Source organism: Emys orbicularis, chromosome 3, assembly GCF_028017835.1.
Source record: "Emys orbicularis isolate rEmyOrb1 chromosome 3, rEmyOrb1.hap1, whole genome shotgun sequence".
NCBI classification, from domain to species: domain Eukaryota; kingdom Metazoa; phylum Chordata; order Testudines; family Emydidae; genus Emys; species Emys orbicularis.
This window is the reverse complement of record NC_088685.1, coordinates 84,454,200-84,678,084: the sequence shown is the minus strand read 5'-3', so window position 1 is coordinate 84,678,084 and position 223,885 is coordinate 84,454,200. Positions and strand designations below refer to the sequence as shown.

General features: G+C 41.7%; 1 protein-coding gene across 1 annotated transcript; it reads left to right on the top strand.

Moving 5' to 3' along the window:
• Nucleotides 1-17,679: 17,679 nt before the first annotated feature.
• On the top strand, nt 17,680-200,757 carry PDSS2 (decaprenyl diphosphate synthase subunit 2). Its single transcript, XM_065401139.1, has 8 exons — nt 17,680-17,792; nt 100,909-101,043; nt 124,116-124,314; nt 154,254-154,325; nt 164,887-165,060; nt 165,967-166,098; nt 174,967-175,002; nt 200,467-200,757. Exons 1-8 carry the CDS (start codon nt 17,695-17,697, stop codon nt 200,623-200,625), a joined length of 1,005 nt encoding a protein of 334 aa, XP_065257211.1. The 5' UTR covers nt 17,680-17,694; the 3' UTR covers nt 200,626-200,757.
• The last annotated feature ends 23,128 nt before the right edge of the window (nt 200,758-223,885 follow it).

Below are 223,885 nucleotides of genomic sequence, written 5' to 3'. Positions count from 1 at the left end.
CACTACAACTGAATCACTGTTGTTGAGCTCCTATCAAAAAGCAAAATCTTGAAGTATTGTTTCATGGGTTACAAATGAAATATAATGATGAAAATTTGCTCAAACATAATTTCATGTACAGCACCTGAACTTTTTGAAGCCTTTAGCTTTAATACATTGTCTCCCTCAGAAAACAATTGTGATGAATTGCCACCTGTTCAGTTATATGGATATACCCCGATGAAAAAGGTAAAATGAATTCTTGTATTAGAGAAAAGTACCAGTTTCTACTATGAGCTGACAAGGCAGTTTTAATGAAAAATATGGGAATTGTTGGTTTAAAGAAGTTAAAAGAAACTTCTAAAAAACCCATGTACCAAAAGCGCTAGTTTTAGAGTGTTACATGAAATACACTATGACATATGCTTAAGTATTATTATATCTTTTAATATGTGTTTCTAGCTTAATAATAATATTTTCTTCTGAACATTTTCTATAATTATGACAACAAGGTATTGTTTTTCTAATAATCAAAGCAGATAAATAATCTGACAATCCTGCACTCCTAACGCAGGCAAAACTTCCATTCAAAGCAACAGGAATTTTGCAGAGTGCAACAACAGGCCAAAACAATGCAAATGGCCTCAAGCCATTAAATCAGGTAAGTGGACAGATATGACTAATTGCCTTTTAGGACCAAGCCAGTTAAATTTGTGAGTGGACAAATATGATTGATCGTCTCTCAGGGCCAAATCTGGCATTCCTTGCATATTCCTTCAGTGGGAATTTTGACTATGTCAGTTTTCCTTTCTAAGGACTGTAGGATTTGGCTATAAATCAGGCATCACTTTGAATCTAGTGCTGCTGAGTCTGAGTTCTGATCCTCAGAAGTCCTGCTTTTCAACAGTTGCCAATAAATCTTTAACATCCTGATCATCCCAGTATATGTACTGTTTGTCTGTATATCTACTATTGACTTTAGATAGATACAGAAGTGCTGCCTCTATTTCTCTTTTGCAGTGACCATGGTTTGCCTCTTGGCATCTGTGAGTAGTCATACCTCATTGAAAACTGGTGTTTTCATTCCAGTGTTTATTATTGGAATATTATATTTCCAGTGATGACATAGGGCATGATGTCAATTCTTGCTTGCCTAGGAAAAGTTCAGGTTCAAATATTCCTGTATTTAGAATGTTCAAATTACACATATGATTTATTATAAATTTTCAACTACTGAAGTAAGTTTTGGAACTAAGCTGAGTATGAATTGTTCTACTTGTCATTTGAGAGACAGAAGCCAAGAAAAAGAGATAATTTCATGTTTTAATGGTGGCTCATCCACATTCTATGAAGAGTTAGAACATCAGAAATTGTGAAAGTGGCTCCTCTTTTGTTAATCTTACAATGGAATAGGACTGAACATCTCCAAAAAGTATATGAAAATAAATCTGCTGTTTGTCTTAGAGAGGCCATAACTAATTACATATATTTACTAAACGGTGACAGCACATATCTCTAGTGTGAAAATAACTCCATGATTTGAAAGGAATCCTCACCATTCTAATGGCTAAGCAGTGTTTGTTTGATACTCTGCATTTTAACACCCTATAAATGATGGCATGCCTTTAACTTTAGTTGCTTGAGTTCAGTGGGACTGCTCATGCATGTAAAGTTATGCACATGTGTAAGTGTTTGCCTGATTAGTTCCTATGATTTTAAAAAGTACTTACGGACTAAGGGTGAAATCCTGACCCTACTGAAATCAATGGCATTTTTGCCGTTGACTTATGTGGGGCTAGGGGCTTCGCCCAGAATTTCAGAGGGGCATTAATCAGCCTGTTAAGGCTCAGTCCTGCACCTACTGAGGTCACTAGTAAAACTTTTATTGACTTCAGTGGGAAGAGGATCTGGCCTTAAATTTTTCCTCACAGTTTTACAGGCACAATCATTTGCACTTGCAAAAGACAAAATTTGTCTATAAAAGGGAACGTGCAAATGGGTTGTTTAAAAAAATTCCCCCCAAGTGTTTAATTTACACTCTATTTTTTCTGTTTGTATTTATTGAGAGTCACGTATTTTTAAAGGGCATGTATCCATGCACTCTAGGTGCCCCTACATAATTTTAAAATACCTACATTAAAAGCCACACTTCAACGTAACTAAATATGTTGTCCTACTTCAATTTAGAGGCAATTTAAGAGACATTTTCCTATCAGTGTAACTTAGGTCATTTCTCTTTGAAGGAAATAAATGGAAAAGCAGATTCTCCTGTTTAAACGTGGAAAAACAACATATTGTTTTTTTTTTTAAAAAAGAATGCATGAAAGGGCAGCTGTATCAGGTAAGTCATCAGTGACAGTGTATGGGGATGCTAGCAAATTATGTGGGATTTTGTTTGGGCATTACTATAAGGTTGGGAAACTCATGATAATTACCATAGCAACTTCATTATCACTTGACATAGAAAACCCAGTATAAAATCAGGGGTTAAAGGAAGGAAGGCAGGGGGCAGGAGGTAAAGGGAGAGAGTTGCTCCCCCTTCTCTTCCTATCTTGGGTAAGTAGAACTCCCCACCAGGTCCCTCACTTCTTTGGCTGGTGTGATGAGAGCTCCCCCTCCTGTTTCCATCTACTTTAAACATTGTACAAAATGCATCATGGAACCTCCCAAATCATGTATTCAGATTTTCATCTACACTGGAAAGAAGGTAAAAGAAAGAAAGAACTATCCAATGGAGCAATAGTATATGTCAGAGTTTGTGAAACTCATCAGAAGAAATATTTTCCTGTTGTCTTTCCTAATGTCTAGAGGTCATATAATCTCTTAAAACCCATCTTAATTATATTCACAATCACAGAGTATATTCATTAATAACATAGATATTTATTGATATGTTGTTCATTTTATTATGTACTCTAAAAGAGGCAGTCTCTGCTTTTCTCTGTTTTGTATAGCTGTTCTCTTAACACTAACTCTTTGTAATAATTTGCAGTGTCCATAGATCAGATTATGACAGCAATAGTAAACGAAATAAATTAATTAAAATATCTGCTGCCAACCTGTTTTCCTTCAACCATTTCCACCCACATGGAAACATACACACGAACTACTCCCTCACTTCAGTTACACCAAATCCACACGTACCTTCAATAATATTATTTCACATTCATACCTTTTCAGACCAACACATTCCATTCATTGCTGTACATGGATGAATGCCCACAGCGTTATTCACACACAATATGTCTGTAGATACTTTTCTGCTATGAGTCCTAATCTCCATCCGTACTTTTCATAGCCAATTGGAGGCTGCCGTGCACAGTGTCAAAAGATAGCCCCAAAAAAGCAGACCCCTGGTGGCAGTTGATGTGAAAGCAGTGGAGACTTTCAAAAATACGAAGTTCTGGAACTGTTTAAATGTTGATATACACCAAAGATAATTCTCGAGTTGTATAATGATGTCAGTGGGAGCTCTTGTGCAGATTGATGGCAAGATATGGCCCCAAAGTTGTTAGTTTTGTTAATTTTTTGTTTAATTAAATACTCTGGCAGACACAAAGTAACTTTCTTTTACTTATTTCTATTGTTGCTTTACTTGTCTTGAAATAAGAGCTACACGTGATCTGATAAATGGATAGAAGTGTTGGCTAGTTTCAGTGTAGCTTCTCTGAGTAGTTCTGAAACTTTTACTGAAATGTTAAAAAAAAAAACACCTTCTAATGTCTTCTACAGCAAAATGACACAAGGGCAATTATTTTTCTTCTTCAGTATCAGAGCACACCAGTGTCACTAAAGGCTATCTAGCATCAACCCTTTAAACTGATACCAAGAGGTACTGCATATGAAACCAAATTAGCACAACCCACACCAATCACCAATATTGAAGTTCTGTAGTAAAATCTTGTGAGACACCCTAAGGCGGCTCTCTAACGACAGCCTCTGATACTTTCATGCTGGATGCAGTGCCAATGGCTAGGCATGGAGCTATGGCTGGACAGGGGACTGAGAAACATCATACAGATTTGGACTTGGCCTTGGTGATCCACACATTTGCAATCTCTAGGCTTCACTATTGTGAAGGATTCTGCCTCGGAATTAAACTGTGAAACTTAAAACAGATCCAGGTGGTTCATTCCAGCAGCCTGCTTGCTCAGCAACACTGCCAGCCAGTCATGCTCTCTTCATTGAGTCCCCTGATTCAAATTTAAGGTCTGGACCTTATTTTAAAAGTCCTCCATGTGATTGGCCCAAGGTACCTGAGGGACTGCCTCACTCTGTGAGTTCTGATCTCCTGTGACTGCTGCATTCCACTGAAACAAAAGAACTGTCAAACTCAAAAGTGAAACTGTTTGCTAAAGCCAAAGTTTTCTCAGTGACTGCACACAGACAGCTCAGAAACTCACTCCCTGAAAATCTTTAAATGACTGTAAATTTCAGAATATTCAGAGCTAAATGTAAAAATTCAGTTCTTCAATCTAGTTTTCTCTCAATAACACCAAAAGCACATATTTAAAATATAACAACAACCCTACAGAATGAGGGAAGAACAGAGAGCGAGATCACATTGTTTTCCTTTTATTAAATGTAAGCACATGGACATCACGGTACAAGAACCTAACCAGACTGAGGTATTAGATGACAGGAGAGTTTGGCCTGGGAATGGGGCAGAAAGCTCTCTAATTTTTTTACCTCAATTCTCTTTTTAAAAATAGATCAGTTACACTGATAAACTCCTCAGAACACTGTAACAGGAAACCTTATTGGGTTCCACCTGTAAGGTCTTCCTCCTCCTCCCTTTGGATTTATGGACCCATTTTCCCTTTTTTTTTTCCCCCTTGTCAATCTATGAAAAGAAAATCAACAATCTGAATGTAAAGATACCTATTTATACATTAATCTAATAATCCTATATCTTCCTAGTGATCTTTGTTGAATGATACAATATGTCAATGTAAGTAACATCTGTCATGGAAGGGAAAACAACTATAGGTTCTTTTCATTCATGAAATCATTGTGGAATTGCTGTTTACTTAATTTACCTGTCATGTTTTCAACCAAATTACATCATTTTGTCCAAACTACCCCAGACATTGTACATATAAGAGCCCTTATACAGTAAGTAGGTTATTTCATGGACCAGAAGAAATAAGGCCAAAATATTTAAAGTGGTGCATACAAAATGATTTACCAAGAGAAAAGTTAAGAATCAGGCTCTGACGCCATTATTTGACAATGACTTCTACTGTAATGCTTTCTCTCCTGTTAGCTCCTCAACAGAATCCTAAATGACATGTAATCCAATTTCTTGATCTTCTCAGATATATGTACATGAATTTCACATATCCTAATGTATTATGGCATTGTGGTTAAGGGTCTCCCAGAAAAATCCTCTTTTTCAGGAATTTATAACTAGACATATATTCAGGACTATCATGTATCATATATTTCAGCCCAAGAAAATGTTCTTTATAAATAAAAATCTTTGAATAAGATATGATCATCATGATTTATTTATAAACTATTGTTATAGCTGTTTTTGTTTGAAAAAATAAATGTTTTCTGATTTGTATTGCTCTTTCTAAGAAAAAACATATACAGTATAAGACATTATTGTTAATAAGTATATATCACCTTGCTTCTGAGGAACTCAGAGTCCTTTATAAATATTAATTAATTTATTTGCACAACATCCCTTTCCAGGGCTGTATTAAGAAAACCTGGGGACCTAAACACAGCCCCACCAGGCACCCTAATTCCCACTCTCAAGTGGGATGGTTTTGGTGAGGACCATGTACACACAAGCTCCATTTCCCCAGCTGGGGCTGGGGAGGCCTGTCACAGGTTTCAGTCTTTGGGAGATCCTGGGAGCTGGGACCACAAGGTCCCCAGCTTCCTGTATGTTCTGATTGGGTAATGGGATTGGAAGACCCACACCAGTGTATTTGTCACCCCTTGGGGCGCCTTTGCCATGCTGTGGTGCCCAATTTTGTCTTGAAACAGTCCTGGTAGAGCACCATGGTTCCATTAAGCTCTGTGAGTGTCACAGGGTGGCTGGACCCTGTGATTAAAATAGGTTCAGCTTCCCTGTGCCAGGGCATGCACTCCTAGTTGAACCAGTTAAGGGGGAGAGGCTGCACTTGAGCTATAAAGGGTCAAAGGGAGCTGCAATGACAGCAGAGAAGAATGAAGCTGTCAGGAGAGAGGGATCTCCTGCAGTGGTCACTGAGGAAGGAAGTTGGGACTGGGTAAGAAGACCCAGGTAAAAGTCTTGATTTTCCTTTAGGAGAAGGCCAAGAAGGCAGGCCAGGCCTTGCATCTTCTCTAGTTGCTCAGAGAGCACGAACAGACAGTACCTCAGGGGAGAAGGGCGGTGCCCGGTTTAAGGCTGGGTGGAAGACTCTTATTTGTTTTTTGGAACTTGCTTAATTTAATTAAAAAAACAGATCTCAAGAAGAGCTGTGATTGAATGAGAGAGACTGGAGTTTAAAGAGCCCTGAAGAAGGGGAACCCCTGGTCAAGAGCAGGTGGTCAGGAGGCAGCCAACCTTGTTACTGGGTGCTTCAGCTGCTACAGCTCAAGCATCTGGTGTGTCCAACATAGCATCCTGCCAGCTGCCTGCAACCATCACTCACCTCTTATGGTAATCAGACACCCTGCCTCTGACCCACTCTTCACCAACTGCCTCCAAACTTCCCCTGCTGGCAACCTGTACCCCCCCTGAGCAGGAGGAGCAGTGGCAGATTCATCACACCTCTCTCCACTGGCTTATTACTGTTCAGTGGATTCATCACACCCTTGCTCTGTTCCCTGTTTCAGGCAATCTGGAATTCATCCAGGGGTTGGAAAGCCTTAGCTGCTGTGTGTAGGGGTCCATCCTAGCATCCCAGGAGGTTCTGTGCAGGGAAGGGCACTCAGAGCCCTCTACTGGGTGGGTGAGTGTTGGGGGAGGTGGGTCTTTCCTGGAAGTGTCCCTTTACACGAGACTCTCTGATTCAGAGGTTAGGGGTGTCAGGAACAGCAGTAGCTGTGAGAGGAAAGGGTGGTTCCCCTGGGCTGCCTGAGGAAGAGGAGGGGCAGCAGACTCAGGGACCCCATCCTCACTTGAACTGTGTTTGGGGAGCAGACTGCCTCGTGCTCCACAAAAGTCTCCTTCAGCTGCATCTGATGACATGTCCTCATATGACCCCTGTGCTGGACACTCTTGAGACAGGTTTATTGTGCCTTGTGGTTAATCTGGCCCTACCTTGTCTGGTCAGGATGGTAATTATTCTTATAGCCATCTTACAGAGAGGAAAATTAAGGCAAAGAGGGACAAAGAGTTAACAGCTCTCATGCTGAATCTGTATTAGATCCTGAATTAGAGAACCCAGTTTCCTGACTCCCAGAACTGTGTGGTAACCACTAGAACACGCAGCCTCTCCTGCAGTCAAAAACTGAAACTTGGTCAACACTTTGAACCAACTTCTGCCCTCAGGTTCATCCATGAAACACCATTGAACTTAAGAGGGATTGCATGGGTGTAACTGTGGACAGAATTTGCCTCAGCTGGTCTGCAAGTAAGATTTGAAATCATGAAAAGAATTGTAATATAGCAGGCTTTCTCACTGAATCCCAAGAGGCAAGGAAATTCAGAGTTAAGAAAGGCCTTCTACAGAATGTAGGTGAAAAGCGTTGGTGCATGGGTTGGGGAAAAGTTAAATGAAGGAAGAGAGGAGAGGGAAATTACACATTTTCCTACAGTTGTTGTTGCTGTCACAGAAAGTGAGCACCTGCACTTTAGAAGTGTGTGGAAAGAAGGTGTTTGGTGAAAGAGAGCATGCGGGAGAGTTGGCTAGCATGAATGAGAGTAGTAGGGTTTGTGGAACCAGTCTTAGGAGTCTCTATTTTGCTCCAAAGCTGTCTTCTGTGCTTACTGCTGTGTGAAACTGACTCCAAGTCAAAAATTTCAAATGTGGGTACCTAAAGTTAGGTACACCTCTACCCCGATATAACGCTGTCCTCGGGAGCCAAAAAATCTTACCGTGTTATAGGTGAAACTGCGTTATATTGAACTTGCTTTGATTCGCCGGAGCGCGCAGTTTCCCCTCCCCCCCCCCCCCCCCCCCGGAGCGCTGCTTTACCACGTTGTATCCAAATTCGTGTTATATCGGGTCGCATTATATTGGGGTAGAGTTGTACTTCAATCCCTATTTATACTTCTGCATGAAGTGTTCTTATTTTCAGAGGTACTGAGCACCCGTGACTCCCATTGGAAGTTGTGGGTGCTCAGCACCTCTGAAAATCAGGCCACTTTTATTTAAGAGCTTAAACAGAGATTTATGTGCTTAGCTTTAGGTTTGAAAATTTTAGCCACAGTCACTAACCTGGTCAAATTCATAGTGGTGTAGTGCTGAAAGTGAGCTACTCTGCCTGACTGCAACAGGTTTGGTCATTAGATCTTATAACCACTGCTATCTTCTATAGATAATGTAACAAGGAGAGAGAGAGAGAGAGAGACTGAGGAAGATGATGAGAAGAACTAACAGAGGTTAATAAAAAAAAAGTGTGTGTGTGTGTGTGTGTGCGCATGCGGGGGACAGAGGTAGTGACAGAGGATGGATTCAGGCATGTAGACCAGTCCTCATTTTGGACGAACTTTGACATCCCACATGATCTTTGAACTCAAGCCATTAAAGGCAGTCAGTGGTGAACTAGCATATAGTAATCTTCTTTTTGGTAGCTGACTGAACTAACATACTCTAGATCAATTGTTCTTTAGTTTATACAATAGCAGTAGCAATAACTGCTATACTATTATTATTTTAATAATTTTAGAGCTTTTATTGTCAGGGCTGCTAGGCACTTTAAATACAGTGGTTAAAACAAGAACAAAAGCAGTGAGTCAAATGCTAAGCGACATAAATGTGTCTAACATTGTGACCTGAAGGTCATTAGATTCTGGCTCTGATGGACTGACAAATGAAGCAAATTTCAAAGGCAGGTGAAACCCAACTGACAAACCCCTGTCGCTGGACACAGAAGGTTTACCTAGATTAGGAAAAAAAGTTGAAGTTAGGATGCACTACCAGACCTACCTTCAACCTCTCCCCTATAAGAGATGAATGATAATATCCTAGTATAGATGAATGGTATCTTGATTTAGCAGGTTTTGATATAGCTCTGTCTACCCTAGGCTTCCCCCTAGTTTACAATATGACCAGCTAACAGTCTGTTAAAAGTGTTCTACTGTTTACACAAAGTATTAGGGATTGTTTCAAATCATGTTATTTAACTCAAGTTAACTAACTCAGTTTTAAAAAGCACCTTTTTTCATTGTCTAGACAGACCTGGATATTCAAACTTGGTTTCCTACAACAAGTATTTCCCAGCTGACTATATCTCAGATGACTATGTCCCTGATCATTCAGGGCTTAAAAGAGCCTGAGTAAACAGAAAACCAGTGCAGAGTCTCTGGTCTTAGTTCAGAACATCATGAACACTTAACAGGAGCTTTCAGATTGACTTCAAGGGGTAGTCCAAAGTGGAGTGTGCTACAGAAACCAAGAATGAAGGTAACAAAGACATGGATAACTTTTGCAAAGTCTTTATTTGAGAAGAATGGTCCACAGTATCCTAGCCAGCTTCAAGGAATAACACACAGGCTATCTCAGATATAAGAAAATAAAAGAGAGCAAAGGAAAAAATTATACAGAACCTTTTTTTTCCCAAAGTGATCATTGCAAAGTAAAAAGCATGGTAACCTAAACATTTACCATTTTTAACACCAAAATATAAATAAAGCTTCATAAATGATAATACACATATTTAAACATTGAGGAAAATAATTATAACAAAGATTTTTTCACAATGACTTACATTTATTTATTTAACTCCTTAAGTGCCTGAATCACTTGATTATGCCACAATCTAATTTTCATGGGAAGTTTTAGGGAGTGATTTTCACTTTTTTCACTCAGGATCCATGGTTTCTTACTGGACCTTCCTAAATCCCACAGTTGTTTGCAACTATAAAGGATGGTGGGATTGAGTCACTGTAAAAAAATCTATATGTATATTTTGGGTAGTGGGTGCTGCTGGGGATCAGTCATAAAAGGAATGAGAACATGTCAGAGGTTCCTCACTCCATTGGTCTGTTTTATTTATTTCCTGTTGCATCCTGCTCCCACCTACACTGTAAGCTCCCTGGGGAAGGGACTGTCTTTTTTGTTACACGTGTCAGTAGTGTGCCTACCACAATGGGTACCTGACTGGGGTTTCTAGGTACTGCTATATTACAAATAAATAACAATGAAAATAATAATAAATATCAATAAGTAATAGGCTATGGTGCTAGTGAGGGACAAGGCTGAGATGGCTGATTCTGTGTGGGGAGGCTGATGCTGGGTTGGGCATATGGGATTTGGGTACATGGGGAAGTGGCAGTGCATGAGAGAATGGAGGGGTGTTGCTAGGGTGTTTTTCCCTTCTCCCTCCTTCACCAGCACAACACTCATATTCTTCCTCTTAGTCCTTCAGTTGTACATTATTCAGCTCCAAGGGAATTCTGCTTCAAGAAATTGTGAGTAAGGTGGGGTAGGCTAAATAGTTGTACTGGGATTGAGGTAGAGTTGGGGGGGTTAAAATCATAGCAGCTGCAGAAGGGAAGGAGAGCTGCTCTTTACTCACTTGCCTGCTTCTACTTTGTGTGAGCAACTATGGGATTTTGATTGAGTTAGTTTTCTTTGCATCTTCAGCTGGTGGGGGTACAAAACAGCAGGTTCTCTTTAGCTACCTACCTGGGAGCCATATTGGCCCACTAGCTGAGACATTCTGATCTAACAGTTTGAGCTGCAGGAGACCTAGGTTCTAATTTACACTGTATATTGACTTACTGTAGGATCATTCTGTCTCTCATTTACCCCATCAGTAAAGTGGGGAAGATAATTCTGACTTATCTTTGCATCTTTAATAAAAAAGTGTTCTATAAATGTAAAGTGTTAATATTATTATCCAGCAATGAAGCATATTACAACATTGGCATTTGAGTAGCTATAATTAAGTGTGAATGTTAATACTCTTCAAGGACCAGTTTCTGCCCAGGTATGTATGACTCTCATTAAAGTCAACTGGAGTCTTACATGTGCAATTTTAACAGAATTTGATTCAAAGTTAATAATATTAGAGCTCCACCACTGTCTTGGTGCTACTGTTTAAATGTCTGACTGTAGAGTCAATGAGGCAACTGTCCCACTTTATATTTTGAAAGCTAATGGGAAAGCAGGATGGCCATGAAGTTAAAGCACAGGACTGGAAGTAAGTTTGCCTTAGAGTTCTGGTGTGACCTTGAGCAAATCACTTAACTCCTGCTTACTACAACTTCCTCAGTTGTAAATTGGATATAATAATAGCTGGTTACCTCACAGGGATGCCCTGAAACTAAATTTATTAGTGTGTGTGTGTGTAAGATACTTTGAGATCTTCCAATGGAAAGCTTTGTAGATGTGCTAAGTATTATTATTGATTTTCATGTTTTAATAGATTAAATCTTAGATTATAAAGAACAGAGTGTAAGCAGAGTCAGGATGAGCTCTACCCTGACAGCTGGTGGTGAATTATGGCGAGTGTGGAAAAGAACTCCAGGGGCTAATCTTGTTTGCATAGGCACACCCACTCGCCTGGCATGAAACAACAGCAACTGAAAGTGGTTACTTTGGCTGGTGTGGGATCCCCAGTTTCTCGGTTATTGGGGCAGGAAGAATAAAGTTTTGTTACCCTGATTCTGTGAATCAAGGCCAGTGGAACTGTTGTATGACAGAAGGACTGAGTGAGTCCTTCACCATTACCTAAGTAGCACTTGCTTGACAAGGGGCATGGGTTACAAAACCCAGTGAATGGAGAGAGGATGGGGATAGGTATTTGTACCTAATGGTATGGGCCCCCTCTGAGGGTTTGAAACACCAATTGCACTATCTTCTCTCTTCACTGTTGAATGTCAGAGCTAACTTTGATTCCATTAGGAGTCTAGTTACAAGCCACTGAGCTGAATTCACTTTGGGCCAATGGTGCACCAGCACTAGGGCTCCCCTACTATACTATGAGCTGAAATCGCTAAGAGCTGAGATCACTGAGTGCTGTGTTAACTAGTGGGGGAGCCTGAAGCTATATTGCTCAGCAGCTGGCGGAGCAATTTGTGGGGATGACTGGAGGAGCAGCGAGCGGCGTGGAGCCTTGCGGGGCCGGTTGGAGTGGCCCAAGGAACGGCGAGCGGAGCTGTTTGCGGGGACAGCTGGAACGGCTCACAGGTGGGTGAGCGGAGTGGAGCAGAGCAGCTTGTAGAGCGGAGCAGTTCGTGGGATGGCAGGAAAGTGGACTGGCTCATGGTGAAGGCTGCGGCGGAACCCCCATGGGGAAACAGACAGCTGGCCAGCCTCGGATCACGTAAGGTGCCCCTTAACACCCTGCGTGCCCCCCCTTTTACTCTGGGGCTGCACTGACCAGGGACAGAGACTTTGGGGGTTGTTGGACTTTTGGGACTTTGGGTGGTTGCTGGACCCAAGAGACTTTGGGGGTGTTGGACTTTGGGGATTCTGGGTAATTTTTGGGTTGCTGGATTCAAGAACCAAAGGGAAAGGACACAGCCCAATTTGCTGGGGTGGGTTTTGCTCATGGTTGGTGTTATGAATCCTGATTGTGGTGTTTTTCCAATTTTATGCTGATGTCGTTTACCTCATGTTATTAAACATTTTCTGCTACACTCAGACTCCGTGCTTGCGAGAGGGGAAGTATTGCCTCTTAGAGGTACCCAGGGGGTGGTATGTAATTGTCCCAGGTCACTGGGTGGGGGCTCGAGCCGGTTTTGCATTGCGTTATTGAAACGGAACCCCTAGATGTAACCCTTGTTGCTGCCAACTTAGATGGGCAGAAGGGTTACAAGAGCAAAATCTGCAATAGGAAGTTTTAGTCACACATATTAGTTAGTATATAGTGAGTATACTCTACTCATACATAGTACACTTATTTGCAGATTCTGATTATTTTAGGTAAGATTGTGGTAAATATGAAAAGATTGCAAGGCCAGGCATTCCTCAGGCATATATGTATGTCCTTGCAGAGGTGGAGATATGGAAAATGTTCCCACATTTCACTTGTGCTTTGGAAAAGAAGATTGACAGAACTGGCAGTGGTGGTAGGCGTTGATGTCTTTGATGCGTCCTGATTTGCATTAGACCAGAATACACTACTGCAAGCAGATGAGTTTCTCTTCACTTTAGATCTTTGTTCCCCAAACTGTGATGCTAGCTTCCCTGCGGGAGTTTCTTTTCCTGGGAAGGCTTCTTAAAATCAACTGAAAATGAAGAAGAGGCTTTATTTTTCCTATCGTAATTGATTCTGTACACTTAAGACTCAGCAGAAGCAGAAGGAATATATTGTACACTGGGATTCTCTAAGTGGCTATTGTGGAATCCTGAGGAGAAATGAACTAGCAAGAGACAAATTAGCAGGTAAATTAGCTGTCCACAATAACTTAAAATACCGTAAAGGAATCATACCTTTTGTTTCTGATGGTTTCTGGAGAGAGAGACTGCACAATTCTAAATTATAGGTTGGTGCAGGTCAAGATACCTCTAGGTAAGGTTGCCCATCCTTTTCCATTATAAGACTATGTTTTTAGTTACTTATAACTTTGTCAAACTTTAGCCATTTGGGTTGAAATTTTCCATGATAGGTGTCTGCCTCACTCTGATTGATTGATTTTTTTAATTTAAGCAATAGTGATTCAGCCATTTCTCAGAATGAAGTTAGGGGAAAATACACCTCTACCCCGATATAACGCGACCAAATATAACACGAATTCGGATATAACGTGGTAAAGCAATGCTCCGGGGGGGGGGGGGGGGCAGGGCTGCGCACTCCGGCGGATCAAAGCAAGTTCGATATAACGTGGTTTCACCTATAATGCGGTAAGATTTTTTGGCTCCCAAGGACAGCGTTATATCGGGGTAGAGGTGTATGTTGTTTTGCCCATGTTAAAAACATCTTACAACTATTTTATTGATACGCTCTCATGTCACAGTTCAAGGCAACTACACCTCTATTCCCCCTCTGTGGTCTAGCAAAGGCACCCACCCTAAGCTCCCAGCTACTCAGCCATCACCTCTCTTGGGCAGAGATTGCAAGTCTCTCCCTCCTGACCAGGGTTTTTCCAGGCTGCACAGTTCCCTGCCTACACTGTGAATTCCCGAGCAAGTTAGACTGCCTAAGCAGGACGGATTTGCCTTCTTCTCAAGGGCTATAAACAGCATAATTGCTCACAGTTTATAAGGTGCCACACAGCTTTTTCTAAGCAAGCACATTTATTCTTAAGGTAACAGCATTACAGAGAAAACATATTAAAACAAACAGACAAACAAAAAAAGAACATACCCATATACTAATTAGCTTACCAGAGATCTCCCCAAGTCCAACAAGGGGTCTGATAGGAGTCAGTCCTTCAAGTCCCGCTAAGGGGGTTTTCTGTGGTTACAAGTTCATAACTGCCATGGCTCAGAGCAAGCACACCCATGAATCTATCAGTCACTCCTTTACACAGTTTGGGCCTCTGATCTTGTCCTTGTGTAAGAGATGATCAGCAGACAAATGTCCTCTCCTTCAGTGAAGCTTCAGAAGGCTGAGTTCTTGCATAATTGGGGGGGGGGGGTATATTTACATACACTCCCTCCAGAGATTTCCTGGGAAACCCATTTAACTTTAAAAGTCCATTCTTCTCCAGCCCATTCTTTCAAATAGCCCTTTGAGGCTCATAACACTTCCCAGAGTTTATGTCAGGCATATCACCTCCTAGAGATGGTACATACAATCCCACAATAATACATAAACATTTGCATTTTAAATACAATTAACTCCTAAGATACTTAAACTTAATTCAATAAGGTTTGTCCAGGATATTGCAGGAATTTCCAATACCTGTCACATTTAGCACCTCCATACATGATATTTGGCACATGGATTGCCTTGGTATCTGGGAGTGCCTTTTACAGCACCCATAATAAAACACCCAGATATGGCTGATTTAGGTTGTCAGCTGGGGATGACTGTGAAGGCTCATGGGTCAGGGGCCAATGATGAGGTCCAAGGATGAGCAGTGGGTGAGGAGGCCCCACCCATAGGACCTCACCTCAAGGAAAGTGAGAGAAACTGGAGGCACATGACAGGGGATGCGTGGGGTGGACAAACCTATGTGCTGGCCAAGTGCCACAGGCTCCACCCAGATCCTCCAATCATAATCCAGGAGGTCTCTGATTCTGGTGGCTCCAACCAGGAACAACCTCTGACATACAACAGGGGGCTCTGCCACCTGCACGTTAAGGTGTGGATTGTGTAGTCGGGGTTCTGCAAGAAGGTCCTCCTCCTGGAGGGGGTGTCACTGGGGGGGAGGGGTAACAGGCTCTCTGGGAAGGTACTGGAGGGGCTGTCACTGCGGGTGTGACAGGCTCTCTGCGGAGGGACTGGAGGAGGTATTACTGTGGGTGTGATGGGCTCTCTGAGGAGGGACTCGAGGGGTGTCCCTGTGGGTGTGATGAGCTCTCTTGGGAGGGACTGGAGGGGGTGTGATGGGCTCTATGGAGAGGGACAGGAGGCGGTGTCATTGTGGATGTGACAGGCTCTCTGGGAAGGTACTGGCAGGGGTGTCACCGTGGGTGTGACGGGCTCTCTGAGATGGTGCTGGAGGAGGTATCACTGTGGGTCTGATGGGCTCTCTGAGGGGGGACTCGAGGGGTGTCCCCGTGGGTGTGACAAATTATCTGAGGAGGGACTGGAGGGGGTGTCATTAGAGGTGTGACGGGCTCCCTGAGGAGGGACTGCAAGGGGTGTCACTGTGGGTGTGACAGGCTCTCTGGAGAGGGACTGGTGGGAGTGTCACTGGGTGTGATGGGCTCTCTGGGAAGGTACTGGCAGGGGTGTCACTGTGGGTGTGGCGGGCTCTCTGGGGAGGTGCTGGAGGGGGTGTCACTGGGTGTGTCACAGGCTCTCTGGGCAGGGACTGGAGGGGGTATCACTATGGGTGTAACAGGCTCTCTGGGAAGGTACTGGAGGTATCACTGTGGGTGTGATGGACTCTCTGAGGAGGGACTCGAGGGGTATCCCTGTGGGTGTGACGAGCTCTCTGGGGAGTGACTGGAGGGGGTGACATTAGAGGTGTGACGGGCTCTTTGGGAAAGGACTGTTGGGGGTGTCACTGTGGGCGTGACAGGCTCTTTGGGAAAGGACTGTTGGGGGTGTCACTGTGGGTGTGATGGGCTCTTTGGGAAAGGACTGGTGGGGGTGTCACTGTGGGTGTGATGGGCTCTTTGGGAAAGGACTGGTGGGGGTGTCACTGTGGGTGTGGCGGGCTCTCTGGGGAGGTGCTGGAGGGGGTATCACTGGGTGTGTCACAGGCTCTCTGGGCAGGGACTGGAGGGGGTATCACTATGGGTGTAACAGGCTCTCTGGGAAGGTACTGGAGGTATCACTGTGGGTGTGATGGACTCTCTGAGGAGGGGACTCGAGAGGTATCCCTGTGGGTGTGACGAGCTCTCTGGGGAGTGACTGGAGGGGGTGACATTAGAGGTGTGACGGGCTCTTTGGGAAAGGACTGGTGGGGGTGTCACTGTGGGTGTGACGGGCTCTTTGGGAAAGGACTGGTGGGGGTGTCACTGTGGGCGTGACGGGCTCTTTGGGAAAGGACTGGTGGGGGTGTCACTGTGGGCGTGACAGGCTCTTTGGGAAAGGACTGGTGGGGTGTCACTGTGGGTGTGATGGGCTCTTTGGGAAAGGACTGGTGGCGGTGTCACTATGGGTGTGACGGGGTCTCTGGGGAGGGACTGGTGTTGGTGTCACTGGGGGTATGACGGGCTCCTTTGGGATGAGGGGGCTGCCTTGGGTGTTTCATCCTGCAGCTTCCCCCATACGGGAAGCAGCGGAGACAGGACGGGTGGATTGGAAGCAAATCCCTCCCTGGCCCCCGCCCCAGCTGAAGACGGAAAGTGAGGAAGCGGGAAGGGTTCTAATTCCATGGTTGTCGTTGCTCTACGTCTTGTGTTTTGCGACAGCTAAGATGGCTGCCCCCATGGCATAAGCAGCCCGGGCTGCCGGCTGTGGAGGCAGAGCGAGCATGCCCCGTGGGGAGCGGCGATAGCAGTAGCATAGCCCCTGCTGGGGAGTGGGGCAGGGCAGCGCCGGGCAGCCCCGCGTCCCAGGCAAGGAGAAGGGGACCCGGGTCGCAGGGGTTGAGGGCCCGGGGGCCAGGCGCTGCGCGGGGGGAAGGGCTGGACGGGACACAGGGGGTGGCTTCGTATCCGGCCGCCCCTGGAGAGGAGCCTGTTGGCGGCGGTGACAGTAGTTGGGGTACAGTCGGGCACGGGGGCACTGAGGGGCTGCGGCAGGAGAACGGGGGACTGGGCAGCATTAGCGCAGCCAGGCTGGGCGCGGCGGGCGAAAGCTATTGGGGGGCGAAGCGCAGGGGTGGGGGTCTATTAAGGAACTGGGATAATGTGTCCCCTGGTGTTGTTGCGTTGGGGGGGCTGCTGCTCCCGGCTGCTGCTGCCGCCGCCGCCCCCCGGACGGTGGTCTGCGCGGGGAGGAGGCGGCGGAGTGCGGTGGCGGAGGGGCCTGTTCTCGGGTTCCCCGTCTGCTGCGTCTCACTGGAGTAAAGTGGTGTCCGAGGCTGAGAAGATCGTGGGGTATCCGACCTCGTTTATGAGCCTCCGCTGTCTGCTGAGCGACGAGCTGAGCAACATCGCCATGCAGGTCCGCAAGTTGGTTGGGACCAAGCACCCGCTGCTGAACACCGCCAGGTAAACACCGGGGCCCACGCCCCTTCTGCCACGGGTCCCCTTATTCATATTTTGTGATTGTAATACATAAGATGGAGGTAACCTGTCTTCCTCCACTGAGACTCCTGTTATCCCTTCCACGAAGGGAAACCTACCTTTGATAATGTCTGGACTGTGAATAGTTGCTGTTTAATCAGGGCTCTTGGTCTGGTACAAAGTGAGATTTTTAAGTCCTTAGGGAAATTGTAGATGTCACATTACAACATACTCCTTTTCTCAAAGTCATCCATTTTCGAAGGAGAGAGACTAACCTACACATTCCCAGCAAAGTCTTCTTTCTAATAATGGATGATCTCTTATTTGATGTTTGCATAGAGCTTACCTCAGTGGGGACCTGACCTTAGCTGCGTCACTAGGTGCTACTGTAATAGAAATAATAAGACTTATTGAGGTTGGTTTATTTGTCAGGAGTTCAGGATTATGAAGCTCAGCTAAGAGGGAGGTTGGCTTTATACATAAGGCTATGTTGTTGATTATGTTAACTGTAGCACTTTCCCATTTTAAAGGGTTTTAACACAACTGACACATCCTCTTGGAAATCCTGTCTTAAATTGTGCTACACTTTTTTGCTTAGGCATACAGTCCACAGAAATGGAATTTGAATTTCCTTGCATCCATTTTTATTCAAAAACTTGTCCCCTTCCAGTACATCAGTTGGAGAGTGAGTGATTTATCACATTTACAGTATGCCAAGAACTGTCTCACTGTACAAAGCTAACCTTTCTTCATTAACCATTGTACTTTCCAAATGCTGAAAACCACATTTGGAAGAAACCATCCAAATGAAGGAAATCAGGAAAAATTAGTCAAGTAAAGATCTCAGAATTATGCATATGTTAAACATATATTTTGTTAACAAGACTTTTTCAGACCATTTCTAGTGTTAGAAAATTAAGATGGTTACTGGCAAGTTTGTCCAGGGTGGTGGGACATTTGAAATCAAGGGACAGGACTATCTCACTCAGTTATCGTGAAGGCAAAATGCTGATGAAGATGTACATGCTCACAAATAATCAAAAGCAAGGTTTGTTCTGGACAGTATTTCTTTTTCAATTTTAAGACACAAGAATCTGTGTCCAGATTACAGAACTTTTAAAGTATATTGTGTTGGTATGTTCTTGTGACTTAAAAAAAAAAAAAAAAAAAAGTCTCTCCTTCAAAAGATGGTATTTTACATACTCCTATCACTAGAGTGGAAGAGATGTTATTGGTGAAAGTATATTCAAGGTTAACAGGACTCAAATTTTGTATGCATGGGCTTTTGTGAACGGGTTTAAAATGAAAAGTAACTTTTGTTCAAAACAAATGCTTAATTTCTCTTTTTAAAAGAAAATCCCAGTTGCCTAGTTTTCATGAGCAACTTTATAACACTTGTGTTTCAAACTCTGAATTAGTTACTATAAAAATATAAGATCTGGAATGCTTGGATTGAGTTTTCTCCAATTGTTAGATTAAGTATGCCAGGATAGTGTAATATATGCACAATTCTGATTGCATTGATCAAATTGTTAAAATATAGAGATAATAAAATATAGAGATAAAAAAATATAGTTTTAATAAAAACTATTAAAAAGAAATATCATTTACTTTTTGTGGACTTTTGGCGTATTTGATGCCAGTAGGTTTTCAGTAAAAGGCATATCTATTGATGATTGGTGCAAAAATCCACTTTTCTAATAAAACAAAGACAATCAAGAATACTGTATTTTATTCACACTTTTTTTTGTCTTAACATCCCCTGAGAAGGATATCACTTATTTCAGATAAATGTTATGGCCAGTGTATCATTTATACTATCACTAAAGGAAATAGAACTGTTCATGTGCATAAATTATGGGACACAGTTTACTTTGTAGCCATTTTATCCTAGGGTGTGTAGTGGGGAAAGAGCTGCGTTTTAGTTCCATATAGAATTGCCTGTCATGATAGACATAAGTAGGCCTAGATACAGTGTTCATGGATTACTACAGAAAGAAAAGGCTTGGATTATCAGGGTTCTTTCGAGTGGAGTTTTTGCTCCTTGCAGGTTTTGGACTATATCTTAATTTTCATTTGTATCCAAACACTTAAACTGAGAGGTACAGTAGCTTTAAGATGGCACAGTTTCTGGTAAATTTTAAAAATGATTTAAAAATCAACAAGTACTCAATCACCTCAAAATTTGCATTCTAATTTAAATGAATTTGTCATCCCAATACTTGCTTATCAGTTAAAAACAGCTATTTCCAAATATTGCTTCATAGTGTGGGAACTGTTTCCAGTTCCTCTGTCTGTAACTTCTTGTAATGGGCTCTCACTCACCTCTCATGAGCATCCCCTGTCTCAGTATGCCTGCACTCACACTCTCTCTCTCTCTCTTTGTTTGTGATGAGTCTTCAGTGACTCTGAGCCGAGTCCCACAGAGTCTGTATGTGAAATACAAATCAAACCCCTTCTGCGATATAAGTACAACAGGGGGTCTATCTCAATGCTCTCTAAATCTCTATCTGCAGCCATGTTCCTGGGCGCGATCCTCAATCAGTCCAACAGGGCATATTACAGTATCCTGGGTCAAACGGTCTCTCAGCCCCTTTGGGCACTCTCAAATTGTCCCTGCTCTTTAAGCAGTCCCAGCCATCACATCCACCAGGGTTCTCCCCCTAGAGACTCTTTGCCTCTCTGGGCTTGTCTAGCCCCAACTCTTCTGCTGGGCCACTAAACGAGTTCAGTTCCTCTTCTGGGGTGCATCAAAGTCCAGGTCACTTTCCTAGTGGCTGCAGGGGGAGGGGGAAAGAGACTCAGGCCCACCCTCTATTCCAGGGACCATCTAGATAGCAGCCATCCACTGCATGCCTTTAGTTAAGCTGCATTACTGCTACAATTGTCTGGGCCACTTCCCCATGGACACAGCTAATTCTTCACCCTTATCTCTGGGCCTTGTCCTGGTTGAGTCCCAGCAGCCAGTCCGGAGCTCCTTTGCGTTCCCCCGGGTCTCTGCCAGAACTTCTCTGTCCAAGGTCCCATAGCTCCCTCAGCCAGCCAGGCACACTATCCACGCTCTGTCATCAAGGAACTGATCTCTGTTCTGCACTGCAACTCCTTTTATATGGGCCTGCTGGGCCTGGATTGGCTGCTTCCGGCAGCTCCTCTCTGGCTCTGTCCCATGCCACTGCTCTAGGCTGCTTGGAGGACTCTCTCCACTTCCCTTTTCTGGGGCGGGGTCTGGCAGGGCCACAAGGCTCCAGAAGGTGGTCTCAGGGCCTAGTCCACTTTATCACACTTGTGTAAATATAAGCACACTCATATAATATGAGCGTTGGAAGGGACCTCAGGAGGTCATCTAGTCCAACCCCCTGCTCAAAGCAGGATCAATCCCCAAATTTTTATCCCTGTTCCCTAAACGGCCCCCTCAAGGATTGAGCTCACAACCCTGGGTTTAGCAGGCCAATGCTCAAACCACTGAGCTATCCCTCTGATTTAGGTGTAAATTACCCATAAAACATCGTAATCTGTTACTTATTAAAAATAGTGAGGTAAAAAGAGTTACTTTAATATGTTGGAGTGATCGCATTTGTGCTTTTTACCAAAGATGCCTGTGTAAACTGAGTTACAAATACTCACTGCACTAATTCAGGAGGAATGAAATTATGTAATCTCACTGTAACAGTGTTGCACAGTTGGAGGACACTAGAGTTGTATCGTTATATTTAGGAGAGTGTTTAGCTTGAAGACTCTTGATTACTGGTGAGGATGCATGAGCAGGTAAGAACCTGGTTTGCTGTAGGATCCCAGGCCAAGTTTGCAGAGGTGGCAATTACGAAAAACATTTCTGTATTTATAAACCAAACCATTACTACAACACACACGGAAACCCTGACGAAGCATCTGACGAAGTGTGCATTCACCCATGAAAGCTTATGCTCCAATACATCTGTTAGTCTTAAAGGTGCCACAGGACTCTGTTGCTTTTCATGGAAACCCTAGTAATTGTTTATCAAGTCATTTTTCAGAGTAGAACTGTTTCTGAATGTAAATTTCCTTAATTCTGTTACCACCCCATTAAAACTGAAAGTGTGTTAAACATTTAATTTCACAATTAATTAGGATGACTATGAATCCCTGAAAACCGTATAGCTGTGTTTTCATTGCCTTTATCTGGTGTCCCTATTTTTTGCAAAGCTGACAGTATTGTACTGGTTAAGGAGGAGGGGACAGGGACAGGGGTTTGTGTGAACTCTGGGAGCCTGGCCAACAAGCTGAGCTGTTGAAATTGACATCAGGCTACCAGAACCTGCATGTGCTGCCTCTCGTGGTGTTGCTCTGCACTCCATCACCCATAAGCCCTCTCGGTGAGATACATTCCACCCAACAGATGAGACCACTGCTACAAGGTCAGATTAACATGGAGTTGCTTGCTCTGACTCTGGGCAGTGGTTCAATTGGTGTGCAGGCTTCTAGTGACCCAGCCTGTGCAGACATCTGTTTTCCTACTCCTCCTCATCCATACCCCAGGGGCAAGCAGGACACTGCAGAACAAAGCTAGTAATGTCATCTCTTGTGATACTTAAACCCCCAGCTCCAAGAGTCATGAGAATCTCAGCTTTCATTTAAAAATAAAGTTTTTAGCCCTCATGTCTGACAGAGAAAAGCTTGGAAATGTGAACCCTAAAGACTCAAAACCTAAAGGTAAATACAATCCCTCCTCCTCTGATATTTATTATTTTTTAAAAAATCTCTTTTTTTTTAAAATACAAACTAGATTTTTGGGGGCCTCACTCATGATTTTTGAATGCTTCAGGTTGGCAGTACTGAGAGTCTGTTTCTATGGGAAGGGACAAGTGATTGTGTTAGACATGTATACCAGGTGTTCCATTTTTTCATTTGGAAGACTGACAATCCATTAATGCTTTTTATTCATTTTTTGCACTACAGTCTATTTCAGGGGTCTCAAACTCAAATGACCACGAGGGCCACATGAGGACTAGTGCATTGGCCTGAGGGCCTCATCACTGACACCCTGCTCTCGGTGCCCCCGGCCCCGCCCTCACTCCACCCCTTCCATGAGGCCCTGCCCCTGCCCTGTCTCTTCTCCACCTCCTCCCCTGAGCGCGCGGCTCCCTGCTCCTCCCCCCTCCCTCCTGGAAAGTGCTAAGCACCACCAACAATAATGCACCTCACTCAAAGGACAAAACACGCACTTAGTTAGATTTACTTCTGTTAAAGCCCCCCCACTGCACTGGGCTGCACCACCACTCCACCCCTGCTCTGCCTCTTCCAGGGGTGGCAGGTTTGTATAAATTTTGGTGGTGCCCAGAACCTGCCCCCCCCCCAAACTCCACCCCCACCTGCCTAAGGCTCTGGGAGGGAGTTTGGGTGGGGGAGGAGGTCTGGGGTGCAGGCTCTGGTATGGAGTTTGGGTGCTGGGTGCAGGCTCCGGGCAGGGGCTGGGGGGTGCAGGCTCTGGGATGGAGTTTGGGGATAGGAGGGGGTGCAGGGGTGAGGGCTGTGGGGCTGGGGATGAGGGGTTTGGGGCATTGGAGAGGCTCAGAACTAGGGCAGAAGGGAAGGGGAAGGGCAGCCTGCCCTGGCCAGAGTGGAGGGGGGCACTAGGACCCTGCGGCAGCAGGTGATGCTGGAAGCCGGCAGAGCAGAGTGGAGTCAGCATGAGCTGCAGGCTCCGGGGCAGTGAAGGGGCAGCAAGTGAGCCCAGGGGACACTCGGGGGAGATGCGTGGGGGTGGCAGGCGGGGCCGGGGGAGAGACCCAGCCCCAAACATTGGGGAGCAGCGAGCAGGGAGCTTAGCTGCCACATAAAATAACTCGGGGCGCAGGGAGCTTGGCGGGCTGCAGGGAAGAGCTCCGCGGGCCACGCGTGTTTGAGACCCCTGGTCTATTTGGACTGCAGAAATAGACTGGTTAGTTTCACTTTTGTTTTTTGTCAGGTCCACTTTGTGATTCATGCACTTCAGGAGGAGGGTTTACAAATTCACGCTTGTTTCTTGAATCCTACCCCAGGACAACATATATGGAAGATGTGTGAAGGAAAATGGTAAATTAGGGGAATAAAGTCCTGGTGGTATGGTGGTAACTTCCTGCAAAGAGCAAGAGCTAAAGACTAGTTGCACCAGACACTTTCATTTGTTAAACTTATACATATTTATAAGTTTATAAAAGAATGAACTGTGATTCAGAGGTGGATTAGAGCTGATAGATTTTACAAAAGCAGTGAGTTTTAAGGAGAGAATTGAACAAGGAGAAGGTGATTGTTAATGTTTGAGGCATAATGGTAGCATGGAAGAAGGTGGCAAGCCATAAATCAGGCGGACCATATTCCTTTAATCTACCTAGTTGCTGAACTAGAAACACAGAACAAATTATTCAAGAATAATAGTGTTTACTAGTTAGGATATAACATTTTCATGTGTGGTAAACGTTAGTAGTTGGTCATCTTTTCCCTTAATCTTACCAATTTTCAATATTGGGAAACATCAGAAATAATCCCATTTCTTCTTAATGGCATCTAAAGAAGATACTTCAGGTAGCAGAATGACCTGCTGAAAACGGTTTAGTCTGGCAGCAGATGATTGGTATCTGTAGACGAAGGGAGTGCATGTGTTTTCTTATTTGGATGTCTGGTTGATCTGCCTTGAATAGATGTGGAGATTTGTTCTACCACTGGGATGCTGGAGTCATGAGGGCCAGTTTCTGTTTTGTCTGCACAAGTTCATTGGGGTAAAACTTTTTCTCCCTCTGCCAATTAAAACTGTTTTGACTGAGCATTAGTAGCTTTCTTCTTTATTACATTTAAAATGTATCATTTTCAGGGCTTGAAAAACACAGATGCACACTTACTTGCGAGTGGCTAATTAAACTTTCTCTGAAAGTAGCCAGCAACAGGATAGTGAAATTGACAAGTAATGTATCTGGTCACTTTATAGCTTCTGCCTGTAGACAGCTTCAAAACTGATGGTGATGATTTAAGTTTCACTGAGGCCTGGTCTACACTAGGAGTTTATATCGAATTTAGCGCCGTTACATCGAATTAACCCCGCACCCGTCCACACCACGAAGCTATTTAATTCGACATAGAGCTGTCTTAAATTCGACTTCTGTACTCCTCGAAAACGAGAGGAGTAGTGCTAAATTCGAAATGGCAATATCGAATTAGGCTAGGTGTGGATGGAAATCGACGGTAATAGCTCCGGGAGCTATCCCACAGTGCACCACTCTGTTGACGCTCTGGACAGCACTTCGAGCTCGGATGCTCTGACCAGCCACACAGGAAAAGCCCCGGGAAAATTTGAATTCCTTTTCCTGTCTGGGCAGTTTGAATCTCATTTTCTGTTTGGACAGCGTGGAGAGCTCAGCAGCACTGGCAACGATGCAGAGCTCTCCAGCAGAGATGGCCGTGCAATCTAATAGAAAGAGGGCCCCAGCATGGACTGATCGGGAAGTCTTGGATCTCATCGCTGTGTGGGGCGATGAGTCCGTGCTTTCAGAGCTGCGCTCCAAAAGAAGGAATGCAAAGATCTACGAGAAGATCTCTAAAGCCATGGCAGAGAGAGGATACAGCCGGGATGCAACGCAGTGCCGCGTGAAAATCAAGGAGCTGAGACAAGGCTACCAAAAAACCAAAGAGGCAAACCGACGCTCCGGATCCCAGCCCCACACATCACGTTTCTACGAGGCACTGCATTCCATCCTAGGTGCGGCCGCCACCACTACCCCACCAGTGACCGTGGACTCTGAGGATGGGATACTGTCCACGGCCGGTTCCTCGTCGGAAATGTTAGCGGACGGGGAAGATGAGGAAGGAGATGAGGAGGACGAGGCAGTCGACAGCGCTTGCACCACTGATTTCCCCGACAGCCAGGAGCTCTTCATCACCCTTACCGAGATCCCCTACCAACCATCCACAGCCGTTACCCCGGACACCGAATCAGGGGAAGGATCAAGCAGTGAGTGCTTTAAACATCTAAACATGTAATTTTAACATAACTGGTCCACCGTGGTAACACACGTTCCCACGCCATGAGTCCAGTAAGTAGTCTGGGATCATGGCACGGCACAGCATGGCGGCATACGGCCCTGGCCTCTGCATGGTCTCCCGAAGCATTCTTCCCCTCTCGCTCTCCGAGATCCTCATTAGAGTTATATCGCACATGACGCCCTGCTTTAAATTAGGGAGGGGAATGTTAGTATTGGGACTGCTTTACAGCCACGCGGTGGAGGCGGCAGAGGGGCAGCATACAGTGATCTTTCCCGGGGACAGCCGCGAGGTGGTGGGACAGGGGCAGAGCTCATGCTTCCCTGATTGCTGCCAGCAGAGAGTGGCCTTGCATTCAGTGCGAAAGGAGCCCAGTGCTACTATTACATTTTTAAGCTGCCACAAGTCTACGGCTTACCATGTTTTCCTGCAACAAAAGTAGAGGTGTCCTGCCACGCTTCTCTGATCGCAACTGCAAGACCCCAGGCACTGAAGGCGAGGGCCGAAAATTCGACCTTGTCCTGTGTGCGCATGTGAAAGGTCCAGTGCATGGTGTTGTTCACAGAGAAAGACTATGTTCTTTGTTAGCAACTTCATTTATCTGTCTCAGGAATTTACTCCCTTTTTCCCATTCCCACAGACACATCTGCGACTGTCTCCCAACCCAGCCTGGCATCACACTCCCAGAGGCTAGCGCAGATTAGGAGAAGGAAGAGAAAGACGCGTGAAGACATGTTTTATGAACTTATGGAGTGCTCACGAGAGCAGGCAGCCCAGACGACACAGTGGAGGGAGAACTTGTCACAAATGCACAGAGCAGTCATGGAACGGGAGGAGAGGTGGCGCCAGGAGGACCAGCAGGCTACTCGAACCCTGCTTGGACTAATGAGGGAGCAAACGGAGACGCTCCGGCGCCTAGTGGATGTTCTGCAAGACCGGAGGCAGGAGGACAGAGCCCTGCTGCTGTCTATCTCTAACCGCCCTCCCCCGCCACCAAGTCCCACACCCCCCTCACCAAAAGTCCAAAGAAGGAGGGGCGGCAAGGGCCGTTAAAACTTTCAGTCGGCCCCTGCACACTGCTGCAGCAATGGAAGGCTCTCGTTCCAAAGTTTGAAAAGCCCTTTCCTACCCATCTCACAATAGCCCACGTCCAAGTTTCCTCCCCCCCTTTTCATGTGCGGTTCATAATAAAACATCTGTTTCTGTTAAGTACTGTTTCCGAGAGTGTCTTTTAGAGGGGATTCTGTCTGAAGGGGGGGAAGGGGTTTGTTACTTGGACAGGACAGTCACCTGTAGCAGGCTACAGAGGCGGGGGCAGGTCCAGCATCAGGACACATACACAGTACAGTCACCAGTTACCCTGGTCAGTCTGGGAGGCGGTTTTCATGTTCTGGGGTGCGAGGGGGTTGATCTGTGACTTTGTGGCGGGGGAGGGCAGTTACAGATCTTCTGCCGCGGTCCTTATCCTGGATCACAGAGCCACGCAGCAGGGGATCTGTTACCCTCCGCCCCCTGCCAGAAAGTCACTTGGCCGACACATACATGCAGTCCCGCCCAGGACTGCTGGCAGGCTGCGTTGAAACAACCAATCCAGCACTGCGGAGCCTGTCATTCCCGGAGTTTAGAAGCATCATTTGCATCAAAACAATAAACCAGCCCCCCGCCACAGTCTGCGTCCCCGGTTTAAAACATTCCCGCGAAAACAGTAAGAAAGAGAACCTTGTTCAGTAACAAAACGGAACAGATTTTATTTGTTGGGAAGGTGGGGAAGGGGGTATGTAACTTGGAAGGATAGTCAACAGTAACTGGGTAAAGAAACGGGGGCAGGTTCAGTATCTGTGTCCACAAAGTGAACAGTCACTGGAGACCCTGCTCAGTCAGGAACCTGGCTTTCAAAGCCTCCCTGATGCACAGCGCGTCCCGCTGGGATCTTCTAATCGCCCGGCTGTCTGGCTGGACGTAATCAGAAGCCAGGCTATTTGCCTCAAGCTCCCACCCCGCCATAAAGGTCTCCCCCTTGCTCTCACACAAATTGTGGAGCACACAGCAAGCAGCTATCACAATGGGGATATTGGTCTCGCTGAGATCACAGCGAGTGAGTAGGCTTCTCCATCTCCCCTTGAGACGGCCAAAAGCACACTCCACCACCATTCTGCACTTGCTGAGCCGGTAGTTGAATAGTTCTTTCCCTGAGTCCAGTGCGCCAGTGTAGGGCTTCATGAGCCAGGGCATTAGCGGGTATGCAGGGTCCCCGAGGATGACTGTAGGCATCTCCACATCCCCAACAGTTACTTTGTGGTCCGGGAAGTAAAGACCTTCCTGCAGCCGTCTATACAGACCAGAGTTCCTGAACACCCTAGCGTCATGAACCTTGCCAGGCCATCCAACGTAGATATTGGTAAAACGTCCCCGATGGTCCACCAGTGCTTGCAGCACCATGGAAAAGTACCCCTTTCTGTTGATGTACTGGCTGGCCTGTTGGTCCGGTGCCAGGATAGGGATGTGAGTCCCATCTATAGCCCCACCGCAGTTTGGGAATCCCATCTCGGCAAAGCCATCTCTGATGAGCTCCACGTTTCCCAGGGTCACTACCTTAGATAGCAGTAGCTTGACGATTGCCCTGGCTACTTGCATAACAGCAACCCCCACGGTAGACTTGCCCACACCAAAGTGGTTAGCGACGGACCGGTAGCTGTCTGGCGTTGCGAGCTTCCAGAGGGCTATGGCCACTCGCTTCTGGACAGTCAGGGCTGCCCGCATCCGGGTGTCCTTTCGCTTCAGGGCAGGGGACAGCAACTCACACAGTTCGAGGAAAGTCCCCTTCCGCATGCGAAAGTTGCGCAGCCACTGGGATTCATCCCAGACCTGCAGCACTATGTGGTCCCACCATTCTGTGCTTGTTTCACGGGCCCAGAATCGCCGTTCAACAGTATCAACAAGACCCAGTGACAGCGAGATGTCCTGGGCGCTGGGTCTCATGTTCTCAGAGAGGTCGGAGCTAGTGTCCGACTTCATGCCGTCACGGTGGTGCCGTAGCCTCCTCTCATGATTGATCTGCAGCTGCCTCTGGTACAGGTGGAGGAGAAGCTGCGAGGCGTTGAGAACTGCCACAACTGCAGCGATGGTCGCAGCGGGATCCATGCTCGCACTGCTGTGGCGTCCGCGCTGTCAGTAATCAGAAAAGCGCGCGAACTGATTTCCCACCGGCGCTTTCAGGGAGGGAGGGAGGGAGGGCGTGAGTGACGGACGGATGACGACAGGCGCCCAAAAGCACCCTCGACACATTTTTTTACCCAGAAGGCATTTGGGGCTCGACCCAGAATTCCAATGGGCAGCGGGGACTGCGGGAACTGTGGGATAGCTGCCCACAGTGCACCGCTTCCAATGTCGACGCTTGCCCCGTTAGTGTGGACTCACAAAGTCGAATTACTGTCCTTAGTGTGGACACACACGTTCGACTTAGTAATATCGATTCCACATAGTCGAATTAACTAAAATCGAAGTACTCTCGTAGTGTAGACAAGGCCTGAGTTGCTGAGGATGTAAGGGACCTCAGAGGCATAGACTCAATCTGCTGCTGCTGCTGCTGGGTGGGAGGTTAAAACAAGTTTAAATTGTTCTTTTTTTAAATTTTTGCAACATGTTATAATGAAAGTTTTATAAAATATGTGTCTGCATCATGGAGGTGATTTGAACATCCATGATGTTAACTATAAGGGCATCAATCCTGTAATGACATTCTTATAAGTGGATCCCTGTGCTTACATGGAACCCTATTGAAGTAGTTGAAAGCACTAACCACCACCACCACTACAGCAGACTATTCTGGTATAGTAATCGCTGGCAGTACTATCAGAAATGTGAAGAGATTTCTCATATTTGGTATATCTGCCACTAATTGTATAACTATTGATATATTTGTCTTTAGATAATGTAGAGTAGTAACATGTAAAGCCTTCATGTGTTTTAGGAGTGTTGGGTAAACTGAAACTGCTAATCAAGTATTAGGCATGGGTTTCTGCCACCATATTCATAGCCAAAAGAGTGATTCTAAGAATCTGGAGATTTGGTTTCTTCGTATGTATTTTGGCAGAATGAACTGTTTAGGAGAGCTCTTATGGGGGAAAAATAAGTTTTTCTTAGGTAGAAAGAACTGGACATAGCTTCTGCATACGTGTGTAAGGCGCTCCAGTCCATATTCATCTGATTACCTTTGTATTTTTCCTCTGATCTCTTGCTTTAACTTTAATTTACAGTTCAACCTTGAATATTGTCTTGTGGAGATTTGGGGAAGGATGTTTGGGTGTCTGTTACGCTACATCACCCTCAGCGCCTGGCTGCAGCAAGGAGGAATATGAGAAACAAATATGTGCTACTATTCTCTCCTTCCCAGACAGTTTTTTGGTTCACTTTCCACATGAATAGTACCATGTGCTGTCACTGCTGCTCCACGCTTTGGCCAGTAGCAGTGTGAAATTGACACCATTCTTATCAATTTTACTTGTTACCAGAGAGTTTTGAGCAACTCTATGGGAAAGCTGTCTGTCAGCAGACTCGGGAAGACAAAACTGCATCAGTTATCATTCAGTTCACATCTGGAAGGTTAACTACACAACAATAAAGGTTATAAAGTTTTTTTGTTTTTGTTTTTGTTTTTAATAAAATGAATGATTCAATTCTGTTGAAATTTGTGATGTGGAGTGTGACGGGTTGGATCACAGAAACCCCCTTGGGAGCTGCCACCCAATGTGCAAAGACTACCCCTGCTTCTGTTTTCCCTGCCAGCTCAGGATTTCAGCACCCTGTCTTGCTGAGCCAGACACTCCAGTCTGCTCTAACAAAGACTCAGGGTCTGAATCACTTGTCCCAAAGCTGCAAGTTTACCTGAAAACCAGCTCACAGGAGTGTGCTTGTCTTTAGCACTCAGATGCCCAACTCCCAATGGGGTCTAAACCCAGATAAATCCGTTTTACCCTGCATAAAGCTTATGCAGGGCAAACTCATAAATTGTTCGCCCTCTATAACACTGATAGAGAGATATGCACAGTTGTTTGCTCCCTCAGGTATTAATACACACTCTGAGTAAATTATTAAATAAAAAGTGATTTTATTAAATACAGACAGTAGGATTTAAGTGGTTCAAAGTAGTAACAGACAGAACAAAGTAAGTCACAAGCAAAATAAAATAAAATGCGCAAATCTATGCCTAATCAAACTAAATACAGATAATCTCACCCTCAGAGATGCTTCAGTAAGTTTTTCTCAGACTGGACACCTTCCAGGCCTGGGCACAATTCTTTCCCCTGGTACAGCTTTTGTTCCAGCTTAGGTGTTATCTAGGGGATTCTCCATGATGGCTCCTCTCTCCCTCTCAGTTCTCTTCCACCCCTTTATATATCTTTTGCATAAGGCGGGAACCCTTTGTCCCTCTGGGTTTCCACCCCCTCCCCTCACTGGAAAAGCACCAGGTTAAAGATGGATTCCAGTTCAGGTGACATGATCACATGTCACTGCAAGACTTCATTACTCACTTGCCAGCACACACATATACAGGGAGACTCACAGGTAAACAGCCATCTGCAGACAATGGGAGTCATCAAGATTCCAAACCATCATTAATGGCCCACACTTTACATAATTACAATAGGCCCTCAGAGTTACATTTTATATTTCTAGTTTTAGATACAAGAGTGGTACATTTCTACAAATAGGATGATCACACTCAGTAGCTTATGAGCTTTGTAATGATACCTTACAAGAGACCTTTTGCACAAAGCATATCCCATTTGCATTATAGTCACTTATTATCAATTTTTTTATAAAACTATCCCAGTTACATTATATTCACTTATTATCATGTTTTTATAAAACCATGTAGACTGCACAACGTCACATAGAGCTCCTCAGTTGCAAGGGCATCCTTCACTCTAATTGGATTATTCAAGTCCTTATTAAAAAGTATGGGATTTGTGTTAAACAAAATTCAATTCAAAATTGATTTCTAGAGCAACTTTTATGTGGTCCTTTTGGTGGTGGTGACCTATTTCAGAGTCAATGTGTATGGTAATTTTAATTCTGTAATACATTCAGTGTGATTGAGTTAAATTGATAGCATGCTTGCAATGCACTGACATCTCTTGGTTGATAGTGTCACCTCTTGAGGGTTTTTTTTGTGTGTGTACACTTGCTATACTGTCCTGCCACTGTAAGGATGTGATAGATAATGGTCCCAAACAAGCAATCCTAAAGAATTAAAATGTAAAAATATTGACTTTGCATCTAGTCTTATCTTTTCATTTTCTAAGATTCACTTTTTATTTGTACAGTATTCATAATTTAGTGCTCATGAAAGGAATGGGAACTCATGGTATAAAAACCATGCTATAGATAGTACTAGCTTTTAGTGAATAGTGTATTAGTAGTTTTGTCATTCATTGTATAAGCTCCTCCACACAAATATTACCAATGCACATCTAGTCATAAGGTACAACAATCTTTCTAGCTGAATCCTTTGCCTCTCCTAAGCAAAGTACAATTGGGTGTCAGTTTTGTGATGTGGACTTACAATAACTAGGGATTTGGTTGAGATAATTAAATCCACTTTCACATTTGACAACTTCACATTTATTATTATTGCTATAATTTTCATTTAAGCATCTGCAGTGAACCCAGGTTTTCAATACTTATACACATAGTGCATTTAGCCCGCCATGCAAAACAGTCTTGGTAAATGAAATGTGCTCAGTAGGAGAAGAGGCTGGCTAGTATATCCTGATGTAAATAATTCCAATAGAAAATGTGGTCTTCTTGATATCAATCATTTCTAATATTTTCATATGGAATCTAGATTTCCATGGGAGCACTTGCGTTATGCTGATTTGTTGCAGAGACTTGCAATCATTTCTTGCAAGTCTTAACATTTCAGCAGAATTTCACATACAACTCATTTTGGCAAAATGGAAAGTTTTGGGATTTCTTAACTTAACTTTGATTCAGCGCATATGAAGAAGAAATTGAATGCATAATGAACCGAATATGAATGCCAGTCAGCCCTGACAAGAGATGGCACAAATGACAGCTAGTTACTGTTACAAAAATGAGATGAGCTTAAACTAAGAGAACAAATGGGAATACCCGACAAAGGATCAGTCTGCACTGACTTGTGATGCCATTAACCTGCTGCACACTCATTGTACTTGACACACATAGTATCATCAGCTCTTTTAAAAAGCGGCAACTATTTAGGTTCACATGTGCTATACAGTGAAGAAGAGTATAACTGAACTGTAATTTGTATATACAAGTATTAAAAATTGAGAAATTGAATGTACTACGGGGCTAGTGACATGTCAGCGTGTTTGTTTCTGGCAGCAAAAGACAACTGATGAATAAGTTCAAAAAACAATACCGCATTTCTGAATAAAGAAGAAAATTGTGGGTATTTATATGATAAAGTGAAGTAGTTTAAAAGCAATTTTCTTTCTAAACCAGGAAGGGAATTACTCACCAAATATGCCTTACACAAACTACAAATAATAATAAATGTCACAGCACAAAGTTTAGATACTTGATAGGATATGTCTACACAACTGCTAGACACCAACGGCTGGCTTGTGCTGACTTGGGCTTGCGGGGCTTGGGCTTGCGGGGCTGTCTCATTGCTGTGTAGAGTTCCAGGCTTGGGATGGAGCCCAAGTCTGGAAGTCTACACAGCAGTAAGACAGCCCTGCAGCCCGAGCCTCACGAGCCCGAGTTGTAGACATACCCTTAGAGTCAGAATTGTACTTACAGCCCAGGGCTCTATTTTGTTACTTGTGATATTTTTCTCCTCTCTTTTGCTTCTGCATTTAAAAAGGCTAGAATTCAGTTTCCAAGATTGGTTTTTTTTTTTTTTTTTTTTTTTCTTATTAAGGCTTTTTTAATTGAATCAGTTACTTCAGTAACTTTTAGAATCCATTTGTGACAACCCTTGTTTATTAAATATTCTCTTTCCTTCTGTCCACCTTTTCTTTCACAACAGTTGCCTTCTACTGTCTCCCCCTGGTATTCTAGGACAACATTAGGGCCCTGTTTGTTGTTGTTATTATTTGAGGTCATCCTTCTCAAAATTCCACTGGCATGATAATGCAGATTCCTTTACAGTTATATTGTACTTTATATTACATGAATAAATTTCTAGACTTTCACAAAGAGGACAAACATAAAAAGCTAGGAAAGCTGGAAGGAGGTTTCATTAGAGGATGAGGAACCCAATATCATAAATTAATATTTATTTTCTCTACCCCACTTCTGAGCGGTTTAGTTTGCTTCAGGGCAAGCAGACTGTCTACCCTGCTTGCCCTAGAGGAACTGCTTCTGGAGACAAACCTGACAGACTTTAAAGGAATACCATGAATTTGAAATCTAGTCTATTTCAAAAATTGAGTTAAAAGCAGTTTCATAAACTACCTGTCCTTGAATTTGCCGCTGTTGATTCTTGTTTTTTAACAATTACTTTTCCTGTTTTCAAAATAGTTTTCTTCTCATTTACAAATTGAGAGTGAATTTTTCAAGCTGTGCCATTTTTTACATCTTAAATTAATTGTTCTGCTGCTGTATATGTGCACTGGCAGCTTTTTCAAGACCTGTTGTGTAGTAGAGGTTAGGATTGAGCTCTGTGTTTTTTGTATAGAAATTGTGTTTCTGCTTAATGAAACTTCATTTATTTTTCTATTTCACTGAGTACCATATCTGTATCATGCTTTCAATATTATGCTTTTGAGAGTCCATAGTATCTTGTAAAGTGTCTGAGTAATTTATAAAAAAAGTTAACTATAAAAACAAATCCTTCCCCAAGCCAATGCAATGGTACAGAGGCAATGCATCTGTCTACAGGAGATCAATTTATCATCTGTCCCTGGTCCCTTGTGCCCTGGCAGACAGAAGCTAGAAATACTGTGGAATCTGTACATTATACTTTTGAGGCTCTAAAGCAGGGGTCGGCAACCTTTCAGAAGTGGTGTGCCAAGTCTTCATTTATTCACTCTAATTTTAAGGTTTCGCATGCCAGTAATACATTTTAATGTTTTTGGAAGGTCTCTTTCTATATGTCTTTAATATATAACTAAACTATTGTTGTATGCAAAGTAAATAAGGTTTTTAAAATGTTTAAGAGGCTTTATTTAAAATTAAATTAAAACGCAGAGCCCCCCGGACCAGTGTCCAGGACCCAGGCAGTGTGAGTGCCACTGAAAATCAGCTCGCATGCCGCAGGTTGCCTACCCCTGCTCTAAAGAGAGACACTGACACTCTGAGTCTCCCTATATAGTGTGAGTCATTATTGACAGGATCCAGAGGAAACAGTATTTAGCCCTCATTTGCCAGAAGGAGGGGTGTTGTGATGCGAGTCCCTTTTGATGTTCAGAGCGCACACGATCCGAGGGAGTGGGAAGAACAGGGACTTGAAAGAGGGTGGGAGGACATCCCTCCTTGCTTCACCACACATTGACGCAGAGAATAGAGCTCATTAAAGGTGTTTCTGCTGTTGGAGTTTATAGTATGTAATAAGATACATCTTTCATTTTGTTCATCATATTAGCTTTATAAAACTGATACAAATAGTCTTGTCAATAGGAAAGTAGGCAATCAATCCATTTAATAACTGTACAGTGTCATAGCAACCAACTTTTAAAATAACAAATTCCAAAATGATGTGATCAAAAATGACATCAGAGAACAAATGTTTTATGTTGTTGTTATAGCAACAGGAATATAGAGATGTTTTTTGTTTGTGAATCATTGGGATCATATTTCTGTCATGTGACTTTTGGACTTGCAGAATTTTTTTAAATTGAGCCTACTGACTTGATCTAATAGGTGTTTTCTATTTCAATTTTTCACCCTCTGAAAATGAGGCTGGCTTAACACACAACAGATATTATAAATGCTACATTTAATCTCAATTATTCCTTTTCTTTCTGAGACTTTGAAAGTGTGTTTGGGATGTTTTGTGCTCCTCAACCTGTTTCCTTCAACACTCAACTTTACCCTTTCAGCTGCCTCTCTAAATTACAGACTGCTGCAACTCATATGGATATTTATTGAGCCAGTGTGGGTGATGTAACTGTGAAGTTTTATTTCCTGTTGACTTTCCTCTTCTCAGATTTTTTTTAAGCAATATGTTTATTTTATATTTTTTTTCCTAAGTGAATATAGCATTAGTGAAGGATGCCAGACTGATAGTCCTGAAGTTTGGCATGTTGTATCTGCAGAACAATTGTATGGTGTACAGTGGAAATGCTGTCAAATCAATGTGCCCCAACCTGGACTTTGAAGGACCACCTCTAGGGGTGAAATGGCAATACACTCTTTATGTCCTTTTAATCCATGTTCTGCTGAGGCCACCAAAGGAGGCTATTGTGATAAAATTGAGACCATTAACATGTTTAAAATAGTCTACCACATAGCCCATCAGATGGCAATTGTTGGTGGTATCAGTCTAAGGTTACATCTACACTAGCACTTTTGTCGATATAATTTGTCACTCGGGGTGTGAAACCCCACTCCCTGCCTTGAGCGATATAAGTTACACTGACAGAAGTGCTGGTGTGGACAGCAGTAACATAGCTACTGCTGCTCGTTGGGGTGGTTTAATTATGTCGATGGGGGAGCTCTCTCCCGTTGGCATAGAGCAGCTACACGTGGGATCTTAAAATGGGGCAGCTGCATTGGTACAACTATGCCGCTGTAAGGTCTCTAGTGTAGACATGGCCTAAGGCTATGTCTGCACTACAGAGTTAAGTCGACTTAAGTTCCGTTGACGATCATAAACTGCTATAATTACATTGCTTGTGCATGTTCACACAAAGATCATTCTGTCAGCAGAGCGTGTCCACAGTTGGTGCTGTTGCACCGACAGTGAGAGCAGTGCACCATGGGTAGCTATCCCACTGTGCAAATCGCCATCTTCTGCTGCTCGGAGTTCTGGGAATGGATCGCAGTGCATCATGAGGGCAGGCTCACCGTCCCATGATGCAGTTTTCTCAGTCCCATCGTTCCATGGGCTTCTGAATACATTTCATGCTGTTTTTCAACTGCTCATGTAAATTGTGCTCCTGCCATCTCTGCCTGAAAACATGGATCCTGAACTGCTGCCAGTCTTGTGATGCGCATAATGAACACAACACATCTGATCCTGCAGTATTTCATGAGCTGCGAATCTGAAAATGAATCTGTGGTGACTGCCTTGCTGTGTGCCATGGAAAGAAACTATTCAAAATTAATGTCGGCATTCATGGAGAAGTGCACACAGTGACACAAGTTCAGTATTGAACTTGGGAAACAAGCATTGAGTGGTGGGATCGGACTGTGATGCAGGTATGAGATGCTGACCAGTGGCTGCAGAACTTTTGGATGTGCAAAGCCAACTTCTTAGAACTATGTGTGGCGCTTGCCCCTGCACTGCAGCGCAAGAGTTGCCATCACGGTGGAAAAGCAAGTGGTGATTGCTGTGTGGAAACTGGCAACTCCAGACCACTATTGGTCAGTCGCAAATCATTTGGAATTGGGAAGTCAACCATGATGGTTCCGGTTATGCAAGTGTGCAAGGCCATTAATTGCCTCCTGCTATGAAGGACTGTGACTCTGGTCAATGTGCAGGACTGGGATTCCCTAACTGCGGTAGGACTATAGCTGGCATGTATATCCCAATTTTGGCCCCAGACCATCTTGCGACAGAGTATGTCAACAGAAAGGGCTACTTCTTTATGGTATTGTAGGTTCTGGTGGATCACCGGGGCCATTTCATGACATCAATGCAGGGTGGTCTGGGTAGGTGCATGACACACACCTCTTCAGGAATACTGACTTGTATAGAAAGTTGCATTCAGGGACTTTCTTTCCAGACCAGAAGATTCCAATAGGGGATGTGGAAATGCCCACAGTGATCCTGGGAGACCCAGCCTACCTCTTACTCCTGTGGTTCATGAAGCCTTACACTGGAAACCTTGACAGCAGCAGGGAGTGCTTCAAGAACAGGCTCAGCAGGTGCAGAATGACTATTGAATGTACGTTTTGCAGTTTAGACCTCAATGAGGAAAATATTCCCATGGTCATAGCAGCCTGCTGTGCTCTGCATAACATTTGTGAATCTAAGGGGGAAAAAGTTTCCCCAGGAGTGGAGTGTTAATGTGGATCGTCAGGCAGTTGATTTGGAGCAGTCAGGTACCAGAGATATTAGAGGGGCTCAATGTTAGGCTATTTGAATCAAGAAACATTTTGACAATGAGCCGCTGTAATGCGTCTTTCTGTAATGCATTCAGCCAGGCATTGTTTCCTTGCCACCTTGAATGACCCTTCTAATGATTCCTGCCTGAGCATTAATTGGAGTCTGCAAATGTGCTATTGCCACTATGTATGAATTTCTGCAGCAACCCTCTGTGTGTAGGACTCAAATAAAGAATCACTGTATTTCTAAGACTAAATTTTTATTAAACAGCAATACACAGATTTCCATTTCTTATAAGTGACGTGACACAGAGGAGCACTCTCTCAAATGAGCACTCTCTCACAGCTGTGTGTAAGTCCAGTTGTCATTGTGAAAGATGTCCCTATGGGTGGAGTATAAGGGGTACTGTGATGGGTTGGGAACATATGAGGAATGTGGGGGGGAGGGAGTTCGGGGAGGGCATGGAACGCAGTTCTGTATGGGCTGCAGGGGGGGTTGAACAGGGATGTGTTCCAACTGCAGCTCCATCAGGGACCTCAGCATCTCTGTTTGGTCCTCCGTAAGCTTTATCGTTCACTCCTGCCCCTCTCTCCTCGCTACTCATTCTGAGTTTTTCATTTATTGTCTCTCTCCACACTCTGTGCTCGTTATCTGTAGGATCAGATGATTGACGCACTTCTCTAAACATGTCCTCCTTATTATTCCTTGTTCGCCTCCTTATCAGATGGAGGCGCTCTGCTGGTGTGTAAGAGGTGGTTTAGGAAGGGGATCAGTACAAGCGCCTTGGGACACTATTCTGAATACTGGCACCGTTTTCCACAGGCGGGGGTGACTCAAAGCTGATATCTCACTACTGAGACTACCTGAGGATGCAAGGGTGCATCTCCTGCATTGCGGCGTCAGACCAGATCCTTATGTTGCTCACCTTGGTTCCTTTAGAAGTAATTGCCAATTGGCATGGCAAGTGGAGGAAGAAACAAGCTGCTCTGCCAAGGAACCTTTGGCAGAGGATTGCAGAGTACCTCCAGGAAATTTTCCTAGAGATCTGTATGGAGGATTCCCAGGAGATCCCGGTATGCATTAACAAACTTTTCCGCAGGGCCCACATTGCGTAGCTGTAAAGGGGAACAAGAAGCAGATGCAAACAGACCTGTTGTTAATTTCTATCCCTTCTCCCACTGGTACCATGTAACAAAATTAAGGATACCTCTACCTCATGTCACCATGCAGTATCAAAGTAAAATGAGTACTTACCGGAGCTCCCCTTTCCTGCTTCAGGCATGCCAAAGCCAGAGTACTGGGACTGGCAAGACTCCTCCAGTGTCAAAAAGAGGTCCTGGCTCACTACACCACCCGATGACCATGTCATCTGTCCCACATCCTCCTCAAACTCCACTTCCTCATCCACCACTTTGTCCTTGGGGTTGTCTGTGTTGGCCACTGCTTCAGTCCTCTCAAAGTATCAATGAGGCTCTTGGCAGTGGAGGTGGAGTCGCCGCTGAGGATGACATGCAGCTCCTTGTAGAAGCAGCATGTCTTCGGCGCCACACCAGAGCAACAGGTGGCCTGCCTTGCCTTCTGGTACGTCTGCCTCAGCTCCTTGATCTTAGCATGACACTGCTGCGTGTCTCTTTCATGCGCCTTCTCCTCTATGCTGTGAGCAAAGTTCCTACGGCTGGAGCGGAGCTGTGACTGCACAGCCTCCCCTCCCCACAGACCCAACAATTCCGGTGTACTCCGGGTGGGAGTGCATTTGCTGCGGAAAGCTGGCGTGGTCAGCTGGGAAGATGCTATGTGAACTCTCCACGCCAAGCAAACAGGAAGTGGAATTTGAAAAATTCCTAGGGCTTTAAAGAGGGAGGGGCACATGCCTGTGTACCGGGCTGCAGGCAGTGGAGTTGAAACTGCTGACCAGAGCAGTCATGATGGGCATTGTGAGACACCACTTGGAGGCCAGTTAGGGCGACATAAGCTAGTGCAGTGTTTACATTGACAGTGTCGCTCTAACTTTATCGCAAAAAGCTCTATGCCTCTTGTCGAAGTGGTTTTATTACGTTGACGTAGCAGGAGAGTTAAATTGGTGAGAGGAGTATTGCAGTGTGCACATTTCCACTGTTTTGTTAACGAAAGCTGACTTTTGTTGACAAAACTGTGTAGGGTAAATGAAGGCCTAAGTCAGTCTGCCTCAAGGCAGATGGCCAAGAAACAGGGCATGGACCCCAAACTGGTTGTATGTTCTATAATTAGATTTCACCAACCAAGTAACAAGTGTGAACTCCACAAGCACAATAACAGCCTTAACATGGAGTCACAGACAGTCCCGTTGGGCACTCTGGCCTATCTTGCCACCCAGGCAAGCCTGCTTTTGTGATAGATGGTCCCTTACACCAAAAATCACAATAATAGTGAGATTACTCCCAGTCCCAAAGGACCAATCACTGTTCCTGAGATCTCAAACCAAAGACAACACTTGTAGTCAATCCTATAATACTAAAGAAAGATTTATTAAGTAAGAAAAAGAAATGAGCTGTTTACAAGGGGAAAGAGGTAAACATACACATACAATTGAGATGCAGTCTTAGGTTCCAAAAGGTAATAGTAGCTATTATAATGTACAAACTCATTATGTCCTTTAGGGCTAACCAGTGCCAAGCAGCTTGGGGATTTCTTGCTTATGCTTAAAATTTTGCTCTATCCAAATTCCAGGCAGTGTTAACTCCTCCTCCTTGGCAGAGATTTTTATGCCCTTCCCCCAGTGTGATGGGACGAGGGCTTGTGCGTGTCTCCTTCATGGGTTTGGGGGAGGCAATCAACAAAGTCTTTTGTCCACTGATGTTCCACAATGGTTTGTCTGGTATATATGGACCCTCTCTTATTGGGGAGAAGATGACACCTCTTGTGGTAAACTAGCATTTCACACTTGGTAATGCTTCTCTCCAGTTTTAGCAAACACTTTTATAGTTATAGAGAAAACACATAAATATTACCTTATAACATCTATACCCTATGTTATAAGGAGATTACTGCATGCAGCATCCTACAAGCATTTCATAAAGTCTAAACACATTCTTATAACTCTATTTTAATAATATTAATACACAGGCTAGTCAAACTGGTTTCGAGCTATGCATTTGTCAATGTTCAGTGAGGGCAAGGGCCTTGGCATGATCTGGCACCAGGTCTGCCAGCATCACAAGTTCAGTCTCTCAAAATGTCAAATTTATATTTAATATGTTGTCCGTAGCTAGTACTGGTGCCTTTAACTTTGTGCGCATTTGGGAATTAGTTATTAAATGCTACTTTCATGTTCTTATAGAGCTTTGCAGTGGTCTAAACACCTCTTGCTGGTTTCTGAATGCTTTAGGAGGCATGCATACAATGGCATGCTTTAGGAAGTCTTCCATTAAAGCCTTCTTAAAGTCTGCATCATCCCAGTGCACAGGGCCATGATGAGTGGAGCCGCAGACAGGAACCACGTTGTGGTGTTCCGGAAGCTGGTGCAAAGGGAACAGGAAAAGGTTTAGGGAGGAACAGATTCCATCCCTGAACTGCTTTTAAATTCTACGAGTCCATATGCATCTTAGGGTTTCAATACTAACTCTTTCCAGTGAGAGCTCTGAAACATTTGTGTGTGTGTGTGATGGATAGATGGACTGAGGAAATTCCAAAGTAACCAGCTTAATCTAGAGTTGAGTGAAATATTATATCGCTATAGGAAAACACTTAGAAAGCATTGTAATTCCTCAAGCACTCACAAATGTTAAGCCTGTAAAGTCAAATGTTGTTTCTATTATGAGAAAAAACAATTCAGTTTTCATGAAAAACCTTATCTCTGTCCTGAGATCAATAACAAATGAAGACAACCTTATAATTAAAGAACACAGGTTTGTCATCAGTGACTCTAAGAATTAAGGACACTTCTTAGTATCTTTATTCTTGAGATTGAATACTGCCATATTACATAAAGCAAGCTACACATGTTTGTATTACAGACCCTCCTGACTGTAGGCTCTATAAGTCTGTAACCCTCAACTTGACTATTAAGAGCAAAATTAAAACGTCTGTCATAATTTTCATGAATGAGTTTACAAAGCTCTGAAACTTTTCATAAAAGTAATTTAAAAATCCTTTTTACAGACTTGGTATAAAGGGTTCACTAGGTACAATTTTGTAGGCTATAGTTGGCACAGAAGCAAAGTTAAGGTTTTTCAGATGACCTTATGGACTGATAGACTTTAAAGCCAGAAGGGACCACCATGATCACCTAGTGTGACCTCCTTCACATCGCAGACCACAGAACCTCACCCACCCACTCCTGTAGTAGCCCATAACCTCTGGCTGAGTTACCGAAATCCTCAAATCTTGATTTTAAAAATTTCAAGTTACAGAGAATCCACTGTTAACTCTAGTTTAAACCAGCAAGTGACCCATCCCCCATGCTGCAAAAAAAGGCAAAAATCCCCCAGGGTCTCTGCCAATCTGAACTGGGGGAGGGGAGGGGCAAGGGGAAGCGGGGATTCCTTCCTGCCCCCCTCCCAAATGGCAATCATTTAGACCCTGAGCACGTGGGCGAGATGCCCAGCTAGACACCCAGGAAAGAATTCTCTATAGTAACTCAGAGCTCTCCCCATATAGTGTCCCATCTCCAGCCATTGGAGATATTTGGTGATTGTGACGTTCCCCTCTGGTGTTACCTGGACTGGTGATCTGCTAGGTCGCTCCAATCCTTGACTCTGGGAGCCAGCCTTACCCTGCTCTGCTGTGAGAACCCCCACTCCTGGGCTGTTCACGCACAGCCTCTAGCATGTAAGCTGCTTCTTGGATTGTGCAACCAAATAACACTAGCCAATATCTCCGGTCCCAGACACAACCCTAGGAACCTCTGTCTTGCAGTGTCCAGTTATGCCTGCTGAATACTGCAAGCTTATATCAGTTCATCAATTTAACAAAGAAATTGATATGCACCAGGCTTGTTATCCCAAGGGGAGTCTCTGACACGCTTCAAACCAAATGCACTGCTTCAGGTAGAATAAACAAACAGATTTATTAACTACAAAGATAGATTTTAAGTGATAAGTCAAAGCATAACAAGTCGGATTTGTTCAAATGAAATAAAAACAAAATGCATTCTAAGCTGATCTTAACACTTTTAATGCTCTTACAAACTTAGATGCTTCTCACCGTTGGCTGGTTGCTCTTCAGCCAGGTTCTCCCCTTTGATCAGCGCTTCAGTTGCTTCGTGGTGATGTCTGTAGATGGAGGTGGAAGAGAAAGGAAGAGCATAGCAAATGTCTCTCCCTTTTATCATGTCCTTTCTTCTCTCTTGGCTTTGCCCCCCCACTTCAGGGTCAGGTGAGCATTACCTCATCGCAGTCCCAAACTGACCAAGGGAAAGGGGGGTCACTCACTTGAGAGTCCAACAGATCCTTTGTTGTTGCCTAAGCCAGTGTCCTTTTTTCCTGTGAGACTGGGCTGGGTTTGTCCCATACATGCCCTGATGAGGTGTGAACTGCCCCTTTGCTCTTGGAGAATTTTTGCCTGGGTTTGCTTTAAGCCATGAGGACACACTCTCAGCCTCATAACTATATACATGAAATTACAACCTATAACATTACTATAACAACAATGCTCAATGCATCATGAGCCTTCCGAAGACACCTGACATGGCAAACGTCACATTAAATACCACACAATCATATGATAAGGATGACCATGGGGGTGCTGGGTGTTCCCCCAAGGTACAGAATGTCACAGTGATAACAGTAGGGGATGGGCTATATGCCATTGTAGACAACTCCTCATACCGTCCTCTCCATAAACTTATTAATATCGGTCTTGAAACAAGTTAGGTTTTTTTGTCTTTGTTACTACCCGTGGAAGGCAGTTGCAAAACTTCACTCTGATGTTTAGACATCTTCGTCTAATTTCAAGCCTAAATTTGTTGATGGCCAGTTTTCATCCATTTGTTCTTGTGCCAAATTGGCTCGTAACTTAAATAACTCCTCGGCTTCCTTGGGATTTATCCCTCTGATGTATTTATAGAGAGCAATCATAGCTCCCCTCAGCCGTCTGTTGGTTAGGTTAAACAAGCCAAGCTCTTTTGAGGGTATGTCTACACAGTAGAGAAAAACCCACAGCTGGCCCATGCCAGCGATCTCGGGCTCACGGGGCTCAGGCTGCAGGGCTGTTTCATTGCTCTGTAGACTTCTGGGCTCGGTCTGAGTCCTGGGCTCTAGGACCCTCCCACCCCACAGAGTCCATCTTTGAGTTCAGTTGCATATTAGAGAGGTGACAATTTTAGGTCATATTTGGCACACATTTATACCAAGACTGGAATTGATTTATGAAACAAAGGAATAAAAAATATCAATTGTGAAATTTTTTCCCTTATGGGCATATTGCAGCCAAATAGTAATTTACTTTGTAATGGGGTAAGTTATGATGAAAGATACACTCATAAAACAGAGTAAAAATTCTAGTCTTTTTATAATTTTTTGTTTTAATAAGAGTCAGCTTTGATCATTTTATATCTAATTGTATTAACTATGGCAAAAAAATTACAGTTCTTGTGGATCAAGTTAGTTTAGCTTTTCCTTTTTGCCCTCTCCTGTTACAGTATAATAAATACTACTTCTAAAGACGAATTGCAAAACCAAACATAAATAAAAATAAATTGGATCAAACAAAGACTTCTTTGTGGAGCCCCCATACCCTAGCCAGACAGTGGGAGAGACTTAACACCAAAATAAATGTAATCTTTTAAAATAATTTCTTCCTTTCTTAGAAACACTTTCTTGGTACTTTCTGGTTTACTAACGATATTCCAGAGTGTCATATTGCAAGTCCTTGGTATCTGATTGCAAACCTTGCTCTTCCTGGTGGAGAGGAAGGATAGCTCAGTTAGGGTGCATGCCTGTGACACAGGGACACCCACATTCAGTTCCCTGCTCTGCCGCAGACGTCTGTGTGACTTTGGGCAAGTCACTTAGTCTCTTGGCCTCAGTTCTCAATCTGTAAAAAAAGAGGCTAATAGTACTTCCCTACCCCACATGCCTGTTGTGATTATAAATACATTAAAGAGAGTGAGGTGCTAAATTAATGGAGACCATATGCTTAGATCGTATTGTCCATGTTATGGAATAATACATTTGAGATACTTCCTAATTTGCTGAAGGTTACCAAAAGGAATTTAGTGGGAAGAAAAACAACTTTAAAAAAGTTGGGTTTTTTTCCTTTTTGCTTTGCATTGCATCTTTTAATACATATTCCAAAGAAGGAGCCATCATTTAATACATTTGCTTCAAGGAAGTATTCATAAACAAATCTGTCTGTGATGAGATATACAAACCCCACACTGGGCCGGAAGGGGTTAAAGGCCAGTACGGGGCCTAGGTAGTCCCACCCCTCCAATGCTGCAGAGCATGCTCCAGCTGGAGGAGTTGGAAAGGGAGCAACCCAGCTCAGAAGGGGGAAGTCTGGGGTGGAGGACAGACCTACCCTGAAGGCTCCTGACAAGGGCTCTGGGGAAGCCTCCCTGAGGGAAATGAGATTGTATGCTGAGCCCAGTTGGGGATGACAGTTTGGTTAACTTTTCTTTTCACCTTATCTGGGACTGAAAATGGGGACAGAAAAGCCACGGTACTAAATAACCTGGAGAGGGTAATTCAGAGGGGTTCGAGGGCCCTGGGTCAGAGCCCGGTGGAGTGGGCAGGCCTGGGCTCCCCTACCACTGCCCCCACTGCAGGAGGGACTTGAACCACCTGTACTCCTCACCGCATCTCTGAGTAAAGGAGGACCAGGATTGAAAGACTGACCCACTGGGGGGTGGGGATGGGGTTGGGGGAATTAGGTGCACTAACCACAAAGCAACTTAATCCACCAAGGACTCTATCACACTGTCTCTGATCCCAAATGAAATAAACGTGGGACTAAGCTGGAGTATTAATCCAAGTATCCTTGACAAATTCCAGCTGAGGTAATTTATTCTGTATACCTACATTTTTCCCTGTAACTATTTCTACGCAGAAAGTGAAGTTGTGATTGCAGTATGGTCAGGCAGACCTGTGCTAGCTTTAACCTAGCTAGCACAGGTAACATCAGCAGTGAAGATATGGTGGCATGGGTTTCAGCGCAGGCTAGCAATCCGCGTATTTTCTGAGGCTCTCCAGCAGGCTGGTACTTGGGTTGCTAACCTGCACTGAAGCGCATACCACCGTATCTTCACTACTGTTGTTATCCAGGCTAGCTAGATTGATGAAGATGTAGTGATCCGGGCTTTAGTGCAGGCTAGCAACCCAAGTGCTAGCTTGCTGGAGAGCCTCAGTACGTACGTGGATTGCTAGCCTGTGCTGAAGCCCATGCCACCGTATCTTCACTGCTGATGTTACCTGTACTAGCTAGGTTAAAGCTAGCACAGGTATGCCTGACTATGCTGCAATCACAACTCCACTTGCAGTGTAGACATACCCTAAAGTTTGTTACCTTAAGTAGTTGGTATTATCTATGACACATAATAGTGTATTTGTGATGGCTGGGATAGATGGTATACTTTTTTCACTTACTGTCTTTCACTCTAGAAGTGGTTGCATTTCAGTGATGGATGAAGCGATGTCTGGGTATAGTTTGAAAAATTATCTAGGATCATTTTGGTTGTTATAGACTGTGTAAATGTAAATATTAATAAAGTATAGCAGTTTGAGATCTCAAAACAGTAAAAATATTTAAAAGTAATATTTAGGAATTCATAACTTGGTATAAAATAAACCATAAGGTTTCTTATATTTTCTTAATAGCACAAAATACATATAACATCTTGCAATCAGTTACTTCATGTGTACGTAAGGTTATTGATACTGCCATCCCAATTTATTCTTTTTTTGGTCTATGCGTAAGTAGTTCTAGCACACTTTTAGACTAAGGCGGAAAGTAATTTCCAGGTAATAATAATAATTGCTGTTTTAGGTATATATGACTTAGTGATGATTTCTAAAGTACAAAATAATGATGACATACCATGCAGAGCTCTCACATGCCTGAGGCTAATGGTCTGAGTACTCCAGATCCAGATTTCTCCTTGCTGATTAAAGTGTTGAAAAGGGGTTGATTTCATTACATTTTTTAAAAAAACCTTGATACGTATATCTTTCATGTTAGAGTTTACATATCACTTTTTTTAGTTTGTCATGTTGATTTACAGTTGAAGTAATGCAGTATTTGTAAAAAGCTACCCATCAGAGAGAGAACAAATTTTCCCTTTCAAAACTTTTCTTTCAGCAAACTCCAGATGGCTCTATAATGTAGCATTTGTTAGTGGTATCCCCAAAATGATGTATTCAGCATGAGAACATTACTTGAGCAATTTGTTATACACTTTTTCCCCTCCTTAGAAACTTAGGTGCTTGCAAGCTCATCCCATTAAGGCCAGAGCTGAGGAGCTTGTATTAGTTAAGGTTTTGAGATGATCAGGATTTGGATGAGAATTTCATCAGCGTGGGTATGGAGGAAGGGTCGGATCTTGGATTTGTTGTGCAGGGCAAAGAGTCAAGACTTAGGCCATGTCTCTACTACAGACCTTACAGCAGCACATCTGTACCACTGCAGCTGCGCCGCTTCAAGGAATTCTGTGTAGCCACTCTATGCCAACAGGAGAGAGCTCTCCCGCTGGCATAATTAAACCACCCCTAATGAGCAGTGGTGGCTATGTCAGTGGGAGAGTGTCTCCCAACAATATAGTGCTGTCCACACTGGCGCTTTTGTTGGTGACACTTACGTTGGTCAGTTGTGTCCACATCCGTGACCAACTAAAGTTTTACCCGCAAAAGTGCTAGTGTAGATGTAGCCTTAGATGTGACCTGGATGTCTGTCTGGGTCAAAAGAAATGTTCTTGTTTTTTTTTTTAAAAATTTAGTCTGAGTAATTTTAAGGTACCTTGTGATTCTGCAATCTTTCATTTGGGGATTTTGTTTAAGTAATGCTATATGAATGTTTCCTCTTAAGTCCAAGTAAGACCAAAAGTCTTAAAGAAAGATTTACAAACAGTTGCTTTTGGTGCTTTACTAGTCCCTTTCAAGCCAAATACTAGAAATAGCAGGGACCATATTCATAAGAATGCCTTAAAGCAAAGTACAACCTTATTTGTTGGAGTGCTATTTGAAATGTGATATCTGTATTAGAAATACTGAGGAAATCAGTAATTGATAAGTCAATTTAATGAAAAATTATGTTTTTATTGTCTTGTGGTATAACTGTTTGTCTCCAGTTCTCACCCAGGTCAGTTGCTTGCAAAATTGTATGTTGGGTTCATTACATGCCTAGAACTTCTGGTATCAAAACTTAATCTATATACTTTGTTTAAACTGCTGAATAGATGCCTATGTCATTCTTGATGAATTAATAAAGCGTGTTGATTCGTTAAGAATAATTAAGTGGTCTGGTTTGAGAAATGCTGACTAAGGTGTAAAAGTTGACCTGAGAATAACTTAGTAAAATTAGTAAGTTTATACTCCCTGAACTCAAATAAAAGAGTGGTTATCCTTATTTAAATTCCATACAACAATGAGCTATCATATTGGCAAATCTAGTTTTAGATTTCAGCTTTAAAATCTAATTGGTACTCTGCAAATTCATAAATTTGTTCCTAATATATTTTAAAAATTCCTTTTGGCCTTAACTCCGCTGGCCAAAGATTTCTCCTTGTGTTCCTCAGGAATTGTAGAAAACTAAGAATAGCAAACTTCTGATTTATATTCATTACTATCAATCAGCTTCTCCTTTCTTTCAGTTGTTTCTTTTGTTATTTTATTTTATAAAAATTATTCATAAAAATGTGAATGATATAATGTGAATCATATATTCTACAGCTTCCTTCACTTCCCTTCTAAAGCAGGTCCTTTTTTTAACCAGTACAGCCTGCTTCCTTGATTATAGCTTTTTGTGTACTTAATAAGGCATTCTTAAAAGATTACCAATTATCATGCACATTTTTCTGAACAAATTCTTCCTCACAGCTGATTTGGCTCATAATTGTTTTCACCTTTGTGAAACTGGCCCTAGTAAGTAACACCAAGTAGGAACAAAAATAATTCTGACAATGGTATTGGTCCACGGCTAGATGGAAATGATAGAATTATCAAAATTAATGCAGAAAAGGCAGAAGTGTTCAATAAATAATTATGTTCTGTATTTGGGGAAAAGACAGATGATATAGTCTCGTCATATGATGATAACACTTTCCTTTCCACTAGTACCTCTGGGGATTTTAAACAGAAACCACTAAACTTAGACATTTTTAAATCAGCAGGTCCGGATAACTTGCATCCAAGAGTTTTAAAAGAGCTGACTAAGGAGCTTGCTGGGCCATTAATGTTGATTTTCAATAAATCTTGGAACGCTGGGGAAGTTATGGAAGAAAGTTAATGTTGTGCCAGTGTTTCAAAAATGTAAGCGGGATGACTCGTGTAATTATAAGCCTGTCCGCCTGACATTGATCCCTAGCAAGGTAATGGAGTGGCTGATACGGGACTTGATTAATAAAAAATGAAAGAGGGTAGTGTAACTCAGTGGCTCTCAACCTTTCCAAAGTACTGTACCCTTTTCAGGAGTCTGATATGTCTTGCGTACCCCAAGTTTTACCTCACTTAAAAACTAGCTTACAAAATCAGACATAAAAATACAAAAGTGGCACAGCACACTGTTACTGAAAAATTGCTTACTTTCTCATTTTTACTACGTAATTATAAAATGAATTGATTGGAATATAAATATTGTACTTACATTTCAGTGTATAGTATATAGAGCAATATAAACAGGTCATTGTATGAAATTTTAGTTTGTTAGTGCCTGTTGTAAAACTAGGCAAATATATAGATGAGTTGATGTACCCTCTGGAAGACCTTTCTAGGAGGGAGGGGGAGGAGTGGACGCAGTGCTTCCCTGGTGCTTGGGGGAAGTTCTGGGAGGGAGGGGGAGGAGGCGGAGAAGAGGAACTTGTGCAATGCTCCCTTGTAAAGTCACTGCTCTTCCACAGAATCTTACAAGCAGTGGACAGAGCAGGGGGGAGGGATAGCTCAGTGGTTTGAGCATTGGCCTGCTAAACCCAGGGTTGTGAGTTCAATCCTTGAGGGGGCCACTTAGGGATCTGGGGCAAAATCAAAAACTGGTCCTGCTAGTGAAGGCAGGGGGCTGGACTCGATGACCTTTCAAGGTCCCTTCCAGTTCTAGGAGATGGGATATCTCCATTAATTTAGAATTTTAGCCAAACGATGTTACAAGGAAGCATTGCACAACTTTAAACGAGCATGCTCCCTAATTGAGCAGCAACGTAACTTTGAAACAACGTTAAGTGAAGAGTTACTGTACCTACAGAGGGAACAAATACTTAATAATTGGCTCTTCAATCTATCAGAGAAAGGTATAAAATGATCCAATGGCTGCAAGTTGAAGCTAGCCAAAATCAGACTAGAAGTAAGGTGTAATTTTTTTAAATGGTGAGAGTAATTAACCACTGGAACAGTTTACGATGGGTTAGTTTACCAAGGGTCAATTGGCCAATTGGCTGTTTTTCTAAAAGATATATTCTATGAATTATTTTGGGGGAACTTCTATGGCCTGTGTTATACAGGAGGTCAGACTAGATGATCACAGTGGTCCCTTCTGGCCTTGAAATCAACAAATCTGTGAGTCATGAAAAGTGTTAATCTGCTCTGCCTCATCCTGTTAACTACCTACCCAGTCCCTAGACTAGTGGACTTCCTCAGTATGAGATACAGGGAAGGAGGAGATGCATAGCTATTTTCTACAGCTTCCTCTGGCTCTTTTGTCCCTTCTTCTCCCAGTACACTCACAAGAGGAACTCTGCAGATCAGGCCCGTGGGTAGATTAATTCTTTATGCTCAAGATAGTGCTGCTGACATTGACTCCAGATTCAAACATCTGTACAGTCAGGACATAAATTGTTCCTAGTTCTCTTTATTCTTTTAACTTACAAACAACAATAAGTCCTCAGCCAATGATCTGGTTGCTTTTTTGCAATGCTGAAAATGCACACATCTCAGATGATGGAGTTTTCTCCCCACTCCTTTGACTCTCCTACCAGCCATGCTGAGTCAGAGGAATCTACAAGGAAATTTTAACCTGCATGAAAGTAGATTTCTCCGTAGTCTTTGATTTATACATGGCCAGTATTTCTCAAAACCACACCTCCGTAGGCCTTTTCTTAATAGACAGAATGGTTCTGCTTTGTAAAAAAAAAAAAAAAAAATGTTCCTTTCAGTTGTTTGTTCTTGGATTCTCTTTGTGCACTTTATACTTCTAGTAGAATGGATGTTGAATGCTCAAGACAATGTGGGTATATCTACACTGCAAGTGAAAGTACAGGTAGTCATATCTGTGCTAGCTTTAATCTAGCTAGGATGGGCAACAGAATTGTAGACATAGCGGCATGTGCTTCAGGTCAGGCTAGCAACCAGAATACAAGCCAACCAGGGACCCTGGGTATATAATCTGGTTTCAAGCCTATGCTGAAACCTGTGCTGCTATGCTATGCTACTATTGTTACCTATGCAAAGTAGATTAAAGTTAGCACAGGTGTGTCTACCCATGCTACAGTCATGCTTTCATTTGCAGTGTAGACGTTCCTTCAATCTCGGAGACTGTGGGTTTAGATTAGAATAACTTTTAATCAGTATGTGATGTTGACTTTATGAACTTTTTCAGTTATTTTTTCTCAAGGAATTGAAAAGCTTGTGTTAAGTATGTTCAAAGCACATCATTATAGTTTCTTTCATTGCCCATGTTCCGCTTTTAAAGAAGGTAAAATAAATCTGTGGTATAGGCATTAGTTTGTTTTCGGTTGTTTTACTTAAAAACACGGTCTGTTTGAAAGGAAAAGCCTAGTTTGAGAAATTGAGTCTGATGTTCCTTTGTGGGGAAGAATATTCTAATTTGTCCATTTCTTTGTGAAAGCAGTGGTAGTATGAGATGACTTGTAGACACACTGATTTTTTTTCACTGTCAGCTATGCCATTGTATGCAGTTTCTGTGGCCTTTAAATAGTATTGGGTTAAAATTATTATGTTTAAGTACAAAGAAACTCTCAAACAAAGGATAGCTGTAGTACAGTGTCTTTTTTAATAAAGCATAACAATGTTACTTTATCACTTTTTAAAATACCTTGCTGCTTCAGGCCTTTTGTGCTGTTTTATTTTTGAGGGACTAAGTAGGAACTGGGAGGCAGTAGAAGTGTTTCAATTTCGTATCCTGCAGCTTCATTACCTAAATGAAGGTGCTAAAATGTATGTATTTGTCATGTACTGTGTATAACTGAAATGTATACACATAAAGAAACTCCATGTAACTGATTTGTGAGGGTTCTGTGCACCAGACAATTCCATTAGACAAGTATTTTCAATAAAATACTTTTAGCCCCAAATCTCTGCTAATTTGGGAGTTTAATGTTTTTCCCCCCAAAACTTATTTGCCTATGAATCATACAAAAAGGAGGGTAGCATTAACATAAAATAATAGAAGCAAATTGAAGTTGACCCTTTGATAAGAAGAGATTTCCTCTTGGTTTAAAAGTGACATGATTAGCTGTTCACAATGATACGGGGGGACTCTTTCAGTACAGTCTGCAGGAATTTAACAGTGCAGCTCCTATTAACAATGTGAATTGCATAGTTAAATATTCAGCATGACATATGGGGATTTATCACATTGTATCAGTTATTAATATGTGAACCTACACTCTATTGGACAAACCTAGGAGCAAAACCTTAAATGCAATGTGGTGTGTTCTAATCTTGCCAGGCTTTTTAATGCAGAAGCACCCTTTCATCTCTTCCCTTACCTGCCCCCTGCTTCCCACCCAAAAAAATCTTCAGGTCAGAGTTGATGATGTCCCTGTATGGACTTGGGCTTTTGAAGGGAACAGCCAGGAAGCTGAGTATTAAAGACACATTATTTCCCTAAGGTCAAACAGACAGTCTGGCAAGCTAGGACAGAGGAAATCAGGACATTGGCTTCTAGAGGTATCAAATCCTGGATTGTGTCCTTTAGGCTGTTGACTGCCAGGAGACAATAGAGGATTAACTCTGTTTTGCTGGCACACTGCAAAAGACACTTGTGCTTCAGCATAGATGTGATTGTATTGAGTAATTCTCCTCTGCTTGCAGAAGGCAAATGGCATGGTAATGAAACATGGGAAGAGGAACAAAAAATGTTACCAGAGACTCATACATTCCAAAGCTAGAAGGGACCATTAAGATCTTCTAGTCTGACCTCCTGTATAATACAGGCCAAAGAACTTCCCCAAAATAATCCCTAGAGCATATCTTTTAGAAAAACATCCAATTTTGATTTTAAAATTGTTTCAGTGGTTAATTACTCTCGCCATTTAAAAATTTGCACCTTTTTTCCAGTCTGAATGTGGCTAGTTTCAGCTTCCATCCATTGGATCATGCTATTCCTTTCTCTACTAGATTGAAGAGCCCATTATCAAACATTTGTTCCCCAAGTAGGTGCTTACAAACTGTAATCAAATCACCCCTTAACCTTTTTTCTTTAAGCTAAATAGACTGCGCTCCATGAGTGTCACTAAAAGGCATGTTTTCTAATCCTTTAATCATTCTTGTGGCTCTTCTCTGAACCCTCTCCAGTCTATCAATATAATTCCTGAATTGTGCCCAACAGAACTGGACACAGTATTCCAGCAACAGTTGCACCAGTGCCAAACCCAGAGGTAACATAATCTTTTGACTCCTATTCAAGGTTCCCCGGTTAATGCATCCAAGGATTGCATTAGCCCTTTCGGTTAGTTGCACTGGGAGCTCATGTTCAGCTGATTATCCACCACAACCCCCAAATCTTTTTCAGACTCACCGTTTCTCAGGATAGTGTAGCCTATTGTGTTTAGCAGTATTGAAACGCATATTATTTGTTTGCTTCCAGCTTACCAAGTGATCCAGATTGCTCTGTTTTAGTGACCTGTCCTCTTCATTATTACCACTCCCCCAATTTTTGTGACATCTGCTAACTTTATCAGTGATGATTTTATGCTTTCTTCCATGTCATTAAAAAGAATGTTGAATAGCATAGGGCCAAGAATGGATCCCTGAGGAACCAAACTCAAAACACACCCGTTCTATAATGATTCCCCATTTACGGTTGTGTTGAGACCTATCAATTAGCTAGCTTTTAATCCATTTAATGTGTGCCATATTAATTTTATATATTAATCTTTCTAGCTTTTTAATCAAAATGCCACTCAATAGTAAGTCAAAGTTTACCCTTTTTAAATATTAGCACAATATTGGCGAAAAACATTCGCTTTTTTCCAGTCTTCTAGAACTTCCCTGGTGTTCCAAGGCTGATTGAAAATCAGCCTTAACTGTCCAGCAAGCTCCTCAGCTAGCAATTTTAAAACTCTTGGATGCAAAATATCTGGACCTGCTGATTTAAAATATGTCTCTGCTCAAGGCAGTTGAGACATCAAGAATGCCAGACACTAACCACCATTGCCATGTTGCAAGAGGGGCAATGTTTTAAATCTTGGTGACGTGGCATTTGCAGATCATTGTCGGCGGTAAAGCCATTCGACGTGGAGAAGTGGGAAGAAGACCTATCAACTACCTACCAAAAGTTTTTGGGTTTTTGTTTTTGTTTTGTTTAAATAGCCAGTGGTCAAAGGAAACCTAATTAGAACAATAACTACTGTATGCTTACTATAAATGACACTACTACTAAGTTACACAGTCATAAAGACACAGACTCTGGAGGGGTTCTGTCTTGCAACTGTGGGTGGTAAGAAGGAATTGAGTGGCGGTTGAGGCAACTCTACCCTTTATGCCATCAGCTACATGGGGCAAGCGGTCACCTAATGCACAGGTCCAACCACAAAGGAGACTGCTATTAAGAATCTGTGTGGACAATCACCTAAAGAAGAACAATTAAGAAAAAGCTACCTAAGTCCATTTGAGGCGTCTCAATTTTTGGGTACCCAACTAGATACACCTTCAGAGTCTGGTTTCTAAAGGATAGATGCTCAGTGTTGTCTGAAAAATCAAGCTCCCTAAGGTGTCTTAAGTTGTATGCCTAAAATTGAGGTAACCAAATCACTAGGGCTAGATTTTTAGAGATTAAAGAGTGCCATGAGATTTTAAGATTAGCTCTTGAAATAGTTTAATTTTTTCATGGATAATTACTAAATGAATGGATGAAAAGTAAGTACACCTCTACCCCGATATAACACGAATTTGAATATAACGCGGTAAAGCAGTGCTTGGGGGGGGGGGGGAGCTGCGCACTCCGGCGGATCAAAGCAAGTTCGATATAACGCGGTTTCACCTATAACGTGGTAAGATTTTTTTGGTTCCCGAGGACAGCGTTCTATCGGGGTAGAGGTTGCTATATTTTAATTTTAGTAAGGTATTTAATGTTATATTTTGAAAGACATTGATTTGTATTGACTTGGATAGAACAGTGTTGGCTGATTGGCTAACAAAAGCATTGAAAAATAGTGAAATATAGAGTGGAGCAAGGCTGTATCGAACACCAAATTATCTTTTGAGATAGTTTAGAAGTGAAAGTCAACAGCATAGTATTTAAATTCACAGCTGATGTGATTTTGGGAGTAGATGCAAAAACCAATGAGGACAGAAAAATAATGCAGAGCTCTAAAGGGGTTTGAAATATGGGCAGAAAATTAAAAAAATTCCACTTGGAAAACTACAGTTAAATATATGTAGGGAAAAACTTATCTGAAACACACACATGCTAGAGAAATAGTAAATTCTGAAGGAGACCTGGGGCTGATATCGGATAGCATATTAAATGTATTTGCAATAGTATGTGGTAGCAAAAAACAAAATATATGCTGTATACACAAACACATAAGACAGGGAGCTAATTCTCCCTCTGTGTACAGATCTGGCATGACAGCCTCAAATGTTGCACCCAATTCAGGACACCATTTTACCAAAAAGATATTGACAAATTGGAGGGAGTTGAGAGAAGAGCAACAAAAATTATCAGGAGACTTGAAGGCGTGACTAGCGACAAATAATTAAAATAGTTAAAAATGTAAGGTTTGGCTAATTGATGATTAAGGTAAGGCGGGGGCAGGGAACATAAGAGTCTACAAAATTAGAAGAATGTAAACTCCAACAAGGGAGAGAAATTATTGTGGAAATACAAGGAGGTATAACTAGCAATTACAGGCATTAGTTTAAATTTCTACAGACTTAATTTAAATGTCAAAAAACCTTTAGATTTAGTGAGATCGGTTAGGTTGTGGAATAGTTTCAAGGAAAGCACTTGAGACATTTAAAACAAGACGGGGAGCAAATGTACAATAGTGAACAGTTCTACAGTAGCAGAGAGCGGGGGGAAAACACCTACTAGGTCTTTTCAGTTTCTCACTAAGATTAAGGGAAATCAGTCAATACCTGGGATTCCTTTTTGGACGGAGTGCATCCTGTAAGCAGGCCTGCCTCACCACTTTTTTTTTTTTTTTTAATCACCTTTCCCAATCTGCTAGACTATGGAGTTGCAGTGCTGAGCATGAGTTAGTGTTCACTGCAGGTGTTCAATTCCTTTTCCCATGGCCATTTATCAGCTTTCAGTCCAAAGCAGAAATGGCATCTGCTTCCAGATGAGAGCAGTTGAGAGGCACTAAACTGTCTGAGCCAGCCTGAATCCCTGCAGATGAGCACAATGGATGATTGTGGCCAAGAAAGGGGACAGGCAACCATCTCTTGTCCAAACACAGCCCAGGAATGTGGGTGGTGAGGAGAACTCCTCTGCCTTCAGTCTGTGCTCTGTCCAGGAGGGGAGGGGCAAGACAAGTTTGAAACAAAGTGGGGATCCTTCAGTATGAGGGGGTCGCTTCTATTTTTGCTGCGTTCTGCAATATTCTGTAAATATTTTAGAGGCTTATGATTAAGTTTTATTTTCCTGTTGTAAAGGTGCATCCTTTACTCCTTGAGCACAGTGGTGCAGAATTCCCCAATTCATGTCCTGCACCGAATTTTTTTTCTCCGCAGAAAATAAATTTTGCCAGAGAGGTGCTGCAGTTATGCCTTTTGCCCACCAGGGACTGCTGTGGTGCCAAAACAAATAAGCTGCTCCCGAACGTGAGCAGCCGCAGCTGTGGATAGGGAAGAGAAGAGGCTATGTTCCTCACACTTCCCTGCCTGTGGGGCCAGGTCAGGAAGCACAGGATATGGAAGGACAGACAGCGTGTGGCACATGGGGCAGCTGGGGGGGGTGTCACAGACTGGGGTTCAGAGGGGCTAGTGGTGGGGGGCAGACTAGGGTGGGGGCTGAATGAGAGTGGAGGTGCAGGGACACATGGGGACAGGGAGGAAGGAGGTGGCTAAGTGGGGATGCAGGGACATATGGGGAGAGTGGTAGGGGTGGCTGAGTGGGGGTGCAGAGACACATAGGGTTGGGGACAGATGTGCCTGACTGAATGAAAGAGGCTAGGTGTCAACCAGAGCCTGCGTGGGGGAGGTTCCCTAACAGGTTCCCCCCACCCCTCTATGAAAAAAAATCCCTGTGCCATACTTCTCGCACCTACACCCAACAACCCTCCAAGTTCAGACCCAAGTTCCTTCCCATCAATTACATATCTCTCCCTCAGCTCCTCCATTCCCTCTGACTCCTTCAAGCCTTTGCACTTCTTCTGAGGGGTGCGGGAAATACGTTTCTGTATTGTAGTTTAAATGAATTATTTCTCAAAGTTCTGTATGAATATGTCTGGAAAGGAATCTATTTGTCCAAAAACATTTCCTGAATCTTTTTTGTTGTCTATATTGTTGCAGACATACTTGCTGACAAGTATTTTGAAATAAGTTACCAAAATAATTGAAACTGGCGTGATTATATTGTGTTGTTTTGACAAATACAATATGCACAGTTTTGCAGAATTTTAAAATATTGAGCGCAGAATTTTTAATTTTTTGGTGCAGAATTCCTCCAGGAGTAATCCTTTACTCCAATGTGATACAGAGCCTTTCATCTCACCTCACCAGTTAAAATTAGGTATAAGTTGGGACTGACTAAAAATAGTTAGTGTTCCGGTGGCTATTCAATGATGTATGTAGAGCATGTCAATGGAATGTATGCTCCTAAATCCCTTAGATGCAAGCAATTCGAAAATTTCCCTTTATAACTACTGATTGGTGCTTCACTTGGCAGTCTCATAGGTTATGTCTACACTGCAGTGTAAGCCCAAGGTTAGTGGGACTTGAGTCAGCTGACCTGTGTTAGAGAACCCTGGGCTTGAGCATCTATGCTGATTCTTAGCCCTACATTAAGACTTTTATAATCCAGGTTCAAACCTGGGGATCTGGCATCCACACTGCAGCACACAGACCCAAATCAAATCAGCCATATCCCAGAGTCCTTAGCACCTTTCCGAAATGTGGCTTCTCTAGCCCTTTGATGGTGATGCACTGTGTCAAAACTTTATTGCCCACCCTGCATTTTTACAGGAAGTTTGAACAGCTCACCAACACAGCCTGCCAAACTGTCATTTTGGTCTGTGCACTCCCAGCTATTGGAGCCAGCAACAGGGCAGAGATACCTTTTGAAGAACCTCTCTTGCTTGTACTTGCACTCTATATCAGGAAATGGGCAGAGCTTCTGTGAGTCACTGGTGGACATTTTGGCTGTGTTTTCTGACCCACCAAAAACATCTGATGGATTCATGATGGAGCAGGAGGAGGAGCCAGAGAAGGAGGAGTTCCCTGGCATGGCAGACTTGCACTAGCAGATGCTGCTCAGTACAATCGACATAGCCACTGAGGCCCCCTACGTAGACTGGCACTTCTAGCGCCGGGCCAGAAGTGTAGATTGGCGGGATCACATCATTAGAGAGACCTGGGATGACCAGCAGTGGGGCCAGAACTTTCACATGAAGAAAGCTACATTTCTGGAGCTTTGTGAGCAGCTTGCCCTGACCCCCCAGCATAAAGACACACACACGGGGGCACCCTTGCCAGTCCAGAAGAGCGTTGCGATAGCTGTCTGAACTCTGGCTACCCCAGACTGCTACTGGTCCATTGCAAACCAGTTTGGTGTTGGAAAATCGATTGTGGGTAAAGTGATGGTGGAGGTTTCTGAGGCAATCAGTTGTATGATTTACCCCAAGGTGGCAGGCATAAAACACTTTCCTGAAGTAATTGCTGGCTTTAGGAGAATGGGGTTTCCAAACTGTACCGGAGTCATTGATGGGACTGATGTGCCCATAGTTTGCCCTCCTTAAGGAGCACAGGAGTACATAGACTGCAAAGGGTACTACTCCATTGTTATGCAGGTCCTCGTGGATCACAGAGGCTAATTTATGAATGTCAATGTGGGCTGCGCTGGAAGAGTTCGTGATGCCAGGGAGTTTTGCTGATTGGGAGTCTACATTCAAAGACAGGCTGGAACACTATTCCTAGCAAATGACATTGTCCTAAACAGAGTTACTGTCCCCACTGTTGTTTTGGGGGACACTCTATGTACTCCCTTTTGCCTTGTCTTATGAAACTGTACCCTGATTTCAGAGGCCCTGGCAGAAGACAGTTCAATTACAGTCTCAGCAGGTGTAGAATGGTGGTTGAAAGTACTTTTGGCAGATTCAAATCCCATTGAAGGTGTCTGTTTGGATTCCAGTGTCATCAGTACTGTCTGCATTATTGTTGCTTGTTGTGCTCTTCAAAACCTTTGTGAAGCCAGAGGAGAGCCATTTCCCCCTGAATGGACCTATGACAGAGAGGGGTCACTGAATCAGTACCCGCAGCCAGAAAGTGCACCTACTACAGCTGGAGCTGGCTGCACCCAGGCAGAAGTCAGAGAAGATTTGTGCTCCCACTTTATTTACTTGCACAGCCCAATGGAAGAGGGAGAATAGTATCTGTAAGAATGTGCTTGTAGGGGTGGGGAAAGTGGCTAATTAATTTGAGGCTGGGTGGGTTCAGTACTTGGAAGGAGTATGGCTTGATTGTCATGCAATGTACTTGTGAATGACATGATGAATGATGATTGTAGGGGGAGATGAATCCCAGTATGGGTTCTATAAGGAAGTTATTGAAATGTGAATTGCTGTACCAAATAGTGTTTGCTTAGCAATGTATAATTGCTCCTGATCATGTTTTTAGCTTTAGTATCTCAAATCATGATTGTATAACGTGATGCAGTGATAGCAATAAACTTTCTTGATGACTTTAAAAGGCTTTATTTGTAAACGTGTTAAAACAGTACAACAGTCACCCATTGCTAGGCAGGCCAGCTGCCACTACAACACCCAAAATCAAGTAACAGAAGTACATTTCCAAAACAAAACAAATGAAAGTGCAGGAAACCGTGCAAACATGACACAAGCCACCTACTGCTGCAGGTCCTCTGGCCCCACTTTCTTCTTTCCCCATTTGCTGTGTGCTTGGTGCCGGGGGAGGGGTGTGCAGTTATCCCCAGGAGAGAGGTTCAAGAAGGAAGGCTGCATGGGGTTTAGTTGTCCTGTCCAGTCACTCATGGGGCCTGATTGCTGCCCTGACATGGAGTTGTCCAAGCTACTTCTGGACTGAAGATATGTTGAAGGGGGATCAGGCTATGATGTGGGAGAGGCAGCAGGAGCTGGTGCTTTTCCAGCCATGATGGAGGTGAGTCGCTGTTTTCTCTGTTGAGCTCTGACCTCCTCCCTTAGCCTCCGTTCCTGTTCCAGGAACTGTGTTGCAAGTGCCTGCTCCTTGGCTGAAACCCTGGCCTCCAGCTGTACGGCGAGCCTCAGCCTTTCCTCCTGGCTCCCAGCATGCTGTTGCTCCAATCTTGTGTTCCTCTGTTTCTGGTACTGGACCTGCTGGTCTGCTTTTTCAAGAACTTCGACCATAGCTTCCTCTTGGAATGGTCTGTGAAGGTACTTTGAGCCAGGGGTCAAGTTCTGAATGTACAGCAGCCAGTGGAAGTCGACGGGCGTGAAATAGGACAAGAAACAGAGGGTTATTGTCTAAAGTAGCTTAGTGGAGGAGCAGAGAATTAATTCTTGTGGAATCTCAAGGACATAAGATGTTACATTTCAAAACTGAACTGCAATATATTGTGAAAGTGATGCTTCAGTCCACAGAATCTCTCTGGACACAGCCTGGGTACTTGCAGTTACAGAAGTGCAGAGACAATGGTAAATTTTAAAATTACAAGCTTTTTCTATTTTATAAAAATTGCAAAACTACTTAGTTGTGGGGGTAGGCGACAAGTGGCCTTTCTCCAAAAGGCTTTTTCTGTCATTTCAGGCCTTTCACATTTTGGAGGACATAACTGTTCTTGTATTGGCAAAGGGAGATGTTATTCCAAGCTGCTGGTGGGGAAACCTGCAGTGTATGGAGCCAGAGTATTCAAACATATAGTGACCGAATGGGACATTTATGAGTGGAGTGGGCTAGTCAGCCGGTGAGGTGGCCCTAGAAAATACGCCCTTCCCTACATATCTGCACTTCCTGCTTCAGGAAAAGTTTGCAGCTATCAGCACCCAGGATGGGATCAGAATCCATTAGGGAATTAACAGGATGCTGTGCTAGTTTATGCATAGCTTACCCTCTTATGGCTGCATGCAAACACGCAGAACTCCACCGCCTTCCTCCTCCCCTCCCATGCCATGTTTCTGGACAAAAATTGACACCCCAGTCATACTTGGGAGAAATGATTTTGTCTCCCATGGACTGCATGGACTATCTCTAACTGAAATGGACTAGATTCAGAAATAGAGCACGGTTTTGCAAACACACACTGAGTTCAGTGTTTCCGGGCAGCTCCTAAGACTGTTGAGTGATTACAGAGCAGCAAACTTCAAGCCATTATTACTTAAAGGAAAACACAAATGGAGCCTAGCAAACATCTATGCCTTTCCAGTAAAAATACTCTTAAAGCTATTCTTTAGTATTTGCAATTCCTGGTCTCCATTTTGAACTCTGGTGGGGATGAGGGGGAGGGATGATGCCAAGGCGCTGGGATACAATCCGCCATTAGCGGATATGTGCTGGTAGCCAGGGCTTCTCATAACTTTTTTACATTGGTTCTTAAAGTGAAAATCCCTCCCATTACTGTAATAATAAACTTTAAATTGGAGTCAGAAACTTACGAGGCTCAGGGGCGGCTTCTGTCTCCCCCGGGTTTGCTGCAGGCTCAGCAGCAAGCTTTTGCTTGGGTTGGGGATCAAATAGCACTTTTGAATATGGACCCAGAATTTGCTGTTGATCCTGTTCCACAGCTTGGTCTGGGACTGGTTTCAGAAACAGAGTCACTTCATGCTCCTCACTTGGAGCCTGCTGCTGTCTCCCATCAGTCCCCATGTTGGATTCAGAGGGCCTCAGGCACCATCCCGGCTGACCAGATCGTCCTGCACCATGGTTGGCTCTGTGCTGGGCACAGTGCTCAGCACTCGATCAAACTCCTCATAAAATAGGAGTTGCCTGAGGTGTGGTTTTAGTCTCTGGTCTTCTGGCACTCGCTCTTGAAGTACTAAAACTGCTCCCTGTGCTGGTTACTGGTCTGGAAATTTGCTAAGCTAACAGGTTTTTAGTTATCTGCTGGTACACGTGGTCATTCCTGGTACTTTTGCTAAAATCCACAGTTTTACTGGCCAGAGATTCACCAAAATCTGGCTGTGCTCTCATGACTATGAAGCAGTGTGCTTTGCAAAAGGCTTGATCTGTTCGGTCTCCATTACAAACACAGGAGGCTGTCTAAAGGCACGTTTACAGCTCGGTGGTCAAAGACAATGGAAGGGTTAACGCTGACTCACTTGAGCTGCTGCTGTATGCCAAGTGGGGTTGGATTCTGTTTTCAGTTAAATCAGTTGGAGATTGTTGGGATAGACAGGAAGTTGGCCCATGGGACTGAAAGATGTTTTTGGCGGACTCCCAGGACATGAGTCAAACGGGGCTGCATCTCCACTTTTTAAAGCAATAGGGCTCAAACTCTGGGTCCCAGCTTGACTCAGGCTTGAACCCTGCAGCTCCACAGAATTCTGGGACCCTGGTTCTGAGTGCTGGGTGAGCATGATTTGTGTGTAAATGGAAGGGGGCTTAGGCTTGATTCTGAGGGTACGTCTTCACTACGGGGGGGGTCGATTTAAGATACGCAAATTCAGCTACATGAATAGCGTAGCTGAATTCGACGTATCGCAGCCGACTTACCCCGCTGTGAGGGCGGCGGCAAAATCGACCACCTTCGCTGGTGGAGTAAGAGCGTCGATTCGGGGATTGATTGTCGCGTCCTGACGGGACGCGATAAATCGATCCCCGAGAGGTCGATTTCTACCCGCCGATTCAGGTTAGAGTCTGAGACGGCTAACATTAAGAACATAAGAACGGTCATACTGGGTCAGACCAAAGGTCCATCAAGCCCAGTATCCTGTCTTCTGACAGTGGCCAATGGCAGGTGCCCCAAAGGGAATGAACAGACAGGTTATCATTAAGTGATCCATCCCCTGTCGCCCATTCCCAGCTTCTGGCAAACAGAGGCTAGGGACACTATTCCTTCCCATCCTGGCTAATAGCCATTGATGGACCTATCTTCCATCAATCTATCTAGCTCCCTTTTGAACCCCTTTTGGACATACCCACAGAGGCCAAGGATTTAATCAGCATGGCAATTGAATTATCCTCTCAGAGGCTTTCTTCCAGATCTCAGTCAAGGCATACTGGCACTCATGTATACCAATAGGTGTGGGTCAGACGTAAACTAAGGTTTTTTTGCTTCAGTGCTGCACTTACAGATTTCAGTGCCACTTGGTATGTGGAAGCACACTACAAAGCTACACAGTTAAGAGACGAAATACCCTAGAAAGGTCAATGGAGGTTCCAGCTCCGATGGCAGGAATGGAAAGGACAGAGTTTGTGTGGTTTCCTTTTATAGACATGTCCCTATGTCAAACTCAATGCACCTCACTGTTCTGTGTAGAAATAGCTCTTCATACAATTCACAGAATAGGGTTCCAGGAAGAAACACGGAAATGCTTTCTCCAGCCCAGCACCACACATTTCCAAACACGTTTATTGTACTCATTCCTCTATTGCATTTCCCCTCCTCTGCCAAGTTACTTGGTAAGATTGCCGTATCCCATTCTCTGCACTGCAGATGTTTTCCACTCAGATGGAGGTGCAAATGGTACAATGGGTGGCTGCTGTTTCAGCACTCCCAGGGGAAGAGTGCACAGGACAGCATCACATTTATAAATAAAAGTCTGGCTAGTGGAGCGGGAGTATACTGCTATCACTTCACATCCTGAAGCTGTTTACAGTAGTGGTGGCAGATGACAGAACAGGGAGCAATGGTCTCAAGTTGCAGTGGGGGAGGTCTAGTTTGGATATTAGAAAACACTATTTCACTAGGAGGGTGGTGAAGCACTGGAATGGGTTACTTAGGGAGGTGGTGGAATCTCCATCCTTAGAGGTTTTTAAGGCCCAGCTTGACAAAGCCCTGGCTGGGATGATTTAGTTGGGGTTGGTCCTGCTTTGAGCAGGGGGTTGGACTAAATGACCCCTGAGGTATCTTCCAACCCTAATCTTCTATGATTCTAGTGCACTGGAGGCCCGGACTGGGATCTGGGCCCTATTTTGCTAGGCGTAGTACAAACATATAGCAAGAGAGAGTCCCAGAGGTTAAAATCTAAATGTAGTGCCAGGTCCAATCCTAAAGTTAAAAAGTGGATCACAGTCTGCAGCTTTACAGCATCAACAACTTGAAATTTTGAATAAGAGGTCTTTCCTGTTCTCCTCTGTGCTTGATACGTAGATGTAAATGTGCAATATTGAAACTACTGTAAGGATATGCCTACACTACAGGGCACAGCTAAGGTGCTGCAGCTGTGCTGCTATAGTGCCATAGTGTAGATGCTTCCTACAACAATGGAAGATGGTTCCATCCATTTAGTTAATCCTTCTCTCTGAGAGGTGATAGCTGAGTCGATTTGAAGAATTCTCCCATTGACCTAGCTCAGGGGTCGGCAACCTTTGGCACAGGGCCCATCAGAGTAATTCGCTGGCGGGCCCCGAGACATTTTGCTGACGTTGACCGTCTGCACGCATGGCCCCCTGTACCTCCCAGTGGCTATGGTTCGCTGTTCTTGGCCGATGGGAGCTGCGGGAAGCCGCAGGCTGCAGGGACGTGCTGGTTGCCGCTTCCAGCAACTCCCATTGGCCGGGAACAGCGAACCGTGGCCACTGGGAACTGCAGGGGGCCGTGCCTGCGGAAGGTCAACGTAAACAAAATGTCTCACGCCCGCCAGCGGATTACCCTGATGGGCCGCGTGCCGAAGGTTGCCAACCCCTGACCTAGCTGAATCTACACTGGGCTTTACGTTGACTTAACTACAAAGCTCGGGGCACAACATTTTTCACAGCCCTCAGTGATATAGCTAGATCAATCTAATTTTTAAGTGTAAAACAGGCCTAATTCTGAAGGATTGAGTGTGTTCTTTCTACAATCTGACCATTCAAATATGATGTGAACTTGTTTGCTTCATACTAGCTTGCCTTGGAAGCATCATAGATTGGATTACAGAAGAGCCCTTAGAATAAAAAGGGTTAACCAAGTACACCATTAATCATATTAACTTTTGTGGGAATGCATTAGCTTATCTGAATTTTTCATTTTAAAATGATAGCACGATCTTTTGTTTAAGGTGGCAAGTACTTTCACTGCAACATGTGTTCCATAGTAGGATCTTGGTGGTCACAGGTTGAGATTACATTTTAGAAGTTTTATAGTTTGCAGTATCAAGTCATTTACAAATGTTTATATAGAATTTTTTCTTAAAATGATGCAGTAATACATGGGAATCTTTGTATATCTCAAATATAGAAATTGTATATTTATCACATAATTGTGCTGAAGTATTGTAGTGCAAATGCAAGGACATAAAAAATCTTGAAATATAGAACTGACATCTTGAAATTAAGTGCCATAAAGCCCAGCATTAGATTTGTTTTTTTAAATCATGAAATACAAAAGCAAAACTGTTGTAGTATGTAAAGCCTTACAACACCGTGCTAACCAAAAGTATCTTAATTGTGTTTTTTATATGTTCCCCAATGTACTGTTTTTATGCCTTTAAAGCTAAATGTAGTTCAAACTTTCCAAACACTTAAATTTAATTTCTGTACCCTAGGAATAAATGTACCAAGTCAGTGCAATCAACATCTGAATGGTAGAGAAATTATCCCATGAATGAGGTAGACTCCTGTAAGTCAAGAATGGCAAAGTGAGAAGTAAATTAAGACTGTCTAAAAGAATAGATCTGATTCCATAGCCATAGTAACTAGTTTTGCCATAGATCATCTGAAAATACTGTGCGTCCTTGGGGTTCTGGGGCGTATATAGTCTAGAATGGAACTGTTCCCAATATAATATGGGTACAGTTAATACTATTTTAACATATGAAGTATGTTCATCACTTCTGGGGAACCATTTGGCTAATAGAATGTAAAAGGGAAGTTTTTCAAATAAACATTCTAACTTTTTATTGTAGACAATTAGCTTTCACATCCTTAAGGTTGCAACCATCTTCAATTTTAGCCCCCTTGTAACTTTGGTTTGAAAAATTAAAATTGTCAGATTTATTCTGAAGGCAAATGTGAAGATGTTTTTTCTAAAATGGAAGCATATTTGTCAAACTGTTTTTGAGTTATCGGTCATTAACAATTTAGTTTGACTTGACTTTTGTTTTTCTTTGCCTCTTGATCAATAACAGTTTTTGCTAATTCCCCACTCTGGCACTTCGAGTGCAGAAGGTGGGGGCTCGCAAGGACTCTAAAAATTAATACTTGCCACTCCAGGCTTGTATTATTCCCAAGGTTACAATTTTTCTCTGACATTGGATTGGTAGATGCTGCCACCACCCAAGTGCAGAACCCCTTTGAGAGCCCAGGAAGGTGCACTTGGGAATTCCTTCCTGTGTGGTACCCTCAAGCCCTTTCTCACACACACACACACCCTCCGGGGAAGAGCTGAGGAAAGAAAAGGAAATCAGCTGTTGCCACCAGCTAATTAAACAACATGCGCACAAACCTCTTAAGACACAAAAACCCAATTCTGTTCTTAAAAAAGGTAAATTTTATTAATTTAAAAAAAAAAAAAAACATTTGGAAACTCAGGCTATTGCTAGATTTTAAAAGAGCAACTACAAGGGTTAAGCACCAAGAATAGCTTTCTTGAGGTCCAGCTTAAAGGTTACAAGCAAAACAGAAGCACCTGGGGTTAGCACAGAGAAATCCACAAACCATAAAGAAATAAAAGGGATAAACCTAATCGTGTCTTCCTAGACATTTCCTGATCTACTTACATATCTGGGGTTTTAAATTAGTAGTTTCTAGGTATGATACTGATGATTTTTTCATACCTGGTCCAAGCTTCTTACAGCATCGCTGCTGCCCTGTCCTCCTCTCCCCGGGAGAACAACAACAGACAGACAAAAGGGGAGTCTTTTCTCCATTTTAAAAAATTCTAGCCTTCCCATTGGCTCTTTTGGCCATGTGTCCACTCACTTCCTTTTACCTATGCATAGCAGTGAGACTTTTTAACCCTTTACAGCTAAAGCAAGTAGAGAACAGCTACTAAGAGGGATTTTATAGCTAGGTGGCTGACTGGGTGTCCATAAAAGGGAGATGCGCCCCCCCCCTTCATTTATCACAGCCATCCCTTCACATTTTCCATAGTTATCTCCTTGAAAACATGTGCACAAGCTACATTTGAAGAAAATAGGTTGTAACTAAGCCAAATTATTAAAGATTTTTAATAGTTTTGGTACCAGTTCTGCTCATTGATTTCAGTGGCGGCTTTAAGCATAACTTTCACTGACATCAAAAACAGTGTTTGTCATTGACTTAAATGAAAGCAAGATCAGCCAGCACTGTATATGTTTGTGTTTATTGCATTCTCTTGGTTGTTTTAGTTTAGAAAGACCATAGAGTTCCTTTTATAGCTGAGAGATAACAGATTTTTCTTTCTCAGATGAGAAAGGACAGCAAATTTGAAGCTCTAGGACAACAATGCTAGCCCCAGCTCTCTGGTAATTTTGTTTTTTTGGTGTTTTTTGTTTGTTTTTTAATGAAAAGGTAATAACCTCTACATAATTAAGGCTTTGTCTACATGGGGAAATTGACTGGAATAAGCTTTTCTGCTATAGTTATTATGGAATAGCTCCCCATGTGGACACTCAATTCCAGAATAAGTGATTTTGTTCTGGAACAATTATTTCACTCACAAAATGGAGCAATTATTCTGGAATAAAGTTACTTCATTAAATGATTGTTACTCAGGGAGTTAATCTGGAATAGCTATAGCAAAATAGTTTATTCCGTGCTCGCTAGGCTGCTCCATTTCCCCATGTAGATAAATCCCTAAGACTTATTTTCCCTCATAAGGAAAAAAGGGGAGAGTGCAATCGTCATCATTTCAAATATTTAGGGTGGAGGCTCATACACAACTAGAACATGGTGGTGTACAGACATCCAGATGGAAACCCAGTCATCTTCCTGGAGGAATTCATGGAGAGGCTGCCCAGTGTGGCACTGCAAAGGATACAGTAGTACTTTATTACATGGCCTACGTGGAAACCATGGGATTCTCCATGTCTCTTGACCCATAAGTGCAGCCAAACAGATGCTGGATCCTATCTTCAGTCTAGGAGTGGATATTGGAAACATCACCAACGTATCACTCCCTGCAGTTGGCCACTGCTTCATCCAGGCAGAGATCAGGGCCTTCCTTCTTTCGTGCCAGGGTAGGAAACAACGAAAACTGGTCTTCCCCTACAAAACATCCTGGACCCTTTAGGTTTTCATGTCACCGTAGGAGAACAAGCTGCCGAAATACAAAGCCAAGGGGCTGATGAGTTAGTACATCAGTAGCATTACCTTCTGTATATTATTATTGATGCCTTGGCCCTAAGCCATCCACTTTCTGCATACTGAAAAGTTCACCATGGTTTGTGGGTGAACCATACAGGCAGAAAATTAGGATGGCCAGGTCTACACTAACCCCCCCACTTCGGACTAAGGTACGCAAATTCAGCTACGTTAATAACGTAGCTGAATTCGAAGTACCTTAGTCCGAAGTTACCGCGGTCCAGACGCGGCAGGAAGGCTCCCCCGTCGATGCTGCGTACTCCGCTCGCCGAGCTGGAGTACCAGCGTCGAAGGCGAGCACTTCCGGGATCGATCCGGGGCACTTCCGGGATCGATCCGGGATCGATTTATCGCGTCTTAACCAGACGCGATAAATCGAACTCAGAAAACCGATTGCTTACATCCGGACCCGGATGTAAGTGAAGACGTACCCGATGTTAACTACACAAAAATTGCGAGTCCAGCAGCACAAACGATACTTATAGGACTATGCCATTGCAGTAAATGAGGCATGATGAGTCTTCTACTCCTCTGCAATCAGTAATCAGAATCATGATAAACAGTTATCTCATATAATGACCTGGATAATCAACCCAGACTGCGTAGCCCTGGTGTCAGACCCAAGCATCGACTACTTTCAAGAGATGTCCGGATACTTCACCGATAACATTAGCCAAGTATGTATGGAACTAGCTGGAAAGGAAAATTCCATCCTGGTCTGATTGTATTATACATCCCTCACCTCTGGCTGAATTTGTCCCTATCATGTGCCAAAGCTGAAGAAGGCTTCACAAATATCAGAGCCACAATCTGTTAAATGGGTCCATGCTCCTCCTGGTTGGTGAAAGCCAGTGAAGAACAACTATGCCCACTACTAATGGAAGCCTCCTTCAAAGAATTACACCTACCTTGAAAAGATTCCTTGAAAAAGGCAATACTTTGCCCAATCCTGAAGAAGCCACCATTGAATCCGGAAGACCTCTCAATCTCTGTCCCCTCTCCAGCTACCCATTCCTGGGCAAAATAATTATGAATCTAGTAACCACCAAGCTTCAGCAACATGTCACATCACCCAACATTGTTGATACCCCTTAATCAGGGTTCAGACAAGGGCATAGCATAGAGATAGCTCTAGTGACACTAAAAGACGATAGTATGGGCATGGACCCAGGAAAGATCTCCATGCTCATACTGCTGTGCCTCTCTGGAGCTTTTGAAACAGTGGTCCACAAAGTACCATTAACACATCTGCATGACATAGCAGGAATGGGTGGCTCAGCAGCACTACAGTGGCTCCAGTCGTTCCGCTTCAGCAGAAATCAGAGAGTATCGAAAGGTAACTGCTCCTTCTGTCTGAAAGCCCTCACCTTTGGGGTCCTTCAGGAATCCATACTATCCCCCTCTTCTCTTCGATATCTGCATGAGACCAGTGAGAGAATGGTGAGTTGCTATTGGGTTAGCTGTTGACACTCTCAACTGTATATCTCATTCTCGACTGATGCCACTACTAAGATGTCAGGATACTTACAAGGAATCAGCTCGTGGATGATCAGATTGGAAAGGGCAAACACTTTGAAGAATTAAATTAATGTCGTTTCCACCTTCCATTGAAGTATACCGTTCCCATTTGTCAGTGGTGTGAAGCCTCCGGGTCCTGTTAGACTCCTCACTAAGTTTGGATGACTACTTTTGAACATACTTTTTTTCCATCTATCACACACTAGGTAACTTTATTCCTTCTTCCCGGATGAGGATCAGGACACAGTTCCATATGCCTTTGGGCACCTCCAGGCTGAATTACTGTAATTCACTGTATCTGAAGCTCAATGTGTGAAGATGATGCATAGGTTCCAGCTGGTAGAGAATGTGGCTGCCTGCCTTCTCTGTGGTTTAGGCTACTGCAAGCACATGCTCAAGTCCTGCCACTGGTTCCCAGACTGCTTCTGATGCCAGTTTAAGGCTTTGGTTCTAATCTTTAAAGCACTTAATGTAATTGAGATGCAATTCATAAAGACAAAATTTTGATCTATGAGCCAGCAAGGCTACTAAGCTCTTCTGGGATAATGCAGATCACAAAGCCCATGAAGAAGCATCTGAGAACTGGGAACAAAACTTTCTCAGTCAAGGGGTTCTGGCTGTGGAACAGAATTCCAGAGGAGATTAGATGAATTCAGAGTCTGACTCTTTAGGAAATATTGCAAAACCTTCCTCTTTGAAAAGGCTTTTCCGTTATAAGAATGGCACTCAGCATTGACATCCTTGTCTACCCAGATATTCACAACCAACAAAAAAATGGAATCAAATCCATCTAAAAACAAACACCCGCTCCAGCAGAAAAAGTGTGTACACAAAGTAAATGTAAAAAAAAAAAGTCCCAAGCAGAGTTTTGCCTGGAAAAAAGAGAAGTGTCAAACTCCATGAAGTTCACTAGGGACTTTGCTTTTGCTCTCAGTGTCATGTGATAGGCACTCAAGATAATGCACTAATGGGTGGCAATATAAAATCTTAAGGTAGATCGCACATCCTCAGAGTTGGTACTTTGTAGATCATAAGACCTATAAATATTTCCCCTTCGAAAATTTTTCAGATGTCCAATATTTGTGCCCCTCTTCCTGCCCAATGGAATCACTTTAAACTACAATTTTAATCAGTTGCATTTTGACATTTGCCCACATATGAAAGTGTCTTCAGTCAGGAATAGAAAAGTGTTTAAGAAATTATCATTGTTGGAAACTAGGTGGTATTCTTGCTCAATGAAGCTGATACGGAAGAGGGGAAATAGTGATGGAAAATAGTTTTGTCCTCTGAAATGGCCAAGCTACATTTCAAAAGTGAAAGGAAACTCTAAATAAATAAATACACCTTCACTTACATTGCCCTCCAGAATACCCATGGGCTTGGGGTTGAATGGTTAGAGGTCCTGAGTTCTACACTGAAGAGGCATGATAAATATCTAAACTTTCTCACCTTTATATTTTTTACCAGTATTTGAAGTGAAAGTAGGCTGTGCGGCATATGTACGCATTGTTACATTCACTATGTAGTGAGATATGTTACTGGGTGCAGATAGAACTGGGGGGAGCTCTGTTCTGAGCCACTATGCATTTTACCAGATCTAAGTTGTGTGGGAAATTATATTCTGGTGATGGCTAGCTAGATAGTTGCAAAAGATCATCCTAAGAAAATTCTATACAAAAAGCTATGTTAAGTGAGCACTGAGGCTGCGCAGTTAGGAATTAAAATTTTGGGAAATGCTCAAGTTAGGGTTGCACTGACAACCTTGTGTATATGCTTATAGTAGTCATGATATGATGACAAACTCAGAATAATGTATGCTTTTTATCCCCTACAGTCTTAGGAGGTAAACTTGTAAGGGTACACCAGAGGTAATCAGCAGAGAGAGATCCTGGGATCTGCACCAAAAGCATTAGCCACTACCACTTGAGATAAAGGAGATACCTGTGAATAAATAACAGGCGTCTATTCTCTGTTTAGTCCAGCTACTACAAAGACGCAGATCACATGAACTTAACCACTGTGTGACAGTAGCAGAGTGCAGCTAATGTGGCTGCATACTAAAAAATAGGCAGAAAATACTCATGGGCTCCAGGGAGATCCTTGTCTCAATCCTTGCTCATCTTGTATGCTGCATAATAGAGGAGCTTTTTTTTTTTATCTATCTGTAAATTCTGCAGGAGAGACAGAAAAAAAGCCTTAAGAAGATCCTAGGAGGTTGGTAGAAGAGCTTTGTTAACTGTACAACCCTTCTAAGGTTGGAAAAAAATTGATATTGATATAAACGTACACCATCTGCTTCATGTGAAAACATGGGAGACATTCCCACCAAAAGACAAAAAAGTGGAATTAAAGCCCTTGTAGTAAATATGCAATAAATTAATACAGGAAGGTCTTTCTTGGCTCATGATAAGAAACTACATAATGTAAGGATAAAACTCCATTGTGAGTGTTCCTTAGTACTATTATATGTGATTATAATAAGAATAATCTACATGTACATGAGATTACTGCATAAATCATAGGTGGTGAAAATGTTAAATTATTTTGCCAAACAGGCCTTCTACCTTTTTATAAATCTTGGCTCAAAGTAATTGGTCATCAGCATCTGACATTTCAAGAACTCCGAACGTTCCTGGAATTATACAGTATGTATGTTACCTGTCATTTATAGTTATGACAGCCAACCTGGAATTCCCTCCCTGATGCAATAAAGACCTTAACAGCTTTTGAGACAATTAAAGCTAAATTAAAATGGTTATTAATTCCTACTTTTTTTTTTTTTTTACTAGGTCCCAGGTTTGTTGTTTTAGCAAAGATGTGTTCTTGTAAATTGATGTAACCATTGTAAAATGTAATAAACAAGAAGTTAATGAGATGTCGCACCTTGCTAGACTTTATCTTGTATAAATAATGTAATGCAGCTTTCACATTACATTCTTTAAATAAAGTAACTCAGTGGTTTTGAGTGGCAGAATAGAGAGAGTGCTTTAGAGTTGCATATCATAGTTCTTCTATAGGCATAATGTGAAACTGAGGTATGACAATAGGAGTAGAATAAAATGTCTGAAATTAGTTTTACACATGCAAGTAAAAACTTTTTCGATTACTTATAGATAGAGGAGGAATATAAGATTTATTTTTAAATGTTAAATTTAGATTTTAAATCTTTGGGACAGGGATTGTCTTCATATGTGTTTGTCTAGTGGCTCGCACAGTGGAACCCTGACCGGGGACTAATCTTGACTCCTAATATCTTGTAGAAAGATTAGTCAACCCAAGAACCAGCATCTCTTTTCTCCCTCACTTGTTTAGAAGGATCATTCAGGTTACAGCAAGGTGTGGCGTTGTCTCAGTTTTCTAAAGGTATTGCCAAGGTCCTCTGGCAAAGAAGGAATCCCTGAATTTCTCTTTAATAGTGCTGAGTTGAATACATAGGAGCTAAACCTTCTAGGTTTAGGCTTTTATCAAGATTTTCTTTGAATAATTTCCAAATGGTCCTATTGTAAAGGCTGAGGAAACCTATTGTTTGTTGAGAATTTGCACCAGGACTGACATTTTTCTTCAACAATGGAACCCTACAGACAACTATATGCAAGAAACTACAGATCACCACACCTATTTTCAGAAATCCAGTAACCATCTGAAACATACCAAGAAATCTGTTCTCTACAGACAGGCACTCATATACCACAGAATATTTTCCAAGGAGAAAGTCCAGGATATACACCTTAACACAGTTCAATATCACTTTCACCAAACAAGGACACACAAGAGAAATCGATTGTGTCATGGAATGGGCCACCCAAATATCCCAAAAGAATCTGCTTCAATATGGAAATAAACCCCCATACTTGTCCCCTCCCACCCCATACTGGAACCCATATGGGGTATCATTAAACAGTTACATCCCATACTCAAGGGGGACCACATCCTGAAAGAAATCTTTCCCAAGCTCCCACTTTTGGCCCAACCTCTCCAAGCTCATAGTCAGAAATAAGCTCCCCACAGACCAGGACACACCAACTCAAAGCAGCACCAGACCCCACTGCCAGAAGAACAGACGCAAAACCTGCAGATATATCTCCACTGCTACAATTATCAACACCCCCGCCACAACATACCTTTCCAAATCCATGGATCATACACATGCCTATCATAAGATGTGTACCTCATCCAGTGCATTAAATTCCCCAATAACAACTATGTGGGTGAAACCAGACAATCACTACACTCTTGAATGAATTCACATAGAAAAATGATGAGACAAAAACACGATATCATCTGTGGGTGAACACTTTTCACGAAACAATCGCTCTATATCTGACCTCTCAGTCCTCTTTCTCAAAGGAAACCTGCACAACACCTTCAAAAGACGAGCTGGAGAGCTTACATTCATAACTATGCTAGACACTAAAAATTGTGGACTGACTAGAGACACTGGCATTATGGCTTATTACAACAATCTATAACCCACTAACAACCTCCCCTTTTGAGCTGCCTCCCCCCCACCCTTTCCCCTAACATCCTTCCAGTCATATGGGGGAAACAAGCCACTTCACCTTGAATGGTCCCTTGAAATGTGTGTTAACTACTTATGCTAAACAATCTGTTCCACCTTATATTTAGCTGTGACACTCATGTCCCCGCCCTGAAGACGAGCTCTGTGTAGCTCAAAAGCTTCTATTTCACCAACAGGAGTTGGTCCAATAAAGGTATTACCTCACCCATCTTGTCTCTCTCTTTTTCTTAACACCCTTTATTGGCACTTAGAAGTTCTTATGTTCTTAAGTTTTTGACAGTGCCTTATAACTGTATTAGATACACCTCTGTTACCCTTTGCAGTCACTAAGCCTTGAGAGGAAGTCTGAGTATAGGATCTGACCTTGATGGAGGAGGTCTGGAATTTTGGAGGTGGTCTATTAAAATCTCCTCTGTGAATCTAGCTAGTTCAGGCAACCAAGCCTATCCATTCTTTCTTTTGAGTTTTCATATAGTACATCATATTAAGAAATTAGCAGAATGCAGAATTCTAGAACATGCCATATGGGAAGAGCAAAAGTGTCCACAAAAGCTGTCACTGTTTAGTAGCATTTGCTTCAAAAGAGGAGGAGAAATGCCTTTCTTGAGGCACAGAAAGGGGTATATAGGTGTATCTTCATTTGATTAGCATGTGAAATGCCTCTCTGTGTAGAGATCACTCTCTAGCTCTTGCTCTGTCTTCTTAGTTCTTGTGCTGCAGGATTGTTTTCTGGGTAACATGCTTTTAGGTATTTGAAGATTGTTTATAGATTCATAGATTATATTCTGACCTCCAGCATAATATAGGCCCTACATCTTTCCTGAATTAATTTCTGTTTGAACTAGAGGATATTTTTTAGAAAAAAATTCAATCTTGATTTTAAAATTGCCAGTGATGGAGAATCCACCATGACCCTAGGTAAGTTATTAAAAGGTTAATTACCTTCACTGTTCAAAAAACAAATTAAACATGTTATTTCAAGTCTGAATTTGTCTAGCTTCAACTTTCAGCCATGGGATTGTGTTTATATCTTTGTATGTTAGCTTGAAACTATTATCCAAACCATTATCAAATATTTGTTCCCCACATGGGTACTTATAAACTGTGATCAAGTCATCCCTTTACCATCTCATTGTTAAACTAAAGATTGAGCTCCTTGTATCTATTGCTATCAGGAATGTTTTCCAATACTTTAATAATTCTTGTGGCTTTTCGCTGAACCCTTTCCAGTGTGTCAAAATCCTTTTTGAATTGTGGACACCAGAACTGTATACAGCATTCCAGTAGCCGTCTCACCGGTGCCAAATACAGTGTTAATGTAACTTCCCTACTCCTACTCAATATTCCCGTTTATGAATCTGACAATCACATCAGCCCTTTTTTGCCACAGCATTTTACTGGGGGCTCATGTTCAGCTGATTATCCACCGAGACCCCCAAGTTCTTTTCAGAGTCACTGCTTCCCAGGTTAGAGTTCCATTTTGTAAATATTGCGTACATTCTTTATTCCTAGATGAATACATGTTTGCATTTGTCCATATTAAAACCTTGCTTGTGCCACCCAGCTTACCAAACGATCCAGATAGCTCTATATCAATGACATTTCCTCTTTGGGAGAGTAGTAAATAAATAACAATCTTTGTGGCAAACTTTATCAATAGTGATTTTGTTTTCTTTTAGATCATTGATACAAATGTTAAATCTTCTCTGCAGAAGATAGAAGAAGCAGAGCTTCTTTCCACAGATGACCTACTTGAGTATTTCTCCTTGAGAACTACTACTGTGGGGTTGTCGAATCTTTTTGTAGCATCACACAGTAGGGTACAGGTGTTTGTGACAACTCCATAAGGAACTTCTGACTGCTCATAACTCCAAGATGTATGTGCAACATTGCCTCTGACTTTGTCCATTTCATTTGAGCGTCCCGTGCTCATCATCCTTGAAAGACTGGCATCTTTGCCCTCTAGCTGTGAAGAAAAAAACCGCCGACATTTGTTCTTCTGGCCAGCCATGAAGAGGCTGTCCTTTTCAGCATTAGAATGCAGCGAAGGAGGGGTGAAATGGAGGGAAATTACTGAAATCACTGAGCCTTTAGAAAGCCTATATATCTGACTTGAATGCTAGTGAACTGTTGCCAACTCTCATGCTTTTGTCATGAGTCTCATGATGACTATTGTTTTTCCTTAAAGCCCCAGCTCCTGGAGTCAAATGGATATGTGATGATTTCAGCCTTCATTCTTAAAGAAAAAGTAAGTTTCTAGTCCTCATAGCTGTGGAGAAAGCTTCAGAATGGGACTCCCAGTGCTGAGAAAGACAAGCTTTCGAGGTACACAGAGCCCAGACCTTAAGTAGCTGGAAAGCTTGTCTCTCTCACCAACAGAAGTTGGTCCAATAGAAGATGTTACCTCATCTTCTTTGTCTTTCTAATATCCTGGGACCAACACAGCTAAACAACACTGCAAACATGGTATATATCGGGCAGGAGTATATATGCTGCAGATGGTTCCTCTGCTTCATGTTTTATCTCTGGGTCTGTGCTCAATGTGTCTGGAGCTCTTACATAAAGTTTCTATTTCAGCTTTTCTACCAGAACATCTATTTTCAGTTCCTTGAAGTAGGGTTGTATGCCTCTCGGGAGTCCATGTGAGGGGAGGGAAGACCTTTTTGGTGATCTCTTTTTCGGGGTGAATAGCCATAATAGTATAAAAACAGGGAAATAGACTTTGCTAAAATGGATTTTAGAGGAGAATCCAAGTACTTCATTTTCTGCCTTTGCTTTGTTTCCTAATCACTGACACTTCACCACAAAGCACTAATCGAATTTCAGTTTAAAAACCTCAGGATCCGCTGTGGCTGACCTCATAGGCAGAAAAGAGACATCTGAGCACAAATACACAGAGGCACCAAAAATGTTTAACACCGTGACTGTACAGCCTGTTAGAGATTTTCTTCTTCTCTCAGAGATTCTGAACAACTTTTGAAGGAACAGAAATGGCAAACGTCAAAACTGATGGGTAAAGAAAATTGTCAAGCACTCTGTTGTACATTGTAATTGTAGAGGTACAAATAGAGCTCTAATATATATATGTTATTACATATATACACACATTTTTCACTTGCATTTTGACATTCAAACTTGTCATTTTATCGTACTGTAATTTTACAGCTTATCTTACATACACTTTTTTCAGGGCTAATTGAAGTCACAGATGAAGAGAACTTGACTTGAATAGAAAATGCTTTGTGGAGGAACAGCTTCACAGTATGAAAACTGCATTGCTTGTCTGCAGTCTTCTGTGTGCAAATTAGGATTGCTCATGAGAGCAACGGGGTGTTTTTTTTCCATGCTAAAAAAAGTTTTAAGGAAAGTGCAGATGATTCCACAGAGTAGTAAAATGTATCCTTTTGTAGCTATAGTGGAGAACGCACTTTGTAATGCTCAAGAACTTGTCAGCGCATTGCGGTGAAAATAACTGGACTACAAGATTTTTTTTGTGTGTGTAAAATTTAGCAGGCATGCCAAAAGTATCTTGGCTGTGATCCAGAGTTAAACTATATCCTTGGGCTGTAAGATAATGTACAAAAAGTAGTCCTTTTTTCCTCTCTAGACTGCTTATCTTCTAGTGGTGCTGTCTCTAAAGTTTTAATGCATTGGTTTATTTTTCAGAAGTTGGAGTCATGTATCTCGTTGTCAGAGCCATTTTCTGCTAAACTATTTGCCCATATATTTCTTTCTCGAAAGTAACTTAATAGTAACACAGCTCTGCCTTACAGATAACAAATGGCACACATTACATGCACTGTAGTATGGGAGAATTTCTCTTCAAGTTGTACTTTTTCTAACTAGTGGTTGCTATATATAAGGGATTAGAAGTAATTTCATTAGAAGTTAAATCTTGAACACACAATTCTAATCAACTAATTTTCTGCATTCAAAATGGGCAAGAGGACAAGCTTCTTGTTTGCTCTCAAGCTCAAGACTCCTAAAATGAATGAATGATTTATGGAGCAGTAATAAAGGTTCACACATATTTTTATTCTGGTAGCACCTAAAGTCCTCCAAGAGTTTGCAATCTAAATAGATAGGGCAGATGAAGTGTTGGGGAGAGGCATACAACATATGAACAAGTGGTCTTCAGGCTGGAGGGCAGGGGAAGAGGTTTTTCTTTTCTTTGGGAGAAGGGGAAGGTAGGGTGTGTGGAGAGGATGTAAATAGAAAAGGAATTTGGACTGAGGGCAGTAGATGAGTAGATTGCAGGGGAGAGAGTTGGACATTTGATTGAAGCAGAGTTCAGAGTCCAAAGAAGTCCTGGATTAGTTGACAATTGTGACGACATGTAGCTGAAAGTTCGAAGAATGGCTGCTGCTTCTGGGGGCAATGGGCAGGTGCCTTTTGTAGAATACTCTGGAAACTTCCCCCACCATCCTCCCAGTCCTGGCCAGGTGGGTTGCCGGGGAGGGGAGACCACTGGTCCCAGTGAGCCAATGAGGCTCTGGTCAGGTGCGAAGAGTGAGATGGGGTTCTGAGCTAAACTGGTGATCATGTGCCATGTCAAAATATAATATGATCTCTATTCACCTTGCAAATCTGCATATCTTTATAATTCACACAAAAATGGCAGCCCCCTCACAGAGTTTTAATATAAGTGGTGTAGTTTTCTATCAGAACCAGACTTGCCATTCCAGTACCAAGTTTCCCTCTGCTCTGTAGCTCCAGGAAACAGGACTGGATCTGTTAGTTATAGGAAGGAGGTTTGGCTCACACTTCTGGAGCCCTAGTTTATTCCCTAGTTTATTCTGCCTTTATTCTGGCAGCTTCAGCATGAGCTCTCCAGATCTATTTTCCTGAGCTACAGAGCATAGGAAAACCTTTATTTTCGGCTTGAGCCAAAATTCCTATATGTATTAGCCTTCTCCCCATAAGGTGTTTTTTTTGTTGGGGGCGGGGAGAGTGGGTTGATTTTTGGTCATTCAGGACTGCCTAGTTCTAAAGCATACAGCGCCTCCTCTTGCACCTTGGTCACCAAAATGGCAGCAATGCTTCTGCAAAATGAAGGGGGTAAAGCCAGAGGTGGGTGTCCCACTCATTTCCCCCTCCCCTTACTAAGAGGAGAAATGTTGTGTTTTCTGCTCCAAAGATTATCTCTCTCCAGTGAGATCCCTCTCTTTCAGGAAGTACCTAGTAGTGGCTCCTTCACCAATTCCTGCTGCAAAGGTGGTGAGTGCAGCAGCCTCCTTGACTCTTTTCGGATTAGCAGCTGTTTCAGATGTGTCTGCTGCGCAGCAGAAGGTACAGCAACTGCAGTGGGGAGCAGGGAAACTGCAGTTCCCATGAGAGGTTCCAGCTGCCCATTTCAGTCTTGCCTTCTCCAGCCAGATTTTATTATGGACTCCAGGAACCCCTCAGCCCCACATGCTGTGGTCCCAGCACTGCTGCTCAGCCAACACCAGGAAATAGTCAGTGGTCAGTACCATCAGCACCATTGCTGAGTAACCACATAACTTTACTACAGAAGCCCCATCTCTACTTCTCTATTGCCATTCTGTGTTGTTTTGAAATTGTTGTCCACCTCTGTTTTCTCATGTCTGAAATAAGTAAAGCCTTTCATGCAGGGGCCATGTCTTCTCATTCACGCTGTATAGCACATAGCATACATTTTTGTACTGTAAAATAATAAGATACATAAGGACCCACACTAAAAATCCCCTGGTGTTCTAGCCCCTCTCCAACCTGCAGAACATTCCTCAAAATCTTTTCACAAGTAATCTGAATCCAGTTGCTGAACTATTTATTCTGTTACACTCGGCTAAAGGGGACTTTGTGAACTTGAAATCTAGTCACTTTACAAATGAGTTAAAGTTTCAGATTCTACTCCTGCCTCTGAATTCCTCTGACAGTGTTTGTAGATTTAGTCACATTTTCCTGTTTTGTTTTGTTTTAAATGTTCTTTCTGCATTTGACATTTTGTATCTTCAAATCAAAGTAGTATTTTCTTTTATTCTCTTTAAGCTATAGGAATCCTAGACCTTACAAAAACAAGTTTTATAATATTCAGGCAGAAATATGGCACTCAGTTTGATGGGTTTTCTTTAACTTCTTCTAAGGACAAACAATAGAAACATAGAGGATGAAGAAATACACTTATAATTGAATAGAAGGGCTATAAAGTTCCAAGTCTGTTTTCTAGTTAATACTGAAATATGTTTGCATGCAGTTTAGTGTAAATAAGTATACTGTGTACCACTTCAGTAAAAATGAGATGAAGTCTTTTCCTACATTTTAGCTGTTTTTCTCCATATACAGAGCTCCCATTAACTTTTGTAAGTCATTTTAGTGTGTACAATATACAGTAGATAGCCCCCTTTTTTTCACGATAGTTTCCATGTTTTTTTCTACACTGTCTCCAGAGCTGGTCTGAAAGGCCACTGCCCTCTGGTCATTCAAATTCTTATTTAATGCTTACAAGAAATGAGCCAACTATTACATATTTTTATTTATTTATATAAACAATTCTTTACTGTGCACTGTTGTTTTTGTGTAACTGTGTATGTAACTTACTGATGTCGCCACCCATGTCCTTTCTCCTGCCCGCCAAATCCCTGACTACAGTTTTGTTGGCCTCTTTCTCACATCTTGGATAGTAAGCTCTTTGGGGCAGGGACCATGTTCCTCTCTCTGTTTGTAAAAGCTAGCACAGTTTTGGTTGCTGTAAAATAATAAACTATACTCTAGATTTGGGTGGCCAAACTTACTGACCCTCTGAGCCACATATGACAATCTTCAGAAGTTCGAGAGCCTAGGTGTGCCTGAGGCACCTGCCAGGGCTTAGGGCTTCAGCCCCACTCCTGCTGAAGCCCTGAGCCAAGGCAGATGCATCCTGAAGCCCCGAGACCCTTCTCCCTGTTGGGCAGAAGCCCCTATCCCACCACCCTGCTGCGAGGCAGAGGTCTCAAGCCCCTCCCCCCAAGTCTGGTAGGTGGAGAATGGAAGGGTTGGGGAGGGGGAAGGGGGGCTCCACAAGCCGCACTTTAACTGTGAAAGCCGCATGTGGCTTGTGAGCCACCGTTTGGCCACCTCTGTCTAGATTCTCTCAGTGCTTAGACTTTTGTACTTTAAATTCATAAAATCACCAGAAACAGCATGCGATGGGTAGTGTAAAGATGTTTACTCTGTAATATGGTAACACCCTGTTAAATAGAGAGATTTGATGACAAAATTACAGGATTACTGTGTGGTTTTTTCTAAACAAAGCTTACTGGTGTAATGATAATTGGTTTTGTCACTGACATTTACAGGGCGAGGATTTGTAAACTTGTTAAAACTTCCTAAATAAAAAATATTTTAAGATCACTTTTTGCTCAAGGATATATTTAAAAATCTCTTGGATTCATCTGGAGAATGGAAACCCAAACATCACTTTCATCTGCCATTAGTAAAAATTGTAAAATGTATTTATTTTTAATCTGTTTCCTGATACAAAATTGGTAAATTTACATACCACCAGCTCATAGTTAACCTATATAAACGGGACCCAAAACACCTGTTTTATTGTTTAATGAAACACCATTTGATGTGCAGAAAGGCAAGGGTTCCTGTTGATTCTCCATCCTACCACATCTCTGGCTGTTTTGTGCATATCCGAATTACTTTGAGATGTTTTTCGTTTTGCTTTCTATCCTTTTGAAGTCTGCCAGACTCATTTATGTCTGCAATAGACTGAGTCTCCCAAAGTGCATTAGGTGGTGTTCCTGTGGCATTGGAGGGGTTGGGGAGTTTATGGGTTATTTTGATATTGAACCTCAAGCTTGCTATTTAGTTCCTGCTATCGAATTAGTTAAGATTTAATAGCATCTGTGACATGAGCAAACAAGAAATTTTACTTTGTGGTTGAGAGGAAACAAATGGCTTGCAAGTATTTTATCTTTCTCTGAGACATTGCTGCCCAGCAAAAATGACATCAGATACTAGGTATCTGCCTCTCACTGTTATCAACAAACTTGCATGCACACTGCAAATTTTTGGCCTTTCTTTTTTATTATATTCAGCTGCAAACATTGGCTTACATTGAAAATACCAAAAATCCCATTGATTTCAATGGGAGTAGGATCAGGCTCATTGATGATAGTATTTTTATTAGAGTTATAATGAAGTTAAATAAAGTAATGCCTTCATGTACAATGGGTGTCAGATTTCTATAATATACTCAATATGCCTCATAAAATTCTGTTTAGTTTTTCTAAATTTTGTTTTCTGCTTATAACACCATAATGGCCTCCATAGTATTAGATATATTAGATATCCTCAGCTAGATGTCATAGCAGTGGCAACAACATATGTTGGTTGAGCAACTAAATGTTTTGTACCAAGCTTATCAAGATAGCAAACAGAACACATTCTAAACCATGGTAAATGCCAACTCTTATTACTTCTTGGCTAATTCCAAACCTTACCTCTGAACCCAGATCACCTGTCTGTCTCAGATCACAGCTATCTCTGAAATGAAAGATTAAGATTGAAAGAGTGTTTTTTCATTTTGCAGTTCACTTGCAAGAATAGCCCCTGCTTTACCAATACAAAATAAAATAAACTGAATTACATTTCACTACACTGCACTACATCTTCTCTGAATCATTCCAGATGTAATTTAACAAAAAAATAATAATTCTAAAGGACATTTTAATACCAGAAGGTGTAAATAAAGTCACACTCTTATTTCCTATTAAAATTCATTATTTTACTCCCGTTCAGATTCATATTTGTGGTTATGTGCCCTGCATGGCAAGTGCTGAGAAAACATTTATAGAAAGCCTTGCCAAAAATGACTGTTGACTACATAGACTACAGTGACTGTACTGTTCAGAATCCTCGTGTGTTTATGAAAAAACAGATAGTGATTAATTGTATTTGTCTGTCTGAATTAGTAGATTCTGTTGCTAGAATACCCCCAATTATTTAATAATGCAAATGTACTAGATATAGTAATACAACAGTTTTATTGATATGCTGGCAAAGAAACAAACATGACCACTCTTTACCATCTGTTTATAATGCTATATAAAGAAGACCATGCAGGTTGCCATGGAAATGAACATTTCTAAAACCCCAATGTATGCTTACATTCTCCAACCTTTTAAAGTCTTGATATTTTTCTGAGAAAAGAATAAAAAATACAACTGAAATTTTCCAGTGATTTTTTTTTTGGAAGTCACTTCTCTGTAAAATACTTTCAGCATTTCTGTGATATATTTTTGTTTCAAGATTTCATAAAATTTAAACTGTCATTGATACATTGATAAGCTTATTTTGGCATTTAGAAATAATTCAGGAAAAGGTTGTTAATGTTGCCTTATTGTATATTTATTTTTATAAATAAAAGCTTCCCCCTTTAAACAAATTATTTTGATTGTGATGTTGACAATAAAGGGAAAACATTATGGAATCTAAGTAGGGTTCAGAAACTGAAAAATGTATTTATCTGAGTAAAGAGCATATCCATCTTAATTATTATGGTCGGCTAATCTTTGGAAAAATGTAAAGCCAAGATAACAGTAATAAGTGTGATGGTTTGGATTTGTGTCTGTGTGCGTGGGGGGTGGTTGGTTTAAAAAGTCTCTGATCCTTCAAGGTCCATTTTAAGTAAAAGCTTATGGGCACTAAGGTGTGAACTTAGTATGTTGCAATAGGAAGTAACATACAACTACTATTATGGTTACTTTACATAGTTATGCTTCTGCCTTCTTGGGACTAGTGTGGCGCAAACACCCTTACTGTTTTGTACTATCTGTTCTCAGTCGTCCATTGTGTTCTAAGAGGTAGACTTTTTTTCCTGGTACACTGAGGGATATCTTTTGCATATAACTAGTCAACTTAATTAAGCAGTTTTAAAGCCAGAATCTTTAGAAGGGGTGGTCCAGCATAATTAATAGGCACAAAGTCAATAAACTGTATTGCCAATCACTGCTGTTTTAAGAAAAGAAGGATTTTTATTTACAGGCCCCATAGTATATTTGGACTCTGTCACTGATGCTAAATAAAAACAGTTAATCAACTGAAGACTAAGCTTGAAGCCACTATATTTTTCACTATTTGAGTACAGAGCCATACATTTTTTTCAGGGAATAAATATTTATTATAAATTGTTCCCCATAATGCTGTGAAATTGGGAGGTTGCCGTACAAAGACATACTGTAGTATACGGGAGGTCAAGACCTTTTTCGATTATTCTATAATGGCATTACCTACCTTAACATTTTTGCCTTTTAAATTGCATCCAATTGTATAGCATGCTGCAAGCATTTTTGTCATGAGATAATGACCAAGAATTGACCTGACTCGTTGCATTTCAATAGTAGGGTTTATTTAATGCAAAATGCTTTTCTTTGTGACAGGTTTTACCATTACAGTATTGCTCAAGTGACACCGGACCTCTAGAGGTCTCTGAATTCATTAGCCTTGTGAAGCTAATCATATTTCTGTCATTCATGAAGCTCTTTTGAAATACTTGTATTCCCTTCTCTTACAGAATATCCTTGGATCGCTGAAAGCCTGTTTTCAAAAGGATAGTATTAATACCTGTTGATACTAGTTGACAGAGGGATGCTAGACCTCCCACTAGGTTTAAATAAAGTAAACATTGGTGGAGAAATCAGACATACAGAAACTAGGCTTCTGTCTAAGTATATGTGGTTACAAAAATAAGGGTGCCAGACCTGCAAGTTACTGCTGCTCAGAGTAATTGCAGTCAAACACTAACTACATTTTTTGACAGAGGCAACTGCTTGCAAGCTATCCACATCACATTCCAAGATCAAATCAAACACTGAGCAGGAAAAACAGAAGAGACTGACAGTTGGTAAAAATTTCATGAAGTACCTTTGGTGTCCTTGTAGGCAACTGAACACCCCCCTCTCCCTCCTCCCCCCTCCCTAGCTCCCCTTGTCAAATCTTAGCTGGAGGTGAAATGGATACGGTCAAGAGCAAACTATATTTGCTAACTGTGTCCTAAAATGTGTGTGTAGTTCGTGTTTAAAAAATACGTTGTATTACTGAAAACTATAGTTTGTAATTTATTGGCCTAAATACTGTTCTGTCCAACCAGCATTAGGATAGGAGGAATTACAGTACTTAAATACATCTGAAATTCTAAGTTTTCTGAATAACTAACATCTTTGAGACTGTCTCTTACTGTGACTGCCCTTGTTTTTATAGCTGTCTTTCTGTATCTCTAATAGTTCTTCTCCAGGCCCCAAATGGGCCACACAGCCTAAAGTCAGCTTGGTGCTGAAACTTCAGGCAATTCATTAAACAGCCTCTTTCATTCAGATGGAAAACTGATTGCTTTCTTATTCCTGGGAAGCAAAACCCTCCTTAGCAGTTCTAGGCATGCATTGTCTCTCTTTAGCTGACTCCTTACGAAGTCAAGTTGTTCAGGCAACACCTGGTCATGCATTTTACAAAAGTTCTTTTGGATATAATCCACCCCACCTTCCACCACCGTCCCCTAAAAATAAATGCAAGTCAGCCTCATTCTCTCATGACATATCCAGGTGACGCATTTGTTCTCCCAAAATCTTCACCTAAGGAGAGTGAAATTTTCCATTCCCTCAGTTCATTCTGAATCCGATGATTCTGGTCACTTTGACCTCAATAAGGATGTTCATTACTTAGTAGATCTTATCCAGCTTCCGTTGACACAGGATGCCATCATGATGTAGGAAGGACAAAACATGTTCCTTTTCCAGAATCTTCGGGGAAAACAGTGGACTTAGAATGATTGAACATCACCAGCAGAGCCTCCTTAGAACTTTATCAGTACAAGATAAGGTCATCCAGGATTTACTCTCCCATTTTGTATCTCTGCCAAAACTGCTCTTATCATAGGAAAATCCTGATTCAAGTGGCTGGACTAGGAGATCTTAATTACTTCATGGACTGTAAATTCAAGAACTCTCTCTAAATTGGCCTTCAGATATTCAGTTGTCACCCGGGGAGCAACCAGAGGTGCTGTCACTCTGTTGCACTGACAGCAGAAAAGTTTCTACAAGGGACTGGAGAGAGATTACTGGAAAATACCTTGTTTACTTTACATATACCATCGTCTGTGATAATACAAGGTTCTCTGCCAAAGCTTTTTCCTGAAATATTGTAGTAAAGTGAAGTGCATGGCTTAGGACTCTTTATATGAGTATAGTCTCCAGTTGGCCACCCTTATCCAGCCCCTTTTTGATGGGTGAAACTTTTCAGAGACTTTTGGAAAAGTCCTGAAGCATTTGTCATATTTCAGCAAGACTGCCTAAACAACCCACTTTGAGGGAAACACAAGGGAGAGTTGTAATTATGGCCAAAAGACTGAAATTTCACCTGAACTGCCAGTCCTTTCAACCCACGGGGCCAGAAAGGACTTCCCAAATCACAGCAAGAGAGAACATGTCCTAGAGATAGTTTTCCTATATAGCAGTGAAGTCTTGGAAGTCCAGGAGCCTTTTTATCTAAGAGGAAGATTGAAGAATTTTTTCTTCCCCATAACCAATACCACATCAGACAAATGGGCTCTCAAAATTATCAGTGTGTGCTTTGTAATAGCCTTCCAGGAATCCTCCCCTGCAATATTTTGTCTCTTCTTCCCCAATATCCAAGTAATAGTGGACATTTAGAAATCTCTCTCACATTTGGAGAGATTATCCCAGTACCAACAGAATACTGTAAACTGCTCAAGAGTATTTGTGGTAGACAGAAGAAAGTGGAGGCTTTGATCCAGAACTGGACCTGTCAGCATTCAATCTTGCAGTTCACAAAGTTCATTTCAAGAATAAGATCCCAGTCTCCTACTATAAGAGATGGCTCCAAAATATGTAGGCTTCTTTGAAGTGTATACAGCGCAGTCTTCATATCCCAGTGCATCAGTTCAGCTAGTGTGTCCTGTGCTTCACTGGGGTTGAGCACTATGAATTCCAAGCAGTGCTCTTCGTACACTCACCTGCCTCTTAGGTGTTCATGGAATTCATGGTTATCCTATTAACCTGGGACAAGAAGGGATTCTAGACCAGTGATTCTTGACCTTGGATTCACAACCCCCCAAAAATCACACATAACTCATAATTCCTCACAGTCCTTTGCAGTCACAAAGGAGTTTTTGATCCTTGGATCACAGGAAAAAACAATGAGGAGGGCTTTGGTATCTTTAATTGCTTGTTTTGGGGTTGGTGGAGACTGTTGTTGGGTGGGGGTTTGGTGCTACTCTATCCCCTTCGTACTTTCTCACATGGCATTCCTTCAAGGGGCTGTGAAGAAATTGGCAAGTATTGGCTCATTGATATCTCCATCTGGTTGGTATGATAGTAGCAGATGTAGAAACTTCCACTGGGCAGAATTGCCTAATCAATCATTTGAAATAAAAAGTGTAGGAGACTGGACCATTTACTGATCAACCCTACTCTGGTGAAAATCTTCATAGTACTTATTCAAATATGCTTATAGTGAATGCCTGGATAACAACCAATGTCAGAATGTTGGCATGAAGGCCCAGATGAGGTCCATATGTTCCAGAGCAAATGATCCTTCCAGGAATCCCAACACTGCATCAGTTTCCTGGAGTTGTGAGCACTAAAAAACACTATATTGCCAAAGTAGTCGGAATACCATCCAGGACCAAGCATCAGTGAAGCTTTTCACTCTGTATGGCCCAGACACATGTGGTTTCTGAAATTGATAGAGATATCAGTGTAATGGCTGTGGATTCAGTCAGTCTTCTGGGATCTTGTTCATTTGGACCGCTGCCATCTGTTACCTGAGAGGTCACATGTGTTGAATCAGTGTTACTCTCAAAAGCTTGTGGGATGTCCTTTTCAAATCTAGGAAGCCATCTATTAACTAGATATTGTGACAGACCCAGACCAGTGGGGTACAGGAGTCTGGTAGAGGGCAAATATACTGGTCACTGGATGAGTAGTTTTCTGTTCCCTGAGTGACCAGAGCAGGGGCTGCACTAGAGTAATCAGGAACCTGCTAGAACCAGTTAAGGCAGGCAGGCTAATTAGGACACCTGGAGTCAATTAAGAAGAAGCTGCTAGAATCAATTAAGGCAGGCTAATCAGGGCACCTGGGCTTTAAAAAGGAGCTCACTTCAGTTTGTGGTGCGAGTGTGAGGAGCTGGGAGCAAGAGGCGCAAGGAGCTGAGAGTGAGAGAGTGTGCTGCTGGAGGACTGAGGAGCACAAGCGTTATCAGACACCAGGAGGAAGGTCCTGTGGTGAGACTAAGGAAGGTGTTTGGAGGAGGCCATGGGGAAGTAGCCCAGGGAGTTGTAGCCGTCATGCAGCTGTTACAGGAGGCACTCTAGACAGCTGCAGTCCACAGGGCCCTGGGCTGGAACCCGGAGTAGAGGGCGGGCCCGGGTTCCCCCCAAACCTCCCAATTGACCTGGACTGTGGGTTCTTCCAGAGGGGAAGGTTTCTGGGCTGTTCCCCAACCCACATGGTGAATCTCTGAGGCAAGAAAATCCGCCAATAAGCGCAGGACCCACCAAGATAGAGGAGGAACTTTGTCACAATATATAAAGGGATCTGGAGAATGTGTGTCCATGGTGTGTCCAAATTGAGATCTATCCCTTGTTCCTAGCCATGAAGGATACCCTGGAATTCCTTTGGTAGGGTTTTCACAAAGGTGTGAGCCGTAATCTCTTGAGAATCCAATTCTCCGCTTCGGGGGTGATGCAATTTATTCCTTCCAATTTTGGCCTGTTGCTGAAACCCAACATTTCATTTCTTCTAAAATCAGCATTCCTATGAAGACCGCATATTCCATGACCCGTGGAGCACTGAACATTGCAAAGACTGACTCAAGCTCTTTCTGAACCATTGTGGGGAAATTTTCATTGTATTTCTTGACTATGAAAGTGCCTTTTCTCTTTGCATCATTTTAGCAAGTAGAGTTGTTGAGCTCTGAGGCCTCTCTCTGTCTCATAGTCCTACCTACATTTTTTTTCTGCACAAAGTAGTGCTCAGATCAGCTTTAAACTTAGTCCCAAACAAAAATGCAACCTTTCATTTAAATCCGTTTGCTTCCCTCATCTGTTCCAAGTCCTCTCAATCTCTAGAAAAACAATTGCATATATTAGATGTGTTTCTGGGCTGTACAGTTCTACTTAAGTGGAACAAAACCTTGGAGGAAGTAAAATGCTTTGGCTCTATCTGGGAGATATAAAAAGGCTGTCAAGCTTCTCAATCCACTTCTCAAAATTTATTTCCAGGTGAATAAAATATACTACATTCCAGTGTATAATTTATTTCAGTAAGCAATCTCTTTTAAAGTGGCAATAGCCCACTTGACCAGCCAGTGTCATCATCCTGGACTTGAACAGCAGAGCAACCTAAGATGAGATCTCCCAAGTGAACACTTGGTCATCGGTGCATTCTTTCACTACCCACTGCAAAATATGAGTTAGCCTTGGCTGATGTAATGTTTGGATGAAGAATTGTTCAGTCTTTCCTTGGCCTTCCCCAGCAAAACCTGTTTTGCTAACAAAGGATGCCTGTATCCAATTTAGTCAACAGGCCTGAAGTGCCTATTTTCAGTCACTGCTTAAGAGTCTCACCCTAGCAGTGTCTAGACTGCTGGAACAGCAAGTACACTGCTCTACAGCCAAAATGCTTCTGAAATAAATGTAGTCAAACTGTACTAATTCTGGGTCACTGAGAACGAAAATGATGCTTAAAATTGTTGATTGGCTCTAGTTTTCAAGATATGCTATTGGGTCAGTATATACGACCCTTGACTTGGGAATGGCGGAGGATACGTCAGTTATAAAGGGAAGGGATCTCAATTTAAACCAGAAATGACTAAAATACATCTTTGACTGGATCTATGAATAAATCTGACTGGGTTTGGACAGTACTTGCTTTTTAGGCAAAACAATGAATGATGCAATCTGAAGCTGGTATTGCGTCATACATGATATGAATTGCATCATGTTCTTCCTAGAAGTCATGGATGATGCAATCATAACGAAGCTTACATCACTCTGCTGAACAAATTGCCCTATATCAGCTCTAGAAGTCATACAGTGTCGTGCTCTCTTATTTGTCAGTGTTTGATTTTGCAAAGGGACACATTTCTGTTTAGCCAAAGTGAGCAGAGATGCCTCGTACTTGTGTGAACAGTGCAGATAACTTCTGCTATGTTTGTGGTGAAGTGACTTTTGCATCACAAAAGCGCAGTATAACTACTATGGTTAAGAAAGCCTATCACCTTTATTTTGGCTGCAAAATTGGAGATTGGGACAAGAGGTGGGCCCCACACATATGCTGCAACACTTGTGCAACAAATCTTCGCCAGTGGTTGAACAGGAAAAGGAAATCTATGCCTTTTGCAGTGTCAATGATTTGGAGAGAGCCAACAGATCATACCAGCAATTGTTACTTCTGCATGGTGCCTCCAGTTGGGAAAGGTATGTCAAAGAAGAAAAAGTGGACTGTGCATTCTCCAAACATTCCATCAGCTATACGCCCATTACCCCACAGAGAAGGACTGCCGATTCCTGATGCACCAGAATCATTCTCACTTGAGTCAGACGAGGAAGAGGAAGAGGATGAAACTTCTGGTCCTGAACCATCAATGTCACAGGACCCACATTTTCTCCCATCCTCCTCCTCTGAACCACACCTCATAACACAAGGTGAACTGAATGACCTTGTCAGGGATTTGGAACTACCCAAGAGTAAGGCAGAGCTGTTGGGCTCCAGACTACAGCAGTGGAATCTCCTGGCAGGTGATGTTAGGGTTTCCATGTTCCGTGACCGTCAAAAGGATCTTGTCCCATTCTTCTTCATGGAAGGTAATCTTGTAGCCTGCAACAACATCGATGGTGTGATGGCAGCCCTCAACATCGTTCACGATCCAGATGAGTGGAGACTGTTCATTGATTCATCGAAGACGAGTCTTAAAGCTGTTTTACTGCATAATGGCAATGTTTTGCCATCAATTCCAGTTGGTCATGCAGTCCATATGAAGGAAACCTATGACAACATGAAACAACTTTTGAGGTGCATAAACTATGACCAACATCAGTGGCAGCTTTGTGGCGATTTGAAGGTTGTTGCTCTCTTGCTTGGTCTGCAGACTGGATACACAAAGTACTGCTGTTTTCTCTGTGAATGGGATAGTCGTGCAAGAGATTCCCACTACATCAAGAAAGATTGGCCACTCCGACAGTCATTGGAGCCTGGGAGGAAAAGTGTTCAGCATCCACCACTTGTTGAATCCAGGAAGATTTTGTTACCACCCTTACACATCAAGCTGGGTCTGATGAAGAACTTTGTCAAGGCCATTGACAAAACACAAGCAGCTTTCAAGTACCTCCGTGGAAAATTTCCAAGGTTAAGTGAAGCGAAGATAAAGGAAGGTGTCTTTGTTGGTCCTCAGATTTGTGAACTTCTTCGAGATGATGCATTTGACCATGCACTGCGTGGCAAGGAAAAGACGGCATGGAAAGCTTTCCAGTTAGTGGCAATAAATTTTCTCTGAAACAACAAGGCAGACAACTACAGGTTGTTGGTGGAAAACCTCCTCAAGGCATACAAAAGCCTTGGTTGCAACATGTCACTAAAGATACATTTTTTGCACTCTCATCTAGATTTTTTTCCACCAAACTGCGAAGCAGTGAGTGACGAGCACGGCGAGCGATTTCACCAGGACATTGCAACAATGGAGAAACGCTAGCAGGGCAAATGGAGCCCATCAATGCTTGCAGACTATTGCTGGACAGTGACAAGAGATGCTCCATTTAATGAATACAAGAGACAAGCCAAGAAGCGCCGAGTAGACACTGAATAGGACTAAACTATGTACATAATAGTTTTTTGCCTTTTGTTTCATAATAAATTTTATTTATATAACCCTTTTGCTGATTTTTAAAGTGTTACATAAACAGGACAGGTGAAATATTATCATGTAAAGCAACCATAAACACATGAAAAGACCTAGGTTTACAATTTATGATTAAAACTCTACTATCTACACAATATACATAGACCATAAAATGTAAAAACTTAAATATCTTAGAAACAGTAGCCAATCAGTTGTTTTAATTGTCATATTTGAAGTCAGCACATCAAAATACATAATAAATAGCACATTTTATCTCTGAAGCAGACGACTTCTCAAAAATGGTAGACCAGTGCAAGTATCTATCCCTCCCCACCTTCCTTCCCTCCAATAAAATTTTTTCTTATCTCGTCTCTAAGCGAGTTTCTGCTTTTCCATCAGTAACAGGCCTGGACCCTAACTTGTTATATTCCTTTTTTCCCCATGTCAACATAATCTGAATTTTCTATTCAGCATAAATTTTTTTGTTTGTTTGTTTTTTTCAGTTGATATCTTTTTCTTGTAAGGGAACTGAACAAGAGACAGACTAAGATGAAGAGGTCCATTTAAATATTTTGTTAGGCAGATAGACTAGCATAAAATAGATTTACTTCTTCATCAAGTTAATCTTGATTTACAAAAATTCTTGTTTGGATTGCTTATTTTATGTGTCCATAGCTGTGGCAGTATGCCCAGAGGTTCAGTTACACTGCAGTGTTCTGAGCTTGCCAACAGGGGGAACTGGTAAGCTGCCAAAACAAACAAACAAAACAACCCCCCACCCCACCCCCAAGTATCATCTAGATTGGAATAGTGGGTACAGACTTAAGGAAAATTTAGAACTATTGTGAAGACTAATTTTATGTATTCCTTTCATGTACTGAAACTAGTTTGCTGAACTAGAAAAAACAGAGAAAGGAATGGGTAAGGCTCTCTCATGATGATTGACAAGCTATATACTACTGTCCAATAGATTTTTGTTGTAAAGTTGCTCTAGCTTTGTTGAGCCACTGTGTAGGGAGCAGAGCTTCCTTTTTCTTCCAGAATGAAGCAGATGAGATTCAGGTGGCCAAGTATCTAGTCAATCTTTGAAATCCAAATGTAATAACCTTTTTTTTTTTTTTAGTCTTTAACATAGACAAGGTCTTTTGGGGTGTTTGAAGAACTTAAGTTAATAGATAATAAAGTTCTAAGTATTTGTTAAATATGTAGTAGGCAGGTGAAAATAAGTGACTTTACATTACATTACATTTTTAGCATACTGTGCTTTATTTAAATGTGATCACTTGAGCAAATTCATATAAATATTTTGTGTTACATATTGGTTTGTTATTTCTAGCAAGTCATTATTGAAGCAGATTGGAAACTTGCCATGAGGATAGCAGAACTCTCACAGTTGTAGTGTTGACAGATAACCATGCTGTGCAGATAATGGCTACCTCTAGGTTTAGAAATGGCAATTGTAATTAATGTTAAAAAATACTTTTTGAAATATAATTACGGTTACAAATATACTGTATACCCTGTTAACCTCTGTGACTTGGGTTGAGCAAAATGGGTGGAGTCTTTCCCTGTATGTCATAAATTTAACAGCATTTGCTCTTTGGGGCAAGGACTTTTTGTTCTGTATTTCTGCAGTGCCTTGCCCAGTGGGGTCCTGGTCCATAACTAGGGCTCCTAGGTGCTATGGCATTACAAATAATAAACAGTAACTTGCAGTATCACACAATACGTATGTACAGTATGGGCCAGCTATATTTTTATGGGAACCACAGCTATGTGGCTTTCTTAATATTATTCCTAAATTTACTTGCCACCTTTGTTGATTTTTCTTGATTTTGCTTACATAACACTTTTCCAGCTACTTCTTAAATCTTCCTTATTCACACTTCTGCTGTTCCCCTGATTTGTTAATTTCCCAGTTGCTTACACATTTTCTTTAGGCTTCCCATTATCCAGTCAGCATCATGATATCTCATCCTTGTCCACTCATCTGCTTGTTGAACCAGCTTATTACATTTCCCATTATTTCTTCTATTCTCCATTTTAATCTCATTATGATATACTGTAGAAAGCAAAAGACTGGTAATAAAATTACTTTTTTGTCATCTCACAATCAACTCCATTGCAGATATTCCAAATTTTGTTCTGTTGCGCAACCTTGATTAACTAATAGGACTAATGTAAAAATATTAAATATTCATTGCTTGCAACTAGGCAGTGTTTTTTTGACAAAACATGTCAATTACGAGTGGAGTTAAACCGTTGAAAATTATAGGAGATTAATCTCCAAACTGCATTTTTAAAGCAAAGTCTGTTGAAATGGGCACTACAAGTTGAGAAATGCACAAAACATTAAGTGAAATGCTCATGTTTGCTTGATTTATTCTCTGTAACAGACGGAGTGTGGTAGTAGGAGGTGTAATTTGCAGCACATTAGCTATTAGCCAGTGTCACTGCTTGAGTGGGTGGTGTGAGTCTCTTGTGTCTGTGTAGCGTAATATGCATGTTTCAGAGCTAGACTCTTCTCCCCTGTGCATCAACATTGTTCACTCAAAAAAAGAGAGTTCTGTGTTTAAACCTGTGAATCTGACAGTTTTCAAATGGCTTATTTTGTCATATGCATAAAATCTAGCGTAGATGCTTTTCTTCCAGCCTTTTTAATGTTTTGTAAAAGCTGGATTGTTGTAGATTGTTAGTCAGACATACTCATCTATCTTTTTTATTTTCCCCTGAGGGTGTAGTGTATAATTCCAATCTGCCTAGTCTATAATTTACAGCAAGCAAAATTTACTAATGTCTTTTCTTGGCTACTCTATGCTCACACTTGTGATGTTATTCTGCAGAGGTTTTCCAAAAGATTCCAAGCTTGACACTACTTGCATATGTCCCAATTTCACTTGGGTTGCTTTCAGTTCACTTTTCCCCCCTAGAGGAACCTGTCTTCTGCCACATACCCATCAAAACTAATTGCACCATCTGGAAGACTTCTGTGTAGCTGTTACTTGGGCAGAGTATCTCTTGGGAATTTAAATCAGGTAGAGTGTGAATGTGACCCCTGAAGCCATGTTAAATAGATGCTGTAGTTTCTAGTTTCTAAAGAATGGTCACCTTAGGCTTTTTTTTATTTGTCTAATTCAGTTTGCTTTAGTATGGATATGATACATGTCAGCAACATAATTTGTCATTTCTCTAAATGGAATTGGACTTTGAATAGTAATTGCTCATAAATCTATATGTATGTGTAAGGTGTCCTGGCTAAAATTGTATTTTACTTATATAATTATGTGATAGCCATACCACATATTTAGTCGTTATACCTGTACAGTTCTTCCACTTTTACACCTTTGAGCGCCTTGCCCTGCACTTTGTGAACAATTTGTTTTTACTAGTAACATTCTAAACCTCTGAACTTTGAAACAGTTGGATTTTTTTTATTAATAGTAATAATAGGCTATTTTTCATTCCCTTCCCTCCCCTAGTATGGATCAGGTAAAAGCAGAAATTTAAAACTTCACTTGTTCTCTACTTGCTATATCCATTCCTAAACCAGCAACTGATTTATGTGCCTATACTTTGTGGCTCAGCAGGTGTGTGTCCCATGGGAAAGCTGGGTCCCTTGCTTTTTAATGGTATGATATAATACAATTTGTTTCTAGCCCGGCCAAATCATGAGATACTGGGCTTCCAAATATCTAAAAATAATCTGAAGAAACATTTTTTATATGTTTAAAATTATTAGTACTATTTTTTCTGTACATGAGAACTAAGGCAACTTGGTTTTATGGACAAAGGAATAGGAAGAAATAGTACCAGTAACTCTTTTTTTTTTTTTTTTTTTTTTTTTTTTTTTGAGCTACTTTTCTGTAACATGCATCATAAACAAAATGCATGAATGGTGTGAGGAAGTATGAAGATTTTATTTGCACATAGTTGGATGACCTGCATCTCTCTTGTGCTTAACCACGCATGAGTAATGTGGTGAATTTAAACTGAAGCCAGAAAACTGTTTATACCACCACACACCATCATGTATTCTGTACACAGGGTGTGTATGCTGTATATAGTCAGAATATATGTATTTTTCTAACTTTTGCTGGACTATTATAGGATTTACATGTGGCTCAAACTTTGGAAATCTACACAATGTTAATTGTTTATATCATCAGTACTTTCTTGGCATGAGGAAAACTGTGTGGTTTTCCATCTAAATTTTTGGAATATTGTAAGCAGATTTTTACTTATTCATTTGAGTAGTGAGAATAAAGGTACAAAAACTGTAAATTCACTGAGTGCTGAAAACAACGTTTTCCCTTTAAAATCCTTCATTAGGTATATATTTTCAGTAAAAGGAAACCTTTGATACAGTGAACAGTTTTGTTAAATTGTGTTAACCTTCCATCCTTTGTGCAGGATTCCTAAAATAATCCATATGCGGTCTTTCATGCAAACTTGCTTCCAAGCACTTAGTATCCACATGGCAAAAAACTATAAAGTTAAGTAACCTGCAGTGTATATGTCCTAAATGCCTTTCCTTGTTGGATGTTGAAATGTATAAAGACTATGTCCCTCTTCCTACCACAGTCTTCATTTGTATAGAGGGAGGGACTTGTCTGTATTTCAGCACCACTTATATTCAGATCCAGAGGGTGCTCAACACTACCAACAGCTTACCTAGTGTCTTGATTTCTAGCCATAAATAAGGTAGTATAAGAAGGAACGTGTGAAGGAACATCAGAAAATATGTGGATTACTTTCCCAAGAAAGCTTATCTTGGATATAGCATCTGGTTTTCATTGATGTCTTCCTAGTTTTTACCCATTTTTAAAATTGGATTGTCCAAGGCCGATGAGTGAGAGCTAGTAGCTTGCTCAATGTACCATGGTAAATAAGTATTCACATTAGGACTCAGAACTCTCCCTACTTCCAGTTTTTTTATTTAACCACTGGATCACAAAGCTTCCTAGTTAAGAGCATATGAAATTATTCAACCAGGTGTACCCTTATTTTTGCAATGGTGAAGTAGTTCATGATCTGACCTTGTGCATTATTCTGTGCTTGAATACTAAATCCCAGGCTGAATTTTTTTTTTTTTTGCTAGAATACTAATGTTACTCCATGCTCTCATAGTTTTCAAGCAACACTCAAATCTGTTGATTAAAAGTTTGCTAGCTAGGTACTTAGGCACTGCCACAGCATTAATTGCCATTTACATTTTAACACCCAATTTAAGAGATACAAGTGGTTTTTAACTGCATGGCACCAAATTGACTTTTAGGATTGGCAGCCAGTGGCACTGCTACAGTCTAAATTTTTAGCATCAGCTGTAAATATTTGTTGTATATTTTTGGGAGCCACCTGAGGTAAGCGACGCCCCCTCACACAGCACAACCACCTGCCCCAGCCCAGAGCCCGACCCAGACCCCTCACTCCCTCCTGCACCCAAACTCCCTCCCAGAGACCACACCCCCTGCTGCACCCCAGCCTCCTGCCCCAGGCTCAGCCCAGAGCCCCCTCCCACACTCCGAACCCCTCAGCCCCATCCCACAGCCTGCACCCCCTCCTGCACCCCAACTGCCTGCCCCAGCCCAGAGCCCGCACCACGCACCCAAACTCCCTCCCAGAGCCTGCACCCCTTCCCGCCCCCCAACGCCTTGCCCCAGGCCGGTGAATGTGAGTGAGGGTGGGAGAGAGCGAGTGATGGAGGGAGGGAAGGGGGCTGGAGTGAGCGGGGGTGGGGCCTCAGAGAAGGGGCATGGAAGGGGCATGGACATGGGGCAAGGTTGGGGCGGGGCAATGGTGTTTGGGTTTGTGCGATTAGATAGTTGGCAACCCTACTTGCTACCCATGACCTCAGAATATATTTTGGGCACCAGCTGCTCTTCCCTCAATGATGACTGTAAAGTGAATCCACCTGTCTAGTGGAAAAAGGCTGGCAAATGAGATGTTAGCTAGGATGTCAGAACATCAATTCTTAGCTCTCTCTACCAAACTAAGATGGCATCAGTGTTTCCATCGAAGAAATCTGCAGGAGTACAACTTGGAATTCTGTACACATATTTTCAGAATATTGTTTTCTTAACAGGCTCATCTGATGCTTATTTTGCGAGGGCGGGTCTGCAATTCTTGTTTTAGAATGCTACTGCTCACCTTCCTGGGGGCTTGTGGTATTTGCTAGACTCCCAAAAATGTGAGTTTGCTTGAAAAAGAAATGGTTACTTGCCAAAAGAACAGACATTCTTTGTGGACATTGCCACTGTATATTTGTACTTCATGCCCACCTTTCCTCAGAGCTTTTTGGAACTCCAACCATTCAGTGCTGAGAGAGGGTGCTCAGACTGCTCCAACAGGCACCACTTTCTCTAGGTCAGTGGCATGCAGGGGGAGGCACATGCCACAAGTGTGAATATAGAGGCAACATTTGAAGAGCCAAACTTGATCTCCTTCACCTCTTTATTCAGCTGACTCTCATTCCCCGGACTCTTCCTTCCTGCTTTATTCCTACCCTGTACACAAGTAGCATGTTGACTGGCTCTTCTTGACTTGCCAAATTATAATCTGTTCTGTCTTTCTCTTCTCCTTCCCCTCCAACAGACTAATTTTTATTATTTTTTTTTACTATAAGATGGTTATAACATGCCTGAAAAGCTGCTGAATGAGTTCCATCACTCTGCTATCCTGTTTTAACTCATCCTATTATGGCAAGGTTTTTCACGCGTCAGAACAATCGATATTTGTGGATTGCATGTACTGCAACGTTAGTTAATGTTTGTAAAGCACTTTGTAAATGTAAACCACTATAGAAGCAGTAAGTATTATTGAGACATAATGGAATGAGTCAAGGATGCAATGGCAGCCTTCAGTGTGAACATCATTGTCTGTCACTGAGTCTAACATGTAAATGGTGAATTTTTGTATTTATAGAACTGTCAATTTCAAATACCGTCCTAAAGATACTCTAGTTTGTCTTGGATTGTAAAATGGTGGAAATGTTTTGTAATATTCAACTATGAAGTATTCTGAGATTAAGTAATGTATGTTAGATTTTCTTACACATAAATACCACCTAGCTAAAAGATACCATAGATTTTCCTGGAGCACTGTTGTTATAAAGACAGATATGATCTAATTTCTTCCAGAGATCAAGCCAGAGAATTATAGCCAGGAATAATATGGGATACAACCTGTCTAGTAACCTACCATATTGTAAAATGAGCCATATAAAAACTAAGGTTATGATACTATCAAAGATCATGTAATCAAGTTTGCTGGAAGTTGGATTACTGCATAACACTTTTGTGGTATATAAAATCCTTTTACTCTAAAATTTTAGCCTTCTGGAGAGTAGGACTAGGAGGCAGAGATTCCAGAAATTTTGGGTCCAGAAGGAGAGCAAAGCTTGTTTTTAAGCAAACACATTTTTGAGCTGCCACCTTCTACGTGGTAATTAAGAATTGTTTATGGCAGAAACAGTGAGAGAGAACTGAATTTAAAGATAAAGCATTTGGAGCTGTTCTTCTGTTTGTTCAAACTGTTAATCTTTCTCCAGTGAATTTAACTCCCTCACTTTTATGGAAATTTTCATGTCTGTTGTTGTCTATGGTTTTACTAAGTTTGTTCCTAAAATGCAGTTAATCTTGTTGTATGTTCTGATATAACTGGTCTGCTGTAAAAAAATATATTTTTCAGTAGATTATAGATTTGGGTTGTACCCATCTTACATCTTTATGGCTGCTTTTGTTTTTTTTATACTTGGTAAAAATATTTCGTACTATTACTGTTGTACTGTATAACCATCAAATTATCTAAAAATATTCCTGGTGACAACTTTACAGAAGTGCTGGGCATACACTTCTCCGAGGAAATAGAAATGGGAATTCCAGATTGAAGTATTGTGTTTATTTGTAGTAGTAACATTTCACCATAAATTATGGAGTAAAGATGACAAAAGATCTTGATTGAGAACTGCAGTTTCCTTCACCCACTGATGTGAATAGTAGAGACTTTAGATGAAATGATGATGTCACTCTGGAGGCTGAGTCTTTCTACTTGGATTTTGTGTGAACAGGTAAAATGATTTTATGAAAAATCCTGATTATTTTTTTCCAACCCTCCCCTCCTTCTTTTGGCAGAGGGCTTGTGTATGATAGCCGGAATAACCTACAGATGCGAGGTTTGGTCGTATTGCTTATTTCCAAAGCAGCTGGTCCCAGCAACACAGCAGAGCTTTCTTTCCAGCATGACATGGTCAGCGGGATTTATTCCAGGTATGATGCAACCTCTTACAGCAAAAACCATTGACATATGTTTATTGGACAGGTGACTTCCATTACATCTTAATGGCTGGTCTGAAGGCCACTTGGGGAAAGTCAACATTGATTTATGTAATTATAAAACTTAAAAATCCCCTCTTAAAATACCAAATGTGTGTGTGGTTTTTATATATAAGGTGATGGCCTCCCTTTCCCCAACCCTTCGTATGTTGCTCTTCATCTTCATTGTAAGTTGCCCAGGGTGGGGACTGTCTACCTACCTCTGTTTGTACAGCTCCTAGCATAACAGGGCCCTCATCCTGATAGGGGTTTCTGGGACCTTCCATGATGATAGGATTTTTATGAGAACAGTGTCCCATGCTCTGTCCTAGCTGTTTGGCAGTTAGCTATCTCTGGAGCTGTGCTGAAATCATAAGTGATGTTAGAACTGGTAGAAAAAATTTGACAAATTTTTATTGAAATTTTATTTGAACTTTATTGGAATCCCCCCTCCCCCCAAATGTTTTCTTCACCATCTTTGAAATTTAATTTAATTTGTGACCAGCTCTGATACTGATAGACCAAAAACATGCAAATGCACAGAGGCATGTTTATGACTGGACCTATTTAGAAATAGTGATTAAAGTTCCCTTGTATGCTTTGATCTGCTCCACTTTGGAACAGGAGTACATCAGTGTGCACTAGAGAAAATTGAGTGAGTGGAAACAGAGTCCATATGGAAAGCTAGTGCACAGTACATTTATACCCCAGCTTGTTGCACACTGTTAGTCTAGATCAGTGTTTGTCAACCGGGGGGGAGTCACGGGAGAGGTTTGGGGAGGTTGCAAGCAGGGCTGGCCTTAGGGGGTATGAAGCAGGGCAGTGCCTGGGGCCCATGCCATCGGGGGCCCAGTGAAGCTAATTTGCATGTTTCACCCCAAATTTAAGGTAGGGGTGCAATTTTTTCTACCGGGGGGGGGTCATGGGTTTTTTTGTAAGTTCAAAGGGAGTCGCCAGCAGAAAAAGGTTGAGAAACACAGGTCTAGACAAGCCCTAAGAAACATCCAAAAATAGATAGTGGAGATATTGTTACAGAAAGGCTGTGTTGTCACCTTAGCTGGTTAGTCCCATTCTTGTTTGTTTTTGCACATAATGTCCACTTAAGCTGTGCATCTCTTTTCTATACGTATACAAATGATGCAGTATGATACCATAATTCTAATTAATTATAGTATAGGACAGGGATCGGCAACCTTTGGCACACGGCTCGCCAGGGTAAGCACCCTGGCGGGCCAGGCCGGTTTGTTTACCTGCCGTGTCCGCAGGTTCGGCCGATCGCGGCTCCTACTGGCCAAAGGGGGCTGCGGGAAGCGGCACGGGCTGCGTGCCAAAGGTTACCAATCCCTGGTATAGAAGGTATTGTCGTTTGGTTTGTAAATGATTACAGAAAAGCTTATCTTAAAAATGCTTAAGACAGGGGAGAGGAAAACAGTGTATATAGTCTTGAATGTGGTCATTTTGGGAATGGAGATACATTTTAAGTATTTAAAGCTGTAATTAGACAAGTGACTAGTAGAAGCATTTAAAACACTGAATTAATAATGGGCCAACTGGTGCAGCTCCGTGGACATCAGTGAAGCTACGAGAATTTAAGATAGTTGAAGATCTAGTCCAATAATTTAAGTGTAAAAGGAAGACACAACCATAATATCTAGAATAAGTCAGACACTCAGAAGATGAAAGACCTTTAAATGCTCCTACACAGAACATTAGGGTTCATTACTGGCTGCAAAAGTGATAACAATGGACATGTGTTAAATTTAAATCTTCTATGATGCTTCAGATCTATAGCAAGGTGAAATATGGGAGCAATAATGCATTCTAGTAATAATGCTGAGGCGCTGTATATTTTCTACTATATATGGGCCAGATACTGCTCCCATTGAAGTCAATGTGAGTTTTGCCATTGGTTTTAAATGGAAGTAGGTTTGGGTCCTCTCTCGTTTTTTTGAGCTTGTGTAACACTTTGTGGCTCTCCAAGGACGCATTGTATATGGAACTCGTGCCCAATCTCAATTTTTCTCAGTTAAACAGATAAAATAAAAAGGACAAAATGCTTATAAAATCAAGGTCTAAAAGCCATTTGCAATTCCTTTATGTATTACAAATGATATTTTACAAAGACTAGTTTCCTGAATAGGAACCAAGGGACATCATTTTCCAGCCGTGTAGTTTTCTCTCAGATCTTGGTAAGGACACAGTCACTATTCTGTCATGATGCTGGTATGTGTGTGGAAGTTAGAGGTGCATATTGAAGGCAGGATACACCCCTTGATGCTATGAAACAAAGAAACCTTATTTTACTTATTCCTTTTTATTTTATATATTTTTAATACTTTTCAGGCTATGGAGAATACTTGTTGGAAATATATTCTTTCAGGTTATTTTCAACTCTCCTGTAAATTATACAGTCTTTTTTGTTGCCATACTATGTAATTACTTCATCTATGTACATATGAAAAATACTGGAAATATTATTTCTGGCACTGTAAAGAGCATCTTCATTGCCTGATACTTGAATGCTGTGGATGGACATTATGTTGTGGGCTTTTAGCTACTGGATATGGCTCACTTGATCTTCGAGCAGTTGGTAGTGATTAATTAATTGCTTTCCTGAAGTCCTACCATAAACTAAATTGTTCCAGTACTAGTCAGAGATTATACCAGCCCAATGTTTCTTTCTCGTGTTTGTTTTGGAATCCATGTCTGTGTTCTCTTTAAATCTCTGTCCCTACAGTGGTAGCCCTTAACTATCAGCCTGACATATTTGGTAGCCAGTATGTTGAAAATATAATTTGGGAAGAGAAGAAGAAAGGGGATATATAGTAGAATATGCTTTACCCATTTAATTCAGAAAAGGATAAGTCAATTGCACTTTATATTTTGGAATGAGGTTTAATTATCATGAATTTTTCATCCTCCCTGTTCTTGAGTAAAATAAAGTGCAAATAAGCAGTATGTATAATCTTAAATAAAATAGAATGTCACTGAGTAGTAGAATTAGATTAGGCCACTACTTATTTGTCTTCCTCTTCCTATCTCCAAATTAGTCAGTGTGTGGGACAAATGATCTAAATATAAATATGGGGCACCTATTTATTTTTGGTGCATTTTTATTTTCTTTGTGTGCAAGCAAAGCTTTAGTTGGGGTTATGTAATTGTAAAAAAACATCAAACTTGATTTTAGTTGCAGCAAAGAGTCTCCTTCCCCTCCAGTTCCCATATATAGCACATGTATATTACTACCCCATACATAAAAAATGTAAATAAAGTGTATTAGCACATGGCTTTTCTTTTTGTTGCATTTTGTCTCCTGTTATCCTTGCTGTTCCTGCCATTTTTTCTTTTTCTCTTATTATCTTTTCCCTCCTTCCACATAATATGAGTAATTCTGCTTATGGAGAGCCCACACTACTTGTTATATTGTATAAAATCCAGAGTGGTGAGAGGCATAGTTCTGTAGTTTGAAATAAGGAAGTGGTGGATGCCCAAACTTTATGATAGACTGCTGCTGCTAATGTACACATAAAATTACCTACACGTTTTTTATCAAAAACAAGTGTAGAATCCTTATACGTGCAAGAAGCAAATTCATTTCTTCTTGTCTGAATTCACCAGGGATGGAAATCTATAGTTGATTAGATTTAGACTGACCTGCAGTTACAGGGAGGAAATGGCCAAGGGCTGCAATCTAGGAGTCTGAAGCTGCATTTGTTCCCTCCTCGCTTCCTAGCCCAATGAAATAAAGCACAGTAGAAATAAACAGAACATGTTGGGTGGAAGTGAAGAGAAATAAAAATACTGGAAACAAGAAATAAGGTAGTCTGACGTGTGTGTGTGTGTGTGTGTGTGTGTGTGTGTGTGTGTGTGTGTGTGTAGAAGTTCAGCGTAAACTCTGAAAGGCAGAGTTATCAGCAAATGGATAAGCTTGTTACCACAGCATAAGGACAAGACTGGGTCTCAGCTGCAGATATTGCAGAGATTTATCTTATTAATGGGACTGCTAATTGGTGTTTGACTTCTAATTATAGTAACAATAGACCAATCTGATAGCTTTCTTTGATAGGATAACGAGCCTTGTGGATAAGGGAGAAGCTGTGGATGTGGTATACCTAGACTTTAGTAAGGCATTTGACACGGTCTCGCATGATATTCTTATCGATAAACTAGGCAAATACAATTTAGATGGGGCTACTATAAGGTGGGTGCATAACTGGCTGGATAACCGTACTCAGAGAGTTGTTATTAATGGTTCCCAATCCTGCTGGAAAGGCATAACAAGTGGGGTTCCGCAGGGGTCTGTTTTGGGACCGGCTCTGTTCAATATCTTCGTTAACGACTTAGATATTGGCATAGAAAGTACGCTTATTAAGTTTGCGGATGATACCAAAGTGGGAGGGATTGCAACTGCTTTGGAGGACAGGGTCATAATTCAAAATGATCTGGACAAATAGGAGAAAAGGTCTGAGGTAAACAGGATGAAGTTTAACAAAGACAAATGCAAAGTGCTCCACTTAGGAAGGAAAAATCAGTTTCACACATACACAATGGGAAGAGACTGTCTAGGAAGGAGGACGGCAGAAAGGGTTCTAGGGGTTATAGTGGACCACAAGCTAAATATGAGTCAACAGTGTGATGCTGTTGCAAAAAAAGCAAACGTGATTCTGGGATGTATTAACAGGTGTGTTGTGAGCAAGACACGAGAAGTCATTCTTCTGCTCTACTCTGCTCTGGTTAGGCCTCAGCTGGAGTATTGTGTCCAGTTCTGAGCACCGCATTTCAAGAAAGATGTGGAGAAATTGGAGAGGGTCCAGAGAAGAGCAACAAGAATGATTAAAGGTCTTGAGAACATGACCTATGAAGGAAGGCTGAAAGAATTGGGTTTGTTTAGTTTGGAAAAGAGAAGACTGAGAGGGGACATGATAGCAGTTTTCAGGTATCTAAAAGGGTGTCATAAGGAGGAGGGAGAAAACTTGTTCACCTTAGCCTCTAAGGATAGAACAAGAAGCAATGGGCTTAAACTGCAGCAAGGGAGGTTTAGGTTGGACATTAGGAAAAAGTTCCTAACTGTCAGGGTGGTTAAACACTGGAATAAATTGCCTAGGGAGGTTGTGGAATCTCCATCTCTGGAGATATTTAAGAGTAGTTTAGATAAATGTCTATCAGGGATGGTCTAGACAGTATTTGGTCCTGCCATGAGGGTAGGGGACTGGACTCGATGACCTCTCGAGGTCCCTTCCAGTCCTAGAATCTATGAATCTATGAATCTTAACAATCAATCCTCACCTCTACTGGTGCACATTAAGTCTCTTCATCATAAAAGTGATTTTCGTGGGGACTTATTGTTTTTATCCATATCATCAGCATAGGTACAGTATCCTAAGTAGTGTGTGCTTTGAGGATCAACTAATTAAGAAGTGCAGAAAATGTGTAATTCTAAAATATTCAGCACCTAAGAACATATTAAGTAGGATGGTATTCTTGACAAGATTGTTTGGTTGAAACATAAAGGAAAACATGATGAGCATGAAATCTGTCCTAATTCTTTAAGTAATTTACAGTTTTGTTTTCCATACCTTAATAAAAATTGAGGAAAATCTACTAAGAGGTGGTTTAAGTGAGTATTTAAAATTATTTTATTTAGCTTTTGATCTCCAGGATTAATCCTTTGAGATGCTTCATGTAATTTACAAGAGGAGTCTCAGGAGATGAAAAGCACATCCAACTTGATTACATATTCCTACTGATCATCTTCCACCCGCAACAATAAAAATCAACTCTAAATACAAATCTAACAGTATTACTAATTCATTACAACCATTTCTTCATTAGCTTTTGATTGTTTTCAACATGTGCAGTATTCACAAATACAGCAATTATATGTTGAATAAGTGAAAGGAATACAATGCAGAGTACATCAGAAATCATTGCAGTAAAGATTACGAAGGACTATTGTAAGAACATAAAATAAAATCACTTCTACAACACAGGAGTGTTTAGCGCTAGAAAACTGGATATGCAAAGAGCTACCAGCCTATCTAGAACAGAGTTAAGTTTGTTAAATATCATAACAGTTTAACGCTCTTAGGGCTTTTCTGTGACTCCTTAATGGTGGAGTTTGCCATAGAATCCACCCCTTGCTGCAGCATTCTGATCCAGAATCTAAGTTTTACGGTTGTGAAGAAAACCTTCCACATACAAACCAACACAGTGGTGTAAATACCAGAAACAATAACTTTGGAAGGTAAGACCTGTTTGTCCCTGGGATCAGTGGGGTGCTCACTCTGAAAACTTGTCAACATTGTTAACTATTTCACTGCTGATGATTTAAGCAGAAACATGCAGATAGTGTGCATGTTCTGCAGTCCCAAAATCTCTCCTGCTCTTTCCCATAAGCTAAAAATACCAGCTGTCCTCAGCAGCTAAACCCCCCAATTTCTCCCTGACAAATTCTACAGGTGATGCATTTTCAGTACAGATTTCTGAAGTACATTGAAAATTACAGGAATAAAAATTATAGAAAATTAAATATTACTATAGTACTGTTTGTATTTTCTTATTTGATTTCAGTCAAAAACTTTGATTTAATTTAAATGATGTTATCCTAGAATTTCCAGTCTGTCGCTCTGCAGTGAGGCAGAAAGCTTGTGGAGTATACTGGTCCCTCCCCATAATTTGGATAGGGATGGAATATATTTATATTTAATTTTTGTTAACAGTTTATTTCTGGGCTGTGTACTAGTTATTTAATGCCACGGATGGGGCTAGCTACTAATGCGGGATGTCTTCATAGCCCACATTAAGCTTTGCTCATTATAGTTCTATGCCAAATCTATTTATTTAGAAGTGCTGTGATTTTGTAGGGTCTGTTATGGGGCAGCTGCCTCCCAAGCACCCCTGCATGGCTTGGGCTGGCTCTGCAGTGGTCCTGCCTCAGTTACTCCTCACGGATTCTAAAAAAACAAAAAAAACCTACAGCCAAGTTTGGGTGTTCCACTGATTTGGCCCTTTGGCTAAGTAATTTAAGAAAAGTCCAACTTTTCTTGGGTGTCCAAAGAGACACATGCAAAAACAGAGTGGTGGCTTACCAAAAAGGGGCCATAAACTCCCACGGCTGCCTTCCTGGAGTCCTAGAAAGGACGTTCTCTCTGAGGGAAGGGGAGAAAGAGAGACGCCATCTCTGCCTGTGACGAGGCCCTTTTATGGGGGAAAAAAGAGGCCTAATCAAGCCACATGACCTGCAAATCATGTGACTTTACAGCGTCTCATCACCTGGTGGTGATCTAAGTTTATCCCAGGTGTGGCTGGGCCCATCTCACGTTTAAAGGGGCCAGCCAACTTGTGACAGGGCCTGGTTGAATTCCTATTGAAATTAATGAGTCCTTCCATTCACTTCAAAGGTGCAGGGTAATAAGGTATCAAAATAATTTTGAATTTTTAAAATCCGGTTGTGGGCAATGATAGCCATGTCATAAATAGTAGAGCGATGAATATTTTTATCATGGAACTTCAACCACCTACTTGCTCTCCACTTACTAATCAGTTTCTCCTGGGAGTTATTCTAACATTCTAAGCAGCTGGGTTTTTTGCATCTGCTCCCCAAAATAATTACACCCGCACAACGCTCAGAACAAGCAAGAGTCAATCCTGCAGCAGTAACAACTTTCCATGCATAAAATGTTACAGGTTTAAAGTCTATTCTCTTCTGCTGCTGAAATAGGTTCACGCCATTGGGAAGGGTAGATCTCGGGCTTCTAAGAGGAACCTGGCACTTGCTTCTAGCCCTGGAACATCACAAGTAAAGGGACTTAAAGTTGTGGCATTTTTATGTACAAACATGACTTTGGATCACTCTTGCAGGTTATTGTGGCTCCCTCTGAAGCTTGTGCTTGGACTTGTGGTAACTAAAACACCTGGCTCTACAGGTGAAGGGATAAAAAACACAACAACCCATTTTTTAAAGAAACTACAATATTTCAGAAATAGTTTTTCTGTAACGCATGTATATGACCGAATACATGTTGGGGGGTGATATGAAGGTTTTATTGACACTTGTTTGTGAGGACCTGTGTAACTTGGTTGTGACTTCTCCCCTTAAGAGTAGTGTACCCTTTCCAAATTCCATGATAACATTTTTTTTGATATCCCACTGCTATAGGTTCTTATATATGTATGTGTGACTCAATTCCTTTCACTCACTAATGGCAGCAGTATAATAATTCCATTGGATGCAATTGAGTGCATTTGGTTCTAAAAAATAGTTGTTACATGTTCTGCCATTTGATCAATGAGATTTGGTTGGTTCTCAAACTAGGGTCACCGCTTGTTCAGGGAAAGCCCCTGGCGGGCTGCAGGAATGGGGGCTGCAGGAAGCGGCGCAGGCCGAGGGACGTGCTGGCCGCCCTTCCTGCAGCCCCCATTGACCTGGAGCGGCGAACCGCGGCCAGTGGGAGCCGTGATCGGCCGAACCTGCAGATGCAGCAAGTAAACAAACCGCCCTAGTTTGAGAACCACTGCTTTAGAATATAAATTATATTTTGATTTGGACACAGCAAATTTTATAATTCCTTCAAGTAATTTTCCGGTTGTACTTTCTTCTTTTGCTACACTCAGTTCTGTTCACACATTTAATTTTATCTGTATGTCTTGCTCCTTTCAGTTTGGTAAATAAAAAATCTATTCTCTTAACAGGTCTACTCATTTGGGAGGTGTCCTTTCTTAATAGGCTTCAGTTGTATAAAATAGTTCAGTGTATTTAACGTGTCATTAATACTGAATCCGTTAACATTAAGGTTACTGCACCTTAACTTCCAGCTACATTGAATACAATTATATACCAACTCCTTAGAGACAATGTTTCGGGGAAACACTTGGACTGCTAAGCAGTCACTGAGAGGTTTGCTGGTGTCTGTACATAATTGACACTACACAGTAATTGGAATCTGTTTTACCCCAGTGCGATTTCTCTCACACAGTCATTGCAAATAACATTTGAACTGAATTTCAAAGGCTTGAGGCCTGAGAATCAACCAATACAGAGAGAAGAAATATAGCCATAAAATTACTTGATCTTATCTTATTAGTAGTCTCCGTCTTCTTTCAATAAGTTATAAGTGAGATCTTGTACAGTTCTGAGGCATTATATCTTAATTTAGGGATTTAAAATATTTTCAATAATAAACATACATTTGAGATTCAGAATGTTTGGTAGCCATTGTGGTACATTTATCATGAGAGAGATGTTAGCAAATTTAGATTAATTCTGGTTGGACAGAAGTCTTAATTGGTAAATAGTCATCCAGTAAGTAGTCTATGGCTGGCATCCACTGTAGTTCTGAGGGAGGAGTCTTAGTAATTGCCAAAACTGAACTCCTGATTCTGTTCTCCCAAAGCCCACCCTCCTGCCTGTCACCTAATCCTTTAATCTTTGCTTCGTGTTTGCCTTTCCTTTTGACCCACACATTTAGGTCATGTCTGAATCGTATTGCTTTTTCCTGCATAATATCTCCAACATCTGACCTTTCTCTGCCCACACTGCCAAAACTCTTTTCCAGCCTTGTTCCTCTCTGCAAATACCACCCTCCCTTCTCCTTCTCTTGGTTTCACAAAGTATCAATTAAATGTCACTCAAATCAGATAGGGAGGTATGTCTGTCAGGTTGAGGAGGTTGTTGCGGTTGCAGCTGTGGGAGGGCACAGGTGTATCTGGATGTTGAAGTAATTATGTCAGCCTGCATGGCATAGGTAAATCTGGACTTATGAGTAAGTGAACACTGAGCAGGTTTCCTATGATTAGCAAATAAGATTTTTCATGGTGCATTTAAACTGCTCGTTTCACAGGATGACAACTTCAGGTGATTTGGAGGAAGGATTAGATTCCCCACAGCGGGGATATAATAAATGGGGGTGAGGTTAGTTAACTCCCCTCACTCCACAGAGATTGGGAGTTGGAATAATAAATTGAGCATCAGCCCCCTCCCCTGCTTCAGTGCAGAAAGTGGTTGGATTTTCAGAGAATCTCAAGCTCTCATGGGAGGGCTCAGTGATTGCTCTGTGCAGTTGTCTGCCTAGAACAGTAGCCTTGTTTAGGCATTGGAATGAGAAAATGCTTGACATTGGAATATCAAAAGGGAGAAGGCTGGTAACAGCTTGGGATGGGTGCTAATTTATATTATCCCTTTTACTGCTCCTAGGTCATGTGTCCTTAGGAAAGATCTTGCTTGAAATTAAAGATTTCATAAGTATATGGCCACTGGGCCAAATATTTCTTCTTGTTGGCTTCCTGCCACTACCAATAAGGAATTAAACTCCACTCACTGTCTGAATTGTTTAGAAAGCTGTTTTAAAACAAAACAATTATCACAGTCCCCTATATTGTGGTTTTTGCTCTCTGCCTTCACCTTTAACTTAATCCAATCCCCTGTGTACATTATAACAGAGTCAGGAGAGTTGGTTTTGTTTAATACTGGATGTACCTGTTTGCACAAATGTCAATTTGGCAGATGGGGAAGGAGCAGAGGACACAGTTGTGCCAATGACAAAAAATAAATTGATGACCTGCATTAGACTGAACCTGATAATGCAGTTGGTATAAAGCAGGTTACAACTTCCAGGCAGTGGAAACACTGTTCTTGTTGTCATGCTGGCACAAGAAATGGGCAAAACCCTTGTCCCTGTCCTAAAGGGTTTTAAAATCTACAATTTCTTAGTGGTATGATTTGTATTTTGTAGACTCATTAAAAGACTTCAATATATGACTTGTCAACACTGCCTGCCACTCTGAATTTGGGGGTTTGGCTTCACGTTTTTCACCAGTATGAAGTGCATCGTCATTTGTCTTGACACAACATTGAGATGTTTGCCACTGAGAAATATATAACTATCTTCACACCCCCGCAGCTCTTAAACAAATGTAAAATCAAGAGAACAAATGTCCCCAAGTATTGTTTTCCAGTTGGACATGCATATATATAACTGGGTAAATAGTGTTTTAAATGCCTTAATATGGGTGTACCTAAGAGATGCCATTCCAGTCTTTTCAGTAAATGTGTTTTTAACCTTCCATGAAATATTTAGTTGTCTTTTGTAAAATTTTAAACACCGTTTAAAGCAATAAATTGTGTACAAATGAGGAAATAAAAGCCAAGTCTGACAGTTCATCTTCATCTTTTAATTTTGTGACTTTTATCATTTTGTGTCACAACCTTACTGTTTTTCATGTAGTTTTTCTTTAATTAAATAATATAGTGTTTGCTCATTTAAAATGGTCTAGCTTTGTTCATGTCAAAGCTATACTGGCAGTAAATACCTTTTTTTGTTTTAGTGCCCTGTTAGATAATAGTTGAGAAAATAATAGATTCCAGGGACCTTTGATCCACCATTACTATAAAATAAAATGCAACTTAATTTTTCCCCCTGGCCATAATGGTTTTAACCTTGTGTACTAATTTGAATGTGCTTATGGGGACAGAGTCTTAAATGAGACACAAATGAAGGAAAAATTGCTAATGCTGCCACTGTATATCTAATGAGCACTGTGTAATAAACCATAACCTCTTCAACATTTCTGTGGAAAATGGTGTGATTATTTTGGATGGATGGCCCTTTGTGTATGGCTCATTACCATCTGGCATAATGTGTATTGATAGAGCCTGTAATTGTCAACTCCTATTTGACATGCTGCCTTTAATAAATGTGACTTGCATGGCTGGAACCCACTAATGGTTATATGGTAAACTGTAATTAAAGAAAATATATAGAGTTAGGTAAAGTAAGTGTGTGTGTGTGTGTGTGTGTGTGTATATATATATATATATATATATATATATATATATATATATATATATATATATATATATATATAAATATGCATATATACATATATACACACACAAAATATTTTTGTAGATGGTCTCTCTTTTTCTCCATTTTCTGGTCTTTCTTTGTGTATTTCCCACTTCAGCATGATAGTGTAGCACCAAGTACATTGCTTTGCCAACAGCGGTCTAAGTATCAGAAGACAGACATGAGTCTTGAACAGTTTGTTTCCTCTTGCAGAACCTGCTTATAGTGAAATATTCTGAGATGATGATTCTCTATATATAGCAAAGTAGAATAAAAGTTGATCTACTTGTTCCAGGATAATGGGACACCAATCCTGATTAGGGCTTTTGGGTGCTACTATCACGTAAATGACAGATGATAATTGTAATGTGAAAAATGCAGTTCTGGTTTTGATGATTCTTAACTTAGAATTCATTCTTCTCTGGAAGAAATGGATTCACTAATAACAAGGTTGTCTGTGGCAAATAGTAAGCTTTATTCTTGCAAGTATGGACATCAACGTTAATGGCTGTAGTATCTAAGTCAGGGGTCTCAAACTCAAATGACCATGAGGGCCACATGAGGACTAGTACATTGGCCCGAGGGCCGCATTACTGATACCTCTCCCCCACCCCCGCCACCCTCAGCCCTGCCCCACTCCACCCCTTCCATGAGGCCCCGCCCCTGCCCCGCCTCTTCCCACCCCTTCCCTATCCCCATTCCAACGCCTTCCCCGAAATCCCCACCCCAACTCTGCCCCCTCCCTGCCCCCAGGGGGTGCAGGAGGGGTGTGGGGTGTGGTGGGGGCTCATGGCAGGGGGTCGGGGTGCAGGGTACGGTAGGGGGTCGGGGTGCAGGAGGGGTGCGGCATGGGGCTCAGGGCAGTGGGTTGGGATGCAGGAAGGGTGAGGGGTGAGGCAGGGGGTCAGGGTGCAGGAGGGGTGCAGGGTATGGCAGGGGGTCAGGGTGCAGGAGGGGTGCAGGGTACGGCAGGGGGTCAGGGCGCAGGAGGGGTGCGGCATGGGGCTCGGCAGTGGGTTGGGATGCAGGAAGGGTGAGGAGTGAGGCAGGGGGTCAGGGTGCAGGAGGGGTGCAGGGTATGGCAGGGGGTCGGGGTGCAGGGTGCGGCAGGGGGCTCAGGGCAGGGGTCAGGGTGCAGGAGGGGTGCAGGGTACGGCAGGGGGTCGGGGCACAGGAGGGGTGCGGCATGGGGCTCAGGGCAGTGGGTTGGGATGCAGGAGGGGTGAGGCAGGGGGGAGGGGTGCAGGGTATGGCAGGCGGTTGGGGTGCAGGGTGCGGCAGGGGGCTCAGGGCAGGGGGTTCGGCTGCAGAAGGAGTTCGGGGGGCAGGATCTGGCCCGGCACATACTGGGGGCAGGGCAGGCTCCCTGCCTGCCTCCCTGTCTGCCCTGCCCCCGCAAGAGGCTGGAACATGGGGAAGGGGGGGCGGAGGGGCTGTGTGTTTCTGTTGCTTGAGGCCCTGCCTCCAGCAGCTCCCATTGGCCGCAGATCCTCGTTCCCGGCCAATGGGAGCTGCTGGGGGCGCTGCCTAAAGCAACAGCCACACACAGCCCCTCCGTCCCCCCTTCCCCACGTTCCAGCCTCTTCCCAGAGCTGGGCAGGGCAGGCAGGCAGGGAGCCTGCCCTGCTCCCGGTGCATGTCCGGCCACCGCTCTGGTAAACACTAGGGGAGGGCGGGGGGGGGGCTGCGAGGGGCTCGCGGGCCGCGTGTTTGAGACCCCTGACCTAAGTTTTCATTTAAAAAAAAGTTTCTTATCCTTATGGCTATGATGATAACCTTGCAAATGTGAACAGACTGTAAATTGATGTAAACAGCTCCCAGGGGCTGCTGTTGCTGCCCACAATTTCCCCAAGACATTGCAGAGGGAAATTAGCAAGAGTCAGGTCAGTATTATTCAGAACACTATGGGCAGCAGTGAAACTGACCAGTCGGTTTCATGCTCCTGTTGGGCAAAACTGAGAGGAACTGCAGAGGCAGACACTAGAGCTGTTCACTTGGTAGAACCAAATAAAGAGATGTATACTCTTTAAATACTGTAGGAGACTCCTCCCCCCCATCCCAATAGCAACCAAGAGGTTTTAGAGTAGGGGAGGAAGCAGAGAGAGGGATGCACCTTTTCCCTTCCATCAACCAGAGGTGGTAGAGGAACACTCAAATTTATCAGATTCTGACCTGTTGGAGACTACAAAAGATAAAGCCACAGAACGAAGCCCAAGCACTGAACCCTGGAAGGAATCTCTTGGGCATTGTCCTTGGACAATAGGTATCAGTCACTTAAATTAATCTTTGGTTAGTAGGCTTAATCCTCTGTTAGGCCGCTGGAAATTTTTTCAGATCCTTTGTGTGAGAAAGGGATGGTTGATGGGAGAGCAATTGATGTGGCATGATGGAGGGGAAAGTAGAAATTGCAGTTGGAGAGTGTAACAGAATGTACCCCTGTGTCTACACCCTACATGCTACTATAATAATTTTTGTACAGAATATGCCTTGTGAGGTGTCATTTGAAAACTCATAGTTTGCTGCTCATTATTGTCCTGATAAAATGTCTGTGGCAACATTATATGTGAAGTTATAAGATTCCACTGTATGGTGTTCTTAACACATGCTTCAAACTGAGGTTGGCAAACAGGCCTGCCTCAAACAAAGGAATGTGTTCTCTGCTTAATTTGCATTTAGGCCAGGGGTCGGCAACCTTTCAGAAGTGGGGTGCCGAGTCTTCATTTATTCACTCTAATTTAAGGTTTCGCGTGCTAGTAATACATTTTAACGTTTTTTGAAGGTCTCTTTCTATAAATCTATAATATATAACTAAACTATTGTATGTAAAGTAAATAAGGTTTTTAAAATGTTTAAGAAGCTTCATTTAAAATTAAATTTAAATGCAGAGCCCCCCAGACTGGTGGCCAGGACCCGGGAATGTGAGTGCCACTGAAAATCAGCTCGTATGCTGCCTTCGGCACCCGTGCCATAGGTTGCCTACCCCTGATTTAGGCAGTAAACAGAGTCATCAAGCAGAAAGCATAGACAAAGAAACCTCAAACAGGTGAGGGAAAGCAGCAGGGAACATCCTTCCCTATAGACTCTTTGGCTATGTCTATACTATGCACCTTTTAGCGACACAGCTGTGCCGCTACAGCCGTGCCACTAAAAGGCGCGCATTGTTGCTGCTATTTGTCGGCAGGAGAGAGCTCTCCCACTGACAAAAAAAACTTCCACCCCCAAAGAGTGGCGGTAGCCTTGTCGGCAGGAGAGCTCTCCTGCCGACAAAGTGCTGTTCACTCTAGTGCTTTTCATCAGCAAAACGTTTGTTGTGCAGGGGGGTGTTTTTTTCACACTCCTGAATGACAAAAGTTTTGCTGACGAAAGTCCAGTATAGACAAAGCATTTGTCTTCTGAATTTCATCTGGAAATCTTTTCCAAGAGGGGAACTAATACTATAAAAAGGAGGGACAAACACCTCAGAGCACCCCTCAACTGTCCATCGATTCAGTGCACCAAAAGGGACAAAGGAAGCAGCCGTTGAACTGGAGAAGGGGTTCTGACCTAAGAAGTTTGCTCAGTAAGTGCTGAAAGCATTTGGTGAGAAAACTTTGCTTTGAATTTAACATAGTTTGTTAAGCACTGACTGTGTTTTATCTTGTAACCATGTCTGACCTCTGTTTCATTACTTGTAGCCATTTAAAATCTATCTCTTTGTAGTTAATAAACTTGTTGTATCTAATCCAGTGTGTTGAAGTGTTTGTGAAACTCCATTTGGGATAACAAGATGATGTATATTATTTCTGTTGATGAAATGATGGACTTTATATATATATATATTTGTATTGTCCAGGAGATGGCTGGGCAGTATAGCGCATAGATTTCTGGGGGGAAATCTAAGACTGGGAGTGAGTTGGGGTCACCCTGCAGTATAACCAAGTCTGGTAAGAGCTGCGGTGTGGCTGGAAGGCTGCAGCACACACACAGACATAGCTGAAAGTGACTTGCATGCTGGAGGCTGTTTGTGAACTGTCCAGACTGAAGGCAGCAGCAAAGCATTGTGAAGGGCACCCCAAGTTAGAGGGCAGGGGCGACACAGCCACTTATTAGGGGATTGCACCCTGTGTATGTCACAGAAAGGAAAAAGGAGACAGAATAAAATGTAAGTAGAGAGAAAGTAAGAAATATAAGAGGAGGGAGAGAATAAAGAGAAAACACCCTGAAGATTATGCAGAAGACACTGATAAATTCTAGGGGGAGGTGGGGGTGAAGAAATAGTGGAGTGAAGGTAGGAAGGGAAAGAGATATTAGAAAGGCAAGATACATAGTATATTTTTTTAATTGTGTGAAATAAAAAAATCAATTGACAGAGTTGCAATTAGAGTACACAATAAACTACAATGAGCTGATTTATTCCTTTAAAGTATCAGAGGGGTAGCCATGTTAGTCTGAATCTGTAAAAAGCAACAGAGGGTCCTGTGGCACCTTTAAGACTAACAGAAGTATCGGGAGCATAAGCTTTCGTGGGTAAGAACCTCACTTCTTCTTGCATCTGAAGAAGTGAGGTTCTTACCCACGAAAGCTTATGCTCCCGATACTTCTGTTAGTCTTAAAGGTGCCACAGGACCCTCTGTTGCTTATTCCTTTAAACTTCATGCATTTTAAGGTGGAGGATGACAGTCACAGGTATTTTTCACCGTGGCTGAGCAGCTTAGTCCTCAGTGTAGTAGGCATCAGATAACCTTTAGATGTTGCGACTTTAGACATTGTCTTGCATAATAGATACTAAAGCCGTGATCATGTGATAGAAAGTTAGAGTGGTGTGTCTCAGGACTACTGTTTTTTCTTCAGGTTTTTCCTATCAGCAGTGGAAAGTGCAACCTCTAACAACAACAACAACAAAATGTTTTGTAAAGTAAACGCAAAACTTTCACTTCCCGTTCTCCTCCTGCTAAAGGGGTGTAAGTAAGTGGAGAACCAGATTTTCTACCTCTATGGTTCTATTTACTGCTTGGTATATACTGACCCTTGGGTCACATTTCCATTAACTATGAAATTGACTTTGATGGACGAGTGGCAAAGAAAATTGTAAAAGTCTCACCTTTTCAGGCGTGTAAATAAATGTGTTATCTCAGTTTGGCACATTATGGCTCCAGTATACAGGATCAATTTGAATTTATTATTTGCACTTACATTTACAAAAGCTTTTCTATACATCTTGTTGATATGTCACAAAAAGACATTACGACTAGATACCAGGTTAGCTCCAATATATTATCAGCACTTAAGAAATAATAATTAATAAGAAATTAGAAGAAATAACCCTAACTCAGTCACATTAGTGACTGCAAAAATATTTTCTTCCTTGTATGTACTTTTCAAGTAAAGAATTATTGGTTATTTTGAATTTACAGATAGTGCCACTAAGTTGAGGAAATGTATTGGAAATTTTTGAAAGAGAGAGAGAGAGAGATTGAACATAACCTCCATAAAAATTCAAGAGATAATCTATCAGGTTAAAAAATCATGGACAACATTTTCAAGTTTGGGTGTCCAGTGTTAGTCACATCTATTATGAGGGGCTGATTGTCAGAGAAGCTGAGCACCTATGGTTCCTATTGACTTCACTAGGAACTGTGGGTGCTCACTGCTGAAAATGAAACTATTTAATTAAGTGTCTAAATATACATTTTGGTGACTATTTTAAGGCGCTCATTTAAAAATGTTGCTCCATGTTCCTGCTGTTAATAGTATTTCAGATTATTAAAATTTTAAAAATATGTATTTATCACCATTTATATTGATCTGTTTACTTTTACACTTCATTCAGTTTTGACAGTGAAAATGAACCAGTCAAGTTCACTTATTCTGATAACATACGGTTTCAGAGTTTGAGTTGCAGACATTGCAGGTGAAATGTTTGAACTAAGCTGTTTTCATTGTCTTTTTTTAAAGCCATGAAAACACTTTTATATTTCTAGCTATATTAGGTTTTGGAAAACCATTTTATAACAGAACCTAAATTTTGAGCGTAAACTCCCTGATAATGTCTCTTAATATCATGTGGACTTATGTATCATAACAGTAAATTGTTGCACAAGGCCATTTAACTGTTTGCACTCAAGATGAATGGCTAGAATTTAATATGAAAAAATGTGCCTGATAAAATAAGCAAAAAGGACAATCAGGATGACATGAAAGCACATTGTTAAATATATAATTAAAAAATTCACATAACAGATTCACTATTCAAACCTATTCCGTCTTTACAGATTCTTATTTATTTTGCATCAGTCTGTCAATCTTTTTGTCATTTGTCATAAATTGTCATGTGGGCTTCAAAACTTGCATTAATATCGGCATGACATGATCATCTTTGTCATAGATGTACACTGATTTCAGAGTAATATGATACTGAGAGTCAGTCTCATCAGATGATGGGAAGAGTTAATATAAAAAAAAGTCTGAAATATAAGTTGGCAATTGTTCAGCAAATGTTCAAAGTTTTCTATTTCTGCTGTTTATCTATTTGTGTATATATAGCAATAGGACTGATGCCTGCACATGTGTGTTGACATTTCTGTGAGAACTGTACATTTTCCCTGCTTGGCATGACAGATACATCCTGCTGCTCTCAGGGTGCTATTAGGGCAGTTTATCTGAGGACATTTGTAACTGATTCAATGAAATACATATGGCAAGGGTCCTCCAAAATGCACAGATGTAGGGCTGTGATTTTTAGAGGCTGAGGTTCAGCAGTTTTGCTGCAGTCTTCAATAGTCCACAAAACTGAAACTTGTATTTACTTAAACATTCCTAGCTTCCTATTGCAAACCAGTCTTCTGTGGCCCTCTGTTAACCTGGCCTTGCAGAAAAGTCTTATGATTGCTATTGTTATTACTTAAGAAGGATCGCTGCTCTGAGGAGCTCACAGCTAAGGGCTGGTCTACTCACAGCTTTTGCACTGATGTAGTTAAATCAATGCAAAAGCTGTGTGCAGACAGGCCTAAGGACAAACAAGTAGATGGAGGTGAGCAGAAGGGGAATAGCATAGACAATTTATATACTACTCAACTTGATTTACTATAGGCAACACAGAAGTGAGTGGTGGATTTTGCAAAAGGACTTTAGTGTGGACAGGGTGGGGTGTTGTAAGTGAATTGAGGGAGTTCTGTCCCTTGTGCACAGTACTCCTGAAAGAAGGCATGGGGGTTATTTGAGAATGTGATAAACAGGTAGGTGATGTTGGGGATATTAGCTGAGCAGAGGGAATGGGCAGCAAGGCAAAGCTTGACAAAGGAAGGAGAAGTATACAGGGGGCATATTTATGTACAGCTTTGAAGGTGGTGACAAAGTTTACATTTGTTATATCTCATGGGAAGCCAAAGGAGGCATTCATAGAGGGGATATGTATGATCAGACTGACAGGCAAGGAAATTGACAGCAGCATTTTATATGGACTGAAGGGGCACAGTGTGTATTTGGGAGGCCATAGAGGAGGTTGTGGTATAATGAGGGCCTGAACCAGTGATTTGTCTGTGGGGATGAAAAGAAAGGGCTGATCTTGGAGATACTAAGGAGGAAGCAGGATTTGAAAATGGCCTAGATATGTGGGGCAAAGGAGAGGGAGGAGTCAAAAATGTCACTCAGGTTACAGAGCCTGGATGTCGGAGAAGATGGTGGTGGTGGTTTCAAGAGTGATAAAGTAGGAAAGTGGAGAAGGTCTGGGAAGGGAGATAAAGGAGCTTGGTTTTGATCACATTCAGTGTAAAGTGACAAGACATCCAAGAAATGTCAGAGAGACAAACTGAGATTTGGGATTGGGTGGAAGGAGACAGTTTAGTGGTGGAGAGAGAGATTTGTAAATCATCAACAAGCAGATAATAGCTGAAGCTGTGTGAGCTGAAGAGATCACCCAAACACATGGTATAAAGAGAGATTAGCAGAGTGCCAAGGTCAGAGCCTTGGGGAACCTCAATAGAGAGTGGGAGAGGGAAGGAAGAGGGCCCACTGAAAGAGATGCTGAAAGTGCAGTTGGAGAGGATTGCACATTCATAAATAGGAGGGGAAAGCGGTCAGTGTAATCATGAATGGGAGTAGCAGTGATTCCTGAGCAATCATTTTATTAAGATGTGGTCCATGTAATAGTGCAAATATGAGAATCTCTACCATAAACCCAAGTTTCCATAAGATCACACCTAAATATATTTATTTTTATTTGGATTAACTGGAGAACGAATCAGTCATCTAAACTTAGTTCAGTTCATTGATCAAGATGGAATATTGTACCGTTTATATATATATATATATATATATATATATATATATTTGGTACTGCCTTAATATGTATTGTTATGGATGAGACTTAAATGATTGTTCTTCACTAAGTAATACTGTAGGATGGGTATTGTTGTAAATGTAATTGTCGGGGCTCTCAGCATTTTGTTAAGGGCCCTTTCAAAAAGGGTAAATCTAAGTATATAAATAAATAAGCTCTTTGGGCGTGGGGACCATCTTTTTGTTGTGTTTGTACAGTGCCTATTGCAATGGGCTTCTGGGTACTACCACAATAAAAATAATAAAATATAATAAATTTACTTTATTTTAAAAAATCTCCTAGGTTGATGGCTTCTGCAACAAGTTTGAGAGCAGAGAATTTTTAGAGCCAAGTTGTAACTCCCCAAAGAGAGAGATAAATTGGTGGAAAATAGTACATTGATTAGAAGATAAGTAATAGACTTTCTGTACAAGAGGACATCTGATAATTTCCCCAAATTATGTGTATAACATGGTACTCATGAGAGCATGAATACTGTTTGGAGAGCAAACTGAATACAGAAAATAAAATGGGGGGAAAAAATCCAGATACCGAGCATTTGGAAAGTATGACACTGATGTATTTATGCAACCTTTTCATGGAGAGCTGTGCTGAAGTCAAAGAGGGGATTTTGGTTTCCTTCATTAAAAGCTTATTAAATGAAGAAATAGGACAGTCGTTGTTTTGCTTCAATAGTTGGGGGTCAGAGAGGTGGGTCTGATCTCCTCAGAATATTAATGTCTGCCTTCAGCTGAGGGAAATGAGCCGTCACTTGAGTTAGCTGCAGCTATATGTGCTCGTCACTAGGGATCCCCATATGTCCTGGGATCTTCAGCAGTCGGAAATGGCAGAACTCCATTGTAGAGAGCAGAGGGCTCTCATTAGTATTCCTAACAGGTAGCTCAGCTCAATCTGCCCAGAGCAAGACTGTTTAATGTTGATCAGCTGTCCATCTGATAAATTGAATTGATATGGACATTTCCTCCAAGGGCTGCCCTGACAATGACAGCAGGAGCATCGGGATGTCTTGTTAGTCTTTTTTTTTATCAATGCTTGAAATATTGTTAACCCTTTGGTATACCCAAGGCTAGAATATGTACAGTACCTTGTCATTCGTGTGGCTGTGTATACCGAAGGATTTTCTCCCCTGCCTCTTTGAGACACAATGTCAGGCTTGAAGTTTGTTGCCTAAATGGTGAATGCTTTGCCCCCTGCTGTGTCGCTCAAGAGTAACACTTCCCTGCATGAAGCAAAATAGTGAATAATAAATAATGTCATCTTTTAAAACTGTTTAATTGAATAATTTTTGTTCTATTGTAATAAATACCATGGAAGCCTCAATTCACCTCCCCCAAGCCGCTCTACTTTCTTGCCTGCTGTTATGATGCAGCAGAAATCTAACCTAAACATGGATCACTATGGGTAGGTGGGGTAATTTATTTACAGAATAAATCTGTGCTGAACCCTTTTCCTTGGGAATAAGTATGGAGAACCTAAAAGGGCTCTGTGCAGGGTTACAGTTTAATTTTATGTTTGGTATCTAAGGCCTTGATCCTGCAAACACTTGAGTACATACATAACTTTACTCATGTGAGTCATTTTCATTGACATCAGTGGAACTACTTAAGTAAGTAAAGTTGTGATTGTGCTTCCTAAATTGCAAGATTAGGGCCTAAATGTACCAATTTAATGAATTGCAAACTGTGAAATTAACAAACCGGTTTACTGCTTTGCTACTTGATTGGTATTGTTCTTCTTTCTCTCTCACTTGCATTCAGTTGTTGTGCCTGCTTCACATGTTGTGATTCTAGCATAGGCTCAGGTGTCTGGTCTCCTTGAAATCAGATTAATTGCCAAACATCACCACTTGAGGGGGAAAAAAATCCTTTTATCCTCTTCTTTTTCTTTCATACTTCAACGTAGAAGGTCAGGTAAGCACTCTCTGAAAGAGAGGCAAGTGCCACTGCTGTTTATAGATTGCTTACTGGCTAAGGGTTGGCAAAGTGTAATTTTCTCTTTGTGTGGGTTGACTTGGATCTGTGATCAGCTTCCCCTGAACATTCCTTACACTGATATTGGTCCACCAAATTTGACATTATTTTGTTCTTACAGCTGTTACATCATTTCTTCTTCTCCCAAACTGAAAACTGCCATAGAAAGGGGAGCCATGTAGAAAGAGAAAATAATTTTTCCGTGCAGGGATTGGGGCCTCCTATATTGAGCCCATTAGAATATATCAGAATGAGAAATTGACTTGTAAAATTTAATTTACCATTGTGCTGCACAGAGGAATTTAGATAATCTCCACAGTTTCTGCTAAACAGATCAACTTAGTTTCATCATCAAATGTCATTTGCCCACTGCTTGTCCATTAGAAAATCTGGCCCCATTATTGAAATGTGAGGAGGTATCCTACTATTAATCCCCCTCCCCCAGTCAAGGGAGCAGTCATTTATTGCAGCACTTTTCTAATACTCAGCTAGTTTTTAATCCAATCCTGATCTCTCGTTCCCTCACCACTATGAGCACCCAATGGTTAGTTTCTTAATAGTTTCTTTTAAGGGACATTGTCAAAATCTTTAAAAATATTTTTAAAATGTTGACTAGTTATCTGTTTGAATTCTTTGAGAAAGTTAATAAAATAAAACTGAGAGGAAGATTTCTTCCCTTCAGAAGCTGTGAGGATTTGACCCTATCATGCTATACATGCCCAGGTGATATCATACTCTCTCTAATTACCACTCGTGAACTGCGATTTCTAAAGATTTATGGTGAAACAACAATTATAAAACATTCTTGTGTAGATGAGGAACTGTAGAATGGTTTTTTATCAAAAATCTGCATTGTGTTTGTGGCTTCAAAAATAAATCTCTTATCTTTGCTTTAAGTCAAAGAAGTCTGGCAGAGATTACAGAGTTGATCCACACTGCCTTCCTGGTGCATCGTGGGATAGTAAACATTGGTGAGCTGAAGTCCTGTGATGGCCTACTGAAGGACATGCAGTTTGGAAATAAAATAGCTGTCCTGAGTGGAGACTTTCTTCTAGCAAATGCTTGCACAAGCCTAGCTCAGTTACAGAATACTAAGGTAAAAAATGTTTCTATTACTCTAACAAGTAACAGCTCTGGTTGTTAGATAACCACTGAACAGATAAGTCTGAATTGGGACATCCTTTCACTGTAAAAATTGGCACAATTCTATTGTATGTGCAGATGGATTGACAGCTGGATGTTGCTCCAGGTACATCTACCACAATATTACAGAAATGTTACCACTGCTAACACTTTAGTGTCTGTTCTGAAGCAGTGATGCCATAGATAGTAGTGGATTAAAAGACAGGCTGGTGAATTAACATACATATGCTGCTGTGTCTTTGAGACATGTAGGAGTACAGTACATCTCTGGCAACCTGCCAGGTGAAGTTCAAAACATATTTAGTTAATTATTTAGTTTTATATTGTGCTTTTTTTTGGAGGGAAGAATGGATTCTGTTTGTTTTACATTTAGGGGATTCTTCGGGATCTTTCCAATCTGCACAGGTGTGATTTGCCTTTTTGCTATTAGTAAAATTTTGTTAGACATCCAAACAGCTTTGGGCATTGAATGCCCTATGAACAAAAATACATTATCATTTTAAAAGACAATTGCAGTCATTTTGCTCAGCCCAGCTGTCTGAAAGTTTACAAGATAGGAGGTGTTTGTCATTATGAATAAACTGGAATGTGTGTGTATATGTACGTATATATGTATTTGTGTGTGTGTGAAAAGGATACATTTATGCACTAGGTAAAAACCATTACTGTCACATGGGTGTAATTCATAAAGTGGGGAAAAAGCCCCAAATGGCTGAGAACTTAAAAATTGTATATAATAGACTGTGAATCCCAGTGATGATTGAACCTGGTAATATTCTAAACAAAAAGAATTCTCAACCTTGCTATCAGGCTGTCTGGAGTGGCTCATGAACGTGAGTTCCAACTTCAGGGCAGACTGTTACAAACCAGGGCACAAACCCCAAACTGGTTGTGAGTTCTAGACTTAGATTTCTCCAACCAAGTATCAATGTGAACCCCCTAACAGCCTTAACATGGATTCACAGACAATTCCCTTGGGCACTCCTGTCTATCTGGCCATCCAGGCAAAACTGTCCTTGTGATAGATGGTCCCTTACATCAAAAATCACAATAATATTCAGGTTACTCCCAGTCCAAAGGACCAGTCACTTACCCAGTCAGTCAGTTGTACCTCAGATTGCACACCAAAGACAATGCTTGCAGCCAATCCTATAATAAATTAACTAAAAATTTATTAGCTGAAAAAAGAAATGACAGTTATTTACAATGTTAAAACAGGTAAACATGCACACACAAATGAGTCAGTGTCTTAAGTTTCAAAGATGATAGAAGCTGCTTTTATATGCAAGCTCTATATGTCCTCTAAGGCTCACCCAAGATGAACAGCTAGGGATCTCTTGCTTATGCTTAGAAGTCACAACATTGTTGTTTAGACACAACAAATCCCACATCTTGGCTGGGGGGTTAGACTAAATGACCCTTGCGGTCCCTTATAAACCTATGATTCTAAGTCTAGCCCTCTCCCTGAAGTCCAAGCAGCAGAGGGATCCCAATTTCTTCTTGTCAGGGATTTTTATTTCATTCCTCCAGAGCTCAAACTGGTGGGATGAGTCCACCTTCACATCTCCTCTTCATGGATGTGGGAGGAGCAATCTACAAAGTCTTTTGTCCGCTGATGTTCTATAATGACTTGTCTGGTGTCTATGGGCCTTCTTTTGTTGGAGAGGAGATAACACCTCTTGTGGTAAACTAGCATTTCACTCTTGGGAATGCTTCTTTCCTGACTGGGGGAGCACCCAAGTTTTAGTTAGGGGTATATAGTACAAGTCATGGACAGGTCACGGTCTGTGAATTTTTGTTTACTGCCCATGACCTGTCTATGACTTTTACTAAATATACCCGTGACTAAAACATAGCCTTAGTTATAGGTAAGATTAATAGATGCAACAACTCTTAAGTGTTTCATAAAGTCTAAACACATTTTTATAAATCTAATACCTGTTTTAACAATACTGTTGCATAGGTGAGCCAGACTGGTTTGCAGCTATGCATTTGTCAGTGTTCAGTGAGGCGTAGGGGCCTTGGCGTAAGCTGGCAACTGGTCCGTCAGTCTCACGTCCTTCTAGTTGTTTATCACTGACTCAGACATTCTAGGCTTCAGAGTGACAATCCTGGAATCTTATTATATAGGTACACAAGAAAGTATAATTATCTATCTATCCACTATTGTGTATAATAAAATGTATCTTATCATAGCTTAATATTTCCACAATGTTAAGTTATAATAACATTTGCTATTTCTGAGCCTAATGATTTTGTTCGGTTTAGCGTCTTATTCTGCACCTCTACGTACCCATGATATCTGAATGTGTATGGTACTTGACTGATGTCATTTATAACACTAGACGAGTTCAAAATAAGAGAAGGTAAATCAACTTCCAACCTGCTTGACTAATGGTTTAAATTATCTGAGAGAAAAAATGTAATATTAAATATTCAAAAAATATTTTCTTTAACTTTTACAGTGCTTTTTATGATTAAACTATTGTATAAATCAGTTTGGAAACTGATTTAACATGAACATGATTATACTTGTTTTGTATCTACTAAGGATTAATTCTTCAGCATTTCAGGAGATCCTGGATGAGGTCCTCACTGCAAATCAAAGGAGAATTTAACCCTAAATAAACCTAGGTTTTAACTCACACTGAGGGAAAACTTTGAGAAAATAATAAATTACTAAGCATTCCAGCAATAAAGTATAGTCCCTTAAGATTTGCCAGGAATCAAACCTACTGTAAGTTGAAGCACAAATACCAAAGAGATGCTTTATTTTTCAAGCAATCATTGTACTGCATGTCTGAAAATTCTGCCAAAACATTTTAACACTTTTTTCATTTTTCTGACATCTAAATAGTGTCATAGCTTCCACATGCTATAAGTAGGATACCACCATGGAAACTGATTGATTTACTAAATTATTCTCTCATTCTTCCAACCCTACTCGGAAAGTTAGAAAATTTTAAGACAAGCTATAGAAATACCTTGACATGTGCCATGATTTAAACAAACCGCATTTATTCTTTAGAAAGTGGTTAATTTTCAGTTCTGTGCATCTACTTTTTAGGAGTGTGAAATAGCCAGGACTTTTTTCTTCATAATGTTTTGTGTTCTTTGCAGGGCTGTCGATTCATCGCAGTTAACTCATGTGATTAACTCAAAAAAATTAATTGTGATTAAAAAAAATTAATTGTGATTAATTGCACTTTTAATCACACTGTTAAACAATAGAATACCAATTAAAATTTTTTAAATATTTTTGGATGTTTTTCTACATTTTCAAATATTTCAATTACAAGAAAGAATACAAAGTGTACAGTGCTCACTTAATATTATTATTTTTTATTACAAATGTTTGCACTGTAAAAATAATAAAAAATAGTATTTTTCAATTCACCTCATACAAGTACTGTAGTGCAATCTCTTTATCATGAAAGTGCAGCTTACAAATGTAAATTTTTTGTTACATAACTGCACTCAAAAACAAAACAATGTAAAACTTCAGAGCTTACAAGTCCACTCAGTTCTACTTCTTGTTCAGCCAATCGCTCAGAAAAACAAGTTTATTTACATTTATGGGAAATTATTTACAATGTCCCCTGAAAGTGAGAACAGGCATTCGCATGGGACTTTTGTAGCCAGCATTGCAAGGTATTTACATGCCAGATATGCTAAACATTCGTATGCCCCTTTGTGCTTCGGCCACTATTCCAGAGGACATGCTTCCATGCTGATGATGCTTGTTTAAAAAAAAAAAAAAAAAAAAAAGTGTTAATTAGATTTGTTACTGAACTCCTTGGGGGAGAATTTTCCATGTCTCCTGCTCTGTTTTACCCGCATTCTGCCATGTATTTCATGTTATAGCAGTCTCGGATGATGACCTAGAACATGTTGTTCGTTTTAAGAACACTTTCACTGCAGATTTGACAAAACACAAAGAAGAGACCAATGTGAGATTTCTAAAGATAGCTACAGCACTTAACCCAAGGTTTAAGAATCTGAAGTGCCTTCCAAAATCTGAGAGGGACTAGGTGTGGCGCACGCTTTCAGAAGTCTTAAAAGAGCAACACTCCGATGTGGAAACTACAGAACCTGAAGCACCAAAAAAGAAAATCAACCTTCTGTTGGTGGCATCTGACTCAGATAATGAAAATGAACGTGCGTCAGTCCTCACTGCTTTGGATCGTTATCGAGCAGAATCCGTCATCGGCGTGGACGCATATCCTCTGGAATGGTGGTTGAAGAATGAAGGGACATATGAATCTTTAGCGCATCTGGCACATAAATATCTTGTGATGCCAGCAACAACAGTGCCATGTGAATGCCTGTTCTTACTTTCAGGTGACATTGCAAACAAGAAGCAGGCAGCTTTATCTCCTGCAAATGTAAACCAACTTGTTTGAGTGATTGGCTGAAGAAGAAGTAGGACTGAGAGGACTTGTAGGCTCTAAAGTTTTACATTGTTTTATTTTTGAGTGAAGTTGGGTATTTTTGTACATAATTCTACGTTTGTAAATTCAACTTTCATGATAAAGATATTGCACTACAGTACTTGTATTAGGTGAATTGAAAAATACTATTTCTTCTGTTTTATACAGTGCAAATATTTGTAATAAAAAATATAAAGTGAGCGCTGTACACTTTGTATTCTGTGTTGTAATTGAAATCAATATATTTGAAAATGTAGAAAATATCCAAAAATATTTAAATAAATGGCATTCTATTATTGTTTAACAGTGTGATTAATCGTGCAATTAATCACGATTAATTTTTTTAATCGCTTGAAAGTCCTAGTTCTTTGCAAGAAAAAGTAAAAGTGATGGTATTGTTCTTTGTGGCAGTTAGTAGCTAAGTAAATTGGCTTATAGAAAAAGAAACATGGAATATATTGTAAACAATACTGACCATGATAAGACTACAACCTCTATCTAGGCATGTATATCTCTTTCAGTAATTAAAACTGTTGTATGCATTGTAATTTAAACTTAAGCATGTTAGTTTAATTTAAACCATTACTACTGAACTAATTTTATTGTGCTGTTAGATTCTTGTCTGAGCTTCTGTATGATGCGTTTATCTCTGTACTTCTCTCGGGGCTTACAATTAGATGTAAATTTCTGCAGTCATAATGAAATGCAGAGCTATTTTATAATTGCCAAGGGTAAAATTAGCAACGTCAATTATTTTCCCTTAGGCTTTTCCCTGTAGATATTAAAAGGCTGCAAGGTAATTGCCTTAGGTAACACTTTGATTTTTAAATAACATTAGGTATAGGAATTGTTGTTAATCCTGTAGTAATTTTCCCCCTCTTGCTACTGTTGTAGCATATCACTGTAGTGATGTTAACAAGATTCAGGACTAAAGGAGGGAAGTCCTTGAAATGTTATTTTTAACTAATGCTCATGCTTCTCATTCACACGTTTTCAAGTGTTGTGATGCAGAAGAGTCATTTAAATCTTTTTTTACCACTTCAGGGTACAAGAACCTTGAACTAAAGATATCTTGAAATGCCAGCTATGAAGCCATAAATTGCATGACCTCCTCCAAGATAGATTGCACTGTGCTGCGTTAATGTAAAACATCATTGTCCATCACAATGATGGGGCCAAGCCAGGGTCATCTAAATTCTTGTTGTTTGAGCATGCAAACATACAGAATAACTTGAAAAGTATTAGGAAATGGAAGGAAGCATTATTATCAGGCCATATTTAGGGTTTTTTAAGACTTTTTCATAATTGATATAGACTGTAACGATTAAAATAAAATGCTACAGGACGGTCACAACTTCATTATTTTTGTCATTAAGGCATAATTCTTAGTTGGTTCATCTAATAAAAATGATTAACATGATAAATATTTAATTACATCTTTACCATTGTATAGAACTGCATGTGCATCTGATCAGACCATGGCATATTTACAGTTCTTGAATGCAGTCATTGTTGGGTCTGTGGCAAGGCACCTTCTCCGTCTCTCCAGCCTCCACTGCTTTTAGCCTTGGTGAGACAGGCTTGGGTAAAACAGTCCCTCTTGGTTGCACAGGGGAAGTCTGTTCCTTCTCTCCACCAGTCTTTGGGGCTTGTTTTTCTCCCTTATGGGAGGGAATGCACCCTCCCCACCTGGTGAGGCTCACTGTTCCTAACCTACTGGCAGCATGACTTCTTCTCTCTCTCCCCCTTTTCTCCCAACAAGGGAGGGTTTAAAAAGGTCTCAAGCAGCCCTTAGTTGGAATCAGCTGATCCTAATTGACCTCAGGTAACTCCCTCTCAGATGATCCTAATTGATTCTCTGGTAACCCCTTCTCAGCTGGTAGGGAGGAGGGCCTTTTAACCTTCTGGGACTGTTTTCTACCCTCCTCCGCCCACCCTTGCAGCCGTCTGTCCTGAGTTTATCACAGGTATCATTATTTAACTCGTATCACTTTCTGGGATTTAAAAATATATGTACTCCACGTAAGGAGTGGTTTCTCTTGGCCTTTAACATCGGATATGCTTTTTGTCATAGGAGTATATCCTGCAACTGTAGGGAGATGGACTCTGATCTCTGTCAGTTGTCCTATTATGTTTAATATCAGCATGTAGTACCTCTTGTGTTTAAAAAACAAAAAACTGACTAACTGTGAATGGTACTTCATGGATTGTTAGATGGGCTATGGATTAGTACATTAATAGAAACTCTGTACATGAATTTTGGTAATATATGCATCTTGATTTCACAAAAGTTTCAAAGTTTTCAGAGAATGCATTAGAATTGCTCATTCAAGAACATTTTAAAATGTTAACTCTCTTGTGTACCCAAAGATGAAATGCCCACAATTTCACTTATGACAGAATATATTTTTCACATCATAATAATAAAGCCTAGCTCTTAGGTTGCATTTTTCATCAGCAGATCTCAAAGTGCTCTACAAAAGAGGTCAGTATCTTGGTACCAGACCTGTGTAATTCTGCAATCATTTAAACTGCATGAAAATCTGAAATACATGTGATATTTGTATGATAGATGAGCAGGAATAGATGTAGAGAAGCTCATGCTGTAAGGGGAGTATCATAGAGAAGTCAATGGAAACCTGTTTCAGTATTAGGGCTGCAGCCACTAGAGCTCGGATACCACCGTGATGATTGTGATATAAATGCCTACGTAGATAGAGGGTGCAATGATGATATACACATTCCAGTCATCTGAGGGTACTGATACACAAGTCTGTGAGAGGACAGATTGATGCATATAAATGTAACATAAACTGCTCAGATGTAGAATTATATTGTACATATTATGAGGCACAAATAATGTGCTAAAATAATCTGTAAACATCAGTCATATGTCAGTAGTTGGTTTTAGTCAAAGGGCCACTTGGACTACATGTTATATCATTGTTCTCCAGGGTCCTGTTGACGGAGGACTTAAGGATGATCCCCCGCAATTTTTCTCCACTTTAATTTCATGACCCCTTGTATGGATGACTGGACTGTACTTTGAAGCACTTCCCACAACCCGCTATGTGAAATGCTAGGAATTTGAACCGAGGACTCCTGCCTGTCAGTGCAGAGCTCTACCACAAGACCACATTATAGATCATTGTTATATTAAGCATTAGTTGTTTATAAATAAACAGTGGCACAGATGTACTACTTATATAGTCGTTGCATTTCCTTATGTTAACTTTATGTATTCCTGAAGGCATAAATATGTTGTTTACAAAATAGTTCTTGTGTTTGCGTAAATGTTACCAGTTTATTCATGTAAATCTTTCCTTTGCACAGAAACTAATGCACATTGTGATTCATTAAAGAAACTGCTTATCTATGTTTTAGTATTGTGTAAACATCAGTCATGGGTCTATAGCCAAGGTTGTGTTGAGTTTTATACTTAACGAGGGAATTCAAGTACTTTGTTACATATGAATAATAGAGTGCTTTCTTCCCAAAATTGAGTACAGAATTACTTTTGGAGAATTTACAAGTAAATAAGTTAATTAGTTTTGAGTTGAAAATAATATTAAAATGGATGCTTTAGGAACTTTAGCACCCTTGGTCAGACTATCTTTTCCTGAATGATCTTCATAAACCCCCTCCCCACAAAACCCTTAAACCTCCCATATAGGTAAAACTCACTGACTGTTGGCTGCATTTGAAGAAAAAAAAAATTAGGATCAGTGTTCATTTTTTCCTTTACTATTCATAGCTGAACATTTCTTCAGGAGAGGTTGAAAAATTTCTGTAGAGAATTCCATGAAGTATTTCCCTCTCTCAAATGGCTGCCTTCTACTGCCATCTCAGTGTGAGTGAGGCTACAGGACTGCCATAGGCAGACACCCCCTCGGGGGGCCAGGGAGGTGCAGAGAATTGTGACAGTCAGAAGCTGAGTTAAAGGAGCTTGTTACTGGTGGTTCTCAACATAAAAGGTAAAATAATTTAAAAAAATATGTAGAGTGATACTACATATCTTCAAATTATTAGAAATATCGTATGTTAACATTCTCTTTGGATTTCTTGTTTGTGTGTAAAATTTTAAATTAAAAAAAAAACAAGGAAATTCTCAGATAAAAACTACATTAAACTTGGCTTAAGATTGAATATATTCTAAATTAACAGTATCAGTTCAAGAAAGGGATTTGGGCATCATTGTACATAGCTCAGCGAAGGCCTCTACTGAATGTGCAGCTGCAGTTCAAAATCAAACAAGATGTTAGGATGCATAAGGAATGGCATGGAAAATATAAAATAATATGTAAAATATTATAGTGCCTTTATATGCACCAGTGGTTCAGTTTCATCTCTAATACTGTGTGCCGTAATAGTAATCTTATCTTGCAGAAGTAGAGGGGGTGCAGGGAAAGGCAATGAAAAGAATTAGAAGCATGAAAAAATTCATACAAAGAGAGATGGAAAAGATTGAAATTACTTATAAAAAGAGGCAAATAAGAGAGGACAAGTATATAAAATAATGAATGTTATAGAGAAGGTAGATCACCTCACAACACACGAACCAGGGGACAAACTGAAAGGTAGAAAATTCTAAACTGATAAAAGGAAATACTTTTCACTTAATACACAAATAGACTGTGGAGCTCCCTGCTACAGGATGTTATTGAGGCCAATTGCTTACAATTATCAGAGAGAGATTGGATGTTAATGTGGGTAACAAGAATATCCAGAGTGATAAAGTTATAACAGTTAATGCAAACAAAGGTTTGGAAGGGATAAAAACCTCATGCTCGCAGACTTGAACCAATCTCTATTAGGGAGTTGGATAAGACCTTTGTTGGGACAAATTATACTACATCTGCCTTCTGTAGGATTATTGCACCTTGCTTCAGAGGTGCTGATACCATTGGAGGCAGGATAGTGGACAATGGGTTTGATACTGTATAGAAATTCCTATATTTATACATGTCAGTAATTTAAGAGTAAAGTTATCCTAATTATCTCAAAACCAAGCACTACAAATGCAGGAAATCCAGAGTTAGGTTAAACTTAAAAGGCATGCAAAAATGTTAAGGTATGGAAAAGTACAGTTACAGAATACAAACAATGTTGCCTGTGCTCTGTAATGACAGCACAAAGAAAGGAAAAAAAACCGAATGTCTTTAAACATCAGTTTAATCAAATCTGGGACTGCAAATGCTATTATGCCATAATAATAGTTGTCATAGTTGTGTGGTCTTACTATGGAATAGAGTTAAGGCTATTTGGGTTACCCTGTGTATTTCCATACCTTGACATTTTCTTATTTATTTAAAAATTTAACTTCCTTAACTCTGAATTTGATGGGTTTGTGATACTTGTTTTTGGGATAACTACAGTATCCCAGGATACACAAATGATTTTTTGTGTCAGATTGATTTGACATAAGAATTTTTTCCTGCCCGGTCTGATCAGTTTGAGTTTAATAATAATAATATATTTCTCTCCAATGAGAGAAGAAACTCTGTTGAAATGGTGAGATGAAACAGTTTAAGTGGGTGAAACAGATACTTAAATGCTTTTACAAAAGGTTATAAAGTATTTCACACACGATTTTTTTTTTTAAATATGTGTAGGGGGAGAAGAGTTTATCTGCTGGAAGTCAGTATTTTTTAATCTGCCCTATTTTTAAAGCATCCTTGTTTAGCCTTTCTGATATCACCAGAGGTGACTTTTCTCATGAAAAGTGGATAAGATTGTAATATTATAGTGGTGAATCTCTAATTAGTACAGTATAGTGGCACCCCCCAGTGTCAATATAGCTGAGTTCATCAGCAGTTTCATCATTTGCCTCTATTTTCAAGTTATTCAGCCCTAAATAATCATTGTTGGCAAAAGCTTGCCAGATAACGTTTTAGCATGAGATCTTTTTTATGTATACATTTTACATTTTTTCCATTTTAATTTAATTATTTATAACTGACAGTAGTGTTAAAAATAAGTACAAGCAAAATCCAATTACTTGAATGGCTCAGGATATGTACCTGAAATTTGGAAAATTAGAATTTTTGAAAAACAGAATTGTAAATTTAAAGGACACTCCTGATTTTTTGGCAATAAGAGTTCATATCATCACATTTACATCTAGTTGTATTCATGTGGTTTGGGTTTGAGTAATTTTTTTATGTCTGTATGTGTATAGTTCGTGCATAAGATACTGTAGACAAACCACTGCTATAGGAATGGTATTCATTTGGGAATTTTCAGTGTATTAGTCTCCTAAAGTTGCTTAAAATATTTTGAGATTAGTGATACTTTGCTTAGTGAAGATTACTTTCTATAATAAGACTCTCCCCCTTATTTAGGTCTGGATCATGCAATTTGGGAATAGCTGCATATTAGGGGCAATGCAGAAACATGCTTGAACTAAAGGCATTGGAGAATCCAGAATGCCTTCTGGAGCTACCTTGTGCACTGGGTGAGCATGCTCAAGAGATGCAGTATCCTCCTTAAAAAGAACAGGAGTACTTGTGGCACCTTAGAGACTAACAAATTTATTTGAGCATAAGCTTTCGTGGACCTCAGCTAGGGTGATCAGATGCTAAGTGGAAAATATTGGGACCGCCACGGGGGGGCACCCTTTTAATTGTTACACTCACCCGTCCGGGTCTTCGGCGGCAATTCGACGGAGGGTCCTTCAATCACTGATGGTCTTTGGCGGCAATTTGGGCGGCGGGTAATAAACCTTGCACCAAAGGCAGAAGCATCCGCCGCCGAAGACTGTCGGCGACTGAAGGACCCTCCGCCGAATTGCTGCCGAAAACCCGGACGGGTGAGTGTAAAAAAACAAACAAACAAAAAAACACCCAAAACAAAATATCGGGACAAATGGCGTCCCGTCTGTACTTCGGTCGGGACGCGGGACAAACTCCTCAAAATCGGGACAGTCCCGATTTTATCGGGACGTCTGGTCACCCTAGCTACAGCCCACTTCATCGGATGCATAGAATGGAACATGTACTAAGGAGATATATATATACACATACAGAGAACATGAAAAGGGGGAGTTGTCCTACTAACTATAAGAGGCTATTTAATTAAGAGAAAAAACGTTTGTAGTGATAATCAAGTATCCTCCCTGTCACCCCTGCATCGGTGCTCCAGTTTGCTGGCTGTCACATACGTGAGGGAGAACCATAGTTGTGCCTACTCTCCACACTTTCTTGTCCCTGGGTGAGTATCTAGGAAGCAGTCCCTAGTTTCCCATGAGTAGAGGGACTGAAATTCTGACCTGCCCTTTACATGAAAGGAGCAAGGAGGAGGCAACTGCTTATTTCTATTCATCCTCCCACCCCACCCCATACAATATGTAAGGGCTAGGCAGAATCGAGCCCTAAACATTTGCTGTATGAAAAAAGCTCCTTTATATAGAAAGTTTCTTATGTGCACTCACTGCCCTAAGAAGAATTTTGGAGGAAATCCCAAGGTTAAGTAGACAATCCATTTTTCTTTGGAAAAACAGATGATGATTAACCAGTATTTTCTACTATTTTTTGTACACTTGTAACACATCCTTAATGAGAACTAGCCTCTAGGACTATTATCAAGTTGAAGTGCAAAAGCTGAATTATTAGAGGTGGTCTCCTTTCTGACTGGTCAGTGAAAGAGCTCCTTTGGGTTGCCATGAAGAACAGTCCAGCTGTGTAACTACTTGGCTCTCCCTTGGAGCCTCATCAGCTCAGTCTACATGTAAGTCTGCTCTTTAACCCTCAGAGTATCCTGTTGTGCCTCTGCTGTTTTGAATTCCTGTATTTCATGTTAAAATGTAAGAAATTTTGTAGTAGTCTCAGTCAGAAGTTTGTTGTGATAATGTAGCTCCCACTGCATTGGAAGACGTCAGTTTTCCTTGGTTCTTGTCCATGAAACTGGTGAAAATTGAGTTTAGATTTTGGTCTCTTTTTCTCTCCTCATGCTTTTCTATGAAAAATTAGCCAATGGATTCAAATACAGCTCTACCTCGATATAACACTGTCCTCGGGAGCCAAAAAATCTTACCACGTTATAGGTGAACCCGCGTTATATCGAACTTGCTTTGATCCACCAGAGTGCGCAGCCCCCCCCGGAGCGCTGCTTTACCGCGTTATATCCGAATTCGTCTTATATCGGGTCGCGTTATATCGGGGTAGAGATGTAATACAAAAGCTGTTGTATCGTGTCCTTTATGGACAAGTGTGGCTGCTGTATCTGGTGCCTTGAAGCAGAATGCTCTGCTGTGGAATGTGGAAAGATCATGAGTGAGACCACTATGAAATCTGTCATAGATGTCGCTCTGAATTCTTGGGTTCAAGATGGAAGCACTCCTTCCCACAATTACCCTGCAAAATCATCCTGAAGGCTTCTAATGCTTTGGTTGAAAGCCAGCAAGTATAAAGTCCTAGGCACTGAGACTACATCAGCGGTGTCTGATCATCTAGCAAATTAGTCTCTTGACATCCTTGCAGGAGTTATCCTGCAAGATTTGATGCATTGTTACTAGAATACAAGTATCTTTTCACTATTCTAGTGGTCTGTAATAAGTCTAATAGTTGAATAGCTGCTCTGAATTTTCTCATTGAAAGGCCTGCTTGTTCCCTTAACTTGCATCTGAATCTGCCCTCTACCCTGAAGCACACAATTGAGACCTTGTGCGTGGACATAGACCAGATCTTCAATATTTCTTGCTGTCCTCATGAACTGAGCAGCCATCTTTCAACCAAATCTTAGTCATATCAAAGGCACAACAGAGCCAGGTCCTGGTGGCAGCAGTCCTTGGAGCCCTCGGAGCAATGGAAGTGCCTATTCAAGACACACATTGTGTACTTTAATTCCTCACTGCTGGTCTCTGCTGCTGCCGCCATCAACATAACCCACACTTGTGGCCTTGATGTATCTAGTCCCAACGCATAGTCAGGCCACTGTGATCCTTCTATCATTGGTACTAATACAGCAACCTGTCATCTTTAACTTGAATGAAAGGGATGGTCTGCAAGATGATATTTAAGAGTGATATCTGTACATACAAGAGAAAGGAGGGCTCTTCAGAGGCCACCTATATCAGCATCAGTGAAGAAGAATCAAGAGTTTAATTCAGAGGAACCAACTTTCATCACACTTTGGGAGTATAGTTAAAAATCATCCAGGACCTGAAGACAGACACATTACCTGGTGAACGGTTGCCTCTGAAGCTGAGATAGCAGTGCCCAACCACCCTACTCTGGGCCAGCTGAAGGTGTGGCAGAATTCATGTCATTTGGTGGTAATGATGTAGTTCTTACTACCCTTTCCACAACATTTCGGTGGCTGAAACAAGAGCGGCTGGACTAATGGTGAAGAGCTACATGCCTCTGACAAAGATGTCTCTGGAAGTAGGTTTTACCAGTTGGTAATGCTTGCAGCCTTCTCTGGTAGCTACGCAGCCTTCATTGTCAAATATAAATTCAGGTTGTGGAAGAAAGGCCTATACATAGGGGGGTTTTTTCTCTCCAGAGAAAAGACTAGTTCAGAAATTTACTTCTGAAGGTCTGAGACACATAAAAGATAGGTGCCCTTGAGATTGATAATACTCTAACAAGAACAGCTTCCTGGGGTGTTGGTCCTTGCCAGAGTATGGATGCTTTCATTAGGCCTTCAAATGGATGTTCAAAAGAAGCTTAAGGATTTGCCTCATAACAAAAGTAACCTCTTTGTAGAAAGCGAGGGTTTTTTTTTAAGAGGAAAGACATTAGAAGAAAACATTTCCTTAGTGTGGAACTGAAATAGTTTATCTGACATGAGATGAGCATTCAGTGAGACAGGGTTTGATCTCCGCACTTTACTGAAATGTGGCATGGAATTCTGTGCAGCCCTGCCTCATTCGATACCTACATAAAGCAGGTATTGCCACATTGTCTAGCACACACCAAAATTTCACAATCTGCATGTTCAATACATCCCTTTCTCTTTATAATCATGAGGAATCATTATCAGAACAGTCTTGGAACTACATAACAGCTGCACATGCATGAATTACAATTTTTAAAACATAACCATAGAATCAAAATGTAACTTAACCAAGATAGAAAAAATTCAGGGCTGGAAGGGACCTTTAGAGGGTAACCCAGTCCCCATAGTGAGGCAGAACCAAGTACACCCAGACCATTCCTGACAGTTTTTTTTGTCTAACATGTTCTTCAAAACCTCCAATGATGGGGATTCCACAACCTCTCTTACAAGCCTATTCCAGTGCTTAATTATTCATATCATTAGAAAGAGTTTCCTAATATCCAACCTAAATCTCCCTTTTTGCAGATTAAGCCAATTACTACTTGTCCTCTTTATAAGAACCCTTTAACATATTTGAGACTGTTATTGGGTCACCCCTCAGTCTTCTTTTTCTCAAGACTAAACAGGCCCAGTTTTTTAACCTTTCCTCATAGTTCAGGTTTTCTAAACAGTTTGTAAATTTTGTTGCTCTCCTCTGCACATTCTACAATTTATCCACATCTTTCCTAAAGTATGTTGCCCAGAATTGGATCCAGTGCTCCAGCTGAGGCCTCACCAGGGCTGAGTAGAGCAGAACAATTACCTCCCATCTTACATATGACACTCCTGTTACTACATCCCAGAATGATAGATGCCAAAAGGCGATTTGCCTCACTGAGGAATATGTGCATGCCAAATTTCCTCTTTCTACCTTGAACTGCTGAGGAGCTAGACTTGTTTCAAAAAGTCTAGATTTTTTAAAATATAATGGAAAAAATATGTAGGCGGGGGTTGAACAAGGGTAGGACTTTTATTCTTTTTTTTGAACAATTTTCCCAAAACAATTTCACTGTCCAAAGTAGTGGAACACCTGGAAAGTTCATCCAGAAAGGTGAAAATTTGAGCAACTTTGAAAAAGAATTCTTTAAAAAGGAAAATCCTTAAGCAACCATAGCTATAGAGGGCACAGTGAGCCTGCTTTCAGTAGTAGAGAGAACCTGTTCTGTTTTTATTTAAATATTACAGTACAATATTATAATCTCAAACAATATAACATTGTGCACGAGAACTAGAATTAGAATTGATCATAAACAACTTAGATCCAAGTTTTTGTGAATGAAATGTAAAAAGTAAACAGAGCATAAATGGTGAAAAGTTAAATTATATTTTTGTAATTTAAAATGAATTACAGCACAAATGAATCCTTTTTTTTTTTTTTTTTTTTTTTTTTAAGAGAGATTTCTGTCTGGATGGCTTAGCTCCCCGCTTCTCCCCCCGCAAGGACCTGGCTATTATTATAAGGGAGCAGATTTCCTCCCACCCAGTATGTACACTGAAACTAACTTGTCCCTAGAGAGTATTTTACCTTTGCCTACTGCATTGTAGCCCTGCTTTTTTGTATTGCGGAAAAAGACTAATAAATCTGTGTGTGATTAATGCTGTCAGTACTGCAGATGTATGTATGCACAGTCAGCTGTGGTCCTTCTCAAACAGCTGCTAATACTACTAGGAAAGTTTAAAATGTGTGTGCCCCCTAAATAGAGTGATAGATTGCATATCCTGTCTTCCTGCGTTGTAGTAAAACTAGTTTTAAAAATAACCTTTGCTGGGTTCAAATTTTTAGGGAAGGGAACTATAAATTGGGAATGGCTTCAGATGTAATGATATACTGTGGTGTAGAGAGAAAAAATTACAGTAAATGTTTAGAACAACATAAATGTTTAGTTTTTTTAATAAATAAGATTTGACACATTTGGCATCTACCTGATTTACAAGGAGGCTGGGGTGTTAATGGATTGACTTCAGCTGATACTTAATATTTGTGTTTTGTGATTTATCAGCATTTCATTTTTAGTCAGGGATCTGATCACTGCTACTCATGGTACATTAGAGTGGGCTGCTGATTTTCTAGTTTAACAAACATCTGCAGCTCTGTTTAGTCGATTCCATCTGTCAGATGCTAAATGACAGTACTCCTGAATCACATTTATTGATACAGGCACAGTCTACACAGAAAAGTTAACACCACTTAGAGATATCATCTGTGTCAACTCAGGGCTGACCAGCTTTGACTAATTTAATCCACAAATCAATTTGTGGACATCATAGCCTAGTTTCATGTGTGCCTGAATGTAAACAGTGGGGTGGTTGGGGGGTATTTTTGTGAGTGTTTCCTCTTCCTTCTCTTGCACTGTTTGAATTTCCTGCAGCTGTGTAGCTTGGGGCCCTGTAATCGTGGAACCTTTTCGTTCACCACTTTGTATCTCAGTAAGATGAGCACTGAAATATAATTATCCCTTCCAAAAGGATCAGGCTGAAGGAGTCATGCACTACTTCATGATTGCTAACCGTAGTCCCATTCATCATTATCTGGTTGAGTGGTCCATTGCAAGGGTCTGCTATATGAGATCTGCAAATATGTTAGTACATTAGTTTCCACTGCTTAGGGAGCCCTATGGGGTGGGGGTTGGGGGAGTCTGTAGTCCTGCAGTAAAACGACTAAGGCCTGGCCTACACTACAGTTAGGTTGATGTAAGTTGTGCATGTGTCTACCCTCAAAGTTGTCTCCCGCCAACATAAGTGCCCCGTTACGGAGACTCAGTAACACCGCTTCCCCAAATGATATTGAGCCACACTTGACCTGCCGTGGTCAACGCAGTGCGAAGATAGACACTACATGATCTATGTCAACCCTAATAGTCCTCCAAGAGCTGTCCCCCACAGTGCCTGACACTGATCACTGCATTGACAATTGTGAAAGCCACTACCCGGGGGCCAAAGAAACTAGAAGCCACTTATTTTTGAAATCCCTTTTCCTGATTGCCCGGCTTGGGGAGCACACCTATCAGCTTTCCCTTGTTGTGTGCAACTGCCCAACTGACCTTGCCTGCTATGTGCTCCAGATGTGCTCCAGCCTGGAGGTACTGGATCTCTTGGGCCTGTGGGGAAAAGAGACTGTGCAGGCACAGCTACAAAGTAGTCTAAGGCTAGGTCTACACTACAGCGGGGGTCCGACCTAAGATACGCAACTTCAGCTACGTGAATACCGTAGCTGAAGTTGCGTATTTTAGGTCGGCTTACCTAGCGGTGAGGACGCGGGAAAGTCGACCGCTGCCGCGCTGCCGCCGACTCCGCTGCCTCCTCCTGCCGAGGTGGATTTCCGGAGTCAACGGCAGAGTGATCAGGGATCGATTTTACCGCGTCTTCACTAGACGCGGTAAGTCGATCCCCGATAAACCGATTGCTACCCGCCGGATCGGCGGGTAGTGAAGACAAAGCCATAGAAATGTGGACTATGCAATGGGGATGCAGGCAAAGGGATATGACAGGGATCAGCAGCAGTGCTGCAGGGAAGTAGAGCAGGCGTACCAGAAGGCCAGGGAGGCCAACAGTTGATCTGGTGCCAAGCTGCAGACCTCCTGCTTTTACAACAAGCTGCATGCCATGCTTGGCAAAGATCTCACCAACCCCACAGAGCACCATGGATACCTCCCAGAGCCTGAAACACAGGCCTCTGCCATGAACAGCGGGGAGGAGGGAAGACACATAACTGGGAGGGTCCAGCTATGCTGTGAGTCAGGATCTGTTTGAGACTCCACCACAGTCTGGTCAGTCCTGGCAGCCAAGCAAGGGCAAGCCCAATGCAGGGAAAGGAATCTCAGGTAAGAGTGTGAATGGATTTCCCAATGCAATGTTTAAATGTACAGCTGGCACCCAACCCCAATGTAACAGGACCCAGATATCGACTTTTCATTAATTCCCTTGTACTAATAGAAGTAGTGGTACAACAAACAGAGGTAGAGTTGTCATTTGCTTTTCATTCACTTGTAGAGTTAGCCAGGGTGGCCATCCAGAGCAGTGTATGTACATAGGGATGTCCCTTGAATCTTCCTGAGAGATCTTGATGAAATTTTCATGGAGGTGCTCTGCAATACCTTACTGAATGGGGGAAGCAACCTAGTGACAAATGATGTGGAAAAAGTCTAAGTACTCAGTGGTTTGGGTTTTTTTGCCTCGGTCTTTACAGACAAGGTCAGCTTCCAGACTGCTGCACTGGGCAGCAGAGTATGGGGAGGAGGTGAGCAGCCCTCTGTGGTTAAAGAACAGGTTAAGGACTATTTAGAAAAGCTGGACATGTACAAGTCATAGAATCATAGAACATCAGGGTTGGAAGGGACCTCAGGAGGTCATCTAGTCCAACCCTCTTCTCAATGCAGGACCAATCCCCAACTGAGAGTCCATGCAGCCGGATCTAATGCATCCAAGGGTTCTGAGAGAGTTGGCTGATGTGATTGCAGAGCCACTGGCCATTATCTTTGAAAACTCGTGGCAATCGGGGGAGGTCCTGGATGATTGGAAAAAGGCAAATATAGTGCCCATCTTTTAAAAAGTGAAGGAGGAGAATCCGAGGAACTACAGACTGGTCAGCCTTACCTCGGTCCCTGGAAAAATCATGGAGCAGATCCTCAAGGAATCCATTTTGAAGCACTTGGAGGAGAGAAAGGTGATCAGGAACAGTCAACATGGATTCACCAAAGGCAAGTCATGCCTGACCAACCTGATTGCCTTCTATGATGAGATAACTGGCTCTGTGGATCTGGGGAAAGCGGTGGACGTGATATACCTTGACTTTAGCTTTTGATACAGTCTCCCACAGTATTCTTGCCAGCAAGTTAAAAAAGTATGGATTGGCTGAATGGACTACAAGGTGGATAGAAAGCTGGCTAGATCGTTGAGCTCAACGGGTAGTGATCAACGACTTGGTGTCTAGTTGGCAGCCGGTATCAAGTGGAGTGCCCCTGGGGCCAGTTTTGTTCAACATCTTCATTAATGATTTGGATGATGGGATGGATTGCACCCTCAGCAAGTTCGTGAATGACAGTAAGCTGGGGGGAGAGGTACATACACTGTAGGGTAGGGATAGGGTCCAGAATAACCTAGACAAATTGGAGGACTGGGCCAAAAGAAATCTGATGAGGTTCAACAAGGACAAGTGCAAAGTCCTGCACTTAGGATGGAAGAATCCCATGCACTGCTACAGGTTGGGAACCAACTGGCTAAGCAGCAGTTCTGCAGAAAAGGATCTGGGATTACAGTGGACGAGAAGCTGGATATGAGTCAACAGTGCGCCCTTGTTGCCAAGAAGGCTAAAGGCATATTGGGCTGCATTAGTAGGAGCATTGCCAGCAGATCAAGGGAAGTGATTATTCCCCTCTATTCGGCACAGAAGCTGGTCCAATAAAAGGTATTACCTCACCCAACTTGTGTCTCTAATATCCTGGGACTAACACAGCTACAACACTATTGAATATAATATGGAACACAGATATTACAAGATTAATGCATGCAGCAACTCACAAGCATTCAATATGGTCTAAATGCTTTCTTATAATTCTAATACTTATTTTTATCAATCTTAACTCTCAAATGAGCCAGACAGATTCGAGCTATGCATCTGTTAGTGTTCAATTGAGACATGGGGACCTTGGCAGGAGGTGACACCTGGTCTGCCAGCATCACAGCGGTCTTGAGAGCTCTCCCCTCAACACCAATGGAATGCCAGACCATGATAAGGAGGAGAAAGAAGAGGACACAGATGGATATGTTCAGAGAGATCCTGCAAGCCAGTGCTGCATTGGACCGTGAACAGAGGACCTGGAGGGTGAATATTGCAGACATTATGGATAGGAAAAGAGCAGACAGGAGAAAAGCCCAGGAGTCAGAGAGGAAGATGCATCAGGACATAATAGGGCATCTCTAGCAGCAAATACAAATGCTACGGACTCTTGTTGACCTACAGGTTCAATAATCATGGGCTTGGCATTCTTTGCAGTCAATGGAGAACTCCATTTTAGTACCTCCTTACACCCTTCAACATTCCACATGGCATTGTGACCACATCCCTTGCCCTACCATTCCATGCTGGGAGACAATAAAGAGAACCAGTTTTGCATACACTGACCTGTGAGAGCCACAGCTGCTGTATGTTTAGCCAAAATGAACTGAAGTGGACATGAAATTGGAGGACTGGGCCAAAAGAAATCTGATGATGATCTTTCCCCTTGTTCAGTTCTGTTCTGTTAATTTATTTCAGAAGTTTTTGTTGTATTTAATTGCACATTTTTGTACTGGTTTTGGTAGGCAATAAAAATCTATTTTTGGTAAATAATTCATCTTTATTATTTCACAACATATGCAGCAGAATGTGTAGCACTCCTGAAGCACCCACTACTTGTTTTACAGGGCAGCAGAACTCAGGATTAGTGACAAACACATGTAATAATTATAAATGTACAGCAAGCACCACACAATTCCTAACAGCCCCAAAATTTAGGACCAAATAGAGCACAGTCCACCCCTCCACATGTTCTAAGTGCTCTTTCAAGGCCTCCCCCAGTTGCATAGCTCCATGTTGAGCTCTTCTAATAGCCTTTGTGTCTGGCTGTTTGAACTCAGCAGACAGACACTCCATCCCTGCCCTCCACCAGGGTGGCAGCTTTTCCTCCTTTGCCTCACAGATATTATGCAGGACACAACCGGAAGCTATAGCCATTTGGGATATTTTTCTCACTGAGATCCACTGAGATCTGGTCTTGTGAGTAAACAACACCAAGGTCTCTTCACTCTACCAAAAGCACATTCAACTGTCATTCTGCACCTGCTGAGCTGGTAGTTGAATCTTTCCTTGGTGCTGTCAAGGTGGCTGGTATACAGCTTCATGAGCCAGGGGAGTAAGGGGTAGGTTGGGTCCCCCAGAATCACTACTGGCATTTCAACATCACCAGTAGTAATCTAGGGTTACCATACGTCCGGGTTTCCCCGAACATGTCCAGCTTTTGGATCTTTAAATAGCCCTCTGGGGGGATTTGTAAAAAGCTAAAAATGTCTGGGATTTCCACCCGGACAGCTATTTAAAGACCCAAAAGCGGCTGACAGGGCAGCCGCGCCGGATTGAGCCGCTCACTTGTGGCCTCTCCGGCAGCTAAAGCTCTTTCCTCTCTTCTCCCCTCCCCGGCTGCTTCAGCACGCTGGCAGCGCTGCGTGGGGCATAGGCACCGACTTTAGCCGGCACCGGTGGGTGCTCGCGCCCCCCCTCCCGCTCCCTGCTCCGCCCCTTCCCCGCCCCCATTCCAACCCCTTCCCCAAATCCCAGGCCCCGCTTCCTCCCCGGGGCACGCCGCTTTTTCCCTCCACCCCCCTCCCTCCCAGACTTTTGCGTGGCAAGCCTGGGAAGGAGGGAGGGGGGAGAAGCGGAGGTGAGCTGGGGCAGGGGGGTGCGGGGAGGGCTGCCCGCAGCAGGTAACCCGGGGGGGGGGGGTGCAGGGGAACCGCTCCCTGCCCCAGCTCACTTCCGCTCCGCCTCTCCCTGCTGCTTTGAGCGCACAGCCGCACCGCTCCGCTTCTCGCCCCCTCCCTCCCGGCTTGCCGCGTGAACAGCTGATTCAAGGCAAGCCTGCGGGGGGGGGGGGGGGGAAGAAGCGGGGCGGCTGCACACTCAGGGGAGCAGGCAGATCTGGAGCGGAGGTGAGCTGGGGTGGGATGGGGCAGGACGGAGAGCGCGGCGAGTCAAGGGACAGGGAGCAGGGGGGTTGGATGGGGCGGGGGCTCTGGGGGAGCCTGTCAGGGGGCGGGGGTGTGGAGAGGGGTTGGAGCAGTCAAGGAACAGGGAGCAGGGGGAGGGTTGGATGGGTTGGGGGTTCTGGGGGGGGGCTGTCAGGGGGCGGGGGTGTGGAGAGGGATCGGGGCAGTCGGGACAGGGAGGGTTAGATGGGTGGGGGTTTGGGGGGGGCAGTCAGGGGACAGGCAGCGGTAGGATAGGCGTGGGAATCCCGGGGATCTGGCAGGTGTGGATAGGAGTCAGAACAGTCAGGGGACAGGTAGGGAGTGGGGTCTTAGGGGGGCAGTTAGGGTGGGGGGGTCTCAGGAGGGGGCAGTCGGGGGACAAGGATAAGGGAGGCTTAGATAGGGGGTGGGGTCCCGGGAGGGGGCGATCAGGGGACAAGGAGCGGGGTGGGTGGATGGGTTGGGGATTCTGTGGGGGGCAGTCAGGGGGCGGGAAGTGGGAGGGAGTGGCTAGGGGGCGGGGCTACCCCCTCCCCCCCCAGAGTGTCCTCTTTTTTGAAAGTTCAACTATGGTAACCCTAAGTAATCCAGCAGTTGGGAAAGAATGGCCTGCTTGCAGCTTTCTGAACAGTTCCATGTTCTTAAAGATGCGAGTGTCATGTACCTTCCTGGATCAGCCAACACTGATGTCGGTGAAGTGTCTCTGGTGATCCACTAGTGCTTGTGTAGTCATGGAAAAGTAGCTCTTTCTTTTGATGTACTCCGTGGCCAGGTGGGCTAGTGCCAAAATAGGGATGTGCATGCCATCTATCGCCCCACTGCTGTTTGGAACCCATTGCTGCAAATCCATCCACTATGTCCTGCACATTGCCGAGACACTCAGTCCTGCTTAACAGGAGACAATTAATGGCCCTGCACACTTGCATGACAACAGCCCCCACCATGGATTTTCCTACTCCAAAATGATTTCCCACTGACTGGTAGCAATCCGGCACTGCAAGTTTTCACAGTGCTATTGCCACTTGCTTCTCCACTGTCAGGGCAACTCTCATTCTGGTGTCCCTGTGCTGGAGGGCTGGAGCAGGCTTGGCACAGAGATCCAGGAAAGTGACCTTTCGCATTAAAAAGTTCTGCAGCCATTGCTTATTGTTCCCAATCTGCATCACGATGTCATCCCACCAGTCAGTGCTCATTTCTTGGACACAGAAGAGGCACTCCACTGTGTGCAGCTGCTCCAGGAACACCAACAACAACCTTGAATTGGTTTTGCTGTGTCCCACAGCAATATCTCCTCCATGAAATTGTCCTGTCCCCCATTGCTGCTGTTTTTCCTGTTATTCTGCAAATACTGGAGGATTGTTTGTCCTGCCTTTGCAGTGTTCATGACAGAAGTGCATAGCTGTGTGGTGTCCATGCTTCTGTCTGAGATAGCGGACAGCGAGAAGTGCTGTGTGGTTTTGTGGGATTTGATGAGAACTTGAACCCTTGCTCCCAGTGACTCCTTCATGATTTGTTTCTCCCCCATAATGCATTGCCAAAATTTCCCAAAAGACAGTGCGCCGGACTATGATGAGTTGCATACTGGGAAACCTACCCATTATGTATTGCACTGTGCATTGACGCAAGCATTCCTGGTGACCATTCACATTGCCGATGCAAGGAGCCACGTATACACATGCATGAGCAATATACCAATTGCAGCAGTTTTATGGGGGGCGTAACTTGTGTGGACCAAAGTTTCTAATGTAGGTGTGGCCTAAGAACCTGTCTACATTAGGGATTTTTGCACCAGTGTAGCTATGCTGGTGCAAACCCTTAGCATAGGTGCACTGTAGCAGTGTAAAGTGGGGCTTTCACAGGTGCGACTTATCCCCTGTTGCAAAAATCCCTAATATAGGTAGGCTCTAAAATATTTGAAAATAATAAAGAAACATGATAGAATTAAATGCTGTAGCTTATTTTTGTATATTTAGGTAGCTAAATAGAGCTGCTCTTCCAACCCAGAGGCATATCTATCAGTGACATGTTTACATTGCACCTTGTACATTACTGCAGTAAGTTCCATTATTAATATTCTGAGGATACATGTCAAGCTGTTGATATCCAAGAAGGATTAATTACTATTGCCAGAAAGATGATCACTGTGAGGAGCATGCTTTTTTTCATAGTGTAGTTGGACTGAAAGTGAGGGACAGCTTTTAAAAAGGGCATTGGGGGAGTAAGTAAAATGATGAATCTGGGAAGCAGTTAACTTCAAAACAGTGTGTTATAGCCAAACACATTTCTTTTCCTCTGTGACTAACCACACCTCAGATAATTAAAAGGGAAAGGATTTTAAAATCCAGCTACTTAGCACGGAAGGCTATTCGTTTATTTTTTGCATTTGTTTTTGAACTGTTGTCAAAATCAGTTAATCCAATTTCACTTCCAGTTTTTTAATGTTGCAGTGTTCATGTTTCAAACACTGCAGAGGAATATTTGTTTGAGTTGTTTTCATTGGCATTTTAAGTGTGAAAATATTTCTAAATATAAAAGTGTTTTGAAAAGTTTAAATTTTGAGTCAAATATCAGTTGAAGTCTCTCTCTAATTTTGGCCATTTAAAGGTTCCTAACGATCCTAAGTGATAGTGTAGACATAGCCTATGTCAGTATAACTTATGTCACTTAGGGATGTGAATAAGCCACCCCTGAGCGACATAAATTACACCAGCCTAAGCGCCAGTGTCTGTGTGGACAGCGCTATGTCAGTGGGAAGCTCTCCCGCTGACATAGCTACTACTGCTGCTCGCTGGGGGTGGATTAATTAAGCCAACAGAAGAGCTCTCTCCCATCCACTTAGAGTGGCTACACTATAGAGCAGGGGTAGGCAACCCATGGCACGCGAGCTGATTTTCGGTGGCACTCACACTGCCTGGGTCCTGGACACTGGTCCTGGGGTCTCTGCATTTTAATTTAATTTTAAATAAAGCCTCTTAAACATTTTAAAAACCTTATTTACTTTACATACAACAATAGTTTAGATATATATTAAAGACTTATAGAAAGAGGCCTTCCAAAAACGTTAAAACGTATTACTGGCACGTGAAACCTTAAATCAGAGTGAATAAATGAAGACTCGGCACACCACTTCTGAAAGGTTGCCAACCCCTGCTATAGGAACAGACACCACAGTATAAATAAGCGATGGCCACGTTAACACCACCCTATACCGAAAACCCACCGACCGCTACACCTACCTTCATGCCTCCAGTTTCCACCCCGGACACACCACACGATCCATTGTCTACATCCAAGCGCTGAGGTACAACCGCATCTGCTCCAACCCCTCAGACAGAGACCAACATCTACAAGATCTTCAGCAAGCATTCTCAAAACTACGATACCCACACAAGGAAATAAAGATACAAATCAACAGAGCCAGATGTGTACCCAGAAGCCTCCTGCTACAAGACAGGCCCAAAAAAGAAACCAACAGAACTCCACTGGCCATCACCTACAGTCCTCAGCTTAAACCTCTCCAACGCATCATCAATGATCTACAACCCATCCTGGACAATGATCCCTCACTTTCACAGACCTTGGGAGGCAGGCCAGTCCTCGCCCACAGACAACCCGCCAACCTTAAGCATATTCTCACCAGCAACCACGCACCGCACCATAACAACTCTAACTCAGGAACCAACCCATGCAACAAACCTCGATGCCAACTCTGCCCACATATCTACACCAGCAACACCATGACAGGACCTAACCAGATCAGCTACAACATCTCCGGCTCATTCACCTGCACGTCCACCAATGTTATATATGCCATCATGTGCCAGCAATGCCCCTCTGCTATGTACATTGGCCAAACTGGACAGTCACTACGCAAGAGGATAAATGGACACAAGTCAGATATCAGGAATGGCAATATACAAAAACCTGTAGGAGAACACTTCAACCTCCCTGGCCACACACTAGCAGATGTAAAGGTAGCCATCTTACAGCAAAAAAACTTCAGGACCAGACTCCAAAGAGAAACTGCTGAGCTCCAGTTCATTTGCAAATTTGACACCATCAGATCAGGATTAAACAAAGACTGTGAATGGCTATCCAACTACAGAAGCAGTTTCTCCTCCCTTGGTGTTCACACCTCAACTGCTAGCAGAGCACCTCACCCTCCCTGATTGAACTAACCTCGTTATCTCCATACTGATTTATACCTGCCTCTGGAAATTTCCATTACTTGTGTCTGATGAAGTGGGCATTCACCCACGAAAGCTTATGCTCCAATACTTCTGTTAGTCTTAAAGGTGCCACAGGACCCTCTGTTGCTTTTTACTTAATTCTAAAACACACAGTTCTAAAACATCCAAAGCTGGGTGAGGGAGGGGCACTAGAAGAAGCTGGCAGCACTGTAGGAAGAAGTTGGGAAAACACCCTGCAGTAAAAAGATGGCACAGATATCTGGAAATAGGAGGAGAAGGGTGTGGGGGAGCTTAACAAGCTAGTTATAATGAAATGGGCACCGAGTACTAAGCTCCCTGTTCCTGCTGTTGCCCGACTGGCCCATTGTTCTCCCTCCTAGCAGCCCTTTGATCTTACAGGGATGAGAGAGGAGATGAGGACTCATGCTTTCACCCACCAGGGCATTTGCAGAGAAAAGGCTTGGTGAACACACAAGCACGTTCTTGTTTCCCTCTATTTTCTGGAGGCAGATCACAGGGCTGATAGGAGAGTTCACATAGCTTGGTGGGGCTCTCAGGAAAGAATTCAGGACCAATTTAATTATGAACAGATTACAAATCTTCCTGGTCAGTGATTCCCACCCTGCAGATGTCACTGCCATATTTGGGATAGGAGTTTTTCATCATCATCTTAGGCTGCTACTCTAGGTTTCTGGAGTGGGGGATTCACACATGCTTCTTTTCTTCCCCCCTCTCCCCAGCTATGTCTGTTAGAACTGGGGAGAGTTTTCCTCAACCTCCATCAGATTTATTAGGTTAAGGGAGGGGCTAAAGGTGCTGTTTCCCCATCCCACCACCCTGCCAGTTGAAGTGGGAGGGAGAGCTTTCCATAGCCCCTGTGCTCCTCAAGCTTCTCAGATTAATTGAGGGGCACAAGCACTAACACAGCTGCTTCTCCTTTCCATTCTGCCTTTGGTCTCTGTGGGCTGCTGCTCTTTGAAGCAGGAGCAACCTATTCAGATAGCTAGTACAGCTGGCCCCATGCCCTGCTCATGGTGGAACCTGCCTAAGAGGGAGCTAAAACATATCAAAGTGAAGACAAATGAGAGGGTCAGGTGTGGACCCCTAAATAGTCAAAGTTAACGTACAACTTTCTTCTATCAAAAAAGATGTCAGTGTGTGGAACTAGGCAGTGTGGGCTAGTGGCTAGACCACTGGACTGGGACTCAGGAGACCTGTCTTCTAGTCCTGGCTCTGCCAGTGGCCTGCTGAGTGACATTGGGCAAGTCACTTCACCTCTTTGTGCCTCAATTTCCCCATCATTAAAATAGGGATACTGTTACTTACCTCCTTTGTAAAACATTATATAAGAGCTTGATATTGTTATTTATTTGACTGTTTAAATGCTGTTGACCCTAACTTGTGTTTTCTTTTCTTTAAAACCATTTGGGACACATTTAGAAGCATAACTGGTCTTGTTTTCCATGGCTTTCCCTGCAGCCCAAAGCTCCAGCCCACTGATGTTGCACAGAAGATACTTTTTCAGAGCACAGATTAAGATCTGATGAAGTGACAGTCTTTTAAAGACAAGTGTCCCATCCTGGTCTTGAAAATAAGTTGTCATCCCTGCCAAGGGACTGTGTGATCTTGCAGGGTTTTTTTTTTTTTAAATGTATGGAAATTGACTGCTTTCAGGGTGGGGGTGAAAGGAGGCAGCGTTTGCGATATTACTAGCATTTAATATCTTTCACCTAATATATAGTAGTGGTTTAAACTGTATTTTATGTATGTAGTCACCTAGAATTCATCAATAAAAAAAATACATAATATAAATTGCAAGAAAATTAGGCACAAGTTTTGATAAACATTTTCATGGAGATCATTTTAGTCACTTAAGTCAGCAAAATTGTCATTTGCTAATGGAATTGTTTTTTGGGGGCAGGTGGGGAGAGAAACCCCAAAACAGAATGTTTCATTTGGTCCTGCTCAGTTTAAAGTTTCAGGGGAGCGAGGAAAAGGTCTGGTTATCCACAGCCAGATGCATTGTTAAAAGTTCATACTATCACTTTGACATTTAGAGTAGGACTCAATGTCTTTGTAAATTCCTCTTCGTATTACCAGTATAGGTCTATGAGCTCAGACTGTTTCACAAACCATAACATTTTTTAGTGAGTGATTGATCTGTATTATGTGTCCCAGCCATCAGAAGAATCTTGGGATGTTGCTTGTATAAACTGTAATACAATCTGATGCTGGGCATTTGGTTACAGACTTTCATAGACCTATTGGCGATACTCAATCCTCCTGGATTTGGGAATAGGGCTTATCTGATACCTTCAAAAAAAGCCCCTCATTTTCTCTGTTCCCCACTTAAATAACTCAACACATCTGGTAACACTGTAGGATCGTTGTCCTTTCAGTTCCTCTGCAGCTCATATTGCTACAATATTTCTTAAGTATCTGGTTACCTAAATGGCAACATGATTTTTTTTTTTTAAGAGACTGTTTTTATAGGTCTTACAAATTAACCCATATGCATCACAAGGAGAGAAAAAAGAGCCGCTAATGAGCACCATTTCTAAAGTTATCTCTCTCTCTCTCTCTCTCTCTCTGTAGGCATATGTATCAGAATTAGTGTTTAAAAAAGCTTTGTTGCAAATACTTAAAGCTAGCATCAGAATGTGTTTTTATTAGCAAATAAAGCAAGCCTCAACATTGAAATTTCTGTTTGGGGCTTTATCATTTAGCTTAATGTCTTCAATTACAAGAATGATACAAGCTGAAACAAAATCCTTTAATTCAATAAGAACTAGACTGAATTTTAGGAAGCAAAGAGGGGAATCAGATATAGAATCATACACATAGGAAATTAAACGTTCAAGAAATTAAAACTTTGTGAGCACAACTAAAGGGATAGCCTTAAGGTGTGCTCATTTGAAATGGCTGCATTTAATTTTACAGTAAATCCCAGTATTTTGTTCCAATTAAGACCGTTCATGCACACAGTTCTAAATTGTACAGTAGTTCCAGTGAGACTATGGACTGCTTGTTTTACATTCTGGATCAAGTTCAGATTTTTAGGCTTCGCTTGAATGAAATAAAAAGTCTGAAGCCTGAAGATAATACAGATTGATAAATCTGATTTAAACATTCCTGTGTTGCAGACTGTTTCACTCTGAGTACAGCTGACCCTTAGGCCATGCACTAAATACATCCACAGAGCATTCCCAGTACACTCAAATACCAAATGATCATATTTGAAAGGTTAGCTTTCGATGGATTCTGACTTTTTCTGTATTATCAGTGAAGATTAGAATTTTAGCAGCTCCCAGTGAGGTATATAGTGAAATATCTACTTGGCAGCAAAAAAACCCAACAAACCCAGATGGGATTATTGTCTCGTATTCATGAACTGGGATTTAGGAGTATTGTGTATATCCTTGTGAGGATATACTTTATAGTTCACACTCTTAGGAAAATAAATATTACTTGGTTCTCATTTGTATTAACTTAAAGCTTTGATATAAAGAGAAAGGACTTTGCTCGAGGTTCCAGTATGGAGATTTGGATCTGGTTTCTTCCTCATTAGGTGGCAAAAAATAATCTTGCCAGAATCTCTTCTGGTAGCCCATGCAGTCTTTCGAAGCCATGATCCTGCAAGGAATGTTAGTGAGGCTTCTAGGCACTCTGTTGACAATCAGGTAATTGATCATATTTAAAAAATAATGTTGGGGTGGGTTTTTTTTGTTTTCCAGGTTGTGGAGCTCATATCAAGTGCAATTGGTGACTTAGTGCAAGGAATATACTATGACAATTCTAACTTATCAGCGGTAAGACTTTTAAGTCCTTACACTTTACTCAAGTGGTTTGTTTTAAATAAATGTGTGACAACAGTAAATAGCATGATGACTTTTTTGTTTGTTTAAAGGGAAGGGGGGAAAGGACTAATTACAGTCCCAGCAAGCTTCAGAAATACTTTTAGTATAGCACCTCAATTCTCCCATAATGGGTGATGGGCACCACTAGAAATGCTTAGAGAGATTCTGTAATTTTTAATTAGTAAACAAACAAACAAACAAAATTGCAGTTACCATGGACACTAAACATACCTCAGTCAGTAATGCCGCTAGTAAGGGTTCTGTTAAAACAATCACATAGGAATACCTGAAAATAGTGGATGGAAACATATATTCATTAGTATTAAAAGATTTAAAAAATGGGGACCAACATGTCTGTGAACTGGTGGACAAATACATTGTATATGTAGATTTTGCTAGGTCATGTCATTTTTCATATCCTGGCTGCTTCGGTGTATGCAATTCGCAGCCACTGAAGCCAAAATTTAAACCAGGACTTTTCTACTCCTAAATGTAGCAGCTTTATTAGGTGAGCTAAATGGAAGTCTCATGCTGAGGCACAAGGAGCTGTGCTATGCTCCTCTTTAAAAAAGTCATTCTTGCATGCATCACAGACAGTAATTGACCTGGTTAAAGAAAATGGTTCAAACATTTACATGACTCTGAAGTGCAAAGTTTATTTCAAAGACAAATACAAATATACCACACTACTGTTGTTACTTTGCTGCATGGCAGGAATTCTGATGAACTGCTTTGATTCTTATGATGAAACTGGAATTAAGATTTTTGATTCATTTAACAGAACTTTCAAAGAAGTGTTTGGCTATACTTATTAAAGCAATTTCATTTTGGCAGAATGGTAAATTAAGAAATCTTGTTTCATTTACCATGATTATCTCTTAACACTGTGTGTATTGGGAAGTTCATATTTTATTTTAGATTCCTCATTATTATTACCTCTTCATTTCACCTAATAGCATGTTTTTACTCTATCAAAACGCATGGATTTACACTATTGAGATGATCACAAGTGTGTGCATATGCACATTGTAAGCTATGATATTTTTTAAATGGAGCATATTAATAGAAACAAACCAATCTCAGATGGGCAAGCCATTTCAGAAATATTAATCTTAAAGGAATAACATTGGGAGGCAAGATGGCTTGGGGGATAAGTGATGGCATATGGAGCCTCTCACTTGTAAGTCTTCAGTTTAAAATAGAGCTCAGGTTAATCACTGCTGTTTTGTTGTTCAGAGCAAGTGAAATGAGTTATCTCAGTTTAGTTCCAAGTGGATATAAGTCTAGATCAGGGGTCAGCAACCTTTCAGAAGTGGTGTGCCGAGTCTTCATTTATTCACTCTAATTTAAGGTTTCGCGTGCCACTAATACATTTTAATGTTTTTAGAAGGTCTCTTTCTATAAGTCTATAATATATAACGAATTTATTGTTGTATGCAAAGTAAATAAGGTTTATAAAATGTTTAAGAAGCTTCATTTTAAATTAAATTAAAATGCAGAGCCCCTGGACTGGTGGCCAGGACCCGGGCAGTGTGAGTGCCACTGAAAATCAGCTCGCGTGCCGCCTTCAGCACTTGTGCCATAGGTTGCCTACCCCTGGTCTAGATCATATAAATTACCATCACACTTGGCATCCACGTTAATGGTAGTCCTACATCAGCCAAAGGTTAAAAGGACATGGAGGATGTCTTATTCTCTCACTTCTAGAAGTTATCCCTCTAGGTTAGGGTTGAGGCACATGAACAAAACTATGTGGGAAGTTTGAACTATTTCTGCACCTGTTATACCTAATCCTCCGGACCGACATGCAACTCTTCAGAAGTTAATATGCGGCTCTTTGTATAGGCACCGACGCCGGGGCTGGAGCTACAAGCGCCAGCTTTCCAGTGTGACGGGGGGTGCTCACTGCTCAACCCTTGGCTCTGCCACAGGCCCTGTCCCCACTCCACCCCTTCCCGCCCCCTCCCCTGAGCCTGCCATGCCCTCACTCCTCTCCCCCTCCCCCCCCCCAGCCTCCTGCATGCCACAGAACAGCTGATTGGGAGGTGTAGGGAGGGAGATGGAGGCGCTGATCATCGGGGCTGCTGGTGGGCGGGAGGCACTGGGAGAGGGGGCAGGGGAGCTGATGGGGGGGCTGCTGACTTATTACTGTGGCTCTTTGGCAATGTACATTGATAAATTCTGGCTCCTTCTCAGGCTCAGGTTTGCCACCCCTGACCTAATCTGTAGACAAACAGATGACTTCAGTCTTCCAGTTTGCCAATTAAGCTACCTCTCTCAAGCTCTATATGCAAGGTTATATTTTAAAAGGAAAATCATATTTTTATTAATACAAATATGTTAAAAGAACTTTTAAAATTGTATTTTATATAAGCCAGGCAGGTTTTTCTAAATACAACCAGACCTCAGCTATGTTTTACTTAAAATAGCTTTTTTTAAGGGTAAAGTTCCCATAGTTAACTTTAGCAATGGGGCTACTTCACTGTGATTTCATTTGCACATTTTAGATTAACCACATCCTCTGTATTACTAGAAATGTTCTCAACTTTTTTGTGTGTCTGCCATTGCAGCAGGTCTTAGTCCTATTTCTCTTTACTTGGAAGCATGTTGGTCTGAGGGCTGTGTCAGGAGACAATCATACTACCTCAGAAGAGCTTGAAAAATGGAATGTTCTACCTCACTTATAAAGCGCTCAACAAGCATAGGTTATGGGGAAAGTGTAAGATGCACTGAGTCCAGCTGTACAATTTCAAGTTAAACATACCAAAAGAATGGTTTTATTTTTATAGTAAGCAATGAACTATTCTGTCTGGCAAGAGTTGGGAGTACTAAAAGAAACCAGATTAATTTAAACGTAATTAGTACATTGTAATAATATAAATTAACACATAGTATAGTATCTAAAGATTAGACTTTTAGTTGGTCAGATATGGCCACCAGTCAAGCCCATATCAAACACAAGTGTGTGATCTACCTGTACTTTACTTCCTTTATGGTCTATTCAACCAATTGGAGAACACTGAGGCTTGTTTCATAATTACACATATTATCTTTGCTAGCTTCCCCACACTACTCTGCCAGTACAGCACCCCTTTCTGCCTGCATCCATGTCCTGGACATGTCTTGAGCAATCATTGCCACATGTGCTACGTTATTTGGTGGTCCAATCTTAGTTGCAACAAAAAATCACAATATGTGACCAAATCTACAATCTGAACTGAAGTTACCAGATGTAAAAGAGTAATGTAATAATTTACCATGTCACTGTAATCTCCAGTGTCAGATAACTTCTGTTTCTCTTATAGAGATGTTAGTAGATAACATTCTTCATAATAGAGTCTCTTCTGTTATGAATTTGGAAAAACAGAATATTTTTAAAGTCTGAGGCAGAAAAATTGAGTTTCAAGTGAGAAGTATGACCATAAAATGGTGCTTACAACCATCATGTGCTATACAACATTTTGTTCAACACCTTTTGTTCAACACCTTTTGTTCAAAAGTCTGTGAGCTGCGCTAGATGTCCACTTTAATTGTTAGATTTAGGCTATCTTTTACAGTGAACTACATAATTTGCCATAATTCACTCTTCTCTGACACATTAGGCCTATGGTCCCTTGGAACGTTTTTGTTATACCATCTTTGGATGACCCTTTATAAAGATTAAATGTATTTTTGCCCTAAGCAGATTGGCCTTTATAGACTCCTTGAAGCCATTTTTGGATGCAATTATATGACAGCTCTGACTATCATTTTTCCTTTGCAAAGCCATACATAATCCTGTGACCAGCCCATTTTATCACTTTTTAGTTGACCATTCTTCATCATCATCTTATTTGTATAGTGAGTAAAACCATTATGTAACTGAAATGGGCAAATAAAAATAGATTCCTCCCTTTCTCTGTTATTTTGAGCGATACTTTAAACCAAAAGCTATAGGCTTTAGTTGCAAAGGCAGCCTAAAGTTTAGTTTTATGAGTGTGAGTGGAAGAGATTCTCCCAATCGTCTTCCATTTTCTCAAACCTACATCTAGTTGAAATTAAAAGTTCAAACCAACCAAGGTGCCTCTTACACACTGTGGACTGCAATGAATAGCAGTGTCAAAATGGTCTTTTTCTTGAAGGTTCAGTTGTGGGCGTGGTTGCCCTGTTTCAAAGAAAAATACCACTTATGGTGATCCCAGCCTCCATGCTCAGCTCTTTAGGAGTGAGTAGGCCTTCTAAAACTTGCAAATATTTTAGAAGAGGTTTGTAATATACTTTTGCACTTCTAGAGTGCCTCCATCTGAGGCTCTCAAAGCACTTCACACTTGTTAACAAAGGAAGCCTCAAAACTCCTGTGAGTAGGGAAAGTATTGCTGCCCCCATTTTACAGATGGGGAAGCTGAGATACAGAAAAGTAAAGTTACTTTTTCAAAGTAATGCAGCAAGGCTGTAGCAGAGCCAAGAACTTAGCTGCACTGGTTCTTAGTCTTGCACTTTACCTACCAGATCATTCTTATTCACTTAAATGAAAAATCAGGAGCTTTTTGAAAAGGAAAACTGCACTACTTTTCCTTAGCTCCTGAATATGAATATTCACATGGTCTCGTGCTAGAGACACCCAGCTTGAGTATGTTGTTTTTTTAACAGTGGAATGGGAATGCTGTGTAAGGCTGCATAGCAATTTCTAATGCACTTTATTAATGGTCAGTCAGCAGAAAAGCCATTTTAATATTTTAAAATTAAACATTATTTAAATATTAGCGCTACACAATTGTTAAGCCATCATTTTAAAAACAGCCACAGTTTATTCATAGCAAGTGCTCCTTTCCCTCATGAACTTTTAGACTATTGTACTCATCAAAATGGATGCACTTTTCCTTTAAATGCTCCCAATATAGCTTTTGAATTGAAAATAATTGCTCAGTGAGCCTCATCCACCTGCGAAGCACAGAGGGTTGGTGAGCTGGGATGCCGCACTTTTCTTTGATGCTTGGTCACCAGCCCTTCTCAGATGAGTAAATTTTAAAGGGAAAGTTGCATTTCATTTCCCACTCAGCTGCCATGCTTTGTACACTGTAGGCAACTGGCTTGCTTTCAACCTTTACTTAAGGAGGTAAATCAAACAACTTCTCAGTACAAACTAAAAAGTAGCCTCCTTCTAACAGCACAACAGTCAGGCTCATGCTCCAGCAAGAAATCTAGCCGTTTTTTTAAAAGTGCCTCTGTTGTGGGGCAAAAATGGGCTGAAGAGAAATTTGAATTAGAGAGTCGCCGCAAAATGAAAGTGAAAATTAAAGAGAAAAAAACCCCACATAAATGAAAGGCTAGCACAGATCTATTTTTTTCTTTCTCTAATTTTACTCTTTTCTAGGCAGTCTGAAGCAGTACTCCATGATGAACTACTTTTTGTAGTAAAAGGTTATGTTTAAAATTTAACTTTTCCCAACCATCTTTTAAAAAAAATTCTATTGTTTTAGAGAGTCATGATGAAAGTATTGGAGCACTCCAGCATGTGTTTTATTGGCCCATTTGCGCTCACCCTTGTTCCTCACAAAGCACTGAAGGCATGTACTAATAGACCAATAAAACATGCCCTGTCATGTCCAACAAGGAGGAAGACATCTGTTAAAGCTTCCATCAGTCAAATGAAAATGTTTTGTAGGATAAATGTGTTGCTCCCATTAGAGATCCATGATTTTATTGACTTATTTTTATCCTTCTGTGTAGAATAGAAGTTGTTGAACCATCCAATTTAAAACTCAAATGCTGAGATTGAATCAAAATTAAAATATGCTTGATTTATCTATGCATTTTTATTCTAATGAGGATTAGACCAAAGTTTTGAGTTGTAAATGGATTAGATGGTCTCACATTGTGCAAGATTAGGTGGCAAAGCAAGTGCTGCTGTGTATCAAAATAAAAAACATTAGTTATAAAATGTATTCTGAATTTTTCATCCAGAAGGTGTGACTTTGAGTCCTGCCAGTTCTTGCTATGCATTTTGGAGCACTCCAATAAGGTATGTGTTTTGTAACATTTGTATGCAGTGCTGAAAATGCTTACAAATGAATCATGACACGTATTTATATAAATACCATCTAGTTCTTCTCTGGGAGACACAGAAATCAGTTTGAGCTACTTTAAGGTGGTTTGGTGAGGGGGGGAAAAATTTAAGTGCTACTTTGTATTAAGTACATACAATTAATTTAATATTTGCTACCATAAATGTGATAGGTATAAGTGGTAAAAATCTTGGTGTAAAACATGTGACGATTCTCTAGAAGCTCTTTCTATTTTCCATTGCCTAGAAAGAGTATTTTTACAGTTTAAGCACTGTCTGAGAATTTAATGGATTTACCTCCCAGCAAGCCAATTTCTTTCTAAAATCAAAACAATAAATATTTGTATAAAATGAAAATATCTTTACTGATCTTGAGGTTGGTGAAATGGGAGCATCAGTTGAAATATTGAATTAATATTTCAAAATAAACTTTTAAAGCCTCAGTTGTTAGGTTGCATAGTGTGAGAAGTGGCAATGTTGTTTCTTTGTACTTTAAACTATCAAGTCATTAAGATACAAAGAGAATACGAATATTGTACACAAGATAGATCTAATAATAAAAATAAACCAATTGCTAGACTTTCATGTGTATGGTTTCAATTGAATTTAATGCTTAGAAAAGTGCTGGATTGACAGGCCTGGAGACCGATGTCTTCCAGTATTGGCTTCCCCAGTGTGCCTTAACTATATCCTGGAGGGTCTGCCTCCATGGATGAGAGGTTAATTCAGTCGCTGTTCATTCCGTTTTTGGCTCCTCCGACACAGCCAGCAGTGGTGCCAGTTGTGATGGTTTCTTTTGTGATTTTGACACATCACGTCTCCTATGAATGAGTACAACTAAAACCACCTCCTTATTTCATATACGCCACTAACCAGTCATCAGATACTAAATGTCTGGTCATGAACTAAAGCGATGTAAAGGTGGAAGGTTACAAATTCTGTTATCAATCCTTTGAGCCATCCAGTGACCCCGTCATCTTACTGATATGGAAGCTTCAAAACATAAAGGGAGAAAGCCCACCCATTTCACCTGCACAGATGTAACTTCAGTTTTCATGTAGTTTGCAGTCTGTAGCTAATTAAAGTTTTTCTCCTTGATGTGTTCAAATGATTTAGAGATGCTCTCCCACCAGCATAGCTACTGCCACTCATTTAGGTGGTTTTATTATATCGACAGGAGAGCTCTCTCCCGTCGGCATAGCGCAGCTACATGAGCTATCTTACAGCTGCGCCGCTGTAAGCTTGTTAGTATAAACATGGCCAAATTGACACATGACAAGCTTTATCAGGAGATAATGTTGTTGAACTGAACCACAGCTGTAGGTGTTTTGTTTGGGAAACAATGTTTTTTTCCTAATCCAGTTGTTGCAATGCAATTTACAAAAATTTCACTGAGAGGAGATGACTGCCTTCATGGTATTTGGTTTAAGTATTTTTACCATAGAGCGCTACTGGAAGAAGGGTGTCAAGACTTTCTCTGACTGGACTGTATTATAGATTGGCTCCCAAATTTTTATACTGATATTTTTTCAGACAACTCCTATTAGACTGAACATGATTTTTTATGTACGCAGGGGATTCTCAATATCCATGTTAAGAGAGTGCAATACATTACCTTTGAACATATTTTTTCAGCATAGAAAATTAAAATATGTATTTTGGATGTTTGAAGATTTTAAATATACACAAAAGCTGTGTCGTATTTTGTTGTTTTAAAAAATATTAAGTAAACAGCAAAGTAGTGAACATTTTTTCAAAGTACCTGTAGTAGAAGCAATGTAATATTGGTAAGCTTTTAAATGTTAACATTTTGCCCAGATCTTTCTAACAACTTTTTCACAATTCCACATTTAAGCACAAAAAGTGAAAATTTGTACATTTAAAAAAAAATCAGCATCTTTAAAATATCAGTATCCAAAATCACTTTTTATTAGGGACAGATTTGGTGTTGTCATTGTAAATGTATAAATAAATCCACTGGTTTCATTGGAGTTGCACTGGATTTACAGAAAGAGCAGAAATTAGCTCATCTGGTGAAATCTTGCCCACATTAATAGCCCAAATAAAGTATTTCTTTTAGATAAAATTATAGAAATTCAAAATAAGTTTCCACTTTTCTCAAATATTTTCAAGACTTTAAATGAAGGTCACAAAAATACTTAGTATTTCTACATTTTTGTCTAAAAGATGGCATTTTTGGAAAATGTTGTAGAATTACTTGCAATGAGTAAGGTTAGCAGGGTCTCTTCAGTAGCTGCAGTTCATAGTGATGTCACAATCTGTATTTAGTGTGTGAATGTTTCAGAGGCTTGGTACAGCTAGCATTTTAAGGACTTTATAACTTCATAAATGATTGTTTTTGTTAAACTTCCTAGTTTACTTCTCTTTTCATGCTGCTTAAAATAAATAATTGCAAAATCACTGCTAGTTGGTTGTCCTAATCTTCATCCAATAAGCTTTAATAAGCACACATTTTTATCTTATCTGGTTGGTCCTGAGTAAAAAAAATTGAGTCACTTCCCACAATATCAGCGTTGGAAGGGACCTCAGGAGGTCATCTAGTCCAAACCCCTGCTCAAAGCAGGACCAATCCCCAGACAGATTTTTACCCCAGTTCCCTAAATGGCCCCCTCAAGGATTGAACTCATAACCCTGGGTTTAGCAGGCCAATGCTCAAACCACTGAGCTCTCCCTCCCCTGTCTCCAGATTTTTTTAAATTAACCTATGTCTGAGTGAGAAAATGATCAAACATTTATTTCTGGTACCAGTTCTTATTTATCATTTTTGTCATTCTACCAATCATGGAAACTTGCATATATTCTGGGCTGAACTAAGATGTTACAAAGCAAATATCATAGTAAAATGGGACCTACCTAAAGATTAATCTTGACTTTGTAAATTGTTATCACATACATAGTAGCAAACATGTCATTTTCTGTTCTTTCCCCTCCCTATAAGAGGGCAGGGGTGTGTCTGAAGGCAATGGAATTTTGATACAATATTTGGTTATTTGGCATTACAGAATTCTGCTAATTTTCCCATCAGTCTCGTATTATTTTCTATCCAGTAATGCAGCACTCCTTGGCAGTGTTCATAAGGGAGGAAGATTGGAGCTGAATAGAGGGATTTTATTTCATTTGTTACAAAATTCATGACAGATAATACCCAGTAGAAAATTATGAGGTCACACAGATTTAGTTCTTATTCATTTCTAAGCAATTTAATTGAAGTAACTGTAGGGGAGGGGGTCTTGTTAGATGTTTCTTTTCTCACTTTGTAAAATTTTACCTTTTGGCTCAGTCAGTGCTGTAAATTTCAGTGTATTGAGAAATTAAATATGATGCTTAATATTTAAATTTTGAAACCATTTTTCTACATATGTACATTTATAACCTATGTTTCCTTTGCCTTTTTAAAGGGGACCTGCAAAAGGGTCACAAAAACTGGACTTTGAGATCTTTTTTACTTCTTTACAATTAATAAAGAAGGCTTGACATTTATGTATGTATATATAAAAATTAGAATGTCAGGTTCCGTCTAGCCTTGAAGACACTGATTAGTGAAATGATGACATCACAAGAGCCAAGGGAGTTAAGTTGAACAATTGACTGGGGAAAAGTTTTTTAGTCAAATTGTTAAAACTGATTATATTTTCTTTTGTTTTTGTTAAAATATAAATTCAATTAACATTTTGGATAAAAAGAGACTGTTAAGGGTTTAGCATCCTTGATCCTACAGTTTAGGCATTGTAGCTCACAATGAACATCTGTGAGATCTACCAGAGTCCTCCAGAGAAATTGAAACTTGACATTCCTGATATTTCTAATGTAAAAAAAAAATCAAGACTTGCTTATTTTAGAATAGAAAAGCAAAAAAGACACATCACCAAAACATTCTTTACAGGCCTTTGGTCTCTTTTTTTTCTTCATTAAAATACTATATATATTAGCATTTATAGGAAGAGGCTGTAGTGTAGCATTTAATGTAATCATATAATGTCTTGACATGTTGCTTAGAAATGCCACTCAATACTTAAATGGTCAGTTCTTTTCTTTCTTGTTGCTGGTGAGAGGTACCAGTGAGTGGTCTGTTGCAAAGGACACTTTTTAACCAGCAAGTCAGTAAGAATGTAATTGGCTGCCAATGTTCATATTGTAGTGACATGAAAATTCCGAGGCAAACCAATTATAAAGATAATTGAAAGCTCTACCCGCTTTAGTTTTTGGGGGGAGCAGCTGCTCTACAATTCAGCAATTAAAACACTGTAATGTTTTCACTTTTCCCATCACCTCGTGCAGGAATACTCTTTGGGTGAGTGGCTGTTTTGCATGACGCATTAAAGTCCACAGCCTTGGAATTTACAGTAGGTGGTAGTTTCCTAGGTGGCATAGCTGTGTTTTTAATTTCCTATGTCTGATATTGTCATAGTTTCAGCTTTTTCATTTTAGCCTTCATTTCATTTTCAGGAAAACTGTCTTACACATGATATTGGAATATCAACTTGGAAAGAACAGATTTTCCTATCCCATAGTGCCTTGTTGGCAAAGAGCTGCCAGGCTGCAATGGAATTAGCAAAGCATGATGCTGAGATCCAGGATATGGCATTTCAGTATGGAAAGAACATGTCTCTGAGTCATAAGGTATGCCTTTTCTCTCTGTTCAGTCTTCTACTGAAAGGGTAGACGAGAACCTCTCAGGCCTTATTCTTCTTTTGAGCCTCTTTTGGGTCTGAGTTTAGTGGCTACTCTAAATGAATTCACTTGTAATTATCCAATTTGGCAATATGTATAAAGAGCCATATGCTTGTCACAGAAAACTACTGTTTATAAAATATTCAGTGTATCAGAAATGTATTCATATCGCATCAAGTAACTCCCACAGGTCCTGGTAAATGGAAAATATTCTTATACCACTCACAATTGTAAAGAACAGAGTCCTTCCCATCAATGACTGGGTCACTCTCACCACCACATACTAACAACTCTCTTTCTCCCACTCCCTCACCTTACTACCCACCTGCCGACTTCATACCCCTTCCCAGCTGTTCTCGCTTTTTTGAAGCCTCTGGTAAACAACCCCCATCACTCCCCCAATATGGAGCTAGGAGGGTGGAGCCAAAGTACAGCTATCAAAGCAGAGGAGGACAGTTTAGGAATAGAGCGAGGGACATGGAATTGGAGATGGGTCTCTGGCTGATGGTTGAATGTATATATGTAGGGCTGGGCTCCTCCTGAAGGAGCAGGATCACAAGTGGCTGCATAGATATCAAAAGTCTAAGGCCACCATTGTCTGACATATGGTAAAAGTATAGTAATTTAAACGTTAAGAGTTTTTTGATATATGAAGTTTCTGGTTTGTTAATCTGGCAGTGCTACTTTCCTGAAGTCATGTGAATTTAGTCTGCACTGGAGTTATTCACACCATTCTGGGTTTTCTACTCTTTAAATTAGTTTTTATTTACCTAGAGATAATCATTTCAGTCCCTAAAAACTAAGTTGTACCAATCTTTTTTTATTTAACAAAAATGTTTTCATCCTCTCTTGCAGCTACACTCTGACCTCCAGCCATTCATTAAAGGAGAATCTAGTGACTCTGTGGCTTTTAGTTTAAATTCTGCTCCTGTAGTCCTGCATCAGGAGTTCCTTGGAAGGGAGGCCTGGATTAAGCAGATTAGAGAGGTAAATTATAAATTCAGTTTAAAGTGAATTTGTAGTGTTACAATAATTTTTAGATTGGTCATTCACCTCCCTCTTCTCACAGTTTCTGGAAAACTCTAGGCTCAGTGTTATAGGGCCATCTATGAAGAAACACAGAAGCAGAGTACTCAAAGACAGAGGACATAGAGGTTAACCCCATTCCCCAGCTATTCAGTGTTTCTTTGACTGCTGTCCTGGAAACATGGAGATTAGCTTTCAGCTACAAATTCCTCTTTCCCTCTAGTAATTCCCTAATAAGATTAATAGATAAGAACAGGATGATTGTGTAATGCAAACTTGTGTGTTTGTCCAGTGTCTAGCACTGTAGGGTTCTGGTCCATAACTGGGGCTCCTAGGCTAAATAAATAAATAATGACACAAGAAGGAGGACAAGAACAGGTAGGACCCACCCAGAAAAAGGCAAGACTTAGCACCACCTAGTGAGCCTACATCAATTTCATGGGTTCCCCATGTCTAAGCAGTCTTGGAAAGCACCCTCCCAGGGTTCCTACCCTAGTTGTGCAAGCCGCCCCCCTTGTCAGAAAGATTTTTGGTGGTAATGTGGAGCAAAGATTTATTAGTATTAGTTTTGGATGCCGTGCTGGTGAATTTCAGCATGTGGGTTCTGGTGGTACAGATATCCCCTTCCCCATAACATTGTAGCTGTACCTGACAAGAAGAGCACTACCTCTGTATTTTATCCTTCTTAGACATGTTGGCCATTTTGGTGCCTGTAGATGGAGTGATGACCAGAGTCAAATTAAAATGGCTAAGCTAATTAGCCTTCAAAGGTAATTTAGAAAATGAAAGAGAGATAATGCTGTAAACTAAAGGGCCACAAATTCACATTTGAGGTGGGAGCTCTTCTGTTGCCTTTTCTGCTGTTCAACTTGAAGGTAAAACACGGGGGTAGAGGCCAGGAGGGGGGCTTATGAGTACTTCTACATTTATGACTGACAGTTCTGAGACTATCTTCATGTGCTGCGGGCAAAGAGGCAGAGTCCCAGTATTGAGCCTTGTTAGACACATTCTCATAGGTGAATATAACCTTAGGCCTGGTCTACACTGGGGGGGGGGGAGGAATTGATCTAAGTTACACAACTTCAGCTACGTGAATAACGTAGCTGAAGTCGAGGTACTTAGATCTACTTACTGTGGTGTCTTCACTGCGGTAAGTTGACGGCTGACGCTCTCTCGTCGACTCCACCTGCGCCTCTCGCCCTGTTGGAGTACTGGAGTCGACGGGAGAGTGCTCGGCGGTCGATTTATCACATCTAGACTAGATGCAATAAATCGACCCCCACTGAATTGATCGCTGCCTGTCGATCCAGTGGGTAATGTAGACAAGCCCTTACTCTCATACAGGAAAAGACATTCTTTCTAACCAAACTGAGGCCTTGTAATTTTAAATTTAGAGAATGGTAATTCAGCATATGACTAAGAGTCTTGGAATTCTGCAGCCTTGACACAAGACTCCTGTATGTATTGAATGAAAATAGATTTGGATGGATATGTTTCAGAAGCTTTCATAAACTGTGCTGTGATAATATCATTACCCTCTCACTGCAATTGTCCATCTGCAGAATCCAGAATAGGTTGCAGAATTCCAGTTCTATTGATCCACTAATTAATTCTTTTTAAACTAAAAAAGGACATTATGCAAGCACTGAAGCAATTCTAACTGAAGGAAAATAGGGTGGTAAAGGGTTTTTTTGTTTGTTTGTTTGTTTTCTGGCAAGCAAATAGTGTTTCAATTAGCTACCATTACACCAAAATACAAAATGAGAAATTTACCATGCATCCTCTTAGGTAATGTGTTAGAATGTATTTGCTCATCAATGCAACTTAAGTTGATGATAGTTTTGCAGCTTCCACAAAAAACATCTCATTATGAGTAAAGGTTATCAGTTGCAAATCCAAATACTGTTTTATACATGTTCAATTAATAGAATCATAGAAACATAGGGCTGGAAGGGACCTTGAAAGTTCGTCAAGCCAGCTCCCACCAAGTAAACCTAGACCATCTCTGAAAGGTCAATCCTGGTCTTAAAAACCTCCAGTGATGGGGATTCCACAACCTCTCTTGGAAGCGTGTTCCAGAGCTTAACTACCCTCCTAGTTTGAAAGTTTTTCCTAATATCTAATCTAAATCTCCCTTGCTACAGATTAAGTCCATTACTACTTGTCCTCTTTCAGTGGACATGGAGAACAATTGACCACCATCCCTCTTTATAAAAACCCTTAACATATTTGAAGACTATCAGGTCCCCCCTCAGTCTTCTTTTCTCAAGACTAAACCTGCACTGGTTTTTTTTAACCTTTCCTCATAGTTCAGGTTTTCTAAACCTTTTATCTGGACTCTCTCCAATTTATCCAAATCTTTCATAACGTGTGGCACCCAGAATTGAACACAGTAGTCCATCGGGGTGGGGGTGGGGGTGAGAGAGAGAGAGAGAGAGAGTGAGCCTTGCAGAACTGTCAAGTAAATTTACTAGCCCAGACAATTTTTGTTTCTGTGCCCAGTGCACAGTTGTCAGAGATATTTTCCTTAGCAGTATCCATTGGGGCAACTCAAGCATCCTCTGCTGCCTCACACTACTGTGTGCAGGTATTAATGGCAGAACCATCCCTGAATCCCCTCAGTTGCCCCCCATGATGGTTGCTGGAGCGGCTGTTCTTGCTTTTGCAAGTCCTTCATTTCTTCTTGTACATAGTACCCATTGGTTGGTTTTGAGAGTCTTAGCATAGTTTAGAATTAGATTAATAGTTGATAATTGTGCTGGTGCCAGTACCGGAGTCATACTTCGGTCTCTGGGCTACAAGTCCTATTGCTCTTGCAGCAAATCAATGCCTGCCAACAACCCGCACTCCATCTGTCTTAAGTGCTTGGGGGAAGCTTGGGTCAGTGACAAATGTCACATTTTTAAGAGGTTTAAGCCCTGCTCTAAGAAGGACAGGGCAGCCAGAATTAAGGATTTACTCTTGGAGTCAGTGCGCCATCCACCATTAGAGCCTTCAGAACGGGTTAGCAGTGCTTCTCCTGGTTTGGCTGTACTGAGGGAAGAGATTGTTATTGCCAGTACCAAAGAAAAGGCACCATAAATCTTTAAGGACTCAGCACAAGATACTTAAAAATCTTTGGAGCAGAAGTCTAGCTCATGTAAGGACATGTACGTGTGCTCAAATAAGAGGCACTTTCCAGTGCAGGCCTCAAATCATGGAAGATCATTGTCTCTATAGCTCAAGTCAGGCCTATCAAGACTGACTCCTGCAGTTTCTGCCTCAATGTTTGCTCAGATATCCGTACTGCAGGATCAGGAGTCTTTCCCAGTGCTGTCCACATCCAAAGCTTATGCAGCCGCTAGAGAGTTGTTGAACCTGTCAGTACCCATTTCCCTGGCCATTCAGGACTTTCACCCAGCACCCATGCCAAAGGTATCGATGTCTATTTTTCCTGCTCCAGCTCTGACACATTGTACGGTACTATCAGACCCGATAGTTAACGTACCTCTTAGATCGGTACTGACAGGGGGAACCACCCATGATCTTGTCAGTGCCTCCATCCTCGGGCTCTGAACCTATCTTCCCAATACCGATGGGGTCAGCTCCCCACAGTCAGAACAAGCGGACTCCTTATTGGACTCCGAGGTCGGTTCTTATGTGTCACAACCTGGGAACATTCAGCAGCTCCCATGGAGTGCCTACTCACCATGACACCAGCCTCAGTTGCAGCAAGGCCCATATCACAAGGACCCGTGGCCCAGACATAGTTGGGGTCCAGTGCCCTATCAGTGGCCTTTCTGGAACCCTTGGGGTTTCCCTCCTCAATCAAGGGCATCCCAACACCCTTCACATCCTGCTTTTTCAGCTGTGCATTGTGAGCACCTACACCAGAGTCAATCCACCCTTGGTACTGGACCTGGTACCATGCATATGGATGTTTACTCTCAGGAGTTGCCGCTGGAGGAATTGGAGGAGGCTCAGTTTCACCAGTCCTTGGCCTCCTCGTCTTCATTCCCTGATGAGTCAATGGTAGCAGAATCGGATTCTCCACCTCCTTATGATTACCAAGACCATCGGGAGGAGTTGAAGAGGATGTTTGTGGTTCTGGATATCCAACCAGAAAAGGTCCAGGAAAAGTCGTGCAGGCTTATAGATAGTTTAGCCTCAGTGGAACCTTCAAGGGTAATGCTCCCGATTAATGAGGAGCCTGTCAGGGTGCCATTGCAGACCCCATCTTCCCTTCCTCCTACCGCTAAAAGAGCAGAGAGGAAATCCTATGTCCCCTTGCAGGACTTTGAACATTTCTATAATCATCCCCCTCTGGGCTCCTTGGTAGTCTCTGAAGCTAATGAAAGAGAGGAGAAACAGGATCACCAGGCATCCACACCAAAAAGCAAGGAAGCAAAGAAACTTAATATTTGGAAGGAAGCTTTATTCAACAGGAGGGTTACAGCTTTGAATTGCAAACCAGCAGCCTCTGCTGGGTTGTTACAATTTTTCCCTGTGGTATAACATTTCAAAATTTAAGGACAGGTTTCCAAATGAGCTGAAACAGGAATTTTCAGTGATGGTGAATGAGGGCAAATTAGTTATCAGAATGGCATTGCAGGCTGACTCTGCCGCTTGAGGCGTGGCCTCTGCCATCACTATGTTACGGTGTTCATGGCTGAAGTCATCTGGTCTCCACCCAGAGACTGAACACACCATCCAACACCTCCCTTTTGAGAGTCCTTTGCTCTTTTCCAGAAAGACTGAGGAGAGACTGGATAGTCTCAAAGATTCAAGAGTATCTCTTAAGTCTCTGGGAATATATACACCGGTAACAAAAAGAAAGCCCTTTTGCCCACAGCACTTCCAACAGTATTGAAGTTTCATGACTAATATCCAGGACCTGTCCAGGAAGAAGGGCAGAGGTTACAGAAGACATCTGCCACCTTCCTCTTCCTTCACAGCTGCCAGTTCATCTAAGCAAGCTGAATCCTTCAAATAAATAGTTTGATATATTGGTCAAGGACAGAATACTAGTGCCATCTTTTCTTGTCCCTCTAATTGCCAATTACCTATTCCACTTCCTAAGTGCTTGGTCCTACATCACCAAGGATCACTGGATCTTAAGCATGGTGGAATTAGGAATAAACTGAAGGGTGTATCCTATCACCCCACCTCCTTTCCCTGTCCCTCTTCAGAGACCTCTAGCATGAGGTCATTCTACTACAGGAGGTCCAGTCTCTCCTCCTCTTGGGCGCCCTAGAGAAAGTCCCTCTGTTACTCAGGGGAAAGGAGTTTTGTTCTTTCTACATCCTAACCCCAAAAGCAAAAGGGGTCTTAGGCCTATTTTAGATCTAAGAGAGCTCAACAAGGTCCTAAAGAAAATAAAATTTCGGATGGTCACTCTAGTTTCCATTATTTGTTCCCTGGATCCAGGCCAACAGATCCTATTATCAATTTACGGTGCTCCCCTTTGGCCTGTCTGCTGCCCTTCATGTGTTTACAAAGTGCATGGTGGTGGTGGAAGTGTTCCTGTGGAGGTTGGGAGACCACATGTTCCCTTACCTAGATGACTGGCTGATGAGAGGCCGGTCCCGGTCTCAGGTGCTGTCCAGTGTGGTCATCGTCCAGTCCACTTTCAATGCATGTGCTGTGAAGTTTGTGTTTGGAACAAAGGAAGTACCAGACACATGGCAAAAGGACTAGAATGGACAGCTGCATCATCTCCATTTTGTCTTCAGTCCTGCTTCTTACCTCTGGAGTAACTTTTCTATGAACGAAGCTCTGAACAAAGGACTAAATGACCCATCCAAGCTGTGGATGTGTTCCAGAGGGACTTCAAGCCAGCAAATTTACCAATACTGCTAAAAACCTGATATATGGACTTTGAGGTTTTTGTATGTATGTGACTGCCTTACCCATTTAAGAACTCTCTTCTTGTTCTTTCTTTTTTCCTTATAATAAACCTTTAGGTTTAGACACTAAAGGATTGTCTGGCAGCATGGTATTTTGGGTAAGAAACATAGAATATCAGGATTGGAAGGGACCTCAGGAGGTCATCTAGTCCAACCTCCTGCTCAAAGCAGGACCAATCCCCAGTCAGATTTTTGCCCCAGATCCCTAAATGGCCCCCTCAAGGATTGAACTCACAACCCTGGGTTTATTAGGCCAATGCTCAAACCACTGAGCTATCCCTCCCCACAAGATGCAACTTAATATTGACCTGGTAATGTAGCTGGCCCTTTGGAGTTCAGAAGAACATTTTGTATAGTGAGCAGAGTTTTAAAATAACTTCTCACTGTACTGGACCTAGGTGCTGATTGGGAGCCAGAGAACTGGGGGGGCTATGTGATTCCTTTTTTTTCTTTCTTCTTCTTGATGACCAGTGTGGGGGATCAGAAGCACAGTTTGTGAGTGGTTGGAGAGTTTAACTTCAGTGTTATCCACCAGTCTTGGGAGTATCTGTTCTCCTTTTTTGCAGTCTGCCCTGATCTTCGCATTTCCAGTGAGAGCTACCCCAGGTACCCCGGGTCACAATGACACTTCCAGGTAGAGTGTTGGGCCATGCAACTGTGTCTCAGGCAGCTTCTGCGGCCTTTCTGGCTCACATCCCCATATTGGACCCTTGTAAGGCGGCAACGTGGTCACCATGCCATAAGTTTGCCTCTCACTACACCATCTCTCAAAGATCCAGAGATAATGCTAGATTTGGACAAGTAGTCCTCCATTCCCTATTTAAGTAGACTCCAGTTCGAACTGCTTGTGAGTCTGGACATGTGCAATCACTCAAAGAAAAAATGGTTACTAACCTTTTTTTCCATAACTATTGTTCTTCTAAATGTGTTGTATGTGTCCATTCCATGACCCGCCCTCCTTTCCCCTCTCTGTTGGAGTCTATCCAGCATGAAGGAATTGAGGGGGTCAGGGGTGACTCCATCCTTTATACATGTGTACAGTAGTGCGAGGTAACAGACAGTGCTTGGGTTGCCCCAATGGGTACCGCTGAGGGAAAAATCTCTGACAACTGGGTACATACACACCTACAGTGGAATGTGCATGTGCAACACATTGCGAGAAACCACAGTTATAGAAAAAGGGTTAGTAACCATTTCATCCTTTGCCCCAGCTGCACAAGCACAATCTGACACTCATCATGACACTGATACTCCCCGCTCACTCTCATGGACTTGCTTGCTTGTGCGTTCCTTGATCTCCACATGTGCACACTTCACCCCAACCTCTCTCACACATACTTCTCTTTTTTTTCCCCACAAACACCAGGCAGTTCCACCTTAGTTACTCCTCACTTTCCAACTCAGTTTTCTTGCATTTAATCAACATTCACCTATTCATTGATCAATTCTCTCTCCCTGCCAAATTCCTCAATTATTTTCTCTTCCCCTACAATCAGATTGATCAATTATCTTCTCTTCCCTTTCCATTCATCAGTCATTTCAATCTCCCCTCAATTCATCGGTTGGTTGTTTTTTCCAACTTCTTCCCCCGACCTCCCAAAATTCATCCCTTCACTTTTCTCTCTCCTCCCTTCTCTCCTGTCCCTACAAAATTAATCAATTCTCTTACAAATCTGTTATCAGTACCTTTTTCAAAGCTGCAATCCCCACCTACATGCTCCTCTCCCAGTCCAGTCCCTGAGTCTTCTCCTTACAGCAGTTGCCTGACCTCTCCTTTTTGGTTCTCTGTTTGTGTCAGCGTTTCTCAAATAGATTTCCAGAAGATTGTGAGGGAGTGGTTCCATTCTGCATCCTTCCCTAATAACTGGAGTTTGCGGCCTTTGTGGGTGGGGTGGTGGTAAGGGGCCAGGAATCTTCTGTTTCCTCCATAGGCCTCGGGAGGGGAACTACTGGAGTTGGTCAGGGCAACGATGATAAAACTGGGTTTGGCCACAGGAAAAGGCTTTGGGGTGGCTGACCAGGAATGCTCTGGGTCTAGCATTAGCAGCCATTGAGTGAGAAACAAACAGCTGTGTCCCAGGTAAGGAGAACTTTTGTATATAGAAAATGTGTACGTTATGCAAAATATGGGTCTCTGCATGACCCAGTGACAAAATACACTGGAGCCCAATACCTTGACTCTTGCATCTGCTTTGGTTTTTATGAATTGGAACAATTTAAAAATATACAAGAGTGACCCTCTCTGGAACATATTAGAAAATATTCTTGTATATTTTGATACCTGATTACTTATAAGTACAGCACAGAGAAGGAGCAAAGGGATGACACTGTGTATATGCGTGATTCCAAACCAAAACACAGCTGTGAGCTCTAATTTTAGGTCTACCAGCTTTGACATAGTCTTTGACATTATCTCTTTAAAATGATCGAGTCTAGACTTTTCCCCCCTGTGTACATACAAGCTGTTCCTGGATGGGGTTAGTTTTGTTTTTGTTTTAAAACTGTTATTGATTTTGTTTATTGTTAACTCTGATCCCTTTATTGTTGGGCAGAAGTACACTGTATATTCAGGATCTCGGGTTTTCTCAGTCCATACGAGCAGCAAGCTTTTGAAGGAAGTTGTTACTTGTGTCTAAAATGTTTTTAATTGAAGAATCAACTGTATTCTAATCTAGATAGCACTTCTGAACGTTGTAGGTATCCAAAGATGTGCCTGTGTCCATTGAAATCTCTTTCCATGTTGTAATGAGGCATTCAGCTAGTAAATATTAATTTTGTTTTTTTAAATTCAGAATCTTATGGAAGTTAGTTAATTTTAAAATATTAATTATAATGTATAGCTCGCTACATATTTCATTCTTCTTACAGAGAAGCAGAAGGTCTAGAAAAATAACAATCTGTAATAGATGACATTTTATATTTAATCTTTCTTTTTATGTTTAAGGCACAAAGTAAAGGGAATTTAATGGACTTTACTAAGGTGAGTAAATTACATGAAGGCTACATCTTATTTTAAATGTAATGCTTTCATTTTTAGGTTTCATATTCCAGAGAAGCTTTTTTCATTATAGTCAAAGATTTATCTGAGACATTTTAACTTTCTATAACAAAGAGTAGGCGATTAGGATGGTCCAATCACATAGGAACTGTCATACCAGGTTAGATCATTGATCAGTCTAGTCCTGTGTCCTGACAATGATAGTGCCAGATGGTTATGCCTAAGGTGTTTCAGACGGACTACTTGATATAGGGAACCAATTGTATTAAACTAAACACGAAGTATCAAAATTAGCCATTTTACTACTATTGTTACTTTCATTATCCCTCTTGCCTCCTCAGACTTTAAACATTTTAAATATTTTCTCTTCTAAGGAGTTTGTTGCTTTTGTGTTCTCTGTATTTCATTAAACTAATCATTCTCAGGCAGCCTCCTAATCATCAGGCCCAGATTAACCAATGTGCACTCAATGCACCTACACAGGGTCCCATCTCAGGGGTGGACCCAACCACTGGATTTGGGTGGGTCATCCTGAGACCCAATATGCCAGGTTTTCATGACTGAGAGGTGGAGTGACCAAATTTGAGTAAGTGGCATTGCAACCTGGAGGGCGGGGTCACAGCACCATTCAGGTTTGGCTGGGCTGTCCCTCTTTCATGATATGGGAGCAGATGGGCCAAAAATCAGTGAGTGGTGTTGTGACCTGGCAATGCCACTCACTCAAATTTGACCCACCCATGAGAGTACAGGGCGGGCTATGGGAGCAAGTGGAGCTAGGAATGGGAGGAGCTACCTGGAATGGGAGAAAAGTACTAAGAGGCGGTGGGGGCGGGGGTGTCAATGAGTTGTCAGGATGGTCGTGGGGGTGGTGGGTGAGGGGCTGGTGGCAAGTTGGTGGTGGTGGGCTATGTGGGTAGTGTTGGGGGACTGTAGAGTGAGGTGTTGGGCGTGAGAGGGAGGTGTTCAGAGTGGTGGAGGTGAACAAGTTGTGTGTCAGGGCTACTGGGATGTGTGTGGGGCTGTCAGGGTAAGGGGGCTGGTGGAGGGTTGTTGCATAAGCACTGACTCTGTGGGTGCTGAAAAAAAATGATGGGTGCTTACCACCACCAGCAGCCTGCCAGCAGCACCTCCACCTTCCCCAAGTGTCTCCCTCTCTTCCCCCCCCCAAGCATCTCCCGCCTGTCGCGATCAGCTGTTCCACGGTGTGCAGGAGGCGCTGGGGGGGAGAGGGGAGGCGCAAGGGCCGGGTGTGCTCAGGGGAGGGGGCAGAATGGGGCGGGAAGAGGCGGAGCTGGGGTGGGAAGAGGCGGGGTGGGGTCTTGGACGAAGGGGTGGAGTGGGGGCAGGACCTGGGGTGGAGCCCAGGGGAGCAGCCCCCGGCACATTAGAAACTCGGCGACTAGGGTTGTTGGGGTATATGTGGAATGGTAGGGACATTCAGGTGTCTGGGTGTGAGGTGGGATATATTTGAGGCAGGAGCACTTTGCTGAGCAGCCCCTGTTCATGCCATGCAAGGCTGGCAGCAGCTGGAGCAGAGCTAGCTAGAGCACCACTTAATTTTGGCCTAGCTGCCCCTCTGTCATGACGGTGGGGCAGCCAAGCCGAATTTGGGGGAGGAGCAATTTCTATAGTGCACAGGGTCCAAAATTCTTTAATCTAGCACTGCTGATCATGACGTCTTTACAGTGATGTTATGCACTCTTACCTTTCTGCCTCCCACCTCATCTCCATGTCGTAGGTAAAAGGGAGTCTTCCCCCTGGTGGCTGCTCCCTACACTCCTCCCCATTACAGCCTTTTTGTGAACTGAACACGGAAACCTTCCCTTTCATTGCACGAGCTAGAATTGAGGCTCATAAGGTATCTCTAGCAGTAGGGGAATCTTCACACTAATATGCATGCTGGCAGTCTTTCACTCAAGTATATAGTTGTAAATAAAAGCAATCGACCCCTAGGAACTGGATAGAGCCCTTTCAGACCCTTTCATAATGGAGTTGAAATATCATGATACAGGTACCTTGTACTTCACTTGAAGTGCCAAGTTTTTGATTTAGAGGTCATCCAGACTGAATGACAGTGAGAGGAGTAAGCAGGGCTCCAGGTTAAGACAACAGGAGTCACCAGTATGAATATATATATATATTCCCTATTTGTGGTCTTTGTTTAGAACTTCTAAAACCTATTTTCATGGATTTAATTTTTTGTTTTCTTCTGTTGTATTTCATCTCTGTGTACTGGAGGCACCACATATAGGAACATAAGGATAGTTGAATTTCCATCACTATTCAGTCTTTGACTACTCTGTGGACACTCCAATATAGTTGTTAGCTGCAACATGGAAACCATCAGCTAGGAAGTGGACTGGTACCACTTTCACATCTATCACTGAAGAGACCTCAGATAATAACTTTTGGTCACAGTGACCTAGAGGTGAAAGGCTCCATATCGCATCCTGTCAGTCTTAAAGTAGGAAAGAAGCTGATTGTTCAGGTTGAATCTTAGCAAGATCATGAGATTTCAGCTAGTTACCCTCAGATATATCTGAATCACGTATGTGTTTAACAAATTATATTATTTTTAATTTCCCATTGATATTGAATAGAGGCTGAATAGCTTTATGGTTATGATTGATTGGTTAGTTTTGAGTGATATCTCCTAGGACTGATGGAAAACTAGCAAGGAGATACAATTCATACTTTGATTTGCTGTTACAACTATAGTATGTATCTAAAGGAAAATTAATGTGTAGGCAAGTGTTCCATGCGAAAAACTCTATAAATGTGTGTCTATTCTAACCAATTATAGATTATTTCTGTAGCTGAGTTTACTGTTACTTAAAATAATCATCCTTTTTATAGGACTACAGTAGATATTTTTACCACAGCAGACAAAACCTGGTTCATGTGGTGTGACTTTCTCAATTGCTATTAATTTTCTAAAGGAACCAAAATGAATTTTTCTTCAACTATCTATCTCTGAGAAATTTCTGTGGTGACTACTTAGTCTTATAAAAACTCTATGGCTGTTTCCTTTGAATTGTTGCACTTCTATTGTCACAACAGTATTTCTGTAGCTGTAAAATAAGAGGATTAACATAAAATTTGCTGTGCTGGATCATATGGCTTTGTCTATGTATTCCCACATTGTTCTCAGCAGTTCCAAATATCTGTTCCTTCAGAGGATGGTGAAAAATCCATAATACACCTAGCCAACTTGTAATGTTCATTTGAGTGGGAAAGGGAATTCCTTTACCCTTCACATGCTTGGGTTTAACCTGGTGGCATGAGATTTGATTAGCCTTGTGTTAATGTGGCTTGCTTAGCTGCAGATGTCATAAATTTGATTGTGATAATGAAATTATCCTATAATTTTGGTAAATCTAGCTGTAGTATTTGACTTAATAGGTACATCTACACTGCAATAAAAAACCCACAGCACCAAGTCTCAGAGCCCAGATCAATTGACTCGGGCTCACAGGGCTCAGGCTGCAGGGCTAAAAATTGTAGTGTAGACATTTGGGCTCGAGTAGAAGACCGGGTTCTGAGACACTCCACACTTGCAGGGTTTCAGAACCCAGGCTCTAGCCCAAGCCCGAATGTCTACACTGCACCTTTTATCCCTGCAAGCCTGAACTCCATGAGCCTGAGTCAATTGACCCAGGCCAGGTATAGCCATGTCACAGGATCTTTTATTGCTGTGTAGATGTACCCAATTACTCTAATTTTACCTGAATGAGAGTGAATTTCAAAGTTCACTATTTACAGTACCAAGAAATATTTCCGTATTGCCCTTCAGTTCAATAACCTGTCGTTTGTTTTCATACTATTGGAGATGATAAAAACAAGGACTAGGCAGTTTTTGCTGCATCATTCAAGCTTCTTCTACCTCAGTCAAGATCCCTCTCATCTTTTTCCTTTCAAAGTTCAGATAATCCAACTTCTGAAATCTCATCATACTGGAAGTTCTGCCATACCTTTAATTATATTTGTTGCTCTTCTCTATACTACTACTATTAAGGTTAGGATCACCAACCCTGGCCACAGTACATCAAAAAAGTATACCATTTTAATTTCTATACTAATTATTTTCCGTTTTAGTACATTGAAGTAGCCTATTTGTTTTTTAACTAAATTAATAAACTCCTTTCTGCTTTAATTTATACACACCTATTATGGATATATGTAATTCTGTTTGCTTAGTTGATCTTCTCAAGCATATTTTACATATTCATACAATTTTCAATTAAAAATCATGAATGAAGGTAAGAATGAGATCCACCCACTCCCCATGCCTGCTTTTAGGCATAGAGTTTATTTCTGCATGGCATAAAACAGCCTCCTATACCTTTTTATTCTTGTGTCTCTGTCTGCACTTTGATTTGCACATTTGATGCACAGTGTTTTAAAGTTGTAGCCCTATGTCTACACTGACCAAAGAAGAATGTCCATGTGATGCATCAGAGACACTAGTAAATGTAGGTGGGGCTCTGACATGAAGAGGAAATACTTTTCTTTAATGTAATTGGGTCTTAGTTTTCCATGCCAATGGCTTCATTTCATTCTACAGGACTTTTAGTCTGTTTTTCCAATATAGCAATCTTACTATCACAAGAACTTTGATATTGCAAAAAGCATTTTCTCACTAAGGGTATGTCTACACTACGAGAGTAGTTCGATTTCACTTAAATCGAATATGTGGAATCGATATTACAAAGTCGAACGTGTGTGTCCACACTAAGGACAGTAATTCGACTTTGTGAGTCCACACTAACGGGGCAAGCGTCGACATTGGAAGCGGTGCACTGTGGGCAGCTATCCCACAGTTCCCGCAGTCCCCGCTGCCCATTGGAATTCTGGGTCGAGCCCCCAATGCCTTCTGGGTAAAAAAATGTGTCGAGGGTGCTTTTGGGTAACTGTCGTCATCCGTCCGTCACTACCGCCCTCCCTCCCTCCCTGAAAGCGCCGGCGGGAAATCAGTTCACGCACTTTTCTGATCAGTGACAGCGCGGACGCCACAGCACTGCGAGCATGGATCCCGCTGCGACCATCGCTGCAGTTGTGGCCGTTCTCAACGCCTCGCAGCTTATCATACACCTTTCCCTGAGGCAGATGCAGAGAAATCAGGAGAGGAGGCTACGGCACCGCCGTGAGGGCCTGAAGTCGGAGAGTAGCACAGAGCTGTCAGAAACCACGAGACCCAGCGCCCAGGACATCACGGTGGCAATGGGTCTTGTGGATATTGTGGAACGGCGATTCTGGGCCCTGGAAACAAGCACGGACTGGTGGGACCGCATAGTGCTTCAGGTCTGGGATGAATCCCAGTGGCTGTGAAACTTTCACATGCGGAAGGGGACTTTCCTCGAACTTTGTGAGTTGCTGTCCCCTGCCCTGAAGCGCAAGGACACCCGGATGCGAGCAGCCCTGCCTGTCCAGAAGCGAGTGGCCATAGCCCTCTGGAAGCTTGCAACGCCGGACAGCTACCGGTCAGTCGCGAACCACTTTGGTGTGGGCAAATCTACCGTGGGGGTTGTTGTCATGCAAGTAGCCAAGGCAATCGTCAAGGTACTGCTCTCAAAGGTAGTGACCCTGGGAAACGTGGAGGTCATCATAGATGGCTTCACCGCGATGGGATTCCCAAACTGCGGTGGGGCTATAGATGGGACTCACATCCCTATCCTGGGACCGGACCACCAGGCCAGCCAGTACATTAACAGAAAGGGCTACTTTTCAATGGTGCTGCAAGCACTGGTGGACCACAGGGGACGTTTTACAAACATCAACGTCGGATGGCCGGGCAAGGTTCATGACGCTCGCGTGTTCAGGAACTCTGGTCTGTTTAGACGGCTGCAGGAAGGTATTTACTTCCCGGACCACAAAATAAGTCTTGGGGATGTGGAGATGCCTACAGTGATCCTCGGGGACCCTGCATACCCGCTAATGCCCTGGCTCATGAAGCCCTATACTGGCGCCCTGGACTCAGAAAAAGAACTGTTCAACTACCGTCTGAGCAAGTGCAGAATGGTGGTGGAGTGTGCTTTTGGCCGTCTCAAGGGGAGATGGAGAAGCTTACTGACTCGCTGTGATCTCAGCGAAACCAATATCCCCATTGTTATAGCAGCTTGCTGTGTGCTCCACAATCTCTGTGAGAGCAAGGGGGAGACCTTTATGGCGGGGTGGGAGGTTGAGGCAAATAGCCTGGCTGCTGATTACGCCCAGCCAGACAGCCGGGCGATTAGAAGATCCCAGCGGGACACGCTGTGCATCCGGGAGGCTTTGAAAGCTAGGTTCCAGACTGAGCAGGGTAACTAGTGACTGTTAAGTTTGTGGACACAGAAGCTGAACCTGCCCCCGTTTCTTTACCCAGTTAATGTTGACTATCCTTCCAAGTTACATACCCCCTTCACCACCTTCCCAAAAAATAAAATCTGTTCTGTTTTGTTAATGAACACCGTTGTCTTTATTACTGTTTTCGCGGGAATGTTTTAAACCGGGGACGCAGACTGTGGCGGGGGGCGGGTTTAGTGTTCTGATGCAAATGATGCTTCTAAACTCCAGGAATGACAGGCTCCGCAGTGGTGGACTGGTTGTTTCAACGGAGCCCGCCAGCACTCCTGGGCGGGACTGCGTGTATGTGTCGGCTATGTGACTTTCTGGCAGGGGGAGGAGGGTTACAGACCCCCTGCTGCGTGGCTCTGTGATCCAGGATAAGGACCGCGGCATAAGTTCTCTAACTGCCCTCCCCCGCCACAAAGTCACAGATCAACCCCCCCGCCCCCCAGAACATGAAAACCACCTCCCAGACTCACCAGGGTAACTGGTGACTGCACTGTGTATGTGTCCTGATGCTGGACCTGCCCCCGCCTCTGTAGCCTCCTTAAGGTGACTGTCCTGTCCAATTACCAAACCCCTTCCCCCCCTTCAGACAGAATCTCCTCTAAAAGCAGTGGCGATCGGAGAAGCGGGGCAGGACACCTGAACTTGTGTAGCAGGCAAACATGGTAAGCCGTAGACTTGTGGCTGCTTAAAACTTTAATAGTAGCACTGGGCTCCTTTCGCATTGAAAGCAATGCCAGTCTCTGCTGGCAGCAATCAGGGAAGCATGAGGTCTGCCCCTGTCCCACCCCCTCGCGGCTGTCCCAGGGAAAGATCCCTGTATGCTGCCCCTCTCCCGCCTCCACCGCGTGGCTGTAAAGCAGTCCCAATACTAACATTCCCCTCCCTAATTCAAAGCAGGGCATCATGAGCGACATCACCCTGATGAGGATCTCGGAGAGCGACAGGGAACGGATGCTTAGGGAAAGCATGCAAAAACCAGGGCCGTATGCCGCCATGCTCTGCCGTGCAATGATCCCTGAGTACTTGATTGACTCCTGGCGCGGAAACGTCTCGTACCATGGAGGACCCAATAAGATCGCTCTGCCAAGGAACCTGATGCACAGGCTTGAACATTACCTCCAGGAGAGCTGCGTTGAGATCTCCCATGAGGATTTCATGTCAATCCCCGGACATATAGACCGGATTTTGGTGTAGCTGTACTGGCAGGGACTACAGAGTGGAGCGTCTTGGGCAGCAGAATCATGAAAATCCGGACATTGTTAGATTTTTTTTTAAATAGTTGGGACTAAATAGTTAAGCGCCTAAGGCAAAGAAATCATGAAAAACCCATTGTTAATATTATAAATATTCCAGTTCTGTTAAAAATAAAAGTTTATATGTTTAAATCACTTAATGAAAAACCCATTGTTAATATTATAAATATTCCAGTTCTGTTAAAAATAAAAGTTTAGATGTTTAAATCACTTAATGAAAAACCCATTGTTAATATTATAAATATTCCAGTTCTGTTAAAAATAAATGTTTAGATGTTTAAAGCACTTACTGCTTGATCCTTCCCCTGATTCTGTGTCCGGGGTAACGGATGGGGACGGTTGGTAGGGGATCTCGGTAAGGGTGATGAAGAGCTCCTGGCTGTCGGGGAAATCAGCGGTGCAAGCGCTGTCGACTGCCTCGTCCTCCTCATCTCCTTCCTCATCTTCCCCGTCCGCTAACATTTCCGACGAGGAACCGGCCGCGGACAATATCCCATCCTCAGAGTCCACGGTCAGTGGTGGGGTAGTGGTGGCGGCCGCACCTAGGATGGAATGCAGTGCCTCGTAGAAACGGGATGTGTGGGGCTGGGATCCGGAGCGTCCCTTTGCCTCTTTGGTTTTTTGGTAGCCTTGTCTCAGCTCCTTGATTTTCACGCGGCACTGCGTAGCATCCCGGCTGTATCCTCTCTCTGCCATGGCTTTAGAGATCTTCTCGTAGATCTTTGCATTCCTTCTTTTGGAGCGCAGCTCGGAAAGCACGGACTCATCGCCCCACACAGCGATGAGATCCAAGACTTCCCGATCAGTCCATGCTGGGGCCCTCTTTCTATTCTGGGATTGCACGGCCATCTCTGCTGGAGAGCTCTGCATCGTTGCCAGTGCTGCTGAGCTCGCCACGATGTCCAAACAGGAAATGAGATTCAAACTGCCCAGACAGGAAAAAGAATTCAAATTTTCCCGGGGCTTTTCCTGTGTGGCTGGTCAGAGCATCCGAGCTCGGACTGCTGTCCAGAGCGTCAACACAGTGGTGCACTGTGGGATAGCTCCCGGAGCTATTAGCGTCGATTTCCATCCACACCTAGCCTAATTCGATATGGCCATTTCGAATTTAGCGCTACTCCTCTCGTTGGGGAGGAGTACAGAAGTCGAATTTAAGAGAGCTCTATGTCGAACTAAATAGCTTCGTGGTGTGGACGGGTGCAGGGTTAATTCGATGTAACGGCGCTAAATTCGACATAAAAGCCTAGTGTAGACCAGGCCTAAGCTGTTAATCAGTCTCTGAATGCCCTGTGTTGTTGTTTTTTTACTACACCATCACTACCACATCCAGACAAATTATTGATCCACCATCATATTGTATGAAAGTCTCTTCCTGAGATGGAAAAGTAGTTCTACCTCTGTTTTAGTATTAAGTGCCTCAGGTAGCACAAAAGAGAGTAGTAATAAGACTGAGGCAGGTGCCACTTGTGTCACTGCTGGAGACAGCAGATCAGTGAATCTGGGGAAAATCCTTTTGTCGCACCATCATTTCTCTCTCTTATTATGACAAAACATATCAGTCGTTTACCAGAATCACCTTTTTCTGCTTTACCTTTTTCTTACCATGCACAGTAAGTAATACAGTTCTACCAAAACAAAGCTGCCCTGTTGAATTATTTATTATTTGTATTACAGTATCTCCTAGAGGCAATGTACAAATACCTTTTAAGAGAGTTCCTGCCCCGAATAATTTAGTCTAACTAGACCAGACAGACAAACAGTTGTAGGGGCAACCAAAGCACAGACAGTGGAAGTTACTTGTCTGATGTCAGGGTATGTCTACACTACGGGATTCATCCGAATTTACAGAATTCGAATTTTGGAAACAGATTGTATAAAGTCGAATGTATGCGGCCACACTAAGCACATTAATTCGGCGGTGTGCGTCCATGTACCGGGGCTAGCATCGATTTCCGGAGCGTTGCACTGTGGGTAGTTATCCCATAGCTATCCCATAGTTCCCGCAGTCTCCCCCACCCATTGGAATTCTGGGTTGAGATCCCAGTGCCTGGTGGGGCAAAAAACGTTGTCGCAGGTGGTTCTGGGTACAGCCTCACCCCGCCCTCCATGAAAGCAACGGCAGACAACCATTTCGCGCCTTTTTTCCTGGGTGAACACTGCAGACTCCATACCACGGCAAGCATGGAGCCCGCTCAGCTGAAGACAGCAGTCATGAACATTGTAAACACCTCGCGCGTTCTCGTGCAGTTTATGCTGAACCAGGACCAGAAAAACGAGGCGAGGAGGAGGCGGCAACGGCAGCGCAGTGACAAGAGTGATGTGGACATGGACACAGAATTCTCTCAAACCGCGGGCCCCGGTGCTTTGGAGATCATGTTGTTAATGGGGCAGGTTCTATCCGTGGAACGCCGATTCTGGGCCCGGGAAACAAGCACAGACTGGTGGGACCGCATAGTGTTGCAGGTGTGGGACGATTCCCAGTGGCTGCGAAACTTTCGCATGCATAAGGGCACTTTCATGGAACTTTGTGACTTGCTTTCCCCTGCCCTGAAGCGCCAGAATACCAAGATGAGAGCAGCCCTCACAGTTGAGAAGCGAGTGGCGATAGCCCTGTGGAAGCTTGCAACGCCAGACAGCTACCGGTCAGTCGGGAATCAATTTGGAGTGGGCAAATCTACTGTGGGGGCTGCTGTGATGCAAGTAGCCAAAGCAATCACTGAGCTGCTGCTACGAAAGGTAGTGACTCTGGGAAATGTGCAGGTCATAGTGGATGGCTTTGCTGCAATGGGATTCCCTAACTGTGGTGGGGCGATAGATGGAACCCATATCCCTATCTTGGCACCGGAGCACCAGGGTACCCAGTACATAAACCGCAAGGGGTACTTTTCAATGGTGCTGCAAGCACTTGTGGATCACAAGGGACGTTTCACCAACATCAACGTGGGCTGGCCGGGAAGGGTTCATGACGCTCGCTTCTTCAGGAACACTAATCTGTTTAAACGGCTGCAGCAAGGGACTTACTTCCCAGACCAGAAAATAACCGTTGGGGATGTTGAAATGCCAATAGTTATTCTTGGGGACCCAGCCTACCCCTTAATGCCATGGCTCATGAAGCCATACACAGGCAGCCTGGACAGGAGTCAGGAGCTGTTCAACTACAGGCTGAGCAAGTGCAGAATTGTGGTAGAATGTGCATTTGGACGTTTAAAAGGTCGCTGGCGATCGTTACTGACTCGCTCAGACCTCAGCCAAACCAATATCCCCATTATTATTGCTGCTTGCTGTGTGCTCCACAATCTCTGTGAAAGTAAGGGGGAGACCTTTATGGCGGGGTGGGAGGCTGAGGCAAATCGCCTGGCTGCTGATTACGTGCAGCCAGACACCAGGGCGATTAGAAGAGCACACCAGGAAGCGCTGCGCATCAGAGAAGCTTTGAAAACCAGTTTCATGACTGGCCAGGCTACAGTGTGAAATTTCTGTTTGTTTCTCCTTCATGAAAACCCGCCCCCTTTATTGACTCATTCTCTGTAAGGAACCCACCCTCCCCCTTCCCCCAGCTTGCTTTCAAAGGAAATAAAGTCACTATCGTTTAAAAATCATTTATTCTTTATTAATTGATTATAAAAAGAGGGAGAGAACCCGGGTGGGGTTTGGGAGGAGGATCGGCGGGAAGGAAAAGGCCACTAAAAAAAGGTTAAAAAGACAGCCTTTTGCTTGGGCTGTCCACTGGGGTGGAATGGGAGGGTGTACGGAGCCTCCCTCCCCCCGTGTTCTTACACGTCTGGGTGAGGAGGCTATGGAACATGGTGAGGGGGGAGGGGGGTTATACAGGGGCTGTAGCGGCACTCTGTTATCCTGCTGCCGTTCCTGAAGCTCCACCAGACGCCGGAGCATGTCTGTTTGCTCACGTAGCAGCCCCAGCGTTGCATCCTGTCTCCTCTGATCTTCCTGCCGCCACCTCTCCTCACGTTGGTCCCTCCTGTCCTCACGTTGGTCCCTCATATCCTCATGTTGGTCCCTCCTGTCCTCACGTTCACTGGCATCTTTCCTATACTTTGAAACCTTGTCCTTCCACTCATTCAGATGAGCTCTTTCACTGCAGGTGGATTCCATGATTTCAGCGAACATCTCGTCTCGTGTCTTCTTTTTCCGACGCCTTATCTGAGATAGCCTTCGGGATGGAGGAGGGAGGCTTGAAAAATTTGCAGATGCTGGAGGGAAGGGAAAAAGGAGAGAATTTTTTAAAAAGATACATTTTACAGAACAATGCTTATACTCTTTCACGGTGACCAACACTATTCACATTACACAGCACATGTGATTTCTGTGCAAGGTCGCATTTTGCCTCTTAATATTGAGTGCCTGTGGCTTTGCTGCTAGAGATCACAGACGCAGGCCCGGGCAACAGAATTCGGCTTGCATGCGGCCATGGTAAGCCATTGTCTTTCGGCTTCTTCGCCCTCCTTTCCCACATACCAAGCAAAGTCCATTGAGTGCTGCAGTTTTCCTGTTAACCTTCAGCAGCAGAAAACAAACTAACCCCCCCCCCATCCAATTCTCTGGATGATTGCTTTATCCCTCCCCCCACCGCGTGGCTGGTATCAGGGAAGATCCCTGCTAGCCAACCGCGAAAAGCTCAGGGCCAATTCCCTCCTCCTCCCCCCCCCCCCCCCCCGCCGCGCTTGGCTAACTGCAGGGAAGGATTTTTTTTCAGCCACAGGCAAACAGACCAGTAGGAACAGCCACCTCGGTCCCCTTAATTAAATTCCCGTATTTCAACCAGGTTACCATGAGCGATATCACTCTTCTAAGGATTACACAGCGAGATAAAGAACGGATGTTGCTTGAATGCCAGCAAACACCGGGACCATACGCTGCCAGGCTTTGTCATGCAATGATACCAGATTACTTGCTACTAGCATGGCGTGGTCAAGTGTCCTACCATGGAGGACGGAATAAGGCTGCACTGCCCAGAAACATTGTGGCAAGGCTTTTGGAGTACCTCCAGGAGAGCTTCATGGAGATGTCCCTGGAGGATTTCTGCTCCATCCCCAGACACGTTAACAGACTTTTCCAGTAGCTGTACTGGCCGCGAATGCATCCCAAGTCCTCAGGGCAAAGTAATCATTAAAAAACGCTTGCTTTTAAAACAAGTTTTATATTTTAAAAGGTAAACTCACCTGAGGTCCCTTCCATTAAGTCATGGTCTTGGATACTGGCTTGGGAGGGTTGAGAGGGTACTTCAGTCAGGCTGAGAAAAAGATCCTGGCTGTTGGGGAGAACAGAGTGCTGTGTGCTCTCCGCAAGCTCGTCATCCTCCTCCTCCTCCTCCTCTTCCCCGTCCGCAGAATCCTCAGGTGTAGCTGATGAGATTACCCCCGCCTCGGAATCCACGGTCAGAGGTGGGGTAGTGGTGGTGGCCCCCCCTAGAACTGCATGCAGCTCGGCGTAGAAGGGGCATGTCCGCGGCTCTGACCCGGAGCGACCGTTTGCCTCCTTTGTTTTTTGATAGGCTTGTCTGAGCTCCTTGACTTTCACGCGGCACTGATCTGAGTCCCTATTGTGGCCTCTCTCCATCATGCCCTTGGAGATTTTTTCAAAAGTTTTGGCATTTCGTCTTTTCGAACAAAGTTCTGCTAGCACTGAATCCTCTCCCCATATAGCGATCAGATCCAGTACCTCCCGTATGGTCCATGCTGGTGCTCTTTTTCGATTATCGGCCTGCATGGTTACCTGTGCTGATGAGCTATCTGTGGTCACCTGTGCTCTCCACACTGGGCAAACAGGAAATAAAATTCAAATGTTCGCGGGGCTTTTCCTGTCTACCTGGCCAGTGCATCCGAGTTCAGATTGCTGTCCAGAGCAGTCACAATGGTGCACCGTGGGATAGCTCCCAGAGGCCAATACCATCGAATTGCGGCCACACTAACCCTAATTCGTAATGACAATATCGATTTTGGCGCTACTCCGCTAGTCGGGGTGGAGTACAGAAATCGATTTTAAGAGCCCTTTATTTAGAAATAAATGGCTTCGTTGTGTGGACGGGTGCAGGGTTAATTTGATTTAACGCTGCTAAATCCGAATTAAAGTCATAGTGTAGACCAGGCCTCACACAACAGTTCAGTGGCCAAGCGAGGAGTAGAACTCTACACCCCTACCTCATGAATTACATTATGAATTTTTCCACCAATTATTATGGTATTATAGAAAGGAATGGGCATTTTCCTTGATGCCATTTCTTGAAGGGATGGAATTAAGCAGAGTAGGGCTTTTTTAAATCTTGACATATGATCTTATTCATTTGCTCTGCTGCAGATTGCTTTCTTTCAAACTGGCATGGGAAATATGGCATGTCACACAGTGTTGGATTACTTTGTGAGTTTATTGGTTTGTGTATGAAGCAATGTACTTATCGGATGTTAACATGGGAAACAGATTTTGTACCTGTACTGGAAATAGGTCACCTGAGAAATGATGTACCCAGCAGCTCTTGCACTGCATGAGACTAATATACTGGCTTAAGATGTGAGGTGGAAAGAGCCAAAGAAAAGGTGGAGAAAGGTGACATTTAAGGAAATAAGGGTTCTTAAAGATACCCTACTGTCATGCAAATAATAACAATAATATAATGAACTTAGTCTTGTCAGAAGCAACCACCCTCCCCAAAATTCAGAACTGATTACCATAGTCAGTGCATTAATGTACCACAGCACTGTCACAGAACAGTTTTGCAATCTCATGCAGCACATAACAATAGTCCTATAGTGTTCCACTTTAAGTACCAAAGAATCATCAGTGTTCAGTCCATGGGATTACAGTGCATCCTATTTTCTGATTTGCTCGCAAAAAAGCAGTGAAGTGGAAAGGATGGAGGATTCTAATTCTTACCAGGAGCTTAGGACCTACAATATTTTTTCATTAAACTTTGTCTCAGCAGGATCGGTGTAGCCACTGCTACTAATTCCTTTGGTGATTCTGTAATCAAATAATGTGTAAATCTAAAAAAGAACTCCTTTTGAATGCAGATATTTTAAATATCTAATATTTAAATACTAGACATTTTAAATCAGCAGGTCCAGTTAACTTGTATCCAAGAGTTTTAAAAGAGCTGGCTGAGGAACTCACTGGACCATTAATGTTGATTTTAATAAGTCTTGGAACACTGAAGAAGATCTAGAAGACTGGAAGAAAGCTAATGTGCCAATATTTTTAAAAAAAAGATCAATGGGATGACCCAAGATTATAGATCTGTCAGTCTGATATTGATCCCAGGCAAGATAATGAAGCGGCTGATATGGGACTCAATTAATAAATAATCAAAAGGAGGATGATATTAATGCAAGCAACATGGGTTTATGGAAAGTATATCCTGTCAAACTAACTTGCTATCTGTTTTTGGTGAGATTACATGTTTGGTCAATAAAGGTAATAGTGTTATGTGATATACTTAGATTTCTGTAAGGCATTTGACTTTGCACTGCATGACATTTTAATTTAAAAACTAGAATGATATAAAATTATCACAGAGTCACACTGAGAGCTCATGTTCAGATGATTATTCATCACAACCCCCAAATCTTTTTCAGAGTCACTGATACTCAGGCCTATAATTCCCAGGATAGAATCCCTCATTGTGTAGGTATGGCACATATTCTTTGTTCCTAGATGTATACATTCACATTTAGCCGTATTAAAATGCATATTGTTAGCGTGCACCCAGTCTACCAAGTCATCCATAATCACTCCTGTCCTCTTCATTATTTACCACTCTACCAATTTTCGCGTCATCTGTAAACTTTATCAGTGATGATTTTATATTTTCTTCCAGGTCATTAATAAACATGTTAAATGGCATAGGGCCAATAACTTATCCCTGCAAGACCAAAGTGGAAACATACCCACTCAATGATGATTTCCCATTTACAATTATATTTTGAGATCTAACAGGTAGCCAATTTTTAATCAATTTAATGTGTGCCATGTTAATTTTATATCATTCTAGTTGTTAATCAAACTGTGGTATGGTATCAAGTCAAAAAGCCTCACAAGATTTTAAGTGTATTCTGTTAACACTATTATCTCTATCTACCAAAGTTGTTATCTCATCAAAAAACAGTATCAAGTTGGTTTGACAGGATCTATTTTTCATAAACATATGTTGATTTGCATTAATCACATTGCCCTCCTTTAATTCTTTATTGAGTCCTGTATCAGCCGTTCCATTATCTTACCCAGTATCAATGTCAGACTGACATGCCTATAATTACTTGGGTCATCCCATTTACCCTTCTGAAAAATTGGCATATTAGTTGTCATCCAGTGTTCTGGAAGCTCCCCAGCGCTCTCAGACTTTTATTGAAAATCAACATTAATGGTTCAGTGAGCTCTTCAGCCAGCTCTTCTAAAACTCTTGAATGTAAGTTATCTGGACCTGCAGCTATAAAAATGGCTAATTCTAGTGGCGTCTGTTTAACATTCTCCTGAGATACTAGAGGAATGAAAAGAGTGTTGACATTGTATGATGAGACTATATCATCTGTGTTTTCCTTAAATATTGGACAGAAATATTTACTGAAAACTTCTGTGTTTTCTTCATTAGTATTGATAATTCTACCATTTCCACATAGTAAGGGACCAATAGCATTGTTAGGATTCTTTTTGCTCCTAATATATTTTAAAGACTCCTCCTTATTGTCATTAGCCCTGCTGGCCATAGATTTCTCCTTGCACCCCTGTGCTTCTCTTAGCAATTTTCTAGAATTCCTAACTTCTGAATTTATATTCAGTACTATCAGCTTCCCCTTTCTTCCATTTGTTGTGTGTATGTATGTCTATATATTTATTTTATTTTTTATAGCTGCCTTCACTTCCCCTCTGAACCAGTTCTGCTTTCTAACCAGTAAGGCATTCTTTCTTGTTTGTGGCTTTTTGTGCATCTAGTAAGGTGTTCTTAAAAGATTTCCAATTATCATTCACATTTTTCTGATTAAATTCTTCCACCCGGCTGATTTGATGCATAATTGTTTTTTTTTAAATTGGCCCTAGTGAAGCACCAAGTATACATATTACTGGTCTGGACTTTATTCTGTTTGCACATTATAAATGCAATAAAGTAATGATCACTTGTACCTAAAATACCATCAATTTTTAGTTCTGTGATCAGTTCCTCTTAATCTGTTAGGACAAGGTCTAATAATGAATTCCCCGTGTTGGCTGCGATGCTTCTTGAGTTAGGAAATTGTCATGTATAATGTTTAGAAATTCCAAGGATGTTTTAGTACTGACAGCATGAGACCTCCGGCATATGTCATTCAAATTGAAGTCCCTCATGATCTCACAGCTTTTTTCCCCTACTCATTATAGATTGGTGCTTCAGGAGGTGGTCATCCTGTTCCCTAATGTGATTTGGTGGTCTGCAGACACCAACTAAAACCCCATCTTCTGTTTTATCTGTTAGGACATTGATCCATAAGCATTCAAGATCATTGGATGCTTAAACAGGGGAATATAGAGTAGGAGTGGAGAGAGATAAGAAGGATGAGGTAATATCTTTTTATTGAACTAACTTCTGTTAGTGAGAGAGACAAGATTTGAGCCACACAGAGCACTGTCTTCGGGTCTGGGTACTCCAGAGAGTCACAGCGAAATGCAAGGTGGAACAAATTGTTTAGAATAAGTAGCACATAGTCTAAGGGATCACTCAAGGTAGTGTGGCTTGTTAACACTTCTGCAGTCGGTCTTAGGCTATGTCTACACTACTCACCTTTTAGCGACACAGCTGTGCTGCTAAAAGGCGCGCAGTCTAGCCGCTCTTTGTTGGCAGGAGAGAGCTCTCCCGCCGACAAAAAACTTCCACCGAGCGGCATTAGCTTTGTTGGCAGGAGAGCTCTCCCACTGACAAAGCACTTTTTCACACCGGCGCTTTTCGTCATAAAATGTTTGTCGCCCGGTGGTGTGTGGGTTTTTCCACACCCCTGAATGACAAATGTTTTACCGACGAAAGTCCAGTACAGACAAAGCCTAAGTCTTACCCCCCCTTTTGTCCTCTGACTATGTGCCTTACCGTGATAGTGATAGACTCAAGGAACTCAATCTATTTAGCTTAACAAAGAGAAAGTTAAGGGATGGCAGTCAGGGATCACAGGTCTGGGCTCTTAGGGTGTATGTCTACACAGCAAAGAAACCTCCAATCGGTTCACGCCAACTAACTTTGGCTTGGGCTGCAGGGCTGTTTCATTGCTGTATAGATTTCTGGACTTGGGCTGGAGCCCATACTCGAGGATGCTCCCACTTCTCAGGGTCCTAGAGCCCAGGCTCCAGCCCGAGCCCAGAAGTCTACACAGCAATGAAACAGCTCCGCAGCCCAAGCCCGAGCTGGCTGGCATGGGCCAGCCATGGGTGTCTAGTTGCTGTGTAGAGATACCCTTAGAAGCCAGTAAGTTCCAACCTGTCACCCAGTGACCTGTTAACAATCACCAGAACTACAAGTTTCAGAGTAGCAGCCGTGTTAGCTCAATACTGATCGAGGACTCCAGTTCTGGGACCTGACTGGTGGAACTCTGGGGGTCCCAATTTCTTCCATGTTTCTATTTAAACCAAGCAGAGGAACAGGAAGTTGTCCATGCACCTGGGTTTCCCCTGCTTAGGACTGTCTCCCCTGAATTACCTGCTCCTACTGCCTGACTCTGATCTCTTGGTAACATGATCCTGCCTGCATCCTGACACTTTTTCTGCCCTCTGGCCTGTCTCAGACTCTAATCTCCCAGTATTCAACCCGGCTTGGCTCCTGACACATGCACCAACCATAAGGTCAAACCTTGGTTGTGACTGTGACTTGATTATAGTCTGTAAGTACCTAGATGGGGAAAAAAATATTAGTTAATGTGCTCTTCAATTTAGCAGAAAAAGTTACAACACAATCCAATAGCTAGAAATTGAAGCTAGACTGGAAATTCAGACTGGAAATAAGGTGCACATTTTTCACAGTGAGGGACAATTTACTATGGGCTGTGGTGGATTCTCCATCACTGGCAATTTTTAAATCAAGATTGGATGTTTTTGTAAAAGCTCTGCTCTAGGAATTAGTTTGGGGAGATTCTATGGCCTGTGTTACACAGGAGGTCAGACTAGATGTACAGAATGGCCCCTTAAGGCTTTGGAATCTATTAAATTAAGTTGGCAATATTGCAAGAGGATGCTAAAACCATTCAAAATAAGAGGTTTCCTACTTCGTTAGGATTACACATATTTTAAGTTGTTGAACTTTGTGTTATATGCAGGACACTATAATTATTTGACTTTTAGGTTTTTTTAAAAATGCCTATTCCTCTACAAGCCCTTGACTGGATCTTAATGAAAGGTAGAAAAGCTATCTAATCTATTTAGGCCAGCCTCTAGTGAGAGTTTGCCAGAGACTTTGATAGGATAGAATCCACCCCAATGTTGTCTTCATTAATACACAAACAAGTCTCTGACTGTTAGTATAAATATTGGGTTGATGATATGCAATAATAAAACCACCACTAACAGCAACTTGTGGCACTGTGTTAAAAGTACAATAAAATGAAGTCACATAGATTTTTAAAGAGACATACTTTACTTCCTAGTGTCTGATTTAAAATCACTCCAGTGTTAAAACTATTGTACAAAGCCTATCAGGCTAGCCTATCAGAGAGAGGGCATAAAGAAGAGTTGTTGGTGTGTTGTTTTCTGAAACCTCTAAAGAACATACACACTTTGTCAATGCAGATGGATAAATGATTTCCTGTACATGTTAATAAAATATGCTGTTAAAACACTATTATAGCTGGAGTGACTGCTAAAGCAAGATTTCATAACAAATTTCATTTGAACTTTTTTTTTTTTTTTCAGGTGCTAAAACTTTTTTTAAACTTTCTTCTTTGAGGCTGAAATTTTCCAGACTTAGTCTCTGCCCATATGTTACTTTTTTCTTAAGTTTCAGAAAAAACAACTCATTTATTTCAGTATGAGATGAATGGAAAAGAAATACCACCCTACTGTTCAAACTTAACATTCTATTAATGTACTTTTGTACAGGGAATTATATCACTTTAGATAAAGATTCAATTATCTTTATTTTTACTGTTATTTTACAATACAAGATGAATTTTAGCAAATATTGGGCAAACTACACTTACCCCTCCAATTCAAGTGACATCCTATTCTGTATACTACCAGGAAAGGCAAAGGAAAGTTTTGGATTATACAGTTTATACATTATGAAGTGAGGCACTTAAAATAAATAAATGATTGTCCAGCTCCCATTTGGGGAGGAAAGAAGAGGAAGAGCTTAACTGTGTGTCCAGCCACAAAAACAGATCGAATATGTAACAGTTAATGCTGAAACATTCCAAGATGCTTGAAAAGCAAAAGGAGGACAGGGTAGAAAATTAATCTATTAGCTATGACATGTATAGGTGCCATTTCAAGGTAACATTTTAGCAATCTAAATATCAATGTTTATTGAGGCAGAATGTTCCCACAAGAGAGAAAACAAATTTAGAAAAGCTAGCAAAGAACACTGGAAACACTTAATGCATTAGCTAGTCACTTGACCACTGATCAATTTAGGTTTGTTTTATTTCCGCAAGTACCATACATCTCAGAAGCAAACAGAATGTATTGGCTTAGTTCAGGATTAGAGGAAACTCATGATCTTTGAGGATCTCGGACCTGAACAGGAAATCTAATTAAAGGATCATTCTCCTTAGATATTGTTCACAGAATCTTCTCCGAACTTGTTTGCTGACAGCTTGTCCCAGAAAATACATGAGATCGTAACTAACTGAGTTTGACAAGAAAACAAATGTTAGGGCCTTAATGTTTTCTTTTCATAAAGCTATTTAGTTTCATTCAACAGTTCTTTCTTGAACTTTAGACTTTACACTGTTACTCAGGTAAAAGAACAAAATATTTACATCTCCATACAGTCTCTCTCCCAAAGCTGGGAGAAGTCTGTTCCTCCACATGAGTCTGGTTGGGTCAGAATATTTACCAGCAGTCTTCTCTCCTAGAAGTCCTGTCCCTTTACTTAAACTGGACCTTTCTAAACATTACAAAAGAAATAATTAAGGGGAAAATCTTTCAATAAACTTGATAGGCTCTGGATCATCCCCACCTGCTGGAATACTTATGATCCTTTCTCCTGCAAATGATTTTCTGGTTCTCCAGTGTCAGCAAAATTTTTTAATAAAAAAATTATTATTTTTGTAGACTTTTTGTATAAGCTCTTCCTTCCAAGAGGAATCCAACATCATTGCTCTGGGTGGCCCACCACTTCCCCTACATTTTTTGCTGTGGCTGACAGCTTTCCTAATCTCTTTTTTAAAATTTCACTTTACATATGCCAGTTTTATCTTGAATAGACATTTTTACAGGGAGGACTGGGTGGCTTGAGTGAATGGAATGCAGAATATTGATTTTTTTCACCACTAGATCACTGGTTCAAATCCAGCTGAATCTGATAATATCCAAAGGTTGTTGCCATCTGCTAGCTGGCCAGTGCCCTATGTGAAATGAACTGCCAGTTTCAAAGTCTATTTCTCACTGTGTGAGACCACTATCATCACAACTGGCAAACTTATGACAAGTCAGCAGAGAGGTGGGCATTGTTAAAATTGTTAGTCCCAATGTTGAATAGCCCTTAAATTTTAAATATGCCCTAATGCTGAAAAAACTAATGCTACAAAGTGAAAGTAACAATGAGTAGCATTCCATCTTCTGTGAATAATGACCTACTGATAACAATGTTTGTTTGGTATCCTGGATTTCACATGTATTCCACTCAAGTACAGAATTCTTGTCGTTTCAAAATCTTGCTAGCTCATAAGAATACAGTTGGCAGGCACTGTAAGGTGAAGCCCATGGTTAATCAAAACATACTTGTTTTGGTCCATACAGATGTCTTTGTGACACCTGGCTATCCTGACATCATGACCCTGGATGGCGCAAGTCTCAAATCTACCCTGCCTGACAACTGTCAGAAATCCAACCGGATCCATTTAACCTGCATTCCAAATGATCTCCTTTTCCTTCTGGTTTCGTAACCAGGGGCTGAAAGGGGGATAGGATATGAATTGCACTGACACTGGTGACTGGGGGTAAAGGATGAACCAGCATGGAGTCCAGTTGTGGAGATTAGCTGGAAGGTAGTGCTGGTGGCACTGTGAGTTGAACAGGAAGTGGAAGGCAGGTGGTCTGCCAGGAGAAAGGGGATTATGGGCTATTGCTCTGTTCAGAAGATAAGAGGTAAACGAATGGGGTTCTTTTATGAGGAAAGTAGCAAGGAAGGTTATTTATTCTCAGTGCCTTGTTGTACATCGAGGATAAGTTAACTTGGGCAGGTTTTTTTAAATTATTTTTTTTAATGAACACACATAGCCACCTACAGAACTAACACCTTGGGCTTTTTGAGCTCATTAGATCGCAAATGAAGCAGTCAAGCTTGGTCAATATGTGGGTACCTCTAAGGAAAACCCAAGGTGCTGAGAAAGTAATTCTGGCAATTCAGTGGGTGGCACTCTTTCCTTCAAATCTGTTTTAAACCAGTATCCTAACATGGTGTTCTGGAGCATTGAGCTGTCTTTTGGATGAGATTTAAAGGTGGGATCCCTTCTGTTTGTGATCTTAAAGCTCTTGTGGCACCTCTTGGAAAGTAGAGTAGGGGCATTAGCCCCAATGCCTGGGCAATATCCAGTTTGGGTAATTGCATTTTATATATCTAAAGTTTCCCCGGTAGTTTTAATGCAATGGATACAATATTCACTTCCAGTCCTATTCTGTAGTTCAATGTTTGGTTGTGCCGTGTGCTCTTACAGTGTTGAGTATCACTGCAAAGATTCCTGTTTTTCAGTGGTGAGTGAAGTGATCCTATGAATAGAGAGATGAAAAATATTCCATATAAAGAAAGATGACAAAGATTTGTATTTTTAATTTGGAGAGGAAGTTAATGAGAGGGAACATGATAGAAGCATACAAAATAATGCATACAAAAGCATACAAAATAATACAAAAGTCATGTGTCTGACGAAGTGGGTATTCACCCACGAAAGCTTATGCTCCAATACATCTGTTAGTCTATAAGGTGACACAGGACTCTTTGTTGCTTTTTACAAAATAATGAATAGCATACAGAAGGAAAATTGGCCACTTCTATTTATCCTGTCTCATATCAGAAACTCCTATTTTCTCATAATACACAATTGAAAGACATTAAATTTAAAACTGATAAAGGGAAGTTGGAACTCCTTGCCGCAAGACACTGTTGAGGCCAGAGATTAGCATTTATATGGATAACAAATATCACTAAGAATTTTTAAAAGTTCTTAAGGACTATAAGCCTTCATCTTTCAGGGCATGAGCCAAATAACTGATGGGGTTAAGAAGAAACTTCCCCAATGAGCTGGTTATGATGTTATTACCCTATTTGGGGTTTCTTTCACCTTCTGAAGCATCTCGTAGTAGATGGGTCTGATCTGGAATGGTAATTCTTATGTGAGTTGTTTGTAATAAGCTTGGGATGCTTTTGGTTGCAAGGTACCGTACACATGTAAGTAGTTATACATGGCATGCCTTTGAATGGGTTGAATTCTCACTCTGCCTTTAATAACGTGCAGACCCTATGTTAGTTTCCAAACTCTCCCTCTTTCTGGGGTTTGGCTTTATTAGTACCTGAAAACCAATAATAGAATGTAAACCTCAAACTAAGCTTCCTCTCTGAGCTTGACTGTCCCTAAAGTTTCCCTCCAGGATTTCTTCTTTCTGGTCCACTGTTGCCAGCAATCTCCTTCTGCATCCCTAATACCCTAATACCTAATAGTGTTGATGAGCTTCTAACACCTGCTGATAGGCTGGGTCAACCGAAGAACCCTTCTATCCAGTTAAAATTACTCTTTCTCACTAGAGACTCCATCCATCCTTCATGACCGTGGATATGTGGATGATTTACACATATTGGAAAAGGTGTTGAATAAACTGTACGGTGCACTTCTGCTTCAGGAGAAGTACTCCTCCAAAGCACAGTACATGAAAACTCTAACTTAAGTGGGGAATACATTTTTTATGAATTGGGATTTGAACACTAAAGTACTGTAATATGCTTTCAACTAATTTCATTCTCAAATACATACAATGAATCCAATTTAGTATATATTTAGATAAGAAAAGTCAATCATTATATATAAATACAACTGCCTATATAAAATGGATGACTTACAGTTCTGGTCTTCAAATATTTCCATATCATTTAAACTAGATATGTTAATGTTATATTGGTGTAAGTAATATTGAATAGAAGTGATTTGTGGTGATGTGTACTGTAATATATTGCAGTAAAAATTCCTTTAAAAGATTTATTTTCCATAATAATTTTAGATACAATATTGATATGTATTTAATAAAAGCTCTGTATTTGATAGGTTGATTCAATGACAATAAGACACTACCATTAAACCGTGTAGAATACATTAAAGATTGTGAAGCGCTCAGATACTGCAGGGATGGGGGCCATATAAATACCTAAGGGTACGTCTACTGCAATTAGACACGCAGCTGACTCGGGCGAAGGGGCTGTTTAATTGCTGTAAAGACCTTGAGGGTTGGGCTGGAGCCCAGGCTGGAGGACCCTGCAAGGTGGGAGGGTCCCAGAGCTTCGTCTGCAGCCCGAGCCTGAATGTCTACACCACAGTTAAATAGCCCATCAGCCTGAGTCAGCTGGCACGGGCCAGCTGCAGGTGACTAATTGAAGTGTAGACATATACCCTAAGACAAATAGATAAGACACCTGGGTTTGATTCCTGTCCTTTCACTCATCTAGCTGTTGGATTGGGATTGCTGTGAAGGCTACATATTAAAGGCAATCAAACAATAAAAATTTGTATAAATATAGTTTCACCTCTTTCTGGTGATGCTCTCAGGATGCTCTTCATCATAAAAACAATTTTAAATACATTTTAACATAAGACCACTTTAAAGAACTTCAACAAAATTTAAAGTCTCATAAAAAGCATACAGATGTTGCCTGACATTCTACTCAAGTTTTGCACTTCTCTCCAGCAGTTTGCCAGAAAATGTCTATTATCCCATGGAAACATTTTCCTATTTAATATGATGCAAATTGGAGCCGTATTTCATCCTCAAAGTTACCATCCCTACTGAGTGCATTGAGTTTGCATGGCAGACTTGGGTTTAAGTTGTATTTTACTGAGGTAATTTGCTGTTGTCCACTATAACAAATGTAAACATATAATGAGCAAACAGAGCAATATTAATAAATGATATAAAAGATGGAGACATGAGTGTGCATATCCTCCTTAGTCTGCTTACAAGAAATCTGGAATTATATATTTATGAACTATGAAAATATGTATTTATAAAATATATAAATATAAAATATATAATATAATATATATGAAATATGAAAATGTGTATTTATAAATCCATTTGGACCCGTGATACCCACATATGGAGTACAAGAAAATAAGTGCTTAGTTGACATGTTGGCTTAGTATACTATACAAAAATTATCTGGTTAGGGACAGGTCCAGATATGTAAAAACCTCCCATCTTTGTTGCATGCATGCTTGTAAGGCTTAGCATTTTGAATTATCAAGAAGTAGTGGTGTAGTTTAAATTGATTGGGGTTTTATTGTAGTTAGGAGCTGAAGTAGAGCAGCTTAATATTTGCAAATAGTATGAGAGCTTTCTGAGTGATTTGATTTTAGCTGCCCTATTTACCTCAAGAAAAGGTAATGGAAATACTGAATTCTTACTGTTATCTTAGAAATAATTGTATACCGAGTATAGTCAAAACTGATTTTATTATGCATGTGTTTTCTAACAGTTGCAAGAAGCAATCAAGGCTGGCAAAGGTGTGACTTCAGCTATTGACCTATGTCATTACCATGGAAACAGAGCACTGGAGGCCCTGGAGTGCTTCCCTCCCTCTGAGGCCAGATCTGCTTTAGAAAACATGGTTTATGCTGTGACCAGATTTTCATGAGATACAATTCAAAAAATAAACTGTTGTTCATTTGCAGAAAACAACTAGATGGATAGTGGCTGGGACAAGGGAAAAAATATCCTGTATTTTTAAAAGAACTAAATTTGTTAGTTGCCTTTTTTTTTTTTTTTTTTTTTTGGTCGTTTACCGCATTGCTGAATGAACATGCATCCTTTGGAACTGCTATAAACAAAATTAGGGGAAAAAGGTCAAACAGTTTTCACTTGTCATGCCAGAAGCATACTTGAGGCTGCACCAGTAGAAATAATTAATGAGACTCACTTCTGTGACCTCAGCAAATGGACAGGAAATAAGTCCTTATTGATTGGACATAGCCAGGGATGGCGCCAATGTGGTGGCCTGTGGTTTTCCTGCACTAGAGAGGACAGAGGGGGGCCTGAAGCTGCAGGTGTCAGGAGAAACACTTTCTAAAATTGCCAGAGAGAGGGCTGTTTAAGTCAAGAATGAATGTACCAATTTATCAACACGAAGGGCAGTTCAGTGAATTAATGAGGAAAAATCCTTTATCTGTCTACATGCAGTTATGTCTCCTCACACTGTTTTTATGTATTCAAATGTAAAATTACTCTGTGCCTAATGATTTCAGTATTTGAGAAACTTGCTGAGAATATGTGTCAAGCGTGGTAAGTCGGAGCTTTAAAATACTTAATCAAATATTAATTTGGCTCTGTTAAGAGAATTGATTACCTGTGTTTTTATACTGTATGTATAAAATACTTTGCTCTGGCTCAAAGATGAGGTTTTCAATGCTTTCAGGAAAAAAATCTTTCCCCCAGATCAAGCAATTTGTTTCAACGCAATCTTACCCTAAATAATTTCCCAGATTTATGTGACACTTGTTTTCACTTAAGTCAAATAAATGTGAATTTGTAATGTTCAGCATCAATCTTTTGGCAGAAAGGAGTGTGGAATAGTCTTCTGTTAGCACAGATTTTTTACTCTTCTGAATAAATATATAGTACATGAGAAGTTTTTTTTAACCTTAGTGTGTCGGATTTTAAATCCAGTTACAGAAAGAATATAAGGTATATCAGAAGTCTGCAATTTGACACTGTCTCTAGTTTGTTCATAGGAGATGATTTTTGTGGTTTGCATGCATGCAATCTGAGAACTTCGTTGACAAGAAGGCTGAGTTTACATAAATGATCTAGATTGAGACTCAGCTACCTTTCTTCCTTCTGTGGTGTAATTACAGCCCAATCTGGAGACAGCTAGCACAGCAAACAGATTTCATTACATCGCTCACTCAAACATTAAGTGGAGTTATTTCTGTTAAATTTTACTCCTCCTCCTCCTACCAAAAAAAAAAGTAAGGTGTCACAAAGCTTTTTTTTTTTTTTTTATCATGGACCAGCATGTTGCATTCAGCTGAAAGAAAATATAAAGCTACAACTGTTAAAGCATTGTCAATATATATATATATATGCACCCAGTGTACTTGCGACATCGATGTACTTCCTCAGATTTATACAAGTGCAGTTTCAGTGCCTTTGACAGTAAACTGAATTCTTAGAGCATTTTATTTTTATTCTTAAAAGCTTTTACTACCTTACTAAAGTTCAGTTAATTAGTAATTCTATTCAACTGTGTATAAATCAGACTTAGTCCTAAAACATTACGTTTTGTAAGAGCCATATGTTGCTTTCTCCTTACCATGAACCTACTTTTTTTTTTTTATTCAAACACTTCATGGTAATTCAGGGTCTGATCCTGCAGGAAGCTGAGGGACTCCAGAGACATCCTGAGTCCTTTCAACACCCTTTGATTTCCACTGACGACACTCAGTAGCATGGAAGAAACAGGCAGCATATTACAGGACGGGGCATATGTTTCTTTTCCTGAAAGTACAACTTTTATCAACATCTCTTACGGAAAACAAATAAGCAAAACCAAATAGTAGTGATATTGTAGACAGGTAATTTCATTGGTTGAATTGGTGGAAATGAACAATCTCATACTAATGCCTTCATAATACAGATCTATGATATGTTCCAGTAACTAATTGAAAGCATGATTTTGTTGTTGTTTTGGATCCTTCAGGGATACCCTACACTGAACCCAACAGGCAAAACATGAACTATAGGACTGGAAGTGATGACCTCTTGGTCATCGAGTCAAGTTCCCTATCACAGGCAATCCAGTCATATAATCCTTTTCATAAATTTTTCAAGCTCCATTTTAAAGCTAATTAGGTTGTTTGCCTTCACTACTCCTATTTAAAGTCTATTCCAGAACATCGTTCCTTTGATAATTAGAAACTTTCTTCTAATCTCCAGTCTAAATTTTATTCATGGCCAGTTTATATCCACTTGTTCTTGTGCCAACATCGTCGTTTAGCTAACAGTCACTGCTGAGAATTATCATTCTTTCTGCACAATTAGAAATACATATTTCTGTTTCTGACATCTTCTTCCCCACATTTTGTGGGCCATGAAGGCTCATCAGTTTTTTCCCTTCAACACCCTTCCCCTGTTCTGCCCAACAACATCCTGAAGGCCACGTGTTATAAGCATCATCCTTTGGCTGAGGAGGGTTGGAGAAGTGTAGCTTCCTCCACAGTTCTAGTCAGCATCACTCCTGAACCAGATAGAGTGATCAGTGCAGAGCAACGTGAAACTCTAGTATATTTTGGGTGCTGTATAAGAAATAAAAACAATTAAGCATTCCTTATGCTATGCTCCCAGACAAAGAAGAGAGACAGAACTAATGTCAGAGAACAGTTTAGAATGACCATTTGTTATGAAACCAAAAATAAAGGGTAAAGCTAGAGACATAAGCCCTTTATATATTGTCTCCTTTCCCCATCCTCATATTCTGGCATAGCAATTGGGCTGCCTCTGTTTTTGTCTTCTTTTCCTAGTCTTCAGCAAGTGACAGCATCAGCGCCTCATGACAGAAGTACTTCACTTTAGTTGATACCTCTGTCACCCTTCCTGAGTTATACCCTAACTACTATATTGCAGGTGCCACCTTACAGTTAGTCACAAAACCATAGCTAAGCCACATTATTTTGTCTCAACAAACTACACTCTTTACACTAACTTGTGCCCCTGCAAGAAGCATGGTCTCAGTGGTTAAGCTGGCTGTGCCACAGATTTGCTGTGCAACCTAGTGCAAGCCAGTTAACTTCTAGGTCTGTTTCTCCACCTGTAAAATGGGGACAGCTACTTATTGCACGGCTGTGAAGATCAGTTCTTTAATGTTTGTGATCATTGGATGGAAGTTGCTATACAATTGGCAAGTTGTTATTCTAATGGAACCATAAAATGGCACTTCTTTGGGGAGGCTGGGAGACCATCCTCCTCCCCCACTGCTCCCATCCTGGCGGCTGAGGGAGGGCGAGCTGTGAACTCTTTCTCTTCCCCAGCCTTATGAGAAGGATGTTGGAGTGGGGAATCTCCCTCTAGCTGTTGTTGGGGAGAGGGTCGACTTCTCCTAATTATTTTCCCTTCCACTTCACATGAAGGATTTCCAGTGGTTCTGAGCTGATTGGGCCTGTTTGCACTGAACACACCTTTGATCAACCAGTGCCTAAAGTTAGGTGGAATGAGTTTTTGGGGTTTGTTTTTTTTAATAAATAAAATAAAAGGTCATCTTCCCCCTTTTAAACTTAGACCAAATGTTAGACAGGGCAGGACTTGCTCTGTGATAGTCCCTCCATTTTTTCTTTCTGTGAGCAGATTGTGTTTCCTTTTCACAGATGCAAAAGGGCTGTGGCCTGTAATTGTGCTGTCAACAGGTTTGCCAAGAAGGACACTACTGGGTCAGATCACTGGTTGCTATTGCTGCTCATCAACTAGTAGAACTTCAGACAGACCCTTTGAGAGAAACTTGGGGGTACATCATGTTCATTGGGGGCCCCAATCCCTCTCATTTCACTTTATTTGCACAGATGTTACATTTGTTTTGGGGATCCCACTGAGCTCAGTGCCCCTTCAGTTGTCCCTCCTTTCCCCTCCTCTCATCAGCCCTGACCTCAGAGAAAAGTGAGGTTTTGAGCCCATTGTACTCTTCAGAAGCTTCCAGATACTTCATCTTTACAGTGTGTAATGAAATAGAAAGCTAAGACCTGCGCAGTCTCTCAGTCAACAAGCAGTTCAAAGGAAGAAGTATTTCAAGAAGTAGTTAGCTCTGACAGTCTTTTCACCAGACTCTCACAATATCCTTTCCTAACCCATTCCATAAATTGTATTAGCTATTTAAGGGTGCCAGGGGTCATGGATTTCTCCTTCAGAATAAACTTGGTACTGTAACATCCTTGTTTTCTGAATAACCTTTTCCTCTAGAATGTTGATCCCACTTTGGTAACTCCCTTAGAAATAACCTACGATAGATGAACTAGATAAAACCTAATTAGCCCATAGATTTTAAATTATAAAAAAAAGTTTGTGACACAATTAAGAAATAGAGGCTTCATACCATCCCTGTCTTGTCTCTTCAAGCATTTGTGGTTTTGCCTGACTCTGCCCAGAGCTCCCTTAAACTTGCTTCAGAAATCAATGACATCTTCTGTATTAGCCAGAGGAATGCTTTGGGTCCCCCAAGTGTAGGAGATTCCTTCTCTCCCCTACCTGTTTTAAATGGAGATTTGTATTCCTTCATTTCCTGTGTAACCATTTTCAGAACCATTTTCTTTATCAGAGTTTAACTGTGGAGATAAAAAGAGAAACAGACTTACCTTTTCTCTCTCCTTCTTCAAAACAGAACCAGAGGCAGCATGCCACCTTACCTAATTCTGGGAAAATAGAACAATCAGAAGGAGAAATGTGTGGACCATTATTTTAAAGTACAACTCTATTTGCATGATGAAATTGCTGCAGTTACCATACAGTGAATGAACCATTTTTCAATATATTTTAGGGGATTGTGGCCCTTAGTTAATAAACAGAGTGATGGGGGAAGTGCCCCAGTAATAATTTTAATAAACTTAATTTCTCAATTAAATATAGCCCTTTAAAAAAAAAAAAAAAAAAAAAAGTGGTTTGGTTTCCAGTACAAAAGTTTAGGATAAGCTTTCGTGCTTCACGGAGCTCCTTGACTTCAGGTCAGAAGAAGAGCTCTGTGAAGTTCAAAAACTTCTCTTCCACTAACAGAAGTTGATCCAATAAAAGGTATTACCTCACCTACCTTGTGTGTCTCATTCCTTTTCATATCCTGAATACAATATTTTACAACTAGATGGTTGTTTCTTTTGGCATCTTGTGGCAAAATACTCTAGATGAGATATTCAGATTTAATTAAAAGCATGTACTGGATGCTGTCATATACATAGGACTAATTAGCAAAAATCTGAAACAATTAGGGATAGCAAGGAGGGTGATCCGTACCCACATGGTGGCATGAATACCTGTGTTTTAGAGAGCTTTACTTATGAGATTTTCTGTAGACTGGCTTCTGCAAAGCAAGGGCATGATTCGGAAATGAGCCATTTCCAATCGTGGCTCGTTTTGATGAAAGCTCTCCAACTTTCACATTGTGTCTGAGCATTTCTTCATTCATAGCATGTGCCCAACATAAACTGTTTTCTGTTTGCAGCATTTCAGCTGTACTATTTATAATCTAGTTAAACAATGCCAACTAGAGGCAGTAAAAGGTGTGTATTTCATATGCAAATCACTAGCAATAATTTTGTACAATTACACTTAGTTGCTTGCATCATTATGTTCAGCACCAGCATAAAAAAAATGGGTGTAGTGGGAGAACATTATAAAAAAAAACATGTTTTTTGTCTGCATTAATCCGACTTTTCTCCAGCTTATCAAACAATTTTTTGTTTTGTCGGTAAGTAAACTTGTTACATTTTTTAAAGTACATGGATGCACAGAACTTATGAATGTATCTTCCCCCAACCCCAACACACACACTATGTCCATACTTAGTAGAATTTTTTTTATATCTATACACACTGAGATAAAGTATATGAAGTTTCAGCAAAATACACTTTTTCAGGATGGTCTGAGCTATTTAAAAGTGAGGAATGGATAAGAATAGGTGCATTCTCAACAGTAGTGTCGGTACTAATACTGCTATAAGTTAGAGCTGGTTAGAAACATTTTTTGACAAATTTTCATGAAAAATAGTTCAATTTTCCAACCAGCTGTATTAAATATAATTTGCTTAATAGCACTAGTTACAGTTCTGTCTAGTCTTCTATTATAAACCTATGTTTTCACTGCTCATAACTTTTTTGGAAGTATTTTTTGGCTGAAATTCTCATTGGCTTTGCTCCAAAAGTGATTTTTTGTTTTTGAAGTTGGGTAAAATCTGTTCACTTTTTTTAGACATGAGGTTGAGAAAATCATACTTTTTTACTGCCATAATTTTTTTTTTAATTTGTAAAAAAATTGCAAGTCAACACTCTGGGTTCTCACTAAAAATTAATCTTCAATTTACCAAAATTAATTTATTTTAACAAATGAAGTGTTTAAACTTAGAATTTTTTGTTAAATTAGTATGAAACTACACTGTAAGACTAAGAGGAGTTATTAATTACTTGGGGAATTTCCTAAAAGATAAAAATATTTTCTCCCTTCTCCTACTGTTGATCTTTTTCCTATTTGTGTCCAGTTTCATTGTTTCCATATTTACAGAGCTCTGTACAGCCTGGTAATCAGATAACAGAGTACAGAATGTCTATTTTATATTACAACCATTTGATACATCCCATGAATGGTTTTCATTTGAATACTCTACCCTGAAACTTCTTGTGAACATTGTTTCTGCCATAACGGGGTAAAAAATAAAATGCTACTTTCATATATCTATTTTCCCTCCTGTGCATGTACTATTGCCCTCTCCTGGAAGGAATAGTAGACCTGTTCAAGTGGTTGCAGCCTAGAGATATCAGCCTTCCTACTACTGTGAATGTTTTATTGCTCACCACTAGAATTGAAGTACTTCTATAAAATTATTTTAAACTGGCCAGGTGCTTTTTAGCAATGTAGTTCACTGCCACATGGAAGAAATGTTTTGAGAGCAATCCAAGGACACTTGGTCCTTTAGGCTAGAATCTTAGTTATAAGAATGTCTTTGGACACTGTGTGGTTAGAATATGGATTTAAATGTTAGAAAGAAGAGAACGCTATTTACACTTCCTGGGAGATCTGGACAAGTTGGAGACAAAGGGCTTAACAAGGTACAGTTATCAACTTTGTATTGCTTACATGGTTTTAAACAGAAGATCTTTATGGAGGGAGCAAACGTTCTGGTCAGGGCCGGCTCCAGGGTTTTGGCCGCCCCAAGCAGCCAAACAAAAAAAAAAAAAAGCCGCGATCTGCGGCAGCAATTCGGCGGGAGGTCCTTCGCTCCGAGCAGGAGTGAGGGACCGTCCGCCGAATTGCCGCCGAATACCTGGATGTGCCGCCCCTCTCCGAAGTGGCCGCCCCAAGCACCTGCTTGGTAAGCTGGTGCCTGGAGCCGGCCCTGGTTCTGGTCATTCATAAAGCAGATTATGCATAGCTAGCATGCTGACTCTGAATTCAAGTGAGCATTATTGCTTTTTACAGCAAAGCTATGGGGTAGCATCAGTTACGATCTCTACAATAGGACAGTTGTTGGCTGAACTAAAACATGGTACAGAGGATTCTCCAAATTTCATTGCCAAGAGATTAAAGCAAGCTTGTGTTTTCCAAGTTTAAAACTGCTTAGCTTTATCAGTTTTTTAACAGTTATGGGTGCAACTGACACACAAGTTACTGCTGAGGTAATGTGAGAAATAGACATTGGTCCTTAAACCTTTCACTGGTTACTCCATTATAAAGCAGTTCTTTTCATTTATATTCAGTTCCTTCTTTATTGAAGTTTTGACTAGTGACTCTGATTTTCCTAGCTTTAAATCAAATCCAGCTTCAGCTAGTACCCATCTCTTATAAATCCAAGTTCAAGCCATTAATGTCCAGTGCTGTTTCAGGGTAGAAACACTCCCATCCCCAATAATTATTCATAATAACATAAGAACAGCCATATTGGATCAGACCAATGATCTGTCTAGCCCAGTATCCTGTCTCTGAAAGTGGCCAGAGCCAGATCCGTCTGAGGGAATGAACAACAGGATAATTTCAAGTGATCCATCCCCTGTCATCCAGTCCCAGTTTCTGGCAGTTCGAGATTTAGGGGCACCCAGAACATGGGGTGGCATCCCTGACTATCTTAGTTAATAGCCATTGATGGACCTATCCTCTGTGAATTTATCTAATTTTTTTATACTTCAGAACATCCCCTGGCAACAAGTTCCACAGGTTGACTGTGCGTCGTACACCTCTACCTCGATATAACACTATCCTCGGGAGCCAAACAATCTTACCGTGTTATAGGTGAAACCGCATTATATCGAACTTGCTTTGATCCGCCGGAGTGTGCAGCCCCGCCCCCCCGGAACACTGCTTTACTGCGTTATATCAGAATTCATGTTATATCGGGTTGCGTTATATCGGGGTAGAGGTGTATGAAGAAGTACTTTCTTTTGTTTGTTTTAAACCTGCTGCCTGTTAATTTCATTGAATGACCCCTAATTCTTATGTTATGTGAAGGGGTAAATAACACTTTCTCCACACCATTCATGATTTTATAGACCTCTATCATATCCCCCTTAGTCACCTCTTTTCTAAGATGAGCAGTCCCAGTCTTTTAATTTCTCTTTGTATGGAAGCTGTTCCATCTCCCTAAACATTTTCATTGCCCTTCTTTGCACCTTTTCTGATTCTAACAGAGAATATGGTGGAGAACCCCACACCCAAGCAATTATTTTTAGGTGACAAATCTGAGGAATTGTCCCAGATTGAGGTGTAATTAGAGGAGGTTGTGGAACAAATTGGTAAATTAAACTGTAATAAGTCACCAGGAGCAGATGGTATTCACCCAAGGTTCTGAAGGAACTCAAATGTGAAATTGTAGAATTACCAACTGTGGTATGTAACCTATCACTTAAATCAAACTCTTTATCAGATGACTGGAGGGTAGCTAATGTAACAGCTATTTTTTAAAAAGATTCCAGAGATGATCCTGGCAATTACAGGCTGGTAAATCAAACTTCAATACCAGGCAAATTGGTTGAAACTATAATAAACAACAAAATTATCAGACACATAGATAAACACAATATGTTGGTGAAGAATCAATGTGGCCTTTTAAAAAGGGAAATCATGCCTCACTAATCCATTAGAGTCCTTTGAGGGCGTCAACGTGCATATGGACAAGGGTGATCCAGTCGATATAGTGTTCTTGGACTGTCAGACAATGTCCCTCACCAAAGGCTCTTATGCAAAGTAAGCAGTCATTAGATAAGAGGGAAGATCCTCTCAAGGATCAATAAATGGTTAAAAGATAGGACACAAAGGGTAGGAATAAATGGTCAGTTTTCAGTATGGAAAGGTAAATAGTGGTGTTTGTACTGGGACCAGTACTGTTCAACATATTCATAAATGATCTGGGAAAAGGGGCAAATAGTGAAGTGGCACAATTTGCAGATTATACAAAACTACTCAAGATAGTTAAGTCCAAAGCAGACTGCAAAGAGTTACAAAGGGGTCTCACAAAACTGGGTGACTGGGCAACAAAATGGGAGCTGAAATTCAATGTTGATAAATGCAAAGTAATGCACATTAGAAAACATAATCCCACTATACATATAAAATGATGGGGTCTAATGTAGCTGTTACCGCTCAAGAAAGAGATCTTGGAGTCATTGTGGATAGTTCTCTGAAAACATACACTCAATGTCCAGCAGCAGTCAAAAAAGCAAACAGAATGTTGGGAATCATTAGGAAAGGGATAGATAATAAGACAGAAAATATCATATTGCTTCTATATAAATCCATTGTACGCCCACATCTTGAATACTGCGTGCAGATCTGGTCACCTCATCTCAAAAAAGATCATTTGGAATTGGAAAAGGTACAGAAAAAGGCAACAAAAATTATTAGGGGTATGGAGCAGATTCCATATTAGGAGAGATTTGTAAGACTGGAACTTTTCAGCTTGGAAAAGAGACAACTAAGGGTGGGGTATGATAGAGGTCTATAAAATCATGACTGGTGTGGAGAAAGTAAATAAGGAAGTGGTTTTTACTCATAACACAAGAACTAAGGGTCAGCAAATGAAACTGAGAGTCAACAGGTTTAAAACACAAAAGGAAGTATTTCTTCACACAATGCACAGTCAACCTATGGAATTCTTTGACAGAGGATGTGAAGGTCAACACTATAACAGGATTCAAAAAAGAACTAGATAAGTTCATGGAGGATAGGTCCATCAATGGCTATTAGCCAAGATGGGCAGGGATGCGAAACCATGCTCTGAAGTGTCCCTAGCCTCTGTTTGCCCAAAGATGGGAATGGGTGACACGGGATGGATCACTTGATGATTACCTGTTCTGTTCATTCCCTCTGAAGCAGAATGGATTTTCCCCCCCCATGCTGAATTGGAATTTTCCAGTGTGCCATAGTGTCACAGAGTGGCTTTTGAGCCAAAGGCATGAAACAAAAAAGTGCACATCTGAATAAATAACTTGTGTAGCACATGTTCAGATGGTGAAAAAAAACGGGACTTGACTGTCTGGGAAGTCAATCTAAACTTGCTATCTGCACTGCCTGGAGACAGCGTGCTTAGTGTTGTTTCTGCAACAACATGATCATGCTCCTGAATATCTAGCTGAGGCCTTCAGGTCTCCTCCTGGGTGTGGGTCCCCCAGTAGCTGCAGTGCCTCCGGCCAGCACCATAGAGTAGAAATGAGATGGAATTCAAATTGGCAAGCATTTTCTCAAGGGCTTTGAAATTGAATTTGGGATTGCACTAGTTGGCTTTTTCCCTTCTCTTTCCCTTTACTAAATCCCACCATGCAAAGCATTCAAGTAAAATCAGACTGAGGCTACAACACTGCTTAACAGCTGTAGCAGGTGTTAAAACATTTAACCCTTTAATAGCATGTTCATTTAGCTGTACAGTACTGAAAGAAGATAAATCACACAGAACTTGGCCTAGTTTTATAGTGATAATACAGTACAGTAAATATAAGACCCTGAATAAAGTTATCTGGAACAGCTCTTTATCTTGAACCACTGTTTAGAACTGGGTCCACTGTAGGGAATTTGTCTTGTTGATAATGTATCCTACATTCTAGTGATTTATCAGAGGAGCTCACAGTAATCTGTGCTTTAGGGGCTCCTATAAACAGTAGCCTGTAAATAGTTAATTTGAAGGATTTTATTGCTTTTCCCCCCTCTGTATTATCTGTTGTGATTATTCATAGAATCTGTCACTGTAAATCTGCCAGCAGCTTGAGCTTCAAGAGATTTTGGCAGAGTTCTGCAATTGCAGGAAAGAAATCTCAAAGAAATACTTTACAAGCAAACCCCAAAATCTGTTACTTTGTTTTAAGACTTCAAAAATCTAAATATGTCATTAAGAGGGGCAATATATTTAGTAACTATTTTACTCTTTAGATCCACCGCTTAGCATGTGACTAATGAACACTACAGCCTTAATTCTAAAGGACAGTATTAATTTTAGTGATTCTTAAGTGAATTCTGAGTAGTTTGACTTACAGAGGATTTTGGTTTTTGTGAAAATAAACAAGATGTATTATGTTGAAATTTCTTTTCACTAGGTTACAAACAAACTGTAATTTTGGGTTTAACTCCTAAATCTGGGCGTTGATGAGCTCAAACTATTTTACCTGCGATTTTATTAATCAATGAAGCACTCCTTGTACTTTGTCACTTTCTGTTTTGCAGCCTTTAATTTTGTTTGCCCTGTATCTTATCACAAAAATGATTGCCTATTGCTATGGTTTTATGTGTATTTTTATTATAAAGTAACAACCGTGACATCATTGATCGTGCTCTCTGGAAAAAAGACAAATCATATAAATGATGACTTTATAAAATGAAACACACACTTCTAAGTAAAAGGAAAATCCTATTAACAAGCATCGTAGGACAGCTTCCACTCCTATCAACAGGGCCAAAGACCCTATCCTATCTCAAGAAAACACATGTAAAAGGTGTCAGGCTTGATATCGTACTAATTTCAAAGGGTCACTAAATAGTGGGAGACATTTCACGAAGACCGCTCTTTCGAGCTACTTCAAATAGCCCACAGTTCTGCAGGGCTGGAAATTTATATTTTACACACATTAAATGAGAATAACTTCTGCAAATTTTGGACAGTGGGAAAGTATTTGCTCTCCGTTCCCTCCTCCCCCTTTTAATAGCAAGGAAACGTAAGAATTGCTGGAATAATATCGGACATGTTCTAAGATACTGCAAATGTCTCTTTTGTCAATACTTTTTTAAGTTAGGATTCCTGGCAATGTGTAGTTAGTTAAGTTCGGGAAAAAGTATAATATACACAGGTACTTAACATAGAAACGATGCGATTTCCATTAACTGTAAGTCATTGCAGCCCCCTTCCGACCAAAGCTGAAGCAACTGAAAAGATCCTAGTTTAAACGACGAATGCTTTAAGGTGTTAAGTGATTAAACTGCTAAACACTTCAGCTTGAAAGTGAACCAAACAGCATTTAACGTGAATAAATGTAAATGTTTTTAAATAATCAAGTGTTTTTAAATGAAAATTGCACACTCCGAAATTAAACTGCATAATAGCCTTTCTAAATTGGCAGTAGGAAATTCAGAAAATACCTGTTCTCTGAGGTTATTCATAGAAGTGAGGCATACTAAGTGTAGCTTTTATATAATTTCAAGGCATCATTAAAACTGGTTTCTTTAACTAGGTGATTTCCTTTTATGACAACTTGTCCGAAATGCGATTTTTGTGGGCTTTGGCTGTGTCTATAATGTATTATGTACCAATGTCATCATTAAGTTCAGAGCCGATGCAGCCCTGTATGAATCTCTTCATATTTTTCTTATGGATTGTTCAAACAATCATAATTGGATCTGGATGTTAGTCACAGTTACTATGATTTTGGCAGGGGAGCTTATTTAAATATTTTAAAGGCATATTCTGTGCCAAACTAAGTATATCCATTCTTAATTCTTAAAATAGGAAGCATGAAAGTGACCATGATCTTTGAGTACCGTAAATGAACCAAGTACATATAAATTTTCATTTCCTCGGAGCAGGTTTCAGAAGATGTATTTTTATGTATAGAGGGAAACCCGGTTTCGATGTTTAAACTGAGCCAATCCAATTCTGATTTTCAAGGATTACCCCAGAAAAGTGCCACTTCCTTAAAGTGTAGAGCCCCCACCATGTCAAAATGCTTGTTAGTGTTTTATTGGACTGTAGATTAGGGTAGGGACTGCGGCCAGCCATGGCTTTGTGCTGTACCTAACAAAGGAGGCCTCTAGTTGCTACCGTAACACGATGATGATGATGAGTATGTTAGAGAACAGCCAGCAGAACGGGCTTCACGAGTCAGGTGTGAAGGGGGGGCGGGGGGAGCCTCCGCCGACCCACCAAGATTGAGCATGTGGGGAAAGTTGTTACAAATGACCGTTCAGGGAGGCAGGGAAGGAGACGTGCGGTTTGGCCTCGGAGGCTCGGGCTGGTTTTCATTCCACACGCCAAGTGGCGTGGAGCTGTGCGCGAGCAGCCAGGCACCAACCCCGCTGTTTGTGGCCAAAGCTGCTCCCTAGCCCACTAGTGCCCCGTTAACATCATGTGCATCACGCTGGGGCCGGCCGGCTGGGCTCCCACCCACGGTAGTCGGGGCTCGATCCCGCCGACTGGCTCGTTTCAGACCAGGGGCCGGGTTTTGTCGCTGGGGCTGGCCCGGGCTGAGGCCGGCAGGGGCAGGCTGCCAGCCCCGCTCCGGGGTGGTGGATCCCCACCCGCCGCGAAAGGTGTCGCTGCTCTTTGCTCCTGACGGGGGGAAGTGGCTTGGCCCTGCCCGGCCTCTCCGCCGCACGCGTTTGCACAGGGGCCGGAGGGATCGGCGGCTCCCCCGGCCTACAGGCAGCGGGGACGAGGCGGCCGTCGCGCGAGGGCGGGTATTTCCACGGGCGGTGCCCCCCCGGGGGGCAGGAGTCCGCGTGCGGGCGGGGCGAGGGGTCCCCAGTGGGCGCGGGTGGCGCTGGCCGCGGCTCGGGGCGCTGTGTCCTTGTGCGGAAATGACACACGGTCCCGTCACGTCACGCGAGAGCGCAGCGCGCGGACCCTCGCACACAAAGAGCGGGGGGAACCCGGGCACCAGCGCCGCCGCCGCTCCGGGCCCCGCCGCGACCCCAGGTGAGTGTGCCCGGGCCCGGCCCGCTCCCTGCTGCCCCCGCAGAGCACCGCGGGCTGCCCGGAGTGGGGGCAGCAGGCCCCAGCCCCCCCGTCCCGCTCAGGTCCCGGCCGCTTCTCCCCGCCCCCCGGGGCCCTTTGTTGGCTGCGCTCGGGACATGGCTATAGCGCGATGGCTCGTGGCAACGCTCAGGGCGCGCGCGCGCGCGGCGGCGGCCTGGCCGACTCCATCTCCGGAGCGCGCGGGGAGGGGGGGAGAGAGTGGAACGGTCACGCCGTCACCCGACCTTCCCCGGACATATAGATCCGCCCGGGCAGCGGTCGCACCGGAAGCCGCCGCTGCCGCGCGCGCTGGACTGGTCGTGGGTTTTCACCGCCGCGTGCGCAGGGGGAACGAACGGGGCTGCCGCTGCCTCCGCCCCGGGGCGGGGTTTCCCTACAGCCCGCCCCGCGGGGCGGTGCGCACGTGGCGGGAGGTGAAGCCCCGAGGAACCGGAGTCCCCGCGCGGGCAGCTGCCCCCACCCAACCCCCCCACCCATGGGCGCGTGCAGGGAGCCGGTTCCCCGGGTTGGAGACCCGGGGCTGCCCCTGCAGGTACCGCCCCGCCCTTCTGCCTGAGCCCCGCCCTCCTCTGCTTCCCCCCGGTCCCCGCAGCCGGGCCTGGCTCGCCGTCTCCCCCGCCGCCACAGGCTGTCTCCGCCCTCCGGGGTGCCTGGCCTCGTCCCTGCCACTAGCCGCGCCGGCGTCTCCCGCTGCCACTGAGCCAAATCGCTCCAGCCTTGCGGCCCCTGGCAGCCCGGCTCTGGCTCGAGCTTTGTGCTTTGTCCGGCGCCCTCCCTATTCCGCGGTGAGGCTTGGCCCCGATTCCCGCCTCCTGCCCAGCTTCAAGGCAGCATAAGTCCCCCCGCTGCCCACGTATCTGGGGGGCCCAGTGCGGCTCCCGGAGCAGGACCAACAGATGGAATTAAGGCTAATCCCCATTGTAGAGGAGGCCCTGCCCCCTGTACACACTGCGGGGGATGTGCCGGCATAATCCCCTAGTGTAGACGCAGGCTACAGCGATGGAAGGGTTTACCTGCGGTTGTAGGAGCTCCCATCCCAGAGCGGTGGTAGCTGGGGCCACAGAAGAATTCTTCCATTGATCTTGCTGTCTCTGCACCAGGGTTAGGTGCTGTAGGTACACTCTGGGGTGTGGATTTTAGATATTAAGTGTAGACCAGGTCCCCTAGTTTATCTACCCTCTCCTTCAAATTTGTTCTCAGGACCCATTTTTATGGTAGTGCCTGCAATAAGTTAACTAGCTACATTTAATGGGATAAAGAAGTAGTTGGGGATTGCTGATAATTATTTTAAAAGGTCAAACTCAGTAAAACACTTAAAACATTTTATTTAATCCCTCTCCATCATCCTCTGTATGTTTACTGTTTTAAATAGTAAATTGTTCATGTCAAGGTCTGTGTCTTCTGTGTGTGGATAGGACCTACCACATTATTACCAGAATGATGATGATAAATGTAAAATCCATAACAATAATATTTTGTTTCTTTGAGCTGTTTTGCACCGACTAAATTAGGTGCTAACATGCTGACAACCATGAATGCTACTAGGTTTTAATGACTCCAGTTGTATATTGATTTATTCTGGTTCTGTATCATTGCTGATAAATACTATGAATGCATTTTCATAATTAGACCCCCTACAAATCCGTGGATATCCGCTTTATATCTGTAGATCATTTTTGAGGATTGGGGATCAGATGCAGATCCAAATTTTGTATTTGTGTATCTATTCATAATTGTGCTCTGAGGGCAAATCTAGTCATCTTCTCAATGACCACTTAGAACTCTTTAGCAATAGAATGGAAACCTCATCCCCTGGAAGAAGCAGAGATCGTGGGGCAGTCCCTGAGCTGGTGTAAATTGGTGTAGCTCCATTGAAGCCAACAGTGCTATGTTGATTTATATCAGCTGAGGATCTTGCTCCAGGTCTGTAATATGGTGGAAATGTGGCTAGAGGATCTGCTACTACATGGATCACCCTCTTCTCTCCTTCCCCCCTCGGGGTGAAGAAATAAGGACCGGGGCAGATGATCTATCTTTTTCCCATTCCTCCACACACATCTACCTAGTACCTGGCCCAGCTGCTCAGGCTGGACAGTTGACTCTGAATTTGTCTGAGTGAATATGTGCTAACATATACCTGTTTTGCAATGTGCAATTATATTTTTTAATGTATTGTATGTATTACACAAATATCTTGGTTTTAAAAATATAAGACCAAGATTTTTTTAAAGTAGAATAAACTGTCCAATACAGTGCTAGAAACTTTCTGATTCAACTGGTGCCAAAAGAGATGGTTAACACTTTTGTAACTGCTGTTCCTGCAGTGGTGCTGAACATCATTTGTTCTTGTCTAATTAAACTATATTGAGCACTGGCCCAGCTGTTTACCTCATGTCATTAACAGGTCATTTTGGCAAGTCCAGTGGGTAAAAACCAGAGGACAATTAAATATAGTTTGAAGAAGACACCACAGCTCCTTTTTTCAGGGCAGCAGGAATACAGAGTTCAAGACAGAGACTAAAATAAAATTGGAGACCCTTGTCTAAAAGAATCTTGCTGCTTTTCTCAGAAAAAAGACTGCCTAAATGAAAAGCCAAATTGTGGTTGGCATGTTGGTGGAAATAAATACGTCTAGCGCATTGAACGCTTGAAGATGAAGTTGTCATTTGACAACATTTTAGGAAGAGGCAATGGCAATTCAACTTGTGGGGAAATTTTCACTGGTTGAGAGGACAGATTTTTTTTTTTAACTGCATCTGTAGATGTAACTAAAAATAAAAACAAATTGAGAGCATGCCCTATAAGTACTATTGGCAAGATGCCACTATTAGAGACCAGTTTCTGTGGAGCCTTGAGGCTGCCAGTATTCCACAGGACAGCAAACGAGGTTTTTAATCTGCATAAAGTATTGGTACACTTTTTGTCCATGAGGGTAACACTTTGATTTTGTCTCCCAGTGTTTTAAAAACAAAAGAGGTTGTGAGTTAAAAGCTTTTATCGTGTACTTATGTTGTAGCATTGGAATAAGTTTGCAATATGTTGTCCAAGACATTTAATTTTGAGTAGCACTTTTAGATATTCAAAATAATAAAAAAATCTGTGATAGAACTGTAAACATCTGGTTTAGTGTACTTTTATGCTGTCTGCTTACATGCAGTTTGGTCAGCTTTGGCAGTAAAGCTGTACTGGTTTGTTTCACATGTGTTTCAACTTAAAATCTTTTAATTCATTTTTAATAACTTACTAGTAGTTTCAGGTACCAGATCTGCCCTTAAAATCCCTTGCCTTTTAAAGTAATTTCACAGTCATATTTCCCTACATAGGTGGGGATGTTTTTCCCCCCTCCAGTAAGACCAACACAAACTTCAGGGGAAACTGACTATATACAAAGAGCTGTCAAATGTACAAAGCAATCAGAATTGATATTTTTTTTGTTTCCTTCTGGTATAATCATTTTTAGTGTTACTTGTAACACTAGCGGATGAAGACATTTCAGCCAGAAGTGTAATATGCTGACAATAACCCTTTGTAGTCAATTTCTCTTGCTGGATGTCATGCAGACAGTTGCAGTGCTGCTTTGTTTTGAGTTTCCAACGGTAGAGGAATGTTTAAATTAAAATATAGATAGTAATTAAAATTCCAAAAATCAGAAGAAATCTGTTCATAGTAGGTTTTTATTTAAGGAAATATTTAAATATGAAAATGCTTATGGCCAAATTAAGGTTCCATTGAAATCAACAGCATAAGCTCTGACTGTTTTCAATGGAACAAGGACTTAACATTTATGAGGACCAACTCTTCTGCTAGTGTAAAATTTCATAACTCTATTGACTTCCAGTGAGCCACAACTATTTACAGAAGCTGAGGAACTTGGACTTTAATGAATAACCCATATGTGAAATTTATCTGCAGGTTAGTCATAACAGTAACTTTACTTCCTATGTATACCTGGAAAAAGATAGGAGTAAACTAGCAACCTCTTTAAACAGAAGGTAAGATAAAGTATCTTAAGGGAATTACTAATCTTCCAATAAAGAGAAGTTTTGCATATTAAAGGCATGTTCTGATTCATACAATCTTGGCAGAAAAGCAACAGATTTAGACTAAATATACAGGGTTCTTGTGAATACACAAACGTATTACAGCTGCAATATAAACATTAACCCTCACTGAACATTAATATTTACACAAGAATTTTGGTTTGCTGGTGTTCCAGGTGTCAGTTCTCTAAAATAAATATCTAGTACAGGACTCTTCTTGTGGTGTTCTGATAAAACTGCCACAGGGATAGTGGGGGTAAAGGAGGGAAACAAAAATTCTTTAGTATATCAGATCTATGGAATTTAAGCAGTGGCATCTCCTTAGGCCATCAGCTACTCCAACCACTAATTAAGCCCCAGTACATTATCTGATCCTTTGAAAAGAGAATGTTTTCTCTGCTCTGCTTAAAACAAGAAAGGTGGATAATTTTTTTAAATAATTTTCAAGAATCCTTATTATCACTGAAATATACTGGTACATCCCACCCTTTGATTGAAAAAAATAAAGATTCAACCTCTTCAGACACAAGTGAATCTAAAATCAGAGACATAATACTTATGGCGGCCTTCACTGAAAGGCATAAAGCGGTGTACCACCATGAGGCCACCAGAGGCACAAATCATTCATACAAGAAAGTACACCTCTACCCCGATATAACACGAATTCGGATATAACGCGGTAATACAGGGGGGCGGGGCTGCGCATTCCGGCAGATCAAAGCAAGTTTGATATAACGCGGTAAGATTTTTTGGCTCCTGAGGACAGCGTTATATTGGGGTAGAGGTGTAATATATGAAAGCAGGAGTTTTATATCATGTTTTTACAGTTAATATGGAATTAGGGAAATATGAACTGCTGCAGATATTAGTCAAATGTTTGTGGTATGATCTGCACTGAAGAAAAAATAAGTATGCACTTAACATGCATTTGTGAGCTAAACAATACAGTCAGATGCAAGGATTTTAATGGTCAGTATCAAACCTTTTCTAGAAAACTAGAAACATGAAGTCTTGCATATATTAGTATAGATACAGATAATGTTTTTAATAGGCAAAATAAATGGTTCTTATATGTTTTAATATAATACAAAATTACACCCTGCATGTGCCTGGCACACACCTTTTAAACTACGGAACTCTTAAAGAACGAATTTTGGGACAGAGAACAGTCTTTATCTTGTATTGGCAGGAAGATGTTCTATGTGACTTTACAGATGGTTGTTGTTACTAGTTTTACAACACTCTCAAATATGTTAGGCACTTTACAGTACCGATAGACCTGGTCACTGCTCTGAAGTGCTAACACATGGGGATAGCAAACAATGGATAAGGGCTGGAGTGACAAGCAACATGATTATTCAGGTTAGGGTTGTATATCATGGTGGATAAACTGAATATATACATCTGTAAATAGTTACTGACTTACATATTAAAGGTGTCATGATGAAGTGAGAAGGAAGTGTTTGAGGTAGTGATGTAGCATACCTATAGAAGAAGCCATCAAGGCTAGGTCTATAACACCTGTAAGTTCCATGATTCTAAGAACGCATGTAAGCACTTTCTGTCCAGAGGATTATTTTTTCATAAAATTGAAGGTACCTGACTACAGTGAATATGTCTCCTTGGTTGTAATGCAGTTGATGCTATGGGTCTAAAATACATTCAGAACTTGCTTTGCTGTTCCTCCCCTGTAATGTTTTATGAAAACATCATGCCAAACTGTTGAGTGTTTGAGATTTATGTTTATTTCTGACATTTTTCATAGAATGGACATCTTAATAGCTTGTCTCATGAACCACTTCTATTCTTGATTGCATAGTTTCTCGTTTAACATTACAGGCGAGCAAATAGCAACGCAAATTCTGAACGTATTTTAGCCCCATAGCATCAACTGCATTACACCAAGGAGACATGTTTTCACACGGGAAAGTAACATTAGGAAGGTACTTAGTGCATATTTAACTTATTTAAATGCAGTTTAGCAGCTGGAAGCAAGGAGACCCAGTGCCATATGACCAAACCATTTTCTGTGGACAAGTGCTTCACAGACCAGTTTGAAAAGTACTGACTCATTTCATATCCGTGTTTAAGATGCAAGAAATTTTTTCCCCGAGACAAATGGATGAAACTATCTACGCAACTATAGACTATCTCAATCAGAAGAATGGAAACTTTTTTTTAACTAGCGTGGCTAAGTCTTTTCAGAAATCTGAAAATTTTGAAGTATGTCTTAGTCTTGAAGACTGAAATAGCAAGCTTAGTAAAAAGGAACGTTTGTCTCTTCATATGTGAACTCCAACACAAACAGTGGCATCTCACAGGAACAGTGCAAAGCAGTATACATACTTTACATGATGCCACCTTCACCAACACATAGTGCCAAGAGAGGCATTATGTTAGTCGTAAAAGTGTGGGCACGTGCTATGTCAGTAAAATGTTTAGTTGTTTATGAGTTAAACATTAATTACATTAAAGTAAATGTTGCATACTGTTTTCAAACATAAGGTTCTGGTGCAGGCATTAGGAAATCTTTTTCAATGACTTATTGCTTACATCCTGGGGATGGAGTCCACTGTCAAATGGTGAGACTGCTCTTCCTCTTCTTCCTTGAACATTGAATCTATCTGAATATTGCACCTCTTTGAGTTTCTCTTTGGATGGATAACTTGAGCTAGGAACTCCAATAGAAATAAAATTGCAGATGCCTTTAATAAGGGGCACATTTGGGTGCAAATTTGAGGAAAGATCAAGAGTAAGTATACTTGCTTCATTTTCAGCATGCAAACCCATGATCACAGTTGTAAGAATTGATTGTCTTTCTGAAAAAAAATTCTATATGTTAATAGTGGATTCTTTGGGTAACACTGTTAGTATTTCTATTATAGACCTTTTTTTAGACATTTATAAATAAAAATGATCTAGAATTAAACTTTGCACGCAACGTATGAACCCAGGAATAAATGTGTTTTAACCAAGAGCAAACACTTAAAATGCCTGAACCAAGTTATTGTTTTAAATGTGTTCAAACAAGCAACAACCCTAAAAATTGAAGTTTACCGGTTTAAGATGCTTTTTTGTTTGTTTTGTTTAACTCAAAATGGCTAGGTAACTACAAATTAAATTTAACAAGCAATTTCAGCTAAATTCTGATACCACTGAAGTCTATTGCAAAACTCCTGTTGATCTCAGTAGGAGCAGGATTTGGCCATTAGTGTAGAGTATGGTTTTCTTGTTGTGGGTATTTGGTATGCAAAATGGCTATGGTCTATCAGGCTCCTAAATCCAGTTTCCTGGGAAACAAGACACAAGCTGCAGCTCTGATCCTTTTCCCAGCAAGATACTGTAGCTACGGGTGGATGTCCCTGAGTTCCCATCTCTGGTAGTCATGGCTACAAACCCAAATTCCCAGGCCACATTACATAAGTACTTCAGTACTAGTGTTTTCTGCCCTGCATCTGTTTATTCTTCTCTAGAACTAGTGACTGTTTTAGAGACAAAAGGGTGAGGGAGAGAGATTTAATTTTATATTGAAACAAGACAGATCAGGCAACATTTCAACCCCTTCATACACTCAGTGCAATGAGAATCAACAACCAGGAGCTCACTTACCTTCTCAGATGGATTTCTCAATTTGATTATTTGTTGCACCATTTTTTCCTTGATTCTGTTGTTTTCTGTCTTTTTCCCTAGCCCATTTCCCTCTGGCTAGCTCTGGTCCAGGATTCTTCTCCAAAAAAAGGCTCTGCAACTACATACCCTCTCTTCATATTCCTAACTCCAACTGTGATTCTCAAACCCTCACATACCTCTTGCTTCCAACCCACTTGTCTCCTGTCGGAAAGATCTCTCCCAAAGTGTTCTACCTGTTGTTTGAACAGCAGTGACAGAAGAAAAATATCATTCCATGTGTATCACCCTACAGAAGGAGGCTGTACACTGGTTTTGTTATCTTTCTCTTTTTTCTTTATATATATATTTATATTTGTCTATTCTTTTCTGTCTCTGGCTCTATGTTTGCCACCTCTCTCAGTCAGCATGATCCCTGAGAGTGCTGCCCCAAGGAGTTGCCTGAAAAACCTAGAAAAATCTGACTTCCTATATAGTATGTGATTGTTATAAGGATGTCTGCTTGGTTGCCTACTTGGGCCTTCCAAAAAATACAAAATTTTCAGCAACTACATTCAGCTGTCATCTTCTTCCTTGTCACTCCCACATTTTTGGCACTGTGCCATGTCTTCACAGCTGTGCCTTCTACAATAAAATGAAATGAAATGTAATAGTCACTGGCCTGGAAGTTTAATGTCGTATATGGGATATCAAGGCAAGTTCAATTCAATTTAACTTTCTCGTAGAGCACAGGCCACAGTGCTGTCCTTTCAGGATTTTTCAGAAAGGATTGTACAGCCCTTGCCTAAACTCATAAATTGCACTGGTTGAATGAAAATCCATTTTAAAATAGATTTAGTTAAACCAGCACAAACCCCTGGAGTGACACACTTTTAAATTGGTTTAATAATTGGCATAAGTCATTTATAAACCAATTTAAGTGTCTCCTCACAGATGTTTGCAACAGTTTAACTAAAGTGACGTAAAAAAAACTAATTTTAGTTAAACTGGCATAACTTTTATGTAGGCAAGTTAAGAGTCAAAACCAGGGGGGAGAATTATGCTGCGTAAAAGGACCAAAGCAGAGTACTGTCCTCCAAGGACCCCCTCCCAAACCCTTATATAGGGAGTGTGCTGAGGACAGGAGGGGTCCTGGAATAGTCCAGAATAAGGAGAGCGCAAAGGTGACTTAAAGGCACTTTAGCCCACCCTCCCTCCCCATGGGCTCTGAGTTCTGTGTTGTGACTGTTAGTCACATGTACAAAATCTCACACTGAATGTATTAATTATATTTACTATTAATAGCTACCAGCCACTAACAAAGTGAAAGCATGCACAGTATT

Excerpts from the sequence above, each read along its gene's own strand:
- PDSS2 (XM_065401139.1), top strand. The coding sequence starts at position 17,695 with ATGAGCCTCCGCTGTCTGCTGAGCGACGAGCTGAGCAACATCGCCATG. Across the intron at positions 17,793-100,908 it reads CCGCTGCTGAACACCGCCAG|AGGGCTTGTGTATGATAGCC; the intron begins GTAAACACCGGG and ends TTCTTTTGGCAG. Across the intron at positions 165,061-165,966 it reads ACATGTCTCTGAGTCATAAG|CTACACTCTGACCTCCAGCC; the intron begins GTATGCCTTTTC and ends CCTCTCTTGCAG.